Source organism: Mauremys reevesii, linkage group 3 (genome assembly GCF_016161935.1).
Source record: "Mauremys reevesii isolate NIE-2019 linkage group 3, ASM1616193v1, whole genome shotgun sequence".
Taxonomy (NCBI): Eukaryota; Metazoa; Chordata; order Testudines; family Geoemydidae; genus Mauremys; species Mauremys reevesii.
The window spans coordinates 53262749-53487174 of NC_052625.1; the positions used below are offsets into that span (position 1 = coordinate 53262749).

At 43.9% G+C, this 224426-nt stretch overlaps 4 protein-coding genes and 4 long non-coding RNA genes across 12 annotated transcripts; 4 read left to right on the plus strand and 4 right to left on the minus strand.

Annotated features, from left to right (window-relative positions):
- Positions 1-14212: 14212 nt before the first annotated feature.
- On the plus strand, positions 14213-66813 carry CAPN2 (calpain 2). The gene is made up of 21 exons (XM_039530324.1): positions 14213-14601; positions 17996-18065; positions 32830-32948; positions 34445-34578; positions 35477-35645; positions 37787-37870; positions 40148-40233; positions 41154-41228; positions 41650-41810; positions 42545-42714; positions 44202-44213; positions 45086-45297; positions 47647-47683; positions 49054-49119; positions 53233-53290; positions 55773-55837; positions 57095-57163; positions 58657-58735; positions 60314-60430; positions 61931-61989; positions 64216-66813. The coding sequence occupies exons 1-21, from the start codon at positions 14302-14304 to the stop codon at positions 64237-64239; spliced, it is 2166 nt and encodes a 721-aa protein (XP_039386258.1). The 5' UTR covers positions 14213-14301; the 3' UTR covers positions 64240-66813.
- On the minus strand, positions 31988-50047 carry LOC120400959. The gene is made up of 3 exons (XR_005596198.1): positions 49950-50047; positions 49332-49458; positions 31988-32223 (listed from the first exon to the last, which is right to left on the minus strand). It is a non-coding gene; the product is annotated as an uncharacterized LOC120400959 (long non-coding RNA).
- A 67-nt stretch (positions 66814-66880) lies between the features above and the next one.
- Positions 66881-145299, minus strand: TP53BP2 (tumor protein p53 binding protein 2). Of its 3 annotated transcripts, none has more exons than XM_039530321.1 (18): positions 145137-145299; positions 104636-104783; positions 97254-97367; positions 94286-94365; positions 92882-92983; positions 89735-89909; positions 87710-87891; positions 87157-87321; positions 86556-86793; positions 83838-83963; positions 82725-82873; positions 81423-81912; positions 80242-81014; positions 78089-78226; positions 77078-77211; positions 75937-76103; positions 70843-71042; positions 66881-67672 (listed from the first exon to the last, which is right to left on the minus strand). In XM_039530321.1, the coding sequence occupies exons 1-18, from the start codon at positions 145221-145223 to the stop codon at positions 67631-67633; spliced, it is 3510 nt and encodes a 1169-aa protein (XP_039386255.1). In that variant the 5' UTR covers positions 145224-145299; the 3' UTR covers positions 66881-67630. The 3 variants fall into 3 exon arrangements, with proteins under 3 accessions (XP_039386255.1, XP_039386256.1, XP_039386257.1); XM_039530322.1 differs by lacking the exon at positions 145137-145299 and adding an exon at positions 126876-127237; XM_039530323.1 differs by lacking the exon at positions 145137-145299 and adding an exon at positions 118372-118389.
- Positions 87818-92538, plus strand: LOC120400957. Of its 2 annotated transcripts, none has more exons than XR_005596195.1 (4): positions 87818-88060; positions 89584-89915; positions 91038-91198; positions 92458-92538. It is a non-coding gene; the product is annotated as an uncharacterized LOC120400957 (long non-coding RNA). The 2 variants fall into 2 exon arrangements; XR_005596196.1 differs by having other exon boundaries at positions 87886-88060; positions 89584-89974.
- On the minus strand, positions 132262-144511 carry LOC120400956. Of its 2 annotated transcripts, XR_005596194.1 has the most exons (3): positions 144298-144499; positions 139438-139638; positions 132262-133328 (listed from the first exon to the last, which is right to left on the minus strand). It is a non-coding gene; the product is annotated as an uncharacterized LOC120400956 (long non-coding RNA). The 2 variants fall into 2 exon arrangements; XR_005596193.1 differs by lacking the exon at positions 132262-133328 and having other exon boundaries at positions 137920-139638; positions 144298-144511.
- On the plus strand, positions 144540-177941 carry FBXO28 (F-box protein 28). Its single transcript, XM_039530326.1, has 5 exons — positions 144540-144796; positions 170209-170318; positions 171747-171885; positions 173558-173753; positions 175795-177941. The coding sequence occupies exons 1-5, from the start codon at positions 144581-144583 to the stop codon at positions 176187-176189; spliced, it is 1056 nt and encodes a 351-aa protein (XP_039386260.1). The 5' UTR covers positions 144540-144580; the 3' UTR covers positions 176190-177941.
- Positions 169902-201717, minus strand: LOC120400958. Its single transcript, XR_005596197.1, has 4 exons — positions 201130-201717; positions 199696-199800; positions 172288-172429; positions 169902-170259 (listed from the first exon to the last, which is right to left on the minus strand). It is a non-coding gene; the product is annotated as an uncharacterized LOC120400958 (long non-coding RNA).
- Positions 201718-201873: 156 nt separating this feature from the next.
- DEGS1 (delta 4-desaturase, sphingolipid 1) lies at positions 201874-208182 on the plus strand. The gene is made up of 3 exons (XM_039530327.1): positions 201874-202132; positions 205298-206040; positions 207591-208182. The coding sequence occupies exons 1-3, from the start codon at positions 202051-202053 to the stop codon at positions 207735-207737; spliced, it is 972 nt and encodes a 323-aa protein (XP_039386261.1). The 5' UTR covers positions 201874-202050; the 3' UTR covers positions 207738-208182.
- The last annotated feature ends 16244 nt before the right edge of the window (positions 208183-224426 follow it).

Consider the following 224426-nt stretch of genomic DNA (forward strand, 5'->3'; position numbering starts at 1 on the left):
TCTAGGGCAAAAATTGGTCCTGCTAGTGAAGGCAGGGGGCTGGACTCAATGACCTTTCAAGGTCCCTTCCAGTTCTAGGAGATTGGTATAGCTCCAATTATTACCTTATATTCTGTCCAGTGGAGGAAAGTGATGCACTTGCCCTCTAGCCAGTTCATTATGGTAAATATCCTAGAGTAATACCAGACTATATGTAGATTTATAATTATAATTCAAAAAATCATCTACAGTATAAATCACTGAAACTTTTAATAGGAGAAAGAGCAACCTGACCATAGAGACACTGTTTCCTATACCCAGTGCAGTGCTTTATGCAATTGTGACCATACCATGAGCATGCTAAGAGATGCTTTGGGCATGAACCGTAAGATTTTCTCACCTTTGCAGCAAATGATGAAGTTCACGATCTTACGCTGGCTGAAAAAATTCCTCATTGTGACACATTAATTGTATGTGAAATACAAACCACCACACTGAAGTCTCATTGCCGGTCTAGGTTTAATGGACAGAAGATAGGAAATGTAAAGCTGAGACTGATATTACACCTTGCCTCATGCCACTGCAGCAAGAAAAGGAACTGTAGTGTGACCTAAGCAGGGTGAGTTATTAACCATACATGTTCTGGTTGGTATCCCTTTATGGCTTGGAACGATCAATTACTTTGTCCGAGACACAAGCCTCCTGCACTTTCCACAATAACTGATTAGCAGGGAAACTGGTCAGGGGCTGGTTAAATGTGCCTGTCTCAACAAGCCAAATGGAAACACATTTGCAGGGTCCACTTGCCATCCTCTGAGGACTGCAGGATCAGGATTTCTCTGTTGCCTGCCCTCTTAGCCTTCATGTCAGGGTCAGGACAAAGGCTAAGTTCCATTGCCTGTTTCCGCTTTAACTCTCATTGTGATCTAAGGGGGATTTGGTCAAACCCCCCAGGTGTCCTGGGCTTCCCAAACCAGGACACCTCTCTAACTATTGTGCCCATGGTCTGAGCACTTCTGCCATTGGGCACCTTCCGATTCAGGAAAGATGGGTCAGCTGATGTGGGCTATGTGGGGAAGAGGAATTGGTTATGGTTGTACCCGGAGTCACAGGATGAAATTAAGCAATAGTTAACTGAGCTGTATTTCAGGAAAACTTCCCACAGGGGAGAGCTACAAGATAGGAATATAGTTTCCCAGGGAAACGGTAAAAGCCCCACAACTATCTACCATACGGAATAATCCTTCATTGACAGGGACCTAACTGACATGGGCGACCTAACTGTTTTGTTTCCTCAGGCTTCTGATTCTAGCAATAAATCCTAAATTTTGCACTTCTCCCTTTGCAGGATTGATCAGTGTCCACTCGGTTACTGCCAGAGTAACATATGGAAAATGATACACAAGCACCACCTAGAGGCAACAAAGAGGACTAAAAGGAGAGGATCACTTATTCCCATTCAGCAATGAACAAATCAAGTCAGTTACATCTCAGAGGGGAGAGGGTTTTCAGTGACCATCAGCACGCATAGAGCTGTCATAGGAACGGATTCCAGCAGCAGTTGCTGATTCTACCCTGGAGAATAGGAGGCTGGCAACTCTACCATTGTGTTCTCTGTTTAAATGGAAATTAATGGGTGTTCAGACCCATTGTCAGAATCCCAGGCACCTGGCAACCCTGAGATGATAGGGGGCAGACCCTAGGCACTCTCTGGAGGCAGTGATAACAAGGGAGATGTTTTCACAATCTTGTGGGGCTCGGAGGGCTCATGGCCTCATGCCAGCCCTGTACATTCAGTGGTTGCTAGTGAGCTAATTCTTTACTCTTTGGGGATGTGTTTTGCTGGTTTTCACATGTGGCCAGATTAATCCCTGGGGTAACCCTGGTGACTCTCCCCCACAAATACCTACTAGATAAGAGTGCTATGAATCAAAGGAAACTGAAGATGGATTGCAAGACTCATCATTAAACCTCGAGGGGGAAATTTTCAGAAGCCCCAAAGACATTTAGGAGCACAAAACACATTGACTTTCCATTGGACTTAGGCATCTAAATACCTTCTGTGCTTTCAAACGTCTCCCCCCATCCCCAGCTGCCTGAGAAAACTAGTCTTGCAAAATACTTAATCGCTAGTCTCCAGATATCATCACATGAAAAAATGACATATAGATTGAAAGCACTAGTAATATCAGTTTAATAATGGATATATCTAGAGCTGGTCAAAACATTTTCACTAAAAAATGGCTTTTAAGATGTGGGGGGAAATGCAATGATTTTTGTGTAATCATTTTATATCATTCAAAATTGTCCAGTTTTTCATCAAAGCAAAAAAAAATTGCTTTGAATCAGTTTTGTAGGGATTTTTTCCTTTTTGTCCCTCCTCTTTTTCATGGAGGGGGAGGGAAAGGGAGAGAAAGGAGGGAACAAACTATACCAGGAAACAAAAATAATTGTTTCAACCAACATTTTAAAAACTCTATGAGCCATTTAGAATGAAATTAAAATTGTTTAATTTTCTTTTTAATTTTTTTTAATTGATTGCCATTTTTCAACCAGTTCTAGATACATCATTTACATGGGAGATTTAATTGCAGCAAAATTACTAGTGTGCAACACTGCGCTCTACTGGACGGAATCAGAGCAGCTGAGCAGTGGTGTTGGCCCTGTAGTGAAGAGAAATTCTTTTATTTTGACCAGTAGGGGCCATGAAAACATGACATCTATCTCTCTATTACTGCAGAGTTCTGAGTGGCCCTACTAAGCAGCACAGGAAGAACCATGACGTTCCTAAATGGTCCCGGGTATGGCTCTGAAAGTTTTTTTTCCATTGCAATCTATGATGATCCAATATATTTTCCATACCGAGGTATGAGGGAGTGTACCTGAAGATGCCATTGAACCAGTGAGGTTTTATTCCATGGAAATCCAAAAAACGGTGTCCATTTCTTAGACCTGGCTGGAGAGGAAGATGGCTCACTTGCACCAGTAGCACTCATCTCCTGGTTGCAGTTATGTGACAGGCTGAAGTTCCACACCACATCTTGGCTCATACCCAATACTGACAGTACAATGGCATTACAATGCAGTAGCGAAGTGCGAAGAAGGGCTGCACTTTTAAAGATGACATACCTAATGCTGCCAACTCTTGCAATTTTGTTGCTAGTCTTGCAGTTTTGGCCAATATCCGCATCCACGCATGTGTGTTTGAGAGACTGAGGGGCTCACTGCCTTGTAGTGATCAAAACACTTTCTCCCCCAGTAAAACTGATCCCAACATCGAGAGGTGTTTGTAAACTGAGCACAAAATGGTTGCCATGTGCCCCAATACTGCTCTCTAAAGGGCTTTAGGGGGCTGTAGAAGATGGTTGAACAGGCTGTATGTAGAATTCTATGTGCCACAGCTGCCGGATGGAATCAGAAAGGTCTACACAAAACTCAGTTCCATTTCATCGTTGCCTTTTTGCTGAAAATCACACAGTGCTGATTAGTGGCAGCTATACACAGCTTTACCACTAAGCGGAGCCACACAAATATTTTAAAAAGCAGTCATAACAATTACATCCTACGGTGCAGATGAGCCACGTTACAGTGTAGTTAAATTCTAGGCTAGCAGGAGGACATCTCATCTTACCGTCCCCATTAAGCAGATGAACTTCTTGCACCAGTGACTGATTCTTTAAATAGGCCTAGTCTTTCACAAGCTAGTTGTTCAAATAGTTCAGTGCTGCCTAGTGAACAAGTTTGTGGACCTAAACCTGCCTTTAATATTGTGCCATGTACCTGTGGTGTCTCACTGGACCTAGTGTGTTCTTATGCAGCTGTCAACATGGAATTGAATATTGTCATTTAAGAACACAGCAGCATATGTGAGAACTTATGCAAATTAGCATTAGCAGATCCTCTTCCAGTACCCCCATCATATCTGTCTCATTTCTCCCACACTTCAACATCCTGTTTAAAATACAGAGACCCTCCTAATTGTGAGGATCTGTGGCTTCTAGTCACCTCCTAGGAAACCAGGAGAGAAAGCTGAACCTTTGAAGCTAAGTCGGGAAGGACAGTTAAGAAATTCAGTAAGTGGCCTGACAGAGCCAGCTGTGATCACAGAAAAGAAATCAGGAGGCTGACCAGCTGGATACAAGTATGCGGCTCAGGACTCAGAGAAAAGGTCTCTTGTGTGGCCACATAGGTCATAAAGACCTACAGTTGCTTCTTCTGCAGTGGCATGTGACTTCAAGGAATTTAAATTTGCTGTTTGATAGAATATGTTCAGCTGCAAAGAAGGTTTGTTCCTTCATTGGGTCAATTTTTCTACAGCATTTAACTGTGCTTGCCATAAAACAACAGCAAAAGCACTGGAGAACCCAGCAGTGAGCCTCTTTAGGATTTTGGCTCAGGTGCTGTCTTCATATTTGACTGAATAACACACATACTTTGAGTCAAAGGCAAGCCAGACACATTCCTGGTGTCTGACTTATAAAAAGGTTCTGAAGGCTTCCTTTGATATAAAGTGTTTAATGAATGCATAATGTATGCCACATTTTCCCATTAGGTAGTAGTTATGGCTTACATTGTCTTAAGTGAAGGATAAATGTATATGGAGTATACTTCTTAGTATAGTAGAGACATTTGAATTCTAGAAGATACAAAGGCATCACCAGAGGCCTAGAGTGATGCCCTAGGGCCACAACGTTAAAAATAATTTTTTTTCATATTTTTCAAGAAAACCACCCTGCAATAATTTCATTAGTAGTACAAATGAGGTATTTTATGATCCTTTGCATTATTACTGCTTGAAAATATTTTTTATCTGATCAGATAGTTCTGAATAGGTCCTTAGTAGATACATGTCTTGGGATACTAAGTTTTAAAGAAAGTCCATCTCTTCAAATATAAGCCAGATGATCACTGAACACAGAACATGGATGTAACCCAGAATGTTAAAGTGCGTTCAGTGCACAGAATATTAATACTCTTCACTGGAAAGTGAACTGTGATTGGCTTCAAATAATCCCTGACTCAGACAGAAAAATATGTAAGAAATGGTTTTAATTTCCCCTCAGGACAAAACAATATTACATTGGCAGCAATTGGCATGTTAGCATGCAGCTCGAATGAAGAAACTGCCTAAATATTTGTCAACTACTTATGCTAAACAATCTGTTCCATCTTGTATTTAGCTGTGACACTGAGTAAGTTTCCCAGACCTGAAGATGAGCTCTGTGTAGCTTGAAAGCTTGTCTGTGTCACCAACAGACGTTGGTCCAATAAAAGATATTACCTCACCCACCTTCTCTTGCTAGTACAAGGTACAGCCAAAGCATGCGTTTGGCAGGGAATTAGCAGCATGCAGGTTAGAAGCACAAAGGAGAATGGATAGATTAATAAAAACAATCGCAGTGGTAGATCTTGTTCAGCCACCAAGAGCAACTCCAGCCATGAAAGTAATTTATGGCTGTAGCCATACTAGAAAAGGCCAAAGAGGAGGAAAAGGGTCAGCAGGAAATTGCAGAGGGTATAAGGTGACTGAGCTCAGATTTGGACCCTCATCTATGTATTTATTCTAGGTTTGAATTACTTATTATTTCACTTTCAGAAGGAGACACTATATAGAAGCATTTATCAAACTTCGGGTCAGGCACTGGGTTGCTCTGGTCAGCACTGCCAACCAGGATGTTAAAAGTCCCATCAGCGGTGCTGCCCAGCGAAGGCAGGTTAGAGCCTACCTGTTTTGACACCGCGCTGTGCCCTGGAAGCAGCCAGCAGCGGGTCTGGCTTCTAGGAAGTGGGGCCTGAGCACGGGTTCCGCATTCCCATTGCCGGGGAGAGGGAGGGCAGTGCTTGCAGGCAAGAGTCACGTGAAATCGCTTGCGCACCTCTGCCTAGGAATGGGACCTGCTGCTGGCCATTTCTGGGGCGCAGCGCAGTCCACGGTGCCAGGACATGTGGGAAGCCTGCCTCCACATCTCGGCTGTGCCGCTGACCAGGAGCCACTGGAGGTAAGTCTGTGTCCCAAACCTGGAAACCCTTCCTGCACCCCAAACCCCTCATCCCTGCACCCCCAGCCCAGACCCCCTCCCGTACCTGAATCCCCTGCCCACAAGCCCCCCCAAACCCAGAACCCCTTCCTGCACCTCAAACCCCTCATCCCCAGACACACCCCAGAGCCTGCACCCCCAGCCCAGAGCTGTGACCCCCTCCCTCACCCCAAACCCCTGCCCCATCTCTGAGCCCCCCTCAATCCTGGAGGCTCTCATATAGTCATAGAATATCAGGGTTGGAAGGGACCTCAGGAGGTCCTCTAGTCCAACCCCCTGCTCAAAGCAGGACCAATCCCGACAGATTTTTACCCCAGTTCCCTAAATGGCCCCCTCAAGGATTGAGCTGACAACCCTGGGTTTAGCAGGCCAATGCTCAAACCGCTGAGCTATCCCTCCCGCACTCCAAACCGCTCATCCCCAGCCCCACCCCAGAGCCTGCATCCCCAGCCCAGAGCCCGGACCCCCTCCTGCACCCCAACCCTATGCCCCAGCCCAGAGCCTCCTCCCACACCCTGAACCTCTCATTCCCAGCCCTACCCTGCAGCCCTCACCCCAAACCTCTGTCCCAGCCTTGAGCCCCTCCCACACCCCAAATCCCTCATCCCCAGCTCCTCTTAGTGCTTTCCAAGAGGGAGGGGGGAAGTACGGGCAGCTGCGTGCTCGGGGAGGAGGCAAGGCAGGGGCGGGAATTTGGGAAAGGAGTTGGAATAGGGGCAGGAAGGGGGCAGAGTTGGGGTGGGAACTTTGGGGAAGGGGTTAGAATGGGGGTGGGGAAGGTGTGGGAAGAGGTGGGGCAGGAGCAGGGCCTCATAGAAGGGGTGGAGTGGGAGCAGGGCCTGAGGCAGCGGGTGGGGGGGGTTGTACATTTATATGAAAAGGTGTCAGTGATGCAGCCCTCAGGCCAATGTACTAGTCCTCATGTGGCCCTCCTGGTGATTTGAGTTTGAGATCCCTGATCTACACTGTTATTTTTATCACTGTAATGTCCCGCTGCCGGAGCCTTTCCCCATTGCCTGCACCCTACCACAGCCTTTCACTGCCACATGTATCTGCACACCGCAGTGTGGACGGAGCCTGCTTTTCATTGCAGCATGTAGCTATACATACCCTACACGCCATTGCAAGTCTAGACAAGGCCAAAGGCCCTATAATGCTACCAGATAAAGAAAATTCTCTAGAGAGGAAGTAGTAGAAGCCTGTAACTTTGGAACAGATGGATCTGAGTTATCTTCCTGCTGCTGCTGAGTATCTCAGTGGCTATGGTGTGCAGCGTAGTGACAACCGGGAAGTCCATCCAAGGATTTGTTACAATGTGAGTATGTCCCTCCATTATGTTGAGCAAGATCTCCTATTCCAGTCTGTCCAGTATACTTTTATTTCCCTTTAATGAACTGTTATTTACTTTTCCTTTGGTTTAATTGTATATTTTTTGTCCTTAGGGTTAATGGCAATTATCAGCTGAGACCCCTTTTGCCTAAAGGTGGTTGTTCCTTCTGCATGGAAAGTGGAAGTGCTCACTTCCTCTTCTGGTAAGCAAGACTTACTTGTCCTGGCACATCAGTTGAGCCGAACGCACTTGAAGAACCACCCATAGGCTTTGGATTTAAATACATCAAGAGGAAAGGGCTTCTCACAGGCTGAGTTTCAAAGGCAAAGGCTTCTCTAAGGCCTGGTCTACACTAGGGTGGGGGGTCGAACTAAGGTATGCGACTTCAGTTACGTGACTAGCGTAGCTGAAGTCGAACTACCTTAGTTCGAATTACTCACCCGTCCAGACGCCGCGGGATCAAAGTCCGCGGTTCCCCCGTCGACTCCGCCACCGCCGTTCGCGGTGGTGGAGTTCCGGAGTCGACGGGAGTGCGTTCGGAGTTCAAACTATCGCGTCTAGATTAGACGCGATAGTTCGAACTCCGAGAAGTCGAATGCTACGCGTCGACCCGGCAGGTAAGTATAGACCTACCCTAAGCTAGAGCTTCCCCCTTATCTGCAGGGGAGAGGCCAAGACCCACCTCCTAGAAACCATGCCCCTCCAGACAGAGATTCTTAAAAGCTTACTCTACACTAGGGCTTCTCAAACAGGGGTCGCCACTTGTGTAGGGAAAGCCCCTGGCAGGCCAGGCCGGTGTGTTTACCTGCCCCGTCCGCAGGTCCGTCCAATCGCAGCTCCCACTGGCCGCAGATCGCTGCTCCAGGCCAATGGGAGCAGGCCGAGCACTGGCGTGGCTCTGGTCCAACTCTGCCCAGCACAACCTTTGTGGGGAAGGGGCCTGCCCCTTTAATGGCGTAGTCTCCCCCCACTCACACACACTCCAGATATAGTAGCGGGGAGTCGGCACTAGTCGTGCAGCTCTGGCCTAGCAGCCCATCCTCATCCCCAGGGGTCTGGTTTTCAACTGGAAAGTCTAGTCAAAAAGGGAACCTGACAGTGTCTGGGCAGCTCTACTGACCGGTCACCAAAAGTCTGGTTACCTGACTGTCCAAAATTGGCTTCCGTTCCGCCACCAGGAGGGCGGGAAGAGCAGCTGCTGGCGGAGCTGGTGGAGCATTCAGGAACTTCCTGGCTCCGGCCGAGAGAGGTACCAGCGGCCGGCTCCTGCAGGGAGGGATACTGAAGCGTGCGACATTTGAGGAGCAGGGCCAGTGACTGAGCTCATTGTCCGGGCCCCCTTGCCCCTGCCCCACCTTTAGGGTGCTGCCCCCGATCCTGCCCCACTCACCCCTCCCCCCCAGAGTGCAGCTCTCCCCCCCACATCCTGCCCTAGTCACCCCTCCACCCCCGGAGTGCGACTCTCCCCCCCCCCCCCACCTTCTGGCCCAGTGATACCTCCACACCTGGAGAACAGCTCTCCCCCCACATCCTGCCCCAGTCACCCCTCCACCGCCAGAGTGCAGCCCCCGCCATTCTGCCCTAGCCACCCCTCCACCCCCAGAGTGCGGCTCTCCCTCCCCCGTCCTGCCCTAGTCACCCCGGCCCCCACCCCGCTCCTGCCCCAGTCACATTCCACACCTGGAGAACAGCTCTCCCCCCACATCCTGCCCCAGTCACCCCACCACCCCCAGAGTGCAGCCCCCCCATCCTGCCCCAGTCACCCCACCACCCCCAGAGTTCGGTCCCCCCGTCCTGCCCTAGTCACCCCTCCACCTCTAGAGCCCTGCTCAGCTGGTGGAGGGAGGAGGTGGAGAAAGCAAGAGTGGGGAGGGAGAAGAGGAACAGGGGGCGAGGCCTCGAGGGAAGAGGCAGAGCCGGGGTGGGGTCTCAGTGGAAAGAGCCAGGGCAGGGATGGGGGAGGTTCTGGCCCTCAATGTTGTTTTCACAAATTAGAAAATTGGCCACCCTAAATAGTACTGGGGTGGCTCTAGCCCGGGAAGGCCTGGCCCAGCTGTCCTGCTGCACCAACAGCAGCCAGGAGCCACAACCATCATCCAAGAACACCTTTCAGAGGGAGGTACCTACACAGCTAAGTGTCTAGCACCAGCCCTGTGGGCAGCTAGGAGTCGAGACTCCCTGCAATCTCACTTCATCGCTTTCGCTCTCACTCTACAATAAAAATCCACTTTAGCACTGGCTTCTCATGCCCTGATTACAGACTAACAACAGTTTCCTTCAGGAAGCAGCAAGTTCCCTCTCTGTTTGGGGAAAGTTGGCAATTCAAATGGCCAGCAGTGGTGCAATCACATGGAAAAAGTGAAGCCGTGCAACCTCATGAGTAAGGAAAACAACTCTGGAATTCAGTCACCCCTCCCCTCCCATCACCAGCAGCCATGGGCACAAAGCTTTGGGCTCCACCTCACCAGCTGCAGGGCTGATTATTGTTAGCTCCTTTGCAAAGCAGTGGATAGACTTTGCTAGTATACAAATGACCGACACAAGCGACAAACTGGATTAATGCTGACTTGAGAGCAGGGACTAAAATATGTGATTTCAAAGCAGTTAAAGTTCATTACCTCTGCCACTCTCCAAATGGCTTGAATCATTCAAATAAAGAATCCAACTCATCCTAAAAGGCTTGTATTACTTCAAGCGTTTTACTCCCCCTCTATGGGCTGTCTGTTTTGTAACTGCGGACAGTGCAGGACAATGCTGTAATCTTACTTAGGCAAAACTTCCTTTCCTCCCAACAAGAGTTTGGCCTGAGCGAGGACTGTAGCACTGGACCCAACATGCAGGCTGCTGTCTGTGAGGGTTAAAGCTTGGCAGTGAGAGTGGGCGAAGGCAGCTCAGAGAGCTGGCTCTAGGAGATTTCTAAATGGGGAAAGGCTAAATGAAGCATTTAGGATTTTGTTTTTCCTATTCCTGAAAGACAAACAAGCATTTGAAATAAAGAAAAAAAGTCACGGCTTTATTTTAGTGCCCTGAATGTGAACACATCAAAGCAGCTCTTGGTCTAAATAAAACCTTCTGATTCCTCCACCCAAACCCAGATTATGTTTGTGGTTCAGGCTGCAGGAGTAAACAAAGCAGTCCTAGCAAGGTGGAGCTGCTTATAGACAGGTGTGGCTTGGTGTCTTTTATCACTCTTCAGTAGGAGACAAGAGGCTGAAATCTGCGTGGATTTATGGCACATGCAACCTCAGCTGTCACTGGGACTGCACAGGGTGCATATCCGTAATTTAATACCAGCAGGTACTACAGAGTTCTTGTTCTGCACAGGGTGCATATCATCAGCAAGTTGGCTAAAGAACTGGTAAGGGGTGCTGTGATGGGGTGTTCACCTCAACCACCCCTGAAAGGGTCACAAGAGGCTATTTGACAGGAGGGGCTGCACTGGGTGAGGTAAGCTGGCTATACAGCCTTAACTGTATAGCCAGTTATGACCCAGCCGGGCAGGAGGAGGCAGGGCTCCTATAAAGCCAGAGAACAGAGAGCCCAAAGAGACTGGTGCAGGGGGAGAGACTCAGCAGCAGTTATTCAAGGTTGCAAGAAAGGAGTGGGAAGAAGCCTAGGAAAAATAGGCACAAGCATGAGACTGGATAGACGTTAGCTGCTGATTTGTGGTCCCTGGGCTTCTTCCTACTCCTTTCTTACAACCCTCAGAGTAACTGCTGACTTTCTCCCCCGCAACAGCCTCCTTGTGCTCTCCTCTTCCTGGCTTTATAGGAGGCCAGCTGGGTCAGGTTCAGTATAGCCAGCCTACACCTCACCCGGTGCAGCCTCTCCTGGCAAATAGCCTCTTGTTAGCCTTTTTAACCCTTTCAGGGGTGATGTGGGATGAGTTCAGTCCATCGTCCATTCAGCTGTTCAGAAAAGGACAGGACCCACAAAACCCACTGTGCAGAGCATCTTCTTTGTGCTGGTTTTATACTGTTCCATAAAGCAGGCTGGGCCTGCTTCTGACTCAGGGCTTGTCTACACTTACAGCACTGCAGACAGGGGCACAGCTGCACCACTGTAGCACTTAGTGAAGACACTAGCTATGCTGGGGGGAGAGCTTCTCCCTGAGAGGTGGTAGCTATGTTGCTGGGGGTTATAACTACCTCGCTCAGGGGGGTGGATTTTCAGCTAATGTCCCATGTCAGGTGGCACCACTAGCAGCCACTGTCTTGAGAGTCAGAGTAGCTGAAGCCCTTCACTTTAACCACACTATATAAGGCAGGGGTCGGCAACCTCTGGCATGCGGCTCACCAGGGTAAGCACCCTGGTGAGCCAGGCCAGTTTGTTTACCTGCTGCGTTGGCAGGTTCGGTGGACTGTGGCTCCCACTGGCTGTCCCAGGCCAATGGGGGTGGCAGGAAGCCACGGCCAGCACATCCCTCGCCCACGCCACTGCCCCCATTGGCCTGGGACGGCAAACTATGGCCAGTGGGAGCCGTGATCGGCTGAACCTGTCAACACAGCAGGTAAACAAACTGGCCCAGCCTGCCAGGGTGCTTACCCTGGCGAGCCACGTGCCAGAGGTTGCCAACCCCTGATATAGTGGACTAATAGTGTGTGGAAGGATGGACTGGGGTTAAAACACTGTACTAGGATTCGGGTGAGCTGGATTCAATTCCTGGCTCTGCCACAGACTTTCTGCGTGATCTTGGGCAAATTACTTACTTGCCCTGTGCCTCCATCTATAAAATGGGTGTAATTACTCTTCCTTTCTCTGCTTAGACCAGCGTTTCTCGCATGCAGCCACCAGGGGCTTTTCTTGCTGCCACAGCCTTCTGGGTGGTTATTGGGGTGGTGGGGGCAAAGCAGTGGCCCCTCTCTGGAGACACAAAAGCTGGAGGAGCAGGTAGCCAGTGAGTTCCCCACCTTCCCAGGGGTGGTGGGGTCAGGCTTCATCCCTGGGGTGGCAGACTCCAGCCCCAGGGCTTTGGGCTCCATTCCCTGAGCTCATCACTTCTAGCCCCCACTGCTTCCCCGAGTGCCCCACTGCCCCTGGCTCCAGCTGGCTCCATACCCACCTCCCTATCCAGGGCTCAATTTGTCCCTGGGATTGCCAGGGCTGAGTAAGTCTGCTGTGAAAAGTGATTTGTGTGTTTGTTAATATTTTTCCCAGCAGACTTAGTAGCTAGCAAGTCTTAAAAAAAAAAAAGCATCCAATAAAAGCAAAAGAAAAAGTAAAAAGACAAGAACGGGCAAAGCACCTTATTTGTGTTTCTATTCTGTTTAGGTCCAGTAGGAATAGAGACAACCAGGGCCAGCTCCAGGCACCAGTGCAACAAGCAGGTGCTTGGGGCAGCCAACGGAAAGGAGAGGTATGTCTGGCTCTTTGGCGGCAGGTCCCTCAGTCTCTCTTGGAGGGAAGGACCTGCCGCCAAATTGCCGCCGAAGAATGAAGCAGCGGCGGTAGGGCAGCCGCCAAAGTGCCACAAATGCAGCTTTTTAAAATTATTATTTATTTATTTTTCGCTGCTTGGGGCGGCTAAAATGCTGGAGCCGGCCCTGGAGACAACTGTACTTATTTTTATTATTGAGTCTGCTAAAAAACCCTACATAAATAAATGACAATGATTTGGATATGGATATGTGCATATTCATTTGTTTTTCCTAAAGTTAATTATTTTAGGGAAAATTGTCAGAGCAGCCACCAGCAAAAGCTGGTGGTTGCACTCTGAGGCCACCAAAAAATTTGTTGTGAGAGCCCCTGGTTTAGACTGTAGGCTCTTCGGGGCAAGGACTGGTCTCTTACTTTGCACTTCTACAGTGCCTAGCACAATGGGGCATCTGTTGGGATCTCAAGGTTTCACTGTAATATAAATAATTAATAGTAACAGAGGTAATTGTAGATATTTCTTGCAACCTGGAACTCCAAGGAAGGCAACAGAACAATGCAATGGGGAAAGGACCATGCCTGCCATATGTACAGCTGATGTTCAGTTTGCTACTTTTCCTGGGTATTTTGTACAGCATCAATAGAAAGTGTTTCAAGATTTAAGGATCCCCTCAAAATGTAGTTTGTCAAAGGGAAAGGTGATGATAATCCTCCAGAGCCTTAAATTCCAGAGATTCCCAAAGCATGTTACAAAATATGAACATTGTATCACCCATTACTTTCAAATACAGCCAGTTTTGGAGTGGACGAACTAAAGAGGAAATGCAGTAAAGGGAAGTTTTACATTCAGTACAGATTTATCCCCTTTAGTTTACAGGGTAGAGAGGCCTGGGCTTTGATGCCCAAAGGTTTGAGTTTTATTCCATCTGACAGCCCAGGCCAGAGATCATGAGAAAGCAATGGGCATGGGATTTTTACTCCAGCGGACCTCAGATACTCAGAATAAGCTCCCCCTGACAGTCGGAGTGTATAACACACTGGCTAGGTGGGTCATGTCCCCTTCAAATGGCTGATCCACACAGTGGTTAAGAGCTGATTCCTACCTGCTAAGAGGTTGCTCCTTTAGTTCAAATGGCAGAGGTCTGTGCTTTGGAACAAAAAGGTCCCAGATTCTGTTCCCATGCTGGGGGCCAGTTTTTGCAGATTTCTGATCGAGGGAGGAGGCTGTTTAAAAAGAAAATCAAAGAAAAGAACACCTGCTTAAGGGGGATAACAGGCAGGGGACAGGCACATCCCAGTTAGGAGGATTCCACCTTACCAAACAGGCAAGATGTGACTATCAGCAACACTAGTTGACAGATGCTAACATCCAGGCACCGTGCATCACTGCCCTCTAGTAAATACCCTCAGAGGGACACTAGAGGGAAGCTGCAGCTTTAAACACGAGCCACACCCAGTTTTTGCTGCAGATTCCCACCCCCCCATGATGATTCACCAGCTGTTCTGCCTCCCAATACTGCTGGTGCTGTTTACTTCAGGTTTCCTACGTCTCTGCTAAGCAGCTGGAAGGTTTGCATTTTTATGTTACCCACAGGAGCGCAGACGGCAGCAAAGCACCACCAGCAGCAGCGGGAGGAGGCAAACATGTCTGGGATTGCAGCTAAATTAGCTAAGGAGAGGGAAACGGCCAGGGGCTTAGGCTCCAACGCAAAGGCGTTTAAGTACCTCAGTCAGGACTTTGAGACGCTGAGGAACGAGTGCCTTCAGGCTGGGAAACTCTTCCAGGATCCATCCTTCCCTGCGGTTGCCTCTTCTCTGGGGTACAAAGAACTGGGACCAAACTCCTCTAAAACTCAGGGCATCACGTGGAAGAGACCAACGGTAAGAGACCTGCGTGATGGGCCCCATGGGCAGCAGGGAGGAGGGAGTCAATGTAAAGGGCAGGGCAAAGCCTTGCCATTGTCAGGAATAGCTGTGCTGGCTTGGCTAGTGAGGGGAGGCTGCAGTGATAAGGGGAGGCTGCAGTGATAAGGGTGGGCTTCCCCCCCCCCCGCCCGCCCCCATATCCAGGGGAAGTCCTGGGGGGAGGAAGAGATTTCTAAATGAAAGAGTCAAAGGATACTTTCGATAAAAAGCTGAGCTGGATTTTTCAGTGCATGACAGCTGCAGATGGGCCCAACCCCCGATCTTAACCTCCAGTCTCTGAATTTTAGGGATGGGGGGGAGGAGAAAGATCTGCTCTGAATTTTGCATTAGGTCCTTCTCTTTATTAATGAGCCAAACCTAGTCCCTGGGATGTGACCACCCCAAAGTGGTTAGGGATTTGGATCAGGATCTACATTTATTGGCTTGAGCCCGTCTCTAGCAGGAAGAGAGATTAAATTACACCTGACTGGGTTATAGAAACTGTTACTCTTAAAGGGAGAGGGGAAGTCACATGGATTGGAGGTCCCTGGCAGCCTGGCGAAGCAGCACTACCTGGCTGCTGTTTAGCCAGGGAGGATGAATGCACTCTTTCCAAGTTCAGCACACACAGCAGTGAAAGCCTGTCTATTGATTGAAAACCTTTTCCCTATTCCATAGAGAAAAATGCACATTACTGGTTCCCAGAGTAGCAGCAAGCTGCTAATGGACCAAGGGAGGCAACCTCCGAGCTGCATGGTGCTGTCACACAGCCAAGACATGAGGGTGCAGATGCAGGAAGTTAATGGTTCAGCCATGTGTAGCAGGCAAAGCTAAAAAGTTTCAGCGGTTGGGTTTGGATTTATTCAAACCTCCTTGGTCTAGAAAACTAGCTGGAAGGTTTGTGGGAACTCTGGGAATTTCTGGGCTTGAAATGCTGAGGCATAAAAATGAACAGAAGGTTAAGTGAAACTTTGTTTGAACTCAAAGAGATTCAGTCCAGTTCAAGGGCCAGAGTCACCTGGTGTAAGGCTGGAGTAACTCCACAGGAGTCAGGGGAGCTATATTGATACAAAGTTGGGTCCTGATCTTCCTCTCACATTGATTTTATAATTATGCCAGATATCTTGCTTATCTTGAGTTTGATACAGGAAATATTTTTACTTTTAAGACAGGAGCCAGCATTTAAGCCAGCCAGAGCCATGGATGGTTTTCAGTGCAAAACTCCATGAAGGGCAAGACACATAAGAATCCGCATTCACATTCCATTGCCCTCCCACTATGTTTTCAGTTTAAAGCTTTTTTTTTTTTTTTTTACATGTAATAGTGCCAGTGGGCTGTTCTCAGCTGTTAGTTGACTCGTTTGTTTGCATTCCCAATCTACATAACTAATTCAGCATGGTTTGTTCATATCAAATAGGTGTAAACAGGCATGAATTCATGTCCCAACTCTCTCACCCTACCCATCCTGAGATCCACACCTTACAGCTACACAGGTCTCTTGTGAAATATACCTGTCAAGTTTTGGAGTTGTTACAATGGATTCTGTCCCCATCACTTACCTATTTTTTTTCCTTCTCTTCATCCTACTAATGTTGCTTGCTTCATTCTTAATTTTCCAAATCATGTGATAGTCTTTCCCACTTTAATGTCCCCTTCCCTCTCCAGATATTCTTTCCTCTACCCTGACTGATACAGGAAGGTTATATTTTCCTGCCAGCTGTCTAGCATCCCTTACCACTTAGGCTCTAAACAATCTTTTGTAGATGTACAGCTGAATAAAGCTAGTCAAAGCTTCACTCTGAATTCTGCACCCTTTGCAAAGGGCTACATTCATCCTTAGTGTAGTAGGAACTCCTTAGGGAGGAATTTGCCTCAAAGTAGCCCCACAAAACATTGAAACAGCTCCAAAAACAAATGGAAAAATCCATCAGGGATAAGAGCCAAACAACTAGAGCCCAGTCAATATGCTATTTTATGAAGGGGCTGGTCGCCAAGCCTGTTTACTTAAGGAACCCGCTGTGGGGTGGCTGACGCTGTACAAAGTTTTCTCTGCTGCTTATGTTTTGCCTTATAGCCTACATCACCTCTGCAGACAAGCATGTCTGCTTTGGGTACCATTTTGATCTGTCACCACAGAAAGCTGCTTTTCTTAGCACAGAGATGAGTTGTCCAAGACATGGAGGCTGTTCTATACAATATGCCACTCAGCCTTTGTCCCTGGCAACTTAAAGCAGCTCATGCTTACTAGGCAATTGCCAAGCACCCATTCAGATCCCAGCAGAGTCCTCTCAGCTGTTAATCCTTCCAAGGTAGATATGAGTTCCCAGCAATTAACCATCTCAAGGTCCTTCAAAGATTAGGCATTAAAATCTTGTATGTATAGGCCTGAAGCTGTTCCTTCTGTAAAAACGGATGTTTGCCCTGGTTTTCCTTGGCCACGATTTCCCTTACCCATCGTTGTGCTGTGTTGGTACACCGGCCCCCCCGCTCTGCTCCATTCTTGACACACTGGTATCCTCTTTATGTAATGGTTTTGATATGCTTTGCAATGGAGAGGGCAATCATAAGTAAGGGTATGTTTTAGTCCTGGGTATTCTTAGTAAAAGTCACGGACAGGTTGTGGGCAGTAAATGAAAATGCATGGCCTGTGACCTGTCCATAACTTTTACTAAAAATACTCCTAACTAAAACTTGGGCCAGGGACCGTGGGTGCTTGGGTGGGGGAGGCTGTGGGTGCTTGGAGGGGGGGGGGGAGAAGGTGGGTGGTGGTGCACAGCCCAGGACCCCCGCTGGTGCTTGGGGTGGAGAGTTGGTGGAGCTGGCAGCCTCCCTACATAACTCTCTGACCGGCATGTCCCTGAAGCTCCTAGGGGGAGAGGCAGCCAGGGGAGCTCTACGTGCTGCTCCTGTCACAGTGCTGGCTCTGCAGCTCCCATTGGCTGGGAACCGCAGCCAATAGGAGCTGTGGAGGTGGTGCCAGCAGGCACAGGTAGTGTTCTGAGCCCTCCTGGCCGCCCTGCCTAGGAGCTGCAGGGACATGACGGTGGGAGCCTCCCCTCCCAGGTAAGCATCACCATGCACCCCAACCACCTGCCTCAGCCCTGAGCCCCCACCCACACACCCAAATTGCCGCTGCTTACATGTACCTAAACTGCTGCTGCTGGCCACTGCAGAAGTCATGATGGTCACAGAAAGTCACGGAATCTGTGACTTCTGTGATAGACACGCAGCCTTAATCATAATACCCCATGGCCATAAACCTATAGAAACTAGGGTGTCAGTAAGGAACAGACTTAAGAACTCTAGTATCTTAACTACACTGTCTATCCTGTCTGTCTATTTAAGAAGTACTTTATGCATTTCATTCCAGGAACTGTGTTCTAATCCCCAGTTTATTGTTGGAGGTGCCACCCGCACAGATATCTGCCAAGGAGCCTTGGGTAAGACAGAGATCACCTGTTTGATTTTCAGTTGTGGCATCTTAATGTGCTGTCCAAGTTCCACCCTGTTAGTGTTTCATGTTAGTCTCTTAATTAGCTATTTAATTCTTTCTCCGGTCCCCCCCACCTTGTATTGATCATCTTTTATCTGACCTTCATTGAAAGCTCCTCCAGATTGGATTCTGTTTTCTTTGTCCATTGTATGCAGCACCACTGTCTGAATAAATAATGATATTTGTGACAAGTGCCCAATGCTATTATGATGGGTCCCACATTTCTCCTTCACATGATGGGTCAGGGCACTGCCTCTATTCTTGGGTGTCAACAGCTCCACTAGTGTCCTGGTGGGGAAGGGAAGGGACCCAGCCCCACTCTCTACTCAGGGTCCCAGCCCAAAGGGCCCTATGGACAGCAGCTGAGCACTTGGAGCTGCAATTCTTTCCCCTAGGCTACCTCCCATTATGCCCCTTCAGCTTCTCAGGCTTCTTACCCCCGTCTCCCCATTTGGGCAGGATTTCTCTTGGTCCTCTGTGCCTGGGGAGTCCTTCTGCTCTGCTGGAGCAGTTTTTTCCCACTCTTGATCCTCTGGTCAACAACACTGCTTCTCCAAACTACAATCTACTCTCCTTCCCTCCTCCCATCCAACTGGAGCAGAGGTTTTTATTAGGTCTCTGGCAGGGCCTTAATTGGCTCCAGGTGCTCTAATTAACCTGTGGTAACCTCTCCTCAGTCCACAGGTTCTGATCATCCTGGGGCTTATACACCTCCTATCAATGACTCTCCTGCTGCCATTTGGCCCTGCTGTATCACATACTACAGTTAATTTTCTATTCTATAAAGGTTCTAATACTACACTCATCACTGTAGTGTCTGAGCACCTTTTAGTAGTGTCTTAAGTAATGTGACTAATAGCTGCTGTGTGTGGTTTGTTCTCTTGTCCTCTCTGCAATGTGCAGTGGGCTGCTTTGGTTTTTTTTAATTGCCAACTGTGCAGAGTGGATCCACTAGTCCTGCAGTTTAAAAAAAAAATCAGTGAGAAAGGAAATGTTGTATGTAATTTCATTGGGTACAGGAGCATTTCTGAGCATTCCCTTGGGAACTACTTCATAATGGACCTTCTAGTGTATTGACCCATTTTGATTTTAAAACACTATCAGATTGGGGCTCAGGGGTGTGGTGACTTAGTATGGTCTCATCTTGACATTTCTTCCTCCACAATATGTCTAAAATCCATCCTTTTCTTTCTGTCCAAAGAGTCAACACTCTCATCCAGCATCGCAACTCCAGTCATGACTGCTGTGTTATTTATTATGTGTATTGCCAGAGCACCTATGAGCCCCAGTTATTGACCAGATTCCCATTGTGTTAAGCACTGTAGAAACACAGAACAAAAAGATGATCCTTGCCTTGAAAAGCTTAATTTCTTCTGTTTGGCTGCCCTAACACCTGCATCACCTCCATGCTGCCAAGATCACCTTTCTTGTTTGTTGTGATGATCACATCACTCTCACACGCATTCATCTGAGACCCTCCTCTAGCTCCCTGTTGCACTGCATAAAATTGAAGCTTCTTGTCCTCACCCTCTATGCCCTTAACAACTCTGCTCCTCCTTCTCCACTCCTGTCTCCTGTTACATCGTCCCTTGCCACCTCTGCTTCAGTCAACCCTAGCACTAAATGTTGTGGTCTCATCCCTTGAGCACACTGTGTAGTCTGCCATGACTGGCATGTCCTTTGTGCTTCAGAGTAAATACTGAGTGACTTAAAGCAGCCTTGCCCATGCGTGCCTGGCTGGACAGTATCTCATTTTAAAGACCTTGGCCTCTTTCCGTTGGTCACTTGTTTGGAATTGTCATATTTTTTTTCAGTCTGAATGACTGACTAATTTTAAGTTAAAGGAGAACAACAAAACAAGAAAGAACAAAAGTCAGATCTCAAAATGGCAGCTGGCCCTGCACACCGGCAAGCTCCTGAGAAATTTAGACTGGTGCAGTACAGGGAAAACAAAGCCATGAGCACATATACTATATCTCTGAACAAGCTTGTGTTAAGCTAAAACTAACACAAGGGAATGTATATCCATCCCTCCTGATGTATATGTCTATTACTGGCTCATTCCTGAGCTGCCTGCCACTGAGCTTATGCAACTACATAAGTTCCAACCAGTTCCAGGAGTAAAAAGTTCAAGATGAACCACAGAGCAAGGTGAAAGTCTAGGGAGTGGCTATTCCAGGGAGGGGATCTAAATCCTGCAGTGAAAACTCTCAGTAATCTACTCCAGCCCCCAGGCAGTTAGCACTGCTAGGGCTGAACTCACCAGACAAGAGCTTCTAGGCCAGACTGCAGTACTGTGCTGGCAGGTGCTAGCAGGGGGAAGAATGTGGATATGGGCTATGCTGCAGGAGAAAGAAACTGGTTAATGAGGGAGTAGATGATGAGGCTATGGGGTGTAATGTAGTCCTGATATTTTTTTTTTGTTTTATTTTTTTTAGTGCAGGAACTCTGCCCTGACTGCTGTGATCCCTTCCCCTCCCCAGCCCCGATGTGTTTCTGTATAAAAGGCACCCTCCATGTGTTGTGACCTCACAAGTCCAGTGCATGTGAGGTCACAAGTGCAGGAACACCTTTCCCACTGGTTCCCACCCCACTACTTTATTCAACTGCAATGCACTTATCTATAGAGAACGCTTTTTGATTTCAGTTTAAAGTGATAAAATGCAACTAACTAAAGGGAAGACTCTGAGAATCATTGTTTAGTACAAAATACAAAGGGACAGACGTTCCCGATATTTGCAGTTGTGTTTTCACTATTGTTTTTTCAGTTAGAATTGACAAGCAATTAAAGGCCAAAAGCATTAAAGATCGATTTTCATCAGAACAATGTGGAGGCAAGACACCCTTCATAGTTCATTTCAGATCCTACTGCTGCTGATTTCAATTTATGGTTATAATTTTTGCACTAATAAGGAAACTGGGTTTTGGTTCTTTTCAGAAAGGAAAGTGTTATACGTGGCAATCAGAGCGACTTCCTGCTAATAATAAGTAAGGCACAATTTCTGTAAAGAGTTCTGAAAATCAGAAACCCTAGTTACATTGTGACAAACCTCTGGCCACCTATGGTGTCACAGTTATGATGACACTGCACATCATGACCATCCAGAAAGTCACCATTACAGCAGGGATAGAGAACTCCAAAACCACAAGATCCTACCTCTTAAACTGAAGGAGCATCTCTCTTATTTGCTCACAGTATGGAATGTATTGTTGAATAGTTCTAATTTTATCCAGTACAGGGCAGTGACACACACAATAGCCATTCATTACAATCTAAAATGTATAATACATTAGGTTCACAAAAGCATCAACTATCTCCCCTTTAGGGTTAGTTTGTTTTTTTCAGGAGAGATGATTTTATTATTATTTATTATTATTATTATTCCACAATTCTTACAGTTCTGGTGACAATTGTATTTAGTTCAGCAACATCAGCTCGAACATTACTCACCATGGTATTTGGCTAAAAAAACCCAACAAATGGGATGTAGTGACTCATTGTGGCAGAAGATCGGAAACAATGGCCATTGCATAGAGGATGCTTATTCATTCTTTACAATTTTTTCAAAAGGAAGTCACCATGGTATCACAACACTGGAGCATACACAGCACGGTATCTCTCATCTGTGTTTAGACACAAATGGCTCCTCCCTAGAAAAAAAGTTTGAAAAATATAACAAAAATCAGATAGGGCAAAGTCACAAAATTAGATGCGTGTTTTCCTATGATGGGGTGTGTGTGTGTGTGTGTGTGTGTAACCTATCCATTCCCATCACTCACACAAATTAAAACCTGGAAATTAAGTATCAGAGAGGTAGCCGTGTTAGTCTGGTTCTGTAAAAGCAGCAAAGAATCCTGTGGCACCTTATAGACTAACAGACGTTTTGCAGCATGAGCTTTCGTGGGTGAATACCCACTTCGTCGGATGCCACGATGCATCCGACGAAGTGGGTATTCACCCACGAAAGCTCATGCTGCAAAATGTCTGTTAGTCTATAAGGTGCCACAGGATTCTTTGCTGCAACCTGGAAATTGTAATGCCTTATCAAAAAATCAGTCACTGTACTCCAAGTAATGATCATGTCTGCAAGGTGCTTCTGATGGGAAGCCCATCTAGGAGAAGAGAGTCTAACAGTGGATATCATAATGCAGTTTACCACTGACTATAAAGTGTGTCACATGGAGGCTACAAGTGTGTGGACTATCTTCATTTGATCAGCTGCATTCTGGGCTTGCTTGGTTGGTTGGTTTTTGACCCTAGCATAGGCTGGGAAGTTCTTGGAATTAATAGCTTTATAATATTATTTGTGAGGGTTCTCGGAGCACCCAGGACTGTGAGTCATCTTGTTACCCCCTGCCTGCAACGTGAGGGACTCTTGCTGGTGGTAGCTGGGTGTCAGCTGCCTACCACTACCACCCTTTCAGGCACTCTCCTCTGGACTATGCCAGGCCTGTCCGTGCTTTTCAGGTTAACAGTCAGTGCACTCCAGTCCCTGAGCCCCTTGAAGCATTCCCCTGTGATGTCCAGTCCCTGATACCGGTACTCACAGAAATCCCAGATCCTCTGCCCCCAAAGGAGTAGTGTGCCTCAGTTTACCAGTTTTACCTTAAAGCTCTGTCCCTGTAAAATGTACAGCACTTAAATAACCCTCCTCTTGTTTTACTACAAGAAAGAATAGAGATAGCAGAGTGTGGCAGAAACAAATGGTTACACTACAAAACAAAAATCAGAAAATGCAAACTAGGGCCTATGCTTATTAATAGTTACCTTTCCTCTCTAATAAAGTAGGTTTCCCTTGCAAAGTTCAGTCTGTTGCAGAACTGGCTGGCTTCACGGACACCAGAATCCAGATTTTCACAAAAAACATCCCTGCTCCACAAGTTTCCTCAGTGAATGGATACAGCGTGTCTCTCCCCGACTTCTGTTATGCTGAAAAATCTTTTGTCTCTATTCATAGACAGGGCGATCCCCTATCTGCTGTTGTTATGTTCCTCTTTTACCTCCAAGTAGTTTCCATTGTTTGCAGTTGTCTCTGATGGTTTTCCATTGTTAGTCTTGGGATGCAGCAGTGCTAGACAATTAAGCCTTGTATTATATCATTGGCTAACCGAGAAGGGGTGGCAACTCGGTCCTGCAGGAATTATCCCATGGTCTCATTTTTAGTCCAAGACCATAAAGCATACTTTCAATATAGTTACATTATTCCTTAAATATTATCTGTACATGCATCTCACAATGATTGAGTCTTGATACATTGTGAACTTTCTGTAGCTACCTTACATGTTACTCCTTATGGATAAATACACTACAAGACATGTATTTGGTGTAGTGAGTTTGTCAGACCTCAGATGAGAGTTGTTTGCAAAGAAAATGGGGACCCTCTGCCAAAGGGCCTCTCTGTGACAATAACTTCACCCTCTGCTAACAGTAATCCTACCTTGTGTGTCTTTTTGGTCTGAGTCTCTTGTGCGCGCGCACACACAATTTCTTACAAGCTTGGGCTCGAAATCACAAAGGCACTAGCAGCCTTCACGTTCGCTTTGAGCCATTAGCATTACAGAGGCATGTACCAGGCCATAGGTGCCGACTTCCCTCTGCCCCATGGGTGCTCAAACCCCCAGTCCCGCCCCAATTCCACCCCTTCCCCCAAGTCCCTGCCTCTTCTCCGCCTCCTTCCCTGAGTGTGCCGCATCCCTGCTTCTCCCCCTCCCTCCTGGAAAGTCCAAAGCACTGCCAAACAGCTGTTAGGTGGCGGTGGGGGGGGGGTCGGAAGCGCTGGGAGGGAGCGAGAAGGAGGAGCAGGGATGCGGCATGGAGCGGGGTGGGGGGATAAGGAGGCGAGGAGTGGGGAGGTTGGCTGCCAGTGGGTGCAGAGCACCCACTAATTTTTCCCCATAGGTGCCAACTCCATGGGTGCTCTGGGGCTGGAGCACCCATGTGCCAGGCTGTTGGGCAGCAGGCCCTCACCCTTATCCCTGGTGTACAGAGTGAAGACATTTCAGATTATAGGATTAAGTCAGTCAGAAGCCACATGCTACTGCAACAGTGGGGCTTCCTGACTACTGTTGCCAGGTACCAGTACTGCCTCACCCAGTACCCCTCTGTCTGCATCTTTGTTTATCCAAGAAACGCTCCCAGTCCAGGCTTTTTGAGATCTCATGGCAGATAATTAGCAGCGGATTGTCACAGCTGCTTCCTTCTAGCCAAAACCAGCTGTGATGGCTTATTTGCATTTCCTTAGAGCAGGGGTTTGCGCAGCTCTCATTGGCCAGGAACAGCGAACCACAGCCCCTGGGAGCTGCAAGTGGCCCTACCTGCGGATGCTCAGGTAAACAAAGTGTCTCACGGCCCAGCAGGGGCTTACCCTGAACAAGCGGCGAATCAAGTTTGGAAACCCCTGCCTTAGAGGGTAGGTTAAATACATACTTCCACTGAACCTCTGCAAATGATTCATGGGGGAGTGCTGACCCCATCATCTCTCTATATTTAACGGAAGAATAGCTAAACTCTCAGAAATATTAATGAATAATCTGTCACAAGTGAGGTATATTAATATTTCTAACACTTATGACTATAATCTAAGTTAACGCACCAAGAGACAGGTAAAGATAGGATGAGGAACACTATATACAGGAAACACAATGACAAAAATAATGGGTGCCTCATACTTATCTAAGAGGAAGCTCCATGCAGAGCATGCCTAGACAGATGCCCAGTCTCCCACTGCTCCACCAGCACTTTCCCAGATGATCTGGACATACCAGGGTTTGTTCCTCAGGTAGGCTTGCTCTGCTGGCCTTCGCTGTGGTGGAATCACAGCAAGATTTCTGTAACCTGCCACTCCTTTCCTAGAGGTTTATTAGACAGTCTGTTCTTTCCACACAAAGTCTCTGCCATCCCCTTGAGCTTGGCATTCCTGTCTCTGCCCAAGGACAGTCTCTATCCAAATCTGTCAGATAGCTAAGCTTGTAAAAGATGCCAGTCCCTGGATTCCAAGGGTGATGGAGCAGTGTTTCCTCCCCTCCCCCCGCCCTTTCCTCACACATGGCTAAAATTCCATATTCCATCACCAGGCTTTTTACTTGTACAGCCTTCAATTTACTGTGACTCACTGGGCCAAATTTCCAGTAACCGCTGGAGTAGTGGGGCCTGAACACTAACAATCATTTACTCAGGGTGGTCCCAGTTCTCACATCCCTTCCACACATGGAAACCGTCAAAGGCTCGCTGCTACCCTTCACTTCCTGGGCTTTGGGGTGGGAAAAGGGAGAATGTCATGTGCCTGGTATACACCCCTGGAGCCTGAGAACAGGGGCGGCTCCAGGCACCAGCGCAGCAAGCGCCTGCCTGGGGGGCAAGCCGGAGGGGGCAGCCTGCTAGTCGCCGTGAGGGCGGCAGTCAGGCTGCCTTCTGTGGCATTTCTGCGGGAGGTCCGCCGGTCCTGCAGCTTCGGTGGCAATTCAGCAGTGGGTATGCCAAAGGCGTGGGACCAGTGGACCTCCCACAGGCAAGCCACCGAATCAGCGTTACCGGTGGACCTCCTGCAGGCATGTCACCGAAAGCCGCTTGACTGCCGTGCTTGGGGTGGCAAAATACATAGAGCCACCCCTGCCTGAGAAGCTCCTGTAGAGAGGATTCATGGGTACAGGCTCCATGTTACGTCAGATCCAACCCCCCGCAAGCCCAGGGAAGAAGGCAGCATAAGTTACAGCAGACAGATGCAGAGAAGTTTCCAGTATTGTTACGGTTACAGTGAGCTCACCCCCAGGCTGTTGTATTTGCACTGTGGGTTGCATTGCAGGTTGAGCAATCAAGAGGAAAAAATGTCTCCTCACCTGAACCTCCACAAGTTAGGAGTGTAGAACTTGCCTCCAGCTGTCCCACCCGGCCCACAGAGCACACAGGCCAGGGGACCAGCTGTAGCTTTGCCCCATGTCTCCTGTACTCCACTCTCAGAGACAGGCAGCTTTATCTACCTCCCACCACCAGGCACTACACACACCCCTGGCAGCCCCTGCACTCTTCTTCTTCTTCAGGCTGATCTCACTCTTGGCACATGGCCATTAGCTGTGAACCAAGTCTGGTAAAAGGTGTCTGGTTGACTAACAACCCTGGAGGCTGAAATCCTTTCTGCGTGCAGCTCCCACACGTAAACCTTAACCCTGAGCAAGAGGGGGTTGAGTCTCCAGGACCCATTCAGTGTCTGGACTCTCTTTGGAGATGGCTGGGCCCAGTTAATGTAATGGTGGATTTGTGCGATTTGCGGGTCAGCTAACAGGTACAAAACAATCAGTGCAGTTCACTGCCCTTCAGTCACTGCCAAAACAGGACAGATTGCACTGGGCACTGTGAGGTGAAGGCTGTGTTGTATCCCAAGGGTGGGATGTTTGCTTTGTCTAAGTGCTGCTTTCAGTGCTTTGCACTACAACCAAGGGAGGAAAGCCATTGCGTACTGCTGTGACGATGACCCATCCCAGCATGAGGGAACAATGGAGCCAAAGCCCCATTCAGAAGGGGAGTGTCAGCTGGACATGTGAGAGGAGGAAATGGTGGGGTGGCCAGATCAGAGAACACTCTATTGATTCAAAATGTGCTCAGAACTCTGCAGTACAGCTCAGCTGTAATGAACCCATGCCACATACAGACATGTACAATAGCCATTAGCAGGGATGGAACCCAGGATGTACTTTCAGTGCCGAAAGCAAAAGACCCTAAAGGAGTAAAGCTGTTAGCTGGGCATAAGCATCAGGCTCTTAATTTTGCTGGGCCCTCTCCATCAAGAGAAACATGATCTCATCCACTCCCACCTAGGGTGACCAGATGTCCTGATTTTATAGGGACAGTCCTGATTTTTTGGGTCTTTTTCTTATACAGGCTCCTATTACACCCCACCCCTGTCCCGATTTTTCACATTTGCTGTCTGGTCACTCTACCCCCACCACCATATCCCATGAACATACTTGTGCTCGCAGCTTTCGTTACTATTTTTATGGCTAGTAGGAAACTATTTATCACTCTTTATTGTGTATGATAATGCTATGGCGTGAAGCATCTTAGTCAAAATACCAGTCCAATCTATACCTGTCAATGGCGCCAGGATTTTAGGAAGAGCTCTGATCATCCTTAAACCTCCTTTCCCTTTCCTCTGGGCTAATAACTTCTTTAATTGTCCTGGTGGAGACAGAGTGAGCCAGTGTCCAAAACCCTCTCCGTTTAAGGATTAAGAAAGAAGAACTTGTGTAAAAACAAGATCCTCAGTGTGGAAGGAATTTCTGGGGATTCTTTTCCAAGTGCATCTGAACCCGAGTGGAGCATGTGACTGTTTGTTTGGGGATTCCCTCGTAGAAAAACAGAGGAACAATGGCACTTCTGTGCAGACAGGCTGTGTAGGGGAGAGCATGAGGCCTCTGCACTCATTAGCCTAGAGGGCTTGTTGCAAGGGGCCCTGCAACCTTTCCCTCCACAAATAGGATCATTGTGAGGCTCTGACTAACCCATGCAGCAGGGGACAGAGGTGTTTGTAACTAATTGCAAACTCATCCAAGGCCAGAAAGGACCATTGTGATCATCTAGTCTGACCTCCTGTTTAGCACAGGCCAGAGAACTTCCTCAAAATAATTCCTAGAGCAGAGCTTTTAAGAAAGCATCCAAGCTTGATTTAAAAATTGTCAGTTATAGAGAATCCACCACGACCCTTGTTAAATTGTTCCAATGCTTAATTATTCTCACCATTAAAAGATTACACTTTATTTCCAATCTGAATTTGTCTAGCTTCAACTTCCAGCCATTGGATCATGTTATACCTTTCTCTTCTAGATTGAAGAGCTCATTATTAAATATTTGCTCCCCATATAGGTACTTATAGACTGGAGTGGGCAAACTTTTTGGCCCGAGGGCCACATCAGGGAATAGAAATTGTATGGCAGGCCATGAATGCTCACAAAATTTGGTTGGAGTGTGGGAGGGGTGCAGGCTCTGGGGTGGGGCTGGGGATGAGAGGTTTGGGGTGCAGGAGGGTGCTCCGGGGTGCAGGAGGGTGCTCCAGGCTGGAATCAAGGGGTTTAGAAAGCGGGAGGGGGATCAGGGCTGGGGCATGGGGAGAGGCTCAGGGGTTGCAGGCTCCAAGCGGCATTTACCTTAAGTGGTTCCAGAAGCAGTGGCATGTTCCCTCTCTGGCACCTATGTGAAGGCGCGGCCAGGCGGCTCTGCACGCTGCCCTGTGCGCAGGCACTGCCCCTGCAGCTCCCTCAGAGTGCGTAAGAGCCAGAGCGGGGCCATGCCGCAGCTTCCAGGAGCCGCATGGCGCGGCCCCGACCCTGCGCCCCGCCGGAGCGGGACCGAGCCACGTGGTGTGGCTTGCGGGCCACGTTAAAATGGCTCACGTGCCTTAGTTTGCCCACCCCTGTTATAGACAGTAATCAAGTCACCCCTTAGCCTTCTCTTTGTTAAGCTAAATGGATTGAGCTCTTTGAGTCTATCACTATAAGACGTGTGAATAGTCTGTTAAGAATGTATTTCACACCCCCAATGCCTTGTGTCCATATCCTCTGCCCATTTCCTGAGCACTGCGGCGTTCCAAAATAGATCTAGTGTGCGCGGAGCTCTGTTCCTATTATGACTTCCCCTATACTTCATCTTTACATTTTTAAGGAGTCTACAAGGGCAGTTGCCATTTTGTGAGGCAGAACTGATGAAGCATCTTACAGAGGAGACGTGCTCTGTGCAATCTCATGGGAAATTGACTTCTGCTTTCTGTCATTGTACTTTAATCTACAGCTAGAGTCATTCCAGCTGGAAGTGTGTGTGCTTGTTCAATTGTCTTTTCCTGGAAAAATAACATCCCAGCTAGCAAGGACTCCTCTACAGCAACAGAGCTGGCCATTGGAGCTTGGTTAAGGGGTGGGTTTTAAGGTTTATTTATGTTTCATGCCATTTGGTATAGGAAATGGGAAAAGGAAGAGTGACTCAGGTCTGCAAATTATTTTAAAAATCCACCTCTTCCAGCTCTTCCTTGAGATGTACTGAAGGATAAATCCAGCCACTGGGATCTATTGACAGAGAAAAACTGCAAAACAGAGGGCGTGCAAGGAAGTTACAAGATCCCCGTACTCCTCAAAAGAATGGTGTTTGTGCTGCAGCAGTTAAGCTTGTGGCAGCACTTTATGGTGGATTAAGGCTAAATGACCCCACCCCAGACTTCCTCCCAGACACCCATATGAACCCTGCTCTTGCTCCCATTCACAAGACTTTGATCTTCTTTCCAGTGGTGACAGCTGGCCATCTGACAGCCACCGGTTAACTGCTGCTCCATCCAGCCCCCTCTTGCCATGAGTCTTGGACCCCACAATCCCCAACAGCCCTTTTGTTCTCCAACGCCTCATCTCAAGGCTCTCTTCTATATTTGGGGTGCACCGGGAGAAGAGCACTACTTATTTTAGAGATGGGGAAACTGAGGCAAAGACCTTGTCTTACCCAAGGTCATAAAGCAAGGCAGTGTCAGAAAGGGGAATGGAACCCAGGAGTCCTAACTCTTGGCTTCCTGCTCTAATCAGAGGAGCCTTCCCTTATAAGCTACAGGAGAAAAAAATCAGTTGGAAAAGTGCAGTCAAAGGAGCGTACCCTGGAACTCAGCTCTTTGGGATTGTGAGGCTCTTTAAAAGCACTAGTTACCTCATTAACATGCTGCTCAAAGGGTCTGTCATTGCACATAAAGGTGATCTTTCACTATTGAACTCATGTTTTTTATTTCCAAGAATAACTATAAAAATAGTTTACTATTTGTAGGGAGTCAGTCTCCTCTTCCTCCCCTTTGCGAAAGCATGTTTTTCTGTCTGTCTGTAGGAAAAGTACAACATTGCTGGTACTGAACGTGAGGCTCCAGCCTACAGCCAGCGTGTACATTGGCTTTGTCCCAGAGAGGGTAGAAGGGCATACCGCACTAAGAAACAGGGCTGGCCTTCAGACCTTTTCTGACTCATGGGTGGCAAGTCCCAGAAGCTGGAACTTTGGGCTGGATCAGGAGGCTTCAGTGAATTTCCACAGAGACAAATAAGAAAGGTTGGGAGATCGAAGGACTTTGGTTTATTAAGATCATTTAGGAGGATGCTGTACATAAGAATTCGTGACAGATTCAATCCCTAGGGTACGTCTGTAAGAGCAAATCTGCAGTTGCTCATGAACTGGAGAGGAGTGGGGTGGGGGACAGGACACGTCCTCTGCTTGCCTAGGCAAGTACTGGCCCTACGAATAGAGGAACACCCTTGGAGCTGCTGCACGTGCCTAGAGGCATCACATTTTCTTTCTCTCTGTGCTGCTCCGTTCCCTAATTTGAGATAAGCACAGAACGGCTCGTTTTCTTTAAAATACATAAAATGCATTTACGTGGTGGAGCTCGTTGTATCTTTTGCCTTTTATAGAACAAACAAAGAAAAAGAAATCTGGGCAAAGGTGAGTCCCTAAAAACAGAGTCTAGAAAATACCCACAAACACAGAAGGCAGTGAGCCCCACGACGGGGTTCACAACAAACTAGTCAAAGGGATACAGACCTAATATCCAACTACTTTCAAACTAATGGAGCCCACGCTGGGGTTCTGCGTTTCTTCCAGGAACAGCTGAAAAGGCGTCTGTGGCCCATTATAGACAACAGTATTAAGGAATCACAAACAGCCCATTTCCACCTCTTCTTGGAAATGGCCTAAAATTATGCCTATTTGTCAGTTATGCCTAGAGGCAAAAGTGATGGCTTAGAACAGGGAAGGAGGCTCTTCATTCCTGAATAGGTCAGGCAGCTAATGTTCAGAAAGGAGAGTGAGCCCTGCAGGCCTGGAGAAGCCAAGGAATCATCCTGCTGATTCAGCAAGGGTAACTGGCATTATCTTTGCAGTGGAAGGACACAGGGCAGTAGTGATCCCAGTCCTAACTGCATCTTCTTCTTAAATGCACATACTAAAGCCAGTTTCATTCATCGCTAATGTTTGTTTTTATCAAGCCACACCAAACTTCTTGTGTAATGTACGGCTGGGTGCTGTTTAAAGGCCATCCACAACTGAAACTCAGCAGACAGGCATTGAATTGAATGGGCCATTGACTGTAAGTTACCTGCCACCCCACCCCTAGAAGGCGTGTCTCCAGAGCAGGACTGAGGCACATTGGCAGGTATTGGTATGTAGAAATTTCCAGGGCTGCTACCTGTGCTGTGGTTTGATAGAGGACTTCACTCGCCAGGGCTGGCAATCCAGCACCTTTCATCAGAATCAAAGTCACTTCATGTTTTGTAAAGGTTGCTGTCTTCTACTGCAGTGGTGATTGCTGTCACGCTGTCCAGAGTTGTTCACGACTGTGGGTGCCAACCTCAAGGAAGACTGTCAAAAAGCAGGGCAGACACCCCAAACTGGTTGTATGTTTTCTAATTAGACTTCACCAACCCAGTAACAAATATGAACTCCTGAAGTACTATAACAGTGTTATTATGGAGTCACGGACAGTCCCCCGGGCATTCCAGTCTACCCTGTCACCCATGCAAGCTGGATTTAGTGATAGTTGGTTGCTATCCATCAAAGATCACAAAAGATTCAAGTTGCTTCCAGTCCCAAGAGACCAGTCACTTACCTCAGGTCAACTGGTACCTCAGATCTCACACCAAAGATAATGCTTGTAGCCAATCTTATAGTAAACTAATTAGGATTTATTAACTAGGAAAAAGAAATTGAGAGTTATTTACAGATTAAAGCAGGCAAACATATGCACAAATGAGTTACAGTCTATGGTTCCAAAAGGTGACAGTTGTCGTAATCTGTCAGCACTGAATGTCTCTTAGGGCTAACCCAGGTTGATCCTGGAGATCTCTGCTTTTGTTTCCTAGCTCCAGCCCTGTGAGAGTCCAACAGCAGGAGATTAAAAATTTTCTTGTTTGCTATCTTGATTTCCTTCTTCCAGAATTCAAGCTGATGGGATGAGCCCTTTTGCATGTAGCATCTTCATGGCTGTATAGAGGCAGTTAGCGATGTCTCACAATGTGCCATTTACTTTTGGTAGAAGGGATCAGGTCTTGTCCATCAGGCAGGACTGACAGGCTGACCGTTTGAGAGCAAACATGTTTTACAGCTATAAAGCAAAAACGTAAATATTACCTTATAGCCTGTGATAAAGATAGTACAAGTGAGATTACAAAATACTTGTAAATTGCTGCATGCATTAAAGTCTAAATACTAAACGCGTTGTTAGAAGTTCAATACCCATCTGAACCATACTAACACACAGGTGGGAAAGATTGGTTTCCAGCAATAAATTTGTCAGTGCTTGGCTGAGGCCTAAAGCCTTGGCAAGAGCCAGCACCTGGTTTGCCAGCATCACGGCTGCATTTCAGTGATGGGTCAAGTGATGCTAGTGCAGAAAGTTTGCAATTATTCGTAACGTTTGTCAAGCGCATTGAGAGGGGCCATGTGTTGGTTATTTATCAGTACCATCATCACTATAGCAACGCTTCCATTCGTTAAGAAACAAACCAAGATTCTCTGTCAGACCCAGGACTTGACCACCTGGTTATAGGCTTGAAGGTCTGATGAGTTATGTCAAGTCGCTGAGTTCTCAGAAAAGTAGAAGCATAGAATGAAGCAGAGGTGAAATCTTTCCCTGACCCTATGCTCAGGCATACAGAAATTCCTTCACAGTACGAAAACTAAGGGCTAATGCTTTCTGGTGTATTCACAGGTGACTGCTGGCTGCTGGCAGCCATTGCATCTCTCACCCTGAATGAAGAGATTCTGGCCAGAGTTGTTCCCAAAGATCAGAGCTTCCAGGACAAATATGCAGGAATCTTCCACTTCCAGGTACCTGGCTTCTGCCTTTTGCTAAAGAGTCATATACTGACAGAATGTGAGGAACGTGGTGGGCCGGATCACCTCATGTAAATTGGTATAGTTCCATTGAAGTTAATGGAGCTGCACCAATTTACACCAGCCGAAGAACTGAAATGGCATATTTTGGTTACTGTGTCTCTCCAAGATCAGTGGTGGTCTGTCAGACTGGAGTGTGAGTTTCATTCCAGTCCTGTAGTGTTTGTTGTCCAAATCCACTGTGTAGTCCCCACAAAGGGCCATTCCCTCCACTCTCACACTAGAATGGAGAAGTGAAGCATCTCAGAATAAGGCAGGATTCTTCCAAGGACCCACCGCCAGACTGACCCTGGATACAGAAACCATTATCTGTCTTGGGAGTTAAACGGAAGGAGGTACTTCCAGCCAAGATCATTAGCATTAGTTGACCAGCTAGAGAGTTGCAGAGGAATTTAGATTTCTTCACACTGGGGGTAGCAGACCTGGCTTCTTATGGGAAGCTTCCCAAGCAACGTTGTGATAGGGGGTGGAATGCTGGCTGAGTCAGTACCATGGTTTTAAGCAGGTGCTTCTAAATATTCAGCCAACAGCCCTCTTGCTGCTTATCATAACACAAGCAGTAATACAACCTGGGTTAACACTGTCTGTGGTAACCAAGGTATCACTTGATGTCTATGGCAGAGAACCACAAACTTGTGGCAAACAAACTTCAGAAGATCAAAGCAAGTCAGTTGCTCACAAGACTGAAAGCTCATGCTTACCCAAACCCTGAACTTTCCAAACTCCTTGGGCCTTTACTTCTCTCTCCTACACTGATGTAAATCTGGAGTAACTCCAGGGAAGTCAATGGAATCTCACTGGTGTAAAACTGGAGTTAGGGGCCCTTCAGTTTGCAATGTGGGCTGCTAATCTGATAAGAACAAACTTTCCAGAACTTCCTCCGGATCCAGAAATACCAGGACAGCAATTTCTTGTACACTGTTTTGGCACTGACACTTTCCCCGCCACGAGAGCTCCCAGTTGTGTGAGTTATCCAGATCTTTTTGAACTTCAGAAAAGTCCCATCCTGGTTCAGGTTGAGGTTCGAATGAAGGATCTTCTTGACTCTTAAATGTATCCAAACTAGTTTATCCGTCTCTGCAGCAAACTAAGCAAAGAGAGCTAATCAAATAACCCTAAAGCTCACAGTACAGCTGCTGTTACATCACATGCTTGTGCCATATAGTTAGCCACATAATACATATTTTACATGTTCAAAGCACAAAAATCCATGCAAGATTATTACAATGAACTAAAAGATCAAGAAAAATGTTTAATGAGTAGCCAGGCAGAGAACAGGGAGACAAAACCAAGGAGAATATAAGAGAATGCAAGAGAGGACATGCACTGACACGAGACTCAACTGTGAAGGTTCTGTCCAGGGCATGGCTGTGTAACCCACGCACAGTGGCAATCATCAGCAACCAGGTCCTTTTCATTCTCTCTTTCAGTTCTGGCAGTATGGGGAGTGGGTGGATGTTGTTGTTGACGACAAGCTCCCCACCAAAAATGGAGAGCTGCTCTTCGTTCACTCAGCAGAAGGGAGTGAGTTTTGGAGCGCTCTGCTGGAGAAGGCCTATGCCAAGTAAGTAAAGGGCCAATTTTTAAAAACAAATGAGACTTCTTCCTTTCTGCTTCACCTTTAGACCTCCGCATGCCTAAGCTAATATCTGGTGGAGTATCTGTCCTATATCTGGAACTATATGGAGGTAGTGTCAGTCTAATTAGTCTTCTAAATCTTTTAGGATACCTATCACTGACAGCTTCAGCCGATTGTATAACGTGGGTTTGTGACAGATGCTACAGGCTGTAGCTGAAAATGCTAATGTTTGTGGTTTCTTCTGGGGCCAAACCTTTTCTCTGTACTTTATCTTTGGTAGTCCAGGTTACGGAAGTAACATTACACGTGTCGCAAACAGGTCATGACAGAATACCAGTCGCACTGCCTTGTTAGGCAGCTGAACTCTGGGGAGCTCATGGTATTCCAGTCCAGTGTGTACAAACCTCTGATTCATAGTGAGGACACCTAAGTCTGATGTTCCAGTCTCAGGAAGGAATTCTTGCATCTAGTAGTGGGAACCTTATTCTGAATGTACAGAGCCAGATCCTTGACTTCAATGGAACTATGCTGACTTATACCAGCTGAGGTATAAAGGAGTCTGAGGTCTAGTTTCTGTATCGAACCTGGGAGCAGAGGGGACATGTGCTTGGTTACATACAGTCTTGAGCATTTGTTGTTGCATGTTTGGACATACAAACCCACATTCCTGAAATATAGCATGTTAGTTCCTACGTTTGGCTTTCCTGCCATGAAGAGGTAAGAAAAACATAGATGGAGAGGCTAGATCCTCAGCTGGTATAAATTGTCATAGCTAAACTGAAATCAGTGGAGCTCCATTGACTTCATCTTAGCTATGACAATTTATACTAGGTGAGGAGCTGCCTCAGAGAGAAGGTTGAAACAGTAAATGTCATTTGTGCAGGGTGAATGGGTCATACGAGGCTCTCTCTGGAGGATCCACCACTGAAGGCTTTGAGGATTTCACTGGCGGAATTGCAGAGTGGTATGAGCTGCAAAAGGCACCACCCAACCTGTTCAAAATCATCCAGAAAGCTCTTCTAAAAGGCTCCCTCCTCGGATGCTCTATTGATGTAAGTCAGTCCAGCTCTCTACCAGACTGTCAATATCCCTTGCAGCAGGAGTAGATAGGGAGCACTCAGCATATTGCTGTGCTCAGTTACCACACAACTCTTGGAATTTTCTACTAATGCTGCTAGCTCAGGGAGGCCAGCTGTCCTCTATTTCGTGGCTAGAGAATTTGGCACAGGAGTATCAGAGGCAACATAATCCTCCGTGGGGTCAGATCACAGAATTTGGAAAACTCAGCCATTACTGATCAGCAATTTAGTGGCATATAAGAGCCAGAGATCTTTTTTCTCTGGAGCTAGAAGGATAATTTATTAACTCTTCTGATATGCCCAGATTACGTGGGAGTTGGATTTAATGGTATTGTGTACCACACCCTTGCTTTCCACTGTGCATCAGAGTCTGAAAGGATTAAATAAATCCCACTGGTTTGGCAGGAAGTTATTCCTGGCTCTGGGTTTTGGGAAAGAAGGAATCTCAGAATATTTAGACAAGGATCCCAGCATATTGCTGCTAACAAGGATTTCTGCAGAGTTGGGACTGCAGGCCACTAGCATTGCAGAAATCTCTTTACCTTATTGCTGCAGAAATTGTTCCCAAGGGTTGCATGAAATCCAGGCTGAAACAGGGAAGCTGGATACATTGGCAATCTTTTAAATGGCTTTAACAGAATACACCCACTGCCAAAATCTAAGTCATCATGGTGTGTACTTTATCTGTATATAGACAAACAAAAAAGAGCTTAGTACTGCCTAAAACATTTGAACATACCCCCATAACTAACACAAAGCAAAGAATGTCTAAAGGAAATAGACCAGGAAAAGAAAAAGGCCTAAAGACAGGCGCTTTAAGCCAAAAATGTATCTTTAGTACCATAGATTGAAGTTTAGATGCTATTAAGCACTGTATGCCTGCTAAGTATTGTCAGTACGGAGTAGTCAACTCTCTTAGGGATCATGGATCTTAGTTTTTTTTAGTTGGGAGGGAAAGTAGTTTTAAGAACCTCCATTCATAACAAACCCAATTTTTTCCTCCAAATGTTAGTTAAATCAAAGAGCTATAAGAGAGAGGAACTTCACAATGGGAAAAATAATTTGCTAAGCACAGTGCACTTCCCTACTCAGGATTTCCCTGCATTTTCTAGGTCCAGTTTTTCTAGTGTGCAGTTTGATAAGAATCTGACATCTGGATTTCTACCCCAGAACGATCCAGGTTTTCAATTCTCCTAGCTGGGAAGAGATAGAATAAATACACTGAGCTCCTTTGTTGAAAGGTGTTAGAGAAGCACAAAATGGTTTTATAAATATCTTAATTAGTTCAACCTCAGAACACCCCTGCAAGGTAGGAAAGTTTTATCTGCATTTTACAGAGGGGAAAACTGATGCTAAACAATAATGCCCAAGATTACCAGCAAATTGGTGGCAGAGCGTGGATCAGAACCCAGGAGTCCTGATTTCATGGCTCTTTGGTGCACACTAAATAACATACCTTAAAAATAAAAAATGGCGGATTTGCAGCCAGCTCCTTTTAAGACCATACAGCTCGTATGCAGATTTAGACAGCTGGTGAGTGAGGATGAATGTTCAGTGTGCAGCAAGATGCACAATGGGCATTCTCTTGTCTCCTTGGTTCTTCTAGCTCTACCATCTCCATGAGCAGGGGTCCAAATGCTACTCCTAAAAACCTGAGCTACCCACACAGCATTGCACTAAAATGTGTATCCGTGACATTCATGCTGCTTACCATGACCTGTGATACTGCAGTATAGCAAGCCAGTGGCCACTTAGGCCTTTGTGTGTGTCCTATGCACACCTGTGGCCACTGGGAACTTCAGGGGCACATCATGAAGTAAACTCCTATCCTGATACACAAGCAGAAGCTCTTCTAGAGCTCAAGGAGAATGTCCGTTAGATGCCAGCTGTATGGCACAGAACTGAGTTTAGATTGCATCCACTACTAGAGCACCCTGGGACACATGGACACTGGCTAGTTTCAAAGCTCCTGTTCAAACACCCAATTGATCCTCTCAGTACCCCTATGCAGCAGCTAAACCTTGCTCTATGGGAGCTTTATAAAAGCTGTAGTTTGTTGTATCCTCAGACTTACAGGTAGTTAATAATACCACTGAATTGCTCTGTGTTTCCAGATCACAAGTGCAGCTGAGACTGAGGCAGTCACTTCTCAGAAGCTGGTCAAAGGCCACGCATACTCCGTTACAGGAGCCGAAGAGGTAACCTCTCTCGTGTTGTCCCCAGATTGTATTTGCCTGGTGTCCCGCTTGGTTGCATCACAGTCACATTTTGCTGTTGTTGTTTTTTTTTTAAACCTTTTGGGTAGGTTGAAAATTTTCTGTCAGACTAGTTTGACAGAAAATTGGGTTTTGATTTGTGACAATTTTAAAAAACATGTCTGCTCTCCATGGCAACTTTCAGCTTTTTGCTGAAAAAAATCAAAAGCTTTTCAGCTGAAAACAAAACTTTTTGGGTTTGGCAAGAAACATTTTACACTCCCTCCCTCCCATTTTTTGACTCTCTCTACATTTGCAGTGAGAGCCTATAAACAGAAAAGTGTTGAGTCCAACTGCCCTCTTGTGGTTAAATTACCTCACAAACATTTAACAAAACTTTTAACATCACGTATTACTTATTGAATGCTCTTTTTTTTAAAAAAAAACCACAACCCTAAAAAATGGGCATAAAATTGGATGGAGAGAGTTACGTTCTGAGTTCTCTCCGCGTTTGGAACGGTTAGCCACTCTGCATCGTTCCAGTGTTCCTCGGTGGATTGAGCGTTGCTGAGGCAATACACAGAGCCTCAGTGTGTGCTGGGTTAATGTGACTCTCCCTTCTACAAACGGCTGGGTTATTTTCCAGTCAAGTTCAACAGGCTTGGGGGAAGAGAGGCATTTTCCCCTAGCCACCCAGGAGAATGTTCCCTCACACACTATCCCTGTGTTTTAGACTCACTGGGCCTCAGCCTTGGAGTTTTATGTTTTGAAAATGGCATAGTCCTAGACTGTTCTGTTACCACTTTATAATCTTGGCGTATGATACTGTAAATTGTCCATGCACAGAGCTCCCAGTGGGAAATCCAAGCCCAGCACACTGTACTGTGAGTGATTATTACTCTACTCTGAGTAATGAGGCAGTTCAGAGAACAACAGGATGCACGTATGAGAGAAAAAGGAATGCATACCCAGGGGAACGACATATTCATCTCCTGGAATAGCTGCCCAGCAGCTCCACTGGGAGGGACTGGTGATCTCACTGTGTGAAAGATGTTGAATTGCCTGGCTCAGTAAAGGAAAGATGGGAGAGGATAGAAGGGAAGCAGACGGATTCTGGAAACATTGATTTCCATTGATTTTCAATGGTCTTTGGATCAGGCCCCTATTCATTACTCCTGAAATGCCCCTGCCCCTCAAATGAAAGTGGTGTCAGTCCCTGGCATGCTGCATCCAGGCTGATGAAGCTAAATGGGAATTGGCAGCATGCAGGATTGCAGCTAGCCTTTGATTGTCGGCTCTCCCCCTCAGTCAGTGGGGAGTTCTTCTCTTCCTGACTCAGACATAACCAAGGCTGGGCCAGGCTTTACTCTTTAGAAATCTCTGCAGGCTCTTCCTAGTGGCTGTTTCATTTCAGATCCCCCATTAATCTTCTCAGACCTGAGGCCCACCAGTAAGCCCCACCGACTTCTCTGTGCTGTTTCAGCAACTGCATGCACCATAGTGCACCAGTGTACACGAGAAAGCATATCCATGTTCTTGGCTTCAAGCTCACAGCCACTGTGCAATTCCCTACTTCAAATGAATCCGGTGCCTCTCCCCAAATAACACCGATTTCTGAGTGGGATTTTTAAAGTTCAGAGGGGCCCTAACCCTGATGTGTGTGTAGGGATCAGTCAATTGTAAACCAAAGCCTCAGTAGGGTGCTAGGAGGTACTGAAGTGTTGGGGCTGGCACCGCTGAGGTCCAGAGTGTTTATGGTGAGGAAGGAGCCTGTGGCAGACTTTACAAGAACAGGAGCAGTCACCCCAGTGTCCTGTATGTACTCAGTTGCAGGTATGACTCTCAATACATGTCGGGGTCAGATTGGTTGAGTAGGAACGTACCATTTTTACTCTGGCGCTTTTTAGAGTAGAACCACACTGTAACAATTGCTGGGGTGCTGTGAATAACCTCACATTCCCTCTGCAGCTCCACTCTTTATTATTAAACCCTCTTAGACATGTCATTCTTCCAGCACAAGAATGATTTTGGCTGCCCCCAAGCATACAGATATTTGATTTGCATACAATCTAAATTTCCTGTCTGCATGCATTAGGTAATCAGAGCTTATCCAAAGCCAATGTGGCTTTCTGCCTCTCCAACTAAATAACCAGGTACAAAATTACATAAATAGCTAAGGAATGAGGTGCAAGTATTTCAACCACTGTGCTGTCTTCTGTGTTGTAATAAACACAGGCTCCTTGTGTAACTCAGTCCCTTCTGCACTTTTAATCCCATCAGGTGAATTGCCGAGGAAGTATGCAAAAGCTGATCAGAATCCGAAATCCCTGGGGGGAAGTGGAGTGGACTGGAAAATGGAATGATAAGTGAGTTAAAGGTCTAGGAGACTTGTACATTGTAAGAGGATGTTCATCCCAGTAGCATGGCTAAATTTCCACTGGGAATTGCATTCTCCCTACCTGAAATTCCCCTGAAGTTACAGTTGGACCCAGCATTCTGCATTTTTTATCCTAAACTGGTGTGTTGCTTTGTGCTGTTTAAAAGGACCATAGCTTTCCCCACGGAGACTTTGCTCTGTCCTCTTTATAAACCCTATTGTAACACACACTCATGTAATTTACAGTATTTTGGCTCATTTCCACCTTGCATGACTCTCTAAAGACTTGGATCCCAATATGGTCTTCTACAGAAAAGACATCGTATTTTCAGGAGAAACTGTCTTTGTAAAGTTATGCAGTTCTTGACAAAGAATTTAATATTTGCTGCTACACTGAAAACATAGATCTGCTGTCTTCAGTGGCAGATCATCGGTCCCAGTTCCTCCTTTTCCAGAAGGAGTTATCCTGCTGATTGACAGTTCATTTAAGCAGTCATTTCTTAAAGGCACAATGCCTAACTTTTCAAAAGTGTCTAATGAGTCTGGGTGCCTCCATTTTAGAGTATCCAACCTGAGACACCAGGCAGGAGCCTGATTTGCAGGGGAGAGGCAGGTGCTCCGCACTTAGTGGAATTCAGTCATCTTTAAAGCATCTCAAGCTGGGCCCCCATATAGGGAGGCACCCAAAAATCACTAGACACTTGTGAAAATGTGTACGTGTCTTAACTGTACATGATCTAAATTGCTACCATACTCCACTGAGTTTGGGAGTTCTGCTGAGCTGGACACAGTAGCATATTGCAATCACATGGAGCCACAGGAGAGCAAAGTGACCCCATCAAAGTCACTGCATTAGGGATTGACTGAGTTATCATTTGACAATTAAGCAAACTCCCATCTTTGTTCTAGCTGCTCAAACTGGAACAGCGTCGCTCCTGAAGTGAGAGAGCGATTGACCAGGAGACATGAAGATGGGGAATTTTGGTGAGAAGTTCTGGGTTTTTGAATAGCAGGGGAGATTGTTTTCCTTCATTTTTGAACATAAATACCCTGGGCCAACAAACAGTGACTCAGATAAATAGGCCTGGGGATAATATGGAAGCGCACAGCTATCTGCGAACCTGAGCAGAGACGTTGTAGCCTATCCCATTGGATGTGGGGTCCAGGATCCGGATCACCAGAAATTTGATGGATCGCTGTAGTGGCCCTGTAATCAATGTAGGAGTGATTTCAATCGCATAATACCCAAGGTCCCCACAATGGCTAGATAAAGCACCTCATCACCCTGGTCAACAACTGGAGTGTCAGGTCGTAGCTAGAGTTATTAGAGGGAGGATTAGGAAAAGTGGCATGTGGGAAGTCTCCCATTTTAAGCAGGATTTGTGTGTGGCATTGCTCCTCACAGGATGTCATTCAGTGATTTCCTGAGACATTACTCCCGCCTTGAGATCTGCAACCTGACTCCAGACACGCTGGCAAATGAAAAATACAAGAAGTGGAGCCTGACCAAGCTAGATGGGAACTGGAGGCGTGGCTCCACTGCTGGGGGTTGCAGGAATTACCCAAGTAAGACTTCCCAAGTGCTACTTCTGCATTCACAGAAAACACACATGGACTTATTCTAGCTAGGATTTCCTTAGGGCACGTGGAGTTCTATAAAATCCCCCTCAGTCGAGGTGGCTCATCCTTCAGTGTAGCTTCCACTAAACTCCTATTTATTCTTTCCCTGACAATTTAAAAAAAAAATTGAGATAGTGAATTAAGCCAAGGGCAACTACTTGTTTAAAACTCTCACACACACCCTGCCAACCAGTTGGATAGGTCTTTCTCCAGGGCTGTGTCTAGACAGAGCTATGAACTAGTGGTCTAAGCATGGGACTGGCCCCCAGGAGCTTGGGGAGTCTAATCCTGGTTCTCATGTTGACTTCTTTTGCGGCCTTGGGCAAGTCCCTTAGGCCAGCGTTTTCCACCAACTATGGGTGCCTCCACGATTAGGTGCTCATCTTGAGACACCTAGAACCTGATTTTCAGGGGTACTGAGTCCCCACAACTCCCATTGACTTCACGGGAAATTGGTTTCAATGGGAGCTGCAGGTGATCATCGTCTCTGAAAAATCAGACCACCTGCATAGGGGCATAACTCTGGACAGTGTTGCTGTTCTTTATGCACCCTAGTTTGAAAGTTTAGGTCTATATCTTTAAGGACATGTCCAAGCTACAGTGGCTGCTGAGAAATGTCAGCATGGGCCGGTTTCAGAGAAGGCTCTGAGGGGTTTGTGTCACAAACTCTGTTTTCTCAGATACTTTCTGGATGAATCCGCAGTATTTGATTAAGCTGGAGGAAGAAGATGAGGATCCCGATGATCCTGAGAAGGGCTGCACCTTCTTGGTTGGCCTGATTCAGAAGCACCGCAGGAGGCAGCGGAAGATGGGGGAGGATATGCACACCATTGGCTTTGGGATCTATGAGGCAAGTAGAGCAATACACATACACATGCAAATTCCTTGAGGGGAAGAAAATAGAAAAAGTCCCCAGAACTTCAAAAAGAGGGAGGGGTCATCACTGAATGACTCGTCTGCTTCCCTGCTACCTAACACTTCGGGAACAAGACAAAGTCATATGCAGCAATGCCCATCCAGCACCTGGTACATCTAGCCACCCTGAGTGCCAGCTGCTGAACACCTCTGGTGTACAGGGGCAGGGTAGGGGTTAAGCAATGAAAAGTCAGAAATGCATTCTGGGTTCCACTCATCTCAGCCTTCTTCAGTTGATCAAATCATGGGGAGTGGCAACAGAATGGGAGTGATTCTGGCAGGGAATAGGATGCTAGTTGGGGATCAGTGCAAGTGTGAAAAAGATCAGCCCAAGAGCAGAGCCAGTGAAAGCATGTGTAAGACTAGCTGGGATAAAGGACTCTACACAAAGGGGCTGGCCTGTGTGCATCTAAACCAGCTCCAACAGGCTCACTGGTACTTCCTTTAAGCGTAGTGTTGTCTAGGGCTTAATTCCCCAAATTCTGTTGCTAGTTGTACCACAAAGTTGTGTATGAGCTGGGGCAGGTTACTTAACGCCGTTCTGCCTCAATTTCCAAGGCTGGAAAATAGATATCACAGCACCTGCTCCACCTGGGCATTGTGAGGCTTAAAGCAAGTTTGGATTCTCTGAAGAACGTTGCTAGACAAGTGCAAGATTATATTAATTATTGTAATGCCAGTTAAAGAACAGCCTGGCCCCTCTTGTGATTTTTTTTGGGGGGGCGGGACAACAAGCAGCCCATTCTACAGAAGATTTGCATGCAAATCCCAAAGGAAAAACACTAAACTGGGTGCTGCTTGAAACCTCCTGTTTGGAATTGTTAAATCCTTGGCAGCTTCATGCCAAGGCAAGTGAGCCAGAAACCAGCAGTATTCCTGATTCCTTTCAGTAGGATGGTGGACAAGGGGATGGAATGACCTAGGTTTGATGTGCAAACTGAATGTGTCCAATGGAGAGCTACAATGGACCCCACAGTGTCAGTTTGCAGAGACTTCAGTGCCCACCATGATGTAAGAGGTCTTCCACTCAGATCATGATGGAGCATTGCATGATGGGATCTGTAGTTTCCAAAGGCAATATTGCCATTTTGAAGAAGGAGATGGCTACCAATGGCTCTATTTTATACAGATTTAGGTGTAGCCCTCAGGGTCCTGACAAGTTGCCACATGGCGCTTAGTTGGATAAAGCTTGAGAGCCCTGCTTTAATACAAGATGACAGAGAATATACCTCAGCTAGCAGTATTGAGTATAGTCGTATCTATTAGTGTATTTCACTAGATATGTATCAGAGAGGCGCAGAGTAAAATATTAGCAGAAAAAGGTCATGACCTTGAATAATAGTAATAATTATCTAATCTATCTGCTAGTTTCCTTTCAATGAACAAATGAATAACTTGTGTCCCTTTCTGCTTTTTCTGCAGCTGCCCTCGCAGGTATGTAATGTGCATTTTCTCTTTCCTCCGTTCTCAGTGGTTAATGTTCATAGACGGGGTTTAATGGCATGGATAAAGAGAGACCTCTCCACTGGACGGACAATGTTGACCTTGCTAAGTCTATAAGTAGATATTCCAGGCCGGAAGCTATTTGTTTTTGTTGTATTGCTGCTCTGCACATGGGTAGGATTCTTTGCTGCACAAACCCAGCAAACCTCCCTAGGTAGCCTGTTTTCTCACGCTTGCACAGGGTCCAAATTTGGCACAAAATGAATATTCCAAATAACGATTTTTTATTGTCTCTTTTGGTCCCTATTGTCAATTGCATCTAGTTAATAGAGGCCTGGGCTTTTGTATACTACGACTGCGTTTGAGGGCGATTGCAATAAAATAGGAGCTGTTTGATTCCCTGGACACTAAGATTATGCTCTATTGTCCTAAATCAGTATACACTGACTTGTATCAAGTATAATATTAACATACACACACCACATTAGCAGAGAGACAGACCCTTAGACATCCCTGGCTTTCCAGGTCAGTGGGATGTGAAGAATGACACCCAGCACATGTCTATAAAGTCCTAAATATTTTGCCAAATTCCTCCCAAACTGTGTAACGTATCTAGAATTTGACAGCCCAGAGTAAAGGTTTTATTGACTCTCATCTGGGATGACCTGTGTAACATGCACTAGCCCTCAAACTCGTGAGTAAGGTCACCATCGCAAACTGTGCCAATGAAACCTATACACCATGCCATTAATTATGCTCTCGCATAATTTTGTTGCATTGATCTGTACCCAAGAAAGATAACATGTTACTGTTCTGTCTTCAGCTTCTCTCTGAACTGAAATAATTCTCTTTGTCTGCATAAGTTTTCTGGCCATACAAACGTTCATCTGAGCAAAAACTTCTTCCTGACGAACAGAGCCAGAGAAAAATCAAACACCTTCATCAACCTCCGAGAGGTACTAAACCGATTCAAACTGCCTCCAGGAGAATATGTCATTGTGCCATCCACTTTTGAACCCAACAAGGATGGGGATTTCTGCCTCCGAGTCTTCTCTGAAAAGAATGCAGATTCACAGTACGTAGCCAATACACCCTCTCTCTCTCTCTCTCCTCCTCATGGTATCCAGAAATATTATCTGGATAAATCTGATGTCTGAGGACTAGATGGCCCTGAGAATTGCTAATGGGATCCCCTTAGCTCACTGGTTTAAATGTAGAATGATCAAAAATTGCTACTATGCGACAACTCAGCTATGTCCCATGTGAAAGGAGTTTGTGGTTTCATTCCATTTCCCTGTGGACAGGTATCTGCATTAAAGGAAAACCCACAACAATTGGCATCCTCATTGAGAGCCTCATCTGAGAGGCCAATGATCAAAGGCACCATGACATCTGAATTACCCTCTGATCTCTAGTGGTGGTCTCTTCTGGGGAGGGTTTAGGACTGTTTGTCCTATTTGCAGGGAAGTGTGGAGAAGTTTCTTCTTGTTGTTTACATTTACTGCAGTAGTGTCCAGGGTCCAACTAAGATCAGTCCCACGGCGCTAGGCACTATGAAAACACAAAGTAGTAGACAGCTTTGTCCCCAGATAGACAAGACAGACCATGTGTAGGGGAAAGGGATGTAGCAAACAAGCAGAGTGATCAATGTGACTGTGGCCCATGTCATGTCAGTTCCACAGTTTGCAAAGGCAGGTTAGTTAGGAGGGGATTAGCTCAATGGAAAGACAGAGAAAGGAAGTGTGGTGAGGGGGACAGAGCTGGGGAGAGGTGGGAGGGAGGTGAGAAAGAAAGATGCAAGGGGCAGATGTGGAGTGATGCTGAGGTGAAGTTTGCATTGATTCCCCCTCTTATATTAAGTGAAGGACTTCAGTTTCCAGGGCTGTCAGTTTAAACTCACTCAGAATCAGACAATGTCTTACTGAAACCAACGGGGCCCAGCTAATGCAAGACTAGCTCTGTCCTTCGCTCACACTGTGTCCTTAGTAATCCAGGGTGAGCATCTAGGAGGACAGAGCATCAGGCTGAATTTCAATTTCCTCTTTAATACGGGATTGAATCCAACCCATTATCAACGTCTTCATTGCTTCTGAGCACCAGTGAGGAGAGTTCTAATTAAACACAGCAGAAGGTGATGGGCAGATTTCATATCGATTCTGGCAGCATAGGCGCTGATTATTGAGCTGTAACCAATTGAGTCTTAAGTGTTAAAGAAAGCACCAGATAATAGCAAGCTGGGCTCTCTGACTCATGGAAATGTTAACTCTCACAATGAGATGTACATGATTTCCTATTGCCTCTAAATCCCAATTGCAGGACTAGTGCCCACAAACAGACACAATTAGTCATAAGAAGTGAGCTCACACCTTTGAAATCTTGCTGGGAAAAGGCCCAGGGAACTAGCCCAGCTGAATGTCTTCCTTAATTAAAAATGTGAAATGCTAAACACGACTGATTCTAAATAGCACCATTTGGGAAGTACATGGAATAATCATGATTATAAAGAGAAGAGAAGAATTTCGAAACTGTCACAGTGTGAGGAAGAGATGGCTCAGGGGATTGGAAATGTGTTAGGAAGCTTTTCATCTCTAGGTCCCTAGTACAAATCCTACATACAAACACAAAAGGCCACTTACTCTAGGCCTGCATGTTACATGGCCCCCTGTGAAAACTGGGTCTCCTGCCAGGTTTCAGCCTTCAAGTAGCTATTCAGTTTTAGTTCCGTCCTCAACCATAACTCACCAACACTCCTTCCCCAGGTGATAGATCCATACAAGTAGCAGCACATGAGCTGAATAGAACTTTTCTCCTCCTTTGGTTTGCTGCATCTTGCGTGCTAACAGAATGAGATGGTCTAGCAATCTCAGTGGAGGAGTAGGAGCCAGTTCTAATTCCAGGTCTGACTCTCATTATCCAAGGCTTCAGAAGTAAATTACTGAAGCGCTCTGTGCCTATTTCCTTCTCTCTGAAATAAGGAAGTTAATAGATATGGGTTTGATTCAGGCATTAGTGGGTGAGGAAAAAAAAAATCTATGTAGGAGGTCAGACTAGATGATCATACTGGTTCATTCTGGCCTTAAAATGAATCTTCTCTGAATCTGTAATATTTACCTGCCTCATAGGAGTGTTGCATGGTTTGTAAAAATAAAGTGCTTTGAGGGCAAAATGAACTAAAAAAATATGTTGGCATAACTGGAATAATGTTAACGGCACTGGTTTGCTTGAAAGTCAGTTTCTGTGGCCAGTTATCCTCAAACATTATTAACAGCAACTTGATTTTCAATTAATATTTAAATGGATTTTTCTAGTATTTTCTAATGCTATATTACAGGAATTAAAAGAACTAGTATTGAAGTAAAACTTCTGCTTAAACTCATTTATTTTTTATTAGTTTGTTTTAACATCAATCCTTTTATCTTTCTAGGATTGTAGATGATGAAATTGAGGCCAATATCGAAGAGGTATATCTTCTCCTCCTCCTTCCCCTCCCCATTGCTAACTGAAGCGATCCTATCACAGACAGAAAGGTGATAGTTAAGGATACGATTCTGTCATGGAGGTCACGGATTCTGTGACTTGCCAGGACCTTGGTGACTTCTTCTGGGGCAGGGCTGGAGCTGCTGTCAACCCTGGGACCGCTGGAGGAGCAGTCCCCGGTTGAAGCAGTGCCTGGGGTTAGGTCAGTGCCCTTGGGGCAGGAGCAGTGGTGGGCCTGGAGAAGCTGCCAGTGGTCAGCTGTGGGGGCTACTGAGGCAGGAGCCACGGCCCCCAGGCCCACCAGAGCAGCAGCCGGGGGTTGGGTTAGCCCCCCTGGGGCTGGAGCAGCTGCAAGCCCCTGGCAGCACTCTGTTTCTCCTCTGCCACCCCCCACCTCCCTCCTGGTATTTTTAGTAAAAGTCAAGGACAGGTCGTGGGCTTCTGTGAACTCTTATTCATTGCCTATGATTTGTCCCTGACTTACTAAAAATGCCCTTGACAGAATCTTAACCTTATTGATAGATCACGCCTTTTTTCCATTGATCTGAATGTGTATTTCTGAGTCCCCCGTTCCTCGAGCAGTACAAAACATGCACAGTATTGTAGTCTTTTTCTGTTAGTCCATAATCCATCAAGAACTTCTATTACATCCTGAAGCCAGATTCTTGGATGTACATACGTGGCTCCCAGTGAAGTAAATGAAAACTAGATGACCTCCTGAGGTCCCTTCCAACCCTGAGATTCTATGAAAACATCAGAAGCAGCTTTGAAAATAGATTTCAGCCTTTACCTGCAGCAACAAAACTCAGCCTGCTCAGATACCAGATCAGATACTGTTCATTGAAATGATTCAAGCCTAAGCAAAGAGGCTTCAGTTTTCAGATGTAGACATTAATCCATATTTGAGTATAGGGACCCAATCCAGCAATACATAGTTATGGGCGTAGTCCCACTGACATTATGAGATGGCTTGTGTAAGGGATGCAGGATTATATGTATAGTTTTGTTAGCGAGAGCCTGTCCTAGTAGCTAAAGCAAGAGATTACTTAATTAGCAAGTATGTACATCTTTGCAGGAGTGGGATCTTAATGTTTTACTTTTGCTTCTTTAATCAGATACTCTCGGGTTCAGTTTAGTCCAATTTTTTTTTGTTTAAAAAAAATACCAAAAACAGAATCAATAGTATAAAAATTAGATTTTAAACATTCTTTCCAATGCAATAATCTGCAGTGTTACTTATACCATAGCTAAGGAAATGCATTTGTTTAAATATGATTGCTAATGAAACAGCATCTCCGACACAATGTCCCTCCTTATAACAGGTTGATTTTTTACCATTCGAACCCTTTTCTAGAATGACATCAGTGAAGATAACATTGAACCCAGTTTCAGAAAACTTTTTGCGCAGTTGGCTGGAGCGGTGGGTATTTCTCTTACGTATTCTTATCCATTAATTAATTAATTAATTGTTATTATTAGTGTACATGGTTCTCCACAAATCTTCTTTGTCTTCTGCCCCAGATGTGCTGGCCAGATTTGCAAAACATACATACACCATTGTGCAAGCCAAGATGTCCACAGTTGTGTGCCTAATTACCACAGGCAATGGGTGCTGTAATGGGGTTCACTCACCACTCCGGTGCCTCCTTGCGGCTGAAACGGGAATTAGCTCTGGTAGCCAGGGCGTCATCCTCTGTTGGTGCCTCGCCGCTGTCACTTTTGTTCCCGGACCCATACCACTCAGTGGCGTAGCCAGGTTCTAAGTGTAGGGGGAGCAAACTTAAAAAAGGTGTCGCCCCCCCCCCCCGGCTCCTCCTCTGGCTGCTGTAGGGTGACCAGACAGCAAGTGTGAAAAATAGAGACAGGGGCTGGGGGGTAATAGGAACCTATATAAGAAAAAGACCCAAAAATCAGGACTGTCCCTACAAAATTGGGACATCTAGTCACCCTAGGCTGCTTCCCCTGCACCCCGCTAGCTATGCTACTGATACCACTCCCAGGATTGCGGCATCCTCTTCATAGACACTCCCCTCCGGCTGTGCCACACTGTGTTTTCCCCCTTCTGGGGGACAATATCACAGACCCTCAATGCAGCCACTTCCTCACTGGCAAGTGGGGGTGCAGGGGGACCTAGGCCCACCCACTACTCTGGGTCTCGGCACAGGGACCCTGTAGATAGCTGCCACTTGCTGAGTCCCCTCTGACTCCTCAGTTCATTTCCCTGGGCCACTATCCTATGGCCTCCAGCACCTTCTTCCCCTTGCCTCAGTACTTCAGCCTGTCAGTCTTAGCAGCAATCCAGGAGCTCTCTCTAGCTATGTCTAGGGTGCTGGTATTCCTTCCTCCTACTAAGAGCCTGAGCTTCCCTCCTCACGCGCCACACAACTCTTCTTATATAGGCCTGCCTGGCCCTGATTGGCTGCTCCTCACAGCCCCTCTCCTATTGGCTGCTTGCTGCACAGCCTCCCTAGGGCTCCATTAACCCCTTACAGGCCAGGGTCCCATCACAGTCTCATATAGCCCATAGCTAAAGAACTTAGCTCTTCGGGTCAAGCTCTTTAGATTTCATGCCTTTAGCTCTGGAAGTTCCTGATTCAGCTCATCCAGCAATCGTAGCAATTATGCACGCAAAATATGCAAGTTGCACATGCACTTTTATGCACCCTGCTGAGCTCATGCCCTTCTGAAAATCTGGCTTATGGAGTAACCAGGTATGACAAGATACAGGGGAGATAGCTGGTCCCCAGAGAAGAAGGCTCAGCTGAGCTTCGCCTCTGCCTCTTGCATGGGTGCTCAGAGGAAATAGCTTCCTGGCTATACACCCAGAGCTCCTGTGAGTGGAGCGAACCCCAGGCAGGGAGAATTACTATTACTCTTTTTATGTTACATTATCTTGTTTAGACTTACTCTGGTTAAGCCCTCTGCTGATTGCACCTGCGGTTGTTTCTGCTGAATCAGTCTCCTAGCTCAGTGGTTCTCAACTCGGGGTACTCATACTGCTGGGGGTACGCAGAGGTCTTCCAGGGGTACAACAACTTATCTAGAGATTTGCCTAGTTTTGCAACAGGCTATATAAAAAGTACTAGTAAAGTCAGTACAGACCAACATTTCATTCGGACAATGGCTTGTTTATATTGCTCTATATACTATACACTGAAATGCAAGTACAATATTTATATTCCAATTGATTTATTTTATAATTATATGGTAAAAATCAGAAAGTAGGCAATGTTTCAGTAATAGTGCGCTGTGACACTTTTGTATGTTGATGTCTGATTTTGTAAGCAAGGAGTTTAAGTGAGGTGAAACATGGGGGTCCACAAGACAAATCAGACTCCTGAAAGAGGCACAGTAGTCTGAAAAGGTTGTGAGCCACTGCCCTGGCTCACTTCTAGAAAGCAGTGCAGAAGCAATGGAATCCAGACCTGGCCAGTGAGATCAGCACAGGAAGGTTTCACAGAAGGAGTGGGTTTTATGGAAGGATTTGAAGTCCAAGACAGTGTGTGCTTGGATCATTCATTCATTCATTCATGCCCGTCACCCCAACCGGGGTATAGGCCGCCAACAACAGATCTCCATAGTCTTCTATCCTGGGCCATTCGCTCTAGCTGGTTCCAGGTATAGCCCATTTTTTTGCTATCAACCTGAAGGTCGCGTCGCCAGGTATTTCTTGGGCGGCCTCTTTTCCGCTTGCCTTGGGGGTTCCACTGCAGTGCCTGTCTGGTGATGTTGGTTGGCTGCTTGCGTAGTGTATGTCCTATCCAGCCCCACCTTCTCCTTCTAATTTCTTCCTCTGCTGGGAGTTGATGGGTCCTCTCCAAGAGGTGGATGTTACTGATGGTGTCTGGCCAGCGGATCTGGAGAATCCTTCTGAGGCAGCTATTAATGAAGGTCTGGATCTTCCTGGTGGTTGTTTTGGTTGTCCTCCAGGTTTCAGCTCCATACAGTAAGACTGATTTCACGTTGGAGTTGAACAGTCGAATCTTTATTGCCAAAGACAGCTCTCTGGAGCTCCAGATGTTCTTGAGCTGTAAGAAGGCTGCTCTTGCCTTACCAATCCTTACTTTGATGTCTGCGTCTGTGCCACCCTGCTGGTCGATGATGCTACCTAGGTAGGTGAAGGACTGCACTTCTTCCAGGAGCTTCCATTCAGTGTGACTGGGTCGTTGCTGATGGAATTGATCCTAAGGATCTTGGTCTTGTCCTTGTGGATGTTGAGGCCAACCTGTGATGACGTGGCTGCCACTACGTTGGTCTTCTCTTGCATCTGCTGTTTACTGTGCGAAAGGAGTGCAAGGTCGTCGGCAAAGTCCAGGTCATCAAGCTGGGTCCACAATGACCATTGGATTCCATTCCTACGCTTGTAAGTGGATGTCTTCATAATCCAATCGATGACGAAGAAAGAGAAGTGGTGACAACAAGCATCCTTGTCTGACTCGCACCTGGAAGCTGTTTGTGAGCTGCCCTCCGTGGATCACTCTACAGTGTATGCCGTCGTATGAATTCTTGATCAGGTTGACCACCTTTGCTGGGATGCCATAGTGCGAAGGAGCTTCCAGAGGGTCTCTCGATCCACGCTATCGAATGCTTTCTCATAGTCAACAAAGTTGATGTACAACGAGGAGTTCCACTCCATAGACTGCTCGACTATGATGCGGAGCGTTGCTATCTGGTCCGTGCATGATCTGTTCTGCCGGAAACCTGCCTGTTCATCTCGTAGCTGTGGATCGACAGCATCCTTCATTCTCTCTAAGAGGACTCGGTTGAAGACCTTCCCTGGCACCGACAGGAGTGTGATTCCTCTATAGTTGGCACAGTTGCTGAGGTCTCCTTTCTTGGGGATTTTGATGAGATATCCCTCTTTCCAGTCAGCCGGAATCACTTCTTCTTCCCATATTTTCTCAAAGAGGGGGTACAGCATTTCCACTGAGGCATCCAGGTCTGCTTTCAGGGCCTCTGCTGGGATATCGTCAGGTCCAGCCGCCTTCCTGTTCTTCATCATGGTGATGGCTTTTCTGATCTCGTCTCTGGTTGGTTTATCGCAATTGATTGGGAGGTCCTCGTTGGCTGGGTCAATGTCTGGTGGATTTGGTGGTGCTGGTCTGTTCAGGAGTTCCTCAAAGTGCTCCGCCCATCTGTTCATCTGTAGTTCTATTCCTGTTATAGACTTTCCCTGCTTGTCTTTAACGGGACGTTCTGGCTTGCTGAACTTTCCAGACAGTCGCTTGGTAGTATCGTATGTGTGCTTGGAGCACAAGAGTAAAAGCTAGACCTGGCAAACTCACCAGAAGGAGTCCTGAGCATGCCCAGTAACTGCTTTTAGCATGAGAGGTGCTAGCCAAATTAGAAATGCAGACAGTTTAAAACATTGCGGCGCTTTTGATTTCATTTGTGCAAATTTTATTCAGTCCAGGTAAATGCAATAGATCTTCTAGCTAATCCTCTCGTGCCCTTCCCTGTTACACAGATTCCACATCTGGCTTGGCTTACTATGAATATTTTGTTACAACTGTTTTTTGTTACATTTCCACAGGATGCAGAGATCTCTGCTTTTGAATTATGTAATATCCTGAGAAAAATCATGGCTAAACGTAAGTGTCTTCCTCTCCTCTGCGAATACATTGTCTCAGGTGGCCAGTAGTAGGTTAGAGAGACAGAGCACCCACAACTCCCAGAGAAGTCAAAGGTGCAGGCATCAATCCCAATCCTGTGCTTCACAGAGATCTCAAACTAGCTGTGCCCCTGATTGCTGAGACTAAACACTCCAAAGCTGCAGGGGAAACTCGTGGCAGTCTGAGCTCAGGACTGCTCAACACCACACCTGCCTGAATGAGGAATACTCCTTGTGCACAAGTGTGTGTATAGGTGTTATTGGGTCTGGCTAGTCAGATAGAAGCATGTTGAACTGGTTAGCTCCAGAGACTGGTAATGGACAAGAGTGTCACTACCCTTGAGTGGTTTGAATCCAAACTAGATTGATATTGATGTGAAATAATCAGATTATGTGATCACCCTACTCAAACCTCTGGGCAGACATGCTGCTGTATTCTGAACAAGATGCAAGCAACACCGAGAAGCACTGAAGAAGCCTTACTGTGAGGGAATTACAATGATCAGGGTTGGTGTCACGTGTCAAAGGCATAAACTGCTCTTACAAGTGCCTCGTGCCTGCACAATTGAAAAACTTACAGCTCCTCTTTCTGGTTTAGAGACGGGGTAACTTACACAGTGGGCTGCCTATTTTAAGCCTCCAAGGTCAGTGACAGCACAGCTTCTAGGGCTTCTTTCAGTGATATGGGGGGGAAGGGCAGTTAATCTTGTTTTTCTTGCACAAAGGGACTCAGGACTTGTTGTTACTGGTTTAGTCTCCCCTTGGACACTGATCAAGTTCAGGGAGATACTCCCCACTGATTTGTACAGACATCAGCCAAACAGACGGGGAGTTCTATGCTGTGCTCTCTCTCTCCTTGGATGCACCAGCGTGGTATCCATTGTCTTTCCTGTGTAATTGAGCTCAGGCTCCTTCCCCTTTCCTTCAGTCCCCACAGGAGCACCTGTGTTTACTGGCAAAGGACAGGACCAGAGGGATTTGATCTCTGCACAGGGCCAGCTCCAGGGTTTTTGCCACCCCAAGCAGCAGCAAAAAAAGTTGTGATCTGCAGCTCTACCGCCGCCGCTTCAGTGTTTGGTGGCAATTCGGCGGCTTGTCCTTTGCTCCGAGAGGGAGTGAGGGACCCACCGCCGAATTGCCGCTGAAGACCCGGACGTGCCGCCCTCACCTTTGGCTGCTCCAAGCAGCTGCTTGCTGGGCTAGTGCCTGGAGCCGGCCCTGTCTCTGCAGCTCACATACAAACCAATTTCTGAGTGGAGGTTCTGCTGGGAAAATATCCCAGCAGCTTTTACGCTTAGGACTCATGGTCAATTGCAGCGAAGTGCTGAGGATGCTGATCATGGGCACTTTGCCCCTTCATTCCAGTCATTGTGCAAAATGAGAACTTTCCTGCAACCCTTTGCAGAGGGTCCTCATCCCAGTAGACAGACCCTCACAGGCCCTGGCCTGCTTGTAGACAGCCTGCTGTTTAGCATGAAGCCATTCTGTATTCCATGCCAATAAGTCTTGTCCCCCACCTCCCAGCATCTACTGTAGGCAGATGCTATGTCCTTCATTGAGGGAGAGCAGGATCCAGCAGCCGAGAGGCAGTTTTCACTAAGAGGGCCTCAAACAGGTGGGAGATGATAGGATTCTCTGGAGGTAGGAGTCCTGCTCTAGGCTCTCCTTCCAGCACTCACAGACTCTCCCTACTGGTTTCACACCAGTCACATAAAAATCAACCAGTTTTCTGGCAATGTCCAGCTGAGAACTAGCCAGTTTCCTAAGGATTAAAATTACATTTGGTAGGAGCCGAAAGCAGTTCCTAGACTAGTGGGTAGCACCACCTGCATCTTACTATATGGATTGGCTGTGAGCATATGTATGATCTTGCCCTCTAGTAGCTGCTCCACAGAAAAGATAAGGGTCTTGTTAACAGCAGCTAAAGGAATTTCACTTTAGTCCAAGCAAGAGAGCCTTATATTTTTGGAGCTGAAGGCCCAGGGTTCTGTTAATGGCTGCGTGCACATGTGTGTGCTGGTGGTAGTAACGTTACCTCCCGCCAATGGGCCCAGCACAAAGCATAGAATGACGCTAGCCTAGAATCAAACTAGAGACTGCTCATTGCCCCATCAAAGCCCAAAGGAAGGGTTCAGGTACAGACACAATTACTGGTTATTGAACAGCGGACGTAGTAGAAAAGGTGCTATAGACCTGAGCTTTCTAGGCATGAGTTGTTGCTCTACACAGCATTAGAAACACCCAGACAGTTGGTTTCCGAAGCACTCTTCACTGTCTGTATATACAAACCTACAACCTCTAGCTCCGTATCTGCACTGCTGTACTTGTTAGGCTCTGATGGCTTCTGCAGATGAAGACAGGGAGGCCCACTAGAGGTCTCCTAAGCTATTTAAAGGGTTACTATCCAATTCCTAAACCCTTCCACATGTAACTAACCTGCCTTTTGTCCTCTTTCCTTACAGGTCAAGATATTAAATCAGATGGCTTCAGTATTGAGACGTGTAAAATAATGGTTGATCTGTTAGATGTATCCTTCAATTGTCTTAGCTAGACTATGGTCCTCTATCCATGCTGAAATGGATCCAGCAGGGGAGCAGGGATGTCCCTATCAATCCATCCCTTCCTTCCCGCAACCCCTGCAGGAGGAAAGGCCAGATCTGCTTGTGACTGCCACCCTTTAATGACTCTCCTGCATAGAGACTGTAGATGTTAATAGTACTGCCAGTTAATGCTGAATCTACAGTATCTCTAGCTGTGGGAGCCTGTATTTTTATAGCAGAAGGTCCTGTCTGAATTCCAGCCTTGATGCTACATGTGTGGTCTGGCTGGCAACAGCCTAGGGAAAGATTGGCTCCCAACATGGCATCAGTAGCATGGGCTCATTTAGAGGACCTAAACATGCATATTAGAAGTGAGGAAATCAGCACATTCAATCCTGTGGTATTCAGACCCCATCATGTCAGATTTGGCCAGAACATAGTAAGTATCACAAAGATTTCACTGTTAAAAACAAGGGAAACCAACTAGAAGCACAGTCCCAGAACTTCTCCCCAGACAATACATTGTTTTTCTGAGCCCAATGCCCTAGGAAGAAATCTACTGTGACAGCCATGCTCAGTTTCACTGGGGAGGAGAGGAGGGAGATTTTTTTTTAATCTTCTAACCCATTACAGGTTTGAGAATAATGTGGTTAGAAAAAGAAAAACACCAAACAAAATGAAGCTCTCCTGTAATTTGTTGTAAAATGTGGCAGAGCTCAGGATTCCACTGTTGTAGTTACAGTAAGAGAGAGAGACAGACAGACAGTGATGTAGGGATTCTTTTGTTAGGGGTTTTCTGAAGAACTACAAATTCTGTAAACAGCAGCTCTTGCTTTTGGTTATGTCTCTGTTTAGAATCCAAACAGAGTATGACTCAGATTCCCATCAATAGCTGAACCACCACTGCGGAACAGAATGGCATCCTCTCGGAACACATGCTGAATAGTTAGAGATTACCTGTGGGAGGCACTGAAAAGGCTTGGGGAAATATTCAGAGGTTCAGATTTAATTCATCCAAACAGTTGATTTAGAAACTTAAAACACAACCTGAAGAAACAGAGGAAGAGTCCCTATATCCTGCAGGATGAGCCAGAGTAAGCCATGCATCACAAGATGATTTGCATCCTTCTCTAAATTTGACACCCAAAAGCAGTGTTGAGATTATATTACAGCAAACCTAATGTAGAGGAGGGAAAACATTTATTTCCTGCCATCCAAAGAGGTTCCCTTAACTCTTCCTGCAGTTGGATGGAAGCGGTAAACTGGGACTGAAGGAGTTCTACATACTCTGGACAAAGATACAGAAATATCAAGTAAGATATGATCTCTGTATAAGGGAGCATACAGTATACTACTCATGTGGGATGTAGCCTGGTCTGTTTCAATGGCTGTTGGAGCACTGTGGGTGTAAATCTGTATGTATATGGTGGGTACAGTATATTTCTCTATATGGGCAGTTCTGAGCACATCTTGTTAAACGGAAAGGTTGTGTTCTTCAGTAGAAACCTGCTCCCCTGCCCAGTTCTGTGAGGCACTGAACTGCCTCCACTCCCACTAAGTCAGGGGGAGCTGGGGATGCTCAGCTCGTCACAAGAGGGACACGGCATCTTGCAGGATGGGGCTCAATGGGACTAGTGTGGCCGAGAGCAGCACAAGGCCAGTGGCACACACAGACCACAAATGCAGAACATAAAGGCAGGGCTGTTTCAGTCCTATCCTTTCCTCACTGGGAATTCCTGCCCGTACTTGCACATCAGCTTTGCCAGCTGCTCAAATTAAAAAAACAAAACAAAACCACACCTTATTTTTATAAAAATAATAGGCCACCAGAATGGCCACATGTAAGCAACAGTAAATAAAAGAACCAAACTATTAGACTTCTCTTATCAGCTAACTCCACATTCTACACACTGATGGCAGCATGACGGCAACACCAAACACAGGGAGCTGAGACCCTCAGGCTGGTTCACTCCTGGTGACCACTTTAAAATGGGGGTGGATCCTCAGCTGGTTTAAGACAATTTACACAAGCTGAGGATCTGACCCCTGGGATTTTAAGCTTTAAAAAAAAAGCCCTAGAGACAAGTCAGTTGCTCTTTCAAATTCTAGGGTGAAGAGCGGAAGGTGGAGCCACCTCTGCTCCTGTGACTGCTCCTCACATTAGCTCCACCTCCTTCCCCCATCCTTAGCCTTCCACTTACAGGACTGATAGTCCTGTGGTAAAGTTGAGTGCTAGACAGTGCCTGCTTTGTCAGTGGTTCTGTAGTCCCACATGGTATTTACCCTGCGATCACCACGCTTTCAGGTGACTTCTTTGTCTCTCCTCCCTACTGTATGCTGCACTGAAAGAATTAGCTATGACTCCATCTAAGTCCAGGTCTACACAACAGACCTATATTGGTATCACTATGTCATTCAGGGGGTGAAAAATCCACACCCCGAGTGATGTAGTTATACTGACAGCCCCTCATGTAGACAGCACTATGTCAGCAGGAGAGCTTCCCCTGACAACATAGCTACCGTCATGGAGTATCTATGCCAATGGGGGAAGCTCTCTCATAGCAGCGTCTTCACTAAAGCATCTTCCTCAGTGCAGCTGCCGTAGCGCTGTATGTGAAGACAAGCCCTAGGAGCAGCTGTATGCCTGCATGACACTAATTAAATGAATCCAAAATCCATTTTAGATTCCGTTTCTCAGGAAAACTGGGACTGCTTTCTACAGGCATTTATCTGACTTCTGGCTGAAGCCAAAATAACCAGCTCTTAATTACTGATGCGCTCCAACACTGGGTTTTGTGTTTTACAGAAAATCTATAGGGAAATAGATGTCGATCGCTCTGGTACCATGAACTCCTACGAGATGCGGAGAGCATTAGAAGAAGCAGGTACTTCTATTCCGCTATAGCTGTATTACCCCATGTTTATCTGCCTGTATATAGGGTGATGCCACTTCAAGTCCCTTATCTAAACCAATAATCAAAGTCAATAGGTGCTGATGTAAATACAGTGTCACCATTTCAGTGATCTTTACCAGTGACACTGTCTTATTGTGTACACTCATCTTGCTCTCCGGTGGTTGGCCATGGTATCTGTCTATACGCAGCAATATAGGCACATTAAAAATGGCCCAGATGAGTGGCTTCCTGTTTGGGGTTACTCTCACTTAGGACCTGGCCCAGTAGGATCATGAGTAGGCCCTTAACAACCAGGATCCACAGGCTGACATCTTTTAGTGATTGAGTTGGGCAGGTTGCCTGTGAAGAGGAGGCAATCAATGCAAGCATCTCCTCTGATGAATCACCATTAAATAATAATACTAAGCTCTACTGATGAAAAGTTCTATAGAAGATCTCAAAATGCTTTACAAAAGATGTCAATATCATTATCCCCATTTTACAGAGGGGGAAAACAGAGGTATAGAAAGGGAAGTGACTTGCCCAAGGTCACCCAGCAAATCAGGGGCAGAGCTGGAAATAGAAGCCAGGTCTCCTGAGACCCAGTCCACTGCTCCATGCACCAGATTCTTAAGACCACTGCACAATGACTACAAGGGGAGCAAAATGAATACACAAGCCCAGAATGAACTGGCACCCAGGCAAAGCTCCTCATAAAAGCACAACATCCACTGAAGTTCTCCATACCACAGCTGGGTGCTGGAAACCAACATCAGCACAGCACTGTAATTACACTGCAAACCAGCTTCAACAGAGTGAAAGTACATATTCAGCTATGAATGGGATAGGCTCAAGAGTCAGAGTTTGAATGCTTATCTAAACTGTTGGAGAGCTTCACAAGGCTGCAAGCCCAAGGGTCCTGACAACAATCCCACCAGAACCCGCCTAGAACAACCCCTAATCATCCCCACCTGCTGTTGTGTTTGTGTGGGTAAGGCCAGATCTCTCTGTTTGGCTTCCTTGGTGGAAAACTGCTTTCCCTTTGGGGGTCTTGGGACCAGCAGCCAGCAGTTCTATGCCCCTCAAATTCTGGGTGGTCTTTGGGTAAGATACAGCCCCTACTTAATACAGTACAGAGCTGCTCCTTACCATCAACCATCTTTCTCTGACTGGTCCATAGAAGACAGCCACTCTCTCTAAGACAGTGAATCAAAATGGATTCTACTAGCCCTCCTGAGTACATGGAGTAGGCTCAGCCAATCAATCAGCACTAATACCAAACAACTTAGAAATGCCCACAGATAATGCATTTTTACTTTGTTTATGACCCATCATAACCAACCAGCTCAATAGTTAAAAAAGCTATTTGAAAACTAGACACAGAAATGTGACCAAATAGCTAATATAGATATGAACATTTTCCAACATTGCTCCCAGTTTGCAAACACTTTGTGATCTTAACTTTTTTTTTTCTTCAATAAAAACATACATATTACTCTTGCTATTTGGCCAACACCTGATTGCATTATTAGCTGGCCAAATGTTTTCACCTTTTATTTTGTCCTGTAGGGTTCAAGCTGACTTGCCAGCTGCACCAAGTCATTGTGGCTCGTTTTGCAGATGAGCAGCTCATCATTGACTTTGATAATTTTGTCAGGTGCTTGATTCGGCTGGAAACTTTGTTCAGTGAGTATGTTCTTAGTAAATCTTTACATTGTGAGCAGCCCCTCACCTCACTGCATTGTATAAGGTACAAACTTATTCTAACCCAAGGCTCTCGGATTTGCACTAGAATAAATTTGAGACAAGCTGAGACTCCAATCCTACACTCTGATCTGCGCAGAAAGACAGCTGTACTTTCCCCAGGGTTCCAAGGGTCTGTCTGCATAGATCAGACTGCAGGATTGGGTTTAAAACATTTTGTTACAGTCTTTAGTTACAGCCCACAGTCAAAAGCTAGATTCATAAGGGGGATTTAGGCATTAAACTGTTTAACGTCTAGCTGTCCCGCTGCCTAGTGGAATCCACAACCCCAAGTGAGTTGTCCATGCTTCCCATACAATGCAGGGGAGAATTAGGTGCCTAAAAATAGGATTTGCAAAAGCCAGCATGCTGAATGGAGGGTCTATCAGTCTCACCTGTTGAAATTGTTCCACTTGTTATGAAATACTTAGTCATTGGGCCAGAGACCATGAGAATGACTCTTTAGTCAGTGGTTGCAGCTGGTAGGGGGAAGGCCAGGGCTTAAATCCCAGCCATGAACTGGCCAGAGTGAAAATTTGAACCCTGATCTCCACTCTTGGATGAATGTTGTAACCACTTAACTTTTGTGTAGCGGGGAGGCAGCACCCCTGCTGTTTGTGCAGGACTCAATCCAGTAGGCGTGCTCTTAGATGCCAGTGTGAGCATGCTGACTGAATCAGGTCCTGCAGGTGAGACAGGCGTGAGAATACCTAGCTTGTGAATTCTTGTGGGGCTTAAGCCTGAGTTAGGCACCCAGCTGCTCAGTGGCGTCAGGACTTACCTAGTTTTGCACAAGCTCATCATCAGCAATTTAGGCGCCATAGGAACTTACCACTTAGACAGCATGGGACTTTAGGAGCCTCCAGGGTTAAGCAGCAGCTGAGCTCTGGTTTTCTGAATGCCAGTGGTGGTTAAATGTTGGCCTTATGTGGCCTAAAGTGGCAGTTGGGTACCTACATCCCCCTTGTGAATGGCACCTCCAGTGCTAAGGTGACAAAAATAGAAAGCACTTCAGTTTGCAATAACAGCTTTAAAAGAATACTTATTTTCACAGACAGCTCTCCTTACCGGTGTTCTAAATGTACAATGGACTATTGAAAGATTTTTTTTCAAACAAACGATTTAACATTACAGTCTTTATGTTGCTTGTTTACATTTTTCATTTTGCTCAGCTTGAACTAAGCAGCCGCTAGTTTTCATGCACTAGGACAAAGCTGCAAGGTTTTTGCTGTAACTAGGACTTTTTTTTTCTTTTTTTAAAGGAAGCAGCTTTGATGAGATTTCTCCTGGTTTGGTTTTCTAAAAGGTTGTTTTCATAAACCCTAAATTTGTCCCTTTTAAATCTGAGACAAATGTTCATAGTCAAGACATAGTCAAGATTCAGCTTCTGGTTCCCACTGCTTTCTTCATACACACACCTTATTTCTCTCTCCTCTTTGACAGAAATATTTAAGAAACTGGATGTTGAGAAAAGTGGAACAGTGGAGATGAACCTTAACACTGTAAGTTAATAAGTCTACTCGGGTTCAACAGCACAGATCTGTGGCTTGCTGAGATGGTTTTGGAGAAAAATGCTCATTCAGTTCTAAAAGCTGTTTCCCCTGGTAGCACTGGATCTATACATTTGGGATGGTTGATGCCCGCTGTAGTGTGCCAATTTCACGCAGTGTTGGGAATCTAAGCACAAGTAACATTTTGGTATCTTCTGGGGCCTAGAGTTCTTTGTGCATGTAATTAAAGAAAGTAAATCTCTCTCTAATCCATTTATATTACTCTCTATTTCCTCATATTGGCCTCTTCCAGTCAGGGATGCTGGAACAATTTGTAGAGTGGGGGTGCTGAGAGCCACTGAACCGAACTGTAAACCCTGCATGTAATGGAAACCACTTCAAGCCAGGGCATGTGGCAGCACCCCTAGTTCCAGCACCTCTACTTCTAGTTAGATAACCTGATATTTTACTGGGATGAATTTCAATTGCAGCCTGCCTAGTTTACTCCTGGGGCAATTCTGTGCCAAAAAAATTAAAATTCCGCAACAAAAAATAAAAAATTCTGTGCACAATATTTTAGTTCTGCAAAATTCTGCATATTTTGTCAAAATAACAATATAATCACACCAGTTTCAATTATTTTGTTGTTTATTTCAAAATACCTGTCACCAAGTATGTCTGTAACAATACAGACAACCAAAAAAAATTCAGAAAATGTTTTTTGACATATAGATTCCTGGCTAGGCATATTAATACAGAACTCTGAGTAATAATTCATTTAAACTACAATACAGAACCATATTTCCCATACCCCTCAGAAGCACTGCAAAGGCTTGGGGGAGTCTGGGGTGATGGAGGAGCTAAGGGAAAAGGAAATAAATTGCTGGGAAGGAGCCTGCGTGTGAACTTGGAGGGTTGTTGGGTATGGGTGGGAAAAGTATGGAACAAGGGTTGTTTGGGGGTGGGGGAGCAGGATGGGATTGTTGGGAGCTTCCCCCATGCATACCCTAACTGACCCCTAGCCTCTCCCAGTCAGTCAGGCACATCTGCCCATACCATGTGTCCCTTCACCTCCACTCAGACACCCTCCTCTCCCCCATGTGGCTCTGGATCCCTGCACCCCCACCATCCCTGTGTCCCCTCCTGCTCCCCATCCCCATGTGTCTGTGCCCCCACTCAGCCACCCTATGTAGCTCTGCTCCCCCTCCCCATCACCATGTGCCCCTGTGCCTCCACTCCCAGTCAACTCCTGCTCCAGTTTGTCCTCCCCCCCCCACTAGCCCCTATAAGCCCATCTGACTCCCCAGCAGCCCCACGCTGTCTCCTGACCTGGCCTGACAGGCACTGTGAAGGCAGCAGGCTCTCTCTTCCCTAGCTGGCTGGGAGCTGCTGCTTTGTTCTAGCACACCATTCTGGTGGGAAAAAGGTGGAACTGCAGCAACATTTTGGCAGCCTTTTTTCTGCACAAAAAAATAAAAATATGTACAGCTCATTCATTATGCATGTGTGCAGTAGTGCAGAATTCCCCCACGAGTATTAGTTCTCTTATTTCCTAGTTTTTCCATCAATAGTAGGTCATTGTTCATTCCATCTTCCCATAAAGTCCTCACCTACCTCCATCCCTTTAATTTTATCCTCTACCACTTCTGTTCTCCTTCAAAGGGGATTCAGGTAACATAAATAAAGGCCACTCTACTTCTGAAAGAGAGTGCACATGTGGGTTTAATTCACTTCACAGCTTTAGTTAATTCATCTTAATGTCCCTGCAGAGACGTTCTCCATGTATGAGATAAGCTAATGTTGCTCTCAGTAATTTGAATGATACTTGGAGTAGGGTTGTCATCTTCTGATGACAATCAGCTTACATTACTACAAGAGACTAGCTGAAGTTGGTAATTATAAAAGGGTGTTTACAATTCAGACCTTAAACTGTTACATGAACATTTCAGGCACTTCAGTGCATAAGATGCAACTGATAACATTTTTTCTACATTTCATATGCATTTGTAACCTAAACAAAAAGTCTACCAATGTAAGGTATTCAGGAAACAACATCCCCCACTGTCGTCTATAGGAATAGATTTTCCTTCTTTGCACTAAATACATTCTTGTCCAGACCCCATCATCTCAAAAACTTGTTGATATATAACAAGTCATCTTTCTAAACTTGCATTGTGCTTTATGTCTTATGGTAGATGAGGACAGCCCTTAACTCATGTTCTTCCTTCTCTCCACTAGTGGTTGTGTTTTACTAGTATTTGATGCAATAGCAGACCTCAGCGGAAGACATCTCATGGAATCAAGATAATGCAAAAATGTTCATACAACTTGCAACAACACCCTAACCCTACTGTATCACAACATCAACCTGTTCCTTATGTTTATAAATGGAGATGTTTAAACTAGTGTAGGAGAGAATGGGCAGAATATTTTGAAGTACCTGAAAGACCAAAACTCCAACAATACAAAAGCTTGCAGTCTCATTATCTATATAGACTGCATATATAACTACTTTTATAAGTCCAGTGTGAAAGCTCTAATTTTGTATATAATTCTTCAGTTCTATTTTTGATGTCTTTGCTTAATTGATCTGTTTTAATCAAAAAGATATTTAAAGTGCAGTTAAATGTGACTTCTGAGGAAGAGCAATTTTCACTGTAAATTAGAAGGAAGTTTAAAGTGAAGTTTGTTGGCATTTTTAAGCTGCTTGGGAGTAGGAGCCATCTTATTCAAAAAAGAGAGATAAGTGGGAAGTCTGAATAGAGAAGGCAGAAGGGGTCCACTGCTGCCCTTCACTTATTAGAAGTACTCTTCCTTTTGAAATTAGAGCAATAGTTCCTTTTAAATAGGCAACACACTGAATAAGCTTCCTATTGCAATCTTGCTACCCCTTAAATGCATTGATAATCCTGTTTCATACATGCAAACCATAGCATTCTTTGGGTTAACTGGATTAAGTACACCTCTACCTTGATACAACGCTGTCCTCAGGAGCCAAAAAAAAAATCTTACTGCGTTATAGGTGAAACCACGTTATATCAAACTTGCTTTGATCCACAGGAGTGCACAGCCCCCCCCCCCCCCCCCGAGCACTGCTTTACTGCGTTATATCCGGTCACATTATATCAAGGTAGAGGTGTAGTTCTATGCCAGTTTGACCAGCGGGAAACCATACACCCAAGAGGACAGTGTCTTATTAGTCTGATATTTGATCCCCATGCAAGAAGATTGCTACCAGTGAGATCTGTGTCAGCAACCAAAGACTTCAAGAGGAAACAAATGCTGCCATATATGGTAGGAATGTCACTGGTTATGAATTATAAAAATAATAAAACCCCTTAAGCCTTACAAAATGAATGTAATGTATTGAATGTAACATTATTTCTATTGTTGCCTTCACTTCTGCCAACTACTTATTTAAATAAAGACAGGTAGGCCTGGTCCAGCTGGAAGGTGTTTCTTTGTAATGGGGATCAGTTGGGTGCATAAAGCCCTGATTGTCAACAGAATAATATTGGGGGGAGAGGAGGAGGAAAAAAAGCTTAGAACATGTGTTGCAATGAACCTATGTTGTGTATTTGTTGTGAACCTATGTTGTGTATAATCGTATATTACATGTTCTTTAAAGTGTGCTGTAGAAAGCAATGATGATAATTGAGAGACAGGAAAGGCTTCTATAAAAAAAAAAAGTCAGAGAAATACTACACTGCATACTGAAGGCATGAAATTACCAGGTAACCAGTACATATACATGGTCCCTATTAAGAGCATAAGCATGAGATTATGAACATTAACAGACTTCAATATCATGACCAAGTCACATTTACTATCATCTAAACTTTCTGAGGAATTGGGTGGCGGTAGAGTCTTTGCTTGTGCATGTTTGCTTGCTCCACTGCTGAGCATGGCTTTCCTATTGAAAGCCCCCATGAGCTGGTATGTCTTTTCAGTTGGGCAATGGCAGTCCTATTTATCTGGCAAGGGTCTGACAGCAGCAATCCATGCCCAGCAGGTTTGATGTTCTTGCCTACAAAGGATTCCAGCAGGGCTTCTTCTGTTGCTTACATCTTTTGTTCAGCATCCAGCCACACATCTGCTCACTGGTTTGAGCAATTAAGATCATTGCTCAAACTAGGTAAATGATTACTATACATCATTGCCAACCTACATTGGTCCTAGAGATGACAAGCAGTTTTGCCCACTGCCAATCCCCTGAGATATCCAGTCCCACAAACCTTTTCACCAGATCTAGTGAGAGATCACACATTCAAAGCCATTTACAGAACAATTCCCAAACCCTGAGCTGAAGTAGAAAGATCAGTGTGGTCAGGGATTTTTTTCAGTTTGTATTTGTAGATTGTAGTGATTGTCCATGCAGTTCATGGCCTCACATAGACTCCTTTCCTGCAAGGGAAGGTTACTGAGTCTCAAGTTTTATTGACATGTCTTTAACAAAGCTATGACTAGTACAGTAATATAGATTATCCTGGTGGAAAAGGCTAGTTAGAAATATTTCTGCTGCTATAAATCTTTCCATTTAAAATATATCTGTATAGAGTAATTCCATTAACTTAAGCAGATCTAATCGTTACTTATAACCTTCATGTTACTCCTAAAACTAATAATGGATATGGCTTGCATAGCAGGTTAGATGAAAGTTATAAATCAAAGAATGTTTTCCACACTGATATTGTAATAGTTGAATACTGGCATATTCTAGGATGTTAATAGTGTATGGTGTTTATGTATCTGCATAGCAGGTTGAAATTTCTCAGTGACATGCTAATGCAGATGTCATCTGGGATAGAGTTTGACATTAAATGCTAAAGAATTAAATCTTCAGAGGAGACATCATTTTAATCATATCACAATTAACAAAAAAATAAACACACACACATGGATTATAACAAAGTTTGTAAGTTTTAAAGGCTACAGAAAATTTCTAAGCTTAATTTTCAGTTACAAAAAGAGACAATAAATACAGGATTTTTTTTTTTGTAAAAACAGATTCTAAAAACTACATTACCTCTGATCTAGCACAAAGTATTTTGAATACATGGAATTCCTTAGATGCTACAGCATTTTAGAGTTATTGCTCAATGGACTGGTCAAAAGTTCTTCACTGTTAGACACCCTATTTTATCTTCATAACTTGAACTCAGCTACTTTAACAAATACTCTGCTTACAGAAATGTGCTTTCAGATACTGTGTGGGTAGCTTGGATGACTAATTTCCTCCACTAGGAACAAAGCCAAAGACAGATTTGGAGAAAGCCAGTTGTGTGGAACATGAACTCCCTCTCACTGAGGAATTGAAAAGTTCATTGCAGATCATGTAGGAAATTAAAAAAAAAAAAAGTGAATTCTGTTCCTGTGTACCTATGTGCCATTTGGAAAAGCAGAGTGGGCACTAGTTGAACATTAGGATTGCTTAGGCCCTTTGCTTGCAAGCAGCATTTCAGCTTATGGAATGCCCTCCTCCATTTGTGAGTCCATTGATCCTTCATTTGTTTTCAAGCACATTCTTCATTGCTTTCAAGTTACACTGTTATTAAAATAAGTCTCATGAAATTGGAACTAACAAAATGATTTTTTTATAGAAATGATAATTCACCCATGATTAGAACTTCATAACTCAGGATTCTGTGCAATTTCATGCCAAGCTTCTTTGCCTTGGTTTAATCCTTGGGTACAGCTGTGGGGGGGAAAAAGGAGGAAAAAAGATTATTTTTAAAATGTTAAAAAAAAGAGTATAATGGGGCAGAAATTCTTAAAATTTAAAAAAAGTAAATGTAGATAAATATTTATATCATGAATACCAAGAGCCACTAGTGTCTAATTATACACATCATCTTCGGTGACAAAGTAGCAGCAATTGCAAAGATTTTTTTTTTTTAAACTTTTTTCAGGCAAGCATAAAAATATCACAGGGATGTATCAATTGACAGCGCAGTAGCAGAGTAATATGAATGTCAAAAGCAATAAATTGAAAAGCAATTCTAAATTATCTAAGCCCTTAGGAACACTCAGCCCTATTCAGATAGAGATTGCTTGTTGCACGACAGCCTACTGTGCAGTGAGTTTTAGAAGGTATTTCTATTTTATAAACAAAAGAAGAGGTCAGGGTCTAAACTCTATTTTAACTGAGATGAATGAAATCATATCAAACAGCTTTTGTGGGCAACAGGTAATCTACCAATTGTCTGGTCCTGTGAGGACAGAGTCATTATGAAATTTTCCCTGCTTTGATCACTGGATATTGAACACCGCTTTAAATGCCAGGCCCCAAAACAGGTTTAAGATCTTCTGCAATCCAAATGTATCAAACAGTGGATCAAGGTTTGAATACAGGAAGTTCCTATTAGTCAGTAAATTGCTTCTGAAGAGAAGACCTGCAGACAGTTAGCAATCAGAACTCTCAATCCATTTGGTCATTTTTCACCATCAGCTGAGATGTGAAATCAGATTTTAAAGCTACCAACAGATCGAGTCCATTAAAAATTTGACATTGCCCAAAGAGTTTGTTTTGCATAGACCTAGTCAGCATCTGTATTATAATTATGGTTTGAAGACTTGTAGCCACTATCTTGCCATTCACATAGGATTCAGTAGAGTTCTCACATGGCCTGGTAAGTTTCACTAACATGGCTGTCAAGAATAATCTTCCAGACAGAAAGTATTGAAGCAGATGATCATTAATCCTAGACTCACCAAATGCACTTAACCTCAAAGGGGAAAAACAGCTGTGATACCATACAAAGGAGGAAGAATGTATCAGACCACTGAATCTTTTTCTCTGGGCCAGAAGGGGTGTGCTGAGTCTTCATTTATTCACTCTAATTTAAGGTTTTGCGTGCCAGCAATACATTAACGTTTTTAAAAGGTCTCTTTCTATAAGTCTATAGAAAGTATTTTAAGTATTTTAATCTGATTTTAAAATTCTTAAGAGGCTTCATTTAAAAATTAGATTAAAATACAGAGCCCCCCGTACCGGTGACCAGGACCCGGGAAGTGTGAGTGTCACTGAAAATCAGCTTGTGTGCCATAGGTTGCCTACCCCTGCTCTGGGCTAAACACCTGGGCCTGAGTTTCAGGCAACGGCATGGATGTATGCAGTGTCCAAGCACTTCCTTCTGAGTCTAACGATACTTAATCAATTGAAGACTGAATAGGCAGCTCCAAAACTTTAATGGCTACCATGTTTAATTCTGCAGGTGACAGGAATTCCACTGTGGTGAGGCTCAAAATAGCTAGAACGCTTGCAAAGCATTACTGCTTTACAGGTTTTAAATGATCACAGGAGAACAGAGGTTTCTCGGGTTCTCACACCTATGCTCTTGCTCAGCCTTGGAGGTGAAACAATCCCCGCAGTATCTCCACAGGCACAGTATTTCCACTGGAGGAGAAGAGACATTTAGTTTCTGTTCCTGACCTCTTCCCCAAATGCCCCAGAAGCAGTGGAGTCTTTTGCAGAGCTGCTTCTTCATGGAGTGCTCCCCCTCTGTCCCCATAGCTTGGCATGAACAATGTGCCCCTCTAGAAACTGATCAGGGTTGTCTCTTAATCCTGATGCCCCTAGACCAGTGATACTCAAACCTCATTGGTTCCTGGAGCCAAATTAGCAATCAACATTATCCAAAGGAGTCATCGTACTGTGAATTCATTGTTGCCTTTGCTATTTTTTATATAAATTCTCACAGCAAAATGACTGACTAAGTATTCTACAGTTGATACTGGACATGTATGAAAAGCTTAATGGGGAGAAGTTTTAAATAAAGAGACGGAAGTGTCCATTTGCTACAGTTTTCTGGGAATCTGGGTGTTTGGGGGAGAAGGGAAAGGAAAATGTCTCTCAAAGAGATCTGCCCCATTTCCCCATTAACAAGTATTGTAAAGAATAGAACAGAGTGGGATGAAATCACCAGCACCACTCACTTTAGCATGGATTTCTGAGAAATACTTCAATTTATACCACAATTGCTGCACCAGCAGAGAATTCTAAGAAGCATTTTTCCAGCCTTGAAATATACAATACATTTGGGGAAACGAGTTAAGACAGACGGATAAGAATGGAGGCATCTCTGACTCACAGGAGGCAAATGTGCGAATCACATCCCAGGACCCACATCTCACTCTCATCAACCTAGCAATTTCTTTCTAGAACAATACTTCTCAGATTGCATGCTGCAAGGCTTAAGTTGTAATCCAGACATTATGACAAGATAATTTACTGAAGTTTCAGTGCATAGAGAATTGTCATTTGTTTTCTTCTACTTCTAGAACAAGAGATTTAATGACAGCTGACGCTAACTGAGTAATACAAGGAGGACAATAAGAATTTTCACAGGTCTTGCTTTTTTGACAGCATGATCTTTCTCTTCCAAACTGGAACTATTTTAACTGTAGAATTTTGTGGCATGCTGAGTCCTACGAGATCGCTCCAAGGATAATTAGAGGGGAAGATGCAATATGCGCATCCAGAGTATAGGCAGGAAGGCTGGTGGCTCACCATAGTCATCTTCATGGGAGCAGAAGTAGACCACACCCTTAAACCAAGTGTCATCTGACTATCCTTAATAAAATGGCTGTATTTTAGATGCCTTTTTCCAGAGAGTATCACTATCTGGAAAAGAAAACACTAACTCATGCTTTCCCCATAGCAACGGAAAAGCCTTTGGTCAAAATGGAGCTTCAAGTATACGTCACACATTCAGTTGCAAATTAGTAATCATCTTTTTTGAGATGGTAAGACAAGATTGTATGTGCATGTAGAATCAACACTGACATGTTGGTTATGTGACTGCTTTTCCATACATGTAGTTTGTACTTCAATGGTCATAGAACTAAGTATTAAGAGCAACTCACCCCCAACAGGTTGCGTGGTATGTATCCTTCCTTGTCATTTAGCCGTGCCCACCACCACTCAATTTCATCTTCATCTTCCCGGCGTAGTACTGTCATGCAGTCTCCTTCTTTCATGGACAACTCATCATCATTCTGTGCTTCATAATCCCAGAGTGCGTAGATCACCCCTTTGTTCATTATCCCCATTTTCTCCTGCACTCCTGGAACAAGAAAACAAAACAGTTCAACCTAAATTGGATCTCAATGTTATGGTCACTTGGGAATAACTGTTGTACCATATCTGACAGCCAAACAAGGGATGTGCACAAGTCAGTCATGACTCCTATCAAGTTAACTAGGTAGTTATCAGCAAACAAATAATGCATTCCTGAAAAAACTATTAAAGGAGTAAGAGGCATTAGAAAACTCCAGACAATTTTCAAACACATGTAATCTCCTACTTACATTATGCTCAAGAAGCATTAGCTAGATAGAATAGAAAAGTCCAAGAAATGGGTGTAAAGTCAACATAATAAGACGACTAGTTCATTTCTAAAGGTTTATTACTAAAGGAATTGTTATTGTAGTTCCCTAGCTTCTTATCAAGTGAGCATGTGCAAGAAATGCAAGCTGCTGTTTTTAAAGTTGTGATTAACAACTCTATTAGCAAGAAGAATGTTTTTATTCAGCAACAGCAAAGTGAAAATGGTATTCAAGTAAGCACTACACCCCCGTTTGAGAGAAAGGAAAATGAAGGTACTGAGAGATTGAGTTTCTACAATGTCACAAATTCAGAGCGAAGAATAGAAGGTCACCTGATTCTTAGCCTCATGCTCTACCCCTCTGCCTAAAGCATATGTCTTACCTCCCTCTGCTTTATCTTTAAGCAACTGCTGGTTTTGTTTATATAAACACACATATCTCAGCAGTTCCTGCACCACTAATTTTATCTAGAGTTAGATAAAAATAAATTAAATTGCTTCTTCACAGCATGTTGAACAAATCTGTGCTAATTACAGCTGTTATTTAGGATTTGGGTATCATCATGAGTTAGCATATTTAATTTTTAAGCTAGAAACATTTTTAAAAGCTCCCCCAGCATGCATTCCTCCACTTCCAGACTGGAAACCAAAAGCAGAATTTTAATTCTGAGTAAGCCAACTAAATACTGTATATGCTGCCCTCCTCTTATTTATTTATTCTACTTAAAAGGACAAATCCTAGCTCTCCCTTGTACAGAACTGCACTAGTTGATGTGGTGTGCACACCTCACCCTTACCAAAAGAGAGAAGTCCAAAGCATTTTTTGGTAATGCAGCAGCATTAATATGCTGATAGATGATTCAACATCTTCTAGTTTGACAAAACAGCTCAGGTGAAAGCTGTGGAATCTGGAACGTATCACTTAATTCCCCGCTTCCATACACGCTTAATGTAAATGCTACTGTCTTTTTACCAAGACCAGTTCAAGAAAATCAGATTCCAGTCAGTCAAAAAACAAAGGGTGGGGGAGGAGACTAATTTTAACATTAAAAAACCAAAGCAAAACAACAACAATAATCCAGGTTATGTAGTTTCAGTTAACACACCTCTAGTGTCCAGAGACAGGAAGCACAATGCATGGAGAATACACAGCCATCCTCTTATTAGTGCTTACGTAAAGAGCCATTGCTTCCTGCAATGTTTGAACAGGAGCAACCAGTGTGCCTGTTGAGGCTGTTGGCCCTTGAAAAGATGGAATTCTGGTAGCAAAGTTCCCCCAGGTAGGAATGGGAAGGGATATGGGAATCAGGTACATCAACTCTAGGCACATTTCAGAGAGCAGGGACTAGGAAAGAGCTGGCATGGGTCTCTCTGCAGCAATCTGCGGGACAGTTTGACTGGGGTAGAGCCAGGATGTCAGAGAAGGGCCAGCAAAGCTCCTGGCATAGAGGGAGCTGGGGCAGGACCTCAGGAGCAAGATTACACAGAAGCCCAGATAAAAAAGATGCGGGGAGCCTGAATACAAGGGTGAAGGGTTGAATTCCTTTTTAAAAAACGTAATAAACCAGACCCCAGAGGGAGATTTTAATTTGTAACAACCACCTTTGTGTGGTGTACAAGTACCTCTGGGGCACAGCAGGGGGGGCTGAGGCATGGTGATGCACCACAGCAGGGCAGGAAGTGAAACCATGGCACAAGCCTCTCAAGTTGCACAAAAGGAGCCTGTCAGCAGGCGTTAACCCCAGTAAATTACATAGGCCCAGCTCCCCTGTGCCAGAGCAGGCGCTCTGCTCCCATTTCCCAGTTAAGAGGGGGGGCCTCTAAGGGATCTGGGAGGGGCCCAGTGAAAGGAAATCCATAAGGGAAGGCAGGAAAGAGTGACAGTGAGTCAGAGCAGACTAGTTTAGTCAGGACGGGCAGGTGAGAGCTGCCAGAGACCAGGGGATCATGGAAGGTCCCAGAAGGAAGCCGGAGGTGATTCCTGGGGGAAGGCTGAAGGCAGGGAGAGCACCCAAGGAGGTTTTGCTGGCTGACTTCCTCAAACCAGAGAGCCAGGGCAAAAGGACTGAAGGCAGGAGGAGGAGGAGCAGAGGGAGTTGCTTGCTGGCTCTAAGCTGCAGAGCTGGAACCAAGGGCTGATGGCAGAGAAGCAGTGGATGAGTTTACCTGTTAACATCTCCAGGGCCAGACAGCTGGTCCCAGAGGAGCTGAGAGATGGTCATGAGGAGTGAGGGATGCTGCTCTGGCAAGGAGGCTCCCAGCAGAGAGCTGAGATGGTTCCTGATGGGAAGAGCAGGGATGCACTCCAGATTGAAGGGCTGGGGCAGCTATCCTGGTACAAGGACAGGAGAGGACTGCACTGGAGAGAGCTAGGACATGGTGAGGGACCCTGAGGCTGTATGTTGCATGTACTGTTTAGACTATGCTAGGGGAATTCTGCATTATAGGGGATGGGACTTTTGTTATGGATTTATGTGCAGGGGCTTTTGTAATAAATGACACACACACACACACACTCCCCTGCCCAAAGGCTATATTTATGCTTGAGAAGATGCTTTGGAATATGTCTGAAGAGCTGAGGGAAACTGAGGCAGGTGCACCTGTCATGTGGTTGTCTGCCAGTGGAGGGCACTCTGGCACAGCAGCCCTTCTTACACAGCTACAGGAGCATGCTTGAGGCAAGAACATCAATACATCTCAGTATCATGTGCGTGTAATACTGACTCACCATTCCTGGTCAAAGCTTTCAAATATAACTCTACCAAACCCATTTCACCTTTCACAGGATTCCTTAACTATGGCTGCTAAAGAAATGTTTGTGTTCAGACTAAGGCCCTCGTTTTCACCATCTACTTGACCTTGCAGTGAAGCGACCCCGTTGCATGTGGACCTTAGCTATGTTCTGTAGCAACATGCAGGGATACTGAACACAGGATTAGGATCCCAAAGGATTTGGCAGAAAGAGACGCTGGGTTGTGTGGGAAAAGAATTGTAAGTCAAAACACAAGAGCACTAGAGGCAAGAAATTTACAGGTAATGGACATGTGTTTGTTTAATTGCTTCCTCCCCACCCCAAGTTGATCTGTGTGTAGAAATTACTCTTAAAATGAAGATGATAAAGCCAGCAAATCTCAATGGGGATAAGATTACAAGCATAAGTAATATCATAGTTCTGCTTTAAGCCTCTAGTCCTTCAGCCCGGATTGAATTAAATGTGGCTAGATGTGCTGAAGCAGCTTTACAAGTATTGTAATTTCTTTGCAGCTAAAAGGGATTAGGTGAATATTATTCAGGACTATACATTAACTGCTTCACTGCTGTCCAGTACACTAAGTACATCCATCCAGTTTATATGCGGCTCTTGTGCTCTGTCTACTGTGGCATCCAGAGGGTCAGATTTCAATTCAACATCCATCCTTTAAAATAGCAGCATATGAAAAGGCAAACGGAAGGAATATTCTGAACTCGCTCTTTGGCACCAGGAATTAGATTTTCCCAGTCTATGAACTTACTATCACTGTTGTAGATTACCAGAAACATATTAATAGGTTTTGAAGTCCAAAAATAACCAGACATCAAATACATAAGCAGTGTCCTACTGCTTGCTTAAAGATGCTAGTTTCAATCTGTAAAAACAGACAGTGACCTAAAATTTTACCACTATAGAACAGTCACCCTGAGGCCTATTTGAAAGGATCTCTGTGACCTCAGTTTAAATCCTACTTAGTTGGGTCCCCTACTTTCAAAAGAACACCTTTATATTTGGAACCCAGTGACTCCTTGGTTAGCAATCGCAATCCAATGGGGACAGCTGAATAGATATGGAACTTTGAGATAACTGCTTCAGCAGCTTACAGAAGTTTGTACAAGCTACTGCCTATGTTCCACTTGTTCTAGGAATAACTAAAAAGCTGTGTTTTTACTACTGTCCTCCAGTCACACCCACACACACCCACACCTTCTAAAAAGACAGTCGTTTCCTATCTACTGATCAGTAGATAGGATAGTCAAGAGAAAATACATTTGAACTTTCAACACTACTGTGTTAAAAAAAGCTTGGGAGCCTCAATGATCAATGCACTTCCCATATTGTGCAGAAAAAAGTCAAAGATGGCTGTACTTTTGAACAGCTACTCCCTCTAGCCTTACTATCTGAAGAGGACTTTAAAAAGAAAATCCTGCATTGTAATTGTGGGGTAACAGAATACAGGAAACAGTACAGAATCATCAAGTTTAGAGCACAAGACCTCTGACTGATCAGAAACTTGGCAAAAAAAACACAAAAACAAAAAACCCCTTTCTTACTTCCAATATTCATTTCTAGTAAGTATAGCAAGTGAAAGGCACCACACAGTAGCCTTTCTGCAAACATTAACAACGCAAGTAGGAGAATTCTGTACCCACTTCAGTTAGCACATATTGGTTAATTCAGGCAGACTTTTCTCAGTGGTCTTTGGAGGGTTTTCCCATTGGGTTAACTCACTCAGCTTCTCCAATTAAATCAAAGTATCCTCGGCTCAACAGGCTTTGCTCATTTCTGACTAGTCACACTTCAGTAAGTGAACCCAAAAAACATATTGAAAGGCCCCATGGAGCAGCTTGTATTCTTCAGAACTGAACTCTTAACACATACCGTACAGAAACTGAGAGCACTGGGTGTAGCCTTCTTCCATTTCTTCACATTTGTCTGCAGCTGTCTGCATGTCACTGTAGGTCATAGCAAACACAGCAGCACCTGATTCCACTAGGAATTTGCACACCTGGACGTTATTGCAAGATGCCGCGCAGTGTAAAGGGGTCCTACAAATTGGGGAGAGGAAGAGTGATTGTTAGGTTCAAGACATCTTTTCAGGTGTGTTACTGGCAGCAGTGCTTATTGGGTATGTCTACACTGCATCCGGAAGTGAGCCACTCACCCTGGCAGACAGACTTGTGCTAGCAGGGCTCACACTAGGGTATGAAAAAATAGCTGTGGAGATGTAGCAGTTCAGGCTGGAAGATCATGTGAGACAGTATCAAAAGCTTTACTAAAGTCAAGACAGCACGTTAACATTGCAAGCTCACATGGATTCTCCTCGACAGTTGTGCCCACCCCAGCAGGGTTCAAATATTACATTTTCAAACAAAAAAGGAACAGGAACAAGTTTTCTACACCAAGTATAGCATTACTATAGCTACTAACTGTAACCCACAAGCATTATAGTCAGGGTCTTTTTGAGACACCACCTCTTTAACCTCAGGATTTTCTGTCCTCCAAACTTCCCCATTGTGGGTTACGCCCCTCTTCCTCCTCTGTCCCACTCAAGGTGGTGGCCAAACTGGGTGAGGAAAACTGATCTAGCAGGGGTTCAGAAGCTTACGCTGCAGGGCTTCATCAACAGGCCATATTTTCACCCTATGTCCTTGCTTGACACCTCACCAGGAATTGCTTCTGCCCAACCAGGTTCTCCAGCAGGAAAAGCATCACTAATTCGTTCTGTAATATCCCAGTGCACTTTGTTTAGATAGGAGCGAGTAATTCTCAAGCTCCAATCTCTTTCATTAAGACCACCTTGTGCTGCAACAGTTGAAACCCCACCTGTCCAGAACGCAAGAGCTTCATGGAGGGAATGCTTCCAGCTCCTGTCTGCAGTGCAAAAAGTAGGGCGCCGAGTTGGAGAGTCAAACTCAGATGCCTCCCATCAGATTAATTCAGGGCAGCCCAAAAGGAGCTGTTCTTTGGCAAGGAGTTTTCACACCAATACCACTTAAAGGAAACTGACAACTGTCCTTACCATCCATCACTATCTGCAGCGTTAACATTCACACCAAACTGTACCAGAAACTTTACAATCTCGGTGTGACCTGCACACACGGCATTGTGAAGTGCTGTAATTCCTTCATCATTGGGCAGGCTGGGATCTTCAACCTACAGGGCACAGAAAAAGAAGCCATTCACATTCAAATGGTTTTCTCTACGGCACTACTGTCCAGATGGAACCATTTATAAAAATGGACAGACTGTCATCTTGTTTTGAAAGATTACTTAAGAGCGAAGTTTCTGTGATGGATATGGGCAATAAGCAGCAACTAAAGCAGTGGTTCTCAAACTTTCGTAATGGTGACCCCTTTCACACAGCAGGCCTATGAGTGCAACACCTGTTATAAATTAAAAACACTTTTTAAATATTTAACGCTATTACAAATACTGGAGGCAAAGCGAGGTTTGGGGTGGAGGCTCACAGCTCACCCCCCCCCCCCAAGTGACCTCGAGAGGTCACGACACCCAGTTTGAGAAATCCTGAACTAAATGAATACACCTCCCACCCCCAAATTCACTGTAGCAGTCAAACATTGAAAATGGTTTACAGGGAATATTTGCAGTGTCCAGATAATTTAGTAAAAAGCAGCATTACAGAATTGATCAGAGCTAATTTTAGAGAGGGATGGCACAGCAACATTTTGGAATTGGGAGTCAGGATTCTTGAGTATTTTACATTGAAACATAAGCAAGGTAAGTGATTTGTACTTGCGTGTTATCAAGTCATTTGATATATTATAGATTACATATTGTCAGAAGAGATCAAGACATACTAAGGACAACATGGCAAAATTATTCCCTAAAAAGACTTAGCATTGAATATCCAGAACCAACACTGTGGATATGTTGCCACCTGAACTGGCCCCTCAGCGGGACCCTCTCTTACCATCTTCTCAACATTTAGTGTCAAAAAGTTTCTATCTGTAAGTTGCTCCATTTGAAATTTAAACTTCAATTTTAATCCTGTACTTTATAATATTTTTACCTCATAAATGATTCTCTGCACAAGGTCAAATTCTCCCTCCAAAGATGAATCTAAAAGCAATGCAAGGGGGTTGAATTTCACTCTCATTCCATGGGCAATCCTCTCTGAGCCAGTTTTACGTAAGTTCGTCCTCTTCCCCTAGGAGGGAAAAAAAATTATTATTTTTTTTTATTACACACACACACACACACACACACACACACCCCTTCTTGATACATTGAGAACAATGGTAGAACTTATGATTGAGGCAGTAGATGAAATCTAGACTCAAGATGTCCCCAAACCACCACTCTTCCTGCACAACGCTGCACAGAGAGCTAGATACATAATGGGAGATTTTTTGCCTCCCTCTGAAGGCTCAGATAAGGGCCACTGCTGGAGATTAGATACTAGACTGACGGTCCAGTCTAATACAGCAATTCCCATGGTCCTAACATAGGAAAATCATTAAACCAAAAGCCAACTAAAAATACTAAGGCAAACTATTTTTGAATGAGTGCATTTTTGTATTCACAGCATTTTATCATTCATCTGTCAAAAGCTATCACACTAACTAGAAGGAAGACATTTTTAAAACACTGGTATAAATTATAGTCCTTCTGGATTTCAACAACTTATTAAAAACTCATTAATAGGAATAGGGATTATAGAAGCAAGTCACCTGGCTACATAAAATTTTCTTTAAAGAGGGATCCTGTAGAACCATATTTAGATCTTAAGTTAACATTTTTACAGCTGTGTTGGAAATAATTTTGACTTTACAAATACTTATTTTAAGCCCAACACTCTATTGTTGAGAATGAGTATATGTTAAAAACGGCGATATCCCCAGCTGCCTGTGCAGTGGCAATAAACACTATTCATAGGGCTATGCAAATTCCTACTGACAGATGTCAGGGAAAAAGATGTCAACAGAAGTGAGTCATGTTGGCTTCTGTTCATTTAAAAACACAGGAAGAAACAAAACATTTAGCAGATGAAGAGAACCAATCTATGATCTGCAAGTGAATTGACACTACTTTGAGATTTCCAGAAAAATAAATTACAAAAAGCCAGGGTTTTTCAACGAACAGCCTGTCAAGAAACCCAAATATCCTAGTGTGGGCTCAACTTCTTGACTCGTTTCTTCACATCAGTCTAGAATCAGTATTGTAGAGAAAAGCTTCCAGAACATGTTCAAAATGGCCTCAAAAGTGATCAACTGAATTGAGTTCTTGGGATTTGGGAAATCCCGATTGTTCAAATTCTTCACACCTGCAAGTTTGTTGGTTTTGTGTTTTTTTGAGGGGGTGGAAGTAGGGGTGGGAGGGGAAGGTAACTGGTATTCCATGCATCAGAAGAAGATGAAAGTGAACTTGATTGAAAGCTATTAGCTCCTCTGCTTTCCAGTTGACTTGGTAGCATCCCACTTTTGTACACCAACCTAGTCTGTGTGTTTATAGTGTGTGAGGATCTGAAAACATTTAACATTTCTGTTCTAAACCAGTGGTTGTGCGGCATGTTTTGTCATCTCACTTTTCTTACTCTTTATTATAGTAGCTTGTAAGTGGCACCATCTTTGTGTAACCTACACTAATGGATGCCAGTTAGTTGGAATTGTAGAGAATCATAAAAACCAACTACATTTCGGTAAAATGGATGCAATTTTAGAATGAAAGTTAACTATAGCCTTTAGCACAAACAAATTGTTTAGATCGTACACTTCCAATATACAACCTGGTCCAGGACTAAGCATATTAGGCTCCACCAAGTATCAATAACAACATGAATATAAATTTCAAAAAGCATTTACCATTTCAAAACCACAATTTTATTACTTCTAAGATGGAATTAGCTTTGAGTGAAATGGAGATTTATGCTGAGAGTGCCGTTTTCACAAACTCCAAGAGAAACTCTAGGTGTGTTCTGTGTTGAGTACTATTTGAAATTTTTAACCACAGTAAATTCTTTTGGAGACAACAGGATATCAGTACAGCTAGACTGGACACTGACAGAGGGGGACCTATAGCCTGCTAAGGTGACTAGTCTCCCACATACTGGTAGGAAATCTCTGCAACCTACTACATAGTGCAATGCACAGGTTCTATTGGTGAAACCTAAAATGGCCTATGAAGTACTCAAATCTTAGGCTAACTAGAGGTGCTGGTACTTACAGGAGGTAAGGAAAACTGTCCAGTGACTTCAGGGGGTCGCATACTGAAGGAGTCCTCTCCCAATCCCTCTGGTTCTCCTGATGGGTAAGGAGGTGGTGGGTATGGAGGATATTCCTCCATGTAAACTTCCAGTGGTTCTGATGACTCTAGACTTGGTTCTTCCATTTCAGACTGCACGAGCGCATCACTGTCTGATGTTACCTCAGGCACGCTATCTAGCCCTGCTGAAGGTAGAGGCACTTCATTCTGATCTGTGCGTGTGTTTTCTGCTTCCTCGGTGATGGCTGGTTCAGGTGTGGAAGGAACCACTTCTTTCTCAGATTCTGTGCTTAGATAAGGGTTCTGGATTTCTGTTGGGCTTTCAGGACTGGCAGACGTGGAGGTTTGTTTAGATGGATATGATGGGGTTGAGATGGTCTCCATGGCAGCCAGAGTGGTTCTCTGATACAAAAGCTTCTGAATATTAGGCCCATTCGGACCTTCTGGCTCAGTAATAGAGCTACGCTTCTTCAGTGGCCTTGGTGCATTAGACAGCTTCTTCCTTAGGGCCTCCAAATCGGCATCACTCTGATTTCGGTAAGGGTTGGATAAGAAAGGCAACAGTTTGGTAGGGCTGAGCGGGCGAGGAATTCGTTCAGTTTCATGATTCTCATGGGCAGAAGCTATTGTCTCCATTTCGGGCTCCGGACTGCCATGGCTATTTGAGTAGACGTTCTCTGTCTGCTGTGACTGATTTTGTGCGCCGGTTCCAGCAATCACAGGCTTGCCATACACTGATGAGCAATTCAGAAAGAGAAAACTAAGTATTTGACCAACAAAAAGAACTATCTAGTACAGTGAGAAGGTAGAATAATTCTATCCTTTTGAACCTGCTAGAAGCCAGCCTTATCCTACAGATATTTAAATAACACCTCCCCAGTGTTGGAAGAAAGGTATTGTTTTAGAGACCAGCATAACAGGACAGATATAAGTAACCATATTTTACACAAGCATCTTGGGGGGTGGGGGAGGGAGGTTGATACTGTGCACTTCACTCTCTGCTACAAACAAACACACACTGACCTTTAGTAGCTAACGATTTATAGCTTCCATATCCCTCTTGGTTCCCCAAGAAAGTGATATACACATTACAGTTCCCATGTAACTTTACTAATGAAAGTGAAAGACATCCACATCCTTACTGCTTGGGAAGTGTGGGCCTCTGGTCTGTGCCCTCGTCAGAGCACTCTGCACTGCCTGCTGAAAATTCTTCCCAGGAGTCTGCTGCTGTGTGTACATGCTGTATATTGAACTCGCAGCCACGGTCTGTGGCTTTCGAAATGATGGAAGTGGGGTTTCTTTGGATGGCTGAGGGGTGAAAGGTCTCACAGCTGCTGCAGGTGGGCTCTCTTGTTTGGATGAGGAAAGAACTTGGTCCTGGATAGTGGAGGGACCACTGGGAGGCACAGAGATTCGTTGTTGGATCTGCTGGGAAGTATGGGGTGGCTGCTGGGCTGCTGACTTCTGTTTGTTCCCCATAGTTACAATAGCCAAAGGCAGCTTCTGTGGATTTCCATCAGGCTTAGTTTCAGAAGAAGGTAGCTGACTGGCTTGACCAAAATAAGGTAAGTTTATCTGTTTTGGTTTAGTGGGAACAGGCGGTGGTACTTTTGTCACATTTTTATTGGCAATCTGCAAGACAAAAATATAGCTGAATTAATGAAAGTCTAATCTAGCACTGTGTTAAAAAGAGTGTTCTAGCAGATCTGGTGGGAAAGACACTGGGTAGACAGCACAATAGCTACAAATGTGATTAGCACTGCAGTGCTATTTATGGTTTCTATTGTTATTCATAAGAATGCACAAAATACCAAGATTTGAATTATAATCACAGCTGTTGTACACAATCCCTGGATTGGCCACAGAAAGTCTTAAATATCTGGCAGTTGAAAGGGTCTGTTAAAGTGATATATTATGGAGGAATCACAGTAGTTCTGTAAGACTAGCTACAATGATACATACATAAGTTTATTCTAACTTCTGTATCCTCTCTATTTTCACATGTAGCACCTGAATTTTTAGTCACAGATTACTGAATTCTCTTGTGCTTTATTTAAGATCTGAGGGATGCTACCAAATGCTGTTAATAGATTATAAATCGATACTCAAACCTAAACAGTTTGTTTTAAAGCATAGGTTCCATATAGCATCTTAGCAAGGAAATACTGATCGCATGCAAGCAAAACGTGAATAGCACAGCTACTTGCACATGATAAATATTCGGAGTAGGTAGACTGAGGGTGTTGATTTTGAGAGCTACCTACTCACTTTAGAAGCCTACAATTCCCCTCTAGTATTCCCTTAAAAGAACCAGAGCACTTTCACAATTTTGTTAAGGCAGTGTTTGTGAAGCTGTCCAGCACTCATTAATAGAAGGATTTCCTGGAATGCAGGAAAATGAGATAAGTGCAAAACTAGAAGAGGACTATGCATTTTCTGCATACCTGACCATCTCGCAGGAGGTCTTCACTGCTCTGGTTTTTTCTCAGCGAGCCCAGTGCTGGCCCTCCAGTGGGCTGATCCACAGAATCAAACATTGAGAAAGGACGCACTTTCTTCTCTTTCTCTCGTAGTGGAGTCTCTCCATCACCAGCTGAAGGAGAGGAAAGGCAGAATTAAGGCAAATACAGTGAAACCCCACTATAACGCGATGTTTGGGGTCCAAAAAATTCCATCGCAATAAATGCGGGGTCGCGGTATAGCGGGGTTTCAAGCCGGTCAGTTTAAGTCAGTGGTCCCCAATGCGGTGCATTGATGTGCACCACCTACAGCCTAGTGCCCAGCAGGGAAGAGACGCTGCAGCTCTGCGCCTGCCGGGGACAGAGAACTCCGAGGCTGCGGGCGCCGGTGCTCACTGTCCCCGGCAGGTGCGGGGCCGTGGCTTCTCTCCCCTGCTGGGCACTAGGCGGGGCATATCAACGTCCCAGCGGGTGCCATGGCGTTGGGGACCACTGGTATTAGGCCTTAAAGGGGAGCCAACTTATGATCGCGTTATATGCGATTTCGCGTTACGGTGGGGTGCATTATTGCAAGGTTTGACTGTATCTGGAATCCATTTGCATCAATATGCGGTCCATTTCACTCTTCTGTCACTGTATGGAATTGTCTAGGGAAGCTTATATATAATCCTACTCCCCATGCCATACTCTAAAGACCCCAAGAAAAGTTGTACATAAGATGTAAACCAAATCAGACCCGGTCTGCGAGCAATATTCTCTACTGTAATAACACCATACAAAATTAGCAAAAACAACAGGAGTACTTGTGACACCTTAGAGACTAACAAATTTATTTCAGCATAAGCTTTCATGGGCTACAGCTCACTTCTTCGGATGCATACAAAATTAGGGGCTTTAAAAACAAAACACCAACAACCAGTAGATTGTTAGTAGGTTTGCTACAGTAACCTGCAAAAACAACTGTCTTCAATTCTATTACTAAAATGAACTATAGACATCAACTTGTAAAATGTTTGTCGTTAACTGGTTTCTCACCAGTGTATAGATTAGCAATTATGAATAAAACGTAACTTTTGTACAAGACCAATAAGAACTCACCTTGCCCTTCATTAGTCACATTGCCTTTTGCTGAAGAAGAGACTGGTCCTTGGCTAATGAAGTTGTCTGCATTTGAATTACACCATTCAGGGACAGCCGGTGGTTTTGAACCTGGGATTGTAGGGCCTAGTGTGTAGACGGAGGAAAGAAAAACAGTTTTAACTAAAACCATTTTCATTTATTGACCTTTGTTCATTAGCCTCTTCATTAAATGAGATTCCTCCATCATATACTTTATAAATTTAAGATAAATATCACTAGATTTCTCAGGCTCTTTTAAGAATCCTTTGCATGGCTTGGACACATTTTGCCTCTAATTACAACATAAAAAATTAACACAACTTTTATATTTCCCAGAGCAGTGAAGCTCACTAATGTCAGCATTTGCCTGCATTTTGGGATTGTAACTTTTTTAGGCAAAATCTCTTAGACTGCTGTTTTCACTGGCATGCTCCTGGTTGGTATGCAACTTTCCTAGGCTAATAAAATATAGTCTGTAAAACAAGAAATGGTGTGTGCGTGGGTGGGTGGGCGGGGGGGGCATTTAACGCAAACTAAAGAAAAACCATGAGCCATCAAAGCAGTAGTAAATCCAGCTAGTGACATCCAAAACAGCAGAAAAGTCATCCATATATTCAATGTGCACACAGACACAATTAGAAAGGGATGATCTTTAAATTCACTGGAGCAGATATAAAATCTGCTTCAAAAACAAACAAGCAAGCTGTTGTGTGGATCTTGTTCTTAGTTTCAATACCGTAGGAGTAAAGAGTTTCACTATATATTTGCAAAATAACACCCTTCTAATGCAATAGAAATGGACAAACTTTTAAGACAAATTTTGTTCTGAACTAAAGGATCAGAAGTTGTACCTCTTGGTAACCAGTGACTATGACCATGCTAGAGATAAGATATAACCAGAGTGAGTCAATCTCATGCAGAAGCAGCAGATCACTACACATAGCAAGCTTTCACTACAGAAAGCAAGGCTAGCAGCATATTTGATGTCTAAAATTAAAAGCCCACTCCTCTTCAATCAAGAAGCCACGGAACCAGGGATCAGCTGAAGACAACAAATGAGAAAACAGGGGCAGAAGCAAGGTCATAGGTTCACAAGAAGGGAATCAAAGGGGGAACCCTGGTGATTAAAATTTAGGTTTCACTACGGCCAAGTGTGATGCCATGTACCAGATCCTTCGTGGCCTCCTGCTGGAGGCCCCACAGTCCTACTACACGTGACCCCAGGAATGGAGCAACCAAGGTGGGTACTATTGGGTTGCCTAGAGAGACTGCATAGAAGCAGCCAATCAGAGCCCAGCAGGCTCAGATAAATGGGAGTTGCGGGGCTTTGCCTTAGTGGGTCAGTTCCCTGCTGGGACCAGAGAGACATGGCAGGGTGCTCCTCTCCGGCCACAGGAGCTTGAGGGACTACCAGAATTTGGTTCTGTCTGCATTTGCTTAAGCTGGGAATGAGAGGTCCTGAGAACTTTAACCCTAAGATAGTGGGTGAACATAAAGGGGACAGGTGGAAAGAGGCCAAGGGAAGTAGCAGCAACAAATTGAAGTGAGCAATATGTGGCTGCTGTTTATAAAGTTCCAGGGTTGGAGACTAGAGTAGTGGGCAGGCCCAGGTTCCCCCACTGGTGAAGTGGTGTAAACCCTCAGAAGGGTACAAGGCTTGTTTGGAAAGCCAAGTAAAGAGCTGCATTTAAAGGGCCTAGAGCTAGGGCTGAAGACCCTGATGAGGGTAGATAAACAGCACTGTTGAAACCTTTCAGGGGTAACAAGTCCATTTTGGATTGTGAGAGCGGGCTAGAAGGCTGAGGCACTGTAGACCCCTCAAAGTGAGGTTGCCAACCTTAACGGGTCACAGGAGAGGGGGAAATGGACTGCTGTACTACACATAGCAGCAGGAGGTACTCAAGAGGTAAGTGTCCCTATTACACCAAGGCTTGAGTTCCACTCCAACAATTTTAGTCACTACTCGGTAAATATTTTGGAAGTAGAGAAGAACATTTGCATCATTTCTGGGCAATGACTATGTCTTAAATAGTGATGGGGAAGGAAGGAAGAAGAGGAGCAATGAGTACTGCACAATTCAACCTCTTTCCCCCTTTTGTGATATATTGGTTTTCCCTTATGCATTTCTCTCTGAGGTCTTGTGTCCCTATGCAAGCATGAAGGATGTTTTTACATCTCTCAAATTTTCTACACTGCTTTACCTCTAACCAGTCAAACATCATCTCCTGGCAAGAACTGCATGGAAAGAACATGCCAAGCCCACTAGCACTCCTTTTATACCAGCAGGAGAAACGAAGACCAGAAATCAAACTCTGGCTCCCTACATAGCAATTTGCCATCAAAGGTCAGCCTGTTTCCCCTCCACCCCATCAGTGACTGAATATTTATAGTAAAGCATCAGCCAGTGTTACAGGTTTTATTCCCCAAATACATAATAAAAAGGATCTTAGATTGCTTCATGACTGAGTTTAACAGCTTCAGGATTACAACCAATCTGCTAGGATACACAGATGCTAAATTGGTCTTTTTCTCTGTAATGACAGTAAAATCGCTAACCAGCAGAGTCATTTTAATCTTTAATCTTGTAATACTGTTTGGGGTACTAATGTAAAGACATTAGAGAGAGTAGAAGTTTAAAAAAAAAAAAAAAGCTTTTGTGGAAGGAATTTAATAGAAACTGAGAATTAGATAAATTACCAGCAGGAGCTTTAGCTTGAGAAACACCTGCAGCTCTCATATTTGGCAGAGTTTGTGTTTTCAGAGGACCATCGGGTGCCTGCAAAGTTGGGGTCCCCTCTGGAAATGCAGGTTTCACTAGAAGTTCAGGCCTGGAGGCAACACGTGGCATGGTGGAGGACTGGATATAAGGACCTACCGCTGCCACTCGACTTGGGGCAGATACCACTTGCTGGGGTGGATTCCCATCTGAAGAAATCTAAATAAAGAATGCAAGTACAAATAATTGAATATGGCAACACACACCACAGACCACTACAGGAGTCAGGAAAAAAGGCATAAAAATGAGTAGCATTCTCTTATTAAAAGTAAAGTTTCTTTACAGTCCAAGTAAATATACCAGCTCTGTAAAAAACAAGGCTATCTGAAAACTTTATCAGCAGCACAAAGAGAGCTCTTGCCTATGAACACTAAGTAGGTTAACACCGATGCAGCATGAAAAGCACTTTAATAATACAAGACTATCACCACCAAGGGTGAGAGAAGAACAACCTTCCCCACAAGGGTCTTGACTTAATATTGTCAAACTAAACAGGATTGTCAACAACTATCCAGCCCTTACCGGTACATTCTCCTTCTGTTGCAGTGCTGCCTTCTTCTTCCACAGTCGATCTCTCAGCTCATTAACACGCTTATCCATAACTGCCACCTCTGAGTTGCGCTTGTTTAAACACTCCCTCTGTTGCTGCAGCTTGGCATTCTGCTCCTGGTTCAGTTTGTTCCTCAACTGAATATATTCAAAAAGTGTGTGTGGGGGGGGGGGGGGGGGAGAGAAACAGTAACAAAAAACAGATCAGCGTTCAGGATGAAGACCAGGAGGCACTTGAGGAAATAAATAGAATTCTAAAAGGTAAAGTCACACACACAAATTGGGGTCACTTTTTCCTTCTTTTCATAACAATCTGTTGATTAGTCAATTTTGCTTTAACAATATATACAACCTGTTCAATATAGTATATTCCACCTGTTATCTTGAATATGATAGATATGCTGCCCTCCCAACACATCTCCCGTAGCTCTCTGGCTTTTGGAGGAATGGAAGTGTGAGGTATTTCTAAGACAAGACTTTTAGCCATTATTGGAAGTTCTCATTGGCAAAGCAGATTTGCCATTACCTGCAGCTCCTTGTACAGTCGGTCAAGCTCAGCTACAGCAGACTGGTTGTCATGGTAACCATCAATCCGGCCATTCTTCAGCATCTCCAGTTGTCTGGTGAGTTCCTCTACTTTTGACACAGCCAGTACCAGCTCTCGCTGCTTTTGCTGGAACAAACTGTTCATCTGTTCAATTTCCTCCACTAAAAGGAAGAAAGCACAATAGCAGCAGCTGAGAAAGAACCAAGTGTGGGTTGCATCCAAGGCAGCAGTTAAGGGAACAGAGAACACCCTGCAGTTCTTCAGAACAATGCTGGAGCCAGGTCTACAACAGGCAGTTACAAATGAACTGGACACAAAAATCCTTTGTAGGTGCGTCTTAGACTAAAGTTAATCTGTTTGCTGGGTCTTTACAAAATATACAGCAAGGAACGTTAGTTCCGGTAAATCCCAAATTTATGTTAATTCTGTGCATCAAATGTGTGGGTGAGAAACAATCAAAATAAATATTGCTTTGATCATTTGAAGTACACACTTCTCAGGCTGAGTTACCAGGAGGAAGCTAAATCCAGCATCATGCAGGAACTGCTCATGGAAATTAACCAAGTAATACTCAGATAGGTGCTTTTACAATATGCAGAGTCTTAACGTTAGATAGTATGAATGACTGAGTGTATATATATACATATACACACGCACATATATATATATATATATATATATATATATATATATATACATACATATATATATATGTGTGTGTATTATATACATGTATAATATACACACACACACATATATATATATATATACACACACACACACACGTTATTCAATAGGTCATCAACTCTCTTGGGATCTCTGAATGGACTTACAAGCTTATCACAAATAGCATCCTATCGAGACACTCCAAATCAGGAATTTCTACTGTCTGAACCCATTATGTTAAACTTTAAATAATATTGTATGTCTATAAGTAGCTAATGAGACATGACAACTAAAATGACTGCCAAGTATCAGAGAGGTAGCCATGTTCGTCTGTATCCACAAAAACAAAAGGAGTCTGCTGGCACCTTAAAGACTAACAGATTTATTTGGGCATAAGCTTTCGTAGGTAAAAAGCCTCACTTCTACAGACGCATGGAATGTAAATTACAGATGCAGGCATAAATACACGGTCACCTATAATATATATTCTCCCAACAGTTTCCCAACTTTGCTTATTTTGTCGACCCATTACTGCCTTCCACTCATTATCTGATGTCTGCTCTTCGCATTATCTTTGAGTTATACTATAAGCCTGGGGCCTTGCTTTAATTGATATCTGTAAAGCACCAGGTGTGTTTTTGACATGAATCAAATTATTTTTCTTTAAACTTTGCTGTAAAAGTCTCATTACACAATACTATATATAGACAGGGAAAGAAAATATTTCAACTGATATGAAATTTGAAATAAGCATGGGACACTATGATTAACTGGCCAAGATGTGACACCCCAAAAATTATTTGGTGGCAAGATAGACTCTAGTTTATTTTTTTTTTACAATACCACTTTTGCGACTCAGAAGCCAGCTCCTGTTCTAAAGGCAGCATGGATAGTATGCCACGCAGAGCTTTTTTCAGGGATGACTAAAGAAGAAGGATGTAACAGTCTAAATATTTAAAGGATGTTAATATCAAGGATAGAAAAATATTTAATGTGATTCAAAGGGTATATAATAAGGAAGTTAAATAAAATATATTAGGCTGAAGAATATAGGTTCCCAGGGATGTGGTGGAAACATTGTGTGGACATTTAAAATTAAAGATAGAAAATTTACTTTAAGCATCAACCCACCATTTGCAGGGAGATCAAAGGGATCATCTAACAGATATTTTAAAAATGTTTTTCAGATTTTTAAAACATTCAGTTGATTGACTCTGCACCGGAACATTTTAACTGAAAAGCTTTAAATTTTAAAATGAAAGTTCCACAGTCCAAGAATGTTTTATGAGCTATTTCAGACAACAACCCCTCCAATATGACCTCTCCAGAGCTGCTCACCGAGTTTTCCATTGCTGAGTCTTTTCTGCTCCACATGGCCTTTGAGCGCTCTCACTTTCTTCAACTTGGCTTCCTGATTATCAGCAATTTCCTTTAGTCGCTTAAGTTTTTCCTTTTCAGCAGCTTGCTGTTGCTGTCGCTGATCCTGCTGTTTCAAGAATTTCAAACGCTGCTCCTGCAGGTAGAGACAGGAAGCAATTTAGCAATTATTATTTTGAATAGGTTATATGCTTGATCAAGGTAATGTATTGATGGATATAATCTCAGATGTAGTAGTCTTAAGAGATAAAGTAGCATGTCACGTATTGCATATTAAGGTTCTATCCCATAATCAGATATTAGACCTCTCAGATCAGGAAAATAATGATCACAGCTACTACAACAAAATTGATGCTGCACTAGAAAAGCATCTCCATATCTTAAAATGTATGAATCTATGAACAATTGGGTTAAGGCAGAGGACCATCATATCATCTAGTCTGATCTCTGTACATGACAGGCTAAGAGATTTCACCCAGTTACCCCTATATTGAGTCCAATAGCTTGTGTTTGACTAAATCCTTCCAGAAAGGCACCCAGTCTTAATATAATGACTTCAAGACATGGATACACCACTGCTTCCCTTGATAGTTTGTTCCTGCGGTTAATGGAGAACAGTTACCAAGGATTATTCAAGCACTCCATCAAAATATCGTGGCCCAGATTTTCAAAGATGACCAGTGTTTTTGGGTGGGTCTTCAGCACATTGGGGGGGGGGGGAAATCAGGCCCCTTTAAGGCATCTCAAATTGGGCAGAATTTGAGGCACCGAAAATCACTAGTCATATTTGAAAATATTGGCCTTTAATGATCTTGAAGAAAAAAGGGCAACATGGGTCACTTTCATAGTTAGCCCAAGTAGCACCTGCAGTATCCTAGGTTGCATCAGTTTGGTGTTTTCCCCCCCACCTTCCCATGTGCTCGGGAATACAAACTAGTAACATCACAGCCTCACTCTAGAACAGTGGGTTTCAACCTTTTCTCATTTGCGGACCCCTTAAAGTTTCAAATGGCAGTATGGACCCCTTTGGAAATCTCAGACAGTCTGCGGACCCCAAGTTGAAAATCACTGCTCTAGAAAGCAAAAATTGGTTTATTTTCTTCAGCGATAATCTGACAGGATTCAGCTGGAAGGTGGCCTTGAGCACAAATGAAAGGAGTAACTCAGCAGGAATGGTGAAAAGACTGGGTGTGTGAACAACTTGGACTTCCTAATAATCCTCCAGGAAAGAGGAGCATCCCAGCTGAAACAAATTCTTCCGTAGGACATCCAACAGACAACTTATTTACAAGATGCGGGCCACAGAGCAAACCTGCCTGATGGATGGTCATCCAGATTATTTGTGCAGATGCTGGAAGACAACCACAGTGCAGACTGAGAAACTGTGTACACCCAGTTTTTCCGGTTTGATTTCCTTTGGAATAAGTAAGTATTTTCTATTTTTGTTCTTACAGATGTGCTGATTTAGATTTATTGCTATTTCTAACACTATTGGCTATTCCCCATTATTTTTTGGCTGGTTATTCATAGTTGTTAAGTGTTATATAACCAGGTGAGTTTGGCCTAACAGTGATTTATTCTTGAGAGCACGTGACACTCTTATCTCTAATCTTTAGGGATTAGTGACACAAAGCTTTATCCAGGCAAAGTAGGTGTTTGTTGGCAGCGTTAACTTCAAGAGAAAAAACCCAGTCACTTGTTAGAGTTAGATTCAGCTAGGACCATGACATACGTTAATATGAGAATGCTTCCAGTCACTATATTCCTGATGTGTGCTTACGTGATATTATACACCACCTTGTACTGACAAATGCAAACAAATTCAGACTAAGTCTCAGTGGATATTTTTGAAAAAAGGGGAAGGATTTGGTATTTAAAGCTATTATACCACTTCACATTTGCTATAGTCGAGTTATGAAACTGGCTTCCAGCACCCAACTGAGTAAGACTTACTGAAATTCCAATAACCTTACAACTGGTATGGAGAACCAAGAATTTCAATACCCCATATTTAAACTTTTCATTCATTAACCCTTAGAATTCTACAGACCAGTCTGCTGATTCAGATAATAAAATGAGGGATGTAAGCCAAAGAAACTCTTCCCTCCCACCTTCCCTGCCTATTGTCATAGTCCACTCTTTATTCCCTCTCCCAGAAGCATCCCACTCTCCACACACCTAACCTCCCAATCTAGCCCTGTAGACACAAAGCTGTTCTCTGTTCCATACTGGTCCTACTCCGATCACAGCTGTGGCAGACAAAGAAAGGCCAGGGGTGGGACCTGGCAGCAGAGTGAGGCACAGTTACTAGCAGAGAAAGAATGGTGGGATGAGACTGAATCTGCCCATGAGCACCAATACAGCCCTGCTTCTCCACTACAGCACACATCAAAGAACAGGAAACTGGCCAAACCTGATATCAGGAAACACATCAGGATAGGCCAGCACATAATGGGTTCACAGTCAACTGCTGGTGACATTCCCAAGAGCAGTATGTATTAATGATCCCTGAATCAAATACAAAGTCTGCACCCTGAATTTGCACACCAGTGTTCAGAATGATTTTTGTTGATTCACTAGTTCCCCTTGTTCCATCACTAGTTTTGTTGCACAGGAACTGAGGACTTATTCTGTAAAAACACTTTTCTAGTTCCTTTTTATCAACTACAGCCCATCTTTTCCAGATGGCTGCCCTAGGAAGCCAGACATGTTGAACTCTATAATGAAAAAGCAAGATTGTTACAGGAGAGTATTACACCAAGAGACAAAAGCATTGTTCACTGATGAAATCCACTGAATAGCTGGTGAATATACAGACCAAAATGGGGTTGGCAGAGCCACTCCAATGAATTACAACATTGGTGTTATGCTCTATCATCTGAGCAAGCTGTGCGATTGATTTAATCAGCATTAAAACTGTTGGCTATTTAAAATGTTGCAGATAAACCTCTTACCAGAAAATACTGCTAGGAACTGAACACTTATTGAGATTAACGTCCAAATGTACAAAAGGGAGTCAAAGTACTGAGAGTTCTCAGTAAAGAAAAAAAAAAAGACTCTTCTGATCTTTTGCTCCTGGACTGTAAACAAAACATATTTCAAGTTTACCTTGTTAGCCAACATTTGTTGTTGAGCCTCAATTTGTTGCTGTTGGCGTGATGCCATTTCCTGCAGTTCAGCCAGAGTCATATCCATTCTAGGAACACTGATCTGCAGATGAAAATCCAAAGTATGTTAAATCTAACGTTTTCAGACTTTGAAAATGTGTATTCTGTTCGGTTATTACAAAAGAATAAAGGCCTTTAAAAAGAATATATTGAGTCAAATTTATTTACAAGTGTCAAGTATTTACAATTAGTCCCAGATGATACCTTTTAAAAAAAATTAGATAAAAACTTTTTTTATTTTTTTAATAAAAATACATGCCACTGTGGATCTATTATGAAATACGTGGCCTGTTTGGTCATTTTTCAGTAGAGCATATAAAGCGGCAGTTCTCAACCAGTGGCCCGTGGGCTGCTTGCAGCCCAATCAGCACACAGCTGCAGCCCATGTGACATCCTCAGGGCCATACAAGTAGTATATATATATTGTGTGGATGAGCTCCACATAACACATAAAGAGCTGCATATGTGGCCCGCAATGGTAAATAGGTTGAGAACCACTGGTATAAAGGCACTGTTCGAGCTTGTAAGGTACTGAGCACTCTAGCCCCAACCCAGCAAAGCACTGGGTGAATAGCCCATTGAAATCAAAATAGCAATGTGTATGTATAAAAAATATTTTATAAGAACCCCGCTGGATTAAGATCAGCATGAATTAAGTGCTTTGATGGATGCAGGATGGATACCTGAGCGTAGAGAAGTCATCCTACAAAGCAGTCTAAGATTAATGTGTTTTCTGGAATCAGAGTTTAAGTCACAATTCGAAGTTGGCCCAGTCATCATACTATGTAACTGGCAAACACTAAACCTGGAACTTGCAGTTAAGATGGCAGTGGTTTCAACTTTTAAGAAACTGATCAACTGAGCTCAACTAGAAGTATAGAACCAAGATGAACAATATCTTTGGCAATATTTGGGAAAAATAAGCAATAAACTAGCAGAAAGGGTAAATGAAACTATCATTCTGCAGATCTAATGCTGATGACAGGAATCTGATTGACAGCACTGAGACTGAAGTGCTCTGCTTGGCCACAGAACAGGTACACACTAGTGCAATCTTCCTCAGACTGCCTTTGCCACTGCATTTCAACCCAGTGGGGACGATATGCAGGAACTGGGTAGTTCAGTCTATTCCTTTCCAGTTCTCAGAATCTCTGCAGAGACTGCCAACAAGGGTGTCAATTAGGATATTGTTTTTGTGGAGTGGACTGACCGCATATTTCCAGAGCAGCCACCAAAGATCCATCAAAATATCTACCTTTGTCTGCCAGGTTTGGATTTGCACCAGTGACTCAGAATGAAAGGCTCTGCTTAACTGCATTAGAGCGACATTAAACTGAATGATTACCCCATTCTCTAGTCGTCGATCACCAGGCACTTTTACACCATTTCTCTTTAAGCTCGGATCCTGCAGCCTCTGTCCACTCCCTAGATTAACACATACAACAATCAAGGAGAATGTAACACTTGAAATATTCATGCTGCTTAGGGTGACCAGATGTCCCAATTTGATAGGGACAGTCCCGATTTTTGGGTCTTTTTCTTATATAGGCTCTTATTACCCCCCCACCCCCGTCCCAATTTTTCACACTTGCTGTCTGGTCACCCTAATGCTGCTCCCTTGACACGCAACGTTCTTTGCGAAGGAGAGGGAATACGTTTTCTTTCCGTTTAGATTCTGTGTGACTTTCTGGTTTTCACCCTACCTTTAGCAACACTAAAATAAACTTAGCTGCAGACCATGGATGTTTTACTAAACAGGCTGTTACAAGGTTATTCCCACCATTGGTGATATGGAGAATCCTACAACACATGCCTTACTTCTCTCTTCATGGAAATTAAAGCAGTCAAATGCTAAATGAAAATTAAATCGAGCACGAGGCCAAAAAAAAAAAATCTACTGCATGAACTCACTCTCCTTATCTCATAAGCAAAGGGATTGACTGTTTCAACAGTAAAAGAAGACACTTCATTCTCATTAGTGGACATCTGTACTTCACATGAGCAGACAGATAAGAATTTGAAAATGGAGCCCAGTCAGCCAAAACAATAACAGAGGAAGTTTATTCTCTGCTCTGGTGCAGGGATGATATAGATACCTGGTGGTTTGTCTTGGCAAAAATTGAAAAGGCACAAGGTCACATTATTGTGAATGAGAAATCATCTACATGCTATTTAAAAAAAAATGTTATTTAAAATCATTCAATAATCCAAGTCACTCTTCTCAACAGAGAGGCTTTTTTTTTTTAAAAAACAAGAATTCAGGTAGAAGTTTCACTCTAACACTCACACTAACCAGGGTGAAAAATGGGGGCAGGATTTCACCACATTTAAGTCAATGGCCAACACCCACTGCCCACCTCCCTCCCCCATCACTTCATCTCGTGACAAGGATTTCACCCTCATACGACTAACAAAAGTTTTAGTGATGTGGGTTATTTTCATCTCTAATTACAAAGGTTTTTTTTATTATGACTTAATGTCAACATTTATTTTTGAAAGGTAAGATGGTTTTAAATGGTTGTATACTGCAAGGACTCAAGCCCTTAGAAGACCCAAATAAGCAGGTTCAATATTTTCTCCCTCCATCAGCAAACATCTTAGGCAATTGTCCCTATATACTTAAAGTCAAGGGCTCACATACCATATACTATTCTGCTAACCTGAATGAATATGACAAACTCCAGGAGATGAAACCTGAAGTAGCTTGGCCCATATACAGGTAATGCCTGTATAGGGTATGATCTGGACCAACACACAGTAAACCAAAGCATTTTGGAATGCTATTTGGCTGTTGCTTTTACATTAGTGTCACGGGGAATTGTCTAAAACATTAATACTTACCATTTGAATCTTTGGCTGGATACTTACACTAAGGAAAAATACTTATTTTACACTGGGTCTGTCTCCAGGTTTAATTCAATCCAGTACATTTACTGGCACAAGAATGATCAGGAAGCATCTTTACCTAAAATCTAGAATCTTGTTCAATTCTATGGAAATGTTTACATACTAAAGATACTGAGAGGCCAAGTGCCAATATCATGCCTCACCCTATGCCCTGGGTATGCTGCAGGAAGATGCCATTTTTATGCAGCATTTTGAAAACTAACATTACGCCCACAGAGAGCATGGTACTGGAAGACTTATTAAATGTGGCAGTGTTCTTGCTTCTATGTGGATACAGCATCTGACCACATTAAGGCAAACTAAAGTCAGACAGACACACCCCTCCTCTGTTCTGAATCCTGATTAGTTTGGATTAACAACTATGCCCAGCCACCTAAATTGTAGAGGAAGGGTCTTATTAGATAAGTGTGGTCTAGAATAAGCTTTTCATTCTCCTGATTGCATCAATATGAAATTCCTTGAGTTTCGAGATTTGCTTACCTAGTTCATATCATATTGACTTTAATGTACATAAAACACTTCTGGCAAATCAGAGATGGTACTACAAGAAATATGAAGATCAAAAGGCAAAAAAACACCCCCAAACCATCACTTCACATTCATTTAAAAGGAAAAATCTTAAAAGGTGCTACAGGAGAGAATTCGGATGATTATGAACATTATTTTGTAAACCGAATGATATGTGCTTTTATATGCTTTATCAATTAGAATCACAAAGCAACATTATTATCACATTCCAAGAATGTGACAGACAAGTGCATTGCATTTGAACACCAAAACACATACAGGTTTATAAACAGCTGGAAAGGGTAAAATATTACATCTTTTAAATTTGCCAAGTAATATTTACTGATTCTGTAACACAGCAGTAAAATATTCTCCAGGTAAAACCCACAGAATACAGATTATAAACAAAGGGAGGTGGAAATAGGCAACTGTCACAGTAATATAATATAGCAGAAAAATCAGCACATACTTCTGGGGGAATATCGAAGTCCTGTAGAGACTTTGCTACTGCCAATCTATTTAACACAGAATCCTCTCATATACCGTGGTGATGTATAAAACCCATAGAGATAGAAAGTAGTTTGGCAAATATGGGGTTCTGGAGATCATACAAGAATTGGAGGGGGGTTGGGGGAGAACAAATTAAACCATCCCAATTCTGCTTGAAACTTAATAGAAGTCATATTTAGTGTACATAGTGAGCCTAAGTTTTTTGGCAGTAGCATTCTCTTACAGGCAAAATGAAGGTCAGACCAAACAGTGCCCCCTGAGGATCCCCAGCTCTTTGTCAGAGAGACTGTAGCCATCATAATACATGCGACAGTTAACCTAGCCTTAAGAATGCCTGAAATTAGTTTGTTCTTTTAAGTGAGATTTGAGCAATTCAGATCACCACATACCTGTTTCCCGGCTAGGGGGACGTTCATGGCGAAGGAAGAAGCGAACCTCGTTTCTCTGGACACCAAAGTGCTGCAGAATATCCAACATCCGCTCATTATCAGCTACAGGGCGCTCTGAAAAAGCATAACGCCAATACAGTAGGACCTCTTTCACATCCCTCCAATGCTTTTCATGACTCACATAAACACTCACCATAAACACTGTAGAGTGGGCATGAGACTATTTCTCCATGCCTTTAAAATGGCAACCAACCAAAGGACTGGCAGGAGGCCAATCTTATGGAGAAGCTTTTGCTATCAATACCACCATGAATTAGGGTTAGTGGCCAAAAAAAGAAAGGGTGGCCAAAGAAAGGATTCTTCTTCCCTTAATTATACCAACAGATGGTGACTCACTGCTTGACTGCAGCTTTAGGCACTCAAGTTCAGGTAAAGACTTTTGGGATAAGTATTCAAGCACTATTTTTTTAGGATATCAATAACTCAGGTCAAAATGTGCAAGCTTGTATGCTTGACACTATCTGCCTAAATCCATAATTAAAACGCCATTCAACCCTTACGAGTTGATATCAATATAGAAAGTTTTTGAACCCCTTTAATATATTAAAATCTTCCTATAACCTTTGAATTTTAAAAGGTACACATGACACAAAACTCACAATACATATATATTATTGGACACTAATAATGTCTCTTCTATGCCGTGTCTGGGGGGGAAGGATCCTACAACAAAAGCAGTATGGACAAAAAAAAGGCTCTGTGGTGACCAGTTCATCCATCTTTTCCTGATGTGCCCCAAGTTACTTATGCTCACTAGTAAAAGCTGTTGGGCCTAATCTTAAAACAGCGTACACCAGCCAAGCTCCACTGACTTCAGTGTAGTTATGCTGATTTACATCAGCCACTAATCTGGCACAATACCTCTGAAAGCAGAATTTGTTGCCGATTTTATTTCCTGCTAGCTCGTATGCATTTTGGATGACGCCAGGCTTAATTTTTGATGATTCTGAAAAGGCCAAACACTTAACACCTCGGATTCGTGCCTCAGAGAGAAAACAAAGGAGGAGAAGGCGGCAGCAATAGGAAGTCTGAGTTCACAGGGCAAGTATCCAAGAGGCTGCTAATTCTTCTAAATAATTTTGCTTTAAAAAGCTGTAGATTATGCATGTAGCTTTTTTTAAATTAATTTTCCCATTCCTGCTCCCCACTTCCACAACCAGAAATCAGGCCTTTTAAATACATACATACATAGTTTCAAGTCCATCATTCTTTGGCCCTTTGACTCCTACACGATTTTTAGAGTGACCAATCTTTGGCCCAGTGGAATACCTTTGTGTATGCTACTTCCATCTACCTGTTCTCTCCCTCCCTAGCATATTTTTCTCTTGCAATTTTACCACTCTGTCATGACTGGGGATTTAGAGGTGGAAAGTGCTTAGATTGACTCAGGGCCACCCAGAGGATTCAGGGGGCCTGGGGCAAAGCAATTTCGGGGGCCCCTTCCATAAAAAAAAATACTATATTTTCGTGGGGGCCCCTGTGGGGCCCGGCGCAAATTGCCCCACTTGCTCTCCTAGGAAAAATAAATCTTCTGCATCTTGGCACAAACCCAGTTTTGAGAAAACTTCTTTACAAGGTATCACTGGTTCTCAGCATTAGCTAGTGCTAAAAGGCACTAAAGCTCATTAAAAGGGTTGGACAAATATGTGCGGTGAAAACTGTTTCTGGATCGAAAACTAGGGGTTTTTAAAAAGCAGAAAAAAAAAATCACAGACAATGTCTGCTTTCCTTCAAAATTTGTTGTGGTTTTTTTAAGTGAAAAGCTGAAATTAGTCTGCCATAACCTGAATATGGTTTGGGATTTCAGAAGTGTGTGGCCAAATATCTGCTGTTTGCTGTGTTTGATTGTTTAAAGAAACAATAAAAAAATTCTGCTTAAAAAAAAATCCAAAACTTTTGAACCACCTCAGCTTGTGACCAAATGCCTGAGCCCATCCAGTCAGATTTTTCCAGGTTTCTCATACTCTGCTGGCTTCCTTGACTCATATTTGTCTCCATAACTTTGGGTTCATTTAGGTTAGAATATGAGAACAGCCATACAGGGTCAAACCAAAGGTCCATCCATCCCAGTATCCTGTCTACTGACAATGGCCAATGCCAAGTGTCTCAGAGGGAGTGAACCTAACAGGTAATGATCAAGTGATCTCTCTCCTGCCATCCATCTCCACCCTCTGACAAACAGAGGCTAGGGACACCATTCCTTACCCATCCTGGCTAACAGCCATTAATGGACTTAACCTCCATGCATTTATCTGTTTCCTAGAGACTGGCTCCATGGTGTCCCTCACAAACTAGAGACGGTTAGTGTGGGTTTGTCTTTAGTACAGCTTATGTACATACTCCACAAACTGAGCATTTGAGCTTGTTCCAAATCTGGGAAGAGCCTATGTTGTGAAAACTGAAATGCTCAAAATAGCACATGCATGTGAATGGACATAGGGTGTTAAAATTAAATTACCCCAGGGGTTCTCAAACTGGGGGTCAGGACCCCTCAGGGGGTCACGAGGTTATTACTGGGGGTCGCGAGCCATCAGCCTCCACCTCAAACCCTGCTTTGCCTCCAGCATTTATAATAGTGTTAAATACATTTAAAAAAAAAAAAGTGTTTTTAATTTATAAGTGTGGGGGGTCACACTCACCGGTTTGCTATGTGAAAGGGGTCACCAGTACAAAAGTTTGAGAACCACTGAATTAACCCCCCTGGAGCCTCAGGAAATGTAAGGGGGGGGGTCCCTTGGTAGGGTTGGTAAGGAGGTAGGTGGTGTAGATATTGCTCTTCTCATGTGATCCCTCCCCCAGTGGCTAATTTTAAATGAAGCTACCCTCCCGTGAAATGAATCTCCCTATGGCACTGAAATTAAATACAGACTATAATTTGGCATTTGAGAAGTGAAAGGGATGGTAACCCTAATGGAAAAGCTAACAGCTTGGCTCTTCTGCAAGCCTCAAACTGCTGAATGAGCTTTAGGGTAGGGAAGGCTGTGCCTCTCAAACAACCTGGCCCTGCCCCCATCTGACCCCCACCCACTTCCTGCCCCCCGACTGCCCACCCCCCCTCGGAATCTCTGACCCATCCTGCTCCTCGTCCCTCACTGTCCCCCAGAGACCCCCACCCCAGGACCCCACCCCTGCTCCCTGTGCCCTGACCCCTATCTACCACCCGCTGGGTCCTGACAGACCCCCAGAACGCCCACAATCCCATCCCCGCCCCACCCGGGGCAGCTCTAGACATTTCGCCGCCCCAAGCATGGCGGCATGCCGCGGGGGGGGCGCTCTGCCGGTCCTGCAGCTCTGGTGGACCTCCCGCAGGTGTGCCTGCGGAGGGTCCGTGCATCCTGCGGCTCCACCGAAGCCGCGGGACCAGCGGACTCTCCACAGGCATGCTGCCAAAGGCACCCTGCCTGCCGCCCTCCCGGTGACCGGCAGACCGCCCCCCGCGGCATGCCACCCCAAGCACGCGCTTGGCGTGCTGGGGCCTGGAGCTGCCCCTGCCCCCCGTTCCCTGTCCCCTAACCTCCCCCCCCCCCCAACCTCTGCCCCCTCCCTGTCCTGATTGTCGCCGAGACTCCCTGCCCCTTAGCCAACCCCAGCCCTGGCCCCTTACCCCTGGCTCCCCTCTCACCCGGAGCCTCAGCGTATTCGGGAGCTTCACTCAACAGAAGCAGCGTGTCTCAGGCGGGACCTGAGCTCCGCCCCGCTCAGAGCCGCGTGGTCAGGGGGCGGGGCTGGGAGCTCCACACTGAGCTCAGCTCCCTCCGCTCAGCGTGGAGCTCGCAGCCCCGCCCCCTCACCACGCGGCTCTGAGCGGGGCGGGGCTCAGGTACCCCGCCGGAGCCACGCTGCAGCTGTCCGGGATGCTGCTGGATGGCCTGAGGTTCTGGGAGAGGGGAGGGGAGGAGACGAAGCCAGGGAGGGAGCCTCAGCCATGCTCGTGGGGTCCCCTGCGGAGCCTGGGGCAAATTGCCCCACTTGCCCCCCTACCTCCCCCAAGCGGCCCTGGATTAACTTAGGGTCCTCCCATCTTTGAATGTGAGCAATGATTTTTTTTAATTTAATTTAATTTTCCTAGATAAAAACCACATAAATGGTTAAGAATTATTTAAAGAATACATAAGAATAGCAGTGTTGTTATCCAAGGCCTCATCCACACTAGGACAAAAAACAAAAAAGCTTGTGTTTACAATGCGTTAGCAATGTAAAATCCTAGCATAGACACAACAAGCTGCAGTTTTACCTCAATGTACCCAGCTGAGGTGAACTTTAGCTTAGGATTCATCTTGATAGAGCTGATCAAGGTAAGGCTACAACTTTCCTTGTCTATACTAGGCTTTTTACAACAATACTTTGTTGTATAAACAGTTTTTTTTTTCCCTGAGCATAGACAATGTGGAACTTCCATTATTATTTATAATTTATATATTATGGCAGCACCCAAAGGGCCCCAATCAGGATCAAGGCCCCATTGCCCTGGATGCTGTACAAACCATGGGAAAAAAAGACAGTCCCTGGCCTGAACAGCTTACACTCTAGAAGACAAGAGCAAATAGTGGACATGAATGATGTGATATAAACATACAAGTAAATGTCCATGATGGAGGCAATTTGTTGCTATTGTATTTAGAATCTGCTGTTTTTACATTCAAGGCAGAGATGAGGCTGAGGAGGGCAATGATTTAGTTAGGAAGCATTTCATCTTGAATAGAGTTTCTTTTTTTAAGCCTAAGTCTCAGAGGTAAAATGTTAATTTTAGACAAAAGGAATTTGTGGTGTTACGCATGAATGCCCCCTTATAAAACTTAAAAAGTGAACACAGATAGAAGCCATTCAGATACTATTGTTTCACAATATAAAAAGGATTTCTTTAAATGAAAATTCCTCGGCTATGTTGAAGCCGTTTAGGAGGGAAAATATCTGGAGTCACTGTCGGAAGAGATTAGATTTACAGTATAAGCAACTAGGTCACTGTTACAGAAAAAGCAGTCTCCCAGCAGTTACTTGTCTAGACAGCTAGAAAAGCTCTTCATCTGTTAAACCCCAATGCAAAAAAGGTACTGCTGTCAGATTCACATCTTCTTAAACAAAGACTATATAAAAGGCTGATGAGGCACATTCCTAGGGAACTAGACAATACTTAGATCAGAACTGCGTAATTAAAATTAAGGATGCTGTCAACACTTCACTGGTAAATTCAAGGAACGTCAAAACAGATTTTTCAAGTTCTAATAGAAATCAAACACAAACTACCCAAGGACAGGACAAAGAGGATCATTCAGAAGTCTTCTGTTTTCACTTCTTCCTCCCTTGTATCTAAAAAGACATGTAACGTACATAGTCCTTCCTTTTAATTACTTTTCTTGGTAATTAAGGAAGTAGAAACAGTTTTCCTGATCAAAACCAGTGATCTAGTAGCAGGGTATATGATGCCACCAGGGGAATCACAGTTTATTAAAGCTTGGCCTCCTGTTCCTCAAACCAAAAGAGAATGGGAGCACTGTGGAGATAGTACGTATAGCTCCTGCAGAAAGAGCCCCTTATGTCAATTTCCAGCAAATCTACTCCCCAGCACTCACAGGAGATCTAATAGGCTCCAGGAACAGAAGCCAAAACTCCCTGAACCAGAGAAAAGTTTGTTGTAACATGTGGCCAGACAAAAGAGAGGAGAAGGAAGTGATACCCAAAGAGTACCCCAGTAATTTAATTTGGACAGCCCTCATTTTTCAGGATGCACCTCAGTTTTTGTTTCTTCATCAGCTGTGGAAGAGCCTGTCTCCCCCGTTTGTTTTTTTTAGTCACTTTACAGTTTTAATAACTATATTTATATAGCTGCCTGCCACTGAAAGCAATTTTTCTAAACTGTCTAGCTCCTAAATCTCTGCAAAAAAAAGTGGACTTATTTTGCACAGCCTCATCTTAAAGGTGAAACGAGTTGAACAGCAATTTTCTCACAGGATAAAATGTGATGCACTTGAAATAATTGCAATTGGCCACCACTGGTGGCACATTAGCTGTTTTGGGTCATATATATCCCTTTCTAAATGTGTTTCTACTTCATACTGCACCAAAGCATCTTTTTTTGGCCTTACACCATTTTCATTCATACATTAATAGAGTCCAAGGCCAGAAGGGGCCATTGTGATCATCCCGTGACACCTTAGGCCATAGAATGTCTCAAAATAATTCCTAGAACAGATCTTTTAAAAAAAAAAAAAAAAAAAAAAGAAGATCTTTATTTTTAAACGGTCAGTGATGGAGAATCCACCATAACTGATTGGTTAAAAATTTACACCTTGTTTAAATTATTTGTTAGGAAACGTAATCTGAAACATGCAGATAGCTTTTATATTTGTGACCAGTAAATACTGGCTTTGTACAAAGGTAAGCAAGTACTTGTGTTGAAAAACGAATACAAAATTACATTAGTAAACACAAGAGTTCCCAGAAGAATATAGGATATTAGTTCAAATGCTCCGCCCCCCGCCCACCAAAAAAAAATTTCACTTGCCTCTCCTTACAAGAGAGAATACGCCATAGATACCAGCTTTATTTTTATATGGCTTATGACCACAGCTGTACAAACAGCATTTAGACACCACAAGGATAAGTGACACATAAAACCACACACATAGGTAATTGCTTTATTTGTTTCTGCATCTCTTCTTGAAAAGTGCATTGGTCTCTGTTATCTAGTCTTTAAAGGATCTCTCTCCGGAGTACAACAGATACAGCTAATGACTAGATTTTACAAATAAACTCTTTATGTTTTATGGCCCTGAGTCTGCAAACAGAGGGAAGAAGACCCATTGTTTTTTTTTTAAATAAAATAATAAAAGAATGTGCTGCTTGTTTTAAAGGTTAGAAATATGAGGAACGCCAAGTCTGATCTCCCCTGATTTTGCTGGAGAACCAATTTGGGCTCTCAGAGCATGAGTATTGTTAATTCTCATGACTTAAAAATTCAACTCCCACCTTTTCATTTAACAGTCATCCTGTCTCCAAAATGTTCATGAGGCATTGGAATTACACAAACCTCCAGAACATATTAAACTGTCTGTTTAAAATCCCTTCCCCTGTCAGTTGCTCAGCCTTCAATCTCTAGACCCGCAGGATTTCACATTTCTCCAGTCCCCACAGAGTCTTGCATATATAGCATGTATTTCCAGTGAAGAGCTTAACAGAAAGGAAGGCAAATGGTAATCTCTATGCTATATGTTTGTACAGTGCCTACCACAATGGGGCCTTGGCCTCTAGGTGCTATGGTAAACAACAATAAAAACAAACTAACAAAGGATATTGAATGATCACAAAAGCTACATCTCTCATACCTGAGCCAAACCATACTTCAGCGAGGTGGCAGTCACTCTCCCCAGGCTCTTTACACAGCTCCACCACATCTCTGCAAGTGGTTTCAGGTGTAATTGGCACCTCAGTGAAGTGTTGTTCATTATTACTGAGGTACACAGTAAGAAACATCTGGAAGAGATAAAGAGAATGGCACACAGTTAGTAGAATACACAAGGCAGGTTGCATGCCACACCCATATCCTTATTATTAAGTTCATCACTCTCAGCCTAAAGCAATTGGCACCATTCACTAGTGACCACTGCACGTACGCAGGCCTAATCAAGACCACAAAAAGTCACAGAAAAATACTGAGCAAAATGAGATGCTAGGGAAGTCACTTTCTGTTTATGTAAACAGGCTATGTGTCTCGGACAATCTGTACTATATATTGCATCCCAATCCCTTTGAGATATGAAAGTTCTGGAAAAAAAAAATCTGGAGATGCCTGTCCTTTCAGGCCAAGAGTTGAAAGATGTGAAGCATCAAAACGCTCTGTGTGTCACTCTAAGGTACCTACACACTGATTTGATGTAGAAGCAGAAACAGTCCTCTACCGTTCAGAAGTGTTCTTAACCAGGAACAACTTCCCATGAAGGAGAACGAAGGTAATTAAAGTCTGGAGAAAGATCTACTGGATAAGAAATGACAGTGGAAGCTAATATTTTCAATTTATATAGCACTTGTCACTCGAGGATCTCCTACAGATAGCACAACTCAACTTATTATGCCCTTAAACATTCCCTGTATGCATACAAGGTTCCCTGCAAATGCAGTCAGAAGTGAAATGTGCTTCAGATCTCATCTGCCTTCCTCTCTTAGCAACTCACTGATCTTTGATTAGGATTATTCAATACGAAAAAAGTTAAACAGCTACCTGCTCCTCTTTGCTGTTATTTCTCTACCCTCTGCAATAGAAAGCTCAGATCTTTTTTTAAAAAAAATTAAGAACTATAGCCTAATTTTCAGTGAAGATGACTTCAGCGGGAGCTGTGGATGATCAGCATCTCTGAAAACAAGGCAATCAGTTTGTTGTTTACTACTATTTTAGAATTAAATTATAAATGTAAGAAGCTGACTCAAAAATTAAATAGGTTTATTTTGTCCCTGGAGCTACTCTGAATGTTGATTTCAACACTAGCTGAAAGACATAAACTTCCAAAATCATAAATCTGTCAAATGTCTTCACAACAGCAATTACTCTGCTTAACCAATTGAACATTTTAATTGTAGGTCTCCTAGCAAAATATGTTCCAAGTCAACAAAAAGACTGGATCTTGGAAGCCAGCCATGTTTATTCTCTCCCCCGCTTCCCCAAAGCTACATTGAAGTCATATGGGGTAAAAGTGGACAAACAATACTTTAATTGACTTCAAACACTACAGTATACAATATTTCTTGTTATACAGTCACCTGGAGTGGGTATGTTGAATTGCCAGCTCCTAAACTACTAGTAACTAAACTGATGGGACTGTACCCAGTATCGACAGCCCAGTAGGTCTACAGTTCCTGGTACAGCTCCCTGAAGCAGTGACATCTGAGAAATTTCACAAGGCCTTCTGCAAGCAGTAAGAGAGCTAAAAGGAACTGAGGAAAAAGAGCTCGCAACTCCCATAATTCTTAAGGGAACTCCCATAAATACCCTGGCACCATTTCTTAGTCATTGCATCACAGTGAAAGCAAGGGAAAAAGGTATGTGGGATGAGGAACAGAAAGGAAGTGAAGGGACAAGATAGATAAAAGCAAGTAGGGAGAGTGTGTGAAATGCACAGTTGACGATAATGAACGTGTGGTACTGAAGGAATGAGGAGAAAGGGGAAAAAAGGAAGGAAAAGTGGTGAGAGATTCCACTCATTGGTTTTAAGATGAAATTCAGGAAGTAATTCATTTCCCACACAGAGAAAGAGAGGACGTTGTGAGCCCTGAAGCCCCTTCTCCTCTCTCCTGCCCTTGGCCAGAAGCAGCTACACTTCTACCCCGATATAACGCAACTGGATATAACAGGAATTCAGATATAATGCAGTAAAGCAGCGGGGTGCCCCGGGCCCTTTAAAGTGCCACCCGAGCCCCGCTGTTTTACCACATTATATCTGACTTCGTGTGGAGCCCCGGGCCCTTTAAATCACCTCCGGGGAAGCCGGTCCAGTCCGGCACGGCATACCGGCTCTTGCCGCTATGCCGTACCATATATAACACGGACCCACCTATAAGGTGGTGAGATTTTTTGGCTCCCGAGGACCACGTTATATCAGAGTAGAGGTGTAGTAAGTTCATGTTACATGCCAGCAGTGTATGCAGCCACACAGCCAAGGACTCTTGGTTGAAATGCTGAGCACTACTGGGGGCACGTTTCCATGTAGACCAGAGGTGTGTTACAGGTATGCTAAGGGGATCACACGGTGGTTAGCATTCCATATTTATCTAATGTGGATCTAATGTGGCCTCATCATGACTCTTTGTGCAGTTTATGGGAAAGTGCCAATGACGTGTCACTGGCAGTTAGGGGGCAAATCTATTCTCTCCCATAGGTTCTATTTAAAGCTTTCAAATTGAAGTTTTGAAGTTCAATTTTAAATTTACAACAATGCTCAATGACAAAACTCTAAACACACATTTATACACACTATTTTAAGGAGAGTTTGGAGGTGGGAAGTGACATTCCACCAGGCAGTGCTACCATGTAATCACAGACACAGAACCAGAAACAGTTTTGTTTTCCTTAAACTCGGCCAGCTTTGCAGCTGCAGTGAAAACCTGGAGTTTTACAGGAATGTACAATACACCACCTTTTGTAGCATTAGCCTATGACTGCCCCCACCACTTCACACTTAAAATGACTGCACATAACTATCTCCCAGTTCCTGTGTATCTGCAAAACGTGCTGCATCTGGGGACATTTGTTTTCAGTGATTCACTTTCAGCTGGGAATGTTTTTCATTAAAACGAGCATAATCATAGGTATTATACGGAACCTCAGACAGCCAACCTAATAATAGATTATTCACTCCTCAAATGAGCATAACTAACTCCCACTGCTAATCTTGAGGTTTACATACACACACAGGCAACTGTTCAGAAAGGATCACAAGTTGCCATCTATACCCTGAAAATCCCAGATAAACTAAACTACTTGACCAGGGTGTCCAACCTCCCTTAGTGATGACTATGTCCAGAATATTTGTATTAAATAACAAACTGAAAGTGTATTCCCAGAGCGACATCAAGTAATTAACTGAAATGTTTGGATCAGCCCCAAGGATGTGGCAGGGGGCATGGCCTACCCAACTATCTGCTGTTCTGATGTGAGCCACCCCTCCCCTGCTGCTGCTATTCAGCAGCTGCCACACAAGCCACCTACTAGATCACAGAGGAGGGAAGCGAAAGCAGCATTGGCTGCTCCGATTACCTGGCAGGCTGTATAAACTCCAGGAAGAGCAGGGTAAGAGCTTGCCTGTCTCTGCCTGAGCCTAGAGAGAGTATCTAGCAAAGTCAGCTGTCCTCCCTATCACTGCAACCTACAACAGCACAGAACAGGGGAAGGGCGAAGCTAAGAATCAGAAACCTTTTATAGCTCCCTGATTCACTGCTTTGGCATGGATTATAGTAGCCTGGTGGCTGCTCTAACTTGCACAAGCTGGCAAGGCTTCCCAAGAGACCACATACCAGCAGGGGATAGCTGACATGCAGCGTGCACCAGCCACTCTCCCAACCCAACTCTTGACATGCTGCTCCATATCCCAGCGTGGCCACTAGACAAAGGCTGAGGGGAGAGAGGCATGGGAGTGGAGTAAACTGGCACCATATCCACTGGGGAATCCACAGCAAAGGATGTTTGGGTGCTCTGCACAACTTAATTGGCATAAAACGGACCATAAGAGGCCAGAGAGCCTGCCCCAAAGTATTGACTGTAGTCCTTGACCTTCTTGAAATATGTTTGGCCCCAAAACTCAAGAGACTGGACACCACCTCTCTAAATGGGCATGAGTTACTATGACAAAAGAAAAGCTACTTGTAACAAGTAAACCAAACCAGTCTGAAGAAGTGGAGGAGAACAGTCAGATCCTCAAATGCTATTACAGACAATATCCAATGAGGCTGAAAGCTCTGACAATTGCAAGAAACTCTGTGCCAAGTTTAATCTTGTTTCACCTTTTGGGGACTGATTTTTCAAAGTGTTGACCCTCCAAAACTCCAACTGAAGTCAACGGGAGCTCCAGGTGCTGGGCCTCACTGAGCATCAGGCTCTGAAATTCTCTGTTTTGCTACTTCTGGATGTGTCTTGCAGTTCAATTTCTAGTTTGTTTGGACACCTAAAGACAGTCTTCCCACAGATATCCATTTAAATATGGAGGAATGTGTTCTGGTCACTAGTGGGGACAGGATCAACTATGCTCAATACGTGGTGGCAGGTATTAAAAAGGACAGATCATGAACACTTTGCCTTGTCTACACCAGTGTCTAAGATGTGTAGAATCATGACTGGTCAGATGCCAAAAAAGTCATCTAATTTTCTAGCACAGACAGGACCTCTGTGGACTTGAGTGTACAGAGTGTTATTTGCCATTTATTTTGTTCTATTCCTTGGACAATCATGACTGAATATTTTGCTTTGTTTTTTGTGACTGATAAAGGGGTTTTAAAATGTAAAAGTGTTGGATCCCACCAATGTAGCTCGTGGCATATTCACCAGACACTGGAGATGGGTGGAAAAAAAAACAGGAGTACTTGTGGCACCTTAAAGACTAACAAATTTATTTAAGCATGAGCTTTCGTGAGCTACAGCTCACTTCTTCGGATGGATGGTAGATCTAGCAATGCAGGATGCTGCACGGTTTACCATACATTTCAGCTGACAGTATTGTCCAGCCTAGAAAATAAACTTCGCAATTACGGAACCTCCAGCAAAGGAGACACTTTAATCTGATGCACCAAGGACACTGGAGGGAACATGTGCAGTTTCACTTCAGCCAGAGACCATTTTTCGAGCAGGTATACGTATCTTTAGAAATGCAAATGAAATGCACAACCCACAAGTGTTGAGATGGCAAAGCAAAGTAAATATTTATTAAGAAGAACATTTCACATCTCTACAAAAGAATGGACCAGATTCAGAGGCAACTCTAAGGGAATCCAAATTGGTGTAAATTACACCTTCTAGTCCCTCATCATGAGTTGCAGCATTTTATTCCAATCCATGTAATTTACACATCATCTCTGTATATAACCCACTAAGTTTGACTCATAACACCCACTCAAGAGGCCGGAAAGGGAGGTAGTGTGGCAGGACAAGCAATTAGAAAAAGAGGATGTAAGAAGGTGTACATTAAACCAGGCCACACCCTACTTGAAAATTTCACCCTCTTCTGTCTCATCAGCATGCAAGTTACACCCACATAAACTTCCTGGGATTCACCTCTGAATCCCCTCCCCCCCCTTTTTTTTTAAATTCAGTGACAGTATCATTTCAGACAAGTTCTTTTATACACCTCTACCTCGATATAACGCTGTCCTCGGGAGCCAAAAGAATCTTACCACGTTATAGGTGAAACTGCATTATATCGAACTTGCTTTGATCCACCAGAGTGCGGAGCCCCGCCCTCTGGAACACTGGCTTACCGTATTATATCAGAATTCGTGTTATATCAGGTTGTGTTATGTCAGGGCAGAGGTGTATATAGTTTAATACAGCACATATACTTCTTCCCAGCTCTCAACGTTTGTGGATAACTATTTTTATTTCTTAAAAAAAGTTGCTGAGCTCTGCTTAAATGCAGATCTACGTGCCCACAAAGGGCTTTAACAACAGCTCTGTCACTTTAAAGAACAGAATCAGTTTTCCTAAGTGCTATTAGGCCAAAGTTCAAGTAGCTGAGGAGATATTTGCAGTATGCAGTTTATTGGCCATTCACCTGAGCAGATATGATGGTATGCTGAGAACCAGCTGTGTTTTCCTGTGTCAGAGGATATTACTATAATGATTAAAGGGAAAAAGAAATACACTTGGCTAAGAGATGGACCATTGGTCTGACCCACCAATTTTAAGGGCCTGGGTTTTCCTTCCTTTACGCTCTTAAAAAAAAAAAAAGAAAAGATGGTGGCAAAAATCTTCAAATTTGTAAAGTTGTTCCATCACATAATTTCACATCAATATTTTAAATTAAATCTTCAGTTATACCAAATACTTTAAATCCTCAAGTGCATGTGTTGACTGGAAAACTCAATTACTATGCAGCTTCTCTGACAGCACGGATTAGGTAATTCCTTAAACTAACCTATGTAAAAAGGACAGTCTGTACTTTCCCACAGGTTCTAGTCAAAGCTCTTATGCATAAACTTTGAAGTTCGGCCTTTAATTAGCAGCAACCCTTTGAGACACACACACACACACACACACACACAGTTCATTAAGGGCCTTAAATTCCCTACATAAATAATGTTTGCAGCATTGTTGTAGATATGATGGTCTCAGATAATGAAAGAGAAAAGGTGGGTATGGCAATATCTTTTGTTGGACCCACTTGTGTTGGTGAAAGAGACCAGCTTGAGACATAAATATGTTACTTCTGGATGGGTCTTGCAATTCAATTTCTTGTGTATTTGGACACCTAAAAACAGTTTCCTCCTGCAGATATCCATTCAAGAGCGGGGGAATCTGTTTTGGTCCCTGATGGGGACAGGAACAACCATGCTCAACATGTGGTGGCTTTTGAGCTTGTCTCTTTCACCAACACAAGTTGATCCAAGAAAAGATCTCACCCACCTGATCTAGCTACAAAATAAAAATAATGAAATTCAGGGTTAACCCTTTAACCTAACCCTGTTCTGCCCAGGTATAATGCAGCACAAATGGTATAAGAGGCAATAACACTCTCCACTTACATAGCACCTATCATCTAAGCACTTTACAAACAATAAGCCTCAACACAAATAGGCAAGCAAGTAATCTGGTCATTTTACAGATGGGAAAACTGAGGCACACAACTAATTGGCAGAGATACAAGAACCCAGTAGACCCATGAGAACACTACCTCTCTATAAAAAGCATGAACTATTTTAATATTGTGAATGAGTCTAAGTGAGTGATGTCATTTCAGCATTCAACTCTGAGGTTTTTCTGCTTTGTGAGTTTAAGACACACCCTTAACTTTAATATTCTTAAAGCACAAAAAGCTAGTTTTAATTCCCTAGATATTTATAGCAGTGCTAGGAAATGGTGTTGGAGAGACATTTCACAGTACACAGTTTAATGTCCCATCAAAATGAGATAGATAAATGAAATTCAGATTAATAGTGATGTGTAATACAATACAAACAGTGCTGAAAATTTGATTCTATCTAAATTAGACAGCAAGCTCTTCAAGGCAGACACCTCCTCTTCCCCCATTGATTCCATGCACAGTGAGAATGTATAAGAACATTTTAGCTGTATACTAGAAAGCCATTATTTCAGAGGTGCAGTAGCTGCTTTTAAAACATTGTGTGGGAGGTGGAAGAATTACAAGAGCCAGATTCATATCTGGAATTAAATAAATGGTAACAGAGTTATTTTCAGTTAGAGTACAAAAAACAAACAGTAACATATAATGTTTTAGGGCGAATAAGAACACTAGCTATTAAATTGAAAAAGCAATTTGTATGAGAGAAATATATAGATGTAATACTTCCAGGCAGAGACCTTGCATCCAAGGTTTCAGCCGGAGTGAGTTTTTACAAATAAGTAAAAGCTCATTTATAAACAAGTCCTGGATCTTACCTAGCCCTGGAAAACACAAACACTGATGCTTCATCTTCACAAGCCAGCCATGAAGAAATCAGCTATTAAAATGTTTCACATTTCTGCTGACTTGACTGCAACTTTCTAAACAAAAGGCAGCTGGCACAATGGCAGGTTTTTTATATTCTGATCAACAGAATTCCACACCGGTACGTAGTTCTAGCTCTCGATTTAACAGGAGAGAGGCAGCATCTAAAGTTGTTTCACCAAGTTTGTATCAGTAACAAAAATGATTCCTTTCATATCAAGTTCTCCAGAACATCTATCTGGTCTTCAATAGCCAGCCTGTTCAGACTCTGTATTTAGAGGTTAAGGTAAACAAGAGGTTACATAATAGCCTTCCTAGAAGAAACACACATGATCCTGGCTCCTTTCATATTCAGCAGTTCACTTTAATAAGGTAAGACGCAACAGAAGTGTACAGATAAGTTTAATATTTACCTACAGCCACGCTCGATACAAAGTATGATCCTTCCTTCTCAGCCACTGTGCACAGAGCTCAGTTTATATTGCAGTGGCACTTAGCCATAACTATGAGAAAGGAAGTTATGATGCAAGGTAGGAGTGGTACAGTAGGAAGTACTGTATAATTGTTAAGGTTATTCTGGTTCTAAATAAAGGACAGCCCTTCTTCCTTTTAATTGTATCGCAGGAGAATACAAGACTCTTTACTGTGTCTTCTGGATTAAAGGTTGTCTCCATTCTCTAAATTAGGTTAAAGATAATTTACACGACACACACAGAAATTCTCACTGAAGAGATACGCGTTTCATTTTCAGAGAGATAAAAACTTGTTTTCTATAAATACAGGGAAACAGTTAAGAGGAAGCTTTTTTAAGGGTCGAGAACAGTGACACCACCACAAGACAGAGAAAAAGTACACAATGAAAACTGATTTTTGCTATTTTAAGTTTTTTCTTCCCCCACATCAGCGACACTGAGAAGTATCTGGAGACTATGCGACCAAAACCCAGGGACTTATTTTCCCTATCAAAATACAGTTATAATCGGAACACAATGACGCTAGGTTTGGCTGCACTCCTCCTACTTCACAGATGACAATTTCCATATTCCAGCAGATTTTTTGTGAGATCTCGTCTGTCTATACATCTGAACAAAAGCGAAGCATAATTATAGCTTAGATACTACCTTCATTACAAGCTCTTTTTTTCTGAATCATCTAATTTGGCCATATTAAATTTTCTGAAGTTTGTCAGTCTAGAATGGTTTAAATCTGTTCTCAGTTTGATGCTGTTTACTTGTGCTGCCAGGAAGGACAAGAGGGAGGAATCCATTAAAGTGCCATTTACCAAAGCTGTAGTCAAAACTTTGAGCTACCCTACTCAGATCAAATATGAGCACTGGGATGCATGTGACCAAGCATGCCAGAGAAAGGCATTCTTCCTTTTGTTGTCAGCTCTTGAACTGAGCAATTTACAAGAATCTTGATCTCAGAAGCACTCAATTATGGTTATTAAAAACATATTCTATTAGTTTATGTACAACAGAACATGCAGGTCAGACTTTCCATAAGCAGGACATTAGGAAAAGAGCAGTTCAAATAAAACGTCAAACATTAACATTTTGCCTTGGTACTCACTGAGAGTATTTAGCCAAAAGTTATACCTACATAAATGTGGTACCTCAGTTTTATATCTGAATTTACAACCAAGCATGCCTTGGATCAAGGGTATCTTTTAAGGTTGGTTATATTTTCAGACCACCGACATCCATAATATCAGTACTGAAAGCCAGATGGTTTGTAACTGTTTCAAAGCACTTTAGAAATGTTTTATTTTCAGATTTTAAGAGTTATTCTCTGTATCATATAGAGTGTAAGGGTCTGTCTATATGCAGGTTTTGTAATGGTTTAAATAAATTGGTAGAAAGAGTGATCTAGTTAAATTAATGTAATCCCCTACTGTGGATGCAGTTATACTGGCATAAAAAGGTCTTATATTGCTATAGTTTGTTTCAATGAAATTGTAGATCAACATAAAACTGTAGCCACACTAGGGGGCTGAACCAATTTAAATCAGTAGAAAAACTAATTTAATCAGTTAAATCAGTGCAACAAAAAAAAAACTGGGTGTAAACAGACCCTATTGTGTTCCTGAGATTGTATAAGAGAACATACAACTCTTTTCACAATGACATCTATACTCGGAACTCCCTTCCTGCACATATTCCCCAGGTGTCCACTAACCACTTCTGCATGGCCTCTCAGTGACAACTAGTCAGCCATTTTGTATTGTTAACACTTAACAAAAACCTAACTAAAAACGAATGGCATGAAGGTTTGATCTTCAGCCACTGATTGAACAGTACAGTCTGTCTAAATAAAAGCTCAATCCTCCTGCTGAAATCAATGAAAGACAGATCAGGCCTTTGGATCATATGCCCCTTCTGGCAGACACTACATTGCTCAACCCAGTCTGTGTTCAGTCCTAGCACACAGTCAGGGTTCAAAGAGCAATTAATACACTTTTCATCCATACAAACTCAATACCCCCCATTTCTAAAAACAGATTAAAAATAGAAGGTTCTACACTTCTATTTTAGAGTGTAGTAACCTATTCAACACAAGCAAAGAAGTTTGCAGATGCCTCTCTCCTCCCTCCAGGAACAGAAGATGACATCTTAAGCATAATGAATGGGGTTATGAAAGCAACAGCCATTAGCCTGAACGGTCTTCCTTTTCTCTGCTCACATCAAACCCATAAAGGAATCTGTATTTATTTATTTATTTTAAACTGTTCCTGAAGCTCAACTGCCATGCCACTCCACCTGGAATCAGCAGTGCTGTTACGTCAGCAGCCTTCCCGGGTGGCAATAGGCCAGCAGAAAGGCTTTCAAAGAGTTCCTGTGAGATGCTGTTGTAAAAAACTCAATGGTTCTCACTGGCCTTTCAACGCACACGTGTTTCCGCAATGAAAAAAGGAGCTAAATGTTTCTCAGTGTCCATAGCAAATGAATAAGGTTCTATACCAGCTGTGATCTGTACATAAACTTTCTTTCAGGTGGCCCAGTGGTGAAATGACAGCACATTTAACCCACGCTACTTCTGAGGAGACCAGACTATCATAGAGAGGTGACAGCAGCTGCACCACACACACTTTGCTATTTGCTGGCTAACTGATGTCAGTGATACTGCAGGGGATTTAAAGTATTTACTCTCCTCTTTTCCACCTCACACTTAGAAATCACACTGATAAGAAAAGATGACTGATGCTTATGCCTCAACCAACAGGAATACCCATAATCCAAAGCCGCACTTAACTCTAGTCCATAAATCATAGCAAGGTCAGGTGATTATGGGGAAAGATTTCCCTAGATCAGGTGAATTTATCACCTGTTTCTAATGCTAGTAGCATAAGCCTACTGTTAAATGTTGAGGGGTTTTTTTTAAGTCTAATCCTTTCACTTAAACCTAAACAACTGCAGCAAGAGTCATATGGGAGATAGTACTGGGCTTATAAGACTAGAATGTGTAGCAAAGCAATTCTCATTTACAAAAACAAAGATTCAGGGTGCAACTCTAGCCCCACGATGGCAATTAGAGCAGAATAAGGCCAGTGCTGAGTACATCTGAAAAAATCCCACTTTTAATGTTTAAAACACACTACTTACTACACAATCAGTAGTAAGGTCCTAAAGTCTCTGTTAGTCTCACCTCCCTGAACTACAGTGAAGCACACAACCCCTTCCAAAACTCACAGTTCAGCTATATTTAAAAAAAAAAAAAAAAAAAAAAGTTTAGATGTTTTAGAACATAGAAGAAATCAGACCATTTACCAGAACACTGGACAGGAAATCAGGAGACCACAGTTCTCTTTCCAAGCTCTACCAGTGACATGTTTCGTGACAATGCGGAAGACACAATTTGCATTTTTGTAAATATACTAATTAATTTTTCATTGGAGCACCCTTTAAATAGATTGTTTAGGATTCTTTAATGTCAGGTCAAACAAAAAAAAAAAAACCCACACACAAATAGCATGGGTTTTCCTGCTGCTTTCTTTACTCTTGAGGGCATTTTGGACCAAAAAACATTAACAATTCTGCACACGATGTTTTAAAAATTCTGCAAATTTTATTTGTCAAATAAATATGGAGGCTCCAGCACGGCATTGGGGAGCACAGGCACTGGCTGCACAGAGGTGGGAGATCACTGTTCAGCTCCCCTCCCCGGGACATGACTCAGCAGTGAGGCTGCACTCAACCCTGACACAGCACAAGGAGTGGGCCTGCCCCAGAAACACCCCAGGGCCCTGCCTCTCTAATCCAGGTGCACCAGGTAGGTTCAGAAAGGCAGGATACAAGTGTGGAGGGGCTTAGTGTGGGGGGGATCCAGGTGTGGGTTGAGATGGTTCTGCATGGGGCAATCTGGGTGCAGGCAACTCAGTGGGGGATCCGGATGCACAGGAGCTTATTGGGGGTGTTCTGGGTGCAACAGTAATGTGACTCTGAAGGGGGAGTCTGGGTGTGGGAGGCTCAGTGGTGGTGGGGGGTCCAGATACTGCAGGGGGTGGGGATCCAGATACAGCTGGTTGGGGCTCGGTGGGGTGGGGATCCAGGTGCGGGGTGGCTCATCGGGGTGGTCCAGATGCAGGGGGAGTGGAGGCTCATCATCATGAGGGTCTGGATGCATGGGGGTTTGGCAGATGAGGGAGCAGCTCCCTGCACAGGGATCCCTCCCCCTGCAGCTGAGGAGCAATGGGTGCAGAAAGGAGGGCGGGAGAGGGGTTGCAGAGCTTCCTGCAGCTGGGGGAGAAATCTGGAGGTGGGTCTGACCTGGCCCCAGATGCCATGCAGGGGAAAAAAAAAGTCCTGTCCTGCCGAGCCAAGACTAGCAGCTGAGCCTAGCGCAGGGGCAGACACCACCAGCCAGGTCTTCCCCAGTCCTGCCTCCTGCCCCACAGTGAGATTTACGTCTCTTCTGGCTGCCCTGGGCACCTAAAACATACTGCTGGGGAGGGTCAAATGACCACTCTTGTGGCTTCCCTTTGCTTCCCCATCAAAAAGTCATTTTTCTGCGGGGAAGCAAAGAAATCTGCAGGGAACAAATTCTGCAAGTGCGCAGTGGCGCAAAATTCCCCCAGGAGTATTTCTTGTTATTTTAATGTGTCTTTTGGACCTGAGAGCAACACTTCTCCTCCCTTTCCTTTCTCTGAGCAAAGCCTGCTTGTTGCCTGTTCTTTCAGTTTCAGCTCTGCTTTTACTGGTACAGGTGAACACCTCCTTCTGGGGCATGGCAAGGGGTGGGCATGATCAACAAACCAACGAAACTGACAGACACAAGGAGCTGTCAAATACACAATGCAAACAAACTAAAAGATTTCTCTCTAATCTTTCAATTATAATGATGTTAGACACCATTTGTAACAATAAGTACAAAGTTTTCATATGGAAGTGGGATTTTCAAATTGACAGCACCCTCTAAAGGTCTCCACCTCAGCTGCACCACCTGTAAAGTGATGATAGTACTTACTCCGCTCCCCCCCTTAACAAAGGGCTTTGAGATCTTCAGATTAAGACATCCTTAGAGCTAATTATACTACTTTCATATCCTCTCTTCACCAAAATGGCCTTGTCAAGTATGGCACAGTAATGAAGTGCAGCTAGTGAAAAAATTTTAAAACACAAGGATTGTTTCACAGTGTAATGTTGAGAACCTCCACCCCCCAAGGTAAAAACAGAGGGAATGGAGTGACAAAGAAATGTGTTACAAACAAACAAAGCTCATTTGATAATATCTCTGTAAAGAAACACAACCGCATTACTTAAACACAGTAGATACCCTGGCACCAAGAAACTGACAGATAATTCCAGAAACTATCCCTTAAAACTCAGCTCAAGAGAACTTTTAGCTTTAGCTTTGCTCTACTACAGCAAAACAGAGTAAGAGTCTGAATTTAGATATAAAATTATGTGCTTAGTAGTTACCCTCACAGAATTGAAGAATCAAGGCTGAAGAAAAATTCTTGACTTACTTGATAAAATCAAGATGTGCTATTTTAAATGGATCTCAAAGTATCAGAACTAGCTACAAGATTAAATGTCTTAAAGAAGGAGCGTAAGGGGAGCACTCAGTAGAAAGCTGATTTGAAACCTCTTTTCAGCCCCACCCAGTCAGTCAGGGTTCAAATCTGCTCAGAGGCATAGTCCACAGCACAACGGGCTCAAGGTTCCCCTAGCATCCGTATATCAACAACCACAAAACCCTGATCAAGTGTGCGTGGAGAAGATACGATTATTTCAGACAATGACATTTAATGACACTTGTGTGTGACAAAAATGAAACTGACATACACAAGTGTCCCAGGTGGTATGACTCCCAGGAGCAGGAGTCATGAGATGAGCGCTCCATTCCCACCTCTTCCACTGACCTGCTGAATGATCTTGGGCAAATCACTTAGCTCCTCTATCTTAAGTTTCCCTTTATACAACTCCTTGATCCACAGCAAAGAGTGCTAAATAAAAAAAAGATTGTAGCAACTAACAACTCAAAGAACTGCACCAAACAACTCAAAACATTAATATATCAGAAGCTTTTCAAGCCTTTGGATGTGAGAGCATCCCTATTATTTACTCCATTTCAGACATGATACAGTATAATCTAATTGAATCTCTCCCACAGCAGCTTTTCCACATCAGTTTAATGTTAATCAAAACCAGGGGTTTTTTTTTGTTTGTTTGGTTTTTTTAAGTGCCTAGTAACTGTTCTAAAACACTGCAGGAAGAGCAGGCTAAATCCACTCATGTATGTTTTATTCTCATAAAATTGATAAGTATTAAAACTGAGACAACAACAACAACAAAATAAGATAAAGGAAAATTTTCTCTTCCTTCTTAAATGGCTCCCACAACACACTTACCTCAGCGTAGTTTTGTCACCTACGCACATAACCCTCTATCAAAAAGGATCTCTTCATGCTAATCAATGTTCGAGCATGTACGGTGGGTGGTTCTGTAATGCAGAACAAATGGATACAGAAGTATCTACTCAAATACCTGGCATGCCTACCTCAGGCTGATAAAAATAGAAGAGGGAGTGAGGAGTTGTATCCAGTTACCACATAAAGAAAACATTCTTGATACTAACATCACTTAAAACAGAAACTGGAGATTTCTAAACATGTGCAAAACTGGCTTTGCACTAAACATTACTGTAGCACTATTAGTAACTATGAAACAAGTGGTGATGTCATTGGTGTGACTAATTTTAAACTGATTACAGGACTAATAGCAAGAACAAAAATATCAGTGATTAACAACAGCAAGATGGGAATTGGTTTCTACCTTTTAACATTTCTGGTAACAAGCAAATCTTCATCGATTACAGCAAGAGCATTTATTTGCCTAAAATTCTCATCCAAGTGACAGAATTAGCTATCCCACACCATCTGCAATTGTTATTCATTTCTCCCACATTCAAAAAGTTTGGAATTTCCTCAAACAGTTTAGCAACAGTGGCTAAAAGCATCATATAAAAATATGACTATTTCACATGATACCAAAGAACTCTGATGACCTTTATACACTATACTATCTTGAAGTCAAACAAAAGACCCTGTTTCAAGCTCCTTAATCATTTCTTACTGAACTTATTAGGAGTTATGCCTGAGTAAGAGTTTTAGCTGAGTAAAAAGTAAGCAACAAGAGTTAAACACAGGGCTTTAAGACAGTAATGCTGTGAAAGAGCAGGATGGCTTGATGTGCTCGTGACCACATGAATGTGAGCACCTTCCAGCTTCCGAAGTATTAAATAACCCTCTTTGATACTAGAGCTGACATTTGTGTACATTCCCAGGGTAACAAAGGAACCCTCCAACCTCTTCCCCAGGGAGGTCACAGATGTGAGGAAATAAAGTTACTCCTCTTCCCCTGATGCTATAAAGGCCAAGCCAAGAAAGTCACTCTAAGCAAGTCATTTTTACAGTGCGTCCCACCTCCTTATTCACAGGGCCTCCCTTTGAAAGGGACAAGACCCTGCCCTATTGAACACGCTCAGCAAGTTCAGTGACATGCATTGTGGGGGCAAGGAGATCTCCCAGGCAGATTGCTAACAAGGAGAGCTGGTAAACAAACCCAGAAAGCATTTTAAAGCCAACTTATTATCATAATTAATTTGAAATGAACACTGGGCACACTGCCACTTTAAGACACCAGAATGAGGATAAATGAACAAATGTTATCTCCATTGTACCTGCCTCTATTAAAATTCCGTTAACCTCCATGCAAATTAATCTAGCATACAACTCTTCAGACAGGCCCTCCATTAATAAAGCGGAGATCCCATCTGGCAACAGCCACAGGGGAAAGGAAATGTTTTATATGAAGTGTCCAACCCCACCTGTCCCCATCTGATCCTGACCCATGCAACAGTAACAACAGGAAACCCACAAGGCATTCACAGCCTGAATGAATTACTGATGAATAGACCGATCATGAGCAAAAACCATAATAAGTGATTTCCCAGGACTTCCACAGACTGATCTAGTGTGGGGAAAAAAAAAAGTGACAGATCATTTGTGATGAAAGCGCTTAAAGAAACTGACATACTGAACAAATTGTACTGTACTACAAAATACAGATTTCAGGTGAATATTTTCTGGGAGAATGGGGTTGTTTGTAAAGAGGGACAACATAGAAATAAATTTTATTTAAAAATCATTTCACAAACCAATTGGAAGCTATTGATCAATGGACAAAAAAAGCCCATTGTTTTAACAAAAAACCGCTGAACTATAGGTGTACAGGAAACATTATTTACTGTCATGATTCACAGTAACAAATCACAACAACTCATGGTCTGTAAAATGCCACACGCACCCAATGTACTGTAGGGAAAGAAGACCAGCAAAACATGTTCTCAGAATTATTCAGCATTCTATGCAGAGTATCCCTGAAATTAAGACCCTGAATACCATGTATTAAATTATTTTATGAAATAATATTTTGGTAACATCACTAAGTGACTTGCATTAGCTAAAATGTCCAGAATTATATTTAATAGTGATCCAATGTATACCAAGCCCTTAAACAAATTCGGAACCTAGCTCCTGCCTTGGGGTGCTTACAAGGCAATCAAATTCACACTAAAGTCAACTGGGTGTCACAGACACAGAGGTCTGGCTGTGTGGATCCCGTTGCAGGACTGGAGCCTAAATAAGCAACACACAAACGAAGGAAGGTGGTTCAGGGTCAACAAAAACAACTGTTTATCTGCATCAGACAGACATTTTCCCTTATCTAACATTAAGGTAGTGAATACTTACTGAAGATGCAGGTCTATGCTTAAAATGCAAAGTATTAAAATGAGTCTCTAAATCCCAAGTAGTTAAAACCAGATTCTCTCATAATATCATTGAGGGAAGTATTTTAGTCAAAGAAAACTGCACTAGATGGACCACTGATCTGATCCATTGAATAGTAACATAGGAACTGGCACACTGGAACATCCAAGGGGCTCTTGAATGTTTATTTCTTTAGAGTGCTCTAACCACCGCGCTATGACATACTCTGTAGTGACACGCTCAGTCTCTCCTGTTGAAGATGCTCCATTGTGGATAAATAATTATTTGGCGAGAGTGAGAATGACTCTGTAACCAAGGTAGAGGCCCTAACCACTAGGAAGTAGGTGATGCAGGGTCTCGTCCTCCTGCTCCAAAGACTTTATTTAAACACACTAGAACAGCTTCAACAGGAGAGACTGAGGGAAATCTACATCAAGAAATCCCATAGCCCAGTGGTTAGAGCACTCTGAAAAGTACAGGAGACCCTGTTCAAATCCTTTGTCCCCCTCACTCAGAGTGGGGAATTGAACCCTTGGCTCCCATATCCCAGGTATGTGCTCTAACCACTGGGCTAAAACTTACAAGGCAGGCAGTGGCATTGCCTTCTCTGTGCACCACCACCACCTCTTCCTCCTCCTCTATTTTGCACTGAGTGAGGCAGGCACTGGGCTCATTCTCACAGAATGAAGTTTGGCTCCTAAGCAACTTGACTCTAGGAGAGGGATTCCCAGTTGTAGATCATAGGCGCCCCTGCTGCAACCCAGACTTAGGCACTTATCTCCAGGAGAAGGGTAGGCATTTGGACACACTCTTCTCATTGGTATCTCCCACTGGCTAGCTTAGCCAACTCCCCACCTAGTGGGCTGGCTTCTGAGAGCACTTCCTAGGCACCGCTCTCCTCCATTTATCCCATAGGGAGCCTAGCACCGAACTCGAGATTGTGGATCAGCATTGTTTCTGTGATTGCCTGGGTGCCTAAATTTTGGGCACTGCAATGCTCTGCATCACAACACCTAAGCCCATTTGTAGATCCAGACCTTAGAGCGATTACAACCAACAAGGATTTCAGACTGAATTGAAGCCTCTGCCTGTAACACAGTCTCTGCATTAGCTCCATCTGTGAAACCTCCCACCCTTTCAGCGAAGCTATTTATCCAGCATACATAATGACGCAAATTATTTCCTAACATCTACTCATCTTTATGGTAACAATGCAAAACACCTAAAGGGGACCAATTATGTTGCCGAAAGATATGCTATTTTAGAAAAAGTGCCAGCTCCTCATCGCAACAAAACAGTACAAATTGCACTCCATCTGTTGAAGGCTTGTGGAAAGGTGAGAATTTTATGTGGCTCATTTAATTCTCTGACTTTAACCCTGTCACTACTTCTGCATGCATTTCTAAGGTGCTATCAGTTTACCTATACACAGAGGTAATTCATTACTCTCTTGCAGAATTTAACAACACTCTCCTGGTATATGGTTACAACAGCAACTTAGTTGCTACACATCATCACTGCAAGAAAGAGACTTCAGTTGTAATGCTCCTTGGTAACCATAGTTACTCTACTATTTAACACCATATGTATGCATTGCACTGGGTGGGGCAAGAGAGAGTACCAGACTGGTGCCAGGGGGTCGGTTGGATTGTTTTATTGGGGAAGGAAGAGATAAGATAGGGAAGAAGCAGAGGAAAATATAAAAGCTACCACAAAATGGGGGGGGAGGCGAGGAGAGAATTGGAAGATGTTTAAGGACCACCTTCCTATTCCTCATTCAGCAGCATGAATGAAGATATTTATGCCCATAAAAGAGTCCCACCATGACACCAGGAAGGAGACTGCTCTCCTAAAGTGTCAAGCATGGTATATTTTGGTTCAATGTCATTCCTAGTTGCTATACATTTGGTTAGACAAATATTAAATAATACTCTTTCAGCCACACTCCAAAAATCTCATCATTTGAATATGATTTTTGCAGATACAAAACAGTGTTTATCATCAAAAGAGGGTGATTGGGTAAAAGAAACTGCAAAAAAAAAAAAAAGTGCAAGAAATTGTTTTAAGGCTTGCTATTATCTATGTTCCCAGGTGTTTTTAGCACTACTTGGGCTCCAGTTCATTTCTGTTCATATCCATTCAGACTGTGTTTACTACAGAGAAGATTTTCAAGGGGCTGTTTAGGCACCAACGCCCAGTGGGCAGTAACTGCTCTTTGTGCCTTTTAAAATATCCTCCTACATCCCCCAATTAATGTAATTATTAGAAATGAGAGCCTGTAGAGCAACAAAATACATTATAACCTTTAAAATGCTGAGTTCTAAATCCACTGTATTTGCTCTCTAATATTAAGCCACTTAACCCATTCTAATTTAGACTGATCCATTACTTTATGTAGTAAACACAGTATGGTAACAGTTGCAGCGATCCCTTTATTTTATTAATTAAAAACAGAATGATCGAGATTTGAGTGATCATGCAATGGAAGTCTGAGCACCTACAGCAATTCATGCACTGGCACTTGTCTCAACCAACTACTGAAAGGACAGACAGAAGTAGATTTGAAATGGAGGTGGCATTCAAATAAAGGAACAGAATTGTTTGGGGATACTTTGGAATGATCTTCAGAGACAGGTGGTTAGCTGAGAAGGGTAGTCTCTTGTACAGATTTACTATCTGGTGACAGAATGTTTACTTAATTATAATGATCTTTGAATTAACACCTTGCTACTTTATATATTGCTTTTTTTCCCCTCAGATTTCCATGGGCTGATGACAATATAATCCTCCAAAAAGTTTGACTACTGTAACTTTAGCTACACCAATAGTGATTGCTCTCTCTTTAATTACACCAATTAAAGCTACACCAATTACTGCTCCCTTGATTTGTTCTGCTGGACTAAAATCAACCCTCATTATTGCCTCCTCAATGGGGAGGAAAGAGTGATAGGAAAGGGAGAAGAGACATTAGCTTCCCTGGAACAAGCAAACCATGTCAGCCTGAGATACTCAAGGGTCATCTCCTTATAAATGGCCATTCTCTTCCTGTTTTTGGATCCCTATTTGCTTCAGTCAGCTTCCAGGGTTTGTGATGGGAAGGCGTTTTTAAATTGACAATTTACTGTATCAGAAGAATACAATTCCCCAATTCTGCAAATACACTTGTGAATAACTTTATATACATGAATAATCTCACTGAGTTCAGTGGGTCTATGCAGCTGTGTAAAGTTACTCATACACAAAGTGTTGGCCCTGATTTTTCAACCACTTGGAGAGCAAGGCCATATGCATGGAACACGCACACACAAAAACCTAAAATACTCAAAGCAATCTCCATTCAGGCTTTCCTAGAAGCACAAGAATTCTCAGCACATTTTATTTACTTGTAATCTGACATTCTTAGAAATAACAATGGTTCATCTGGGGCTCTATTGATTGCTGGTTAATACCAAATATTCTGAGATACTAATACTTCTGACTTGGCCCAATTGCAACATGGGGATTAAGGACCTCCCTCTTCCCACAGTCAGAGGTTTTGTGCCAAAGCAAAACCTTTCTATCCCTTCATTCAACTTCAGCTGTCTTCATCTTAGGCCTTGCTTTCACTAGAAACAAAGATGAGTTTTTAAACTCATGTTAGAACCATAGGGTAGACAGAGCACTTTGTATTTTAACACAGTTAGCCGGTACGGGTCAATTCTAAAGTATTAAAAACACACCTTTTTTACCTAGCGTGGACACAACCTTCATAAACTACAAATTTCTCCAGGTAATTCCTACTTCAGTGTCAATGGGAGAATATCCTGAAACCAGTTTATTTTGTGAACAACATGGGCGCTCATCCTCTTGGAGCTTGGGCATTTTAAAAATAAAACAGATGTAGGAAATCTCAAGACCACATCAGGGGTCTGTGTCTAGACAAATTTAGGAATTCCAATTTGCTAAGAATTGATCATGAATTTGTCATGTAGAACTTGCAAACTCACACCGAATAAGCTAGAGAGAACAAAACAATTTGGCTTATTCAGTCCCTCCTCCTGCCAAACAGGCCAGTTCCACCCATAACATCTAGAATTCTGGAAGTGGAACAAACTCAACGTTTAGGGACTGTTGTGCATCTGAAGATAATTCAGACTGACGGCTGGTTAAATCCTTAAAAAAAATAAAAAAATCAGGGGAACTATCTAATGCAAGAAGAGCTGGTGGGTGGGAGGAATAAGGGAAGTGTATGGCGAACTCTTCTCTCCGAAGGCTGAACGTCACCGTCCCTTTAAACGTGTGGAATGTTGTGTCACTGTTGTTTCACCAACAAGCTACCTGTTCCCCCGCCGTTCACGCCCCAGTGCACTGCGCACCAAGCCCTGCCCCGCAAGCCTAGCGCCTATCAGGGCTCGCCACTCTTGTAATACTAACCTGGGGCACTTTTCCCCACAAGGTTCGCTAGTCTCCCCTGGAGGGCTCGTTACACTGATCTCAGCGTGAAACCGGAGCAAGCAGAATAGCTGTAAACACTAAGATTAGAGGGGGGGGAAGAAAATCCCCCAACACAAACCAGCTCAGATTCGGAACAAAGAGCTAATCTGATGGTCTCCCCCACCTCCTCCGTCTCTGCCTCTACAGTGGCAGGATCCATTTTCTCTTCCGATGTTTACCGGCGCTATCAGACCCTTCCCTAGATAAGGAGTCAGCTCCATTTGCTGACGCGAGTCTCCAAGCAGCACTGCCCCATCGTAAATACTGAACCTGGGGGGGGAAGGCGAGATACACGCGGCTGATCCCACCCGCCCCTCATCTCTGAAAACCGCCAGGTTACTACCATGGAGGTACCGAGAGACCCTGGAGTCAGGAGCGAAAGGCAATTTCCAGTCTGAGTCCGAGCTTCTCCCCCTTCCAACTTTCTCCACGAAACTCCCTCTGGCCCGACTCTGCCCACGCCTGGCCCCAGACTCCCACGCACCGAGGGGTGTGTTGGTGCCAACGAGTCACATTCGCTGATCGCGGCGCCCCCGAGACTGAACAATACGGGATGGGAGCAGAGTCCACCCCGCACCAGCCCCACGTGTCCCCCGCCTGCCCTGGCCGCCCACGCACCCCCCATGTCCGCTTACTGCCCCCCTCCCCCGCTCTTCCCGGCCGGGTCCCCTCACTCACCGGCATCATCTTGGAGCCGAACCGCATGGAGGCGGATGGTGCCGGGTCGCCCCGCCCGAGACCGAGGAGATCACTGGCCGGGGCCTGGGGAGGCGGAGCGGCCTGCGGTGCCCGCCGCAGCGCACTGGGGGCCGGGCAGCGCGGGGAACCTGTTGCGAAGAGGAGCCCGGCCTGCGCCGCACTCAGCCCGATCCCCGCCGGGCCCTGGCGTCCGACCCCGCTCACCGCCCAGCGCCGCCGCTTTGTCTCCTCGGAGACCAGCTCTCCCCGCCGCCGCCGCCCCCGGCTCCGCTCTCCGAAACTAACCCCGAAGCCCAGCGATTGGCGAGGAGGAGCCGAGAGTCCCAGCCCCGCCCGGATCCCACCCCCAGGAGGGGCTGGCACAGGCAGGGCCCGCTCCCCTGCTCGCTCCTAAGCCCTTCCCGTCCCCGGGCTCGCTGGCAGCGGGGAGCTTTGCCTTGTGTGGGACAGGAGGGAAGCTGCCCGAGAGCGGCTTTTATGGGGCTCATCCGCCTCCCTCACAGAAACCCCCCTTGAGTTCACCTCCCTTGAGGGCTCATACCCCTCTGATGGGGCGTCCCTCCCTGCTGGCTCACCCTGCCCCCTCCCCCAACTTTCTGGCCCCGACCCCCCCGCCCCTTTACTGAGGTTCGCTCAGTCTCTGGATAGCTCTGCGTCAGTCCTTATGACAGGATGGAAGTTTTCATTATAATTCACTGCGTCCCTCGTTGAGATCAGAAATCGCTCAGCCAGATTTGGGTTTCACAAGCAGTTGCTGAACCAGCCCTGTCCTGCTGACGTACTCCTGTAGCTCTTGAGGGGACCTGCACAGAGGATAAGTTTTGCCTTTGGCATAATTACTCTCATTTATCCTTGTATTTTGAGTGTGCCCATTCCTATGTATATACATGACAATGGATTCCCCACCCCTAAAGTATCTATTAAATTCAAACCCTGCCCTGAGGGCAAGAACTGGAAAATCGGTACTTACTATTCACCCCCTTATCTCTGTGATCTATTCACTCTATTCACCCATGATCACTTTCAGAACCCCCGGTTATATGAACTAAAATGAATGAGACCTGTAAATGCATCCAGCCTAGATGTTCCCCAGATTTTAAGGATCATTGGAGGGCAAAGTGCAAGATTATCTCAATGAGTGCAGGAATTCCTACACCCTCCCACAGCCCTACTGACTTCCATGGTCTCCATGTGAGCCCAGCAGGCCACTTTTGCAGGAGCCGGAGCTTAAAAATTCTTTATTAAAGGGATATGGCAAGATGATAAACATTTTTTAAATCCTCATTCTTTTAGCAGCAATGCCTTAGGTTATTAAATTACAGTAACACCTATAGGTCTCAACTGAGATAGGGCCACGTTGTGCTAGGCACTGTACAAACCCACAATAGCACACAGTCCCTCCCCTAAAAAGCTTATAATCTAAACAGACAAGACATAGAGGTGAAAGGGAAAACTGAGGTGAAGTAACCAGCCCGAAGTCCCAGAGCACTTCAGCAGCAGAACCAGGAGTGGATTCCTTATCTCCTCACCTCATTTTGCAGTGTCTTACCCACTAGACCAGGGGTAGGCAACCTATGGTACGCGTGCCGAAGGCGGCATGTGAGCTGATTTTCAGTGGCATTCACACTGCCCGGGTCCTGGCCACCAATCCGAAGGACTCTGCATTTTAGTTTAATTTTAAATTAAACTTCTTAAACATTTTAAAAACCTTATTTACATTACATACAACAGTAGTTTAGTTATATATTATAGACTTATAGAAAGAGACCTTCTAAAAACATTAAAATGTATTACTGGCATGTGAAACCTTAAATTAGAGTGAATAAATGAAGACTTGGCACACCACTTCTGAAAGGTTGCTGAACCCTGCACTAGACTATGCTCCTCTTATCTATTCTCTCCTTTTATTGTTTTCATATTACTCAGTTTGGCTAGTGATATTAAAATGGTTAATTTTACCTTTGTTTCTAGTTCATTTTACTTTCCAATTCTATTCTGGTATGTCTAATTCAAAACCTTGCAGGGCAATGTTTAAATATAAAAACAAAAAGAAACCATATCTTTCCATGTTTTTTTTTATTATTTATTTTCTTTACAAAATCAAAGGCCCTACCTTGCAAACAGTACTACGAGTACAGGAGTCCATCTACACAGAGCATCTTGAAGGATGGGGCATAAATTACTGGCCTAAATCATTTGGCAGTGTAACTTTAAAGCAGCAGAAGGCTGCAAATTGAAGGTGTGGTAAGTCAGTCACCCTTTAGGACACTGCAGAAAATGCTGGTCTTCATACCCATTATTTCTAGAAATTAAACATTTTTAATAATTTTAGACAGGAATCCCCAAATGCAAGGAGAATAAGAATAATACTTAGCATGTATATAGCAGTTAGAAAATTTAACAATATTATTAGAGCACTGATCCTCATAACTTGCATGTGAGGTAATGAAGCATTTTTATTCCTGTATTACAAATAAACTGATAGAGTTTAAATTTTATTTTGTAATTAATTTTTAAAAAATTACAGTTTTCTACAAAGCACCCTTTAAACATATGTATGTAGCATAAATTATGTCCTGGAAATCATATCCACATAACAAGTCATGGCAGAGCTGGAATTCATTTTTTTCCAGTCTCAGCTCTGTGCTCAGTCCATTAAAACATGCTGTCTCTGTAGAAGAAAAACACATGGGATGGAAAAGAGAACAGAAGACAGAAGAAGGCAGGACAGTTCACAGAGTGCTGAAGGGAACAGAAAAGACAAATATTTAGAAACTGAGAAACTTGTTCCTGATTGTTCTTACATCTGCACAGGAGGAGCAAGAGGCCTGGCATATAGCAGGAAATTATCCAAACATATGGAAAGCTGCTCTGTTCTGCTGATTCTGTCATCGTCTCTAGGGCAGCCAGCTTGCTGCTGCGTCAAGCACTTTACACACAGTGACACACAGGCATTACACATCTGCAGGATCAGCTTGGCAAACAGAGAGATGCACAAATATTTGTCCTTAAGAGTCAGTAGATTTCAAAGGTGGTGAAAAAGCTCATATAAAAATGTTTCCTAAATGAACAGTCATCTGAAGGGTGCAAGTGACTCTGGGACACACATCCTTCCACAATCCCTTAATAATCAAATATTCCCTTACCATATGTTTGTTATTATAGATGACTGTATTACTCCAAAGCATTTTTCATGGCATTAAGACTGCCTCTGTGGAAGACATAGGAAGGGTGTGCAGGCTTTACCACACATCTGAAATCATCCTTTCAGACAGGGCTAATGCTCTGTCTGTAGCAATAGTCATTAAAAGTTCAAAGGCGAGTTAGAAAAAAATTGCCAACTTTATTTAATAAGAGCTTAGCTAAACTGTGTGTATGAGGAAGGTGGAAAAGGTTCAGCCTATAAACACCCTAGTAGGACATTGAGAGGCAACAGATCCAACCAATCAAACACAAATTTTGAGCATTACATCATCTACTCAGACTCTCACTGGACATACCAGGAGGACATGACACTGTTTCTTAGCAACTTCTTGTAGCTGCTGAAAGCTGGCATTAACCTTTTCATGGGTGTTATTTACCACACTCCTCCCAGTTGTCTGATCAATTCTAGCCAATTTTTAAAATAATACAATAAATAATAAAATAAAACAAAACATTCTTGTAACAGATTTAGTCTATGTAGAGGCTTCCTAGTTCATTGAGTTCTGGTTGATACATTAGCCCTGTTATCATCAAGCCTCAACAATCCTTTGATTTGTTGGTTCTGTAACAATACATACATTTTTGTGTGATTATGGCCAAGATTCAGCATGTCTTAATTTAGAAAACTGTGGCTTCCTAGGACTTCATAGCTGTACAAATCACCATTCAGAACTTCATGACAACAGATCATCTTGCTCCAAAAGGATTAACCCTCTACCACTTGAGCTGCAGGATATTCTCCACTATCTTGTACTGTCAGCGTGGAGCATTGTGGGAAGGCTCCTGAAAGCCACTAACAGTCAACATGAACACCACAATGTCTACACTGACACTGCATCGACTTAACCACATCAACCTTGACTCTATGCCACTCATGGAGGTGGAGTTATTAAGTCAGTGTAGCTGGGCAGTTACAAAATTTAAATGTAGAACACTTCCATAGTTAGGTCAACGTAAGCTGCCTTGTGTCAACCTAACTCTAGTGTAGCCCAGACCTGAGTTTTATCTTTTCTACATACAACTAAAACCCCCCTGCTAAAGAGCTGGAGCCCTCATCAAGAGGTGGGCATCATTTGCTTCAAGTTTAGTCCAGGCACTATACTTCTCACTTCCACGTAGAAATTCCTTTTAGGTCAGGGTCCGACAGAAGGCGGCATTACTAACCAACTTTGCAGGCACCAGACCAGACCAGCATGAAATGAATTGTCCACAACAATTTATTAATTCCAGGAAAGATCAGTTTGATAGCTATGGAGCAGATCACTCCCTCCTTCAGAGAACCCTATAGAAGGGGCTGAAAACTCTACAAGAGTTTTCAAGAAATTGTCCCCCAGTGGGAAGGAGTTTGTGGGCTGCAGAATGGACAGGGTGGCAAAGCCTCCCCATCCTGCATATCCAGGGGTTCCATGAAGAAGAGAATTTTAGATCCAGGGAAGTTGGAGCCATCCTGCCTATGCCACTGCCTCTTTTCGTGCTGGGTTTACAATGGCTCCTGTGGCTCTATGCAGCTGGGCCCATGCTCAGAAGAGGCCCAGGCCTGCTCCATTTGCACTGCACCCCAAGACCCCGCTGGCTCCCCCCGCCCACCACTTGCTCCTCTCGGCCTGCCCGCCAGCTGACCAAGGACTCCTCTCTGCCCCTGCCCCCACCCCCTGCTCCTCTCAGCCCCCTGGCTGGACTCCAGTGCACCTCCGGCTCTGGGCCGTCTCTGCTTCCCACTACCTGTGGGGCCCCACCTGTCTCCACAAAGCTGAGCCACCTGGGACTGGGGCAGAAGCCTGGCCAGTCTCAGCCAAGTGTATGCGTGGTGGGGAACAGTGTGAAGGGCCTGGCTGGGCCCTTCCAGGCAAGTGCGTTTTGAGGGACCCCTGCTGGGGCAGGTCCTGGCCTGGCTGATCACGCCACTCCTGAGGGGATGGAGCGATTCCCGGCCCTGGGACCAGGCCTGGCTGCACTGCCGACTCAGCCCAGCAGACACAGTCACCTCCCAGCAGGGCTGGTGAGTGCGGCCAGGAGGCAGGGCTTGGGGGAGTGGGTCTGTGGGGAGTATGGGGGGGTGCTGGGCTGTGACGGGGCAGGGAGGATGTGTGTGTTGGGGCACTAGGGAGTGAAGGTTCTGTGCGGGGTGCTGGGCAGTTGTGGTGGGGCTCTGGGCAGGGGGGTACTGGGCAGGGGTGGTGTTGTGCAGGGCGCTGTGCATTTGTGGGTGGGTCTGGGGGGCCTCCGGCCACAGGAAGTCAGGGGGTGTTGGGCAGGGGGGGCTGTATGGCACGGCATAGGCCTGCCCCTGAGGGGAAAGGGAATGCTGGCAGCACAGGACCGGGCAAGCCAGTGTGCATCTGGCAACTGCCGGTTTGTAAATAGGGACCTTGCATGGGGGGCGTGGGACTGCCTCTGCCATGGATGGCCCCATTGCCTCTGGCTGGCCCCTCGCTCCGGGGAGTAACCTCCCCGCGCCATGGTCCATTGCCTCCATAGGGGCCACAAATATGTTTGGCACTGGGCCCACAAAAGCTTAATCCAGCCCTGTTTGTGATGCTTCTCTGGCCCCCACTTCTGGCAGCATAGCTCCAGAAACAGCCATGGTTCTATTGTCTGTGTTCCTATGCAGCTATTCAGAAGCAGTAAAGGAAAGAATCCAGTAGAAGTTAATGCTTCTGGAATAGCTTGTAGAGAGTCCAAGGGAGGGGTGACAATGCAGACATTCCATCCCTCTTCTCTTTATGCTCTTTCAGGAGGGATCCACTTAATATCAACCCTATTCACTTGCATAAGCAGAGGGGTGATCTGGGCTGCTAGTGGGCACCGATTGTAACAGTAGCCACTGGAGTCAATAGAGATTCACCCCTACTATATGATAGGGGCCTAATCTTTTGTTGCCCTGACCCATGCCATATGGGTCCAAGAAATAAAAATCAGTTTCTTTACCAGCACTCCTGCTTTTCACACTTTTGCTACACCTGTGACAACTCTATAGTTTCTGTTATTGAATGCATTCCTTCAGCATCAGATCTGTATGCTCAGTAAATTCTACATCTTCTCATCCTGCAACCTGTCATCTTCTTTAACTGAGTCCAAGTTGCTCAAGTGCATCTCTGCTGCTTCTCTCCACAGCTCTTCTAATCCTTTGCTGTATCTTGTCCATAATGTGTTGAAAAATCACTGCTAGGTTTGCCAGCTGGTTATACTGGGAGATAACCTCTTTAATATGCTGAGCCTGATTCTTGTCTTTTAGAAGAGAGAAAATAAGGAGTTAGTCTGTTGAAATGAATGGAATAATATCATGTAAAATTAGTACAGGAGCAGATTCAGGCCTGGTGTTTTACATTTACTATCCAGCACCACCTGCTGTTAAGTCTGTGTCATGTTTAATATGGTGAGCTCTTTTCCAGTTTTTCCTGGCAGCTGAGGATGCAGAGAGCCAGGAGAGGGCTGGAGGGTGGGAGGAAAGGGTTGCTGGAAGGAGAATGGTGGGAGGAAGGCTCAGTTAAACTCAAGAGGCTTGAGGCACAGCATTCCAAGGGTGGAAAAGTCCAAACACATATTTATCCCTTTGTCTCCTTTTTCTCTGTTTGCCATGTCTATAAGTGCCATTGACACTTTCTTTGCAAACAGGTGAATTAAGAGATTTCACTGAACCACTGGAAAAAGAAAACCTGTATAATCCACACTGCTCTCACCCAGCTGATCCCTAGTGCTTCTTATAGGTATTTTTAATATATTATTTATATGCTCAATTTATGGTATCTAGATTATTTTAGAAAAAAAAAGTGATACTTGGCCAGATCACTCTCCTCCCGTAGACGTTGTGGGAGGGACTAGATGCAGGGAGATTCTGGTTTTTTGATTGTGGTGGCAGAATTTGTCCCTCAGAAGATAAGAGGAAGGAGTTTACTGAACCCACAATCTGCACCTTTTTGATATCCATTTAGATCCCAGGAGATGGGCTAGGGGCCAGGGTCAGCCACAAAGCACGGTCTCTGCACCAGTGCTGCAGCCCTATGCTACCCATCTGGTTACTTTTTGGAGCCAGATTCTTCTGGCCTCCACCACCCCTAGAACCCTTCGTGGCATGCTTTGGACTGTATTAAATGGACACCATTAATTGTCAATAGGATGAATCTAGCATATCCAATTCCTACCTCTTGCCCTCTACATATGGGGATCCTAGGCAGTGCAATGGACTCTCCACTGGGTCTGAGGAGTATTATAGAGGTAACTGTTTAACTCCATACCTCTGCTTGTTGAAAGGGGAAGATCCTCTCTGTGGGACAATTGAACCTACTCTCCTCAGCTGTAGTGCACTTTCTATTCCTCAACACATTGGTAAACACCTCATGAAGAATCTTTCAGTTATTGTGCTTTTGGTTGGATGGTTTGGTTTGGTTTAAGGATTTGTTGGATGGTCATTTGAAGCACTCCTGTGTGGTGTGTCATAAGTACAGTACCCACTTGAGATAAAAACAGGAATAGCTGTGCTGAAGATTATGCTGAATGAAAATCCAGACAGAAAATGGAACTCCATGTGACATTCTCACCCCAAACCAAACAAAAAGTGTTTTTCTCAGCAACTGGAATGGCCAATTCACACGTTATCACATCTGAAAGAGCAAAGGCTTGTCTTGTATTTTGATTTGTCATTTGCACCTGTACGAAGTGGGTACAAAATGCTACCAATCTGATCTGGTATCACATTAGACCCACTTAGCACTTATGTGAATGACTACACATCAAAGCAGCATTTGATTCTTTGGCTCTTTAATCTGAAAAGTATCATAGAATCATAGAATCTCAGGGTTGGAAGGGACCTCAGGAGGTCATCTAGTCCAACCCCCTGCTCAAAGCAGGACCAAACCCAACTAAATCATCCCAGCCAGGGCTTTGTCAAGCCTGACCTTAAAAACCTCTAAGGAAGGAGATTCCACCACCTCCCTAGGTAACCCATTCCAGTTCTTCACCACCCTACTAGTGAAAAAGTTTTTCCTAATGTCCAACCTAAACCTCCCCCTCTGCAACTTGAGACCATTACTCCTTGTTCTGTTATCTTCTACCACTGAGAACAGTCTAGATCCATCCTCTTTGGAACCCCCTTTCAGGTAGTTGAAAGCAGCTATCAAATCCCCCCTCATTCTTCTCTTCTGCAGACTAAACAATCCCAGTTCCCTCAGCCTCTCCTCATAAGTCATGTGCTCCAGCCCCCTAATCATTTTTGTTGCCCTCCGCTGGACTCTCTCCAATTTGTCCACATCCTTCTTGTAGTGTGGGGCCCAAAACTGGACACAGTACTCCAAATGAGGCCTCACCAGTGCTGAGTAGAGGGGAATGATCACGTCCCTCGATCTGCTGGAAATGCCCCTACTTATACAATCCAAAATGCCATTAGCCTTCTTGGAAACAAGGGCACACTGTTGACTCATATTCAGCTTTTCGTCCACCGTAACCCCTAGGTCCTTTTCTGCAGAACTGCTGCCCAGCCATTCGGTCCCTAGTCTGTAGCAGTGCATGGGATTCTTCCGTCCTAAGTGCAGGACTCTGCACTTGTCCTTGTTGAACCTCATCATATTTCTTTTGGCCCAATCCTCTAATTTGTCTAGGTCCCTCTGTATCCTATCCCTACCCTCCAGCGTATCAACCACTCCTCCCAGTTTAGTGTCATCTGCAAACTTGCTAAGGGTGCAGTCCACACCATCCTCCAGATCGTTAATGAAGATATTGAATAAAACCGGCCCCAGCACCGACCCTTGGGGCACTCCACTTGATACCGGCTGCCAACTAGACATGGAACCATTGATCACTACCCGTTGAGCCCGACCATCTAGCCAGTTTTCTATCCACCTTACCGTCCATTCATCCAGCCCATACTACTTTAACTTGCTGGCAAGAATACTGTGGGAGACTGTATCAAAAGCTTTGCTAAAGTCCAGAAATAGCACATCCACTGCTTTCCCCTCATCCACAGAGCTGGTTATCTCATCATAGAAGGCAATTAGGTTAGTCAGGCATGACTTGCCCTTGGTGAATCCATGCTGACTGTTCCTGATCACTTTCCCCTCCTGTAAGTGGTTCAGGATTGATTTCTTGAGGACCTGTTCCATGCTTTTTCCAGGGACTGAGGTGAGACTGACTGGCCTGTAGTTCCCTGGATCTTCCTTCTTCCCTTTTTTAAAGATGGGCACTACATTAGCCTTTTTCCAGTCATCCGGGACCTCCCCCGATCGCCATGATTTTTCAAAGATAATGGCCAATGGCTCTGCAATCTCATCGGCCAACTCCTTTAGCACCCTCGGATGCAGCGCATCCGGCCCCATGGACTTGTGCTCGTCCAGCTTTCCTAAATAGCCCCAAACTACTACTTTCTCCACAGAGAGCTGGTCACCTCCTCCCCATACCGTGCTGCAGAGTAGCAGTAGCAGTAAATTAGACTGGAGAACTTTAGAAACCATTTATCTCATAACCTAGAAGATTATCTCTGTAAAGTGCCATGTGCTTCCATGGTGCAATACACAAATGTCAAATCATAATAATAACAATGAGTAAGCTAATAGCTATTTACAAGTGAAGAGCCAGCAGCACCCAGAAACTACTGTAGAAACTTGTATAGAGCTAGGCTGTAACATATTCTGCTCTTGGTTTGAGATTTCTGTGAAGATTTTAAATGGAGATTCCATAAATGCAGAGGATGATTTGTCAGTACCACTACACACACACAGCACTCATAATGAATATAGTTTTCCACTTCTTCCAACCTATCAAGAGATGCGTGAACTTCCATGAACCAAAAATTCTGCAAACCCTCTCAAAGTATTTGTTAGATTAAAATCCTAGTTTTCTCCCCATAACTCTACTCTCTGTAACTTAAAGCCATGGCTTTTTTCACAAGTAATTCAATATATAAATCAAACATTTTCCGAGTTAAAGAATGCTTATGCTGTGTATTAAGGACAGAAGAAATACATTTCCCCTACGCCAGCCCTTCCCCCTCGCCCCTAAAAAAAGTTGGTCTGACACAAATGGGTGCCCTGTATGTAGCATATATAGTGTATTTTTTCTCCCTCTCTCTGTTACTTGCTTCGCAGTACTGAATTGTATTCACTGGACCAGATTCACTCTGGGGCCTATACCAACTTCTCTCAGCACAGACCCTGGCAGAAGGCCCTGTGCAACAGAAAGTCTGTTTGGAGCAATTGAAGCAGTCCAAGGGAGCACAAAGTCCTTTCTGCCTGGAGGCACCATCTAGCCCCAGAAGTAGAGCTGACACTTGGCCAGTGAGGAGTGGGCAGGCCAGCTGAGGAATGTGCTGAATGAGCACATCCCTTATTTAGCCTCAGAGGGGTAGCGTGTTAGTCTGGATCTGTAAAAAGCGACAAAGAGTCCTGTGGCACCTTACAGACTAACAGACGTACTGGAGCATAAGCTTTTGTGGGTGAATACCCACTTCGTCAGACGCATGTCACAAAATCTTATGCTCCAATACGTCTGTTAGTCTATAGGGTGCCACAGAACTCTTTGTCACTTATTTAGCCTGTGACTGAAACTGCACACACCCCCAGCAGAAACCACAAGGTAATGATTGGCCACAAACTGGTGCTGAAAGTACATCTGTGCTGAGTATTCATGAGATGTGGAGAGCAACTTAATACTGAAACTTTATTCCTTTCCCCCTACCTACTGCCTCTCTCCCACTCCCAAGCACCAGTTACCTCCCTTAACTCACATGAGCATTCCAATGAAGTGAAGGAAAGGAGACAGTGAAATCTGTTGTTTCATAGCATACACACACAGAAGTTAGATAAAAACATAAAATACTCTTGCTGAAGGCTTGCAACAAACACTACTTATTCTTAGAATTCAGAACACATAAGAATCCAAAATCAGAGAATGAGAAAGCAGGCTGCTTCCTAAAAATGCAGAGGCACAGCTCACGCTGACCCTGTTTGTCACTCTAGCCTGGCTGGCTACACACAGAGTGAATCTGATCACATGCTTCCCTACAGAGCCCTAGCAAAGCCCCATGGAATTTAAAGTGCTAGATCACAATTTTAACACAATTTTCAGAATACCACAAAATAAATGAGTTTTGGATGCAAAAGGAATGCAGGATCAAGCCCAAAATAGTTTCCTTAGGCCTGCTCTACACTTAAAAATGAGATCATCATCACTCAAAGCTGTGAAAAATGTTGCACCCTGAGCACTACAGTAAAGTCAGCCTAACCCTCAGTGTGGATGCAGCTTGGGGGGGTAATGGAAGAATTCTTCTCTTGACCTAGCTACTGCTTCTCAGAGAAATGGATTAACTACATTGACAGAAAAAAACCTTCAGTCAATGTAGGAAGCATCTACGTAAGAGCTGCAGGTTTGGATCCTTAGTTAATATATTATCTTCGTCAATTTACATATTCTCTTCATGTATTTTCATATTGACATATCCTCCCACTGCTCATAACCAAATGATATTCTATTTTGGCTTCATGTTACATCAACCTGCTACAAGATCAGGAAAGGACTGTAATGACAGACACAGGGGATCTGATCCCAAATCCAGTGTGTAACACTATTCTGGGTGGCTCATACCTGCCACCCACAGATGATTAATAGCCTGTCTTTTTCTTACACTTTGGCAACACTCAAACAGCTTGTCATGCCAATAAAGCCCGATTCAGCTGATGATCATCAAAGGCATTTCCTGTCTGTCCTTTTTAGGGCCAAATTGTTTTCTCAAATACATTAATGTAAATTTAAAGTAACATGCTGAAGCCAAAGGAATTACTCAAGATTTACACCAGTGTAGCTGACAGGATAACTGGGCCTTTATTAAGGAAATCACGCAATCTTTTCCTGTTTTTGTGAATGTTCTAAGAAAAGCGGTGGAGTGCGAGCAAAAGCCATGTAAGCTAATACCTCCTCGTATTTCTCCTTCCTATTTCTGTAGATACTGCTTCACTGCTTTTCTGAGTCAAAGCCTCTTTAGCTAATTGTACTTTTCCCAGCATATTGTAAGCACTAAATCTTTAGATCATAAACCTTTCAGGGCAGGGATTGTTTCTTTCTTTTTTTTTTTTGTGATTGTACAACACCCAGCACAATAGGGCCTCAATCCCAATTGCAGCCTTGGATATTACCATATTTACTACTACTACTACTATTAAACAAATTATAACTTCCTCTGTTGCACAACAGTATACACTGAACCCATCTCCCTCCACACTCCAGACCAGTTCCTCAGCATTGGGCCTATCTGGAAGTGACCTTAAATGGTTTAAAGGCCTTGGAGTGGCCCTCTACACAGGACTGGATTTCACACCTTTATGAATAAAGGCATGTAGTTTTCCAAACTGACCATAAGGTGTTCCCACAAATCCACTCCAGTTAATATGTAGCTTTAGGGTTGGACTGTTCAGTACTTGAATGGCAGTAAGTTGGATTTTCAAGGAACATCCACAGTGATGTGGGAAGTGGTGTTGGTGATTCTATAGATGACACTCCTCCATTGAATCGGTACCAAACCAATGGCCAGTTGGTTTTGGATCACTGTCTTGACCTTTCAGATGAGACATAAAAACAATATCTGGGTAAATTCACAGTTGGGTAATTGTCACCTATGCCTCTTAAACTCAGATTCTTATCTGTGGTCAATAGGCATTTCCTACGTGTCTGGAGGCCTGCAGTTTTAATATTAACACTCCTTAAAGGAGAGGACCCTTTTGACCATAAATCCAGAGAAACATGGGCTCCAGCCACCCTTTCTCCCTTACATCATCTTGGAGGTTGAGGTTTCTAACCCTGCCCAGGGTAGTTTGCATCAATTTCTCAAATACCAATCTTAAACCACCTGGACTGTGGGAAAAAAAATTGTTGAAAAAGAGAGAGAAAATCAGACTGAGCAAAAGCAACTGTTTGCATGACATGTCCAGCCTGATACCGCGGAAGCTAATTAAGATCAGTCTAATCCATGTTGTTTTAGTTAAGAATCACAATTTTACATTTATAGAGAATGCATTTTCTCCTTCCCTGGCTAGTCTCTTTCTCCCTGTTCTGTTCCAGTCTGAGACCAAACCCTCTGGTCTATGCGTGGGCATGATACATCTCCCACCTGATTTGCAATTTTGCTTTCCTTTTCAGATTTCTTTGATGTTCCTGACCTAGTACCATATGCGACACCAAGCCCAAATGACATCTGTATCGATTAACTTATCTGTAATACAGTATTGCCTAAAGGCCTCTACCAGGTTGGGAACTTCTTGTAATGTGTGCTATATGGCTATATAGTAAAAGACAGTCCCTGCCCCAAAGAACATACAATTTTAAAGACAAGCTACAAGAGCTGAGTGAAACAAACAAAGCAGGGAGTGTGTGAGGAAGGACAAGGAAGCAGTAACATGATGTTTTTGCAAACACTACTTGTGTTTTGATCGTAGGTGTAACAAACAGATGAGGGGCAGTATTCTCAGTTTGCCACGTGCTTAGTCAGCTGGCATTGTTCTGTAGGCATGTTAATGGCTAGGCAGGTATACCTTGGTGTTCTGCAGAGCGAGGAAATTATTGCCTGTGTCTGATGCCATGTTGAGAGTCATTCACTATTGTATTCACTCCTTTGGATAAACAGGTTTGATTCCAATTTTTTTTTGTATGTATTTTACACCTTAGGACTTGTCCACACCCAACTCTGCACCAATTTAACTGAAACTGGTTTACTTAAACCAGTGCAAACCCCTATGTGAACACATATTTTGGTATAAGAGTGGTTCATTTGGTTTAATTTAAACCTGTTTCCAATTAAACTAATGTAAACCAACATAAGCCACTAAAATTAAAAAAAAAAAAAAAAGACCGAGGGTTACCCCAGTTTAATTAAACCAGTTTAAACACAAATCTTAATTAAGATGGTGCAATTCTCACTCTAGAAAATCTTTGCTTCCAAATAAGAATCTTACTGTATTATCTGCATACTTTTGCATGTTAAATTTCCGGGCAGGAGGTGTCACCCTCAAGAGTTTAAAATGAATTGGACTGAACTATATTCTATTTCTCTCCACACTAATTCAACTCTGTATCAAATACTGCATACAAAAAACAATGTTAAGAGAATGCTAGAGTTGCAAAGTTAAGCATTCAAAAATTAGGCAGCCAGGAGGAGCAATTATAGGAAAAGTTTGTTCAGCCCCTGCAGCCCGTGGTTGGAGCATGCTCAGTTGCTCTGAGGGGATGGCACATGGGCAGTTCAGTTGGCATGGAGGGATGGAGCATGTTCAGGGCAGATGAAATCTTCTCAGAATTCCTGTCAAATTCTAACATGGCTAAGCATGGGTGAACTGAGATTTTTCAGAGGTTTATAATTTGACCAAATTTGGCAGATTTTCACAAGGACAGCAAAAGCCACATCTCTGACATTAGGGCAGCTCCCATGTCAAATTTCATGTCCCTACTCCCAAGTATGGAGACACTGTAGTTTCTCGAAGAAACAACTGCAATAATTTTTTTTTTTTTTTAACAAAACAGCCTATTTTTCCCTAACCTCCTTCCTGGAAATGACTGAACCATTTTTCCTGAATGTTTCCCAAAAAATTCAGTGTGACATAGACAACCATCATCATGTCACGATGGTGCATTATCTCTGAGGCTATTGCAAGACTGTTTTAATGTCTTGCAAGCTCTGCAAAAATCTAGACAGGTGACAGCTCTAGTAGGGTACAGAATATATATCCTGCATCAATGGTAAACACTGACTGCAAAATCTGCTGACCTATGATTTGGCATGCACTAAAACCTTTATTACCTTACATAATACTTCCAGGAGTTACTGCTGGGGTGATGGGCCCCAGAGTCTCTTATTATGGGCTCAAATGGTAGGCCAATATTAAGGCTATATTGTGGATCATCTACAGATAAGGATGATGTATGTTTTTCAAGATTAAGCACTGGATCATTTACAAACTGACCATTCTAAAATATGATACAGAAAAAATAAAACATCACAATGTGAATCAAAACTTAAGATTCAGCATAGAGTCTGAGCTTTAACTCAGCAGACTAATTACTAATTATTTACAAAACTATATCTTAAAAACAAACTTTTCAAGTTAAGCATTCAAAACAATTAAAAACACATTTATAACTAATGGAAATGGCTTTTTCTTCCTAATTTTGAAAATGTTAATGAGCTGTCTGCCTGAACTATATGTGCCAAGTCACAAATCTATCGTGAATCCCCATAACTGGATTGAAACCACTTATGGTTTGTCTTGGAAAGGCTGTCAGATCCTGAAATTACAGAGGAAAAAGGAAGGCCTTGTTCTAATATTGGCTTGTAGTTTTAGACATTAATGGGGAAAAAATAAGGCAAAATGCCTATGTACATGGCATATAATGTTCTGCTCCCAGGTAGGAATTATTCATTTCAGAACACATTTTTGGAATGCCATTATGATGATACACATAAAGGCTTTCCCATTGTTTCTCTGCTGCTCCCAAATTACTCTTTCCTTAGCGGAATAGTCCTTTGAGAGAGGCCAGTTCCCAGGATTGTCTTTGAAAATCATAGGTTAATCTCCATCCCCTAATCATTTACCTTAGTAACCAACAAACAACTAGTTACTTTTTCATCGTAGCAGGGGAAATCCACAGGGATTTTAGGTAGCTAAAAAGTCATTAGTTACAAGAAGAACCATCATGACATTTTCTAGGCCCAAAGGAAACTATATTCTAGGTCTTTTTATCCTAACCCATTCTTTTGGTGGACCACATTTTGCTGTTATTTCCATGAGATTTCATTAACTTCAGAGGTGTTACTCACGTGCAATTGAGAATTTGGTTTGTTCTAGCTATCCTTTACCCTCTATATTCTCTGGATCCATAGGAGCAGTCTGAAAGCTGCTCTAACTTGGGACAGCTGGGTATGGTCCCCAAGCTACCATACACTCTAGCCATTCCCTGTCCTCACCCAACCCACCTCTGCCCCACTGGCTGCAGGAAGGGTAACACCTAGACCAAATGAAAAACAAAGTGATGCTACCACTTGGTTCCTTGCTGAGGTATACTGACACCTCGGTTCCCTCACTTGGGGTGTTCTCCTTGTCCTGGGCTGTTGCTACTACTCCTATTGAATTCAGGAGCTCTTGTGGTACTCCTTAACTACTGCAGGCAGGCACCAGGAGCTCCTTTGTGGCTGCGAAAACAGCTCCTAGACCTGCTCCTCCTGAACACACCCTTTGGTTCTTGCTGCTGCCCCTCCCCAATTAGCCATTGGGACTGACAGGTTGGGGCAAGATGGTGATAGGCTCAGAAAGGTGCTCATATCGCATATGGGAACATATTGCCAGCTGGGGACTTGTGAGTAGCCTCCACGCCCTATATGCTGCCTAAGCAGCACAAAGAGTGGACCAAGGCAAAAAACTCCCCATAATATTAATTGTGGGTCACTGACCTTTTGGAAATAGTATTGTCCTATGTACCATGTATGACCTGAAGAAGAGCTCTGTGTGGCTCAAAAGCTCTTCTCTCTGACCAAAAGAAGTTGGTCCAATAAAAGATATTACCTCACCCACCTGGTCTGTCTAATATCCTGGAACCAACACGGCTACAACTACGCTATGTATTACTGTGATGCAAACAGTGACAATAAGAAGTGGTCACCCATTTGTTTTACATGCACACACAACCTCATCTCCTATCTGTGATGGAGCAGCTGGAGGACCCCATGGATGTTCAGTCTCTCTCCAATTTATTTGCAGGAGGCCTTGGGGCCAAAGACAAGGTGCCTGGACGGCTGGCAGTTCTGAGAGGCAGTACTGTTGGGGAAGCAGGGTGGTCCAACAGAGCCTCTTAGAGGAAGAGCCCTACAGAGGGAAGATGGGCACTGTCTTCAGAACCTGTGTGGGACAAACCTGGGGCAATACTGGAGCTCTCTCAAATTCCCCCCCCCACCCCCTTCAACAAGGGCATGGCGGAGGGGCAGCCCGGGGTATTTCAGCCCGCAAACGAACAGTCTGCTGGCTGAGGGGTCTGTCCACAAAGCCCCACCCCTTCTGTTCTCCTTCCTTGCCCGCTCGCTCGCTGTCTGTGGGCCTGACGCTGTGAGCTCTTTGGGGGCAGGCCCCCTCCTTCCTCGCCAGCGATACCCCACAGAACCAGTAGCTCCCTCGGGCTGGATGTGGATCAGCTCAGCGTAGATGACGCCCCGCTTCCAGCCGCTCTCACTCACCTATGGCCACCCCCGGGGCAGCTCCCCGCTGGGCGCTAGCGGCTAGGGGAAGGGGCTAGTCACAGAGCGGGGTGCTCAGGGCGGCGCCCCCAGGCCGCTCCAGCGGCAGCACGGGGCCTGCAGGGGGATCAGGCCACTGGCGCCCGAGGGGGTCACAACCCGGGACGGGCCAGGACACCCCCCACCCCCAGGCGCGCCCCGGAGCGGCGGGCGGGCGGCGGAAGTGCTGTCACAGGAAGTCCCCCCTCCCCCAGCCGAGGACTGGAGGGGGACAGGGCCCAAGATGGCGGCGGTGGCGGAGGAGCGGCTCCTGTCGGAGGGGGAAGGAGGCGCCATGGGCTCGGCGCGCCTCTCCCCGCCCCCGGCCCCCCAGCTCCAGGGGGGCCCGGCGCCCTTGGAGCAGCTCCCTCAGAGCAACACGCTGGTGGGGCTGCCCATCGTGGCCATCGAGAGCATCCTCGGCTTCCTCTCCTACGACGAGACCAGCCAGCTCCGCCTGGTGAGGGGCCGGCCGGCAGGGGGGCTCCGTCGGGCGAGGGGGGCTGGGTCATCAGCTCCTCCTGGTGCGGGGCCAGGGCGGCCGGGAAGGCAGCGCAGGAGCAGGGGGGAATATTAAGCCAGGGCCCGACTGAACCCACGGCCCTGCTGCTGGCGCCCCCCGAGTCCGTCATGTCTGTCCCTGCTGCTGGGAGGGTTGGGGTGAAATACTCCCCCCCCCCTCGTTTTGTCTAATGCAATTACTCAGGTCTGTCTGGAGGAAAAGGTGGTGGGCGGAAGGGGAGAGGGGCCCACTGTCACCATTTCTTGCAGCCTGATGTCGCCCGCTGGACCGATCTTACCTTAGTCCTGGGCTGGAGTTGGGGGTGGTGGAGTTGCCTGGCTCTTCCACATCTTCTGTTCAGCAACTTCTTAGTTGGGGGATGCATTTGTCCCTTTTACCTTCCCCACTCCTCCCCCCAAATAAGAGTCCCAGTGTTAAGCCTTTTGGTGTATTTGCCTGGGGAGGCATGCTATTTGTTTGCTCATCAGTTTCCTTACTTAATTGTTACATTCATCTCCTTTATGATTTAGTTGGGGATTGGTCCTGCTGTGAGCAGAGGGGGTTGGACTAGATGACCTCCTGAGGTCCCTTCCAACCTTGATATTCTGTGATTTTATGTTTTTTAGAAATGGTAGCGTTATGTTCCAAGACTGTTCCTCCTCCGTGAGATACTTCCTTGTGGGTTTAGTTTACTGAGTCCACATGTCCACTTATTATTTGTAGTACAGTAAGTGTACATGATGTATACAAAATGTATAGGAAGACAAGAACTTTGCTGCAAAGAGCTTGGGCCCAGATCCACTAAGGGACTTAGGCAGTATAGTGTTCAGCATTGCAACATATAACATTTAGAAAATCACAGGAACAGCACTGTGATCCACAAAGCCTGGGTTAGGTGCCTAGGCTCCCTGTAGAATGAATGGGGAGGGAGAGGCACCTTAATATGAGATCCACAAAGCCAGCATGCTAGACCGGGAGATGCCTAAGATCGCCAATGGGAGATGCTGACCAGAGGGGTGTGTGCTAAGCCCTGCCCCTCTTTCAGAGATAGGTGCTTAAGTCCAGGCTGCAAGGAAGTGCTTAGCTCTGCTAGCAACCTGGAGAAGATAGGTGCCTGAACTGTGTGTGGGGCCTGAAACTAAATGGCTGGGGGATGCGGGAGGAGGATCTCCTTAATAACCTTTAGCCTAATTGTTAGGGCACCCTCCCAGGATCTGTGAAACTCCCAGTGCAAGTCCCCCCTGCTCCTGTTGGGGGAGAAGGTATTTGAACAGGGATCTGCCACCTCTCAGGTGAGTTGTCTAATCACTAGCCTATAGACCAGTGGTGGGCAGCCTGTGGCCCATCAGGGTAATCCGGTGGCAGGCTGCAAGATAGTTTGTTTACATTAACCATCTGCAGGCATGGCTGCCCGCAGCTCCCAGTGGCTGCAGTTCACCATTCCTGACCAATGGGAGCTGTGGGAAGCAGTGCGGGACTCAGTGCTGGCCACCACTTCCTGCAGCTCCCATTGGCTGGGAACGGCTAACCATGGCCACTGGGCGAACCTGCGGACAGTCAAAGTAAACAAACTGCCTCGCAGCCCGCTAGCAGATTACCCTGACAGGCCGCATGAGGGCTGCAGAGTGCCCACCACTGCTATAGAGTAATTTTAACTCTTTCACTGACCCAGTTAATATTTAATTATTCATTTGTTTTATTAAAGTGTAACAACTTCAGTAGGAGAGATTGAGGAAGATCCATATCAAAATATTCCATAGCCTAGTAGTTAAGGCATTCATATGAGAGTTTCCACATCCTAGTTCAAATCCCTTTTTCCCCCTCAGGAGGAGAGGGCACTTGAACTGGGGTTCTGCCACATCCTGGGTGAGTACTCTATCCACTAGGTTAAAGGTTTTAAGGAACATTCTTCTTCCCTCCTGCGCCCCCTTCCCCCGATTGCCTGAGGGGCCCAATATGGTAGCCGTGCCCAGAGGTTGCCTACTAGTCTCTGGATGTGACTTAAGCAGCTGAACACCTTCTCTTTCCTGGCTTGTGAATCATTCTGGGGCCTAGGCAGGAGATAGGCATCTGAACCCTTACCATGAGGCAGTAGTGCTTAGGCAGGCGATAGGCACCTGGGTGCCAAGGGTGAGGCTGCAGTACACATGCCCAGAGGACAAAAACTTAGATGCTGAGTGAGTTTAGGCATCTACAGGGCTAGGTGGCAGCTGAATGGGAGTTTTGTGGATTGCAGTGGCACCTGAAAAACAGGACTTAGGTGCCTGAGTACCTTTATGGATCACATCCCCACTGTCTCACTCAGACAGACATAGGTCAAGAGTTAAGGTGCAAAAAATGTGCAGAGATGTAACTGAGATCAGTGTACATCATGCTTGTAGTGTCTGAATAGCGAGGGAGTATAAACTCTGGATCCAGCCAATAAATTACTGTTAATGAATTCGTTGTGGATAATGAAGTAGAAGGATTAGGAAGCTTATGTAACCCTCGCTAAATTTGTGTGCCATACTGTTTCTATTTTAAGACTATGTAATTAGACTTTCTCTGTAACAAAACAAATATTATAACTCTAATATTATAAACATATTTCTACAGTAATTTGGACTACATTTCTGGGAGAAATATTTTACAAAATCTGCCAGTATCCTGAAGTGTGTTTGTCTGATTCTGATGTTAAATTGAAACTTCTTGAGACAGGGCTCTGTTTCTGTTTATGCAGCACCAAGCATGCTGATAATCAGTAAGTATTTTCCTCCAGGATGGATTAAGTCCACCAATCCTCACTAATGTGTATGTGTGTTATTTTGAAAGTAGGCTATATTTCAGACCTGCCCAACTATGAAGAAACCTTAATAACAGCTTTGTATATACTACTTTGGCAAACTTCATTAGTATGGCTCATTATTAAAGAATGATGGTTAAAGTGTAATCCTAGGACTTGTGGGATTTTGCTTCTAATTCTGCCACAGTCTTTGTGTGTGACATTGCCTGAGTGATGTGACCTCTCTCTGCCTCAGTTTCCCTGTCTGTAAAATAGGGATGATATTTACCTCCCCAGGTTGTGAAGCTAAATGAATGTTTGTAAACATGCTGAGATTCTTGAATGAAAGCAAAGTGTTATATTTACCTAGCGGGACTATTTTGTGATAGTGGACTGATTTTACTGAGGAGAAAATAACACTTTTTTTCCTTTTCTGGACTCAAAAATGCTTGGCTTACTAATAAGTTGGTTATTATGGAGGACGGCTGCTATCAGTAGAAGTGCCGGTGGAAGCCCTATTGTTGGAATATTTAGAGTTAGGGTGGATAAACCATTAACAAATATACTGTAGGGAACAGTACTGCACTGAATGAAGGATGAACAAAATAACTCAGTGGGTCTATTCCATCTTTAATTTTTGATGCAGTGAAAGAGAAAAACAAATCCTTTCACCAAATAAGTTCCTCAGAAGGCATTTTTCTAAAGATAGATGCAGAGGAGAATTATTCCAAGAGAAAGAAAGTGCACACCTCTTTTCCAACCAGCCACTGACATCAAGAATCTCAGTGTAAACACTTCTGGCTTCTACTCCTCCAGGAATGGAAATATATAATCATCTTTACTTTATCTGTTTGAGGCTATTTAAAGGGATCACTCAAAAAACGAAAACAGTTAATTAAATGTGTTCAATCAGCAACAACGTTGAATCCAGTAAAGAGGAATTATGCAAGTTTTTAGTGCTGTATGGGAGCTGTAGAGCCAATCCTAGACAATGAGAGTCCAGTGTGTATGTTAAATCTTTTTCATAGTTCCCCAGAAATCTTGTGGAGTTCAGGTAGTAATTTGTCTTAAACTCTTCAATACATGCTCAAGTATAAGTTCAGAAGGAGATAGCTTTAAATAATATCAGTAGATTTAGTAAAGGCTTACATGTTCCCATCAGGCTGTAATTAATAGTATAGCCAATTGTTTGACTACACTTGTGGTTTGTTATGAAAAATGTTATAGAGACCAAATAACCAAACGGAGCCAAATTTATTGTCCAAAGACAAAACAGTACAATATGAAAAGGAGACAGATATATACTCTCCTTTCAGGAAGCAATTCTGATTTCGCAGTGTGTTCACCTTTATACCCACCAGTTTGTACCTGTTCCTTACTGTGTTGTTTTGTATCTTGCTTATCTTTATTTTGGATACTGGCATTCCGGGTACTGGTCTGTGAAGTCACCTCCCCACTTTGTATTGGGGCAGACTATTATTGTATTTTGCCTTTGACAGTTTTCCTTTTCCCTTACGTAAAATGCCAAGTTGTACTATTCTTGGCATTGTGGGATATCAAGAGTGAACACCATTGTGGGAAAAACAATACAGTTCAGGTGTCATATTCATCCATGCAATATTCATAGTGTGCGCTTAATACATTCTGATGTGGTCTAATACGTATAACATACGTAGGCTAACAAGGCCCTGCTATCAGAGGTTCTTCAAACGTTCCCACCACAGAATCATTTTCAGTACAAGGCTCTACCTAATTCCCTGGGTATGTATTGGCTCTAATTGCATATCTAAGTAAGAGAAGAATGAATGTGTCTGGTACGACACAGCATCTTGATAAAGATACCTTCCAGGGAGCAAGCAAGTCAAATGATACTAGTTAACCTGAGGTGCTCAAATCTATAATTAATGTGCATAATTTATAATAAATGGGACCAAAAGTAGCCTAGCTCTCTTACAGAATATTGCATTCTGATAGTAACGATGGGTTCTCAGAAGGAAAAAAAATCTTTTGAAGATGTTCGTAGAATCTCATATGCGATTGCCATCAGGACATCAATCAAGAAAACAATTAAGCTACTAGGCATGCATTGATAATGCAGTGGTTGACTCCGGACTTAGTTAATAAATAATTAAAGGAGGATAATATAATTAATGCCAATTACTATGGGTTTATGGAAGATAGATCCTGTCAAACTATTTTGATTTTGTTTTGATGAGATTACAGGTTTGGTTGATAAAAGTAATAGTATTGATGTAGTATACTTAGACTTTTGTAAGGGGTTTGACTTGGTACTGTACAACACTTCTGATTAAATAACTAGAACAAAATAAAATTAACATGACACGTTTTTAAATAGATTAAAAGGTGGCTTAATGGACAGGTCTCAAACATTGTAAATGAGGAATCATCACTGAGTGGTTTTTTCTGATAAGGTCCCATAGGGATCTGTTCTTGGCCCTATACTATAACATTTTTTTGTCAATTACCTGAAAGAAAACAATATAATCACTAATAAAGTTTGCAGAGGACCCCAAAATTTGGGGGAGTGGTACATAATGAAGAAGACATATCGTTAATACAGAGCAATCAAAAGTCCTTGGTAAACTGGACGCAAGCAAATAATTTGTGTTTTAATACAGGTAAATATATATATTTAGAAACAAAGAATGTAGGCCATACTTAGAGGATGGGGGACTCTATCCTGGGAATCTGTGACTCTGGAAAAGATTTGGGGGTCATGGTGGATAATCAGTTGAGCATGAGCTTCCAGAGGCCCAAAGGGCTAATGCAATCCTTGGATGTATAAACAGGAATCTCAAGTAAGAGTAGAAAGGTTATTTTACCTCTGTAGTTTGCACTGCTGCAACCACTGGTAGAATACTGTGTCTAGTTCTGGTGTCCAGAATTTAAGAAGGGTATTGATAAGTTGGAGAGGGCTCAAAGAAGAGCAACAAGATTGATTAAAAGATTAGAAAACATGACTTGTAGTTAGGCTTGTTAGAATTTGATTTTTTTATTATTTTGACAGATATCAATATTCTTTTTATCTTTATCAATGTAAATGTTCACAGTTCCACACAATTATGGGTTTTAAGTTTTTTTTACATTTTTATCTATTTAAATTATTACAGTTGTAGGAAACGGGGGGGAGGGGTCAGACAATTATTTTAATAACAGTAGATACAAATTCAAAAAATTAAAGCTTTATGTCTGTTAAAACACATTGTCAACGTCACATGCCAAAATATACAAAACAGATATACTTTAGGGCTGTCAAGCAATTAAAAAAATGAATTGTGATTAATCGTGCTTTTAAACAATTGAATACCATTTATTTAAATATTTTTGGATGTTTTCTACATTTTCAAATATATTGATTTCAATTACAACACAATACAAAGTGTACAGTGCTCACTTTATATTTATTTTTATTACAAATATTTGCACTGTAAAAAACAAAAGAAATAGTTTTTTTCAATTCACCTAATGCAGGTACTGTTGTACAATCTCTTTATCATGAAAGTTGAACTTAAAAATGTAGAATTATGTACCAAAAAACCCCTGCATTCAAAAATAAAACAATGTAAAACTTTAGTTTAGCGCCTACAAGTCTAATTAGTCCTAGTTCTTGTTCAGCCAATCGCTCAAACAGACACATTTGTTTACATTTCCAGAAGATAATGCTACCTGCTTCTTGTTTACAGTGTCAACAGTAAGAACAGGCGTTTGCATTGCACTGTTGTAGCCAGCGTCGCAAGATATTTACATGCCTGATGTGCTAAAGATTCATATGTCCCTTCAACCACCATTCCACAGGACATGTGTCCATGCTGATTACAGGTTCTGCTCAATAACAATCCAAAGCAGTGCAGACCGATGCATGATCATTTTCATCATCTGAGTCAGATGCCACCAGCAGGAGGTTGATTTTCTTTTTGGTGGTTTGGGTTCTGTAGTTCCCGCATCAGAGTGTTGCTTTTTTAAGACTTCTGAGAGAATGCTCTACACGTTGTCCTCAGATTTTGGAAGATACTTCAGATTCTTAAACCTTTGGTTCAGTGCTGTAGCGTTCTTTAAAAATTTCACATTGATACTAAACTGATGATACTAAACTGCTCAAGATAGTTGAGACCAAAGCAGACTGTGAAGAACTTCAAAAAGATCTCACAAAACTAAGTGATTGGGCAACAAAATGGCAAATGAAATTTAATGTGGATAAATGTAAAGTAATGCACATTGGAAGAAATAACCCCAACTATACATACAATATGATGGGGGCTAATTTAGCTACAATGAATCAGGAAAAAGATCTTGGAGTCATCGTGGATAGTTCGCCGAAGACATCCACACAATGTGCAGCGGCGGTCAAAAAAGCAAACAGGATGTTAGGAATAATTAAAAAGGGGATAGAAAATAAGACTGAGAGTATCTTACTGCCCTTATATAAATCTGTGGTACGGCCACATCTTGAATACTGCATACAGATGTGGACTTCTCATCTCAAAAAAGATATACTGGCACTAGAAAAGGTTCAGAGAAGGGCAACTAAAATGATTAGAGGTTTGGAATGGGTCCCATATGAGGAGAAATTAAAGAGGCTAGGACTTTTCAACTTGGAAAAGAGGAGACTAAGGGGGGGATATGGTAGAGGTATATAAAATCATCAGTGATGTAGAGAAAGTAAATAAGGAAAAGTTATTTACTTGTTCCCATAATACAAGAACTAGGGGACACCAAATGAAATTAATGGGCAGCAGGTTTAAAACAAATAAAAGGAAGTTCTTCGCACAGCGCACAGTCAACTTGTGGAACTCCTTGCCTGAGGAGGCTGTGAAGGCTAGGACTATAACAGCGTTTAAAAGAGAACTGGATAAATTCATGGAGATTAAGTTAATGGATATTAGCCAGGATGGGTAAGGAAGGGTATCCCTAGCCTCTGTTTGTCAGAGGGTGGAGATGGGTGGCGGGAGATCACTTGATCATTGCCTGTTGAGTTCACTCCCTCTGGGGCACCTGGCATTGGCCACTGTCAGTAGACAGGATACTGGGCTAGATGGACCTTTGGTCTGACCCAGTACGGCCATTCTTATGTTCTTATATCTTCTTTGCATTTTTTCAAATTTGCAGTAAAAGTGTTCTTAAAATGAACAGCATGTTCTGGGTCATCATCAGAGACTGCTATAACTTGAAATATAAGGCAGAATGCAGGTAAAACAGAGCAGGAGACATATAATTCTCACCCAAGGAGTTCAGTAACAAATTTAATTTAACACATTTTTTTAACGAGCGTCATCAGCATGGAAGCACATTTTCTGGAACGATGACTGAAGCATGAAGAAGCATATTAATCTTTAGCGCATCTGGCACGTAAATATCTTGTGACGCCAGCTACAACAGTGCTGAATGCCTGTTCTCACTTTCAGGTGACATTGTAATTAAGAAGTGGGCAGCATTATCTCCCATAAATGTAAACAAACTTGTGTCTCTTAGCGATTGGCTGAACAAGAAGTAGGACTGAGTGGACTTGTAGGCTCTAAAGTTTTACACGGTTTTGTTTTTGAGTGCAGTTATGTAACAAAAAACCCTACATTTGTAACATGCACTTTCATGATAAAGATCTTGCGCTATGTACTTGTATGAGGTGAAATGAAAAATACTATTTCTTTTATCATTTTTACAGTGTAAATATTTATAATAAAAAATAATATAAAGTGAGCACTGTACATTTTGTATTCTGTGCTGTAATTAAAATTGATGTATTTGAAAATGTAGAAAAACATCCAAAAATATTTAATACATTTCAAGTGGTATTCTATTGTTTAACAGTGCGATTAATTGCATTAATTTTTTTAAATTGTGATTTAATTTTTTTTAGTTAATCGCGGGAGTTAACTGCGATTAATCGACAGCCCTAATATACTTAATCAAACTCTTAAATTCTCAAGCAGCTTTTTCTTTTTCTTCCCTTCATTTTGCCTGTCTGAAAATTCCATTTATCATCGATGGAAATATTTTTTCATTGTTTTGTGTGTCTGTTACCGATAACAAATCTAATCCTTCCAGGCCTACTTATACTGACAGACTCAAGAAACTCAGTCTATTTAGTTTAACAAAGAAGGTTAAGGGGTGACATGATTACAGTCTATAAGTACGTACATGAAGAACAAATATTTAATAATGGGCTCTTCAGTTTTGCAGGAGTCTTGCAAGACTGAAGTGATCCAGTGACTGGAAGTTGAAGCTAGACAAATTGGAAATAAGGTGTACATTTAACAGTGAAGGTGGTTAACCATTGGAACAGTTTACCCAGGGTCATGGTGGATTCTCCATTATTAACCATTTTTAAATCAAGATTGGATGGGTTTTTTTTCTAGAAGATATCCTCTAGGAATTATTTTGGGAAATTTCTATGGCCTGTGCTATATTGGAAGTGAGACTAGATCAGCTTTTTTCAAACTTTGGGTCGCAACCCAATACTGGGTCATGGCATGTCAGGCACTGGTTCACTCTAGTTAGCACTGCCAGCTGGGACGTTAAAAGTCCCATTGGCACTGCTGCCCAGTGAAAGCAGGCTAGTGCCTATCTATTTTGACACCGCGTTGTGCATCGGAAGCAGCCAGCAGCAGGTCTGTCTTCTAGGCAGGGGGGCCACAGGGCTCTGCGCGCTGCCCCCGACCTGAGCACCGGCTCCGCGCGGCCAATGGGAACTGGGGGGGGAGGTGCTTGCGGCCGAGAGTTGTGCGAAGCTGCTTGCATGCCTCTGCCTAGGAGCTGGACCTGCTGCTGGCTGCTTCCAGGGCGCAGCGCGGTCCATGGTGCCAGGACAGGTGGGAAGCCTGTCTCTGCACCCCGGCTGCACTGCAGACCAGGAGCCGCCGGAGATAAGTCCGTGCCCCAACCCTGTGCCCCAATCCCCTGCCCCAGCCCTGAGGCCCCCCCAACCCAGAACCCCTTCCTGCACCCCAAACCCCTCATCCCCTGCCACATCCCAGAGCCTGCACCCCCAGCCCAGAACCCTGACCCTCCCACACCCCAACCCTGAGCCTCCCCAACCTGCAACCCCTTCCTGCACCCCAAACGCCTCATCCCCAGCCCCACCCCAGAGCCTGCACCCCCAGCCCAGAGCCTTGATCTCCTGCACCCCAACCCCCTGTCCCAGCCCGTCCCCCTCCCCCAAACTCCTCATCCCCAGCTCCGTTGGGTCGCGGGCATCAACAGTGTTCTTCAACTGGGTCCCCAGAAAAAGAGTTTGAAAACCACTAGACTAGATGATCAGAGTGGTCCCCTCTAGCCTTGGAATCTATGAATTGACATAGTGAGTTGGACTTGCTTACATAGATTACTTCATTCATCACATGCATCTTACGAAGTGGGTGTTCACCCACAAAAGTTTATGCTCCAATACGTCTGTTAGTCTATAAGGTGCCACAGGACTCTTTGTTGCTTTTTACAGATCCAGACTAACATGGCTACCCCTCTGATGATACTCAGTTATCCCTGGATCCCAGCACTATGGAGGATACAGATGTTCTAATTTCAGTTACTCTTTTGATATCTCTGTATTGCCCCAGGGGACTGATCCAATCAGATTTTTCTCAGGTGAAATACATTGGAGCCAGATAAACTGAAAACAAGATGCAGATTGAGTGGAAAGAAGGGCAGGGAGGGCACAACTCTAGCAAATCTCTTTAGTACAATGGAGAGGTTGGCTCTGGGAATCCAAAAGGTGCATAATTTGTGTTAAAAGCCATAAAGCTTCTAGTTCTGTCATTAAAGGAGGAAGTAAAGGAGCATCACCTGTTTGTGATGTCTGTCATCTCATCAGGCAGAACCAAGATCATCTCAGTCCACAAGAAAAATATTCACTATGCTTCATAGCACAATGCCATCTGCTATCATTTAAAGCTCCGTATATAAAATGCAGCTGACTGCTTAAGCAGGGAAATAGATCTAAACTAATGAAATCTAAACAACTAGGTATTTGGAAATACAGTTCAGCAATTCAACAACTAAGGAGTCTCATGTCTGCTCTATTTTCACTAAGCCATAACTTCAAAGTACCCAAGTTTTACTCCAGACAGATGAATCTAGGGGAAAACAGTAGCTGACCACCTGTCCTTCAGATGAAGGACCTTTCAGAAGGTCTGCTTTATGCATTTCCTTTCTGCCCATATCTAATCATAAGGAACTCTTGAGGTTTTGATTCAATATCCTGATGGCATTCAGAAAGCATTCCACTAATATTCTGGGTTTAAGTAAAAATAAAACACTGATAGATGCTGCTTTTCTTTCTATGAACGCTTTGAATGGGAGGCAGCATTGCGTAGTGGATTCTATATCCAGCTCTGCCATTGGCCTGCTGGGGTTATATTAAGGAAGTTGCTGCACTTCTGCCTCAGTTTCACCTTCTGTTCATATGAAGTAAATATCATGATTCCCATTTTTAAAGCACATAGACAGCTAGTGTTAAGTGCTGTATAAGAGCCCGATATTACTGTTCTGACAGCTGAGCTCAGAAATGGTATTCTAGGCCTGAGATTTGGGAATTGACACTTGGACTCTGAGGAATGGCATTTTTGGTGAGGGGTCTTCTATTTGAACTTGCTACTTTTGTTGGTCTTCAAGTGTCTAGGTTTGCTGACCTGCAAGCCACAGTGATGGCCCATCTCCTTACTTAGGTTCTTGTCTGTGGTGGGCTTGCGTGTGATGGAAATCCTTGTCTGAAGGACTGGGTAGTGATGATGTGGCTATAAATGATGTGGCTGTAAGTTATTTTTTTTAACTAGTTTTGGGATGGATTTGTTGCTGCCAATTGTAAGCAATATGTTAGATAGTGGTTTTTTAAAAAATATATTTAAACATAAATGGATCTAGAGGCTTGAATAATGGACACTTTTTTTTTTAAGCAGTGGGACAGTAAATGTCTACATCTTCAGTTTTCTACACAGCTGTGTGATCCTGGAAATGAGCTCCAGTTCAAGTTACTGCCACAGCAAGCCTGGTTGGAGTGAATAATCCAGGATTGATCTCCACATGTACTCACTGAAGACAGTGTTGTCATGAACTCTGGCACTTAAAATGAACTTCATATTTTGCAGGTTGTACAGCATACTTCCCTTTTCTGTCTACATCCAAAACATAAAGAAAAAATGGTGCAAGCTGTACACTAGAGCTTTACTATTCCAGAATTAAGAACTTCAGGAAATCTGTGGATATTCATTTTACTTCATTGTAGAATTTAAAATAAGGCCTTGATAGTTTCTATAACAAGATGGCTCAAATAATCTGAAACAGAAGCTTTATAAAGTATAAGGGAGCTCCAGGCTGTGGTGCAGTGTATCTAAATATTTTGCATACTTTCTCTCCCATATGATTTCACTGCTTGTCAAGTCTCTCTAGTGAGGATAGGCAGACATGATCTGTGCTACAAAGGAAAAGCTGCTAATAAGGCTGTGAGATTGTGTCAACCACTTCAGTCGTTCTACAGATCAATTAACGAAAACATATTTTTAATTTCTATAAAGCTTTCACATGGTAGCTCTGCATGTGGTGACTTACATTATTCTTTCTAATTCCAATTCTTCAGTTTCATTGAGATTTTTCTGGAAGAACTTTACAGTGTTCAGTTCGATGCATGGAGTACACTTGAGAGGTTTGAAGTCTGCCGCAGTCTTATGATAGTAGGAAATTCCTCTAGTGAGGCTTGGTAAACATGATCATTATGAACAGATAAAATTTACTTTTAAAAAGTAATGGTTGTTTGCCCATTCAAATCACTTGCATTTGGAAACTTTCTTGCAGAAATAGTATAGACCAGGGGTTGGCAACCTTTCAGAAGTGGTGTGCTGAGTCTTCATTTATTAACTCTAATTTAAGGTTTTGCGTACCGGTAATACATTTTAACGTTTTTAGAAGTTCTCATTTCCGTAAGTCTATAATATATAATGAAACTATTGATGTATGTAAAGTAAATAAGGTTTTTAAAATGTTTAAGAAGCTTCATTGAAAATTAAATTAAAATGCAGAGCCCTCTGGACCGGTGGCCAGGACCCCGGCAGTGTGAGTGCCACTGAAAATCAGCTCGTCTGCCGCCTTTGGCACACATGCCATAGGTTGCCTACCCTTGGTATAGACCATTTCAAACATAGTAATGCTATTTTGCTTGCTACTGCTGGCTAGAGGAAAACCCTTCTGTCTGAGACTACTCTTCCTATGATGTTTCTCAAAACTGGTTCTTGAAAATAATTCCTGGCCGCATCTAACAAAGTAACAACTGGCAAAGTAAAGGATATTTTTTACTAATCCATTCGGTTTCATATTTACTAATACTTTTAAAATGGAGGCTAAAACTTCCAAGTGGAAATGTAAATTTTCTGTTGTGCAATATAATATAGAAATTGTGTTTAAATAGGGCTCTGTCTGTCACGGATTCCGTGAATTTCCACAACCTCTGTGACTTCTGCAGTGGTCAGAGTGGCTGACCCCAGGGCCGCCCAAGCAACTGGCCCCAGGACAGCTACACCGGCCGCTGCCGAAGCAGCTCTGTTGCCAGCCACTTGGAGGGCCCCGCAACCAGCCACACCAACCATGTGAATTTTTGTTTATCACCCGTGACCTATCCATGACTTTTATTAAAAATACTCATGACTAAATCGTAGCCTTATGCTTAAATGAAGGAGGATGGGCTGTATCAGGTGTAGTATATGGATTCAAACATTCTTTTCTCAATTGCTGTTGGCACTCCTGATCGGTTTGCATTCAGATTCAAACTTGTGATTATTGGCACAACTGAAGCTAAGTAATATACAGGAATTAAGTTTACCAAGGCTGATTTTTTCTGTCTGCAAAAGAGATATGCTTGTTCTTATTTTTACCTACGTAAGGTTAATAAATCCCATACTTAAATATCTCAATTTATCCTGAGTGCAGCTTGGATTACCTTTTGAAGGCTACTGCCTGGCAGATAGCTGAACACTCTGGAAAATTATTTTTTTATATATACCACTAGATGTCAGTATAAACTTGATTATGAATATTCTCTCACATCTTGCAATGAATCTGTGCACAAAAATTGTATTAAGATTATTTCTTTGTCTATTGTACTACTTTAATTAAACAGTGACAAACTTCACAATATATTTGCCAGAAAAATCCTTACCTTTTATATACTAGTTTTTGCCATGTATAGTAACACTAGGATTGAAGCTTCTTATAATTGAAACCAGAATTCTTTAGGTGGTATTTTAGGTGTTCATACAGCAGTACGTAGGTGACTCCTGGCTTCTGGACCAGAGTAATACTTCTGAGAGGTTGTCTTGGAACAAATATGGTTTAATTTAGCTGCCATAAAGTTTCCTTCAAATTAAAGGGTTGGTGTTTGAAAAGAAATTAAAAAAAAAATCAAATTGACTACTGAGCTGACTCCATTGATGAGTGTGCGGGAGAACTGCACTAGAATTAAAGATCAATGGTTCTTCATGTTACCTTTCAGGAATCCTTTTTTCCCATGGATCTTCCTAGTCTTCAGCGAGTACTAAAGCGCACAGAGCCTGAGAGGGCAGCACAGTATACTAACTCTTAAAGCATTAGATTCTCAATGATTATGCACTTTATTTTCTAATAGTGCCCCAGATTTCATCTCAGTTCTTTTCAGAGACAAAATAGTGACTTCCACCTAGCTTTTCCCATTCTGTTAAATACAGAGAACAAACTTTACTCCCTGTAAATCTTTCTGCAGCTGTCCCATGGCCAGTGTACTTGTTAATAGGAAAATGTGAAACTGTTCAGAATATATTTTAAATACTGACTTGAAAATCTTGAGCCCAGATGTGGGCATGTGTCCCAGAAGACAAATGCAGCCATATATTTAAGAGATGTGTATGCACCATTCTTGAAGTGTCCAAGATGAATAAAATGGAGCACTTGTCTTTTGGCTAAGACTACAGGTTCATACAACAGGTTCTCAAAGCTTGTTAGAGTTCTTTTTAGTGAAAATACCAAATAAATATAGTGTTGAGACTGACAAACCAGTAAATTCAAAGTCAATGTTGCTGTTTCAACCTTAGAAATTAAATGTAATGGGGAACGCAGTTGAGTCAATCCTAGACTTGCATGCTGAATGTTCTCACTAACCACTACGCGGGTTTTTGACACGTACATTTTAACTTATCTTTAAAAAACAACACACAAACTCATGTACTTTTTTCCCTCTTCCATGGAAATATTGTGCTGTTTTGTGCCTACTAGAAATTGAGCTCATATTGCTGATTATAAATTTTCAGACATCTAGCAAATTGAACTGCTAAGAACTTTCAGAGAGGAGGAGTTAGTTTTTAAATTCTTACTTTAAAAAATACATTTCTGTGCTGAATGCTCTCCATTCAGCACAGAAATGTGGGGGCATTCAGCATATACATGTAGTCTTAAAAGAATCTCCACTTCCCTTTTGTAGTCAGCCTTTGAAGGGGCAATATCAATTATTTGTAAGCTGAAAATATGACACGTTAAAATACACCAGTTGTAATTTGTATACTGGCTGTTCAATTTACAAATACCTTATAAAATATATTTTAAAATCTTCAAATTTTGGCTTTCTGTTTTGTAAAATGTCTGTTTTGTGCTAAGACCTAGACTCTGTACTGTGTGATCTTTGTAACTGAAGACACCATTAGAAATGGAGAAATATTTTTTGATTACAAGAATTTTGTTTATGCCTTTAAAGAAGCATTAATGACGTTGGTCAGTTTAAAGTGAACAGAAATGTATCTGAGATGCTTTAATTCTGCATCTCATGGCTTCTGTCTTAATAACATTTTCCATGTATATGCTTTTTAAAATTTCAACTTCTGTCTCATAGGTCTTTGGCATTTTTGAGAGATTAAAGTATTTATATGACCCATCGGAACCTCTCTGTACATAAAGTTCAGCCCAGGTACACGTAGGTGCAGCTCCCATTGAAGTCAATAGGAATTGTTCTTGCTTACACCAGGACAGAATTTGGCCCAGTGATTTTTTTTTTAATTTTTTTTTATAAAGCCACAAGATGATAGTTAGTGGCAACATAACTCGTTAAGGAACAGCCATCTAATGGGAGTAGCCATCCCTGTGCTTTCTCAGGCATCCCTTTCCCAGTATGGTATCCTGATCTATAAATTATATATGAATTATATTGATTACTTAAGAATTCCCAGTTATCATTTGAGGATTGACAGGTTCTTGTCCCAAGTTCAGGCCCAGTATTATTAAAATTACTATATAGTTGGGAACCACAATGTGCACAGCTGCCACACTCACACTGTAGGCCTCTTCTATATTTACAGTAATTTATTAATATATTTAGCAAAGTCACAAACACTAACTCAACAAGGTAAATGGAGAAAATAAAGAAAGTACATCTGAACATCAATACATCATCCCTTGCAGAACAGTCTGAGATGTTGGCCATTATCTTCTTCCTCACCATCACCTTCCTCTTCGTCACCAGAGGCCATCATTCTGACACCTCCCAAAGGCTACATCTCTCTCTCCCCTATTGTACACAGGCTGGGATACAGCTTTTTATAATATGCTGATGCCACCGTGCCTAATGCATATTCAGTAAGGATTTCTCCCCTCTTCTTTCTTAATACTAATAAAGGTGGGGTGCCCTTCTTCTGTAGTTAGTATATTAATGATCTCAACTTATTATCATATATGTCCGTTCGTTGCCCTGGCACTCTTGTGCTTGGATGTTCTTTCAAAAACTTTTCAAAAGCTGGTGTTAGCGCGTTTCTGTGGTTGGTTCATGTCATGAAATTACCCCTTACAGTCTATTTCCAGTTTCCCAAAACTTAGGGGTTACTATTGGGCCATTTATCTATGCCAAAGTTAATGGACCTCAAGCCTTATGCTAACTGCTGAAGCTAATAAAGATTAATAAACAGGATATAGGCCTATAGGTTCCTTGCATTACTGCAGGATATAGTAAAGACAGAATATGATGAAGGCAAGGCAGTGAATATAATAAAGTCCTCCACTTTACAGGGCTCATTAACAATCACCTTATCTCATAAATTTAGGGCCTTATCCTTTGCTTAAACCTGTGCTTTTTACATAACACAATACATGACAGATAAAGGGGGAATTGCCACCCATCCAATTAGTATATGTCCCATTAGGGTGTAACAAATTTTGACCCTGTGACCTTGCACTCAAATTGACTATAAAAAGATCTTTGATATTTGGTTTTACACAATACTGATCATCTCCACTATATGTTACCCTTCTCGTAAGAGCATCATGCTTGGTTAGCCTGATAGGCTACCAACGATTATGACAATGGATTTTGTTGGTATCTTCCTTCTGGCCACACAGCGATGTGTTCACCTCAACCATACCATATCTGCCAATGTACTGATACCCCTCTTCAGAGCAATAGGCAATCAGTGGAATTTCCCAGGTTGGGTGATATACTACCAGAAGAGGTACTCTGATGCATTCATTGTAGACATTGTCTTCAAAGTGACCTACTGAATGGATAGCTGCCAGGTGGCTGGACACATCCTCATCTGGACTGAACACAGGGAAATAGGCTGTGGATGGGATACACAAGGTTTTGCCATGATGTAATCTTATTTAAATAACAACAGTCTTAATTAGGATGCTGTGTCACAGATGCCATACCTGAATTCCTTCCAGCAGCACTCTGGCAAGAATCAAACAAGTGGCTCTTCCTGTTTCATGTTTTTTAAACAGTTTTAACAATATAATTTAGCAACTGCTAATCCTTGATTTAGGAATGGTAGCTTTCCCAATTCTAAAATTATAGGTTATTATCTAACACCAATTATGATAGTGTTTAACACATATACTGTATGCAGAACTGATTTATGATATACTTACTCCTGAGGGCATTCTGCACCAAAAACTAAAAATTCGGTGCACAATATTTTAAAATTCTGCAAAATTCTGCAAATTTTATTTGTCAAAATAACACTACATAATCATGCCAGTTTCAGTTATTTTGGTATTTTATTTCAAAATATCCGTCAGCAGGTATTTTTGTAATAATACTGGCTCACACAAAAAAATTCCTCCAGGAGTAGAGTATTAAAGAAACCTCAAAGACAACCCAGTTCCTGTTTCTCTGCCCCATTATATTCCCCAGAGCCCAGCCAGAGGGCCAAACATGCCCAACTGTGGTCCTACCCAGCCCAGATACCTGCACCCTATCCCTGCCCAGAGCCATTTGCGGGGGCCCCCCTTGCCCAGACACCTGTCTCCTTCCCCCCCATTCCCCTCCAAGCCCAGGGATCCAGAGGGAGAAACACCCTAATGCTCGGTCCCAGGCTTGCATGGAGTTTCCTGCGCATTGCCCTGTCCTTCCCTCAGGGCGTGCTGGGAACTTCAGCTGCCAGGAAACCTCTAGCTCAGGGGTCCCCAACGCGGTGCCTGTGGGCGCCATGGCGCACACCGGGGCATCCATGTGCGCCTGCCTACTGACCACCAGAGAAGCAGCCGCCGAGAAGTGGCAACGTCAAGCGCTACTGCCAAAATCCCACTGAATTTCGGCAGGATTTTGTCAGCGACGCCTCTTGACGTTGCTGCTTCACAGTGGCATTTCGGCGGCTGCTTGTCCGGCGGCCACGGTCCTCAGTGGCTAGTCGTCCAGCGCCTGCCCCATGGAAAAAGTTGGGGACCACTGCTCTAGCTGTCTCTCCCATCCCACAAGAGTGTCTTCTATCTGCAAGTTGGGCTTTACCGAGTCCAGTGACCCCTAGTGGCAGCTATGAGCACTGCAGCCCATTTCTGCGGGGGGAGGGGAAAGGAAATTCTGCATGCACAACTTTAATTTCTTCAAAATTCTGCATTGCACAGTGGCTCAGAATTCCCCCAGGAGTATATACTGTACCCATTACTACTCTTGGTATAAGTGTAGCCACTTCCCACCCTGGAATTATTGATTAGAGGACAGGTCTTTTCCCAGGTTACTAAAGGTGACATGGTTACATCCACTAACTTATAGCTGAGGGTTACACTTTCATCTAGTATACTCTTTACCATTTGATAGGACCTCCTAGAAGTTGGCTTTCTTGATTCCACTATTGGAATGGGGGAACTGATTTGACCATGGCAACCCCTTTTATATACTTTTTTTCCTAATGTATATTTGTACATTGCCACCATTAGTTCGGGCAATAAACTCAATACTGTCCCGTGTTTTGATTATTAGTCTTCCCCAAATTCAGTATACTGCCATTTTGGGATGAGATCATGTTGCTCTGAAGATGACACCAGTGCACCAAAGGGTATCCTTACAACGGGCTGCTGCCATTGGCTCCAGACCACAATTACTACAGAGTTAGAGTTTTACAGAAAAGTCCTTTTTCTCAGCTTCCTTCATATGGCAGTCAAATACTGGAGCTCACAAGTCTGCATTTAGTTGGCCAGGCACCTCGCCAAACCAACTATCTGGAAATCAGGGCTACTGCAGAGGAGGAACAATGCTGTCAGCTACATGGTCCTGTGAGCTGGTTTTGGCTTGGGTCTCGTCTGAGGATCATTGCTGAATACCTGTAAAGACATGTCCCTTTCCTGGTACAATGTTGTGGGACTTGATGTTATGGGCATTTACCAGTTTTTGGTTTGATAACTTAATTCCTTTCACTATCCCTGAAAACCTGAGGTGTCTAAAGGATCCTGTTTCCATCGTGCTCCTTTTGTGGCAAATAACTTAACTTAAAGGGTTCATTATACATTTACAATGACCTATTACCTTGCAAGGGGGTTGCTAAAGCAAGAGACTGATATAAAACAACCAAGTGCTTCTCCATACTTGAGGGTTAAACAACCTGAGCAGTGAACCCTCAAAAATAAAATACAAGAATCACACAAATTCTACAAGGGCAAAACCCAAAACAAAGAAGTCAGCAAGATTTCTTACCAGTATGTTGTGCAGAACAGATATACACACACACACACACCTGGTTGGGGGTGATTATCTTGATAACCCCAACACCATGTTACTTTAGCTGGAACCTGTTTTTTTTAAACATTTTCATTGAGTTTGATTATGATAACCAAATATATATTGTTACATTACAAAACTGTTCTAATAGCTGTAATATAGCTATTAATCTTACATTAATATTATGGTGGTTTGTTCAGTGAACTTCTGAATTTTAATCAGGGTTCTGCCAAACAACTGGCCACATTGCCTGACAAACTCCAAATCAAAATTTTTTATATATATATATATATAATTAGTTACAATTTAAATTTTCAATGAGACAAATATACTTACCGCATATTTGACTGAAATTTGCAAAAATGGAACTACCATTGGTGTCTTATCAGAACACACACATGGTGGTTAAACGCTATTCTAATGTTGAAACAATGTGGTAACATCAAAAAAGTATTTGGTTACTTCCACTTTTTCATGTTCTCTGTATGTATATATATCTTCTTACTATATCGGGGTCGGCAACCTTTCAGAAGTGATGTGCCGAGTCTTCATTTATTCACTCTAATTTAAGGTTTCGCAGGCCGGTAATAGATTTTAATGTTTTTAGAAGGTCTCGCTCTATAAGTCTATAAACTATTGTATGTAAAGTAAACAAGTTTTTTAAAATGTTTAAGAAGCTTCATTTAAAATTAAATTAAAATGCAGATCTTATCAGTTTAGTGCAGTGGTTCTTAACCTGGGGTGCACCCACCCCCTGGGGCAGGGCCGGTACAAGGATATTTTGCACCCTAGGCAAAACTTCCACCTTGTCCCCCGCACATCGGTTCATTGAGGGGCAAATCCCAACGAGCCTTTATAGACCCCAGGGGCCAGCCATGCCCAGGGGCTGCTCCCCAGACCAGGTTTCCCCCCTCCCCGCCCCCTGAACTCCCCTGGAGGCAGCACAGCCCCCCCATGAGCCCTCCCCACCCAGGTGGGCCCCGCCCCGAGTCTACTCACTGGCTTTGCTGGGCTTGGGCCGCTGCAGCAGCTCGGCAGGGAGGAGCCGCCTTCCAGAGGCACCGGAGAGCCAGAGCATCCCGCTTGCGGCAGCAGCGAGCCCCAGCCATGGAGGAGCCGGCGTGGTGCAGGGGGGCAGCAGCCCTGCAAAGGCGGCAGCGCTGCTAGCGGGGAGCAGCTGTGCACCCCCGCCCCTCCTGCCCAGGTTGCAGCCCAGCGCCGCCCCCCACCCCGGGGCTCCTGCAAGCTGCAGTGGATGAATGCGGATGCCAGCCCCCATGCGCCCCACGGCTCCTCCCTTGCCTAGGGTTACCATATTTCAGCAATCAAAAAAGAGGGGAGAGCCCTGTCCTAGCCCCTCCCCCATCCACTCCCTCCCACTTCCCACCCTGATTGCCCCGGTCAGAATCCCCCACCACCGCTCCTTGTCCCCTGACTGCCCCCTCCTGGGACCCCTGCCCCTAACTGCCCCCCATAACCCCACCCCCTACCTAAGCTTCCCTGCTCCTTGTCCTCTGACTGCCCCCTCCTGAGGACTCCCCCACCCTAACTGCCCCCCTAGGACACTACCCCCTACCTGTCCCCTGACTGCCCCAACCCTTATCCACACCCCCGCCCCCAGACAGACCCCGGGGACTCCCATGCCCCATCCAACCGCTCCCTGCCCCCTAACAGGACCCCCAGAACTCCCGACTCATCCAATCCTCCCCCTGCTCCCTGACTGCCCCACGGGACTCCCCTTACCATGCCCATGCCGGTCAGACGCTGGCTCCATGTGGAGGCAAAACTCCACATGGAGTGCTGAGTCAGAGGGAAGGGGGGAGCTGCGAGAGGGGCAGTGGGGGCAGCGGCGGCTCACACTTCCGGGAGCTGCAGAACCCGAGCGTGGTGAGGGGGGAGCCAGGGGGCGTGCCTGCCGCTGGTCTGGGGTCCAGGTCGCCAGCCCCGCTCAGCCTCTGCCGGCCTGGGGTTCCGTTAACTCAGCCAGACGCGTGCTGAGTGGAGCCAGCGGCCGGGACCCTGGCTGGCAGCCGCGTGCCAGGCAAAATCGGCTCATGTGCCAAAGGTGGCACGTGTGCTGTAGGTTGCCAACCCCTGTACTATATGTTCCATTCTATGCATCTGATGAAGTGGGCTGTAGCCCACGAAAGCTTATTCTCAAATAAGTTTGTTAATCTCTAAGGTGCCACAAGTATTTCTGTTCTTTTTGCGGATACAGACTGACACGGTTGCTACTCTGAAACCTATTAACTTTTTATTCACACCTTTGCGCACAAAAATATTGTTGTTGCAACAACTTACCAACCTAGTCACATGACATAAGACATATAACCAACAAACAAACAAGTAATCCCAACAAAACACCAAACCATACCGCCAATGGAATAAACGTTGCCTAGAGCAGTGGTTCTCAACCGGGGTACATGTACTACTGGGGGTATGCAGAGGTCTTCTGGGGGTACATCAACTCATCTAGATATTTGGCTAGTTTTACAACAGGCTACGTAAAAAGCACTAGCAAAGTCAGTACAGACTAAAATTTCATATAGACAATTACTTGTTTACTGCTCTATGTACACTGAAATGTAAGTATAATATTTATATTCCAATTTATTTTATAATTATATAGCAAAACTGAGAAAGTTAGCAATTTTTCAGTAATAGTGTGCTGTGACACTTTTGTATTTTTACATCTAATTTTGTAAGCAAGTAGTTTTTAAGGTGAAACTTGGGGATACGCAAGACAAATCAGACTCCTGAAAAGGGGTACTGTAGTCTGGAAAGGTGGAGAGCCACTAGCTTAGAGCAAGTCCAGAAACCTAAAGTTTGAAATCATTAATTGTCCTGGGTTTACACTTTAGTTAGCCTATAAAATAAGTTTAACAATTTAGTCAGGACCCAAAGGTGTTTTCCTTCAGTCTTTAAATCCTAGATTAAAACACAAGTGGGTTAAAAAGAAAACATATAAATATATGTTTTATTTATTTAGGAAATGTAAAGGGAAAATTGCAATTAGTTAAGTTGAACATTTTACTTTGATGAATTAGGACCTATAATAATAACAACCATGGTTAATATTGTGGGTAGCAATCTGCTACATTTTGATTGTTAGAGGCTTCAGCGCTTCCTTAAAAGAATAATTTCTGTGTAAAGCAGAAAGATTATACTTCCTGGCTTTTGTTACCTTGCTGGGTAAGTCCAGAACTGCAACTAACTTGATACCTATTTTTGGAATAATAATGTGCAGTCGATTAGTTAAATTAGGAATATATTCATTAACAACTTGAGCCACAATTTGACTAATAAAAACATGCAAGTAACAAAACAATATAAATAGTGTTGAATTTCACCCTCACTCCTTTTCCTACTGCCTCCTCTACCACTTACAGGTTAAAGGGGTAGTAAGCAGGGTTTGCTTTACTTTGTGTACGTACATTAGACATAGGTTTGTCTAAAAGGATGCTGAACCTTGTAATTCAATGTTTTATGGGGAAAGGGATAGCTCAGTGGTTTGAGCATTGGCCTGCTAAACCCAGGGTTGTGAGTTCAATCCTTAAGAGGGCCACTTAGGGATAGGGGCAAAAATCTATGTGGGGATTGGTCCAGCTTTGACCTCCTGAGGTCCCTTCCAACCGTGATATTCTAATTTTAATATTATTTTACCAGATTCAGGTTAGAAGCAATTTGCTTTGTCTGCTTCGCCTTTTTTTTCCAGACGCACTTCCCCTTCAGCTTTTACAGCAACCTGTTAGCTGTTGGTGGCTTTGTTGCTGAGGATTATTTAGAAATTACAAATTAAAGGCACAGAGACTGTTGGCCTGGCAGGTTACAGGATATGAGCTACAAAATACATGATTGCAGTCTCTAAAATCTGTGGGGAAACAAAGCTTTTGGTATTTTCTGGTAAGTGGTGGGTTTTTCCCTTGTTTCTTTGATACTTTTTATTCACCCATTCCTTTATATTACTATTTAATTTACTTTCCTGGATTTTTAACACCTTGCTTTGGTGGAAGTTGGCCTTATACTTACCCTTCTCATTTTCCATTTGAGTAATTATCCCCTGATAGGCATTAAGGGACTGTGATACTTGTAACATAGTTTCCTGTACTTTCCCCGAATACTACATTGACCATATCACATATTAAACATTACATTAAACATATGATCAAACCCCACAAGTTAGGGTAATTAAAAATAGCCTGGCTATGTTCCATTCATAAAAAACCTCCATGATCTTTTAATATATTTTTATGCTGTATTTTGGTTAACCACAGCTGGGTCCCCAGAGTCTTGGCTGACTCTGTTTTACTCACTTTAACCCTAAACTGTGCTAGTTAGCCTAATTTCTAACCATATACAATAAACACTAAACACTATTCATATGTGAAGGCATCCCTCCTTAAATAGTGAACCCCTTAATAACTGGTTCCAACAATTACTTGAACAAGTCCCAAGAAAAAAACATGGGATGGGGGTTCTACTCTCTTCACTCGATGGCTAATGTGCTTTTAGTTGATCGAGAGGTATTTACCCTGTCAGGACCCACCGAGCAGCCCAGGGCAAGTGGATCAGGGCACAGTGCGGGAGAGCTGAAGGGATTGAGATAAGGTAACACGGACCTGTGCGGGTTCTGAACTTCTGTGGCTTTCCTGGCGGTAATTAAAACATAAATCAAGTCTCCTGCCACCTCAAAGTGTGGATCACCGGGCCCCAATGCAACTGTAATTTCAACTTCAGGTACTTCTACATTACTACACAATTCAACTTAGCCCCCTTAATACGTGTATAAAGGAATCCCCTTTTTGCAAGATTCTAAACCCCAATGACTAGTCAATAATATCCAATGAGGTTGACATTAGAGTGCAATCCCACATCACCCAACATGTATCCTTACACAGTTACAATTTCCATGGAGACCTAGTGGTGGGAGTCAGGTGGTTACCCACGAGGTTCCTACCTTGCCTCTGGCATGCCAAGTGAGTCTGATGATCAACACCAACACCATTTTAATTTAGCTCAAACCTGTAGTTTTTTTAGATTTTTCATTGTTTGTTTATGATAACCAAACAATATATATTGCTACGTAATAAAACATTTCCATAAGCTTGGAAAGTCTTGCCTATGAAAACCCCTGCCACACAGTGGGACAATTCCCAAAAAAGTCTAAGATCAGCCTCTGTTTGTCCCTCTGCACTCCTTCAGACTTCTGAGAGAAAATGCTCTGGCAAAAAGCTTCTAGATGTGAAATTAACTACAAAGTGGGGTTTTGTCGTATTTGATATATTAAACAACTTTTGAAATATCAGGTCCTACCTCTCTTAGGAGGATATTGCTGGGACCATTCGTGGACATAAATAATGAGTCTTTAAACATGAGCCTTTAAACTGAACTGCTGCTAACCTTTATTAACATGAAGGAAGAAGTGATACAGATTTCAATGAATTTTGAAGTTGCCTTTTATATAACAAAGGATCAGTAAAGGGCAAACAATTTTATTTTGCATTGTAGTTGACATTTTATCCAGTTTAGGATTAGTTTGCAAATCAGAAAGAATAAAAACTAATCTTGCACCATTGAACAAGTACAGACTGACTAATCATGAAAACAACCTGTAGTTTGGTTTGAGACATTTGAAGTTTCCTTTGTTCTGTATTTTAAAAATAGGTTTGTAAGCGAATGGACTTGGTCTGCCAGCGAATGTTAAATCAGGGATTTCTGAAAGTGGAAAGATATCACAACTTGTGTCAGAAACAGGTTAAAGCACAACTTCCAAGGTATGTGCCAATTACAGCTATGGGTTCCAAATACTATATCTTAAAACACGTAAGTAAGAACACAGTAACATTATTTCTTAGGTGTAAAGCTAAGACTGTAAAAGTTTACTTAAATTATCTAGTTAAATTAATGTGTTTTAGAAAAACATTGACAATATTTTGGCTGTAATTGGAAATATCTGGTTTAGTTGGTAAAATTCCATGGGTTATTTTTCTTGCAAAAACACTTAGCCCAGCCCTAAATTCTGTTTAGATAAATGTTATCCTGTTTTTGTTTGTTTGTTTGCTTGCTTGCTTCCCAGCCTGTCAGGAACTGAAGTGCTGTCAGAAGAGAGAGGAAGTGTCCTATATTACTCAAAATCAACTCCTCTGGCAAATCTAGGAGCCATGACAATTTGCTCCAAAAGGAGTGCCAACTAACATACCTTGTCTAAAAGGATTTTTACCTACCCGTGCAATTGAGTAGACGTGAAACACATTTTTCGTGTAACCTGGGATTAGAAAGGCATGATCTAATTTTGCATGTTTTCTTATCATATATTTTTGATCTAAGGGCCAATCAGCAACTGCATGGACACAGTATCCACTACATAATTTGGAGCTGGATCATGGGCATTAGAAGATAATGTTTCTCTCTTAAGGGAATGAGAGAAGCTGCTTCTCACTCCTAAAACCTGATAATTAAGCCTAATTTATTGTCATGATTTAAATGGTTTCATTTTAGGTGTTGGTCCTGCTTTGAGCAGGGGGTTGGACTAGATGACCTCCTGAGGTCTCTTCCAACCCTAATATTCTATGATTTTATTTCATGATTGTTACCCAGCATCAAAAAAGCTCGAACAGTCATCAGTTCTCTCAGCTCAGGTGAAGCTTCAAACTGAGCAAGTATAGAGGCTGGATTGCTGTTTATTAGTGGTGGTGGCTTTTAGGTCAGTTGCCAGAACACAAATGGGTAGTGATGACAAAATCACATTGAAGCACTCTGCCCCGGTGCATTGCTTTAAGACTACTCCTTCTAACCCTTTAATATTTTTAATCTTGGAATTTTTAAAAAACTAAGATGTCTTTACATATACTAATTTGGATTAAAAAAAATTCACAGTAATGATTCAAGGAGAACCAAATTTGACAAATAGATCTAAAAATTGTTCCAGTATTTTGCAAATGTGCAGAGTCATTTGCTGGCTGGTTCTTGACAGCTGCAGCAATCCCTTGGAAAGGACAAAACTACTGGAAGTAGTTGTATTTCTTTCTGAGTCTCAGCAGGTAAATGGCCATGTGATACAAGATTCAGAAACTTGGCTTACACCTGGGCTCTTAAGAGCAGAAGGATTTAAAAGAACTACTGTTGCAATACTTCAGTTTTTGGTGGCTTAAAATTGCTAAGTCTGTGGTGTCATTTAATGGTTTCTGTATGCTTTCTTCTAGGCGAGAGTCAGAAAGAAGAAACCATTCATTAGCTCGCCATGCAGACATCCTTGCTGCTGTAGAAACAAGGCTCTCTCTGTTAAACATGACTTTCATGAAATATGTGGATTCCAATCTCTGTTGCTTCATACCTGGAAAGGTAAAATATAAAATTGCTTGTGTATTGTTGCTAAAAAAATCATATTCCTGCAACTTCAAATTATTAACAGCTGTAGCTGCCTAAAATGTAGTATAGTGCATCATTGTGAATGTACTTAGACGTATTATAGGCAGCCTATGTACTGTAAAGGCTACCCTATTAATAGATATGCTTGTCTGAATGAGTTGTTTTTTGGCTTTATATTAATGTTCTGACATGAAAAATGGCTGTTTGTTTTAAATTAACTCAGTATGCCAGTTGTGGATCATATTTCTAATAATAAATGTGGTTATTTAAAGAAATACTTAAAAATGCTTGAATTGGTCACTGTTCTTTGCAGATTCACTTTTACTGTTCATATGTGTGCTACAGAGACCTTTGAACAGATAGAACTCGACTTACAGTTTATTCCTTCAAAGTATGTAGATGCTGTATGTAGAGTTTGAGTAGTCCAGACTTACAAGCTGTAAACACCAAACTGGAGGCCATTCCACCACAAACTCTTGTCACCCAGATTATCTTGTGCAATATTTTTGGTACACTTCTGTAACAAAAAATGTATATTTGATGTGTCCTAACACCATCTGTTGAGTATCAGTTGATATTAAGCATTTTAGGATAAAGACAAATTGAACTTGAGTTTTTTCAGTACATGAGAGGAACACTTGTTTTTTCCTAAAAATAGAAATACCATTAGAATACCTTGTTTAGCTATTTTAGAATATATTATCTGTGGTACTGTATCACCTAGCATATATGTTAGACCTAAACAAAACAAGATGGTATGTAAAAATCTAAGCATGTGTGTTCAGCTGTCATGTAAATTTGCTGTTTATTTCCACTGCAGTGTTTCATGTGTATTTGACACAATACATTAAGCTAGTTATATGGACACTAGCATGGTGTTCATAATCACATCTGCCAGCTGTCACTGGCAAACAACTTCAGGTGGCTATTTCCCCCTCACCATAGTATCTGACTGCCTCACAAGCATTAAAGAATTTATCTTAGCACTATATCTGATGTTTAGGCTACGTTAGAAAATTTTGCTGGCCATAACTATGTCAGCTAGTAGTATAGAAAAAAAAATCATACCCCTTAGCCAATTTAGCTATGCCAGAAAAATTCCTGGTGTGGATGCAGCTATGCCAACAGAGTGCTTTTGCCAGAATTGACTGCCTTGCTAAGGTGTTCAGTGTATTTGCTAAGAATTTTCTTATGAGTCTCCTTGGAGAACTAAGTATACTGTACTAAGTATAAACTTTATGGGAGAGATTTTAAGGAGTATACTAATAGTAGAAGTAATAAGAAAAGAAAAGTTGCCAGTTGCTGTTCAGGTTACTGTGGAATGCTGCATTTCATGCAGTGATTATGCAGATTAGTTCATATGTTCAAAGATAACTATTATAGTAAATTTACTGAATAAAAGTTTCTAAAGATACAATGACAACTCAGACTCTGCCTCCACTGTAAAATACAGCATTTCATTTCAGGTGATTAGTATAAAATTAGTAGGTGATTAGTAGGAAGAACACAGCAACAAACTAGTGTAATGGGTATGAAATACCTGCCCATCAGTAGATCAGTGCTATAATTTCAGATTATACCAATAACTATCTTAATTTTTTCCCTCGAATTTAACAGATCATCTAACGGTTCTTAAATATTTTAGGTGATTGATGAAATTTATCGTGTGCTACGGTACGTAAACTCTACAAGAGCCCCTCAGAGAGCCCATGAAGTCCTTCAGGAATTAAGAGACATCTCATCCATGGCTATGGAATACTTTGATGAGAAGATTGTTCCAATTCTAAAACGAAAGTTGCCTGGATCAGATGTATCAGGTCGTCTCATAGGAGCTGCCCCAGGTATTACTTTCAACTTCTGGTATTTTTAACTTTTTATCTAGCTGTTTTTGTCTATCATGGTGTCTGAAAATTCACAACATTCCACTTTCTAGAAAGCATTCACTCCCTTGTTTGTTTCCCTCAACAATGGAATACCCCATTATAATCCAGCCTCCTGATGAAAATTGATTTTGCATCCTAAGTACATTGAGTATGGAATGTAATTGTTTGAAAATTTAAGGGGGCTTTGTTCTGCTAGACTTGAATGTATTTTATAATTACGCATAGTGTGTATTCTTTAAACAAATACTTTTGTACCACTAATGAATGAGACTTTATAATCACACTTGGTTGAAATTTAGCACACAAAGCCACAATTCAAGATGTTTGTAGTTTTATTAATAGGATAAACAAATGAGATAGCTTAAATTATTGTAGTACAAAGAGAAAGCTAAAGCACCCTTAGATTCTTTATGTAACAAGAACCCAAATGTTTTGTTTTCAAATGAAATATTTGTAGGTGTTTAGTCTGTAACGTGGAAAAGGCCTCTTGGCTCTGTAAAATATTAAACTGGATACATTAACACTCAAACTGTCTTTTTTTTTTTTTTTTTTTTTGGCACGACCAGTTACATTTTTCATACAGCTTAATTTGTTTGGGCCAAATGTTGAGGCAGGCTGCCAATCTGAGCATATAATGGCCGAAAGTAGCAGGAAAGATGCAGGTCCACTAGCCTGTGTAGAATATACGAACAGGCTCAGTCCCAACACCTTAGGTTACTAACAGATGTAGTAAAGTATCCATCACTTGGAGTCTTTAAATCAAGTTTAGATGACCTTCTAACATCTATGCTGTAGTTCAAACAGAAGTTTTTGATTGACACGGGAATCTAATTTAAATTCTATAGTTCCATGTAGTGCAGGAGGTCAGAGTAGATTACAGTGGTCCCTTCTGGCCTTAACTTGAACACAGATGAGACTTCTACTGAGAGTCTCTGCTAGCAAGTGTTTGGGGGAAGTGGAATGAACAGCACCCACTAATGGCATGAGCAGCAGATTGGAACATAGCACAAATCCCCATGGCTCAAAACACATAGGACACATTGATGTAGCCTACTATCTCCCCGTACCTCCACAGTGCTGTGATCTTTAACAACACTTGGTGCTTAAGGATTCAGTGTTCTCCTCACAATGAAATTGGAACTCCTTTGTTCAGCCTATGCTGCCTTTTTCCAGATTTGCCTTAGCTCTGTAGTAACATAGGTAAACTCATTCATATAGATTGATGCACTTGAGTTGTTCTAGGCTTGTGTAACCTTTCCAAAAAGGTGAAATTTTGCTTTAAAATTTTTAAACAAAACTTACACGATAGAGCTATTACAATCATGTCAATTTACAGTAGCTGCTATTGAAAAAAAATCACTTCTACAAGTTTCTTGAGTCCTGCAGGTCTTGAAGGAATAGATTGTGCACACTCAATAATGGCTACTGAATTTTCATGATTTTCCTCTTAACTGTCACTTGTTTAAAGAAACTCAAACATTACATCAAGCTGACAAATACAAAATATTCAGAATTAAGCTGAGTTATCTTTGGATCAGAGTATTAATTCCTTGATATTGCGCAGATCTCCAATGGGTGAGCTACTGTATGTCCTACAGTAAGTCTAGTTACAGCGGTGTCTAGTTTTTTGGCTTTGTGCATGTCACACCTTTGATAACTTCATTTAGTGGTTTAGAACATAATCTAACATTCATTTTTTTAGGCAAAAAGTAGTTTTTTTCTTTATTCAGGAAGTTGAAAATAGCTTATGCTTTGACCTCTTAAAATCTGAAACATTGGACATAATTGTATCCTAATTTATACCATGAGCAAGCTGACTTTCCTGTATATTGAATATCTGTAAATAGTATTTACATGGTTATAGTTTTACAAAACACTAATTATTCAGATTCTGGATTGGTCAACAGAATTGAACAGAGAGTATAAATTGGAGCACAGTTTGATAAATTTTGTTTAAACACAATGTAGAAAAAATAATCTTAAATCACTTTCTCTGAAGTTCCAGGTCCCTCTGCAGCCCTAACAACAATGCAGCTATTCTCCAAGCAAAACCCTTCTAGGCAGGAAGTCACCAAACTCCAGCAGCAAGTCAAAACGAATGGTGCAGGTGTGACTGTTCTAAGGCGGGAAATTTCAGAGCTTCGCACCAAAGTGCAAGAACAACAGAAACAGCTCCAAGACCAAGACCAGAAACTGCTAGAGCAAACCCAAATCATAGGTGAACAGAATGCCCGATTGGCTGAGCTTGAACGCAAACTGAGAGAAGTAATGGAAAGTGCAGTAGGAAGTTCTTCAGGTTCTGGCTCAAATGAGGAGTCCCTTAGGAAACGGAGAAAGGCAGTTGAATCCATAGACTCTCCTAGGAAATCCAAACGCCTTCGAAACAGAAAATAACTTTGGAGTAAATGACACCTCCAGAAGATTACACTGCTTTAGTAGCCCAAGCAAGTTTGCTTGTCTGGATACTGTGATTAGCAGCATGGTGTCATTTAGGCTGCTGGCTCTTCAAAACACCACATAGACTTGAACAGTAACTTTCTCTCATTGTTGAGACTTTTTTCCCTCTGCTTCTGTCTGGGTGGGCCTAATGCACAGGATCTTTATAATTTGCAATAGATTTGTACTAACCAGACCTGCTCTATCATGTTTTGAAGAGTTAACTTTTTTTCTGTGCAGATGATATGTGTTAAAGTAAACTTATTTGTGTTATGCATATATTCACATAAGAGATCTTAAATAAATCCAGTCTTGACTGATTAGAAAGTTAAGCTTACAAACAGATGTCCTGTTCACTTGAAGAAAAGACCCACTTTTTAAATCTTGTTTAAAAAAGTTGACTTTTTTGTTACAAGTGACCTTGTCTGGAATGTCTGAAAAGTAGTTAATACTTTTTGGAATCTATGTAACGAGTAAAAGTGACTTCTTACGCTACAGTATTGGCTATATATTTTTGTAAATTTATGAGCAAGGGACTTCTATCCGGCTTTCACACACACACATCCTAGTTCTAAGTCTCTGGAGCCATATTCTACATTTGCATGAATAGCTGCATGCATTGCTTAGTCAGCTCGCTAAAAGCACTTGCCTGGAGTTGCTCTTAAAACTCTGCTTTCCCAGAGTTGTAGAGCAATTTCTTAGTCCTCAGCCATAACTTAGCATCTGCTTTCAGCACAGCTGCTTTCTGATAGTGAGGAGGTCTTGAGACCGCTTGTCAACCAGTTGCAGGAAAGGAAAGTGTATTTAAGCAAGCCTAGTTGCTGCTTCCACTACCCGTAGCTTGCAGGTACTCTAGCTAAGCCAAAGCTTGAGAATTCAGCTGTTTTTGCCTATGGGTCCTCTAGTTCATAGGCCAAAATGAACCGAGTATTGGACAAAAGTTATCTGTTCCTTTAACAAAACAGGCTTAGTGGGACGCAGTTTGAGTGAAACATTGTATTATGAAAAAAAATTAAACTATTTCATGTTGTGGAAAAGAGCTCTCTGTAATACTTAACTATATTCTAGCTTTCCTTATCCTAAAAGGTAAATCACTTCAGATAAAAAAGCTTTAATTTCTTTTGCACTTCTGTTTTGAGCTTGTAACTGGAAAAGCATGTCTTGCACTGTTCAGTCTTTTGATTGGTCACTTTAACAACCTCAGAGTTGTTGTGTACAGTGATTATTTTTTTCCAGTTGTATATTTTTGGAACCTTATACAAATATCACTGTCCTTGTTTTATTTTAATGTACTAAACAATGTAGCTTTATCATTCGACTTATGTTTTCTTTTAATCAACTGCTGCCTTGGGTTTATATGGAATTAAATTCAGGCATCGCACTGAAAAATGCCACTTACTGGTGGTAGTTTAAGGTTTTGGAAAGTACCGTGGGTTAAAGTGCAAGTTCAACACTATTATATCTTCAATGCCTGTCCACGCAATGTGGTTCTTGTATTCAAATTAACCAAACAGAAATCAGATTTTGTTCTGTCAACTCTTTTGTGATAGTTGACTTTTTCTTTAAATTTTATTAATCCTAGGTTTTACTTCTTAAACACATTTAGCTCATATCAAATGTTTCCCATGAAACGTACCATCACAACTTAATGTCTAGTTTTTGGCAGAGTGTTTAATTTTTAAATAAACTTGTTTTGCTAGTTCAAAGTTATTTTACAATGGGTTGTTTCCTTAAACAAAACGTATTAGCAATGGGTAAACGTTCAGATATCACTCTGGAACAAAGTTTAATAGCAGATGGCCTTTTTAGCTGTTCTTAGTCTGTAGAACTTGGTTTTTGGACTGTAGAAAGGCCTGTTGGAGAGAACAGTTGCCAACAAAACACTTGAATGTTCCTTCATTTCTAAAAATTATTTTTGTTATTACAAAAATTAGCATGATTATCATTTAACAGGTATAATTACTCTATGCATCATGACTTGGTACACGTGGTTTAATTAATTTAATGGGCTTATTCCTTTAACGGGTTCTTGTTTAGAAAGATTTAACCACAAATAAAGAGCCTATACAGTAATTGCATTCCTTGAACAGGCTTGTTTATATACATTAGTTTAAGGTTGCACTAGTTTTAGTTTCTTCTGCCCTTTCCTATCATCAATTGCACAGCTTTTTCTGAAACTAATAGGAGTTTCAGGCTGATTAGCTATTAACATGCTAACTAAAATCAGGAGCAGTGCTGAGTTTAATCCATTGAGCATATGCCTATGCAGTAGGCCATTCGTGTTACCCATGGATCCTGTTTAGCAGATAGTTTTGCATCACGTTTATGTACATTAATGAATAATAATGAAGGGAAATAATGTTGAGGTAAATTTTGTGTCGATGGAGTAAACTTAAATCTTGCCTGATCAGGAAGCTTACTATAAACCAGACTAACACGGCTACCCCTCTGATATATAAACATTTAATCACTTGTTATAAACGGGAAATAACTGTTCTTGTAAAATAACTTCTTTCACTAATATCTTGTTGCTGATACTGAATTAAACTTGAAGTATAGGGAAAGTATTCTTAGTGTAAACAAGGTTATGTGAGTTTTCCCAGTATAGCTATACTGACAAAACCCTCCTGGTATAGATTCAGTCATACCAGCAGAAGCATCTTTTGCCAGCATGACTGCATCTACAGAGGTTTTTTTTGCCAGCGTAGATAAATTATTAAAACTCAAAAAATCCCACCCTTAACCAACATAACTATGCCACCAAAACTTTTAAGGGTAGAACTGGCATTAGTTGTGAATCATTCTTCTCAAGTCTAGAAAAGGCCAAAAGCTTTGTAACTAAAAATTGCATTTTTATGAAGTGCAGTTATATTTTTCTACTATTCAAGTCTGCAGTAGTGTGCATTTGGATATTACTGAAAACCAAATATATTACATAATGGTTCTCTTTAGCCAATTTTTTCATCTGGTATAAACGATACTAGGAATCTAAAGTACTTCCCCTCTCAAGTCAAATCATGCTATGAAATAGTCCCCTAAAAGACTTATCTTGAAAACCAAGAATTGTGTAATTCTCAGATATTATCAAGCTTCTTAGCTTCTTTCCAACTTATTTAACTCAGCACGGCTTAAGGAGAAACCTGCAACACAGGTGAGCAGTGGCCAGGTTAATACAGACTCTCATGAGGTGAGTGTTATACAATAGCTAAATATTTGTATATATTACTCTAATTCTCAATTTCTTTCAGGTTTCTTAGTCATTAGTTATCTAAGAACAAAAGAACAGCCACAATGGGTCAGACCTTTCCATCTAGTCCATTTTCCTGTCTCTGACAGTGGCCAGTACCAGAACTTCAGGAGGAATGCAAAGAATACAGCAGTTAGCATGATCCACCTCTCTCTTCCCCTCCTGGCTTCTGGTAGTCAGAGGTTTAGGGCAGCTCCGAGCATGGGGTTGCATCCTTGACCATCTTGGCTAATAGCCTTTGATGGACCTATCCTCCATGAATTTATCTTGTTCTTTTTTGAATACAGTTATACTTTTGGCCATCACAACATCCCATGGCAATGAGTTCCACAGGATAACTGTGGTTGTGTGGAAAAGTATTCCTCTTGTTTGTATTAAACCTGCTGCCTATTAATTTAATCAGGTGACCCCTGGTTTTGGTATTGTGGGAAAGGGTAAATACCATGCCTCTATTCATTTTTTCCACACCAGTCATGATTCATTAGACCTCTATCATATTTCCCCTTCCTCATCTCTTTTCTAAGCTAAGCTCTTTTCTAAGCTGCATCTTTTTAGTCTCTCCTTGAATGCAAGCTGTTCCATACCCTTGATAATCTTTGTTGCCCTTCTCTGAACCTTTTCAGGTTCCACTATATCCTTTTTGAGATGGGGTGACTAGAACTAGACACAGTATTCAGGGTGGGAGCGCACCATGATTTATATAGTGGCATTATGATATTTTCTTTCATTTTCTATCCCTTTCTTAATAGTTTATACCTTCTGTTAGCCAGAGGTGAAAGTAAGCCGGTTTGGTCTGGCGTACCGGCAAGAGCCGGTACGCCGTGCCAGACTGGACTGGCTTCTCCAGTGGTGATTGAAAGGGCCCAGAGCTCCAGCTGCTGCAGGGAGTCCTGGGCCCTTTAAATCACCACTGGATCTCCAGCAGTCAGGCTTGTGTGGGTATTTAAAGGGCCTGTAGCTCCGGCTGTGGCTGGGAGCCCAGCCCCTTTAAAGCACCGGCCGAATCCAGCTGCCAGAGCCCCAGGCCCTTTAAATCACTGTGGGAGCCCTGCTACCACTACCCCACAGTGGCAGGAGCACCAGCCCCTTTAAATCCCTGCCCAAGCCTGCCACCCCGGGATAGCAGTGGCAGGGCTCCCACAGTGATTTAAAGGGCCCGGAGCTCTGCCATGGCCAGAGCCCCGGGCCCTTTAATTCGCCCCAGGGCTCCCAGCCGTCTCTGCAGCTGGTAGCTCCGAGGTGATTTAAAGGCCCTGGGGATCGCAGCCACAGCTGGAGCCTTTAAATCTCCAAAGGCCCCGCCTTTTCCGGTTGAGGCCATGCCCCCACTCAGGACTCTGGCGTACCAGTAAGTCCTTTAAATTACTTTCACCCCTGCTGTTAGCCTCTTTAACTCAATGGGTCTCAAACTTTTTTTTACTGGCGACCCCTTTCACATAGCAAGCCTCTGAGTGTGACCCTCCCCCCGCAACAAATTAAACACACTTCTTAATATATTTAACACCATTATAAATGCTGGAGTCAAGCAGGGTTTGGAGTGGAGGTTGACAGCTCATGACCCCCTATGTAATGACCACATGACCCCGTGGGGTCCCGACCCCCAGTTTGAGAACCCCTGCTTTAACTGCTGTTGCACATTGAGCTGAAGTTTTCAGAGAACTATTCATAGTGACCTCAAGATCCTTCTTGAATGGTAATAGCTAATTTAAAGCCCATCATTATATATGTCTAGTTGAAATTATTTTTTCCAGTGTGCATTACTAAGCACTTGTCAATGTTGAACTTTATCTGCCATTTTGTTGCCCAGTCACCAGTTTTGTGAGATCCCCTGTATCTCTTTGCAGTCAGCTTTGGACTTAACTACCCTGAATAATTTTGTTATCAGCAAAGTTTGCCACTTTTCAACATATTCAATAATAACTGGAAAAAGAGTGAACAGCACATGTTCTAGTACAGATGCTTGAGGGACCCTGCTGTTTACCTCACTCCATTGTGAAAACCAACTACTTATTCCCTTTGTTTCCTATCTTTAAACCAGTTACTGATCCATGAGAGCACCTTCCCTCTGATCCCATGACTGTTTCTTTAAGAACCTTTGTTGAGAGACCTCGTCAAATGCTTTCTGAAAATCCAAGCACACACTATGGAGTGGATCATCCTTCTCTGCCACATACTTGTTGACACCCTCAAAGAATTCTAATAGGGCTACAGTCATCTGTTCAGAGTAGAAGGAAACTGAAAGCAGTGTAGTCCTCAGATTTTCATGGAGCAGCTTTTTTAGAAATATAGATACTGTGACTTTATGAAGAGAAGGTTGAAGCAAGTTTCCTATTTGAAAATAACAAATTTTGTAATTACTCAATTTAACACACACCATAAGTTTCCCCAAAAGACACCACTCTTCCAGAAACTGCATGATGCACCTTATTCCAGAATAGTGTGTGTCTGGGGAAGCTTCATAAAAATCAGAGGAGTTATAAAGTAACATTGTGTCAAATGTGCCTGAAACACTTTTGAAAATAAAGGCTTGTCTCTTCAAAATGGTATGGTATACACACTCCACATTTGTAAAGTTTGGATTTGCAGAGTAGTGCCTTTTATTTCTTTTTATAGGGAAGTCAGGGAAGAGTTCATTGTAGTTTTCCAAAGAGATGTAATTAAACAGCTTGTAATTCCACACACTGAGAGAGTGCTTAACTAGGGACCTACTACAGTAGAGTTGTAAGGAGCAGTGGCATGCTGGGCAAGGAAGCCCTGAGGACCAGAGCTAGCAAACACTTGCCTGGCCTACTGGAGGCTAGTAGGAGCTGGGAAACAAACAGTTGTTGTTGTTTTTTTTAAAACAGTAAATGATGGGCTATTTGTATTTTCCTCCTGATGGAAATTTAATCTTGATTTCTTACTGGGTTTTCAGGGCCGTCATGAAGAGAGTCCCTGGTTAGCAGCCGAGGTGGAGAATGGCAGTGCACAGCAGAATGAACTTTAAAGGGAAAAGATGGAGAATGTTATTTTTTTTCCTGTTAGGGCTAGAGCTGGAGCCAGAAATTCATGCAGAGTGCGTGAACAGAATAAGGTTATAAATATAAATTGATCTGTTACTGATTGAATTGTGTTAGCTGAGGGAGGGAGAGAGGAAAAATGGAGGAACAGGTAATAGCAGGGGATGTTGGAGGAAGAGATGAGAGGTGCAGGGAGCATGGAAGAGTGGACTAGAAAACTGGGAGAAGGACAAGGAAATGTAGTCTGATCAATATTAAAATTTTACGCCCATACAATTTTCTACCTATGAAATCAAGCATTCTGTTGCAATACGGGTAAAAGCTGTCACCCACCATGTACAGCCTTGCTCAAGTCTTCAGGAGGGAAGTCTTGCTATTAAGATGCATTATAAAAGACCTGATAATGAAGGGTTCCCCTCCTACAAACCTGTTTACCAACCTAATTTAAACTGACATGCATTTAAAAAAAATAATTTCAAACTCAAGAGTTAATGTTTTAATGGAGTCTAGCTGATACCATGAAGCAGCGAGGTTTGATTTGGTTTTTTTTTTACAAATCTTACACTTTTCTTTAAAAAAAGAAAAATTAAACTGATATGAAATAACCACTAAAGGATGCAGCCTATTCTCCACTGCCATATAATACCTAACCACTAGTTCGCCCCACCTAACTCATGCTAGGTATATATTAAAAGTTTTATCGTAATAGATATGTAGATCAGGGGGCTGATTAGGTATGATCACTGACTGACATAGTTGTGGCAAAAGCTCCTAATGTAGATGCAATTTATACCAACAAGTGCACTTCTACCTGTGTTGCTTATTTTGCTCAGGGGGAACTGGAGTAAGTTATACTAGCAAAAAACACAATTTTGCTGGTATAAGATCTACCACTCTAGCCGTGCTTTGTCGTTACAGTATACTGCTCCACCTTTCACTACCAAACTGCTCCTAGTGCAGACAGCACACCCAAATTCAACTTTGCAAAAGCATAGCTAAAGGTCAAAATATTACTAGGTTGTTACACATGGATTCTTTGAATAAGAAATGACATTTTATAATCTAGTCATGTTTTGACCTTTGCATGGATATTATTTCTTAATCTATCTGGAATTCTTCTTTATTACCTAATACTAGAATAGCCCTGTTCATTCCTTCTCTTTAACTTTTTATTTTAAATGTAATTTCATTTTTTACACTTCTGCAAGTTTTGGGTATGAAAGTTAAGTGTGGATGAGTGGCGAAGGATTAAATAGCAGTGAGGAACCAGTTGTATTCCTTAGCAGTTCATATCCAGATACTGTAATATTTATATTTTTAAAAATATTTTAAAACAGCAATATTGTTTCGGTGGTAGTTGTACTCCACTGAAACAGTCATAGTTTTACATGTAATCCTCAAACAAATCATGTTAGGATACCATGTAAAATAAGTTTAAATAAATTTACACCATCTTTTCAAACTATTGCATCATCTAGCTGCTGCAGAATCCTAATTATCCGTAGTGCTTGAGCAACAATATATTTGGATAAGTAAGGGTCAACAGAACACACTTTTAGTTGGATAGATAGGTAGGTTCAAATGAAAGGAATGTTGTCACCAGTACTAAAGTCGCAGTGGAGTTTGCTCTGATAAAATAGCAATCTTAAACATCTGGAAAAGCACACACATTGAATAGATAACTAAGTATTTAATTCAAATGAATGTCTCGTCAGCATGAGTCTATATGGGCTGACACACAGACACACACATTCTCTCTCTCTCTCTTTCTCTCTACTTCGACTGGCTTAAGTAAAAATCAGTTAAAATGGTTTAAACTGGTGCAAATGCCTGTGTGGATACTTAAATGTATTTACAACCAGGGTCGATTTGATTTAAATCACTAATCAGGAATACTCGATTTAATCATGGATTTCTACATAAAAGAGCATTCTTGTTGGTTGTTATAACCTTAATACATATTCTTCACAGCTCAGAGATAGATGTAGGTTTAATTTTTAGAAGGTACACACTCTACATTTTTAAAGTGATTTATTTTGAAAACTTTTCAGATTAGTTTTACAGCTATATCAGAAAATGAATGGCTGTTTGGTTATTTCATTTACCAAAGGTAATTGAAGCAGATATTTTTGAAGTCATTGGGAGGTGAACTATCTCCAATTCAATGGGTTAATCATTAATATTTGGTGGATTTTCTTGTCATGCTGTATTAGGAGAACATCACCAGACAGACATTTAAATTGTTTTATTTAACTAAACCAACAACGTTAAGTATTCTGGATTTTTTTCTTCCACAGCAAACATATAATATTTTAACAAAACAAGCATATGAATTTTTGAATTTAGTTATACATTCAAGTTTTTTATAATCAGGTTTGTTTTTGTTAAAATTGTTTTTAACTAAAATAGTTAAATGAAATATTTTAAAAAAATTAAATCGACTATGTCAGCCAGGTCAACATGAGAAACTTATAATATTGGCTTCTACAGCTGACTCAGTCATCTTCACCTTCATTTTCCTGTTTGTTCATAATCTAGAAAAGAAATACAAGCTTTCCTGCTTTTTCAGGTCCCAAAATATTTCTCAATTTGGAATGAATTAGTCCAAAGGAAGAAAATATTCTTTCTACGCCGGCAGAAGAAGCTACTGCTGTTAAAAGTGAGATTATCTCTTCAGCAGTCTCTGAATCCAAGTGCTTAAGTGACTTCCACCAGTTCACTGGTGTGACTTTCTTTAAAACATCATCAGCAAACACATGTTTTTTGAATGGTTCTTATTCCCAAGTTGGGTCTCCTATAATGGCACCAGGCCGTAAAAGTTTTCCCTTCTAGTGAGAGAATGGTATGGTAGATCTCAAATCAATGAAGGCTACACTCAGAAAGACCTCAAGACTTCTTGAATATGCTGCTCCAACAGATTCACTTTTGTTTCTACTGCAGGAGTCGGCAACCTTTCAGAAGTGTTGTGCTGAGTCTTCATTTATTCACTCTAATTTAAGGTTTCACGTGCCAGTAATACATTTTAATGTTTTTAGAAGGCCTCTTTCTATGTATATAATACATAACTAAACTATTGTTGTATGTAAAGTAAATAAGGTTTTTAAAATATTTAAGAAGCTTCATTTAAAATTAAATTAAAATGCAGAGCCCCCCGGACTGGTGGTCAGGACCCGGGCAGTGTGAGTGCCACTGAAAATCAGCTCGCGTGCTGCCTTTGGAATGAGTGCCATAGGTTGCCTACCCCTGTTCTACTGCCTGCCCCTCTCTTCTCACATTTATGTCTAGACTCCTTCTCCTTGTCCAGATCTATTCCGCCCCCAACAATCTTCTATTCATTGAAACTTTGCACTTTTAGAGAGAGGTAAGGGATTGACTCTGTGCACACAAATTTGCAGAGGGACAATAGGGTTGACGTCTATTATTTCTCACCTCTATATATTATTTATTTAAAAACATTTTTGCAGTTAACAAGCATGTTATCTCTGGAGTCACAAATCCACAGTTTGAGAACTGCAAAACGAAGCATCTCTGATGGTATCTTCTAGTCTGAGCACTGAGTCCCATTGGGTAGCTAGAAAGATTAACCTACATAATCTATACAGAAGTCCCTGGAACCCCATAAGATTGGGTCCCTAATCCATGAACTATTGGAAGTCGTTTACAAAACTTTTCTTAAACATTACATGAATATATTGTCTCATACTATAGAATTAGAATTTATAATCCATATTCCATGATGAGATACATTATAGCTCAAAGATATCTTAATTAAAACTATCTTTAGAATTATTGCTCAAAAAGCATTTTATCAAAAAAACTGATTTTTTTTTAAATCATTGTATCCCCAGGATAGAAAAGAGAAGATAGGTGAGATAATATTGACAAGTTTTCGAGATATAGAAGGTTACCTTCTCCAGAGCTGAGGAAGACCTCTGTGTAGCTCGAAAGCTTGTCCCTTCCACCAACGGAAGTTGGTCCAATAAATGATATTACCTCACCTCTCTCGCATCTGGGACCAAGGTGGCTACTACACCACCACTGAAATGTTTACTAACACTATGTCCCTCAGGGATCAAGGGATGCAAATGGCTTCTATGCTCTAGATACCTGATTGTGTTAATCATTAACACAATACATTGGCATAGGCGGCAGGTTTGTATAATTTTTGGTGGGGCCCAAAATGGTGGTGCCCCCCCGCTCCCGCCCTGTAAGCCGACATAAAATGAAGCTACAACGCGTCAGCGCCACAAGATTACAAGGGTCAATTAAAAGTGGAAAGTCAGAATCAGCACTTGCCTACTTCAATATACAGTATTATATTTTGTTGCACCTGTTGTGATGAAGTTGGGAATGTTCTTAATATTTTCTCTGAATACTGTGTGGGTGCCTCAGTTTCCCCTGCAAGATGCCAACTGAAGGTGTTGGGGACAAAGAGATCAGGTGGCCTCCTTGTCCGGAAGAGACACAGAGGCCAGAGGAGGGAGTGTCAGTTTGGAGCTGGCTGGGGAAATGGGGAGAGACTCAGAACTTGGTTCTGGGCTCCCCACCCCGCAAGATGGACCTGACAGAGGGGTTCTGTTTTCTGTACCAACAAGCTCTGTTTAAACTGTGTTCCCGTCATCTAATAGCCAGACTGTAAAACAGAAGGTTTGAGAGTCATATCTGACTGCGGAGTTGGGGTGCAGGGACCTCTGGCTGCCCCAGGACCCTGCCTGGGCGGACTCACTGCGGAAAGTGCATGGTGTGGAAGGGCATGCTGAATGCTCTGAGGTCAGACCTAGGAAGGTGTAAGCTTCTTGCCCTGGAGACAGTCTGCTCAGAGAGGAGGCTCCCCCAGAGTCCTGACTGGCTTTGAAGGAGTGGTTCCAGAGCATCCCAGCATCCCCTTCCACCCCATGCACTTCCCAGAAGTCCGCAAAGGCACTAACACTCCCTCCTCTGGCCTTTGTCAAGAAGGCTAACAGCATTTTGGGCTGTATAAGTAGGGGCATTGCCAGCAGATCGAGGGACATGATCATTCTCCTCTATTCAACATTGGTGAGGCCTCATCTAGAGTACTACGTGCAGTTTTGGGCCCCACATTGCAAGAAGGATGTGGAAAAATTGGAAAATCCAGTGGAGGGCAACAAAAATGATTAGGGGGCTGGAGCACATGACTTCTGAGGAGAGGCTGAGGGAACTGGGATGGTTTAGTCTGCAGAAGAGAAGAATGAGGGAGGATTTGATAGCTGCTTTCAACTACCTGATAGGGGGTTACAAAGAGGATGGATCTAGACTGTTCTCAGTGGTAGCAGAGGACAGAACAAGGAGTAATGGTCTCAAGTTGCAGTGGGGGAGGTTTAGGTTGGATATTAAGAAAAACTTTTTCACTAGGAGGGTGGTGAAACATTGGAATGGGTTACCTAGGGAGGTGGTGGAATCTCCTTCCTTAGAGGTTTTTAAGGCCCGGCTTGACAAAGCCCTGGCTGGGATGATTTAGTTGGGAATTGGTCCTGCTTTGAGCATGAGGTTGGACTAGATGACCTCCTGAGGCCCCTTCCAACCCTGATATTCTATGATACTCTAAACTGACCACCAAATTTAAGTTGCGTGTTTTTCCCGTCAGGTGAGGACTTTGGGGCAGGGCTGGGGATAAGGAACTTGGGGTGCAGACAGGCTGCCCCAGGGCTAGGGCCAAAGAGGACTCCCCTCCACCCTCCCTGGCAGCAGCAAGCTCCAGGGGAGGGACCCCTCCTCTCCCCCGCAGTTCACTGCACATGCTCCTAGGTCCCTCTCAGGTCCAGAAAGCCCACTCTCCTCCCCTATGGTGGGTACCGAGGGGGGAGGTTGCCATCACGTGTGGCCTCCCCTGCTGCCACCCCTCACCATAGCCTCACTGGGGATGGGGCTGCCCCTTGCCCAGCATGGTGCAGGAGTGGGGACTGCAGGGTGGTAGCTGGGGAGGGGCAGAGTATCACAAAATTCACCTAAGCCCCAGCTGCACAGGTCTAGGAAGCTCCCCTCCCCAGTGGTGTAGCCAGGTTCTAACATCAGGGGGAGCCAACACATAAAAAAAGATGCCAGCCAACATATCCAATTACTAATCAGGTAGTTCTATAACAGGCTGCCCTGGACCCCGTCACCCCCTGAAGCACAAGGTAGGGGTAGGCACCACCATGTTGTGCAACAAACACTTGACAAAATTACTGGACTTAGTGATGGACAATGCGGGCAGGTGGGTATTATGTCGTTCAATCATTCAACCCATAAAATTGCACACGTTTTGCCTCAGTGAAATTAAATATCCAGAGAATTACTGGGCCTGTGAGATGACCAGGGCTTGCTCACCTGTGGCTCCCCCTCCCTGTGCTGTGGAGGCACAGCCAGGCAGGTCTGCATCTGCAAGCAGGCACCCTGCCTCAGGTGCAGCTCCCATGGGCCCTGCTAGCCACTAGACTGGGAGCCTTCCGGCCAATGGAATGGGCTGGGCTGGGGGGCGGAAGGCAAAGGGGGAGATTGTGGGGAGCTTTGGAGGAGGGGAGGCAGTGGGGGAGGGGAGTGGGCTGGCACAAAGGGGAGGGCTCTCTGGAGAGGAGTGACACGGGCACAGGGGTCATTGGGAGTCTCTCGAGGGGGCAGAGGGTTATGTGGGTCTCTGTGGGGCAGGGGGCTGTGATGGGCGGAGCCAGCTGCAACCTGGGTCTGCTCTGCGGGGGGTGTTGCTATAGTCCCCTCAGGAAGCTCCCCCCATCCTGTGTATTTTATACCAGCCCCAGGGTGCCCATTGCTGCTCCTTTCCCCGCCCACGGCTCCATCTGTCTGTCCCCACAACCTCCCAGCTGTGTCTGTCTGTCCTCACAACCCCCCTGGCTGTGTCCTGGTGTCTGTCTGTCCCACAACCCCCTGGCTGTGTCCTTGTGTCTGTCTGTCCCACAACCCCCAGCTGTGTCTGTCTGGCTGCCCCCACCACCCCCGGCTGTGTGTGTCTGTCCCACAACCCCCCAGCTGTGTCTGTTTGTCCCCACCAATGCCCCCCCCCGGCTGTGTCTTTGCGTCTGTCTGTCCCCACCACCCCCGGCTCTGTGTGTCTGTGCCACAACCCCCCTGGCTGTGTCCTTGTGTCTGTCTGTCCCACAACCCCCCGGCTGTGTCTGGCTGGCTGCCCCCACCACCCCCGGCTGTGTCTGGCTGTCCCACAACCCCCCTGGCTGTGTCTGTCTGTCTGTCGTCCCCCGCTGTGTGTGTCTGTCCCACAACCCCCGGCTGTGTCTGTTTGTCCCCACCAAACCCCCCTCCCCGGCTGTGTCTCTGTGTCTGGCTGCCCCCACAGCTCACCGGCTGAGTCTGTCTGACAGGCACAGACCCTGCTGCTGCTCTGCTCAGGGCTCAGACGCTGCCGGTGGCTCACTCCCCCTCCCTGCTGTGGAGGCGTGGCCAGGCAGCTCCGGCACCGCCCCCGGCAGCTCCCATTGGCTGGGGTTCCCGGCCAATGGGCTGTGAGCCCAGTTGCTGCTGGGGCCTCTCCCGGGAGCTGCTGCTGCGGTGAGAGCACCCGGCATTGCGACACGGGGACCCCCCAAAGCACAGGGCCTGGGGCCCAAACATTGGTGGAGCTGGGCCCACCTTCTGGATTATTGGTGGGGCCTGGGCTCCACGGGCCCATAGAACTCGCCACCCATGGCCAGCCATACTACATCCAGTCCCAGGACCGGAACTGGAAAAACAACCAACGGCACAACCAGTGTCAGCACTGACTCCAGCGCTTGCAACTCCACCGCCAGAGGGCACCAACGAGCCTGAACTGGCAGAAACAGCAGACAACCCTACCCAAGAGGCTCAGCCAGAGCCTGAAATATCACCTTGTGCACCAGCGGAGAGCGGTCCACAGTCAACAGAAACAACCTCTTCACCTACATCGCTTCCAGAGGGATCAAGCCCAAGTCCACAGTCTATGGAGGAACTGGTGTCGCCAGCCTCAAGGGAACAGTTCCAGACTGAGCAGGAAGCCGATGACAGCCTTAAGACAGCTTGGGCGGCAGCACAGAGCAACCCACCGCCTCTCAGCTCTTCTACCCGATTCCCAGTTTGTTGTAAAACAAGAACTTTTATATAACAAGATTCTTTCTGGTGGACACCAGAAAGGCCAGAATCCTCAAAAACAGTTGGTAGTTCCAACTAAGTACCGGGACAAGCTCTTAAGCTTGGGCCATGACATCCCAGTGGTCATTCTGGGGTGAACATAACCAAGCACAGGTTGGGGAAGTCCTTCCACTGGGAGGGGATGGGCAAGAATGTTGCCAAGTATGTCCGGTCAAATGCATAAAAAGTGTTCTTCAATGTCAAATACCTTGTTGTTTACATACTTAGTAGTATATGTAATAGTGCATGTGTTTTGTTAATCTGTTTATTTTAAAGTTCTAGAAGGAAATCACCGCCAGTGTGGTTCCCCCACTGTCTGCGATTTGGGGGGCGTGTCATAAATAAACAGATAGTTAAGGGTTAAGGTCTCTTTTACCTGTAAAGGGTTAACATGCAGTACCTGATGACCACCTGACCAGAGAACCAATCAGAAACAACATAATTTCAAATCTCTGTGGAGGGAAGCCTTTGTCTGTGTTCTTTGTTAGAGCTCTCTTTGGATCTAAGAGAGGTCAGTCATGTCTCCAAGTTCTCCTGGAGTAGTTTCTACTATTTAATAGTGAGTATTAATTAGAAAGGCGGATTAGTCTTTTGAGTTGCTTTCTATATTTGCAATTGTGTGTTTGCTAAAGGAAATTCTTTATTCCTGTTGCTGATATTGCTTTTATTGAGAAAGGGGGAGGGGGAATTCTCTCCAGAGATTGATAAATTTAGACCCTGTGTATTGTTCCAGCTTGGTATCACAGAGACAGTTACTTTCTTTTTATTCTTTAATAAATTCTTTTCTTTTCTTTGGACTTGGTTAATTCCTTCTTTTGTGGAGATTCAAGGGAAGGGGAGGGGGAGGTGAGTCCCTCTTTGTGTTGAGTCAAGGATTTGACTCGGTGTAATCTCTCCAAAGCAGGCTGGAGAGAGGGAAGGGGGGAGGGGAACTGGCTGTTTCTCTCTCTCTGGTGAGATTCAAGGTGTTTGGATCTGTGTTCCCCAGGGGAAGTTTTTGGGGGAACAGGGAGTGTGTCAGACACTTAAAAACTGACTGGTGGCAGCGAGAACCAGATCTAAACTAGGATTTTTAAGTTTAGATAAATTCATGCAGGTCCCCACATTGGAACCCAACAGCTCCAAGTGGGGGTGAAACCTATGACAAGGTTCTTTGTGCTATTTAAGATCCCTAGCAGGATCTTGTAAGGGAATGAGACACCATAACTAGGGGTTTTCACACTCTGTGTGTGCTACAGAGATGGGATCTGAATTGTGACAGATATGACAATTTTCTGCAATATCCTTAAAAACTTTATTGAATTAAGTTTAAGTATCTTTGGAATCCTCTGTATTGAATAAAAAGTTTATGTATTATTGTGAACCGTAGGAAATGTTATGAACTTCAGCCAGGGGGCAGACAACAATGGACTTTTGGGACAAACAGTACTGCCTGGTTTTCTTGGGAATTTCTAGAGAGAGGCAGTCTGGGTTGCTGTTGATATCACAGCGTAGGCAGGGAAATGCGCAGCCTGGAAAAACCCTGGTCAGGAGGGAGAGAGATGTGCATCTTCTTGCCTGGTCTTTAGATTATGTATTAATTATACTGATTACTTAAGAATCTTGTTATCACTTTGAGGGTTGCCAGGTTCTTGCCCCAAGATCCAGGCCAGTATTATTCAAATTATTATATAGTTGGGAACCCTGATGTGCACAGTTGCAACACTCACACTATAGGAATTCTTTTATATTTACAAATATAGTTTTTAATACATTTAGCAGAGTCACAAGCACCCCAACTTACTAAAATAGAGATACTACAGAATGTACATCTGCCCATCCGTATACTCATACCATCTCCTGTAGAACAACCTGAAATGTTAGCCATTATCTTTCTCATCACCATCACCTTCTCCATCATCACCAGTGACCATCATTCTGGCACCTCCCAAGGACTACATCTCTCTCTCTCCAACCACCCCTAGGCTGGGATGCCACTTTTATAATATGTTACATTGACGCCACTATGTTTGATGCATATTTAGTAGTGGATTTTTCCCCTTTTCCTTATTTGTATTTCCTCACCTTACTAATGTTGGGATGTCTTTTTTCTATAGCTTAGTATATCAATGATCTCAACTTATTATCATATACATCCATTTGATACCATGGCCCTTTTGTGATTAGGTATCACATTTGTTATTTCTGCACTAACTGGCTATTTCAGTTCTTTCAAAGTTCCAAATTGTGGTGTACCTGTTTAGTTTAAAAGGGTATGAACTTAGGAAAGCCCCTATGCCAACCTGATTTAATGCATCCTCTATGTGAAAAGTCGCAGCGATACATGGACCTTATGCTTTAGCTCATCACTATTTATCTAGGTCAGGGGTTCTCAGACTCGGGGTCGCGAGGTTATTATATGGGGGGGTCACAAGCTGTCAGCCCCTCCCTCCCAACCCACTTTGCCCCCAGCATTTATAATATATTTAAAAGGTTTTTAATGTATAAGGGGCGGGTCACATTCAGAGGCTTGCTATGTGAAAGGGGTCACCAGTACAAAAATTTGAGAACCACTTATCTAGGTGAAAGGTCCTAAACATATGTATGCTAACTTTGTCTTAGCTCAACATATAGGACGTGGCCTGCAGGTCCTTTCTGTTACAGCCAAAATATACTCTAATATAAACCTATAATAATAAAACAAAATAATCAAACCCATAAAAAAATAACAAACTTATAAGAAAAGATATATAGGCAAGCAAGCAGGCTAGCCTGAGATGTATCTCATGTACCTGTTATGTATGTTAGTTCTTTGCCAGGATACTTCTGTGGTTAACTCATGTACCTATGGTCAGAGCTTCCCCTTAAACTCTATTTTCAGCTCCCCAAATACTTTGGGTTTTCCGTTAAGCCGTTTATCTATGCAAAGCTTATTTGTTCAGACTTCATAGGCCTCAAGCCTTATGCTAACTTGCTGAAGCTAATGTCTTACAGGATACAGGCCTGTAGGTTTTTTGCATTACTGCTGAATATAATGCAAAGCAGAATATAATGCAAATCAGTAAATATAATAAGGCAAGCTAGCCCACTGGGCTACAGTCTCCACCCAAGACAAGTGACAGCTGCGAATTGGGAGCCTAATGGACGTCCTTGAGGGACCACAGAAGGGGAATACAAGTGCAGTTGCCTTGAACTGTGAAATGCACCACTCCCAATAGGTCTGTATGAAAGAGAACCGTTGGTGGTCTGGGGAGTGGCTATCATATCAAAGTGGGTTACATGGCTGTGACCTCTCCTTCCCGTAGGATGCACTGACAGGGTTACTATTCCAGACCGTAGGACTAGCATCCATGTAGGGGCTGCTGTGCTGCACCTTTGTGGGCTGCCTGCTTGTGCAAACGTGAAGTCCAGCCCCTACCCATCTATTGCTTGGGTTTTGTGTCTCAAGGACTGGATTTCACCCTAAAAAAGTAGTAGTTGGTGTATTTTTTTAAATTAGAACTATCACATCTCAGGGCTAACATTGTTAGCAAAGAACTTGCAGAAGAAGAGCTGCTAACAAGTCTCAACTAGTTATCTGAGCTGCTCAAACCACACAGTAACCTTTGTGATTTAAAACAAAACAAAACTGGCTATCTACAATCATCAGCTCATGCCAGTGTGAAGTCTCTTAGCCTCAAAGAGCAGGGGTGGGCAAACTTTTTGGCCTGAGGGCCACATCTTGGTATGGAAATTGTATGGCAGGCCATGAATGCTCACAAAATTAATAATTCATGTTCAAACAGGGATAACAAGTTTGCTTCAAAATCAACACTATTAAAACAATTCTGTTGAACAATGAGCTGTTAGAAAATTACATTACTGGGCTTTTTGTTGCAGCTGGTCACCCTTCTTTATAATGGCATCAGAGTCCGGTGTCATTCTAATTGTGGAAATCCGCAATACCGAGATGAGATGCTGGTCAGTTAACTGGGATCTGTAGTGAGATTTGTTAATTCAGCAGGGAAAATGTTTGTTTGCACACATAGCCGAACAAAACAAGGATTTTCTGCGCCACCTTGCGGATATTTGGGAACTTTGTTTCACTCAAGGGGGCATAAAACTCATACAGTTTTTCTGAATTGTACTTTTCCTTCAAGTTGAAATCGCATTGGAGATCAATGAGCTCCAGTTGTAATTCTTGTGGGTCTCTCTCATAGTCAAATGACAGTGGGCATGACACCAGCTCCAGTGTCTTCTCTATCTTCTCAATGTCAGAGAATTGACGAGAAAATTCTCCGTGCAAGTCACTCAACATTTACTGTACTTTTCTGTCTGCTCTGGCAACACTTCCACGTATTTCAGTGTTGGAAAGTGAGCGAACACTTTGTCCTTAATTTGTTTTGAAAACAAAACTAACTTGACTTTGAAAGCTGTCACAATAGAATACAATTTGTGTGCAAACACATTCTTTCCTTGCAGTTTCACATTAAGTTCATTTAAATATGACAAGATATCCACATCAAAAGCGAGGTCACACACCCAGTTTGAATTCTTTAATTCAGGGAAATCGTTTTCTTTCCCCTGCATCTCCAGAAAAGTGTGAATTTCACCTCTGAGCTCCCAAACTCTCTGCAATTCCTTTCCTAGGCTGAGCCAGCGGACATTTGTATGATAAAGTAAGTCAGTCCTGGTGTTTGGCGTCAGTGTCTTCAAGAAGGGAAATGAATTGCCAATTATTAAGTCCCCTAGCTCTTATGTAGTTCACTATTTTCACTACTGTGTGAACAACATGATGTCCAGGACATTTTTGCAGAGGGCCTCCTGATGTATAATACAAATGCAGAAAAATCACCTCTTTATTAGGGTTGTCTTCTTTTACTTTGTCCTGAATTCTTTTTAAAAGTCCTATGTTTTTCCCAGTTAAATTTGGCAATCCATCTGTGGTTACATTTGTCAGTTTACTCCAGGGGAGCTTCAGATGTTCAAGGCAGCCAGATACCCTCTTGTATAAATCTGATCCCTTAGTTGTGCCTTTCATTGATTTCATTGATAAAAATTCTTTTGTGATTTCAAATTTATCATCAATCCCTCTGACAAAAAAACAATAACTGTGCTGTGTCCTTAATGTCAGAGTAGTTGTCGAGAGCTAACAAAAACAACGTAAAGCTGTGTGTTTTCTTGTTCAACTCAGAAACCGAATGTTCATCAATCACTTCTACACGGTGAGTAACAGTTCTTTGTGACAAACTAATGTTCTCAAATTTGTTTTGGTAGTCCGGGCATAGCATGCCAGGAACATCAACCATGCATTCTTTCAGCAAAAGGCTTATTTTGTTTAGCGATTTCAAATGCCAGAACATAACTTGCCTTTTCAGTGACTTCCTGAACTATAGCCTGTTGCACAAATATTTAGCCGAGCTTTTAAGTTCATGGTGAATTTCTCAGCTTTTCTTGCCCTTTCCTCAGTTGTTAAAATTGCTGCCATAATTAAGTATCAGAGGGGTAGCCGTGTTAGTCTGGATCTGTAAAAGCAGCAAAAAATCCTGTGGCACTTTGTAGACTAACAGACGTTTTGCAGCATGAGCTTTCGTGGGTGAATACCCACTTCGTCGGATGCAAGTAGTGGAAATTTCCAGGGGCAGGTATATATATGCAAGCAAGAAGCAAGCTAGAGATAACGAAGTTAGTTCAATCAGGGAGGATGACACACCTCAACTGCTCGAACAGGGCCTCATCCTCCCTGATTGAACTAACCTCGTTATATCTTGCTTGCTTCTTGCTTGCATATATATACCTGCCCCTGGAAATTTCCACTACTTGCATCCGATGAAGTGGGTATTCACCCACGAAAGCTCATGCTGCAAAACGTCTGTTAGTCTACAAAGTGCCACAGGATTCTTTGCTGCTTCTGCCATAATTAGGATGTTTTGTAGAAAAATGGTGATTCAAACTGTACTCCTTGAACACTGCAATGCTCTCCTGACAAATCAGGCATACAGCCTTTGAGTTCATGTTTGTAAAAAATATATTTTGCATTCCATTCTTTGTTGAAATCCTCACACTCACTGTTCACTTTTCTTTTTTTTTGTTTTTTAGCACTCATTTTTGAAAGGGAAAAGAAAATCCTCACTGCTGCCCTTATTTCAAACTGCTGTTTTACAAGATTGCACGCACTTCACCAGAGGCGGCTCTAGGAATTCCGCCGCCCCAAGCAGAGCGGCGCACCGCAGGGCGCGCTCTGGCAGTCGCCGGCCCCGCGGCTCCGGGGAACCTCTTGCAGACGTGTCTGCGGAGGGTCCGCTGGTCCCGCGGCTCCGGTGCACCTCCCGCAGGCATGCCTGCGGATGGTCCACCAGAGCCGCGGGATCAGCGGACCCTCCGCAGGCATTTCTGCAGGAGGTCCACCAGGGCTGTGGGACCAGCGGACCCTCCGCAGTCATGCCTGCGGGAGGTCCGCCGGAGCCGCCTGCCGCCCTGCCGGCAAAACGCCGCCCCAAGCGCGCGCTTGGCGTGCTGGGGACTGGAGCCGGCCCTGCACTTCACACAGAGCCTCATTTTCAAAAGAGCATGGCACTGATGTAGCCAGCATCACAAGCTATTTACATGCCAGATGCGGGTAAAGGTTCATATGTCCCTTCATGCTTCAACCACCATTCCAGGGGACATGCATCCATGCTGATCACAAGCTCTGCTCAATAAAAATCCAAAGCAGTGCAGACCAATGCATGTTCATTTTCATAATCTGAGTCAGATCCTACCAGCAGAAGACTGATTTTCTTTTTTGGTGTTTCAGGTTCTGTAGTTTCCACATCAGAGTGTTGCTCTTTTAAGACTTCTGAAAGCATGCTCCATGCCTCGTCCCTCTCAGATTTTGGAAGGCATTTCAGATTCTTAAACCCTGGGTCAAGTGCTGTAGCTATCTTTAGAAATCTCACATTGGTATCTTCTTTGCGTTTTGTGAAATCTGTAGTGAAAGTGTTCTTAAAATGAACAACATGTGCTGGGTCATCATCCGAGACTGTTATAACATGAAATATATGGCAGAATGTGAGTAAAATAAAGCAGGGGAAAAACAATTCTCCGCACCAGGAGTTCAGTTACAAATTTAATTAACACATTTTTTTTAATGAGTGTCATCAGCATGGAAGCATGTCCTCTGGAATGGTGACTGAAGCATGAAGGGGCATTCAAATGTTTAGCATATCTGGCATGTAAATACCTTGCAATGCCAGATACAAAAGTGCCATGCAAATACCTGTTCTCACTTTCCGGTGACATTGTAAATAAGAAGAGGGCAGCATTATCTCCTGTAAATGTAAACAAACTTGTTTGTCTTAGCAACTGGCTGAACAAGAAGTAGGACTGAGTGGACTTGCAGGCTCTGAAATTTTACCTTGTTTTGTTTTTGAGTGCAGTTATGTAACAACAAAAAATCTACATTTGTAAATTGCACTTTCACAGCAAAGAGATTGCACTACAGTACTTGTATGAGGTGAATTGAAAAACACTGTTTCTTTTATCATTTTACAGTGCAAATATTTGTAATAAAAAATACACTTTCATTTCAATTACAACACAGAATACAATATATATGAAAATGTAGAAAAACATCCAAAATATTTAATAAATTTCAATTGGTATTCTATTGTTTAACAGTGTGGTTAAAACTACGATTAATCACGATTAATTTTTTGGAGTTAATCAAATAAGTTAACTGCGACTAATCGACGGCCCTACTTTAAATCCTTCTATAAGACTTGCCTCTGCTATGATGTCTACAAAACCCAGCTTTCATATGGAGGCAAGTGACAAGTTGTGACTATTCCCCTTTCCCTCTTTCCTTGTCCTATTCCCTTCCTCACTACAGTAACTCCCCACTTAACGTTGTAGTTGTGTTCCTTAAAAATGTGACTTTAAGCAAAACAATGTTAAGCGAATCCAATTTCCCCATAAGAATTAATGTAAGTGGGCGGGGCTTAGGTTCCAGGGAAATTTTTTTCACCAAACAAAAGACTATTTATATATATTTTATATATACACACACACACACACACACACACACACACACACACACACACACAGTATAAGTTTTAAACAAACAATTTAATACTGGTACACAGCGATGATGATTGTGAAGCTTGGTTGAGGTGGTGAAGTCAGATGGTGGGATATTTCCCAGGGAATGCCTTACCGCTAAATGATGAACTAGCAATCAGCTGAGCCCTCAAGGGTTAACACGTTGTTAATGTAGCCTCACACTCTACAAGCCAGCACAAATGGAGGGAGGGGAGACAGCATGGCAGACAGTGGGCGTGAGAGAGAGAGATGCGCATTGCCCCTTTAAGTACGCAGCCCCCCCCCCCCCGCCACTCTAAGTACACTGCCTTTTTAAATAGATTAGCAAGTTAAGACAGCAGCTCCTGCCAGCAAGCTCCCTCCGTCCTAAGCCCTGTTGTGTATCCTCCCTGCTCTTTGGAAATGGGGTAAGTGGGGTGCAGGAGCAGGGGGGAGGGGGACAACCTGATAAAGTCCCATCCTCCCCACCCTGCACAGCAAGCAGGAGGCTCTGGAGAGCAGCTCCAAGGCAGAGGGCAGGAGCAACACACAGCAATGGGGGGGAGGGACAGCTGAACTGCCGGCAACTGATAGCCTGCTGGGTGGCTGCTGCACAGGGAACTTAGGGGAACGGGGTGCTGATGGGGGGCTGCCTGGTTCCAAGCCCCCACCAGCTAGCTCCAATGGGCTGCTCTTCCTGCAAACAGTGGACAAAGCAGGCAGCTGCCAAACGAAGTTATAAGGGAGCATTGTGCCACTTTAAACGAGCATGTTTTCTAATTGATCAGCAATGTAACAACAAAACAAGGTTAACTAGGACGACTTTAAGTGAAGAGTTACTGTACCACTACCTCACTTAAAAAAATGCACGTAGCTAACAAAGCTATGCCTGTACTACACCAGATTAATTTGCTCGTTCGGTGTCTCCACATGTCCTATCCTTTGTGTATGTCTTTAGATTGCAAAACTTGCAAAGCAGGGATTGTCTCTTTTCTGTTTGTACAGCACCAAGTGGTGCCCCCAATCCCAAGTAGGGCCTCGGGTCACTACCATAGTATAAATATTAATTATAATAAAAACCTACCTTGACTGGCTCCTGCTGAACTTTGATGGATCAATCATATTACAGGAACTTTGCAGATAGGTCAAGACACCGCATCATGATAATCAGTTCTGTTTAAAAAAAAATCTAGGAGAATAATTTTGATTATTTTCATTTTGAGTACAAATCAAATCCAAAATCAAGTAATCATTCAATCCCTAAATAACACAATCCTTAAATTAAACTGCTCACAGTCACCAAACCCCTCTCCAGACTGCCCCAAACCATCACAGGAACTGCAGTACCAGATTACACCAGTGGTCTGTTACTTGTCATGAGGACTGTCGAATAAATATTCGATCAAAATAACATGCCTTGTAGCATGTTCTGAAGATTAACTAAACTCAGGCCGTGGAACACTGCTACAGGTTCCTAGCTGGGGAATATCCATTGCAACTGTTGTTTCCAGTCCCACAGGAATGTATGTCTAATGAGCAGCTGACAGATATTTCACTGGGTCAAAGTACAAGAAGAAAATGGGCACATTTTATTCCAAGACAATGTGTTTAGGTTTGCAACAGCACTTCAGAATCTTTGCATCACCTGACTTAGCTTCCCAGTTGCTGCCCATCCTCTCCATTTGTGGACAATGTCCTGCCAGAGAACTAGATCTGCATTCTTTAGACGCAGACCACTTTCCCTGCTACTGCACAGTATCTGTACTATGTACACCACTCTCAGTCCTCCAAGACTCAAGGCTCGTCTTCACTGCAGCATGAGGACAAGGTATAACTCAAGTGTGTTACCCCAACCGACCTCGGAGCTAACACAGCAGTGAAAGCAAGCCTCAAATAGAGACATACACCTTTCAAAGACAAGCCAAGATTAATAATATCCACAGCAGAGTTAACTCCTATTGAGTTAGCCTAGCTTGAGTGAAAATACTTGACATTATCAAAAAAAACCCAACCAAAAAAACCCAACCAAAAACCAAACCACCAACAAAAAAAATACTAAACCACTACACACCAAAAGAAACCCACTCAAGCTGCAGAGAGTGATTGTATCAGCAGCCCAGAGTGTTTGTATTTGCAGCGGAGTCCAGACTGCATCTCTAGCTCCAGCATCAGTCCTACCTGAGCTTCAGCCCATGTCCCTTGACAGGCCAGCTTCCTCAGCTGTGACTGACAGAAACGTGTTTTTATCTTGTGGTAGCTAATGCGCGTTAACCCACTTATCCCATTGTAAAAACACAGAGGAGACAGGGCACTCTCACTTTACTGCCAGGTGAACTAGGCGAGGTCAACCCCTGGCAGGGATCTAGTGCTGACCTCGCCTAGGTTCCTCGGGATAAAGTACAAGGGCCTCTGTGGCCACTTAGGATTTTACAGTGCGATAATTATCATGCGCTCCTTATCTGGCTGTAAAAACATCCCCTTTGGGTCTATGAAGCCAAAGCCCCTAAGCACCACTTACCTGGAGCTCGCGCTTTCCGTGCGGGAGAGTTTGGTTCGAGGCAACATTGGCATCATATACCGCAAGCTAACCGGGCCGCGCATAGAGGTGTATATATGAGAGTCACCGCAACACGTCACCCCTGCACAGCATCGAGTGTGCACAGATCGGTCCCCCCCAAAGCGTGTTAGCAGCGCCATTTCCCAGGCTGGGAAATCACTCCCTGACCGCCCAGGATAGGCGGGTGCTTTGCTGCTGCAGGCCAAGCGCATTGCACCCGCTGCGGGGCTCCTTGCATCCCCCCAGCCTCCGCTGCCCCATGGCCACCCTCTAGTACAGGGACTCTCTGCAGCCCCTGTGTGCCCCCCATTATTTCCCGCCCTAGATGGGGGGTGCGGTGGGGACACGGGGCGAGGACACGCCGGGCCAAAGCGGGGCTGCGCGTGGCGGTGGGTGGGGCGGCACGAGGGAGCGGTGTGGGGGGAGGGGAGATGGGGAAGAGCCTCACTCCGCTGCTCAGGGCTCCCCTCCGCCCGGCCGGGGAGCGTGACGGGCTGACGGACCCAGCCTCCCGCGGGGCGGCCGCCGCGCGAAACGCTCGCGCCCCTGCTTCCCCGCCCCACCCAACAACCTAACGGTCCCCCCTCACTAGCCTCCCGCCGACGCCTACGTCACTTCTTGCCCCGCTCCTTGGGGCCCCGAATATTATCTGCAAACACCGTTATTTAATCATTTAAAACCTTTGTACATATTCGTAGACTACAAAGCGGGGGATATCGGTAGAAACGGGTTGTGATCAACCCCCGGCCAATCAGCAGCATCGGGGGCGTAGCCGGCGAGACACCTCCTCTCTATATAAAGGGGACGCGTCGCAGTCGCGTGGTGTCTGTGTGCGAGTGGAGGCGGCTGAGGGGCAGTGGGGAAGGGCGCGGCGCTGCAGCGATGGGGAACACGGTGGCTCGGGAGGACTTTGAGTGGGTTTACACGGACCAGCCCCACGCCAATCGCCGCAAGGCGATCCTAGGTGAGCGAGGGGCCCGGGCAGCTTTCCCTCCGCGCCGGGGCGTCCTGCTGGCGGCGCGTGTCTCCCCCCCGGCCGGCCCCCTGGGCTCTGCCCGTTCCGCCGGCGGGGGAAGGCCTGATGTCTCCCCCAGGGAACCGGCCGCCCCCGGGCTCGCTGTATCCGCTAGCAGCCTGCGCTGCGTGTCGCTCTGCGCGCGGGGGAGGCGCGCTGCCTGCGGGACGGGGCGGCCCCGTCCAGCGGCGGTGGCGCTTGTGGGGGCCTCGTGGGTGTCCCCAGCGCCGAGGGGGCCCGTTTCGGGGGTGGCGAGCTTGGTAAAATGGCTGCCGCGGAAGGGGGGGCAGGCGGGTGACAAATGGGTCGGCCCCTTGAGCCAGGCTCGGAGGCCGAGCTCTTCAGGCGCCTCGAAGGGCCCACCCCATCCGTGAGCCGCTAGACACCGCTCCTCCCCCGGTGCGGGGGGGCAGCGCGATTACCAGGACTTCTCCCCCCGCCCGCCCTGCTGCCCGCGAGCGGAGCCCCGGAATGAGGCGTTTCTGGACTGTCCAGAGGCCGGAGTCAACCCTGCAGATCCGCCCTCCTTGCCAGCGGCTCTGCGGGGCGCGGGGAGGCTCCTCGCAGTCATTTTGAGATGCCCTCAGCTCAGCTGATTCGGGGGAGGGGATTGTCCTGTGGGTTAGACACGCGTCAAACTGTCTTGTCTCCCTCAAGTAACTCACTGCGGTTGAAAGCCTCTTTATAGCTAACGCGCTGGAGGAAGGGAGGGTGGGTGGCTTCCAGAAAGGTCTCCGGAATATTTCTTGTTAAAAATGATTGCCTGGGAAAATTGTACACACATTGTGCACACGTGAAGGAGAGGAGGAGAAAAAAGAGAAGTGATTTTTGTATTTTGATCTTGCTGTCAGAAGAGCTGTTTGAGATGGAAAGCGTGAAGGAGGCTGCATTTTCATGATGTGTACTGTTGGGCTGTGTAGTGTAGTGATGGAGGTGATCAGGTTCAGTATATATGAAACTGACAGTGTTTGTAGGGCAGTGGGAAGGGAAATGGTGACTATACTACAGTGTTTCCAAAGAGCAGACTTAAATAGGGCTTCCGCTCAGTTGTTACAGGATGAACACTTCCCTTTTTTAAATTGGGGTGTGTTTTTCAGTTAACACTGGCAATGAGCACTTGTATCTGAGTGCTTGTCTATACAGCGTAGTAATGCAGACAACTGGGGGATGACTTCTAAAGTGCACTAGTGTGGTGTGCATTAGTTTGTCCATGTAGACCCTGCTGGTGTGCACTAAAGGTTCCCTCCTGTGTGCGACTGTAGGGGTGTTTGAAGCAGTGCTACATTAAAGTGCACTAGGGAATTACAAAAACATTACTTGTTACTGTGTGTGCGTATATAATAAAAGCCTGCCAAAATCCTGATTGGTTTTTTTTGGCCAGCTACATAGAACACAAATTGCTAAAAAAGAAACACTGCACATAAATTACAGTGGGTCTGCCTCTAACTGATGTGAAGGGTGGGGATTGGTTTCATTTTCATTTCATTTTCTTGAGGCTGGGAAACACTACTATACCAAATGCAGAGGTTACTTTAGGGTTTAAAAGGTGAGCATTAAATGCCTGAAGTGTGCAAAATAGTCAGTACTTTGACTAATTTGCAACTAGCTTTATGATGACAGTGGTTCAGATTTGCCTAAACTAAGTGCAGTTTACACCTCTGCACAACCAAGTCATCCCAAGGGTGGGATGTGGAGGGAGGGCCATTTTATTAGCTGAGGGAAGCTGTTCTGGGAAAGTAATACTAAGCCTCAGGAAGTTGCATCAAGTTTTTGACCATATTGTTTGACTGCTCTAGGCTTTTGACCATATTGTCTCCTTGTCCATGACCACTTAGGCCAGGGGTGGTCAAACTTTTTGGCCTGAGGGCCATGTTGGGACTGCAAAACTGTATGGAGGGCTGAGTTGGGGAGGCTGTGCCTCCCCAAACAGCCTGGTCACACTGCCCCCCTCAGAACCTCTGACCCATCCAACCCCCCTGTTCCTTGTCCCCTGACTGACCCCTCCTGGGACCCTCACCTCCTATCCAACCCCCTGACTGCCCTGACCCCTTTTCACACCCCTGCCCCTAACAGCCCCTGGGATCCAACTCCCCTGTCCCCTAACTGTCCCCTGGGACCCCCTGCCCCTTATCCAACCCCCGCTGCTCCCCACCCCCTTACCATGCTGCTCAGAGCAGCAGGAGTGGAGCCTGCCTGGCAGGAACAAGGGACCAGAGTGCTGGTGGCATGGTGAACTGAGGCTGCAGGGGAGTGGGGACAGCAGGGGAGGAGCTGGGGGCTAGCTTCCCTGGCCAGGAGCTCAGGGGCTGGGAAGAACGATCCAGCCCATGGGCTGCGGTTTGCCCACCTCTGACTTAGGCTGTGTTGGCCTTCTGCAATTTGGATTGTCTGCCTTGTTTTGCTACAGCTCCCCAAGCCATCTTCCCTGACTGTGCCCATGGTAAAAGCTGGTGTAGAGCCTGAAATATAATGTTTAATATCTGGCAGCATTGTTGATGTATGCAACTCTAGCAAGGACTATAAATCTTAGGTGGGTTGTGTAACATGCTGCTTGTACACTCTTGGTCTTAAAGGGATTTTAGTGCAAATAACAGTGCTTCCAGAAGCTTAATCACTGAAGTAGAAATGGCAAGTCATAAATAGGAATCTTTACATGTCTGCCCAGGATGAGTATGAAGTTGCTTATCTTGAATTTTCTTATCCCTAAAAGCGGTGTAATATTTGTCCCTCAGGTGTATGATTAATTTAAATCTGTAACAAACAGTGGAAGTGCATGCTAAGTATTAAGAGGCTTTGGGTTTCTAGAATAAAACACTAAATACCACTAAACTACAACAGCACTCTTAGATCTTGCTCAATATTTCAGGCATGCACATATGCCTAGAGCAGTCAAACAATTCTCAACATGTACGTGCAACCTACTAATGTAACTGAATCGCCAAAAATGTAGGAAGACTTGAGTTGAGAGGACTCATTCCTTAATGAATAGAATCAATTTTGGGGGGGAAGGAGGGTGTACGAGTAAGCTGTCTGTGTGGCTGAAAAAAACTCTGTCAAAAGTGTACTTGTGACATTTTCTCTTTGCATTTAACTTTTTTCTTCTCCCCATAACAGCTAAACATCCAGAAATAAAAGCTTTAATGAAGCCAGACAGCAACTTGATATGGGTGGTTGTACTGATGGTTCTTGCACAGTTGATTGCATTTTATCTAGTTAAAGACTTGGACTGGAAATGGGTTATGTTCTGGGCTTACGTTTTTGGCAGCTGCATCAGTCACTCAATGACTCTGGCTATTCATGAGATCTCTCACAATAGTGCCTTTGGCAATTGCAGAGCTATGTCGAATAGGTGGTTTGGAATATTTGCCAATCTCCCTCTTGGCCTCCCATACTCTATATCTTTCAAGAGATACCACATGGATCATCATCGCTATCTAGGAGGTGATGGAATTGATGTGGACATTCCTACTGACTTTGAAGGCTGGTTTTTCTGTACTCGTTTTAGGAAGTTCATATGGATTGTTCTTCAGCCCTTTTTCTATGCTATTCGACCTCTCTGCATCAATCCCAAGCCAATTTCTCGATTGGAAATCATCAACGTGTTGGTGCAGCTCTCTTTTGATGTTCTAATATACTACTACTTGGGAATTAAATCAACCTTCTACATGATTGCAGGATCAATACTTGGACTGGGGTTGCACCCAATTTCAGGACACTTCATAGCTGAACATTACATGTTCTTAAAGGGACATGAGACTTACTCCTATTATGGGCCACTTAATTTGCTCACTTTTAATGTTGGCTACCACAATGAACACCATGACTTTCCCAATATTCCTGGCAAGAACCTTCCATTGGTAAGTACACTTTCAAGACTATATAAAGCTAATGGTAAACTGAAATTTACATCAGTGCTTGTTTTAGTTCAGAGGTGGGCAAACTATTTGGCCTGAGGACTGCATCTGGGTATAGAAATTGTATGGTGGGCCATGAATGCTCATGAAATTGGGGTTGAGATGGGAGAGAGAGAGGGGGCTTTGGCTGGGGGTGTTGGCTCTGTGGTGAGGCCAGAAATGAGGAGTTCAGGGTGCAGGAGGGGGTGAGGGCTCCAGTGGGGAGTGCAGGCTTTGGGGTGGGGCTGGCAAGGAGGGGTTTGGGGTGCAGAAGGGGCTCCAGGCTGGGAGCAAGGGGTTCAGAGAGCAGGAGGGGGATCAGGGCAGGGGATTGGGTATACATTTCTTTCCTCTGCCTCCTAGATGGAGGCATGGCCAAGCAGCTCAGCTGTGCCTTGTCTGTCTGCAGGCACTGCCCCTGCAGCTCCCATTACACATAGCAGCATGGCCCCCTCTGGCTCGTGCTTCTGGGAGCTGCACAGAGTGGCCTCTGACCCTGCTCCCCAGCTGGAGCTCAAGGGCTGGATTAAAACAGCTGGCAGGCTGGATCTGGGCTGTAGTTTGCCTACCCTTGTTTTAGTTAGTTTTTTTTTTTTGGCTGAAGTAGGATATTTGAAGCAGCAGTACCTTAAGTATCCACTATAGACTTAAAACTACACTATGTGAAATAATTGTCTATTAAAGCAATCTTAAGTGTTACTTCTAATTGTCCTTCCCCCATCCAGCCTTACAATCTCTCTATTTGCCTACTGGGTAGTACTTGACAGCACCTTGCCTACTTTGTTTTGTGTAATAATTCAGTTTCTCACATTGTGTTTCCTACACAGCAGTAGAAGAGAAACAACTCATTATAAAACAACAAAAATGGGAGGAACAAAGGACAGTGAAACTACAGTCCTCTTTTTAAAAAAGGACTGCATTTTAATTGGAGCATTTCTCAAGTAAAAGCTTGCATAGCTAGTCTGATCCTTTCTGCTTACATAGGGATGCTTCTCTTGACTATTTTTAGCAAACTGATTAACAGCTTCCTGTTAACAAGCAAAAACTAAACTTGTTTACCTCAGATTAACGTACTGTCTGGACAAAGCAAAGAACCAGGACTGCCTGAATATACCATGTAGATCACACCTCTGTTAGTTTAGGAATACCTAAAAGGCCTTCCCTGCAATCAGAAATTAAGCAAGCAGCCAGCCTTGGGCATTAAAACAGCTTTGCATTCTCCCTACAGTGAGTGTTAAAACTCTGATAGCACCACATTGGGTGAATAAAATCTACTTTTAAAAAAATACAGGTTCAATGTTTAAAAAAATCATTTAATTTAAATTTGAAACTGACCACCTAAATGTCTAAACTTATAATCTTCAGATAATGCCACTAAAAGTAAATTTCTTAGCACTCCCAGTTGTTTAAAGACTTTGTTCTCTTCTGTTTCTAGAAGTACTAGCAGAAACACTGGAGGGGAAGAAGTCTTGAGCTTAAACAAATATGAATAAACCTTAATTTTTTCCTCTTAGGTGAAGAAAATAGCAGCTGAATACTATGATAATCTTCCACAATATAACTCCTGGATAAAAGTGCTTTATGACTTTGTGATGGATGACACAATCAGCCCTTACTCACGCATGAAAAGGAAATTAAAGGGTGATGTGAAACAGGATTAAACTTCACCAACCAAAAGACTCTACAAAGCAAGATCTGGGATATTTAGCAAGAATTCCTTGTACCAGCTACTTGAAAAGTGTTTGTATCCTGAATTATTAAACTTCAGACATCTACAAGAATGCATTGGTGAATCCTAAAACAGACCTCTTCAGACCAATTAGACTACCACTAGCTAAACATTCTAAGTCATTGGTGTAACTAATATACAAAACACATGATTGAATATGCTCAGTGTATGTGTATAATAGTACTTAAGTTTGTTTTATAATACTTATTTCACAGCTGCTAACAAATCTTGTACTCAGACACCTGTTTCTGGCTTGTCTGTTTAGACTTATAAAAGATGCTTCAAACTATTTATAGTTCTGGCTTGTCCTGTACTGCCCATTCCATGCTCATAACTTAGTCAATTTTAGTATTAAAGTTCATACTTGATAAAGTTAATTAAGTCTTGTTTCAACTTATTTCTGTCTCTGAACTTCTTTGGTGGTGGGCAGTAGGGGAGATACTAAACCTCTAAACAGCCGTTAATATTGAGTGAATCTGCCTTGATGGCTAGTTCACTGGTGAACCAAAGCAGTGACAGAGCCAGGTTGTTATCAACAGTGACTATCTCACTACCCCTAGTATTGAAAACTACTTCATGAGGCTGCTGCTTTTTACTAACCACTCTTACTGGTACTGGGGACTAAATTAGTGATTATTCTGCCACTATTTTTCTAATAGCTATATACCCAGGAAATTAGTCAGATAATCTGAAGACAAGTGTGTTTAGAGCCTGGTCCAAAAACCTCTACTAGCCTGGTATGGTTGAGTGGGCTTGTTTAGCTTTTAATAAAGCCACATTGAGTGGGTTTTGTTTTAAGGCAAGTCAGATGTACACACATCTATGTAATGAAGAGGCAATTTGTGAAAACACACTAAGCACCTCAGTCCTAGTTTAGGCTCTACTATGAACCCTGTTGGCACCTAACCAGTTAGGAACTTGTACCTTGAATGAGTTTAGATTTCTGCCTGTGGGCATGTGCACTACTGTCTTAAGCCCTAAACTGATTCACAAAGCAGGGTAAAAGAGGTTTGGTCTACCTCCAGTGTGTGCATGCCCCAATCCACTAGATGATGAGAGACCACCTACTGTATTGTTGGTAATGATGGTGCTGCCTTTCTATCTTCACCCCATTACCATAAACACTAGGTTCCTCAGCTGCCTCTAAACAGCTGGTTCCCATGTGGATTGCTAAAATGAGGTAGCCTGGATGCAGTGTCCCTCTCTGAGAGGGACACTGTCATTAGCATCTCCCAGGGGTTAGTTTAAGTGCTCCCTGCCTGGTGTACTGGTTTTTGTGGATTGCATTCTAAGATGCCTATCTATTCCCCATTCATTGTAGGCAGCCTAGGGGCTTAACTCAGCTTTGGCAATTAGTGGTCCTGTGATTGTTTAGGCATCTGACAGTAGGTGCTGTAATGCTCAGCATTGCAATGCCTGAGTCCATTCATGGATCCTACCCTTACGGCTGCCCTTACAATTGACAGATCTTATGACTACTACTGATTCCACCTTGAAAATAATTGCAGATAACTGGAAAATATATCACCTGAGGTATGCAGATGGCTAGGTGCCTCCTGAATGGGGAAATAGTTATTGTAACCAGTTTAGTCATTTGTGCACATTTAATGGTGTAGTTAAAATGAATTAACACAAACCAACCTTTCCTATATAGTGGAAGTATGGCTGGAGAACAGGCAGATACTAACCTACAAGTAGTGGGCTCTGTACAGTTCTGCATCTTCTCAGCCTGCCTTGATTGTTTCTGCATTTTTGGAGATAGGGAAGCAAAATCTTAAACACTTTCTGTGAAGAATAATTGATCAACAGAAAATTATGCCAATGCCCCTTCTGCCATTTTAGTGATCTTTTTATAGGGCCAGATTTCTAAAGGTGCCAAGAGGGCCTTTTCGAAAGTGCTTATTTGCATCTTTAAAAATCTGACCTAAAACAGCAGTCCCAACCTGGTGTGTCATAACAGCTGGAGCCAAACTTTTAGCCTTCATTAAGTGGTGGTCTGTGCAAGGGAGGCTGAAAGACCATTCTGGCCTATGTTTCCATTCTTTAGTTGCCCTTCTTGAGCCACTTTAAAAGGGCCTGATTGCAAGGGGAGTAGATGCTTATTTTCTGAATATGGGCCTTGTGGTTCTGGGTGTCTAACTTGAGTCACTTTTGAAAATGTAGGCCCTGGCTGGATCTGATTAATTCATAAATATCAGTGGCTTAAATTTACAGCCTCCCTACAAAAGGTTAAGTATTTACAAAGAATTAACTCGTTTGGGGCCTATGACAAAATAGCTGGCTTACTGTACCATGTAACTAGTTGCATTTTTTTGGTCAACTATGCTTCCTTTATATCAGTATAATCAGCACTTGAAGATAAACCTATAAATAAATGCTTTTGGATAACACTGGAAAAGTGGCTTTTGTGCTGGTACCTTGCTAGTAAACTAAATACATTTTAATCCAATGAAAATGTTATAGCTAAACCTTAAGTCTAACTTAACCTCCCAAAAAACCTTTATAAAGGACAGACATATGACGCAACTTGAAATGTAAAGGGTCAGCTTTCTTTTAATTAACTTTTGGAAGCAGATGAGCACCTGGAAGACTAACATTTGTGTGTTTGAGTAGTGAAATGGTCAGACAAGATGTATGTTAAAATACTTGATTTTTTTTAGCAAAATTAATACTACCTAATGTTTTGTTCAATGCCTGAAAAATTGCAAAAAAAAGTGGGTGTAGGGGTACATTATCTAAACTCCTCTGTGCTGAGAAGGCTTTCCTGTGCCTGGAGGGGGGATGGATCATCATTAAAACCTTCCCAATACCTGATGAAAGCTATCCTCTACTGCTGCTTTGAGTAGTGTCCCTATACCTGCTCCCCTGTGGGTGCGCTTGGATCCCTGCACTGCTGATCAGAGGACTTTAGTAGCAGTATCTGTTGGGATCATGACTATGCTGTTTCTCCTTGTGCTGTGCCATGAGGCTAGTCAGCACACACGGGCTAACCCATCTCAGTTCCTTCTCAACCACCCTTGGCTAGAGATGGAGCCATTAGCAGTTCATAAAGACTATTGTTTTAATCTGTATACCCATAGTTAGTCTCCTAGTTATAGTTTAGTTTTTTTCCCTCTTATTTTATCCTTTTTTTAAAAAGGAAAGACTTCATTTTTCTTCCCACCTTTTCTTCCCTGTCAGGAACCTTTCCCCCCAACAGGGTATGCCTGTAAAGAGGCTATCCTGATCACAGATAAGTACACTTAGCCCTGGTCTACACTATGAGTTTATCAAATTTAGCAGCATTAAATCAAATTAACCCTGCACCCATCCATATAACTAAGGCATTTACTTTGACATAAAGGGCTCTTAAAATTGATTTCTGTACTCCTCCCTGACAAGGGGTAGTGATGAAATCAATATCACCAGTTCAAATAGGGTTAGTGTGGATGCAATTTGATGGTATTGGCCTCCAGGAGCTATCCCACAGTGCACCATTATGACTGCTCTGAACAGCACTTTCAACTCAGATGCACTGGCCAGGTGTACAGGAAAAGCCCCACAAACTTTCAGATCTCATTTCCTGTTTGACCAGTCGAGCTCATCAACACAGGTGACCATGCAGAGCTCATCCCAAGGCCGTATCCCAGACCATGAAGCCACAGAAGGGACCTCTGGTGAGTGTACCTTTGTATATATAATACATGATTTAAAAGCAAGTGCTTTTTTAATGATTAATTTGCCCTGAGGACTTGTGATGCATTTGTGGCCAGTACAACTACTGGAAAAGTCTGTTAACATGTCAAAGCAGAAATCCTCCAGGGACATCTCCATTAAGCTCTCCTGGAGGTATTCTAAAAGCCTTTGCAGAAGGTTTCTGGGGAGAACCAGCCACACAGTAGGGGCAGAGGTAAAGCAATCATCCCAGAATGGGTGTGTGTGTTACTTTGGTTTCTGCTGCTGCACATTAACCGAAAACCGCAGCGCTCAGTGGGCTTTGCTTGTTTGTATGGGAAAGGAGGATGCTGCTTTTATGAAGGTTGCAGAAGCCAAAAGACTATGGCTTACCATAGCTGCCTGCAAGCCGAATTCTGTTGTCTCTAACACCAAAGCTGCAGGCACTCAATATAAAAGATGCAAAATGCAACCTTGTACCAAAAGCACATGTGCTATGTAATGTGAATAGTGTTATTCACCCCTGCAAGAGTATACCCAGTGTTCAGGAAAATTTATATTTTTAAATACTTGTGTCCCTTTTTCCCCCTCCCGCAGCTGCAAATTTTTCAAGTCTCCCTCCTCCATCCTGAAGGCTATCTGAGATAAGGCAGCGAAAAAAGTGCACACACCGTGAAATGTTCTCTGAGATCATGCAGTTGACCTGCAATGAAAAAGCTCATCTGAATGAGTGGAAGGACACAGTATCATAGTACAAGAAAGCGGCCAACGAACGAACGTGAGGCAGGAAGGACAATCGAGCTGAGAGGTGGCAGCAGGAAGATCAGAGAGGCAGGATGCAATGCTGGGATTACTGCGGGATCAAATGGACATGCTCTGGTGTCTGGTGGAGCTTCAGGAATGGCAGCAGGATCACAGAGTGCCGCTGCAGCCCCTGTTTAACTGCCCTCCCCAAGTTCTATAGCCTCATCACCAAGATGCCCAAGAACCCAGTGGGGGGAGGCTCTGGGGACCCAATCACTCCACCCCCGTGGACAGCCCAAGCAACAGAAGGCTAGGATTCAACAAGTTTTGAAGTGGCCTTTTCCTTCCTCCCACACCCCACCTGGGCTACCTTGTCAGTTATCTCCCTATTTTTATAATCAATTAATAAAGAATACAAGGTTTTTAAACAATAGTGACTTTATTTCCTTTGCAAGCAAGCTGTGATCGAAGGGGGGAGGGTGGGTGGCTTACAGGGAATGAGTCAACCAAGGGGGCGGGTTTTCATCAAGGAGAAAAACAGAACTGTCACACTGTAGCCTGGCCAGTCATGAAACTGGTTTTCAAAGCTGCTCTGGTGTGCAGTGCTTCCTGGTGTGCTCTTCTAATCGCCCTGGTGTCTGGCTGCACATAATCAATGGCCAGGCAATTTGTCTCAACCTCCCACCCGGCCGTAAACATCTCCCCCTTACTCTCAGAGATTGTGGAGCACACAGCAAGCAGCAATAACAATGGGAATATTAGTTTTGCTGAGGTCTTAGTGAGACAGTAAAGTGTGCCAGCGACCCTTTAAACATCCAAATGCACATTCTACCACCATTCTGCACTGGCTCAGCCTATAATTGAACAGCTCCTGACTACTGTCCAGGGTGCCTGTGTATGGCTTCATGAGCCATGGCATTATGGGGTAGGCTGGGTCCCCAAGGATAACTATAGGCACGTCAACATCCCCAACAGTTCTTTTCTGGTCTGGGAAGTAAATCCCTTCCTGCAGCCATTTAAACAGACTAGTGTTCCTAAAGACACAAGTGTCATGAACCCTTCCCAGCCATCCCACGTTGATGTTGGTGAAACATCCCTTGTGATCCACCAGTGCTTGCAGCACCATTGAAAAGTACCCCTTGCGGTTTATGTACTTGGTGCTCCGGTGCCAAGATAGGGATATGGGTTCCATCTATCGCCCCACCACACAGTTAGGGAATCCCATTGCAGCAAAGCCATCTACTATGACCTGCACATTTCCCAGAGTCACTACTTTTGGTAACAGCAGCTCAGCGATTGCTTTGGCTACTTGCATCACAGCAGCCCCCACAGTAGATTTGCCCACTCCAAATTGATTCCTGACTGACCAGTAGCTGTCTGGTGTTGCAAACTTCCACAGGGCTATTGCCACTCGCTTCTCAACTGTGAGGGCTGCTCTCATCTTGATATTCTGGCACTTCAGGGCAGAGGAAAGCAAGTCAAAAGTTCTATGAAAGTGCCCTTACACATGCCAAAGTTTCACAGCCACTGGGAATCGTCCCACACCTGCAACACTATGCGGTCCCACCACTCTGTGCTTGTTTCCCGGGCCCAGAATCGGCATTCCATGGCATGAACCTGTCCCATTAACACCATGATCTCCAAAGCGCTGGGGCATGTGCTTTGAGAGAATTCTGTGTCCGTGTCCTCATCACTCTCGTCACCACGCTGACGTCGCCGCCTCCTCCTCACCTGGTTTTTCAGCTTCTGGTTCTGCATAAACTGCACGATAATGCACGAGGTGTTTACAATATTCATGACTGCTGCGTTGAGATGAGCGGGCTCCATGCTTGCCATGGTATGGCGTCTGCAATGAAAAAAGGCGCAAAACGATTGTCTGCCATTGCTCTGGGGAGGGGCGACTGACTACATGGCGTACAGGGAATTAAAATCCACAAAGTGGGTGGCTTTGCATCAAGGAGAAACACAAACAACTATCTCACAGAATGGACCCCTCAAGGATTGAACTCAAAACCCTGGGTTTAGCAGGCCATTGATTTCACGGAGGGAGGGGAGAGCAAATGAATACAAAACAAATCTGGTTTATTTCTTCTCCATCTATCTGTTACATCTTAGGCTAGTAGCAGACAGTGCAGTACGACTGCAAGCCATCGTCATCTCCTGGGTGCTCGCCAGGAGATGGTGCAGTATGACTGCTAGCCATCGTCATCTCCTGGGTGCTCGGCAGAAGATGGGAATGACCTGGCTGAGTCACTCCCATGTCTGCCCAAGCACCCCTGACCGACCTCACCAAGGTCGGCTAAAAGAGCACCCAGGAGTACAATGACGATGGCTACCAATCGTAATGCACCGTCTGCTGCCAAAAGGCAACGAGCTGCTGCTGTGTAGCAATGCAGTCCCACGTCTGCCAGCATCCAGGAGACATACAGTGACGGTCAGCTGAGTAGGCTCCATGCTTGCTGTGGTATGGCGTCTGCACAGGTAACCCAGGAAAAAAAGGCGCAAAACAATTGTCTGCCATTGCTTTCACGGAGGGAGGGAGATGGGGGCCTGACAACATGTACCCAGAACCACCTGCGACAATGTTTTTTGACCCATCAGGCAGTGGGATCTCAACCCAGAATTCCAATGGGCGGGGGAGACTGGGAACTATGGATAGCTACCCACAGTGCAACGCTCTGGAAGTCGACGCTAGCCTCAGTACTATGGACGCACACCGCCAAATTAATGTGCTTACTGTGGACGCATGCACTCGACTTTATACAATCTGTTGCCAAAAATTGAATTCTTTAAAAATCGGAGTAATTCCGTAGTGTAGACACACCCTTAGTCCATTTTCTGCCTTGGGACAGCCACATACAACAAAAGTGTGGTCTTTGCCAACAAGTCGGCCCAGGATCCTGCGAAGACAGAGCTCTGCTAGAAGATTATCTTCATCAAGGCAGCTCTCTGACCCTAGTTGGCTGGTAGATGTGAGTCCTCCCTACAGTCTTCTACGACTTAAGGGCTGTGGGTCCCCTTTCACAAATGATCTAAGAGAGCAGTGAGCCCTGAGATAAGTCATAAGTGATCACCATCTAGCTCAATATCACTGACACCAAGGCCATCTCAGTCTGACATCCATGGTTCTCAGAGACCACCAGCAACCAGTACTGCTGGCAGGCCCATGGACCCGATGGGCATGGGCACTGACTCATCGGCACCAATGGACAGGAGTAAGCACTCCTCTAAAAAGCTGCTCCCAGTATGCAACCCCCATTGGTACCATCAGTGACGGCTCGCCCGGCCCCAGAACAAGTGGTGCAGAGATCACTGACACCAGGACGATTGGTACCAACAGAATTCTAACATGCAAAAGCAGGGCCAGCTCTAGGTTTTTTGCCGTCCCAAGCAAAAAATTGCCGCCCCAAGCTCCAAGAGCGCAACTGCTCAAACAAACAAGCAAACAAAAATGGCCGGAATGCCGTGCCTGGAATTGTGCTGCCCCAACCACATGCTTGCTTTGCTGGTGCCTAGAGCCGGTCCTGTCCAAAAGACCTCTGGATGTCCCTTCCTCTCACTACTGAGATCTCTGCACTGAGCCTCTACCAAGCACAGGAAGTATCCACACTGCCATGCTCCTCCGCTCTCCAGTGAGGGTTCAGACAGCCTGAGGAGGTAGTGTTGCAGTACTCCTCCCAAGCTCCAGTGGAGCCCAAGGATATACCCACAGGTGGCACCACCACCATCCTCGTACAGCCACCCATGGGCACCACCACTGGGCTCTATGCCATCACCCCAATGGCCATATTGGGACCTTGGGCAGCCTTCTGCCAGCATGCCTCTTGAACTTTGAGCCTCACCGGAGAACCCTCACACATGCCGCACCATCCAGGGCTCTGGAACTGTTCAATACTTAGAGGAACAGGAAGCCGGTAGTGAGGAGCAGGTGACCATATCCTCCTCTTCCAGATGAAGCTGTCATTCCTTCTCCACCGTCTTTGGCAGATAACTTTAGTCTCTTCAGGAGCTGGCAAAGAGGGTAGCAGACACTCTCCAGGTTCCATTGGAAGATATCAAAGTTACCCATCATCAACCTGATATCCTCTACAGCTTCCTCAAAGATTGCCCTGATTAATGAGACCATTTTAGACCCTGAAAAGGCCATGTGGCAAACCCCGGCATCAGTAGCCCCAACCTGCAAATGAGCAGACAAAAAAATATTAATTCCCCGCCAAGGAATCTGAATTCCCATTGTCCCACCCACCACCCAGCTCCATTGTGGAGAACACTGTCAACTCCCTTGCCTGACAACACCAGTCAAGGGCTTCTCCCTATGCAAAGATTGGAAGCACCTTGACCTGTTTGGTAAAAAAGCATACTCCTTAGCCACTCTACAATTTTGTATTGTCAATTACCAGGCCTTCATGGCAAATATAATTATATTAATTCAGGGGTGGGCAGATTACGGCCCATGGGCCAGATTCGGCTTGCCAGCCATTTTAATCCAGACCTCGAGTTCCTGCTGGGGAGGGATGGTCTGGGGTTTGTCCTGCTCTGGCGCTCCAGCCAGGGAGTAAGGTCGGGGGCCACTCCACGCAGCTCCCGGAAGCAGCAGCATAACCCCCCTCTGGCTCCTATGCACAGGCGCAACTAGTCAGCTCTGCTGTACGCTACCCTGCCCCAAGCACTGCCCCCGCAGCTCCCATTGGCCGGGATCCACAGCCAGTGGGGGCTGCAGGGGTGATGCCTGCAGACAGGGCAGTGTGCAGCAGACCTGCCTAGCCATGCCTCTGTGTAGGATCCGGAGTGGGGACATGACACTGCTTCCGGGAGCCGCCTGAGGTAAGTGCCACCTGGAGCCTGCACCCCTAAGCTTCCCCCCACGCCCCAACCCCCTCCTGCTCTCCAAACCCCTCGATCCCAGCCCAGAGCATCCTCCTGCACCCCAAACCTCTCATCCCCAGCCTCACCCTGAACTCCTCATTTCTGGCCCCATCCCAGAGCCCACACCCCCAGCCAGAGCCCTCACCCCTCCTGCACCCCAACCCCAATTTCATGAGCATTCATGGCCCACCATACAATTTCTATACCCAGATGTGGCCTGAGGGCCAAAAAGTTTGCCCACCCCTGCATTAATTGCTCAAAACTTAATGACTTTATTGAAAAATTCTTGAAGCACGTCGTGACTCATTCAAGGCCATTATCAAGGAGGGCCAATTAGTGGCAAAGACATGGCTGCAATCTGCCAGATGCAATGAGATTATGGAATTGATGCATATCCCACAATATTACACTGTCTGCGACTTACCTTCTGGGCACACAAAACTCGATAGCAGACAGTCTCAATCACAAATTCCCACATAACCATGAGTTGGAGATGTACCTGACAGTACTTCATGACCTATTCAGATGATGGGGATGCTGTCTACAAACCTGTTCGCCACTCACCTGAACAAGAAGTGTCCACACTATTGCTCCAGAGAGAGGATGGGACAACACTCCTTAGGTGACACTTTCTCTTGGACAGGGATCTTCTCTATGCCTTCCCTCCATTTCCCTACTGTCAAAGGTCCTGCTGAAAATAAAAAAGGGACGGAGCTCATGTCATTCTGATTGTTCCTACTTGGCTGAGACTGACCTGGTACCCTTACCTGTCACAGCTTGGGATGTGCCCCCGATCTCTCTCCCAGTCATTCCTTACCTCCTCTTGCAGAACAAAGGACATAATCCCCAAGTTGGGATGTAGGGTTTCTGTCTCAAGGCATAGCTCCTGCTTGGCTCCAAGACCTAGAAAGCTGTTCAAGAAAGGTACAAGAGGTTCTATTACACAGTAGCAAGACCTCAACACAACATACATACCTGCAGAAATGGTCTAAGATTTCAGATTTGGTGCATGTCTCAACAAATCTCCCCAGCATCCGTGACTCTTTCACACAAAAGTAGTGCCCAAACTTTTCCTCTTGTGCCCACCCTGGAGTGTGGAATGTGTCTGCAGCCCCGGGAGCGGGGGCCAGCGGCTGGGCCGGGGCCATAGCTGGGGCTGGAGTGGAGCTGGGGGCACAGTGGGGCTGGAGGGGTCACTGTGCTGTCACACCCAACGACAAAAAGGTTCCTCAAGGGTATAGTAAACCTCTTCCCTCAACCTCAACTTCCTACCCCCACATGGGACCTGAACCTTGTACTGGAAGGACTGACTAGGCCCCTGCTTTGAACCCAGGGCTACCTGTTTTCTAACCTACCTATTATTGAAAACAGCCTTTGTGGTAGTGATTACCTCAGCCAGGAGAATAGGACAGAGTGTAGCTCTGATGGCAATGTGACAGATTGGATCACAGAAATCCCCTTGGGGCTGCCAACTGATGTGCCAACACTGCTACTGCCCCTGCCTTCCCTGCCAGCTTGGGACTCCAGAACCCTACTTGGTTGTGCCAGACACGTTTGTTGGCTACAAACAGAGACCCAGGTCTGAACCACGTCCCACAGACTGCAGGCTTAACTGAAACAGCGTAAGAAGTATTCCTGGCTCTAACACTCAGATGCCTAACTCCCAATGGGGACCAAACCCCAAATAAATCCGTTCTTCTCAAATTGTTCACCCTCTATAACACTGATAGAGAGATATGCAGAGCTGTTCCCCCACCCAGGTATTAATATTCTTGCCTGCATATTTATACCTGCCTCTGGAAATTTCCACTACATGCGTCTGATGAAGTGGGTATTCACCCACGAAAGCTTATGCTCCAATACGTCAGTTAGTCTATAAGGTGCCACAGGACTCTGTCGCTTTTTACAGATCCAGATTAACACAGCTACCCCTCTGATACTTGATAAGTAAAAAGTGATTTTATTAAATACAAAAAGTAGGATTTCAGTGGTTCCAGGTGATAACAGACAGAACAAAGCGAATTACCAAGCAAAATAAAATAAAACAGGCAAGTCTAAACCTAATACAGTAAGAAGCTGAATACAGATAAAAATCTCACTCTCTGAGATGTTCCAATAAGCCTCTTTTACAGACTAGCCTCCTTCTAGTCTGGGTCCAGAAATCACTCACACTCCCGTGGTTACTGTCCTTTGTTCCAGTTTCTTTCAGATATCCTTTGGGGGTGGAGAGGCTCTCTCTTGAGCCAACTGAAGACAAAATGGAGGGGGTCTCCCAGGGGTTTAAATAGACTCTCTCTTGTGGGTGGACACCCCTCCCTCCCCCTGTGTAGAATCCCAGCTACAAGATGGAGTTTTGGAGTCACATGGGCAAGTCACATGTCCATGCATGACTGAGTTCCTTACCAGCCAAGCCACATTCCTGGGAACGCTCAGATGTGGATTGGCATCTCCAAGTTCATTGACAATTAAGTGTTTCTCGATTGGGCACTTACTGAGAATAGTCTTAAAAATTAAACAATTCAGCCAATATTCATAACTTCAAGTACAAAAATGACACATGCATACAAATAGGATGAATATATTCAGTAGATCATAACCTTTACAGAGATGTGTTACATGGCATATGTAGCATAAAACATATTCCAGTTATGTCATATATATTCATAAGCATATTCCCATAAAGCATTATGGGGTGCAACATCACAGGCACATCCTCCCTACATGGTATTTTTTCCAGACAAGATTATGCACCCAAAATTCATACCTAAGGGCTTGTCTACACTGGCACGTTACAGCGCTGAAACTTGTAGTGCTTGGGGTGTTTTTTCACACCCCTGAGCGAGGAAGTGGCAGCGCTGTAACGTGCCAGTGTAGCTATGCTCCCAGCGCTGGTAGCTGTTCCCTTCTTGGAGGTGGGTTTTTTATAGCGCTGGGAGAGCTGGTGCCATGACTACACAGCCATGTTAAAGCGCTGCTGTGGCAGCACTTTAACGTTGCTAGTGAAGATGTGTCCTTAGATAACCTCAGTTTCACATTAGTCAAGTTGATTCACCTTTCAATATTCTACCCCCAGCCTCACCAAGACAATAGGGATGCTATACTACATACCCAAGATGTCAGGAGAACGTTAGCCTTCTACCTGGACAGGACAAAGGCATTCAGGAAGTCCACATGGCTTTTCCTCTCCATGGCGTAAAGATCCAAGGGCTCAGCAATATCACCCCAAAGATTTTCCAAGTGGGTCTCAAACTGTATCAAACATTGCTACCAAGTTTGCAGTTTGACCACTCCACATGCTATTCATACGCATGCCACAAGGTCAATCTCATCAGTCACCTTCTTTAAGAATATCCCTATCACAGAGCTTTAGAGTGGCAAGCTGGGCATCAGTCCACACTTTTGCAAACACTATGCGATCAATATGGACTCTGCCTCTGATGCCATCTTCAGCTCCCTGGTGCGGTCATCTGTAACTGACCTGACTCAAAAGTCCCAGCCCTCCAGAAAGGGTACTGCTTGGGATTCACATACAGTGGAGCACCCACAGGGACACTACTCAAAGAAGAAGTTAGTCACCTTGTGCAGTAACGATTGTTCTTCAAGATGTGTCTCCCCTATGGGTTCTCCACAACCTCCCTCTTTCCCCCCCCCCCCCCAATCAGAGTTCTTGTCAATGATTCTGCAGTAGAGAAGGTGGTACTGAGGGGAGTTAGCCCATGTGCACTGACTAGCTTTGTGCAGATTCCTATGTACATGCAAGGCCAAAACATTGGAGGACTTGTCTTTCTCTGCATAGACTTAAAATGTCAGAGCACTTTGGCCGTTGCCCTCAACCCAGATGCCCTACTTTTATGTAGAAACTGTCTGGTGTTTGGCTGTCAGCTTCCAGCCCCCAATTACCTTTGTTTTAGCAGTGATATCATTTGTAAAAGGCCCTGGCAAGATGGGGCCCTCTGCAAATGCAAAATACTGCCTTGCATCCACTACTTTTTTTTTCTTCTTCTTCTTCTTTTCTTTCTCCAAGTGCTTGTCTACATGTCTTCCACTCTGTGTGCTCATATACCCGATGCACTCAAGATCAGAATCTTTTGGCCAGCACTATCAAGTGGGACCACACCTTTGCCTTGAGTGCCCTTGTTCACCTCCTGTTGAGGGCATAAAGGGTAGAGCAAGGACAACGAACGCTCTGTTCTGTTTTTCCCCACCCATGGCTAAGAAATGGAACAAAGAGAAGTAGCCCTGTGTTCAGAACCTGAGGTCCTTTAACTATATATGTTACCCTCTTAGTTTCAGTTCAGGTGAACTCTTTTCCAGTTATTTGTTTAGCAGGTGTTCAGCTTTCTGGGTGAATAAAATCACCCAGATTTAACAATTGTTCTTCATATTAAAGTAGTTTAACCCTCTCAGTAATGAGTATTCAAAATGTTTGTTGGGTGTTGGCAAAAGGGCATGTCACTGAGTAATATTGTTTGTTTTCTAAACAAACCTTAGTGAGGAAAGCTCTTAAAACTTTTTCTTTATGATAAATCAGTGAGACCTTACTCAGACCTGGGCAAACAAGACCTTTCTGGCTTCAAGCAGACTCTAAAAATGGCCCAGCAAGTACTAGTTCTTTGATAAACTTCCGGGCACAAGAGCAAACTATCCCACTGCGTAGGAAAGATAGGAAGTATGGCAAGAGACCACCCTGGCTTAACCAGGAGATCTTCAATGATCTAAAACTCAAAGAAGTCCTACAAAAAGTGGAAACTCAGTCAAATTACAAAGGATGAATATAAACAAATAACACAAGTATGTAGGGACAAAATTAGAAAAGCGAAGGCACAAAATGAGATCAAACTAGCTAGGGACATAAAAGGAAACAAGAAAACATTCTACAAATACATTAGAAGCAAGAGGAAGACCAAGGACAGAGTAGGCCCATTAGTCAATGAGGGGGGAAGACAATAACAGAAAATGTGGAAATGGCGGAGGTGCTTAATGACTTTTGTTTCAGTTTTCACCAAGAAGGTTGGTGGCGATTGGACGTCTAACATAGTGAATGCCAGTGAAAATAAGGTAGGATCAGAGGCTAAAATAGGAAAAGAAGAAGTAAAAAATTACTTAAACAAGTTACAGGTTTCAGAGTAGCAGCCGTGTTAGTCTGTATCCGCAAAAAGAACAGGAGTACTTGTGGCACCTTAAAGACTAACAAATTTATTTTACTATTGGGTTATCCGGGAGAGGGGGCGGGCGGAAGCCCACCCCATGCTAACGGATTCCCCCCCCAGCCTAAGGGGAGGATCCACAGGGCCATGGAAACCCACTAAGTGCAGGGGACAACTAATAAAAGAACAGGGACAGGAGTGAGGTCAAAGGGTCATAAGGAGGGAGCCCGATGGGGACACCGAGCAGAGAACCCCGGACAGCGCCCACTGCTCCTCGAAGGCGTCAAGGGAGCCAGCGGACGCCGCCCAGAGGAACTCCGCCCGGAGACGGGAGCGGACGAGGGACCGGAAACAAGCCCCACAGTCGCAGGAGTCTCCGTCGGCCAGCCTCCTCTCCCTGGTCGCGTGGATGGCCTTTTTAGCCAGGGCGAGGAGGAGGTTGACCAGGAGGTCCCGCGACTTTGTGGGGCCACGGATAGGGAGTGCATGGATAAGGAGGTGAGGGGAAAAGTGCAGCCAGAAACGTAAGAGAATGTCGGTGAGGAGCCGGTATAGGGGCTGCAACCTGGCGCACTCTAGGTAAACATGCGCCAGGGTCTCCCTCACGCCGCAGAAGGGGCAGGTGTCCGGGACAGGGGTGAACCGCGCCAAGTACACGCCCGTGCTCATGGCCCCGTGAAGGAGCCGCCAGCTGATATCCCCGGCGGGCCTCGGGACCAGGGTGGAGTACAGGCTGGCCCACCGGGGCTCCTCACCCTCCACAGGTGGCAGGAGGTCCCGCCACTTGGTGTCGGGGCGGGACACGAGGGTGAGGAAGTGAACGGTATGGAGCACGAGTGCGTAGAGTTGTTTCCTTGGCGCGGTTTGGAAACGGACTATTAATTATTTGCTCCATTATCTTTCCAGGTACAGAAGTTAAGCTGACTCATCTGTAATTTCCCGGGTTGTCTTTATTTCCCTTTTTATAGATAGGTACTACATTTGCCCTTTTTCAGTCTTCTGGAATGTCTCCCATCTTCCATGACTTTTCAAAGATAATTGCTAATGGCTCAGATTCATCAGTCAGCTCCTTGAGTATTCTAGGATGCATTTAATCGGGCCCTGGTGATTTGAAGACATCTAACTTGTTTAAAGAACAGGAGTACTTGTGGCACCTTAAAGACTAACAAATTTATTTTAGCATGAGCTTTCGTGAGCTACAGCTCACTTCTTCGGATGCAGGAGGGGGGTCAGGGCTGGGGTACAGGAGAGGATATGGGGTGCTGGCTCCAGGAGGGGGCTCAGGGCTGGGGTGCAGCCTCCTGCTAGGCAGCACTTACCTCTGGAGGCTCCCAGTCAGCAGCAGGTGCAGTGAGGCTAAGGCAGGCTCCCTGCCTACCCCAGCCCCACACCGCTCCCAGAAGAGGCCAACGCGTCCCTGCGGCCCCTGGGGGTGGCACGTGGCTCCACGTGCTGCCCCTCTCTTCAAGCACCACCCCTGCAGCTCTCCTGGCCAAGGGAGCTGCGGGGGCAGTGCTTGCAGGCAGGAGCAGCGTGCAGAGACCCCTGTCCCCTCAGGCTGGGAAAGGGGGGCGGGGTTTGGGAGGGGGTGCAGGCTCTGGACTGGGGGTGAGGGGTTCACAGTGTGGGAGGGGGCTCTGGGATGAGCCTGGGGCAGGGGGTTGGGGTGCAGGGTGGGTAGAGGGTGCTGGATCTGGGACGGGGGTCAGGGCTGGGGCAGTGTTGGGGTGCAAAAGGGGGTGCAGGGTGCAGGCTCTGGGAGGGAGTTTGGGTGCAGGAGAGGACTCCAGGCTGGGGCAGGGGGTTGGGGTACAGGAGCAGGTATGGGGCGCAGGCTCCGGGAGGGGGCTCAGGGCTGGGGGTTAGGGTGCGGCCTCCCATTGGGCAGCACTTACCTCCATTGGCGAGGGTAAGGCGGGCCTCTGCCTACCCGCCCCACACCACTCCCAGAAGGGGCCAATGCACCCGTGGCCCCTGGAGGAGGGGTGGGAGGGCACGTGGTGCTTGAAGGCAGGAGGAGCGTGCAAAGGGAGACCCGTGCCCCTCCACCCCCGGGGCCACGTTGGCTGCTTCTGGGAGTGGCATGGGGCCGGGGTAGGGAGTCTGCCTTAGCAGCAGCCACACTGCACTGCCGAGATAGTGATTGACATGGAGATCCTCTAGGCTCGACCAGTTGATTGCGACTGACCAGTTGGTGACCACTGCTCTAA

Bases quoted from the DNA above. Each gene is read 5' to 3' on its own strand.
- CAPN2 (XM_039530324.1), top strand. From the start codon at position 14,302: ATGTTACCCACAGGAGCGCAGACGGCAGCAAAGCACCACCAGCAGCAG. The intron at 32,949-34,444 runs GTACCTGGCTTC...TCTCTCTTTCAG, and splicing joins CAGGAATCTTCCACTTCCAG to TTCTGGCAGTATGGGGAGTG. The intron at 60,431-61,930 runs GTGAGTATGTTC...CCTCTTTGACAG, and splicing joins TCGGCTGGAAACTTTGTTCA to AAATATTTAAGAAACTGGAT.
- FBXO28 (XM_039530326.1), top strand. From the start codon at position 144,581: ATGGCGGCGGTGGCGGAGGAGCGGCTCCTGTCGGAGGGGGAAGGAGGC. The intron at 170,319-171,746 runs GTATGTGCCAAT...GCTTTCTTCTAG, and splicing joins GTTAAAGCACAACTTCCAAG to GCGAGAGTCAGAAAGAAGAA. The intron at 171,886-173,557 runs GTAAAATATAAA...TAAATATTTTAG, and splicing joins GTTGCTTCATACCTGGAAAG to GTGATTGATGAAATTTATCG.
- TP53BP2 (XM_039530321.1), bottom strand. From the start codon at position 145,223: ATGCATCCCCCAACTAAGAAGTTGCTGAACAGAAGATGTGGAAGAGCC. The intron at 94,366-97,253 runs GTATGTGGTGAT...GTGTTAATCTAG, and splicing joins TCCCCCTAGCCGGGAAACAG to GGAGTGGACAGAGGCTGCAG. The intron at 87,892-89,734 runs GTGAGCAGCTCT...TCTTCCTTTTAG, and splicing joins ACTCAGCAATGGAAAACTCG to TGGAGGAAATTGAACAGATG.
- DEGS1 (XM_039530327.1), top strand. From the start codon at position 202,051: ATGGGGAACACGGTGGCTCGGGAGGACTTTGAGTGGGTTTACACGGAC. The intron at 202,133-205,297 runs GTGAGCGAGGGG...TCCCCATAACAG, and splicing joins TCGCCGCAAGGCGATCCTAG to CTAAACATCCAGAAATAAAA. The intron at 206,041-207,590 runs GTAAGTACACTT...TTTTCCTCTTAG, and splicing joins CTGGCAAGAACCTTCCATTG to GTGAAGAAAATAGCAGCTGA.